This window comes from Anser brachyrhynchus, assembly GCF_964034855.1.
Source record: "Anser brachyrhynchus genome assembly, chromosome: 3".
NCBI classification, from domain to species: Eukaryota; Metazoa; Chordata; class Aves; order Anseriformes; family Anatidae; genus Anser; species Anser brachyrhynchus.
This window is the reverse complement of record NC_137696.1, coordinates 27,487,574-27,731,366: the sequence shown is the minus strand read 5'-3', so window position 1 is coordinate 27,731,366 and position 243,793 is coordinate 27,487,574. Positions and strand designations below refer to the sequence as shown.

Genomic DNA, 243,793 nt, shown 5'->3' with positions numbered 1-243,793 from the left:
TCTAATTTACAGTTACAGAAAAAAATCTAGACAACATCAGGCTTTACTACATGTAATGGCTTTATGAAATATATAAAGGTTACTCTTCTATAAAATATATATTTTTTCATTCCAAAATGCAAATTTTAATTCATATTTACTCAGGACTTTCTTGTTTAATGATTTAAACTTACTTCTATAAGAAAGACACACAGTGGCCAAATTAAAGATTTATTATAGTGTTTTTATTAACAAACTTTCATTGGAAAGTTCTGGGCGCATTAACATAGGAGGCACATTGGCTTCGATGTTTGGCATTTGACAATCAACAGAATTGCACTTCACTGTCACAGCCTTGCTACAACAGTGTGAATTTTCATGGCAACCTTCACAGTGAGCCTCTCCCACTGACCTATTCAGCAGGTGGTTTTCATCATTTTGGTCAGCATTCAAAACCTGGTCGTTCTGCAAAGAACGCTGATCTATCATCTTGCTCTCAGCTTTCTTTTTCTGCTTTGACATAGAGGCTTTCTTGCTTTCAACCCCGTTTGCTTCTGTGCCACCCTTTTCATCACACTTGTCCGTCTTCTGGCAGAATCCCTTGTGGTTGTTGGATACACTGTTCTCACATTCGGAGCAATGAACAATGAGAGGACCTACACTGCGGCAGAGAAATTGCGAGGAACTCATTACCTTTGGAACTGTTCTCATGTTTTCCTCCGGGTTTTGGTGAGCGTGTGAATCTGTCCTGTTTATTCTCTGATGTGTCTGAAACTGTTGCACTGACTGGAGGAAAAAATTTTTAGGCAGCGAGTTCTGCGTCATCGTTCTTTTGAGCCTTCCTTGGAGGCAACTGCAGTGGAGGACATGCTGGACTGGGTGCACATAACCTTCAGCAGCTTGCTGTAAAGCATTTATGGGACCCACAGGGTTTGGGATCTGTACAGCTCCAGGTGAAGGAGAGCACTGGTAACAGAAGGGATTGCTTAGCTGTTGACAGGAGTGCGGACTCCACTGGACTGCTACTTGTTTATATGGATCTGGACAGCTGCACTGCCTGTTTTGAGAGAAAATTGGGCATAGAGCATGTTGGTCGATAGACTGTAACACAGCTGAACCAGCAACGTTTTTTATGCTTTTGCTCACTTCACTATTGTATACCGAATGCATAGGCATGCAGGTGTTTTGGGACCTGCTACTGAAGAGTTCTGAGCAAATATGAGTTTCCTCATACGTCACTTTCTCTGCAGGGTTACAGACACCAGCTTGTGATGCCAGCGGTTCAAGCTCATAGTGCTCATGCTCCATTTCTGGTTTTTGACTTCTGGAGTCCAGCTGATACTTGCTAATGGGATGCGATTTATTTTGACCTCTGCCTCCTTGGGCTCCTGAAAGGGTCTGAGAGAAGGCATTACACCGCAATTTTTTTGGTAGCGGGATTTGGCCACAAGTGCCCTGAGGTCCAAGGCATCGGCACATGCACTGGAAGAAGAACGTTGCAAAAGCCCAACTAATGCACATTATAAGCATCATGAAAGTGCCAAGCTGTGTGTATGCCAACACTGTAGAGGGCATCATCATTGCTCCAGCTACAAATGTTGTCAGTGCAGCCATTGCAATAGCAGAACCCATACGGCTTAAAGAAAAAATCACCTTTCCCTCTCGGTCAGGGTCAGGAGCAAGGCGATAAGCCACTCCATAATGAACAGCAAAGTCTACTGATAAGCCAACAGCCACAGAAATAGTGACAGATTCTAGCACATTCAGCTCCCATCCAAGAAGAACCAGAGAACCTACAGTGACAAAAATAGTTCCAGCTATTGAAACTATTGCGTAAAGGCTTATAATTATATTCCAAGTTGTAAGAAGCATTACACTAAATGCAACAGCAACCGAAAGACCCATGGCAATAAGAGTACCATCAGAAAGACTGTCCTGAAGATCATAAAATTCTAAATTGCTTACAAACCAACCATTGCTAAGGCCTTCAGGAGCAGAACTAAGCTCATTTGAAATCCATGAGTCAACCTCTTTGTAGAACTGATGCATTTTCTCATAAGCCAGTGTGAAGAGGTAGGTGCTTTGGAACTCCAGCACCACTGCCCTGATGGTGTCATTAAGGTCGAAGCGAGGCCCTGGGGTTTTGCTATCTAAATGGTACCCTGTGCTTCTTTCTAGCTCCATTATAGCTCTCTTGATGCATAACTCAAAAACTTCTTGTTTGTATGGAAAGCTCCAGTGGCTGCAGCAGGGGTAGAGAGATGGCTCATCACAGTCCTGATTTTCCATCCACTGCTTAAATGTTTCAATAAAACAGCTTGTGAAGTCTTGCTCTTCAGTCTGATAAAAGAATGTTTGATTTCTTAACTTCTGACAGAAGCGCAAAATCCAAACCTGTGAAGCGGGGCTAGCAATATTAAAACTACTATCTAGTTGCAGCTTTCCTTTACTTTTAGGATTTAAAGGGTCACCATTATCTTCAGGAGTGACACCCCAGATTACTGTAATAGGCATGTGGAGCTCCTCTCCGTGGTGCACACGTTCAAACATAAAAAGTTTTTTGTATTCTGCATCATATCGTTCAAATGGGTGAGAAGACCTAAATACCTGAAACTCAGAGAGCTCCAATGACGGCAATTTCATCTTTGGATTTACACACACAATATATGCTCCACCGATTGTTAAGGCAAGGAACCAGAAAAGCCAAATATAACGGAATTTGATAACAATGCATGGCAAAACTTTTTCAAAAAATATCCTGGATGCTTCTGAGACTGCAAAAATAATCTTGTGGAACGTTTGGCACAACACTGTCCAGCAGTTTTTGTTGTTGTATACCCTCTGCTGAGGTTTTTTAAAGCAACTGAAAATATTGAGAAGATACCGTTCATGTAATACGACTACAGCAGGTAGCCAGGTAACCATCAAAACATAATTTACCAATATAGCAGTGCCGGCATAAACACCAAAACATCTGATTGCTGTGATATTGCTGACATAATTAGCATAGAAGGCAGCAGCGGTAGTAAAACTGGTGACAAACATGGAAAGAGCAGCGTGCTGCAATGTGATGCTCACTGTCTCAGAAGTTCCAGCATGAGGTTTATCAAATTTTGTGTAGTTCCAAACATCACATAATACAAAAGCATCATCCGCTCCGATCCCAACAAGAATAATTAATGCCGTGAGATTCATGAATGGAAAGAACTCAAAATTAAATACTACCCGATAGAGAAAATAAGAAACAATCAAGGAACTAATTATTGCAAACATAGTCATCAGCGTGATAAACATGGACTTCGTGTATACACACATAACTAATAAAACAATTACAATGGCTATGGCAGGATACACAGTATCCATCAATAGGTAATCTTGAAACAAACTATGTTTTATTCCAAACTCAATCCCCGTGACAGTTGTTACACCATCAGAAGAGTTCCAGTTCTCAAAGTTGTCTAGGTAAATACTCATCATGCTTTCTCCTTTCTCAGTTGGAGAGAAGAGCATGCTATATTTTAAAGCTGGTAAGACATAGTCAGCTGTCTTTGGGCTTAGGAAATCCTTGTCCACTAGATAGTGAAGGATCTGGTAAACAGCATTGTACTTGGTACATTTGCGAGGCACGTTTGTACACTTGAGTTGGTCCTTCCTTTTGGCATTCATATCCCAGCAGTCCGGCCCCAGGGTCCCATTGTAGTAGTATTTGGCACATGTGCGAAGCAGCTTTAGGGTGTGAGAGACATCTCGTTCTACAATTTTTTGACACGATGACCTGTTGTTTAGAATGGCAATATAGTTGCCCAGAGTCCAGCTGGGACAGCACGAAGCAGCAGTGGCTCTCTGGCAGAGATCGCCAAACTGGGAATGGGATCTGATCTGTGTAAAAACAGGCAGAGCCAAAAATTCATTTTAAAGTAACCACCTGAATTTTTAGAAACATTCAGACACACAAAAAAATCCTTAAGTGACAAAAATTCAGTTTACAGTCCTTTTGTGTTAACATTTTAAATTCCTATTTCTGCATGCATTGGTTTTGATCAGTGTCCTCTTATATACACCAGACTGAACCAGCAGTAACTCAGTGTTCTGACTTGTCAACGCAGTGTAGATTTGGCAGAAGAGTTAAGAATACTGTATTTCTATTGTTTGAAGATGCACTGAGTTTTCTTCCAGACTGAGGGTGGTTAATTCTCTTCTATTATCTCATACTATAGTCCTGAAAAGAGACCATCAGCTATACCTTAACAAAGTTTCATTCTGCTTTCAATCACATACTGACGTTCCTAGGAGAAGCAGGGATTTACCATCCAGAAGAAAGGACATGACAGCTTTTACAACGACTACCATCATCTGACCTATCTTCTACAACCCTCACTTTGAGTTTTTTCTTGCTCTCATATAGCTGACAAACATTTCTCCCGAACAGGTCAGCATGCTGCTGCCTAGGCATTGCTTGTCCAAGTCATGCAGAGATTTCCAAGTCACAACATAATTCATCTGTGGCATAAGGCCCCATAAAATAAGTGTTGTTGCACAGAGATGGCAGTCGTGCCTCTGAACATTGCACCCACCATGGGAAGAAGTCCCGTGGGTCAGCACAAGAGTGAAGGAACAGAGAAAGATGCAGCAGGAAGCCCAGAGAAGTTACAGGGACAACCAGGCACCAGCGGCAAATGCAGACAAGGCACAGAGCTAGGTCACAGTGAGGGGAACCTCTGTTGTCAGCTCAAGTCAATGCCCCAAGCCGTGGAACTTCTATCAGAGCTTTATGAAAATGATAGCAGTTTTAACATTTTGGTTAAGGAATCTCCTTGCCTAAATGACTGTTAATCTGGTATGTGGAAAGTCTTCTTTGACTTTAAGAATATTCCAGATTTAGTTGAAACTACTAAGTGCAGGACTTAACTAAACTGCCATAAGACACTTTTGGCAAAATTAAAGCATCTTTAAGTAAAATTGAAACTGCTAAGTAACAATGTTAGATCATGGAAATTTTTTCAAGTTGGTAAAACTCATTCTTTATGCAGCAGAGGGAATTTAAGTCTTAAAATTTTCATGTCTGCTGCTATACAAAATTTTCTGGCTTGTTGTATGTGCTGAATTAGAATTAATCCTTCAAATACTTAGATACATGTAAAACTTCAGTCTTAATCAAGTTGCCTATAATGAACACATTTTAATAAAGTCATTAAAGCTATGTGCTTAAGAGTTTACAGGATTGGGACCAGAAATCATTACCCATGTATATTTTAGATCACCTCAATTCAAAACATACTACTTTGCTTTTCTAGCAAAATTGCATGGGTTTATTATTAGCAATCATTTATAATGCAGACAAAACCTTGCAATTGGGGATTCTCATGACAGTTATAAAAGCTTTAATATGGACTTAATTTTGTCAACCAATTTCTGAACAATAACAAACTGGCATTCCAAAAAACCAGGATAATTCACATTTGATTGTTTCCAGATAAAAACACTCACACATGCAAACACAGGAAAAACCGAACAACCTATTAAATAAAAGGAAGCACTGGAATAGCCTATCTGTGTTTTTCATGGCACACCTCCAGGTTTATCTTATGAGGATATAATAGGCAAACCCTTGGGTCAGGCAGGCAAATTGGTAGGAAAGGATTGTATTGTCTTCTCTGCATATTCAAGTTCAAAACAGGACAATGAGGGTTATATGCTGTTCTTCAACACTTGCTGCAGGCCATAAACATTCACCGGTAAAGTAACTGCTGCCAAAGATAAAGTAACATGAGCTGGCAGCTGGAAATGAGAAATTAAAATGCAAAATTTAGCTTGGGATAGCTTATTAAAACACTATGTAAAATGTTAATACATTGTAGCATTGGGCTTTGTTAGTGATCCAAAGGTATGGCAAAGGCCATTTTGCTGTTGCCTAACTTGGTCTGCCACTGGCAAGATTTCCATTTGTTCTGGAACAACTAAAGAAACCAAGCAGTGCAACCTGCGCACATGCTGCGTCTGTAGGCAGACCTGCCCAAATGGATATATGAAGTGACAGAAATCACAAATACGTGTTTTTGGGGAAGCAGTCTGAGAAGATAATTTACAGTCTTTGAAGTTTATAAAATAACTGTTTACGGTTTATAGGGAAAACATCCTGCAATTACCAGCTGAAAGAAAGGGCTCTTCTCATTCAAGTAGTTACAACATTTCTTACAGCTATTTTGTATATAATATTTCCATGAAGATTATAGGACTACCATATGCTGAGCAGCTGTACAATGAAGCCCCTGACTGTCAGTAAAATATACAGTTAAAGTAGATACAAGCAGATGGGAATACAATTATCACACAGGATATATTGTTAGCTCATATTAAAAGCAAATACTACGTGGTGCTGAAATCCCACTTGTCATTCAAAAATTACATAAACACTAAGGTTCACATTTCCAGAAAACACTGTCCAATCTTGGAATACAGAAAGTTTTGCCACTCATTTGAACAGAAACAGAATTTTGACCCTCAACAGTGATGAATTCAACAACAAAACTGACTACAGCCAGAGGAGATTCGGTAAGACTGGAAGGCCACAGAAGTGTCAATTTCTTCTGATAGCTACAGGGCAAGTCAGCCTCCTCTCTAGAGACTGGTTGTTAGCTGAACTTCACGTTTAGAAGTGGGACTTACGTCAGCACTTCATTTGAGTTCTAAAAAGTGTTAGAAATGCTCAGAAATTGTTAGAATTGTTTAGAAATGTTACTTGTAAATAGCAAGCATTTAAAAAAAAAATAAAAAGGAAAAAAGCTTCAGCCTTTTCTCAACCCCAAGTGTCTTATTTTTATTACACATTTACATATACCAACCAGCAATACCTAAAACACCTAAACATATCAGTTTATTTTGTCAACTACCTAGCTAAAAAACCAAGCCACTATCATGCTGCGCTACTGTTGTGCTCAGCTGATGTGCCTGATTATTCTCAAGTAAATACGTAAATTACAACACAGATCCATAGAAACATTATCTGCAACAAATACTCTTTATGAATATTTACATCATTCTGGATGTGGCTGAAGGAGACAACATTTTATTTTCTCAGGTGTTCTTATTCTGAAGGATGAGCTATTTTCATGGAGTCAAGATGTGTGGTGCTTGTTTTTTTACTTTCATGCTTCCCTCAGAAAGTAAAGCCATATTTGAAATACCATTTTACTATAAAAGTATGCGTACAGGGAGGGAAAAAGTCATCAGAAGTAATGTGAGCATTAAAAACAGTATTTTTCAGAGGTAATTAACTGTGTTTATTTTCTTACACAGATGTATTATTTTTTATTCAGACAGCATTGTTTTGCAATGATTGGTATCGTCCTATACATAGGACAATATATAATCCTCCTCCACCCCATTCTGGATGGCATTAGTAGCAAAAACAAATTCCTCTGTATAATCTAATTGTAGAGATTGTTGTTTGTTATCTTCCTCTGTACACAGACTGACCATTTTACAAGGATGTGAACAATGTCAAACGCTCTCATATACTGTTGGATGACAATGGGCAGCAAAATGAAGCTCAAATAAATGCTTTCTATCTGCATATTAAATAATAATACAACATCTTTACTTACCCTCAAGTTATCTACATTGCACATTGACTTAATTGCATTCAAATTCCATAAATTCTCTCCTTCTGTTGATGTAAAAACCACTCGTGAATAGCGATCACCTGAAATTACAGGAGGACGGTTTATGGACTATTTGGTTGTGTCTGACATCAAATACTGATGTAAAATCCCACCATTCCAATGATGCCAATGAATTTTTTTTTCAGGTCATGGGAATCCACCTCCTTTTTAAGATGATAATATATTTATCTGTAAGACTTAGTCCACATGAAAGTTTCAGTTTCCTTAAAGTGCTTGTAGTAAACATGGCATCTTAAATATTATATACCACTTAGAAGCTCTACAGACTTCTATTCAAGCAAGTTATCTTCTGAACTATGACAAACAAACAAAAAAAAATCCAACAACAGAAGATCTAATCAGCAAACTATGAAATTATTGGCACAGCATAATGTCAGTGCATAGATAATAGAAATCAAAGGCTGATTTAGTAAGACATTCAGGAATGTAAATAATAATTATAAAGATGTTTCTACAAGACTTTTTGCTTTAGAAGCAAATGACTGCAGTGGAAATTGTGATATCCGTAAGGCCATTTTAAATAATTCTACAGTTTAGATACATGCAGCTTAAATTAAAAATTAAATCATATTTATTAGAAGACAGCTTTTAGAAAAAGAAATCATTACTTAGTGGCAGAAGTCCTTTATGCATAGCTGACAAGGGAAACATATATACATGGACATATATATGGTACTGAGTAACAATATATGGTACTTTGGGTTAAGAAACATTATCACTTTAATTATATTTCCAAAAACAAAAGGTTGATTTTTTCCCACTGCTGAGAATATGCAGAGCTGTTGCCCTTCACAGAACTGCAATGAAAATACTCAGTGGTAGTGCCTTATGATCTCTGGCTGTGCTTTAGGATCAAGGAAACTGAAATCTGCTGATCCTAGAGCAGACACAGAAGGATACCAATGACCAATACGGGTCAAGAGGAAAACAACCGATTTCTTTACATAACAAACTGGAAACTCCCATAGAAGCACAATCCCTTCACGACTGACACAACTGAGACTATGCAGGAACAGTAATGGAAAGAATGAGACTATACAGAAATAGCTGGCGGGAGTTAATTCTGCTTCAAGCTATAGTTAATGCTCAGTAGTGTTTCTAATACATTTCCTCTTCCTTATGAAATAACTTTTCAGTCTAATTTGGTTCTGCTCACAATGATGACATTGTTCATACTGTCTCACTTTACATGTAAAACCTCAGTGTAATTGAAAAATAAATAAATCTGTTTTTCACCTGTTTTTACTGCTCATTGCTTTCTCTCTCAGGTCAATAATATAAACAAATAACTTCATAATTACGTTTTTGTGCTCTGTTATCAGTCTTCACACATACAAGTAGCAGCAACAGAGCCCAAGTAGGCATTCTTTGAATAAAGGTGAGATCTACATCTGCTAATGTGTGTAATCTGCCATAATGTAACTTACCAATGTTTTGTCTTATGCTTTGTAAAAAGTTTAATAAAGACTTCTTTGTCCTCCAGTTTAATTTAAACATTTTCAAAAGCCTTTACTACTTTAAGAATTTGCTGGATTTTTGGTTGGTTTTGAGATCTTTTGGTTTTGTTTTGTTTTTAAAAACAGCCTAAATTCTGGGCAGGATATGACCTGTGGATGTCTTTTAGGAAAGAGTCTCATATAAACATCTAGAGGAAAAGTAATTTGTTTTAGGTGGTTTTCTTTTTTTTAGAGTTGATGGCACAGACAAAACACAACTTCTTCCCCAGTGTGAGTTAAGTGCTATGTCTATAGGCATACATAAAACACTGCCCTTACACTGATTACAGCATTATCAACAACAGAATATCTTTACAGGAAATGGAACCACTTTAAGGACATAATTGCTTCCTAGGAAGAACCAATAGAATATAACATTTTAGCCCAATAATTTCAAAGGCTTCTGCACATACAAAGAAGGTGTTTATCATGAATATACTAAGCAAAAATATTTTCCTAATCAGGCACACAATAGACAGAAGAGCTCAGAAATGATTCAACTGTCAGAAGCTTATTCTCCTTACATCATTTCTCCACTTACTTGGAATATCACAGAAAAAGGTATCCTTGTGAAAGTTCCATTCTGCTTGCCTCTTTTCTCTTTCATAGTGATCATCTGACCATCTGTCATCTTGATGACTGAAATGGAATAAATGGCTTTAACTTACTTCACCAAAGAAATTGTTAAAAGACGTATCCAAACAAGTTACACATCTCATTAGCTCTTCTATTACAGTGTGACTTCTTTATTCAAGAACTGAAACATTCACTGCATTTTTTCTTATTAGAGACTTCAAAGGCTGACACAATATTTCAAAAATCTTATGATGGGAATTATCTAGGTCCTTGAAAATTGTAGATGACTAGATCCAATACGTATTGAAACCATTCACACTATATACAGTAAATTCAGTGGGTACTAGAGCAAGTGCTATGTACACTCAAAAAACCATGACAGAATAAAATGAATCTTTAATACAAATTCTTACCTTTTAGCTTGCTCATCTGCATATTTAAAAGGATAATTTGCAAGTGTTGCTTTGTACCCTGTGTTTTTCACCATATTGTTCCATGTAACCAGTCTCTGTCCTATTGCTGTCCCTCTTGGTTCAAAACCCTAAGAAAGAGTATTATAAAATTCCATTAATACTTTTAATTCTTTAGCTCAAACAGGAAAGTGGAAACATGACCAAAGTGATGTATAGTTTTCATTACGAAGCATAGTTATTCCAGGCATCTGCTCTAAATGTAAAATGTTTTATGACGGGCCAGTTTGACAAAATAATGACCAACTATATACACTGACAAGGCATTCTTGCGCATATTACTTATCTCCCCGAGAAATGGTGATTATTTAGTCTACTAAATGTTCAACTTACTTTTCAGAGTAAGGGTATTCTGTAATGTTCTCTTCTGTATCTTAATTACAACTCTTTACTGATTTTTATGATCTTTATGATCTTTTTTTAATGATCTTTATGAATAAAAACTTTATAAAGTTTATAAAGTTTTTTATGAATAAAAACTTTTGATCTTTATGAATAAAAAAATTAATTAAAAAAATATATATTTTTCCAAGAACTAGGCAGGTCTTCCATTTCAAAAGTGACTTTGAAATATAATTAGAATAACTTGACTGTTTTCAGAAAAAAGCCATTACATATGGATATGTACAGATGCATGCTACTATAATACAAATAACAATAAATTACAGGAGTAGTATATCCATATTTGAGGATGGAAAAAAATGTATTTTTTCCATAAAGCTACTCATGGGTAAAATAGCTCAAGAAAAATAAGAAATGAGCACAGTATTTAACAGAATCTGATATAGATTACTTTCAGTCTTTCAATATGGATATCATTTCATCCCCAGAAGGCACTTGGAATACCCTTTCCTTTAATAGATCCTGGCCCTCACTCTTTGAAACTTGATTTAGAACGTATGGTCTGTGTTGTACTGTGCTGTACATCTAAAACTGGGATGAATTTACATTATCCAATGTACAGCAGTTCTGTTGTGGGGCACATGAGATTCGAATGACAACATGCAGAACTAATTGAAACTCATGGATAACACACTGATGGCAACTGCACCTTTGTTATCACTCTTTGTTACCAATGTCAAAATCTGATACTTTTAAAATTATTTTTGCTAAAGGAATCACCAGGCTCTTTAACATTTCATTTCTTTCATGGATCTATCAGACAAAGCTTGATTTTGCAAGCTTACTGCTGATGGAAACTCAATGGAAATTGATTCCCAAAGAGATTCAAAGTACAGAGGATCTTTTCAGGCACATTAAGCGTCAGGGGAATATACCAGTTGCTTTACTTGCATCCACTGTTTACTGCTAATATTGAAAAAACATCAAGCCAAAAATACTTATTGGACAGTACAAGTGACTACTATTCACTTACCAGCAATGGATCTGAGAAATCTGGAAGATCTGGAACTAATATTCCAACCAGTGCACACACCACTATTAACACAGTACACATGCCCAGGACCACCACAGGCCAGTCAGCTATCAGCGCAGCATAGCTACATGGAGAGCAGCAGAGAAAAATATGTTACAGAAAAGAAAGTCATGCAGAAACAAACCTCCTCCCTCCTGAAACACTCTACTCGTACATAAAAAAGCTTTTCATATCAGACACAGGAAAAAATGCAGTCTTTATCTTAGATTTTATTTATACTGCTACAGAGGTGATTAATTATGGGCTACTGAAATAGATATTTCTGTTGTTCAGTACCCGTTAGGAATTTAAACTGCCATAGGAATCATTTATGTAACATTTTTATATTAAAAATGAAAAACAAACATATGTGAAATGAAAACTCTAAGTCTAAATACAAATTTCTGAGATTAGTATTTCTTCCTTAACCTTACACTTAATTTCTGGCATGGATATTATCCTTGTTTGGGACCACTAGAAAATAAATGTTTTGTTAAAAAACTCAGGATAGAAAACATCACAGTTTCTTCTTTGAAAGTTTAAGCTTTTTTTAAAAAAAAAATGAGAGGAAAAACAGATTTTTAAGCAGAACCCAAAAGAAAACATTTCCTCTATATTTAAAACTGCCATTTATAAAATATACTCAAAACCTATATTCTGACTATCCACAAAATCTGTTTTAAATTCAAAGATGAAAGGGAGTTGCAACATGACACAAGCTAATCAGCATTAATGTTTTAGTCTTCTAGAATAACATACATCCTTGGACTTTAACTCCCGGTATGTTCTCAACTTTGAGAGTGCAAGAGTTTTACAACCAAATCTAATTTTCATTATTTTTGGAAGATATTTTTTTTCTGTTAAGTTGACAAAAGGTATCAGGAAAGAAAACGAAACCCAGAAATCTTAATTCCTTAACATTTTTTCTTCAAGTGAAGAGCTGAACTCATACAGCTTATGTTTCAAGGGTAACATTGTCTAATCTAGGGATCAAAGACTACTGAGAGTCCCACAAAGTTTAAAAGGCATTTAAAAAAAAAAAGAATTGTAGGCTATGAATCATTCTGCACTGATTGTCTCTGTACACACTAAATATTGATCATGAAGATTTATACCCCATTTCCTCCTCAACTTGCCTGCAATGTAACATGAAAGCAAGTTTATAGCAGAGCTAGATTATTGTACTATCTACTACTATTGTATTACTATCTTAAAAGATTGTTTCTTTTTCAGTTTTAGGCCAACCCGTTACCTAATCACAATTTGATCATCTGCTCTAGAGAAATTTTCCATCCCATTCCTAAGATGGGATGTAATGCCCAGTTCCTTGCTCCAGCAAAAGCTTCCCATTTTTCTAACTGTAAAATCAACAGCAGCGAGCAAGCTTATTGCTGACTTTTTGTCGCACATGCAAGTCAGTATGCTCCAGGGGTCTAAGCACAGCTTTAAGGAGCAAGGGAGTCCAAAGCACTGGGTGTATCCCAATATCCCATTTGGTAAATGTGGAATAATTCTTACATTCTCACACAAGAGGTTAATTAGCAAAAGCTTGAAAAGCAATCTGAAGCATTAGTTTTTATTAAAGTGAATCACAAGGGGGCAGCTTGCCAAATGAGCAATTGTACAAAGTAGAAGAGAAGGGAAGTAAATGACCTAATAGAATTTTCCTATTTATAGGATTAAATGTTTTCATAAACACCAAGTGCTAGATTGACTAGTTATTACAGACATTTGCTCTGAAGTCATAAAATTCTACCTAAACTAGTTATATTTTCCTATTCACTAGTGCCAGATACCCCTGTCATGTTGTTTCTATGCTTCCATTGTCACCTGAGCAGCCCTTCAGACACTAGCTGCAAAAGAAAATGTGTCCTAGGTGAATTGTTTAAAAACTTAATAAGCCATATACAGAAGACAGCAAGTGTTTGTTTACACTTGTACAACTGTCCTGCTTCTTACTACATGCACTGAAATTCAGATAAACAAAGCTGACCTGAGCTGGAACATTAAAAAAGTCCTAACCATGCTACGTTTTAATTTTGTCTGAACATAATTCGATGTCACTGAGGGCTCTGGTTCCAACCAAGATGCCTACAGGCAGCCCAGATGTTGTCTACCTCTGAGTGGCTAAACATGTGGCAGTTCCTTTATTTTTCACCCATTAAAAAGCCAGAAAATTAGTCTAATTACATTTTCTCTGTGAAAAGCCAATGCCATGAATTAGATTCTGCATCTGATAATTTTCAAATCCAAGAGAAAAATCTCTTCCACATCTTTCCTCAGTCAAGGCATCACTCCCCTTCAGAAGGCGCATCCTTAGTGCTAAGCATGTACCTTAGCACTTTTCCATATCGGGATAACGCCTCGTGCTTTTGATGCCTAATTAAAACTATGCTTGCACAATGAACCAGGCATATTGTGACGTTACTACACTAGCTTTTTTTAATCCTTCTAAGTGTTCAAGCACTACATGATGAATTTTTTATATCTATGACGTTGACTGAAATCTTTTTAGGCCACTCATTCACTGCTTTCCACCTAGTTGTTAGAATGGTATAGTTTGAAAATACGTGCAGTTTCCACCAATTTCTTTCCTCCTGATATTTCACACACATGAAGGAGTATTTTTTCTTCATGTTTTAAACAAATAAAAATGCTTAGGAGATTCAATAAGTAATTCAATCCAGGCTAATTTCACCATTTTGGCACCACTAAAGACTGGTTTCAAGCATTTTACCCCAAGGTGATCTAGACTCCAGGCATTTTCTTAAAAAGTAGGAAGAAAAGAAAAGAGCATTTTGCTTTCCCTTCCATTTTAAGCAGAAGCATAAAACTTGGACACTGTCAAGCTTTTCAGTTCAGCACTTATATGCAGACATACTCAGTTTAAACCACTGCTCAGTCTCACATAAAAAGACAGAAACATATCACATATAAATTCAATACAGTAAACACGAGCAATGGCTATTTGTGTGACTGCACTCGTAGTACCACAGATTTATGCAACTCACACTAGATAGTCAGTGAACGAGCCTGTTTTTTACTGAAGGTAAATTCTACAGGTGGATTATGTTTTTAATGTATGTTGACTTGCAATGATTTCTTGTTGCTATTACTGATACATGAACAGTTTAGGTAAGTTGCTCTACTGCTTTCTGTGATCCTGCCATTCCTCAGAGCACATGCTGTGCAAACCTAGCATTCTTGACCATGTGGGTTTTCTGCTTTGGTTTTAGGAAGCAGAGAAGATCACTATGATGAAATTATCTGAACTTTTCTGTCAGGTTATCATTCTCGCTGACACAACCAAGCTGCTTCTCAGAATAACCCTTAATCAGAACAGTAACAAGCCACAGAGTTTTTAAGCTTCTGCTGACAGTGTACATGTATAGAACGAGAATGGCATTGACTGTAGTAAAAATTACAATAAGATATTTGCCAGAAAAGCCGTCTGCATAATTTTAAAATTCTGCCCCAGTATTTTGTCTCTAAAAGCTTCTCCCAAAGAAGTTATTTACGGAAAGACTACTTAGGCCACTTTCTGTGGTCTATTCTCTTCCTGCTCCCACAGGCTCCACAGCTGTTTGATTAGGGATGTCAAGGCGCGTGTCCCTGGCTACACCTTTCCGTGTTTATTTAGGGACCCACTGAAGATCAGTTCTACTAACTGCTTCAGAAATCCACTACCCACTGTGTGAAGAAATACTTTCAATATAAATGGTTTTAGTTTGATTGCCTACTATTTTTCTCAAATGTACCTCATTTTTGCATGGGGAATAACAACTTTATGATCACTTTATATCTATATGATTCTGTAAACGTCTCATGTGATGGTATTATACCTTACCTTTTTGGTAACTTGAATGGTCTGGCTGGCCTGGAAAAGGGGGAAAAAAGAGTAATTGAAAATATATGAAATATATGTGCACATGCCAATTTGGTTAATTTTTCCCATACATGGATAAGCAACTAAATGATAAAAATCAGCTGTTTCAGAATATGAATTATTTTAGAAGACATACAATCATACTCAATTGAGCCTTTGCAAACATGTAATTCAGAGAATAATTATAGCTACAAAGACAGCTGGGTTTTCAAAAGTGGAATTTTATGCAGCTGATTTTTGGGATTACTATTTAAGAGGCTGTTCCAGTTTTCAACAAAAGACTAAATAAACAAGATAAAAATTCAGTACCATTAAAAATCATGAGAAAGTTTGCATATGATGGGAAAGGACAACCAAAACACCATGTTCTGACACTGCAATTCATGAACCTTCTTAATTGTCCTTCGTAATTCCATTACCGAAAATGATTTTGGCCAGAATTTTTGTCTTACCATAATACAGAGAATAGCATGACAAAAAGTACCTATATAAAATAACTTTTCTATTCAAGTTTCTGGTTTTTATTAAAAATGTAATATAAACAACTTGACGAGGAGACCGCAAACCCAAATGCAAATTATTCATACTCGCAACTATTCAGTGAACACTTCATCTTGTTAGCTATTGATCAGCAAGTCCAGCATATATTTCCCTTTAAAAAATTTCCATGAAGTCCTTTCAAGAATTTCCTGTCTATGAACATGACATACAATCACTCTGAAAATGTAACCGTACTATAGCCCTGATTTAGTTATGAACTTGTTTTACCATCATGGCCATATTTAATAGTACTTCTTTAAAAAGTATAGAGAACAATTTAAGAAACAGCTGCTTGCATAAAATAGGTCACTTGGTACTTCTGTGCTGTGGTCTCCAAAAGAGTGAAGATTTGCATATTTTCATACCACTGGATTAACAGCTCAAACTTTGGACCCTCCAAAGGTTTTCAGAAAAGTTTAAAGCTGAATTCAGTGCTCAAAATTTGCCGTCATCTGAGGAATAAGATTTGTCACACTGGGCTGAAATTGTAGTCCAGGGGAATAAACATTCTGACATAAGCACTTTAAGGTAGCTGCAACCATGCCTGTCCCAGGTGACAGTACTGCTTAGGCTATATCTAATTCAGAGCAACTATAACGGGAAAGGGGAAATAATTTGTATAAAACTGAGCCTCCAACTCTACACTCTGTTACAGCAAATAAGAAGTATAATATCATGCAAAACAGCTCGTAACACAGCAAGAGGTCACTTCAGACGTACATTCAAATTGTTGCAAAATAACATGATAGCAAAAGATATGATGAAAATATAATTGACAGAGTAACATAAATTCTACAATTCACGTTATCCCTTTCTTCAGCAGAGACAATGGAAGAAAAAGTTAAATTAGCAAAGCTAACACTGATGCTAGGCCCTCTTTTATTCTATATCCTCATTCATCGTATATCTCAGGCAATATAGCATAAATACAACTGTGATGTAACATTTCATCAAGATCCTGGCTTGTATCAGGGACAGTGCAGCCAGCAGGAGCAGGGAGGTGATCGTCCCCCTGTACTCGGCTCTGGTGGGGCCACACCTCGAGTGCTGTGTTCAGCTTTGGGCCCCTCGCTACAAGAAGGACATCGAGGCCCTGGAGCGTGTCCAGAGAAGGGCTACGAAGCTGGCGAGGGGCCTGGAGCACAAGTCCTGTGAGGAGCGGCTGAGGGAACTGGGGTTGTTTGGTCTGGAGAAGAGGAGGCTCAGGGAAGACCTCATTGCTCTCTGCAACTGCCTGAAAGGAAGGTGTGGGGGGCTGGGGGTCGGCCTCTTCTCACAGGTAACTAGTGATAGGACCAGAGGGAATGGCCTCAAGTTGCGCCAGGGGAGGTTCAGGTTGCAAATGAGGAGACATTTCTTCTCAGAAAGAGCAGTCAGGCATTGGGACGGGTTGCCCAGGGAGGTGGTGGAGTCACCGTCCCTGGGGGTGTTCAAGGAAAGATTGGACGTGGTGCTTAGGGACGTGGTTTAGTGGGTGATGCTGGTGGTAGGGGGATGGTTGGACCAGATGATCTTGGAGGTCTTTTCCAACCCTAATGATTCTGTGATTACATATATATACATATATATACATGTATATGCATTTCCTCAAGGAAATTTAACTTTGATAAGAATTTAAAAAAAAAAAAAAAAGATTTCTATTAGTTGTAACCCACTGCTGTCTGGAATTGCTCCAACCTGGCAAGTAGTGGAGATGCTAAATGGAACATGAATGTAGGTAGCAGAGTAGTACAAATTGCTCCTAGCAGCCACGAGGAAGCTGGAGAAAGGGATGAGGAAAGCAGCATACATAATTTGCAGTTACAGTAACTCAGTTTGAGGAAATGTACAGACAAGAATTTTCTCTTAAATTTAGCCACAGAAATGAAGGCTAAATTTATGAAATGTCACCAACCTTTAGTTTATAGTCCATCATGCACTAATCTGTATTTCAGAGATACTGAACACACTAATTCTAACAACTAATACCAAAAATCTTTCTGGTTCTCCTGGTGCCAAGAGAAGAACAGCATACTTGTCAGAAAGCAAAACTCACAGAAGCCCGAAGAAACTGATTTCTGAAATGATCTTGCAACAGTAAGTTGCCTGAGGCTGAAAGAGAAGCTGTAGCAGGCTTGGGAGGCTTCTCATCATCCTAACTAAAACCTTAACCACAAAACAAACTTTCCTCAACACAGCCTAGACTGGACAAAAAGAAAGTAGGTATTGGGGTTGGAAACCACTAAACCTGATTCTTAAGGGAGTTGTAATGGGACTCTATATGAAGAGAAATGCTTAAACAGGGAAACCTTTCACGGACAAATTCAGCACCAGTGAAGAACATTAACTGAATCTGTGCTTCCACGCCTGTATGGAAAGGGATAAAACTACAGAGTCAGAAAACAGATTTTTGTAATTACAAGATATGCTTTTGGGTTTCCAGATCAGAGAGGAACATATCCACACATTTACTGTTAATACAGTGACCCAAAGATTAACTTCTACCTTTTATTTTTTAAGGTCTGCATTTCCACATATGCTCAGTTACTTGTGAAAGCAAGTCTTTTTCTCATTTGTGCCGTAATGGAGTTTACCACTAGCAACAATACCATGCAATTATTTAGCACAAAGAACAGCCAAGCAAGGACCACAACTACAGCACTAGTGGCCATAATTCAGGTCTATACTGACCTGTATAGAAGTGTATATGGCAATTCCAGTTTATATGGACAGATAAAATTGCCTTCTGTATGCTTGGATTTTGTCAATTTTAGTGCCCCTTTTCCAACAAAGTTAATCTACAAGGCTGAAAAAAACCAGCAGGTTCTTTAGTTGATTATTAACTCCCCCAGAGGGAATGTTTTCCTCTGCACAGGCTGTAGCACCGCTCTCCACATCACTATGCTGTATGACTGTTACAGTGATCTGCGTGATCCTGTAAAGGGTTATCTGGTTCATCCAGAGAGCTGTGTCCACATCACGATGCAATCCCCCAGACCTGAGGGTTTGCTCAGACTGTGAGGTACAGTGCAGCCACAGAATCATCTGAGCTCCTAAAAAAGCTGGTGAGATAAAATTTTGTTGGGAAGGACCAACATGTAATTGATACTGCTCTGGGGATGATGCAGGCATCTTCTCAATGTATCTTTTTGTGTATTCTCTTTTTTCCACTGCTCTCCCAGTCCCTTCTGCATGCAAAATCTTAGAAAACATGCACATCTTAAATCTTCATTGAACTTTATCCCCCATTTCAATTATGTCTCTGTAACTATATGGCAAAACCTATTTTCTCAACAGAATCTAAAATTTGTTTTAGATAGGGCTTCCGAAATTAACTTTGGCTGATTTGGTTTACATAAAAAGAGTAAAAATACCAACATAACCGTTTCTTATCCTCCCTCTTTCCCATCAAAACCAAACTACATTTCCCTCTGTTTCCTCCACCTGCAAAATATATTCAGTGCTGAACAAATGATGATGATTAAGTTCTTCAAAGTTAGGGAGGGTTAAAGGTCACACCTGCTATCAAACTGTTTTGTTTCGAAAAGCGTGCATTAAAAAAACCTGTGTGTACCAGAGTGAATTCCAGCAGTGTAACCAATCCCTTGCAGCTGTTGTGATGACTCTATTATATCAGTCAATAAGAAAAGTTATCCCTGAAAACTATGCACAAAAATTCTTTAGTTATGCTCTAAAATACAGAAATGCATGGTAAAACCAGATCTTTCCCACTTAATTAAAGCTGCTGTGTCTAATTTTTGAAGTATTATACTTCCACTTAGTTTAAATAACACCCCCAAGCTCTAAAAAAGTCTAGACAAAAAAAAAGAAACAAGAACAACAACAACAAAAAACAGTTTTCATGAGAAAGAAATGGTGAATTCCATAATTGTATTGGGACAAAAGCCAAGTTGATGTTTGTATTGAATTACCCTTGTAGTTAGTTCTCACAAGTTTGATACCAGAAAGTGACAATTGCATTTGTTTATGACAGGACTAGCAAAACAAAGGTATTACATAAATTACACTCACTGATTAAAATCCAGTATAAGCTATGCCAAGGGGGAATAAAAGGATGGGCGATATTCTACTACCATTACTGCAAACCTTATCTCTACTCAACAGACACTTTGCTTTATGCTTTTCTTTCCTAATGACTATTTTAGCTCGAGCATCACACGATTAGGAAATACAAAATGAAAAGATAAACAGATTGGCTAAAAAGCTCCTAAGTTCTTCAACGTGAAACTTATTTGGTTGACTAGCATCCTTCTGGGCGAGATGGTGAAAAGGAGGAGTGGCGTTTTTAAAAAGCGTTGCTATAATATCAGACTGCTTATTAGGCAAGCATTATTGTGTAAAAGGAACGTTTCATGAGCGTGTTCCTTCAGCATGGAACTGCTCCAAATGAATTTGACACTTAATAAAATTGTGGATGGCTTATTGTTTATGTAGTGCATTTGTTTTGCTTGTCTATTGCCATTCAGAGGAATACAAACCTGGATGTAACAGATGACAATACAATTACCTAAATACTCCAGGACATTCTTTTTGGAGTCTTTCCTCAACAAATCTCTATTGTGAAAAAAGTATCAATTAAAGTAATCACTTTCACCTCACACCAAAAAGAAGCAATGCCAGCTGCTTCATGAGTAGATGCAAGAAAAGCTGCAGGAAGTAGCTATGACAGAACATTAGGAAAACAGACTGTGTTTAGAAGCATAATTTGATGAGAGCTTTTTCCCTATTGTGGAGTAAACAACATTTAAAAATGCATTGGCGGCTATCAGTAAATTAAAAGGTAGAAAAAGATACTAATACAATTTTTGACCACAAGCATTCCTGCCTACTTGTTTTAAGTGTTATTAACTTGTTTATACAGTAACTTGTTTTATCAAGTCAGTTAAAGAGGGTCGATACATTTCAAAACATGCTTTTGTATTAACTTGGCTAAACAGCGTACTCCTAAATCACATTAAATCCCTATTATAATTCTGGATAAAGCCCTGGTTAAATATTTGGCTTCTGAGTTATTTCATGACACTTACACACAATTAATTTCTATTACACAGTGTGCAGATAGAGACTGAAGCTCAGATGTAGAGGGACTTTTCCCCTTTGTTCCTCAGAGGAACCACAAATGAGTCAGACTAAGCTGAAATGAATGCATGTCGGGCTACCACCCCAGATATGAAGCAGCACAAAGGCACCGACTGGGACTGCTGCACCCTGTTCTAAGGTATAAGGCAACAACTAGAAGAACCATAGATAACCTGAAACTGTCAGTGCAGGTGCTTCCTGTGTGAGTTAGAGAAGCAGGAGAACTTCCAGCCTTGGCTAAAAGGTGCTGTTGCACACAACCGCAGAACAGCTGAGGCTGGAAGGAGCCTCTGGAGGTCCAACCCTCCCTGCCCAAGCAGGGACACCTAGAGCAGGTTGCCCAAGACCACGTCCAGGTGGCATTTGACTACCTCCAGGGAGGGAAACTCCACGGTCTCTCAGAGCAACCTGCGCCAGTCCTCCATCACCTGCACTGCAAAGAAGTGATTCCTGATGTTTAGACGGTTGCTGCTGGAACGAGCATTTCTTGACGACGCACTGCTCTTCTTCATCCCGTTACCTGCCATCAAGCAGTTTATTGCAGACTTTCAGACGGATGGGCAAAAAGCATCTCAAAAAGATAAACACCGGTATTTGCAGCCACTTTTCCTACTTCCCTGCAGAAACTGGTCTCAGATGAAAAAGTACCAACTGCTGAGAAATACAGCATATCAATCTGAGATCCAGGCACAGCTGCTTTTAAATTATGAACAGTAACAGTGGACCATAATTTCAGGGCTCAAACGTGTGTCCAAGTGTAGCACACAAACGGTCTCTGACAGAAACTTGGCAGATTAGGAAAAGCCCAGTTTTCTAAATGAGAAAACTAACTGGTCAGATTGCTAGCCTTTGTCATTTTGGCTCTGAGCTCCGCAAAGTTTTGAAAATAAAAGCTTAGCTTGCAGCTATTTATCACAGAAGCAACTGAAAAAGTTGTCACAGGGATGCAAAGTGATCCCCAATAGTACTGCAGAGAGCAAAGCCGCAGGGGCAATGACGACGACTGCTCTAGTAAAATGGGATCCGGAGCAAATGTAGTAGATCTGTAAGAACTTATCTTCTGGCAGTATGGACAAACACTGAATGTTTGCTTAGTCTTAATTCTGCTTTCCTCATGCAACTATTCATAAAAGGCAGGTATTGTTTTTCTCATTACAAATAACATCATGTCCATAAAAACACATAGCACATTTGTGAAATAGTGTACTCTACAGGACACAAACTCTTCTTTTTGGAGCACCTTGTATACCACAGGTGTCTAAACACAGTGATACAAAAAAAAAAATCATTAAAAAAATAATTTTGTCTTGCATTTCATTTAATGATGAGCCCAAAATGTTAAATTAACTGTGCTTACTGAAAAAAAAACATAATATCAAGAAATTATCTGTGGGGAAAAAAAGTGAATTTAAGTTAAACAGAAAAAAAATAGAGTGGAGAAATTAGAGTTTTCTTCTAGCAACTAACTTGAGAAGTTAAAGAAGCTTTAGTTTACTGAAGTTAAATCATTCCTGGCTGATCTGGAAGAAACTGAAGATTTCATGCATTTGATCTAAGAACAAAACACACTTTTCTTTTCAACAACAAAAACAAATCATTCGCGCAGGGGCCAAGAATTATGAGGTGTTTGACCTCAATGCTTTGCTTTACTAGAGGGACACTATTCCTTTTGTTTGTAGCTCTGGTTACAAGAAGTGATAAAACAGCCTTTTGTCATTATTACACTCAAGAATAAGCTAAATCCCTGCAATATAGAATGAGATATGCATCATAGTGTACACATTCCATTAGAACATATGATACAAAGTAAATTCCTACAGAGGAAGAAAACCCTAGTGTTTTTAGGATGTTCTTGACCCATGAGAACAATTTCGATTGCTCTAAAATATCAAGCTAGTTTTTGCCACTTTGTCAGGTAACACCACCTACCTGCTTTATCATTTTAACAGTCAGTGCAACCACTCAAACAACAAATGCAACTGATTAAGTTGCCAAAAACTTTCTGTAAGACTCCAAATTAATTTTTTTGCTATGACGTGCAGTTTTCCCCAACTTTGATCATGAACTTTCTATAGATATTCTTTAAACATGTAGTATTTATTGTCTTTGCATGTACTTAGCTTTACTTATTTACATCTGTAAAGGAAACAAAGGACAAGCCACAGCAGAGGGATACTGTTAAGATAGAACTCTTTTTTTGATGGACTACTGTTTTTCAAATTTGATTGAAAGCAAGAAAAACTCAAAGAATTTTCTTGTTCTTTCCCACATAAAATATCAATAAAAACCCATAAGGATTTAATTTTATCTCTAGATTATCAGGGAGAGATGATCTGAAACTAACTGCTATTTCATCCCATCAAAAAGCGTGAAATCCCAGTGTTGCATCTTTGCTTAACCTTATACTTAGCAATTATTTCTGCTAAGACTATTCTTATGCATAAAATTAAGCAAAATGGAAGACATTGCAGAAGAAACCAAAAATCAATAAGCTGTCAATTCACATTTTTATGGTTGAAGTATCAAACTTCGTAAAGGTTTTTGTCTCATCTTCTTGTATTCTTGCCTACCTCTTCAGTCCCAAATGAGGATACGTTCTATGTTTACAGGAAGTATGAGCAAATAACATTGCCCTTCTGAAAGGAAAACAACTATAAAGGAAGGTGTTACCAATAATAAAATCATTGTCCAAGTGATTCTTAAATTGGAGAATCTTAAACTGAATCATAGAATCATTTGGATTGGAAGGGACCTTAAAGATCATCTACTTCCAACTCGCCTGCCATGGACAGAGACACCTCCCACTAGATCAATTTGCTCAAAGCCCCATCCAACCTGGCCTTGAACACCTACAGGGATGGGGCTTCCGCAACTTCTCCAGGCAACCTGTTCCAGTGCCTCACCACCCTCTGAGTGAAGAATTTCTTCCTAATATCTAATCTAAGTCTAACCTCTTTTAGTTTAAAGCCATTACTCCTTGTCCTATCACTACGCTCCCTGACAAAGAGTCCCTCTTCAGCTTTCTTGTAGGCCCCCTTTTAAGTACTGGAAACTTGGGATTGCCCTGACACAGGTGCAGGACCTTCTGGAATTTCAGGATGTTCACACAGGCCCACCTCTCCAGCCTGTCTAGGTGCCCCTGGATGGCATCCCTTCCCTCCACCATGCTGACCGCACCACACAGCTTGGCGTCACCCACAAACTTGCTGAGGGTGCACTTGATCCCACTGTCCATGTCACTGACAAAGATGTTAAACAGCATTGGTCCATACTGACTCCTGAGGAACACCACTCGTCACTTGTCTCCACTTGGACATTGAGCTGTTGACCACAACTCTTTGAGTGCGACCATCCAGCCAATTCCTTACCCACCAAGTGGTCCATCCATCAGATCCACGTCTCTCCAACTTAGAGACAAGGATATCATGCAGGGAAATGTCAAATCCTTTGTACAAAATCCTGATAGATGATGTCAGTTGCTCTTCCCCCATCCACCAATGCTGTAATCCCAGTGTAGAAGGCCAACAGACTTGTCCTCCTACGGTAGAATTACTGATTTAAATTTACCACAAAAGTGCATGCTCTGCTGGCCTAGAGCAAGCACACTGCGCAAAACCAGACTCCTTTAACAGCAGCGGCAAAACCGTACATAACTGAGATGGATTTTGCTCACTTTCTGCTTTGAAAACATTATTAAACTTTATTAACCTACTTTGCAAAAGTAAAAGGCAGTTTTGGCATCTCCCAATCACAAGTTTCCAGCTAATGGCAGCATACAACAGATTGCTTTAGTGGGAAAATGCGCTCCTATCAAGTCAATGTATGGGGGAGGTCAATGCAATATTAACATCCTATCTGTATGTGCTTTAATTTGGAAGTTACTTCAACGAGTTAAATATCCCAGTATGATTTATTCTATGCTAAAATTGAAATACATTTTTTTTAACATAGAGATGACTTAAAATTGAAATGCTTCTACAAATATCTCCAAGGTTTGGGAGTCTTGGCTATTTTTTTCCCTTTTTTTTGCCTCTCCATAGGGACTGAATACATTGCAGGAGCCTGTGTTAACTGAAAACCTACGTGTAAAGGTTCTATAGAACCTCATTTTTGCAATACTGACTTCTGATTCCTTCCCTCTTTCATCTTAAAGAACTGACTAAATATTATCAACTGCTAAGAAAGCTGGCTCTGTTCCTTAATAGAGTCTAGCTTGTTCACTTGAACAGGAAGTAAATCATCTTCTCTGTAGGAATATCTGACAGTCCATGAGGGACCTAAATAATATACACCCTAAAATATTTTTTCTTATACTCTTCTTTCCCTCAAACTCTTCTCCAACGAGTACAGCCACTTTTAAAGAGTTCTCAGACTACCAAAAAGAAAATTGCCAAACATACTTAAAATGGATTGTCCCAATTCTAAATGGCACTGTTTATATACAATTTAAAGTATATTCTTCTTCAAAACGTTTACTTGAAGCTATATATACATAAATACATATTCCTTTAATTTCTGAAGCACTAAAGGCCCATATAGTACTGCTTGGCAAGTTAAACAAAAGTTCTGAACTATTCAAGACAATAAAAAAGCATAGTAAAATACCACCATGAATCATTATCTGAAAACAAGCCAGCAGCTAATTTGGTGCAGACTAATATTATTTCAAGATCCTTCACAAGTCTAAAACCATTAGTCTTTTTTCTTTTCTTTGAAATCACAGTGAAATTAATAGATATGTTCTGGGATTTAACTGATGACTAGAGTAGTTTTCAGCAGTTTAACTGGCAAAAATTTCCTTCCTAAGAAATATTCTATTTCAAAGCTGTTTGTATTACACTCCCAAGTTGAATAGAGCAATGCAAGGTCATGGTCACATCTTATATTTCTCTGACAGATGGGAAATTAATGTGATCCGACAAATCACAACATACATACACAAAAGGCTCCATCAGATGATAGCAAAGACAATGAGAGAGATGTGCGAGAGCACCTATTTTTATAAAGATATTTCTCTATAAAGGCTGAAACCCGTGTTTTTATAGGCATTAATGACTGACATTAAGCATATATAAGTTTGACTCTGGAACAGGGAGACTTCAGACTGTTGTACACTGTGCTTCAACTGGTAGATGCTTCAGTCTTCCTTCCCGGGCAGCTAGAAGAATTTGTGACTGCAAGTCATCAGAGGGTTCATTTTTGCTCTCAGAAGCTTGGAAGATATCCTTTGAACAAAGCTTTTTTTCAGGACAGAACACACTCCCTTACAATTTCTTAAAAAAATATTAGACTGACCATAGGGGCAAATGCTACTTTTTACATATTTAATGCCTTGCAGCAAATGAAAATACAGTTAAGTAATTCTGTTCTAATTTTACCAAAGTATTTCACTTTGAACGTTTTAGTGTTGTGATAGCATTCCAACATTTGTGAATTTAGTCACTTAGGTTGTAATTTTTAAATTATATAAAGCAAGTATATGTTCAACATAATTCAGAGATTGAAAATGATTTAATAAGTGATTGTCCTGCTCTACTCTGTGCTGGTGCAGCCTCACCTTGAGTGCTATGTGCAATTTTGGGCTCTACAATATAAGAAAGATATAAAACTGTCAGAGTGTCAGTTAAGTTCATCCACTTAACTGAATTAAATTTTTCTGGTCCAGTACATTCATCTATTTATGATTTTTAGAAAAAACTTATTTCCAAAGTAGAGGGTTCAGGCTTTCTGAAATATGGTCAGTCCTGATAATTTAGGATTTGTACCTGTAGCTCCCCCTACCTGCATTTATCTATTAGTGGTACAAGGCTTTAGGAGATTTGTTTATTCAACAAATATACTGGGCAGAAAACTCATACCAAAGTAACAAAATTAATGTGAAATTGCTCAGGTATATTCCCCTTCTTGCCACACCCTCCTCCCCCCACCCCACCCCCCGTGTGTTTTTTTGTCTTTTGTTTGTTGTTTTTACTGCTCAAGCACAACTGATTACTTAAAAGCATGTACATCAATTATTACTTCCTAGGAGATGAAGAACACATTGAAATATCATCAGAGAGGAAGGACAAGTGATTTTGGAATGAGCTACGGACAATTACGGAAGCTTACAAAAAGCTTTAAAAAAGTCCACTCCTCATGCAGCACATTTCCTCCCATTCAGGAAAACTGAAAACTTTCAAGAAACAGGAATACTCAGATATTTCAAATCCATTTCTTTAATGATGTGGAAAATGAGGTAACTGGCTATGTTTAGTTTAGACTTCTGCTCTTCATTGACTATTATCTTGTTTCACATTTGAACCTTATCGCGACCTAGTATTAAGTTAATGGTGCATGAGAACAACTACACATGGGTAAAGCACTTCAATAAACTGCCACTGTTTTAGCTGTTCGGCTATATTTTTTCTAAATATAACGTGTACATAAATGGTCAGTTTTAAAAGTTGTCTCAACACACAGACTAGTCCTTTTCAAGAGGAAACACAGCTGATGCTGTTTTTCCAGTCAATTTAATTCAAAAGAAAGGACCCATTTTTTTTTTGTATGTTTCTCTCACATTATCAGCTAATTATACCTTCTGAAGACTACAGTCCAAAGGCCCAGCAGCTTGCTAGTTAAGTACTAGCTACCCTATTGTTCAAAGAAAGGTGAGGGATGCAGGGCACGGGAAATTCATTTTTCAAGCACACAGAACCTGGAGTTGGTAAGTGGCAGGGACTAAAGGTCACAATACCACCCAGCTGGTACTCAGCTGCGCTCGGGGCATAGCACAAGCATTAGGCATCCTTTTTTGCTGTTGCTTTAATGCTTGATTCAAAGCAATACTTGGTAGACAATTACTAATGCTTAATTAATACTATTAAAAGCCTACAAGAATCCCTTAAACTGCCTAATGAATTAGATTTTAAGTGCACTTATTTTTTTTTTTCCTACAGATATTATTAATTTGGTCTGCCAGCAGATTATAAACAACATTTTTTATTCTCTGCATGTTGTTCTTTGCTTTCAGCTCTGTGCAATACTAACAAAGTTATTTCATGTTATGTTTGCAGAGCTGACAATGAACAGTAATTATCATGGGAACAGTAAATGAATTAATAAAACCACCATAAACCTCTTAAGTCATTGGTGAACACGGTAACTTAAGGCTAAGGAAAATTGAATAAAACAAGTTGAAATGAGAAAGCACAGCTCAAACTGAAAGCAAAATCCAGATAAAGAAAATTTATTTGGTCACAGGGAGAGCTCTTCCTGCACGTTTGCACATCAGAGAACCTGCAGTTGGACTCAGATTCAGAAAGATGCACCAAACTGCTATACACTCCCTTTCCGTTCATCTACTATATTAAAATCCACGTACGCCACTGGGCTGTTAATACTGAGACACAAAAGGGAGCACCTAATTTATGGTTCACATTTGCCTCCATCCTCTTCATTCTGGGAAACCATGGGATAAAGAATTCCTATTTTACCATGGAATAAAGGAGAATGAAGTCAGAATTAGATTGTTTCCACGCAACTTACTAACATGCAGGTATTCCCGATCTACAGCATGAACCACGATATTTGTAACATCGTGAACCCTGAATGAAACTACAGGAGCAGCTTCTGCCTTTCAGCTAAAGAAGGTTGATAAAATGGTTCAGAAACAACCTTCAAAAATCTGACCTAAAGGATTTTTTGTTTTAATACACATATTTAATCTTCCTATGGGAAGGAAGTTAAGCTTTTAATTAATCTATAACACAGTACATGCATATGTATTACACAGAAGACATTAATGCACATTTTGTATAAAAATGAAAACAAAAGAATCCTTTAATGCGTTGAATATAGTAGAAGCTAACAATTTATTATATACGCATGTATACGCATGATCAGCTCTGCAAGCCATGCAGAATGTACTAGATAGCAATTATCCTTTTCCTGGAATCAAGCAGGGAGCTGTTTCATAACAAAGTCTTGTTATTACGATTGGTATTTGGCAAACATTCCCTCGCTTTTTGAAAAAAAAAAGTTTTTTTTTCTTTCTGGTTCTAATATTTGTGCCAAGTAACTAGAAGCAAAACAAAAAAATAGGTAATTCTACCTTCACTTCACAGCCTTTTCATTTTCATAGCATCCCTTTTTAAATTATCAAAATAAAAGTACTGAAGTATAGCTGCAGTAATGTTTAAACAGTGTGTGGCACACAACCCTCTGAGATACAGCAGAACTCAGAATCCCAGAACCGTAACATAAATCTGCAATGTCAAAACAGTTCAAAAGAAGGCTTAAATCTAACTGAAAGGAAAATGCGCAAGAAATCTTAAGATACTAACACTTCACCATTTTCCTGACTCTGAAGTAACATGTTTTTGCCTTGCTTGGTCTCGCAAGTGAAAATTTTGAATCCAGCAATTCAAATGTGAATTGCAGCCTGGTTACTCGTGCTGCTCTGTTCACCTCACAGGTTTTTGGGTACTCAAAGAATTTCAGTTTATGAAGACAGGAGATAACATGAGTAGCTCTACTTCTCTCAAATAAAGCATGTAACAGTTCTGAGTGCTGGGAAAAGCTTTGGAAGCTACAAGTTCCAGACTAGGCTGATGGAGGATGAGGAGCAATTCACAAATATCCCAGCTTTCAATTTTAGTGAAGCTAATGATTCTGTAAGGCTTTAAACCGATTTTATTTTCATGTTCTAGCTTGATATGACCATATGGTCATGGAGAGACCATTCCACGTGTCCTTTCATCCTGGTCTTTTTAAAAGAGATTATTCAGATGTTTCACAGAGCAGTTTTCGTTACTTATCTGCTTTATTCAAAAGCATTAACATTATAGTCCTGAAATGTAAATAATGGTAGATGATATAAAGCAGGTCTACTCTAAGAAAAGAGAACTTGTGTGAATTTATGGGTCCAATACTGCAGAACTGCAAGTAGTACGTGCCCTGGCAGATTGGAGCCATTTCCTTATCACCACTTCTTGCAGCTCCGTGACCTCTTCTCCCTTACCTTTTGTCTCTGAGTTCATAGATTGAAGTTTTCTAAATTGTATCACAAAAGACAGATTCCAAAAGAGTTATCATCAAGATTAGTAAGGATACGGGTACTTTTTAATTAGTGTTTTCCCACCAAAAAGTGCACATACAAATCTGAAAAGAAGCAATTTCATTGGGTACCAGACACAACAGCTACACACAGCATTGTTACCACATGCTTTCCACAAATCTGCGACAACTTACTGAAGCATTTCTGCACATTCTTCCTCTTCTGCCCCTATTTACATGTATACATTCATATATAAATAACAGATTTTGAAAAAGACCAGGAATGTTCAAGAGTTTTCTGGTTATACATTTCTTTTCTGCAGTGTTTAGATCTGCTGGAATATGGAATTGTTCATTATTTATTTTATCTTGCTTTCATCCCAATAAACATGCTACCGGGCTGCATGGTTTTACTCTTCCCTAGTGACTCCTAACTCGGTCCTTCCAGTTGTCAGGCATCAGTCTTCATGATTTTTCCACTTCTTCTGGGTAACAACAGATTAACAGCCTTGCTTGGATCCTCTTTCTTATTTCTACTGCCTACCCGGTTGCTGATAATTACAGAAGCAGATGGAAGCAAAGGAGGGGCAATAACCACCCACTTTCCAGGGCCACACATTTGTTGATACATAAGCACTTTCAGACATAAAGGATTACTTCAACATGAGCCTTTTAAAGGGACATGGTGGAAAAGTCTTCCAGTAGTACCTAAACAGAAGAACTAATCATACCATGTTCCAAACTGGTAAGTTGAGAAACCATTTGTTAGAAAGCAAACCGAGTCCCTTGGACCATTATATTCTGATATGAACAGACAGCTGGAATTTCACAGGGCGTGTTTGTGCTGTCAGGATATTCTGCCTACCAGAAAAGAGATATGAACATGTTTAAATGAATAACATCTTAAAAATGTACACAAAATAACACAAAACTTTGTTCAATATCTTTCAACCTCAGGAAAATATCTAAAAACCAGAATCATTATGACCAACAGTTACCTACTTTACCTGCTTTCATAACAGACGGAATTGTTTGCCACCATCACGTTGTATACCACCAACCACTACAAATGTTTTGTTTAATTTATGTTACAAGCCTTTTTTGCCAGTTTATCAGTTGCCTAGACATTCAAGTTACGGTGTATAGCTTACATTTCCACGTAATTTAGTTTACACTTCAAAACTGAACACTACCAAATTCCAGATCTAGTCACCTTTAAGAGGACAGGACAAGCGTGGCATTATTTCAATTTGTCTTCTTTATATACTACAATCCACAATGATATACCAGACCCACATTCCTTTAACATTAGGTCACTAGCAAATGTTAAGCCTTGGGCTTAAAAACCTGACAAAACCTGTCGTGCTGAAGTAATTGGTTACCTGCCCAGAGCTGTAAGCATTAGTGATATAGTTTGCAGAAAGCATTCACCCCCCTCTATCAAATCACACCCCCCAGACCTAAAACTTTAACAATACCTGAATGCATATTTTTAAATTATAAAGGACCAAAATGAAAGCTAGTTTGACTGCATTCTGAATTTAATAAATGTATCATATGAGAACCTGCATTTTAAATAACCATGTTAAAACATGCACGTATTATAAAACTGGATGATTTCCAATTAGCCTAGAAAAATTAGGAAAAATATCTAGCGAAGCAGCTGTTGTGCAGATTATAGGCTCAAAATGTAATAAAATCAGAGTGTAGAACAAATCATTTAAAAATATCTCATGTCCAGTGTTGATCTTCTCTTTAGCACTGCAAAGTAACAAGACTGCTGCTTCTTGAGCATACAGCCATTCCCCTGCAAGGTTGCATCCAGTTGCATCCCCCCCCCCCCCTTTTTTTTTTTTTTAACATCTACCAACATCATCTTCATCGACGTTGGTCTTACAGTATGATAAACTGGATTCACAATGCAACAGGAGGCTATAGTATTTAGACACACCTTGTAGGCTGTTCAGAGAGAAAAACTGTTTGGTTCCATGCTGATGCATGCATTTTCCATCAGTGTAGATACTGCCAGTTCAAGGAGGTAAAATGTATATGAAAGTCCAGCTTTCCCAGCATGGCAAGAGACTTGAGTCCTATTTACCATGTTTAGAGCTAAAAACAGGTGACAGCAACTATAGGCTGGGTGGCTTTCAGAAGATTGATGAAAATATTTAATTTGCATATTGCAAGCATCTTCTTGCTGACAAGATTCAGTTCTAGAAGGAATTCCAGAAAAGAATCAAACTTTTGATAGGGATATGTAGAGTATGCCAGTGCAGATAGCTAATAACTACAGATGCTTTAAAGGCCAGATTCTATCTCTACTTTGACTGTTTGACTGCTAACATTAAGACGAACATTTATCAAATTATAAATAACTTATGTACATTTATGTACTAATGTATGTCACGGTAAGGTAGTCCAAGATTAAAAAAGCATCTTGGTTCAAGATCCTAATCAGAGTAGCTCAAACAAAAACAGCATTTCTGAAATACTATGGAAATCATTATTTTACCATATCTTATATAACTTTTCAGTGCTCTTATCTGGAGTAAAAACAGAAACCCAGATTATGCATCAAATTTGTTCCCTTCCTCAAGACCATGGAATACAGATGAAGTTTAACAGACCTGTTCCAGAATGAGAAAAACAGCAAAATTAGTGCTGCCATTTTGACACTGGAAAGTACAACTGACTGATTCAATAATAGTTCAACTTCCCTCTATACCTCTGCATACAGAATGATATGCAAGTTTTCAACTTTTCTTAACAGCTAAACACGTATGGAATGGGAAAAAAAAAAGTCTGATTGAAGCAGTTCCAACAATAAAGATTTTTTCCTTTTGTAAGAGGAATGACTGGCAGGGGAAAGCTGATTTACACTTTGTGTTATCCTTATTTTCATCTGCTTTTACCTTAAGGAAAAAAGCTTTATTCACTTTGACATTTTCCACATTGGATATCTGTCCCAGTCTGTCCCACTATTCTCAGAAGTTTAAAATTAGTTCATACATTTCGTTGAGACAAAATGCATATAACTGCCTGAGAATAACTTGTAGCTCCAAGTTTTAGAGCAAGGATGCAGATGTCGGACAACAGGGAGAAGGATAGCTTTTATTGCTCTAGTGAAAAACCATCCAATCTGGCTTAAGTGCAACTCAGAAAAAAATAACCTTGCATAAAAAACTTAGAGGTGTCTTACTGCAATGGGGAATTTGATTTTTACGAACTGCCTCTTGGACTGACAGTGATCGCCCCCAGAACCAGCAGGCTGTTGCAGATTTTCCTTGTGATTGTTGCTCCTCGTAGCTACACTGGATCTCCAAAACTAACAGATAAAGGGGCAAGTTTCTCTGAAGAGGAGGACAGAAAGGATTCAACATGTGGAACAATCCAAAGTTTCTCAGTGCTAGTGCAACTTTAAAGTTTTGCAGATAAGCTGAAAACACAGGGAGGCAACTCACTGAGAAAGCCGATGTGACAAAGAAAAAAAAAACAGCCAATACATTTATGAATGGCGATGTTGAAAATAGTTTCCAAAGCACCTTTTGAACGAAATATGGGTTTTGTTTAGACAACGTAGATATGCCAGCTCTTTCAGTGCTGTCTTAGCTATCTCTGCATTAGTTCATTTCACATAACGTAGGTGTTTATTGTGTCTTGGAAAAGATTTAAGGGGCTTCCAAACAATCCCCAAGAATTAAAAACAGCCTTTTTTTCCCAGAAAGAACTAATTCATTTCAACAATATTCATGTAGCAAAACAAAACTAGTTTCCTGACTTGGATACTTCCGAAAAAAAATCATGCTGTTAACAAATTAAAGATTAGTTTGTAAAAACACTAGAGAAAGTTTTGTTCATCTTCCTTTTCCGATCTTCTGTTTTGTTTGTTTGTTTTTAAGAAAATGAAGTATTTATGGAAACAGCTACCCACCTAAAGAGCTACTAAAAAAAAACAACAAAACTGCAATCTGCTTACCTTATCCTGGCTATGTGTTGTTGCACAGGCTGATGCTGAAAATGGTCAGGCCACTGATGGTGAAGGCAGAAGGATGGGGAGGGCTGAAGACAGCACGCAGGCTGATATATGGGTGGGTGTTTTTGGCAAATAGATGCTGAGTACTCAGTATGTGGCTGCATGCAGCACGAAGTCATAGGAGATGATGCTGAGCTGCCAACCACCGAATGACATTCTTGCTTGTTATTATGGCTACTTAAAGAGTGATGGTATGGGCAGGGGTGGCAGCATTGCGACAACATCTGCTGAGTTCTTTGGTTGTCTAAAGGCAGAAAGGATGGTTTGATTGTACCGTTGAGTTGCAAGCAGCCGTTTGGATTTGCTTTTGTTCTTGGTGTTTCCTTGGAAGAGAGCTGTTGGACAGCAACGTCTCCATCATTAGCTGCAATGATGCCTGGGCCAGAAGCACTTGACAAGATGCTGCCATTGCTCAGAATCACAGACTCACTGACATCACTCATTGCCATGCTCCAAGTTCCTGATGGACAGGAGATGTTCCTGAAGGAACAAAAATAAAGAAAAGTTTACAGAGCTGCAGTGTTTTCAGACGCTCAGGAATAACTTTAGATTTAAATCAGTAATGCTCTTCTCATCTCTCATAACACAGGGCAATGGTCACATATTGCCAGGAAGGTTTTGAAGGACATTCTTGTTCAACAAAAAGTTACATTAAGTAATTAAAGCAAAACGCAAGTCAAATGACAGTCTCTGGGTCATAGCCAACAAGTAATGGCTGAGAAGCAGGGGAACAAGATCATTTTGTGTAAGACTAAGTAATGGCCACTATTTATGAAAGCAGACTTCCGTATAAACTGGCTAACGATCCACAACTTTGCACTGCAGTTTTGCCTGTGTGCTTTGAAAGCCAGCAGGAGAGAGGACCACACAGCATAAACTGTTTAATCACCACTAATGTGTGGCTTTGGTAGCTTTCCTTCTTATCCTCCCATTTCTACCGAAAACTGGGCACATTCATGTCTTTGAAGATATTCTTTGAAATATCCTTATTTAAATAAATCAAACATCTGTCAAAATTGCTGGGTGGTAGACCAGGTCTTTAGCAAAAGTTCAAAATGAACTGTTATGAATAATAAAAAATATGTAATACGACAACTTGTTTTTCCTAAGCTTAAAAAATAAAAATCCTAGCATTCAGTTATGGCAGATTGAGAAGCTGATCCTTACAAGTGACATATTATACAAGCAATTAAGAAATGCACTGTGCTGAAAATAAAGGATATTAAAAATTTTGTTCTAAAGTTTTTTGTTTGTTTGTTTTCGAGGAAAACGTACGTGAAAACTATTAATTTTGGAGATGTAGATGAGGAGCTTGTCTCAAACTCAAAACTTACAATAGATAATTTCCCCATGCCAACTCTAGTTGTATTTTAATAAGATTTGGAAATAAGCTAGAGATGATTTTGATAAATAACATGAAAGGTCAAACATCACACTTATCTAGGGTAAGAATTTGTTTCCCAAGTTACATGGCTTTTTTGGAGGGGGAGGAAGGAGGAGTAAGGAGAAAGAAGAATGAAGGACAAACTAATTATACGCTATTTACACTAACGACCCAACATTTGCTTAAAAATTAGAATCAGTCCATTATAACTGCTTTGGCTAGTCACATTAACTTTCTAGTACTGAAATCAAACAGCAACATTCCAAGTTGAAATTGCAAGGCTTGCATTACAGCCACTGAACTTTGCGGAAAGACACCACACAAAGGTTAAGACAGATAAGCGAGAAAGTTTCTAACTCATTTTCTTCTCTGTTACCTTTGCCGAGTGCTCAGAGCTAAGCCTTCCCAGCCAGCTGAGCTATTTAATTGCCTGAATGCTAATTCTGAGCAGAAAGCGCTTTGCACAGAGGAATGCTGCCCCCAGCAGCCCCCCTGCGCAGGATCTCCCCGAGACATAACTAAATCCTTCACTTCTGAAACAAAAATTAATCCTGCGCTATTTGTTCTAGATCATGTGCGGAGTCAGATTCCCTGGGAAGTCACTTTCATTTAGATAAGCAGTCAGAGCAGGAGAATATGCTGCTAAACAAGGTGATTTTTCCAGAGTCCAATTCCACACATTCCTGCCCAATACCCCCTCCCGGGGCCAGGCAAGTCAAGCCCATTGAAGACTTTTCACAGAGCACAGAGAGTAAATTCAAGGGGCTGGCTAAAGTTCGGTTCAGCCTGAAGAGATGCATTAGTCATGTGAAATGTTGCTGTGTTTGAACAGCCAAGTTTTGTCGCAAACTGTAGGCAGCTTCAAAGGCTGCTGGAGTGGACGAAAGCAAGACAGAGGGACAGCGAGGCAGAGAAAGCTCCCATTGAGTCGGCTGGCAGCATTTTAGGAATTTCTGCCTGATTGTTTTCATTCGCTCGTGTAACAGATTCAATGCATGGCGGTGTTGTCGCATTTCTTTTTCTACGTTAGTTGGACTAAATATCATTGCTTGAGACTGCTGTAATCTCATGAAAGTTACAGCTCTGCAGACTATTATTGTAATTGAAAGTCAGGTATGGAGATCCTGCAGATACCGAGTCCTTCGAGATGAAAGACCGCATCCTTTTTGCTTTAAACCCAGGACATCTGTGCACGCAGCAATTGAGATAACACTGCATAATTTTTAGTGGCTGTTTCGAATTGCTTTATGAAGAAAAACAGGCATTTATGCATGAGGCGTGCCTGCAGCACAGAGATGCAAGCGTTACAACTCACACGTTTGGGAGCTGGTGCTCTCAGTGCAGAGACATTCGCAGTGTCTGTGCTTCTGCTGAACACCAACACAGGGATTATGACTTTTGTTTCAGACAGCACCACAGCCTGGATTTAACATGATGAAAGATAAAATGCCTTATTTTCAGTGGATGTAATATCTACCTGCATGCTTTTCAGTTTAAGCTCATTTTTCAGAAAATAGAACTACAGAAACTAGTAAATTCCAAGAGACGCCAGAGATCACCATCAGCAGTACAACGACACGAGCAATGTAATTCTGCCTTTGTTCCCCTGGTGAACAGATCATCCGTGAACTATTTCAAGCTATGAAAAACAAAATTAACAGGTTAAGCTGATTCTTCCTTCATAAGCATTGAGAAACACTTGAGCTCTACCCATTTTCATCGAGTCTGATCAAGACATGGAAGTTATCTGCTCACCCTGAATCTCTTTCCATGCTCTACTAAAGCCAGCAAAACCACTTTGCATGCTTAAGGCAGCCACATGATTAGGTGTCTTATTCCAACAGAGCTTAGAAGAATTGTTGCTCAAACTAATTCTCAAAAATTGGTTGAACTGCTTGTTTTCATTTGCTTTGGTAACTGTGTGCTTTGCTTTTTTTTTAACAAAATGTAAGACGGTTGATGTCACTTGACAAGTCCAGTGTTATCTCAATTCGTCTTGCCCATTTGAAGGTACTATAAATTATGTCCTGTGATATTCCCTGTGTCACGCTTTATACAAGTCTGCAGCTCCACTGGCACCAAAATTTCACCAGCAGTTGTCATCTCTCTGCTGTGTTTTGTCTCAGCTACCACAACTGCAATGACTGGGAACTTACTGTGAAACGTAACGGCCCGAGGTTAACTCGGAACACCTCCTTTAGAGGATGCACAAACAGGGAAGTTAAATGCACCAAGTAAACGCATAATAAGATTTTATTAACATGCAGACTTGGGAAAACAAATAACCTCTGCATCCAGGAAGGAAAAAAAATGGAGTAAGAGTATTTTAAAACAGTCTCTGAGAATGAGGGTTGTGGATATAACACCGGTTTTAATATACACGGCCCTACTTATCAGAAGAATACATTCAATTAGAAAAAAATGTTAACCTTGATGTTTAATGTACTATACTTGGTTATCCACCCTTCTCTTCACCTCTCCAGCTGGACACGTTATTTTAAACACAAACGTGTATTTAGAAATTATACCAGCTGGACTGCTAGGGAAAGAAAAGCAGAATTACCCAGTATTACTGGATGCTTGATAACAGTAACTGCTAAGAAAGCACTTCAGCCATAAGTTTGGAAGAGTGTCATATCTGGAAAGTACCACAGTCTGCAGAGGCAATGTTACGTAGTGACAGTTTTATGGAGTAATCCCTCTATTATTTGTAGAGCTAACAACGAACACAGCTTACCCAGCAGACATCTGCCATCTGCATTGCAAGCCCTTCAGGAAATAAAGTAATGCTGTACCACACTGAAACTATGTAGGATTTGGTGTTCCCTAACTAGCGTGTTCATTTGAGACTTGGATTAAGTTCACCTGTTCCTTTGGCTTCAACTGAAAGATTTTTCTTCACTTTAAAGCTTTTTTTTTTTTTTTTTTTTTAAAAAAAAGACTTAAAAAAACATTGGTTCAACAAATCCCATCTGGACTCATAACGCCTGCAATTGAGAATGACAGAAGTGCAAGTTCAAGAGGGAATGATGTAGTGGAAATTTAGTATAGCCTAGCATATTAGTATAGATAATTTATAGATTGTTAGAAGATGAAAAAAGTTCACTGTTGTATTCTTGGTATTTTTGACCACTTAAGATATGTACCCTAAAACTCCGCATCTTGCGCCAAAATAAAACCAAAGTGCTTTATAAGACTATTTTCTTTTCGTTTAAGGTAAGACACAACAGAAATCTCTTTTTAAAGTTATCAAAAGCCTTGCAGCTCTAACCAGCAGCATGCCACCCAGCCCACCGAACTGGTCCAGGTTTTCTGGCCCTTCCAGACCCGTCAGCTACAAAGCACAACGGTTCTGACGTGAGCTTATGTCTGAAGGGAAGCCCGGGGGGCAGGAGTCTTCTCATGTCAAAAGTTCATCTGAAGCAGTTTAACTCCACAAGTAGTGCGTTCTCAAAATAAGCAACGTTTTAACAATCCCATTGCTACCTGTTAAGTCTCCTTCCAGACGAAATATTATAATGGGCTTACAGTCTCTTAAGCGGCTACACGTTTTTTCATGTGGCAAATGGGTTGTGCAGTCTCGGCGTAAGCCCTCTCCAGACTCGGTTGCTGTGCCAGTCAGTGCACAGCCCCTCTAAGGAGGGTTTCCTCCTCCTTCACATCACCAGAATTCCTTGCAGCTTTGCTTTTTCTCAGCGTTCCCAGAAGTAACAGGTGGTGCCTGGTGTTTGATATTGGTTTTTATGGGAGACGTCTAGTTATCTATCACTGCAGTGTTCTTTAGCAAGACAAACAGCTTTTTAATGTTTTATGGTTGTTGACCTCCAGTTTGGCTCTCAGCTAGACATTTTTCAAATTCTCTAGCTCTTACTCCTATGCATTCATATGTGGTGCTTGGTTTCTCTCAATACCCTGCCTCTTGCTTTTCTATTTCAGCTGTTAACCACTGTGTCTTCCTGAAAAGCTGTCGCTACACAAAACACAGACACTTACTAGAACACATGTACTCTCCGTCCTTTCCACTTCGTTCTCAGGAATTTAAAGTATATTTTATATATACACACATATGTAAGTATTTTTATCTTCTGGAACAATCTCTAAACCTCATCATGCAGGTTTATGCGATATACTTAGTAACAAAACTACTTCGAGGATCGATACAATGCACTTCCTATTTTTGAGAAATGCAACTACCGTCAGTTTATTTGCTGAGCAGTCTATAAATATAGATTTTTCTCAATGTCTCCCTGTTAAGCAGATTTTCGGCCACCTAAGCATTTTTGCCATGCAGTAGTAGTTAGAATACAGTTATGAAGCAGAAGAGATTTGCAGAATGGAAATTTCTCCTCCATGTTCATTTTGACTAGGTTTTGAAACCCACTGATTCAAAAAAAAAAAAAAAAGTTAATTCTTCCATTCCTCCCAACAGCTTGACCTGCTAAGAAGCCGTCCTGTCTCAAACCTGAGACACCAAGATTTCATTTCCTGCATCGCAGGCTGGCTCAGGAATTGCAATTCCCGTGACAGGGAGTTTCCAGATGTCCCCATGCCAGCACCACAGCTCATGCTACAGATGGGCACTGGTGAATCAGTGTTGCCGTGCTGGCACGCAAAATGACCCCCCCACACCAGCTGTGGGGGAGGGAGCTGGAAAAGACTGCCAAGGGTGGGAAAGATTTTGCAAGAACTTCAGAAATACACTTTGCTTTTAAGCTGAAGTTACTTTTCCTGGCACAAACAGTAAAACAATATTTACAGAAATCATTTGCCAACCTTTGTGTAAAAAAAAAATAATCAATTGCAGTGCTTCAACTACAAAGTCGTCCTAAAGTCAGAGCTCATCATGAAGATAATTCAGCTGTCGGTAGAAGTAACAACAAGAAGCCCTGAAAATTCTCTTCCACAAGTTTCGTACAACCTTTAAGTTTCATTTAAAAATTCTTAAACATATACGCACAGGGAAAATGGAAAAAAATGTATTAAGAAAATGAAAAAGAGAAAGCTCCACATACATAATCAGAGTTTTGGAAAGGGAAAGAGATACAGCTACAGACAGAAATGCTTGGAACAAAACACATTACTTAAGAAAAGAGCGCACAGCTCTGGAAAGCAGGTATACTTCAGCACAGTTTAAGAGCATGGAAATGTGTTACAAAACCCAAACATCGGTTACAACTGGTAGGCTCTCATCACACTAAATCTTATTTACTCAATTTACTGACTCGCCATTACCACGTGAAAGATACTTAAGTTTCTGTAGCTGCAAATATTCTGAACCAAAACAGCTCTAATCCGGTTTACACAGAGAGGGGAGAAATATATGTCTTTCTGTATGTAAAAGGTATTAGTTGTATTGAAAACCTTTATTTTTAGTTCATCTCGCTATGGGATTACCAATTAGAGTACTATAGCTGTAAGCGGAGACAGAAAGAAATGCTCTTCAGGCATAGCTGGAGCTGTATTCTGTCATCGTCCTGACCGCGCTATGACGTTATGTAATCGGTTAAGAAAACTCCTGACTATCTATTTAGAAACAGGTCTTTTGTTCTCCTATTTGAGAGCTATGCTGGAAAATCTGTTAGGGCTCTGTTGCTAATAACAGCATTTCCCCTCACCTTCTGACGGGAGCACCGAGGAGCTCACAACCGCCGCGTACTAAACCAGCAAAGCGCTCGGCAAGAGAGCCGAGGCCCACCAAGTAGGCAGGCGGGCCGGCGGCACACCTGGCCGATAAACGCAGGGCCACGGGAAGCACAGCTAGGCAGCCTCACGCACCCAGCCCAGCAGCGGTTTTCTTCGAAAGCTACGCGTGCTAGCACGGTTCTGCGCCGCTCCCTTTCCACGCGCGCCTTGCTTTTACTTCAGCGCCCGCTCGCCGAGCTGCGCTGAGGGCACCGCCGGGCCAACAGCGTGTGCCCCGACAGCGCCTGGCACGGGAGGGCTGTTTCCATGCCGAGGCGTTCCTGCCCGGCTGCAGCCTTCCGCGAGCGAAGGGGGCTATTCGCACGAGAAAGCGGCGCCTCGGCGCGCACAATGGTGAGCTCGACCCGCGCCCTCACGCCTTCCCCCGGAGCGAGCTCCGCCGCCCGCAGCCCGAGAAGCGGCGCGGCCGAGCCCGCCCGGCCCCCCCCACGCCCACGCTTACCGCAGGGGAGGCTGAGGCGGCCGAGCGGCGAGCGGAGCGCGGCCCGGGGCGGGCAGCGAGCTGCCGGCGGCCGCCGCGGCGCTGGGGGGCCGGGCCGGGGCGGAGCCGAAGCCGGGGCCGGGGCCGGGCCGGGCCCCCGCGGGGCGAGGCCTCCCCTTCTCCGCCAGGCCGAGGCGGGAGCCGCCGGCGCCCCCCTGCCCGCCCCGTGAGGCGGCGTTGGGCACGGCCGGCCCTGCCGAGAGCCGCGGCCTCCCCGCCTCCGCCCTTCCCGGCCGTGTCCGGAGCCGGGCCCCGAGCAGGCAGGAGGGAGCGGAGGGAAGCGGGACGCCGAGCTGCGCCCGCTGTAACTTGATTAAAGCGCTTTCTGAGCTTACCTCGGCCCTCCCCCTCCTCCTCAGATACGGTTCTTGATGACTTCATAAATAAAAACTGCAGAATTATTACAGATGCTAAAAGGGTGAAGTGTTCGTGAGCAGAGGATGCAGCCTGTTGGCTTGCAGATCACAACGAAAACACCGCCACAACTAACCAGAGGTCACCACGCCTGGGGAGCTCCAACCTCCCAGTTCCAGGCCCACAAGTACGAAGCAGCGTGTGGCATTTGGAAAGAGCTCAGTGTGTGTTACAGTGTGGAATACAGTGCTCATTGAATGCGCAGAGCTGTATTACGAGCAGCTTTTAAAAACAGTACTACGGGAAATGCCAGGGGCAGGTTTGAACCTGCTCTACTGGGGTACGTTTCTATTAGCTACAAAACCTCACAAGCCTCAGATTTTGCCAGGCAACTCCCATTTTTTCCTCAGCTCTGAGTATCTCTGAAGCAAACCTTAGAACTGGCATCCTCCTGATACAAATCGTATAATCTAGTCCCCCACCCCTCTGAAGCACATCCCAATCCACTCAAGGCTGGCTTTGTTGAAGCGCCCTCTTTTCCCTCCACTTAAATATAGGAGCCCTGATTTCAGGGTCAGGTTGAGCTGGTAGAGCAAAGAATACAGTTGTAGTAAAAGCAATTTCACATTCACAAGCATCTTTAACCTTTGTAAAGCATGCAAACTCTAAAGCAAAAAAAAAAAAACTTACTGAAAGAAACATTGGCACTCAGTTTCCCTCACAGTGACCTCAGGAGCTCTGGTCCAATTCTGACACAAGACGGGTCCCTCCTGCTCATTGGATCCAGTCTTAAACAGGTGGTGAAAGACTGCTCTGCTTCCCCCGGTTTTTTTTTCCCCTTAAATTTGCCTTCAGTGTTGCTTGCCTTTCTCACCTTCAAAAATAATTTTATTGGCATCAGCTGACCTTTCTCCACCCCCCACACCCCATTGGGATTGTATACAGAACATTTTTTCTGACATTAATGGATTCTCCAATAGAAAACTTACTTTCCACCAATGTAGAGCCACTCAATGCTAATGATCCAGGACTGTTTGTACAAGGAATTCATATTTATTGAATAAAATACCAATACTGAAAGACATATAGCTTTAAATCAGAGAACAAACTGGAAGTAGGACTGCAGTATGGTATTTGCTTTCTGAATATCTGAAATACATAATAAATGCTTAGAAGTATCACAAGAATAATCTACTGGACAAAGCTACTTTTCCAAAGTCACAAACTTCTACAGTTTTTTCAAATCTATATTAATGAAGTTCTTAATTATGCAAATATTGCTGTATCAGTTCACTGCTGATACTGTATCATGCATAATTGCTAACTACCTCTAAGAAGTTACAAAAGGCTCATTAACATTTTCTCCCTGCTTCAATATCTGGGAGGAAGAGTACTGCAAAAATCCAAAGGATCACAATCTATTAAAGTTCTAAATATTTTATGTACTACACAAAATAGCATTAGTATATCTTGGCTCATCAGCTTACTGCAAGCACTTTGTTCCCCGGGATGATAGTAAAGTGAAAATATAATGTATGTTCATAGGTTACGCTTAATAAAATGTTTCCTGTACAAATTGGATTTGAATACTTTATCATATATTTGAGTTACAGAGCTAGTCAATTATTGGCTTTACAGCATCTGAAAAGCAAACTCAACACTGTGAGTGGTTACAAGAAGAAATCTTTTCCCCATATACTACACTGTGCCCCCAGAACCTTGTTTAATGCCCACCGGCACACTCCCAATTTTTGGCATCATCATACACCCTTCATCATCCACTTCTGTGCTACATTCAGCTTTAATATTGCTGCGTATCCCTCTGCATCTCCAGTGACATCAAGTGCTTACTTCATTTGCCAATGAATGATCAGGAAATAAAACCAAGCTCTGCACCATGTGGAACACAGGCAGAGGAAAAAAAACAGGGGAGGTGGAAAGGATGGAAGAACTTAGAATGATTAAAGACAGATCAAGGATGTCAGACTTGATCTGCGGAGGCCTAGAGAAGATAAATGAGTAACACTATGCCATCCACCATCTGGAAATGCATAGATGCATAGAATCTACAGAATGTCTGCAATACTAATTCGGTCTTGCTTTAAATCAACATAATGCTCCTCAACCCACCAGCAAGTTCTTACCTATCTAGGTAGCTGTCAAGCCATTTTACAAGCAACAACTATCAAATACAATGAATTCTCAACTCCTTATCATGCACAAGTAAGGAAATGAACAAAATAAAGTTTGACTGAATTAATCTTCAAGATGATATGTCTTATAATTATATAATCTTATAACCTTATCATTCCAATCTCTTATCAATCTAATCATCTCTTATAATTTGCCATAAGGATCAGTTAAAAAAAATATGGTTTTAAAGTAACATTTTTCATTGTATGCTTAACTTCAGTATAAAATCAAATACTAGTGAAATAGTAATATAGATCCCAGAATTCTATGTACATCCTTCAAAAATTAAAATACTGTTATGAGGATAACCTTATTAGTTTCAACTGAATTATAGTTTGTATAATATATGAAAAGATAAGCCTAAAGTGAATTCTACCTTAGACTTGTATTTACAAAGCACGGCTGAGACTGTGTTGCAGGGTATGAAGTCTGATTGCTCTTCTATTCAAACAAGCTGCAAAGAGCTGGCAGTCTTGATCACAATTCTTTCCTGAAGACATCAGGCAGGGCCAACAGGCACCATCCCCTTCTGCTAGCTTGGGCTGCCCACAAGCAAGAGCTGCTACTGAGCTACCACTTTTCCAACACTGAAGCCTCAGCTATTCTCTGCACCTTCTCTTGGCAGGATACCTTCACATGCCTCTGAGCTTAACGTGACATCAATCACAGATGCGTATTGTCACAGCAGTCTCTTTTAGAGAGAGATTCAGAAGAGGCTGAAGGACTTTGACAATATCAAACTTTAAGAGGAGAGCCGGTGGCTTTTTCTGGGTGCTCTGGGGACAAATTGATGCTGGATTATGCAAGTGCTCAGGGAAAAATCTCAGAGGCTTTTGAAATCCTTGAAGGCCAGACAGGGCACCACAGGTGCTGCAGAAATTCTGCTGAATTGCTAATAAATTGGAGAGAATAATGGAATAGAAGAGCTAATTAGAGGTTAAAATGACAGCACTAGTTCTGTATGTGGCACATGTACTCCACAAGCATTTTATTACAGCTACAATGATTTTTTATTGCAATTCTTATCCATTTACAGAATTTCCTGACTAGTGATTTTTCTTGGACAAAGCATTCGCTATTGCACCTCAGCTGCTACAGTCTGGCACTGCAGTCAGCAGTTTACCAAACAGCATTTAAAATAATCAACACCATCAGGAAATACATTATGGAACCAACCCTATACTTTTCATAGCAAAACCCTATTCTTTTCATACTAAGGTCTATTTTTGTACAACATTTGAGTTAATATTGAAATGGAAGCAGCTACTTTAATTATTCAGAGGCACATACTGGGACTTCCAGATTACAGGACTACATGGAGGCCATGCCAGGGAGCACAGTACTGAGAAAGTTAATCAGCCTAAGCCAGCTTGACCCATCAGAAATTAATAGATCAGCTCTGGCCCCGTCATACCATACAATTTTGCAGAGATATCTGAGTGCCTACACAGTGCTCCCAAATGCTCTTAAGTCAAGCAATGTGGCGAAGAAACTGACATGTAGGGTTGCAGTCTCAGACAAGTGTGATTGCTTCTAGACCTAAACTGAGCCTAAAAATGAAATAGCTGTGTTCAGACAGTATTCCTGTGATGGAAACTCAAAACTGGCACGGTGAGTTTGCGCTGTCTGTTCACAATCTGTGCGACCCATCCAATATTTTAAAGAGAAAAAGCAGACAAGTGAAAAAAAAGTACATAAATCTGTGAGTTTCTTTCTCTGAGATACAGGATGAAGAATAGAAGGGGATACAATTTAAAGTACTAAATATAGGAGCTCACTTCCTCTTACACTGGCATTGTTCTATACATTTTATTTGTCCTCAGGGAGTAGAGGAGATAAGCTTTGATATAAATATAGGTTGCAATATAAGCAAAGTGGATTCAGTATCATCATATCCCTATAGCTGAAGCTTTAAGTACTAAGCGTTCCCTTCTGACTGGTAATTCCACAAGGATGAAATACTGTCTGATCAATGGATGATGTGAAGTAAATTGTCTGTCCTTCTCCAGTTTCCACCCATCCTGAGTTCATCACACTCTTTCATAATTGATATGCTTAAGAAAGGCTGAGGAGGAAGCAAGTGTAGACAGTGAAAAGCTTTAAACCCAAAGGGGACAACGGGAGATGTCAGATGCTATTGCTGGGGTGTGGGGGATGGTCCTTGAGTGTTTTTAAGCTTTCAAGATAAACAAAGAACTTCTGACTTGTAACTGTGTGTGTGTTCGTTCTTGGATGTTTTTATGCTTTCAAGATAAAAAAACTTCTGACTTGTAATTGGGAGATTTAAACTCTACAGATTACATCTATGAGAGATACCAACACATTCTTTCAATATTCTGGAAACTGGATGCTTCGGGTCACATCATCTCAAATAACACTGAAAGTCAAAGGACAGAAGTAAATTTCTGGGGACAAAGAGTGACTTTCATTGTCCATAAAGTGCCTAGGACAATATCATCTCAGTCCCTCATGTAATTAAAAAGTCAGTCCAATATGATATTGTAAACAAAGTGGGATTCTAAACTATTTTTATTGATTTTTTTAAATGCTCTTAAAGTAGGATGGTGACATTTTCCAGGCTTCCCCCCCACTAAAAATGACTCACTAGCAGTATTTCTTAAAACTCAGTATCTCAATGAAAAAAATTATTCACGTCATGTTACAGTTGAATTTTGAGATGTAAAACTGTCTAGTTCCATCTACTTACATACTAGAAATACTAACATGAATTAAATGATTTTTCAGTGAAGATCTAATAGAGGTAAGTTTTACTTTGCATGTTTCCAAATCACAACACTCGCTCTGAATTGAAATATATATCTGAGGCTCCAAAATAACTGAAGTCCCATATCACACAAAAATCTTGAAAAGCCAGTAAGTTTAAGTCCCTACATTGAACATTTAAGCAATTTATTTACACCACTAAAATAAGAGTTGTGTATTAACCATGAAAAACAGATTTAATATTCTGCAAAATCCTTTAATGTGGAAAGTTCACAAGCTAATTGTACTAGCATCTGAAAGTTTCCAGATACTAATATGAAGACATCTTGTTCAAGAAGCACAACCACATCTGGACGCAGAACTGAAGAGGCATATTTTCTGATTTATCTAAAACTTACAATGTTTCCGAGAAATTTTTAATAGCTTGTCTTCAGTGGTACAGTTTTATCCCATAAAGAGAGCTCTAATAAGTTACACTAAAATGCAGCTGCATAAACATGTTTACACAGTTACATTTTCTCATTCACATTCCTTTCTCACAGGTGTACCTTTTCCACTACGAACTGCACTGAAGTGTACCTTACGTAAGTGCACACATGTAGAATGTCACTTGTAAAATAGGCCAGACTGACCACGGAGGGAAAAACTAACAGAATACTTTATCTGAACATAAAATATACACACGACATAAAAAAGTAGTACTAATTCTATCACTCTTACAACACCGGTATTTAAATTACAAGCACCATCCTGGCATTACAGTGAAAGTCACTATTGCAATATAGATTTTCCCAAGTGACAGGAGAAATGCACTTTGCCAATGTTGTTACAGTAATTACTACATTAACTTGTCTATAATCAAACAAATAACGAAGCACTGCATTTTTCCCATCATTTTGAAGAATCCATACAGCTGTAGGCCATAAAATGTTTCTCCAGTTAAAATAGAAATAGCAGTAGTTACAACAGAAAGGTTGCTTTTTCAGATTTATGTTCTTAGTTCAGGGAACAGAAAGGTATTGAAAATAAAAGGATTTTTTTTTAAAAAGGTATCAATTGCTTTTAACATAGGAACCATAGTTTTGCACTTGTCTCACGGAAACTAAAAGCGTAACATTAGTATTTATTGCAACTGCAGAAGTATTGCTAATTCATAAACACCGAGATATCAGAAAGTTACTCAGCCAGCAAAAATAGAAAGGTACTTATTTAAGAGCAAGTTCAGTTACTGCAGTTCTGAAATATTCCTCCTACCTATTGAAATTTCAACCTAGTGCGCTATTCCTTTGCTTAGTAAGAGGAGAGAAACATCTACAAACGTGTATCTACAAACATTTTTTTCAAAGGATTTTCAAAAGAAATTGCCTAAACCTTCAAACAACATAAAAAAGCTCCCTCTCCTTTTGTACACAACCTCTATCACACCTTCACCTTTCCTCATTAGGAAAGTGAAATAAGCACTGAAGTTTTTTTCCTTCACAAAAAAAGATCCAAGTGTTTTGAGTAAGTGAATATTGCTGGAGCCCATAGAGAAGTTTTTATTTGATGTGAGCTTTTCTGACACACTAATGAAGGCCTGACAGACAAGGCAAGAGAAAATGTTATTTGAGCACAAACTCAATGTTTGCTCACTAGACCGCTTGCCTTTCAGAAGGTTACCCAAACACAGCTCATGCAACGTGAAGTCAATCTTTTCTTGCTGTCTTTTGGCAAACAGATGTGAGCCTGGGAATTTCTCATACATTCAGATAAATCGAGAACCAGACCTTTCACAGCATCAGCCGTCATACCTTTAGAAGATGTCAGATTTCTCTGGGGCTCTCTGATTTCACACTGTTTAGACTAAACTCCAATTACTGCCTATCGTACACAAGTCACATCAGTTCCAAAGCTGCTCACTAAAGTTTGAGACATGTTTGAGACATTTCTAATCTGCTTTTCTAAGTTGGAAACCTTGAGACAAATCTAAACTATGAAACATCCACGTAACTTTTTTCTACATGCTTTTTCTAATGCTGTCTATTCCTCTTAATATTACAACGAAGGATGTTGGAATGTATCTTAAAAACCTGATCTGGTGTTTTCTGTAGCATACACAGATTCCCTGGAGCCACACAGTCCTGAGCTACATTCTTGTCAGTACAGAACTCCAATTGTACACCCTCCAGATCAATTCTCTACTCAAAAAAAACACTTTGGAAAAGCACAGGGTGTACAAAAATTGCATTCCAATTGTATTACAAACCAAGAAATCTTATTTCTCCATATGATGCCATTTGACAAACTCCATTTTTATATTGAAGATGTCCGGTTTTGACCAGGTATCTACGATGATGTACTTGCAGACTTTTCAAACCCTCTTGAGATTTACATTCAAGTGAATATGGTTAGATAGCTATTTAGAGATTGAATTCAAGATCAAGCTACAATTTGATTGCTTCTACTACAGCATCTATGATGTATGTCACCAATTCAGTTACAATATATTGCTTTTTCCTGTTACTACAGACTACCAATTTAAAATGCATTATACATGCTCTGTTTCCAGGAGATCTGTCAAAACAGTGTTTGGCTCTACTGCTTAGACAAAGTTGTCGTATCAGATTAACTCTCTTCACACAAAAATTAAGGAATCAGAAGAGGACTAGTTGCTGAAATACATTTACAAGCATTGTTTCTTTCCATAGCTAGGGTTTGAGGAAGATGAAATACTCCAGGACTCTGAAGCAATAGGGCTGAGCCTGGTCTTCTGCACAGGAAACGGGGGTATGGGAACTAAGAGACGACTAATAACTTTTGGTCATTACAGAGTAAAACTGTGGACAGCTTTTTATACTCTGGCAAGCCAGAATGGTTGGGTATGTGCCAGCTGGGTATACGCCACAGCTGTACAAAGTCACCACCAGTAACCCACCTCCAAATCCAGACAGACAGGCATACAGCAGCTGCTGAGGACTGCTGGCAGCCTTGTGGTGCAGCAACAGCTGCAAAGCAGTTCAGCAGCTAGGAGAGGTTTGGTCCCTCTGCAACTCCCTTTCAGCTCACTTAATTGGACTGCGTACCAGTTCCAGTGCATGGGCACTGCTCATTTTAATAAAGCTAACAAATCTGTTTATTACTCAGCCATTGAACCTATATAGCGGTGTTTAAGTATTAAAACCTCATTTCTTTATTTTTTTTTTTTTTTTACAATTTTAAATCTTATTTAACAGAACAGTCTTGTTTAGTCTATAGTATTTAACAGTCACCAGTCAGATCCTATTTTAATCTGAGCAACGTACACATCAGGTACTCACCTTCCCAGCAAGAATTCAGGGCCCAATCATGTACTGAAAGCTGACGAGCAGCAAGAGGAAGATCAACCCCTTTGTCAGAAGGTATCACTGCATACTATGCCCTTTCCAAAACAACTTCTGTATAAATCTACCAGGGATTTCTATAAACTGAGAAAAGCGAACCAAAATTTGGACTAGTTGATCCAAGTGCAGAGTAATTCTTATTCAAAAAGCAAGAAAATATCTGTCCCAAAGAGTCTGCTTTAGAGACTAAGATAGAAAACAACCTCAAGGAAAGCATCTCAATCAATTTTGGATGATTTGGTCTTCATACTTGTTTCTTCATACTTGTTTCATACATACTTACAGTATCTTCATACTTGTATGGCATATCCACTACACTTTTTCTCACCATGAATAAAAGGCATCATGAGGCTCTGGTAATAGAAGAGACTGCAATACCCACCAGTGTTCTTCCCGGTTTTCCAATACAGCTGTGAGACATAGGGCAGGACCAGCAGTAATACGTATGGGAAGTGGAAACAGGCTCCTCAGTTACTAGCATATAAGCAAGGAGCGCGAGCAAACCACGCTTTTCATGGGGGTAGGGAACAGGGAAGGAGGGAGAGAAAGGAACCAGAATGCTCATGCTAAGTTAGAGAAATTTTAAAGCTAGGAGATAATTTGAAAGGCAAGAGCCTGCATATCATGCTAACATGCTAAGACACTCACCCACCCTTCCTTCCTCACAGGTTAGTTTTAATCCCAGTAAGTTTCCCAAATTCAACTCGCCACACACCTGCACAAGCAGGTTCGCTGGTGTAAGGACGGTGACCATAACAGGCAAGAATGAGCAGCAAGAGTGGTTATTTTTTCAGTGGCACCTGCTTCCCTCAGTGGCTTTGATGACTGAGGTCCACTTAGAAGTATATGTGCACACGATGTGTATGTTATGCATACAGTAAGAGCAATAGCTTTAGGGTTGATATTTTTCACTTAAACTTTACATGCATTTTTTAGCAAGTTTTTAGTAAACAATGCAACTATAGTGTGACTGCAAATAGAAAGGATAAGGATAAACATAAGCAGGAATCAAAATTTTCTATAAAGTTACTGCTGAACTAGCTTTGTATTCTCACAGAGTAACAAACCAAACCCAAAGGGCTGTGTTTCAAATGCTAACAAACTGAAGTTCCAGTCCCCTACGTGCAGGGATTTCCTTCATTAGGACAAGATGGAGAAGAACTAAGTTGTTCACAGTCAAAGCCAATACTAAAAATAGTTGGGTACAATTTATAAGGCCACTGAAAGGATTTCCCGCTTTATTGCTTCCTTGCTGAGTAACTGCACTTTCCCTTTCAAAGCTCAACATTGCAACAGCTCAACAACAATTCACTTCCATGCCTTTCTTCACAAGTGTGGCATTACCATCCCCTGGCACAGCTACCATAAACACCAACCAGAAGCATCAGTACGCTTCAGATCACCAGTCAGAGCGTGATTAACATGGTCAGGATTCTTGTTCACAGAACACATCTAAACATCTACAAGAAGGGCCGGAGGGTAGACCCGGGGAACTATAGGCCTGGCAGTTTGATCTCAGTGCCAGGGAAGCTCATGGAGCAGATCATCTTGAGTGTCATCACGCGGCACTTGCAGGGCAAGCAGGCGATCAGGCCCAGTCAGCATGGGTTTATGAAAGGCAGGTCCTGCTTGACGAACCTGGTCTCCTTCTAGGACAAAGTGACACGCTTAGTGGATGAGGGGAAGGCTGTGGATGTGGTCTACCTTGACTTCAGTAAGGCTTTTGACACCGTTTCCCACAACATTCTCCTCAAGAAACTGGCTGCTCGTAGCTTGGACTGGCGTACGCTTTGTTGGGTTAAAAACTGGCTGGATGGCCGGGCCCAAAGAGTTGTGGTGAATGGAGCCAAATCCAGTTGGAGGCCGGTCACTAGTGGAGTCCCCCAGGGCTCAGTGCTGTGGCCGGTCCTCTTTAATATCTTTATCGATGACCTGGATGAGGGGATCGAGTGCACCCTCAGTAAGTTTGCAGATGACACCAAGCTAAGTGCGTGTGTCGATCTGCTCGAGGGAAGGAAGGCTCTGCAGGAGGATCTGGATAGGCTGGACCGATGGGCTGAGGTTAACTGCATGAAGTTCAACAAGGCCAAGTGCTGGGTCCTGCATCTGGGGCACAACAACCCCAAGCAGCGCTACAGGCTGGGAGATGAGTGGCTGGAAAGCTGCCTGGCAGAGAAGGACCTGGGAGTATTGGTTGATAGGCAGCTGAATATGAGCCAGCAGTGTGCCCAGGTGGCCAAGAAGGCCAACAGCATCCTGGCCTGCATAAGAAGCAGTGTGGCCAGCAGGTCTAGGGAAGTGATTGTGCCCCTGTACTCGGCTCTGGTGAGGCCGCACCTCGAGTACTGTGTTCAGTTTTGGGACCCTCGCTACAAGAAGGACATGGAGGTGCTCGAGAGAGTCCAGAGAAGGGCAACAAAGCTGGTGAGGGGTCTGGAGAACAAGTCTTACGAGGAGCGGCTGAGGGAGCTAGGGTTGTTTAGCCTGGAGAAGAGGAGGCTCAGGGGAGACCTCATCGCTCTCTATAGGTACCTTAAAGGAGGCTGTAAAGAGGTGGGGGTTGGTCTGTTCTCCCACGTGCCTGGTGACAGGACGAGGGGGAATGGGCTAAAGTTGCGCCAGGGGAGGTTTAGGTTGGATGTTAGGAAGAACTTCTTTACCAAAAGGGTTGTTAGGCATTGGAATGGGCTGCCCAGGGAGGTGGTCGAGTCACCATCCCTGGAGGTCTTTAAGAGACATTTAGATGTAGCCCTTAGTGATATGGTTTAGTGCAGGACTTGTTAGTGTTAGGTCAGAGGTTGGACTAGATGATCTTGGAGGTCTCTTCCAACCTAGACGATTCTGTGATTCTGTGAAAGATACCAGCCATCATGAGCCAGCTTGCAAGGCAAACGTGAAAACAAATGGTATGGGTAAGAATCACAGCACTACAAGGACCTCCATCTGAAGTCATACAAGAGAGGTATGCAGTGTATTACTGAATTCTGTACAGTACCTAAAAAGCCCCCCACACTTCAAAAATAAAAGAAAAGCTACATCCTGTTGAAGTTACTATGTTCAACCCCCTTATATTTAAAGATGGAAAGAAATACTCCCCTCAGGGAAGGGGGCCCAGCTCATAATTTCTGGATTAAAGCCATTGCTATTAGCTGCAGGACAAAATTATTAGTGACAGGTTCACTGAATTACCTCTTTACAGAGGTCACTAGAGCTTCCTAGAAACCTAAAACTGCCATTGTAAATTTAGCCAATAACAAATAAGTTTAAAAAAACTATCAAAATTAGAAGTAAACATAACAAAGACCCTGTTTTAACACCTAAATTTAGTCATGCGCTGAAGTAAAATACTTTCTCATTTCTCTTCACTTCAAAGTTACAAACTGAAAAATACGTGAGCGTTGGCATGCATCACTAGTAACTCGACATTTTACATCTACAGATGTGGATATAGAATGCATATTCATTTTCAATATGCTCATTTCTCTTAAAACCATAAAACAGATCAAGAATAATTTCTGACAAGAACAGCTGTAGCTTGATCGGTACATTGAGAGTAAGATTAAACAGAAGTTACTTTTTCATAACTAAGAATTTTGCATGACGAAATCAAATATATCAAGAACTTGGAGGGGAAAAAAACATCTACATCTTACTTCCATTCTGCATTTATTAGTGCCTTTCTAAATCTTTGCACAATTATTTACAAAGCACCTTGGACAAATTGTTCAGTCCATCATTTTACAGGCTTTACTTAGTTCTGTTTATGCTTCCAAGACTGCTAATAAACTCTGTACTGTTTCATGTAAAATACATACACAGTCCTCAAAGTACAGCCTGTGTTTCCTCCCTCATAGGTAAGTGACCTCATTATTGGATTACAAAGTCCTGTTTCTCTTGCTTGTGCTCTCCCTCACCCTGGTCCTACAAATTTTGCACTCCTAGTTGTACAAAGGACACCCCTGATCCCAATCCAGTGAACAGCTGAATAGTCAAGTCTCTGCTACTTCATGAGAAACCTGAGCTAGAAGTCCTTCAGATTGAATTAGGCATATCAAAGTGTTAAAAGGCATTCAGAGATAGTTGTGTTGCCAACAGGACTTGGACACTGGAGCAGTGATGGGAAAACCACCAAGCACAGCCTCTGCTCTACAACACGTCAGGATACCTGGCTGATGATGCTTCAAGGGTATTGAGTCTTATATTTGCTTACCGTGAGCTCTCCACTCCTACCCAAATCCCCCACATGATGAGCACCTTTGCCCCTGTTAGCCATCCTAAATTGTGATCTACCTTGTTGGATGCAACCAAGAATCTTTATAGACAATGACGTTTTATCCTAGACAAAAGCATTTTGGAGTCCCCATTTTTTAAAATAACCACTTTTAATTCCACTGGTTCATAAGACTGGCTGGTAAAATGGTGTTTAGCTGAATTACTGGGGAAGAAATGCAACACTCCCCAAAATGGTCATGGTAAATCCCACCTTAAAATGAATGTCCCCTTTGCTGTCTCAACTGTGCCATGTTCATTACTATTGAACAGGAACCTACTGAAGTTCTGATAGTTCTACATGCCTTATGTAAATCTAAAGTGTGCTCTTATTTATTTATCAGTAAAAAGGTAATGTGCAAAGACATGCAAATCCCACTGACCTTGGTCACAAGATCTCTGGAAGTATGACCAAAATTCAACTGTTGTCATATAGATCCTGTCTGAAGTAAACTGCAAGACTGAACTACCACAGGGTGCAGAACTCAAAGTCTAAATTCAGTTTACAGTTCCTTTTGTAATTTCCCTTTTTCTGCTTAATATTTTAAGGGGTATTGTTTAAACAATTAATACACCTCATGCAATAACTAAAGATACCCAGTAAGAGACAACGACTGGAAAAGTGCTTTATTAATGAACTGTGAGATTCGCTATCACCTTTTGTGCATGGCACATTTGTTTCTGAACAAAGCAGGCAAACAACCTCTTCTCTGCTGTGCCAGTTTCCATATCACTGTAGCAAAGAAAACCACATTGTTAGTTTACCTCCTAGCACCAGGTTTAACTCTTCAGATCTCTAGGTTGAGCAAACGACCTTACTGAAATAAGAATGAATTGTTCCACTAAAGAATTTAGAGTAAATTCAGTAAGATTCGGGCAAAATGGGACAGGCACTTAAATACCAAAGTGTGTTACTCCCACAAAAAACAACAAACTTACGGATAAAAAATAATCATGTAAGTAGGTACCTGAGATACTGAGAAACTCATAAGAAAGCTCAGGCATTGAAGTCCTTGAGGTGGTCTAAATTACTCTGTTACAAATATTTCACTATAGTTGCATTCTGTGGGTCTAGCTTCCCTTTCAGCAAATGTCACCTAAATCTCTGCTAGCCTTCAAGATATTAGGTGATCTGAAATTCAACAAACTCTGTCAGGGGCTGCATTGAATTACCTACCATCTGGAAACTGTAAAAATCAAAATTATATTAAGGGTAATGAAAAAATATTAGAGCACAATGGTAAAGTTTGACAGCCTTCCAACAGAATTAACTAGAAACCTGCCTCTTCTGATGCCCCACACTGCTCACAGCGATATGAGTGAGAGCTATGAGCCCTGAGGCATCAGAAGGCTAACTGAGTAGGGTCTCCTACATGCAGACAGTTGTCAATCAAGCACCTTGAAGATGAACTACTCTTTTTTATAAAGAAACCCAGCATTTTTTTCATTTTAACTTCTAAATCAGAACACCTTAAAAAATGAAGTTTCAAAACATTTAAATTCTTTGCAAAAGCAGTTACCTTTCTCCAGCCAACTCTATGGTCTTTTTCTGAAAAGAAAAAAAGAGTGTAGTTCAAAATGAAGTTAAAGGATTATTTGGAGCTGTCTTGCATAAACACAAGCCAAATATCAACTTAAGTTACTATAATGGTCTTTATACAGACTCATAAGTCACACAGCAAATTTTGGCAGAAACGGAGTTCAGTCTTAACTGAACATGCATGTTCAGTTATTTGAACACAGTGCCAGAAGTTTCCCAAAGATAAGTTAAATATACCAGGAAAAATGTTTTTAATATCTGAAGAGTTACTCAACCTGAACGCATCAAGATAAAGAAAACATTTTTCTCTCTGTTCTGAGGACAGATGAATCTTTCTGCTCAATATCTAACAGCTGCTGCAAACAACAGATGCTGGAACTTCTTTAGGACTTGGAAATCTTTTAGAGTATAAAAGACTTCGCAACCTAAAAAAAACAGTTTCTGTAACAAACTCTTACAATTCCTATGCCACAGTTTTAATTTCACTCTGCTTCATTTATTCATTCATACTACAGCCTCTAAGCCTGACACCCAAAAAGTTCTCATACCAACAATAGCTGTCCATAACACTTGTTCACTTAACAGTACTGGCCTTAACTCCATGAAATATCAGCTCCTGTGGCTTGTCATAGAGTAACTGAACAACAACATGCTCCACACTGACAGAATCAAAAGGAAAAAAAGATGAACTAAAAATGCTTCCCTTTCAAAACATACTTCTTGCCTGGGAAACTGCACTTTATTCTACACAGAACAGTTCTGCCTATTCCTTAATCCAAAAATGAAAATCATAACCTTTAACCAATTTACTGAAAAGCTTTTTTTTCCACTCACAATTTAAGCCAAATGCATCTCAGCACTGGATCCCAAACTTTAATTTCCTTCTACTTCTGCTATTGTTATGCCAGCACTTTAAATATTTACCCTTCCCAGATTCCTAAAATGGAAGGAGACATGGCCCTTTTGTAGTGCAGATGATTTGCACAGACCACAAGTAGTGGAGAAATTCTCACGCTTTCGTGGGAGGGAACTGGATTTAGAGGACACTTTGTTCATGACAGGGTAAACTAATCTTTAATAAATTTCAATTGAAGGCTCTTTCTAACACACAGGGATTATGTATACCTTCCTTCCTCACATACAATGACAAACATTGAAGGTATTAATAAACATTCCTTAGAGAACTGAAGAGTCACATTTTTCATAAAGTGTAGGTGCAAGTCAATTGCATTCGTATGTGGAAACACTTAGCATGTTATTTCACCATATATGCCATTTTAGTTTATCTTCAAAAACTTTAAACTTATTAAAAATAAGGATTCAGTAGAAGTAAAAGCTGTACAAAAAATAAGGAAAGAAACAAAAATGCAAGCATTAAACAACAAGAAAGAGGAAAAAACAAAGTTCCTGTTTCATGGCTAACAAATGTTTTGGAATCTGCAGAGGCAGCTTAGCTACTGCTACCAAGGTGGAAAAACGGCTAGGTCTCTGCTGGCACTGCAAGCATTCAAAGCTATCTACAGGAGAAATGCTCCATATCCCATTTATTAAATCAAATCTAGCATCTAACAAAAGTAAAGCTACAGTTTACAGCTCCTTTAGATTTTACTAAGGATGCTGTGGAGCAGTACGAGACAAAAACAAAGTCAGTCTTCCTTTTCTTCTTTTGTAAGCACTGAATTACCTTCTACTTCACAGAAGTCTGTTGCTAAGGCATTTATTCCCCCTGCTGCAATGTAACAGAACATACAGAAGACTAATTAAAGCCTGCTAAAGCCATTGCTCATGACATCTTAACTGAAACTGAATACAATTTTAAAATAAAGAATGCTGTAAAATATTGGTAACTGTCAAATTGTGCTTTAACTGAAAAGAAATCCTTCCAGAAAAATCTTTGATCGCTGAGCCTCTTCATTATCCAAACAAACATTTCTTTGCATCTCTACTCCACAGAATAAAGTTGGATTTTTCTTCCCCCCTTTAAGGTTGCAGAAAACTTGGGGGATAAGAAAATCAATGAGGTCATGACCATAGATCCCAGAATTCCCTAAGGACCTGTACAAATGGAAGCAGTAATTGACAGGCGGATATAATAAAACAGACGGAAGTTTTCTGCAGAGTGAGGACATACCATTCCTTACTACCCAACTCTAAGCATTACTGGTGTCTGAGCGCTCTGCACTGGAAGGAGTCTGTACGGCCAATTCAGAAAAGAGAAAAGAAAGCAGAGACTGTCAAAACCTGCTCTTGAGTTTAATGGAGCCAAACAACTATGGAAAAAAGTTAGTTTCTGTAAAAACAACAAAATTCAGAAAGATGATTGCCGCCACCAAGCCTATTTCACACAGCTCTGCCAGCCTACAAGTCTCTCCTTACTGTCTAGGTAGGGCACCATTTCTTTCATTTATACATTCCTTTCTTTTTTCTGAACTCCACCTGCCATTTTTGTGTTTAAGCCCTTTGTAATTAGGAAAAATAAGGAACAAAGTCTTCAACTTGGCAGTACCAGAAACTCAGATTAGCTTCTAAGCAGCAGACTTTAGATAAGGAAGGAGAAATCTCTGCATCTGTCCTGTAGGCAGTCTTACTCTGCACAAACACTGTCTGCCATTGCAAGAAGTTTAGATGCACAGGACAGTTTAAACCTGTAACCAAGAACATCCTGTGTGCACCCAGGTCCTATGGATTCCAGTGACCAGTCTCACCCTCTAGTCATCGCAGTGAACTGCATCGCATTTGCATCTTCCACAACAATGAAATGTCAGGCACCATAAAAGCTCACTTATGAGGCATGTCTTGAGTTTGCCAATTTAGGTTAAAGCTATTTCCAAACTATATATCCTCCTAAGTGAAACAACTAGAAGATGAAATCAAATTTTGTTAGTGAGATTAGGGAGAAACTAACATTCTAAGTAGTCATTAAATCTCCCATCCTCCCCCCCAACTGACTTCACCATAAAAATATTCCAGAAAATTGTTTCCAAATTATTCTTATTCAATCGGTTACAATACAATTACACTTCACCAACTTCAGATCAGAACAGTCAACTACTTTAAACTGTCAAAAGACCACTGCGATTCATCACTGAAGCCCCTATCTTTCTGAAATAAAACAGGGAAAACCAGTGCTAGAGCTTTAAGCCCATGAAAAAAGAACTTAAAAATAGCAGTGAATACTGTGAAATTGTAGGTAGAATTCTTTCTCAAATCTTTTTTATATACTTAAATCTGTGTTGGAAGGTGAATAAAAAAAGGAGAGGAACAATTCTCTCTGCTATTTAAAACACAGAGCTTGACAGTTTAGAGTCCTGTACTTTAAGCTTAATGAGGGGGGTAAAGGCCTAATTACCCAACCCATCTGTGATAGGATTTATGGCCAACTGTGAGTACCGGAATTCAAACTGTCTGATAATCATGAAAGATTTCATATTTTGCATTTCTTTGAATTATCTCAACCCTGCAGCCATCACAAATCTGGTTCACAACACCCCGTGGTTCACAGAGTCGCAGAATGGCCAAGGTTGGAAGAGACCTTTGAAGATCATCTGGTCCAACACCCCCCTGCCAAGCAGGGTCACCTAGAGCACACTGCTCAGGATTTTGAAAACCAGGCAGGTTTTGAATATCTCCAGAGGAGACTCCACAACCTCTCCGGGCAACCTGTGCCAGTGCTCTGTCACCCTCACAGCAAAAAGTGCCCCCTCATATTCAGCCAGAACCTCCTTGGCTTCAGTTTGTGCCTGGTGCCTCTTGTCCTATTGCTGGGCACCACTGAAAAGAGCCTGGCCCCATCCTCTTGACACACTCCCCATAGATATTCAGACAAATGTATAAGATCCCCTCTCAGTCTTCTCTCCAAGCTAAACAGGCCCTCTCAGCCTCTCCTGGTATGACAGATGCCCCGGTCTCCTACTCAGCTTAGGGAATGCCAGTAACTGTACAATTTGGAAATAACTCTCATGTGCATTAACATGTTTCCCAATAGGATTTAAGAAATCTTTTTTAAACCAGGTTGACCTTGTATTCTTTTAACTTGAAGAGGTCAGAAGCAGAAAGGAGAACAAGCTTAAACATTGTCAACAGCCATCCTCTAAGCAACAACAAAAAGCAATGTTTACTATAGCTTGGTCCTAGGATGTAAACATAAAATACTGGTCAACTCCTATTTGCCTTTGTTTGAAATCAGAAATAAAGACATCACTTGTCTTTCAGTCTCTGAAAGACCATGACGGACAAACGAAGGGAAGCTATTAGAAAAATCAAATATCCCCTCTCAATTTATGAACAAGCTAAAGAAGTTGAGATAAGAAAGCCTACCTATCTAGAAGAAAAAAATCACGCTTCTTAATAGCATTAATGATTGTGATTTTTCTAAGAAATCACTAAGATGGAAACAGTAGTTACCAAAGGTTATATGGAACCATTTTTAAAAAACATTTGTTGTATCAAATGATGTGCTTTCCCATTTACTTGGTGCAAAGGGGTATACTTCAACCATGCCTGACTTAAATGCAGACAGAGATTAAGGCAGCTAGCAATACTGGAAAACTATAACAGCATCAGTTATGTGGATATGTGACAAAGAAATATGCTTGTAATACTGAACGGCAAGCTAAACAAATGTGTCTTGTCTAAACTGAAAAGCAGTTTTCAAGAGCAGCACAGAAGAGCCAAGGTTAATTTGCATAGTAACGATCAGCCTTAAAATGGTAGATGTTTAGATATAGTTAACAATTCTGTATATATTGTAAGTAGTAACATCCCAAAACCAGGCCACATTATTTGCTTTGAAAGCCTTGTATGTCTGATATGCTCTGGAACCTTGCCCTCCCTTAAGTGGGCTGAAGGATGTCAGCTCCAGAGAACGGACTCCAGATGCTTTTTCTCCTGTCCCATTTCGAAAGAGGTATCCTAATCCTAGGCAGGATGCCGCCTTCTGAAAGGGGCTGCATCAGCAGAAAAGCTATTTGAAATAGCTGTGCTACACTTGAAGTTTAGATTTCAGTGATACTGAAAATTCTCAGTATTTGGTATATAGAAAAAGCAAGCTTCAAGATACATATTAAAAAGTGTTCACAAGAAAAGGTACAAATACTTACTGGTCACTGCTATTCCACACATTACTACAACACAACACCATGCCCAGATTTCCTGTAGTCTAACTTCTATGGATACTGTAATTGTCCCTAATGTCTAAAAAAGATGACACTCCGGTCCTGGATTAGTTACCTTAAGCACAAGTGAGCTGACTACTGTAACAGAAGCCTTCCCAACACAGAAGAATTGAATCAGGAACTTCCCAAAGGCTGCACCAGGCAGTCCTCTTCTTCCCTGCCCAGCTAAGAGTGTGACTCATGAGAAACAGCTGACCGGGCACATAATGAGGTCTCCACTGGAAACCACATTCACATGTTACATTTGATGTACTTCGAGCAAGTGAAAAACTTCATTACAGCATTTCAGGTTTCCAGAAACAGGGGCACACTGAATTAGGGGCTAAAGGAAGACGAGTTGTCAGTTGTAACTGCATCAGAAAGAAAAACAGGAACACGTTTCCTGGGGTTTTTTAAATTACACTTCAAGAGCTATTGTTACTAATAGCTGCCCCAAGCTGTAAAAACTGCAACCACGGAGAGCAAAAGTCAAAGAAACCCTACTGATTTTCCCTGGATTTCTCACAGAATTAATAAGATCATTTGTGAGCCAGCCTTGAGGTTATCAGAAATCTCTTCATATACCCACAGTATACTTTTGCAGCATTTCTGTTTATAACTCCTTAACGAACTGCAGCACTGAAGCGGAAATCCTCTTGCCTGCTGGTAGACAGTGCTGGAATGCAACTTGGATATCTACATATTTTGTATTTCCAGTAGCAAAGTCTGCAAGAAAAATTAAGCAGATTGGTCTTTTAGTACATAGTTCTAAAGTATCTTTATAAAAATATATTCCCCACAAATATAAAAACTTGCACATTGATATGATTGATAATACAAGCAAATTGTCATAATCGTTCATGATATAAGACAATGCTCCGTTTTAGAGTGCCATGGAAAGTTTTCTAAAAAATATTTTAAAAAGAATTAAGTCTCAGGCAGATAGAAACAATGCAAACAAGAACTACACAGTTTAATTGAGCATCGTTGTTTTGACATAGGCTGAGAAAACCTAAATAGCATGAGAACTGGATGAAGGTTCAAACATGTTCTTGTCAAGAAGGAACCATAGAGTTTACTACAGGTATGTTTTCACTACACTGAGTTTAGTTACTTACAGGGTTTTATCCCAACCACCACCATGATTCAAGCACAAGTATCCTACCTCATATATGAGCTCTTGGTTCCCCACATTCCTACTTACTCAAAACAAGACAGATGCCGATTTGAGTATCACCTTTCGGTATCAAAACATGATTTGCCAGCCAGAAGCTCAGACATCCACTGCAAATTCATGATGGGAGGTCAGCAGGGCTCACAACCAGAATCTGTATGCCAAAAGTCACCAACTACAGGATAGCCTCTCAATAAGGTGAGAGGAATGAGCCAGAACAGAGCAGAGAGTAATAAATCCATGACAAAGCAGGACCTCACCATGCCCTTAAATGTGAAGGGCTCAAATACCCAGCACTACCAGAGGTGTTGCACATTTGAAAGCGTTATGCATTTGGACAAGAAGTTCCCAGAAGAGAACAAAAGGACTTGAAGAGACTTAACTGACTTAGGAAGCAGAGTAAGGTTACAGAACAGCAGAGAGACTCAACGTCATCATCAGGTTGGAACACAAGGATCTGGCCAAGATACGGTATGGGCCAGGGAATAACAATGATAAAAAAACCTTCTTCCCTCCTTAAAAGAGGGAAGCATAACCAAGGCAGTCAATCACAGGTAAGAAGTTGGCTTTCTGTTATTAACTCGAAAGAAGTTACAGTATTTGTGGAAGGCTTCTGTTTGTTCAATCAGTGCAATAATCATCGCAGAGCATTAAAGATAAGGCATTCACAGTCACAGTTTGAGAAAACATTTTGGAACATTTGATTTGACTTCTCTTCCTTCCTACATATCAGACAATCCAAAATGGATTCCAAGCAAGCAGAAAAACAAATGCTTTTCAGTCAGCTATGCCTGTTTTACTTGAAAAAGGTTGAACAGAACAAAGCCAGCACATCAAGAGAGGAAACACAGAGATGTATGCAAACCCACGTACATTTAGTGTCTGAACTGAAAAGTTTAGCCTGAACATGGACTGTGGTGGGGGGTGTGCACACTGGAACTAGCCTTAAAGCACAGAGACATCTTAAGTCATAAATCATACTGCATGACATGCAGATTTAAGAATTTCCAAGATATTGCTGCCATTTGTTATCTAGGCACTGCTGATTCACTGTTCGCTTGCATGTGTTGAGAAGACCGTTGTCATGTGCAACGTTCTGCATCCAAACTCAGCATCTTGTTTGCATTAGCGTGAACTTTCACCCAGTCCTGACTGATTGTGCTTTTTGCACAGGAAAAGCTTAAGATGGGTTTTAGAAATTCCTTTGTCGGCAGATTCTCCCTCCCCTTCCCCTCATGTGTACATATGCACACAATCCATTGTACTTGGGGGGGTGGGGGGACGAGAAGAACAAAGCGTTCAACTGATTCTCAGGACAACAGATAAACACGGCTGCATGGAGTTTTGATAACTACCAGTTATCTACATGTTTCATCCCCAGGACTGGAAGAACAAAGGGTGTCTGTTATTTCCCGTGCTTCGACATCACCCAGCTGGTAGAACTGCTCCTTCTGGCTTGAAATCAGCTCATCTATTTGAGTCCACCCCAAACAGCAACTTTTGGCTCCCTCCTACTATGAACTTGACTTGCCATCTAAACAAGGAGGGCAGCAGCACAAATTGGCTGCCAGACATCGCTACCTTCAGCTGGCCTTATATATAGATTTTTTTTTTTTAACAACTGTTCAGTACATAGAGTATTTGGGTATTGCTTTATGATTTAGAGCAGCAAAGTATTGGCCAAACCCCCTAAGTAATGGGACATACATACACTGGATAGAGCTACCTGTGATACCTATAGGGATGAAACAGACAAGTAGTTGGTTATACACCATGTAGATAACAAACAAAGCCCACCAGCTCGGAGAAGAGTTGCCTCAAGTGGTAAGATGCAAGGATAATTTCCATCACCTGGCAATGACATCACTTTTCTCATCTGCCAATCCTGACAAACAGATAAGAAGTTCTTAGACTATGAAAATCAGGCATCTGTCCTGGAGCTACTGGGACTGACATCACAGAAGCATACAGCAAGAAGGGACATTTTTACTGCCTGGAAGCCTTATGGCTGGTAGCATCTGGAGGAATCTCTTAGATTTCTACATAGTTTTTGTAGACTTCAGTTGTTTAGGAGCGGTGACTACCTTGGCCCCGAGAAACAGCAGAGTCTCTCTCTGAAAGGAGGAGAGTTTTGGCTTGTAGTCACTCTCTTCTCATAATTTTAGTGAACCAGTTATATCCATAGCATTTCAACAGCAGTCGCATTTTTTGTGCTATTTTTTAGCCAACCATATAGCTACAAGTAATTTCACCCTGCTGTTATCCACAGAGTCCAACTACAAGCTCAAGAACTTTGAGTCCTTGAAATCTTCCTGCAAACACCTCTACCAAACAGGTAACACTGACTTTTTCCTTTTGTGCTGATTTACCAGTAACCTCTTCTTTCAGTTTGCCTAAAACATTTTAAATCTCACTTCTACTTCCCTTGGTTGATGGCTTCTTGTCAGAACTATGTTTTAGTTAAGACTCTAAGGCTAAGATGATTTTTTTACATAGCAGGATTAGTAGGCGTAATATTACAGCTCCCTTCTAATAGGGAACCAGCAGATTTTTATTTCACCTACAATATTTTCAAGCAAAAAAATTTCACCAAATCTCTCAAAAAAACATAAAGAGGACATCTACTCTCTATATAGTTTTGACAATACAGACAAAACAGAGCAATTATCAACAAGCAGTTATTTAAATACTGAGTATTGTGGATAACAAGAGTTTTAAATGTGTTTCTAACCTGAAAAAGTATGGAGAATATACAAGATACCAAACCACTAAATACCCAAACTTTAAAGGGTCAAGAATTTCTACGCACCCAGGAGGCCATTTCTATTGCAGTTAACCATTATATATATATGTGTGTGTGTGTTTGTATATATGGTTAGAAACCTATATATAGATTAGTAACCTCGCTTTTGCACAGTAAAAAGCTTTTACTCCGTAAAAACCTCAGAAGTGATGGGAAGGGAGTAGACTTGCTCTCAAGACAGCCTGAAGTTACTTCAGCATACTCTGAAGATAATCCCTAGGTTAGAAGGCTCCCAAGCATACTCCAGTCAAAGCCACTTGATGCATTTTGCACTGGATATAGAAAGCCACACGAATTGGCAGTATGAGGAACCTGCAACTGTCACGCTCATCTCACCTACCACATGAATATAAAGTTCCCTACTCAGCACCCAAAATGTAATCTAAACTATAATTTAAATAATCAAAAGGTAAATATTTGTGTGTAAGCCGATGACAAATTTCTAATAGGGTTAAGACTAATTTATGTCAGGAATATGTCTCTTGTTTATATGTTCTTGAGATGGAAAATCTAGTATGAACTGTTTGTGAGCATTTGTCAAGACGACATCTCTGTAATGGATACTTAGGGCAACAAGAGACATTCGGAACAAAGCTTCTCATCATCAGTATCGGAGTATCATGCCTCCTAACATGTTGTAACTTTTTTCTTATAAAATCCAATTTTTCTTAAAACTTTGGAAGAGCAGTAGTTTTTACCTGGCTTGACAATAAACAGAGCCTGTTTTATTAGCCTCACAATGGCAGGGAGGAATCCCAAGGGAGTTTCTCAGTGGAACTCTGCTTGGAATTTCAGCAAGGTAATTAAGTATAGACCACTTCAAAGGGGGATGTGTCTACACTGATCACTGTAACATGCAGTACTGCAGAAGGGGAAGTCAGTACTTCAAACAGCATTTGAGTAAAATATGATTTTTAAAAACTGTACTCTACATGAAAAGGCACTGACAGAATATTCTAGCAGGCCTGTTTTTCATTTTTCAGTTAACATTATTTATGCCTATGTAGAAATATTTTTATACAGACAGCAGAACTTCGCTGTTAGCTCCAAATACCTAAGCATAATTAGAATGGTTTTAAAAATTAGTTATGCCATGGCTCATAATCTTTTCCTGTGCAGACTGCAGGGCACAGCAAATTCAGATTGTCTTCTCTCTAGGTTACCTTAGGTAGTACCACACCTGAACTAGTCCCATTCAGATTCACAAGCATTTGTCTAGTGTCTCCAGCTCGCATCATACAAACTACTTTTGTTGATGTATCACGCATGCTAACATCCTGGCTTCTTTCTTTGTCTGCTAATTTTCTACTCTAAAACCCCAAGCTTCTGCAGACAAACAAGAGAAAACACTTTTCTGTGCAGTACATATACTACCCTGAACGTTGATTATTCCTAACAAAGTCCTCCTTCATGCTCACTGCCTCCCCACTAAAGATTTGCAAGTCAACTTCTCTCCACAAAAGCTAAGCCATCAAGATAATTTTATCCAGCTTGTCTGGTGCAGAAGGTAGGCTTGCACCATTGTTTGTCCTCAATCTGCAAGCACAAATGAGAAGCGTTTAAATGGCAGTATCAGAGAAATGACAGTATTAGAGAAGCTGAAGTTAGCTGATGCTGCAAACTATTAATTAACCTAAGAAGTAGGACAACTGACCACTATTTTGGCAAACAGGGGTTCCAGTTGTTTACATAGGATCTGGAATTTTAGAAGGAAAAACAGAAGTTCACTTACCTTAGTCCCAAAAAGGATTTTTTTTTTTGCTTGTTTAAACTAATGTGCAGCTCTGAATTTCTAGCAACTACATCCCAACATCCACTCTTATAGACTCGCATGAAAATATATTTTGGGGACTGAGGTTTTGGGGACTGAGGTGTGAAGGCTCAGTGAATTGAGCCTTTGCCTAAGATGATGTCAGCCACTTGCAGAACAATTCTAGGTGCAATGTCAGAACTGGAAGTACAAGCCAAAAGGTCTGGCTCCATCTCGAGAGATCTAGACACAAGGCAATATTTCATTTGTAGGATCGAATACACAGAAAATATACCCATCTTCTACAACAGAAAGTCTTTGATGGATGACCAAATAGGTCATATCTCCAGTATACATCAACAAGATTCAGGGAGGTGTTTATTTGGATTTTTTGCTTGTTTTTAATACATTTCAGTTGTATTTCGTTCAATGAGCTTCAGACAAAGTATGCCATACTCTGCAGACTTCCAAACTTAGAACACATGCTAGCGTTATGCACACCACAAAAAAAGAGAATGCTGCCTGTTCAATCGAGTATCTTCCTGCACTTAAGTACACATGGAAGCAAAGCAGCTGCTGCCACTAGTATCACAGAGCTGAAACATATTTGAGAAACTCTGCTCTGTTCTCTAGGCTGGATATTCTCTTACAGACTTCAAAGTCAGGCAAGGTAGAAAGTAAATGCAAGTAGTGAGATGTTTTGTTGCCCCCCAACTTTAAGAAATTAAGATTTATTCAAATACCACTTTGTCCCATAATTGTTAAATAATGCAACATTATAAGTTGCTTTACAGCACAAAAAAATATGTTCCATGCAAGGAACCAATGAACAACGCAATTTGCCAACCAGGTCACTAAAAGTAGTTGAAAAGAGTCCCGTCTGCAGCACTGGCTAATATTGAAAGAACAAGGAGGTGGAAGGATGAGGTAATGGAAATAGGGAAAGCAGTTTATCACTCCTCTCTCTCCCCCCTTCCCTTGTAGAGGGACTTTAATCTGAGCACACAGGAACAGTAGAAGACTATGTTCCTACTCATGACCTTTCTTTGAAAAAAGTGCAGTACAAAGCGTCAAGAAGCAACAGAAAAGTTGGGGGGTGGGTGGGATGAAGAAGTCTGGCATTCCAATACTCCCACTCCCAGTTTAAAACTAGGAGGCAGACCAATTGCTATTTCACAGTCTGATGATTTGCTCTACTTTCCACGAACCAAGAATGCTTAAGAAGTTTTAAGCTTAATCTCTGTTTAATGTCTCAGGTTAATCACGTTAAGGAATTGTTTCTGGAATCCAATGTCATCAATGGCAGTAGTGGACCTCTTAAAGTGAACGTTCAGTAAGAAACAGAAAACTAAAAATCTCCTTGCTTCAGAAGATGAGCCAGAAGTCTTTTTTTTCGAGGATTTAAGACAGGTTAGCTTTGCATATTTTATACATGCGCATGTATAGTCAGAGAAATTACAAATCAGTACACAGATTACATACTTCTCTCCAACATCTATCAATAATGAGAAACCATCAGCAATTGTACTAAAGCATACTTATTTATGAATTATAAGTATAGCTTGCTCGCATGGCTTATAAAAATTATTGCAGCTCATGAAGTAATGAAGCTACAATATCATGTACAGTTGTATGTATAGCCATAGGCATTTCCTTTTTTGTGATTGAAATACAGGAACGATTGTGCTGAATCAACCCACAAGATAATGGATTTCCTCACAATCCTCAGCAATGACAGAATAGATTGTTCTTCAGAGAAAAGCATACAACTGCCACAGGATGGACAGTTTCCCTATGGGAAATTGTTTCTCCATCCTTTTTAAGTTATTTGAGCCATCAGCACCTAACTATGATGCAAGGCTTATTTTTTTTTTTTTTTGACTGTTTGAGAAAAGTTTCACATTTGGAGTCCATGACTGATTTGTATTTAAGGCTCCAGTATGGCAGAGGCCCTACTTCTGCAACATCAACTTCACAGCCATACAACCACGTTTTCTGATGTCCAAATAAATCATACGGCTTATAATCCCATACTTCCAAAAACTGCAATTTCTGCATTATAAAGCAAGTACATTTGTAGAAATAGTTGGTGTAAGTGAAGAGAAGACATCATTAAGGGGATAACACTTCAATAACAGTCCTGAAATACTTCCCTCCTACATTTCCAAGCAAAACATGCCATTTTGAAGCTCCACATTGCTGTGCACATCCGTAGTCTGTAGGGGAAGAAATCACTTCATAAAACTGCAGAATTATGAAGTTGTTGAGGGACCCCTGGCTGAATATCTATCAGAATCACCCCAGCAGGGTCAACTTGAGCATGCTGCTCAGAGCCAACGTGTGACAGGGCAGTGCCATCTCCTAAGGTGAAGACTACATGACCTCTCTGAGCAACCTGTTCCAGTGTTCAATCACATGCACAGTAATAATATTTTCTCTCTTTCATTTAAATGGAATTTCCTGTATTTCAATTTGTGCTTGTTGCCTCTTGTCCTTTCACTGGGCTGGGATGAAAGCAGCAGGAGAGCCACAAACGGAAACTGCTACACATACAGGCAATGAAGCAAATAGGGAAAAAAGAAAACAAATCCATGAGTCATGTATATTAATTTGCTTTCAAGGGCAAGATCAATGTTTAAGTTAAGCACTGGTGCAACCTTAAAGGCACACCCTGCCCTGTTATAGAACCTCACGGGCCACAGCTCCCACTAAACTTTCATCCTATCCACCAAGGGAAAAGGATATTCACTGAGTTTTCACCTCTGCAGGAAGATGCACTATATTCAAAATTTGCATTTGTTCTGTTTTGTAACTGAGTCATTACCTGATCAGATATGGCAATAATTAAAAGCAATGGAAATAAAAGAAGCAGTAGCCCTAAAAAGTAATGCTATTTACATAATTGCCTTTTAAATCTGCTTCAACCAACTTCTCCACACTCAGTTCTTTAGATACACAAATGTCTCATTTGAACAGCTCTTAGAGATGCAATAATTGTGCTGGTAAAAAAGTAACCACTACCTGAGACCTCTTCATCTTTCTTAACTGATTTCTCAGGTCCTTCATCTCAAAGCAAAGTTCTCAGTGTTGCAGCTTCATTTTCCAAATCTCTGCTTCTGTACTTCTCTGACAATCAACAAGCTTCTTCCAAATCACAGAATTTCCATCTAACCTCCATCCCAACCCTCCCTAGTAAAACCACACTTCTGCCTTCTGATTAAGATACTTCCCCAGAAGACAAGAGGAAAAAAAAACAAATCTATATCATAAGGCACTGAAGCTACAGAAAATTTACTGTGAAAAGAAATGGAACTTGCCATGATAAAAACTAGATGAGAACAAGAAACCACTCAAAGTGGGGAATTTCAGTACTCATTGTCTCAAAGAATTAAAGCTCACACATTCATGAGATCACATGTTATATTCCCACCTTATATCATTTCCCCCTCGGTTGCCTGCATCTCCTGTGTTTGCATACATGGCTTTTGTTTTCTTCCCCATACCTCACGATCCTATGGGCAGTTAGATGAAGCCACCAAGCTACACTCAGCATGTGGAAGTCACAAACCAGGAAAAAGAGCTCAACACCTTATTACAGCCAGACATCATTGCTCTTAGTGGAACTCCATGCTAAAGCGTCAATAGAAAATATTGCTCCCAGTTGCAGCTTAACAGTGGAGAGAAATATAACAGAAGTAAAGCAAGTTGTCTGCTAAAAACAAGAGAACATTCAAAAAATCTATATTTGGCACCTTGATACCTTTGAAATCAATCAGCTTTTAGAATTCACTGCTACACAATAATAAACATGGACTACAGCAAGATTTAGTGCGCTGCAGATTTTTATGGTTCACAAGAACATTTAGCTGCTCATACTGTTAATGCCAGAGAGACTACCGGAGGAGAGACAATCTGATGTTTAAGATGTTAAGCTTTTTATGTCTCTGGCTCAACTCATAACAAATAACTTCACCCCCCTCTAAAGTGATCAGATTCCTAGTGATAAGATTCCAACCTCATTCCTGCTCCACCAGCTCTAGCAGCTTCTGCCCCCAAATTGAGCTGCTTCTACTGGCAAAGATCACAGAAGATTTTGCCCTTCATATGTAAGTCCTAGGTTATATTTCTTCCTGGTTGGCAAGCTTGAACTGAATCAAAGGTGGATATGACGCATCCCAGAGTTGGTGCAGAGATGAGGCTGTCATACATTGACTTTGCTGCAATGTACTGCTTCGCCCCCAGAACGGTAAGAGTTTAACTGCTTGCTGAAACATTTGTCTTAACACAGTCTTTGAACAGGACATTTTAAAGGTCTAAGTCCTCCATTTATTATAAAGGGTGCCTGGATGACTAGCACTGACTATGTACTTAACCTTTCAAACAGCTAGATTTATCCAGGATGAACGTCCTCCCAAGCCATTAGGAGGAAACTGCCCCAGCAAACAGATTCCCCCAGGCACCCAGCACAGAACCTCCTGCAGCAGCTGGAGCTTCTGGCAACAGCCAGACAGGACAAGTTGAACTCAACACAGCCATTTCTATATCTGTTAAGTGCCTCTCTATTGAGGATATATCTTATTTTCTCTCTCTGCTTCTCCTCAGACATCCATATACTTCCTTTGTTCTTCCTAAACTTGCTCGCTCTTCAGCTTTTCAACTTTCCACTCTTCCAATTCATTCTGCTCCTGTGTGCTTTCAAGAGCATTGTTCCTCCTAAATATACTTGACATTTGAACAGGCCTTTCTAAAATCAGAATTTCCTTTCTGCCTACCTACCACTATTAATGCTCACTCCTCTGCTAACTCTACTCAAACTACCAGAACATTAGAACAAAGAAGTGAATAAAGTGGTATAGCAAAGGGGGACACCTCTCCCCTTTATTAATAAACCTCTTCATATCCTAGAGTAGATTTCATGTCTCTTTTCATGCTAATACCAGCACCTAGTCCATATTTTTTACTACCAAGATTATGGTGCTGCCAAAACACTGATAAATATCAACTAACTCTTCTCAAGAAATTAACTTCTAAATTTCATCTCTTAAAAATAGTTCTTCAAAATCCTCTAATGACTATTAGAGTGGGAGAAGCTATGAAAAACGAAATATGGCTGAAGCAGTTTCAAAGTACCCTATCACATACAACTTTCTTGCATTTCATAATCACAAGGTAAAAGTTTTTCCTCACTCTGAATTATGAAAACTTATCTAATCCTTCGGTATTGAAATTCTTCTCATGTGCTGAACAACTAGTACTACCAAAAAGGTAGTAGCGGTACTACTATATCTACTACTTTTGCCCAGGCAAAGCAATTTAGCCTCAGTAGGTAACCTGAGCACAAGATCATAACATAGGTCAAGATTTTTATTACTATGTGGCCTAGCTAAAATAACTGAAATAAATATGCACATGCTATTGGTTCTCTAACCTGTAGCTAATGGTATTAAATATACGTGCGTTTGCATCTGTTCCATTGTTTCCATGCACAGAATGTGAAGGTGGAAGTACACAATATTTTTAGTGCTGCACATACAAGAAACAGGCCATTCATTTAATTTAATTTCAGAATTGCAGCTATTCCTTATAAGCTTTAACAGAGCAGATAATTCAGCTAGAGCATCCCAATAGTAAAGCCACAAGACAAACATGCATCCCAGAGACAGAATATGGGAGAAAAGAGAGCATACCGACTATCAGACTCTTGCCAGAAGAGCAGAAACTCTGCATTATTTCACATTTGTAAAAATCTTTCCTTCAGGCATTCACGGCTTCCATGACACGTTTCCAACAGTCTGCTCTAAAACAGAGGGCCACTTTACTACTCCATGTGAAGTTTGTTGTAAAATGCTATACTTCTGTTCAAAGCTTACTAGAAGTTACACTGGCTTTCTAAGGATTCTGTATACTACATGTACAGAATGTACTGAATATACGTATTGTATTTCTAATACTCTAAGTTGAAATAGAACATGAAACACAATAATAGTTGCAAGAGACCCTACAATAAACTGATTTAAGTTCAGCTTGGCTATACCCATTCTACGTAGAAACATTAAAACTAAGAGGTGAATGTATAAAAATCAAGTAGTAACACATTTGCAAAATCAGGAAGAAAATCCCAAGTTTCAGCCACTCTCAAATCACTGCTTATGATAGGTGGATTTTTGTCAGAAAACTTAGTTACAGCTAAATCATTTCAGTAAGGTTACATTGTGTAGATGAACCCATCAGAATGTGCATCTGTTCAGACAAGTCAGTAATTCCACCCAATTAATTTTTGTTGTTGCCACCAGAAGTGCTAGTTTACCCTAGCTATCACTTTCTCATGGCCTACATGAAGTCAGCTGGTCTTATTCTAATTGCCACTTAACCCCAAGTAACATAGAAGGAAAAACACACAAGCAACAAAACCTGAGATTACTCCAGCAAACACCACGACTGGCACCCTGTGCCAACCATGGGGATCTCATTCTGAACTGATGAAGCAGTCCCTGGACACCCGTGACTGACTGCTGAAACACCAGGGGTGATTGACAACTCCAACAGATTTTCACAGGTTATTGTATCGACAGCACAACACAGAATAATCAGTCTTAGAATGCTTTCAATCACCTCCAGCTTCTCCCATGGATGGGAAACCACAGATTAATATTTCACTTGTCAAAGACTAAGTCTGCATGCTAACTTTTAAATCAGACTATTGCCATCCTGTCCCAAGACCTACTCAAATATTCTTCCTAAAAGTATTTTTGACAGAACTTAAGCTGCTTACAAGATCTAATTTCCCTTAAAAACCAGGGAATCCCATTTTGTACATTTAAGATACTAAAAACCCATCCAAAAAGCACACAAACTCCTTGTTTTTTTTATTAATTACAAGTATCAAAGCTTAGATTTATACATTTATTCCAAAGAACTGAGACACCTTTTTAACAAAGCAGCAACCTGTATTACAGTACGAATAGTGTCACTGTCTCCTTTTAGTAAATAGTTTCATTTCACCAGGGCAAGTTTTACTGTAACTCTTTCTCCCCTCTCCAAGCTTTCCCCTTCCATAACACTATGGAAATTCAACCTCTTGCTGTGAGAGGGCTTTGACAAACTGGCATGTGGCCAACTTGCAACTGATACTACAGTTTAAATACCTTCCCAGCAAAGTTGCATAAACTTCAAAATACTCTGGGATCAGTCATTAAAATGTTTTTGTTTCAGTTACAACACTAATGAAAACCAAATGTCTAAATTTATTTTAGCTAGCTTAACGGTCTAGGGGCTTTGCTCAAGAGAATCAACCCTCATTTACCCAACTGAATAGATTAGTCACAACATCATACAGCAATACGGATAATACTTTCAAAAGATTTAATTATAAGTGTTTCAGCCACAGATTTAATTAAGGAGACCCAATTAATTGTCTCAATTTGATTCTTTTCTAAAGTCTTCAATTACAGTGCATCTCAAACTGTGCATTTTAGCTGCAGGTTTACAAGGTTCCATTTGCAAACAGATTCAAGACCCAACGCTAATGCTACTCTACAGCATAAGCTCTTGCAAACTGCATGGATTTATCTGTCCAAACTGGGTACACGATAACAGATTCTGCCTGAAATTTAAGCTTTCCCCAAAGTCTTTGCCTGTAAAACTCAATGCAGTGAAGTCTTTTGTTAAGTGTATCTGTATATTGACATACATGACACATTGAACAAGCAGAAATATTCTGGGTGGGAAATGGAGAATACGAAATGAAATGCTTTGTACAAGCTTTTCACCTGCGAGTCATGACATTCTGCTGCTGGTTCAATCTCTACCCTCTATAGTTAGGCCAACAAGTTAACGTTGTTTTAATACAGGTTTACAACCAATGACAAACTGATGCTTCGGCAACGTTTTCCCCGCAAATTCACTTTAGAATACTTGGTATGTAATTCTCTCCAAAGCAAACAATATCAGAGTTCCATTAAAACAAAACCAACATACGCTGACAAGTATCTTTCAAAAGGTCTGAAAACGCAGAAAAAAGTTTTCAATGACAACGCTATCGACCATCATCAGCATCTCAAGATATTTACATGTGCCACTGGTTTGCAACTAGCATTCAAACCATTCAACCACACAATTAGCGACAGCTGCTAAAAAGCCCAAAACATCAGGGAAAAGAAATGAAAGTTTAACAGCAAGGTTGAATTGAGGAAAGACAGAGTCTCTTGCTAAATATGAGGCATTACGATACATCCCTAGAAAGAATACCTGCCTCCCAGCGCCCTACCCAAGCTTCCAGAAGGCTGCTACATCCTGTCTCTACAGACAGGGAACTCTGAACTAAAGTTTTAATCCTAGCCTATTCTTTGGGACCAACTTCTCAAAAACCAATCTACTGAACATCAATCCACATTCATCCCCTTCTGTAGTAAAATAATCACATCAAAGGCAGATTATAGAGCACCAGCAATACTGAAGAATTAAGTCTCAAATTCAGAATAGTAACGCTGAATTTTATGCCTCATAGAAAAAGCCTATTTTTCACACAAGAAATCATTTATAAACACAATGTGAGAAGGGAAAAAAGGGTAACAATTAAGCCTTCCCCAGTGAAGTAGAACTCAATACTTTCCACAGATTTGACATTCTCATTTTACCTCTTTACCTCCTTCAGTAGTTGGTTCAAAGTATGTCGTACCACTTGAGCTGCTCCACAACGGTAATATGGAGAGAAGTCCAGCTTAGGAACAAGGTGGCTGCTCAACTTCCTTCATATCGACACCGTCACAGGAGCTGTCATCCCTTTGCAATAAGAAAGGAACATTGAGTTAGTATTTCATATTTTTTCCCTGACTGTGCATCTGAGGCTTCTCACCACACATTAAAGGAAATCTGAAAACATTTAATAGACATTGCTCCATGAATATTCAGGATCACAGAATCGTAGGGGTTGGAAGGGACCTCCAGAGATCATCGGGTCCAACCCCCCACCAAAGCAGGTTCCCTAGAGCAGGTTGCCCAGGTAGGCATCCAGACAGGCCTTGAATATCTCCAGAGACGGAGACTCCACAACCTCCCTGGGCAGCCTGTTCCAGTGCTCCATCACCCTCACCGTGAAGAGGTTCTTTTGTACATTGGTGCAGAACTTCCTGTGCTCCATTTTGTGGCCATTGACCCTTGTCCTGTCCCCACAAACCACTGAAAAGAGGTTGGCCAAATCCCTCTGTCTCCCACACTTAAGGTATTTGTAAACATTACTAAGATCCCCTCTCAGTCTTCTCTTCTCAAGGCTGAAGACGATCTTGATGGCTGGTAGCATTAGCTCTGGAAGCTAGCCAGCTGTTGGGTCTGGCCAAGAGGACTGATGCAAAATGAGGTAATCCAACAGATGTACGTAGCTCTTTGGGTTTTCTTCCCGTCACTAGCCCAAGTGGCTTTTCTCACTATAGCACTATTTCCAGGTATCGAAGACAGACATATGGGATGATCCAAAAAAAAAAAAAGACGACACATCTAGAAATCTACTTGGAAAAGAGGCTTGAAATTGAACTGCCAAAGAAGCAAACTAACCCAAGAGCATTTGGTCACTGATGATTAGCAGCAGATAGCTGATATTGCTGAGCTACAACTTAGCATCATGAAATAAGCATGGACTGCACAAAGCATAAATCTCATAAATTTTAAAACATCTTGCTGAATTGAATGAATTTGAATGAAAATGCAAAGCCGGGAAGCTGCATTTCTCAGTAATTCCAATTATTACTCTAGTACCTTCAATTAATCCTATACATGTAATAATGGCTCTTTCAATTTATGTTCACTTTCTTCCCAAAGAAGCAGAACTTTGTCCAAGCAAACTGGACTACATTTTGCCTCACTGCTCTATGAAATAAAGTTTTCCCCACGCACTAGTGACTGGATGTTTGGCTAAGAGAAGAACTGTACTAGGCATGGGAAGCAATTGGTACCCAGCACTGTGCTACACTTGTGACGAGAGATCATGCCCAAGCTTATCCCTGTAAAGAAACTTTCCTTTGCCTATGAAGAGGGATGGGACAAAGCCATCACAACAGTGGAGTTCCAGAATGATATGTTTATCTTGACATGCACACAGGGCTCAATTTTACCAAGAAAACTGCAGTTAATTATTTGCCTCATTAACATAGTCAACGATCTTTTATGGGGCTGCTTCTTTAATATGTTTTTCTTCCTTATTCTTCTTTCACTTTTCACATAAGGACATTCACCTTTTCCACTATGTTGCCTCTTGACATTTGGCTTCTCTTTCAGCTTCTTCTGACAAGGAAACTAACCATGTGTCCTGTAGGAGTTGTTAGCCTTGTCCTTAAGGACTGTACAGCTTAGAGTAAGACAGCAGTATTTAGTCTACTTGTATCTTCACTATAACAAAGATGAGGTTTAATTCCTTCAGCTTTCAAACATATCTCCTTATGTCTCATCCAGCGTGACCTGGGAGATGAGCAAGTTACCATTTGACTCCTTTGTTAAACGTGCACTTTTCTTAGTGGGTACGCAATAGCAGGGTCTGGCAGGCTGTGCAGGTAGTTTGCATGGGCTTGAAAGTCAGCACACCATTCTCTGAATCAAGATTTGAGTGCTTGCATGAACACATTCATCTCTGTCATACTTATTTTGGAAGAGGAGAAAAGTAAAGTGGGAGTTAGGAAGAAGCTAAGCAGATGGTTTAAAAGGCAAAGAATAGACCCAAAACATACTTTGAGTGTTGTGTTATGCAAGAAGGCTCTCCCAGGCATTTAATCTACGTATGCAGCAGATTTATGGTTTAATTTTCTTGTTATGCCAGCTGTTAGCCAGGCAGAAGTCACCACCCCCTTTTCCCAGATCACAGGAAAACTCAGGCCTTCCCTTGCTTCATGAAGATGCATAAAACCCAGCAGGTTTTGCAGTGACAATGCTGCATTCCTTGATTCCTGGGCTCTGCACGTATATTGTCTATATATTTAAATACTAATTGACATGCCTCCAAAGTACTGTAGGGCACACAACTACACTTATTTTACTGCAGAGCAAAGAAGCAACCTAGACACACACCTGGACAACTAAAAAGCTAGTACAAAATGAAGATACACATGTGGACATCTCTGCATTAACTCATTCCAGAGTGAACTTAATCTATTTTTCAAGTAGACAGAACTTATGTTCACCATCCAGTTAACTCCCAATGAGAACAGCATCATTTGGACACAGAACACTAATTTGAGAACAGCTAGCATGAACCTTCTCTCCTTCATTCCTCTGTAAACAAACATTAAGATCCTGACATATCCATGGCAACTTGTGCTGTGGAAACTAGACTTCAACATAACCTTTTAAAAAATGATGCCAGTTCTTTCACACACAATACACTGAAGGAATTATAAACCGCGTAGGGTGACACTGTAATAATAAATTTGAATGTAAATGTCAGCAGAGACCTAACTTAAAACCCACACCTGCAGAAAGAAGCCCACAGGGATTTCAGTCTGATGCTACCAGCTTAAAAAAAAGCTATTTCATTGCCCTAAAGACCCCCCACACCCTCTCATTCTTCAACACTACTGGTTTGTCTAAGTAGCATTAAGTCGTACCAGCATGCCCCCAAGTCTCTTAAGAGAGTTCAAATTTTAAAAAAATCCATAGGAAGGTTTTATTGCTACAAGTCGCATCAGTTTATACAGATACAACCTCCTCACCAAAGAAGGCTAGGCAATATAATAGAACTGGGATTCCAATAAGACTCAAATTCTGTAAGCTTTCTGCACCCTTATAAATCTTGAATGAAATCAAGCAACTGTGCCATACAGTTGAACTCTTTGACAAAGGACCTATCTTTAGCAGTAGTGGGGAAGAACAGAGCAAAAGAAGAAAACAGGCAGGATTTTTCCATATACAAAGATTAGGGGAAATGTGAACAGTAACTCTGTGATAGATATTTTTAAGCTACTGGAATTTTAACCAGTTCTTCTTTAACCCGAAGACACCATAACAGATGAATTCAAACAACTTAAGAATCCAAGAATGAAAAAAAACCTTGAGCTCACATACTAGCTTTTAATGCAAAGAGATATGTATCTGAAGAATTTTCATACCTGTAGTTACAGAGAAAAATTAATCCTTAGAGCATTACATTCTTTGCGTGGAAAGCAAGGCCAAGAATTAAACATGCCCTTCAGCAAATCATAATTCAATGCCATATCTAAGATGAAGATGCCGATGCTGACAGTTCTGTCTCCTATGCCCCAATTCCTGGTGCCAGGCTGCACTGCCCCTTACTTGTGCATCATAATTGCTAGTCCCAAGAAGAAGTGCATGCAAGATAGAGGCTGGCATCTGCTAATGAGGGAATGTTTTGTTTTATAGCTCAATTTTAACTGAGTAATGCAGTCTGAAATCTGAGTTTGGTATCAAACTTACCATGGGGTTTGATGAGTGTAATTTCTGCCTTATCCCCAAAATTCTGTATGAAGTTGAAGACATTTTTCTGGAAGTTTTTAGCCACTGGTATACGCACTTAGCATATCAATTCAATATTTACAGTCATGAAGTGGAACTGAGCCAGAAGATACATAAAAGTATTTTCCCCATTATGCAATATTACTTTTCTTTGAAGGGTAGGGAGTAGAAATGAGGGAGTACAGATGTGCTATTTTGATAGCAAGACGCATTAGCACAAAATAAGAAAATGATTAATATGGACCCAATGCTATTAACTGCTTGGATACCTTTTTAATTTGTATGGCCTAGCTTTCTAGAAACTAGCCAGGATTTTCTAGTGCTATAAAGGTTGGAAAAAGTTCAATAAATCAGCTAATCCATGCTCTCAAAACTGGATTAGGAAAGTATGGTCTAGACATAGTTAATCCACGCCTCAAAAGGCACTCTACAAATGGAAATACCATAGCCTCCTGTACCAATCCGTTCCAATGATTCACTTTTTTTCCTAGTATCCATTTATACACCTTTGTTGCAGCTTAAACCCATTACTGGTGGTTCAATCTTTAGAATGACTATAGTGAGTACTTCACTCTTTTTTTTTGATATCTCAGTTGAACACAACTCTTCCTTCTCCCTATACCCTTCTGTTATAGAAAATAAACTGTTCTAATTTTTAATAGAAAATATTTTTCAAGACTCTTCTCTTTACTTGCTTCTATAATCTAGAAGTAATCTAGCTTTTCCTGAGGTAAAATGCCTAAACCTTAAGTAAACGACTGTCACATCATTTATAGGGTTATCCTGCTTGTGTTTTTCAGTATATCTGGCTTTACTTGAAACATTTATGCTAACAGAAGCACATCCAGTTTGACTGCAATATTCCCCATACCCTTTGCATAGAACTCATTCTTCCACTGTCTAGTTGTATGGAAATCATCAATAAGGACAAGATCCAAGGTTCTCTGCTTAATCTGAAAGGCATATTCTTCCCCAGACTACTTTTCAAGCTTCTTCAAATCATTCTGAACCCTAAATGTTTTCCAGTACACAGGCAGTGACCCCCAGCTAGCTATCATCTGCTGCTAAAGCTATACAGCCTTAACTTTTCACTTAAGTCAAAATTAGTGAGAGAACCCTGCAGAGACCATTCAGTCTAGACAACCTTCTGGTCTGACATTGATCCATGGAACTATTTAAAGTTTTTCCACCAACTTTATGGTACTTAGAGAAGCACCTCCCTGCTTTTTCATATAGGTAATATCATTAGAATAGCCTCATTAAACTCAAAACACATTAATGTCTCCCAAAGCCACAAGACTTGATAGCATATTAGGGAAGGAGATTTGACTGCTTGACAATTTGGTTTTGAGGAAATCCACATTTATGTTCATTTACCACCTTTGTACTCCCTCCCCCCCCCCCCAAAAAAAAAAAACAACTTATAAAATAGTTCATATTTATTCCTGTGTTTTCACAAATAGCCTCCCGTTCCCTGGTAGTTCTTGGCCATCTCCTTCGATGCAGGTACTTTCTTTTCTCTTTTTTTTTTTTTAACCCACCCCTCTTGAAGCAATTCCACCTGTTTATATGGAAACTAATACACCTCTGCAGCCAGAAACCAGGTGAAGCAAAATAACCTTGGCTGAATTTCTCCCCTTTTTCAGATAAGAAAAATAATGGAAAACACAAAACTGCTTATCTGAGGAAAGTTCATACTTCTGTTTCTGAAGAAAGGTATAATTGCAGTTTATCCATAGTAAGCTTGTAGCAGGCCACTTCCTTATTACTCTTGCCATCAAATAAACTGCTCTAGAAGTACACTACCCCGTGCCCTTGAACTGCAGTAAACTGAAGATGATGTCCTGAGTATCAAATATGGCAAACAGACAGACAGCCCATAGAAGAACACTTTCTGAAGACAGGAACACCCTAGTGTAAATAGCTTAGTTTTAGGTGTTGTACAGAATAACGCCTTTATATCATGCTTCTCTATAATTTAACCACATTGACCTTTTAATCTTGATTTTAAAATTAACATGCCTTTACCTCTGTGTCAGAGCTATGACCTCAGCCAACATGTGCTCTTAAGCAAGTTTATAGTGAAAAATCTGTACTTCCATTACAGCATGAAAACACATTAAATGTATTTTTCTGGAGGAAAAGAAGTTCACCCAAGCTAACCTTTTCCAAAAAGGTTGCAAACAAATGATTTCTTCAAATACTTTCACCACTCAGCTCTGCTATTAGTTGTCTGCACCCTAATTTAGTAAACATCCAGCACCATCTTATATTCAAGTTATCAATAGTCCAGTCAGATAAACTGGGAAAACAAAGCCGTATGTTAGATGGAAGTGATCTAACTGGTCACTAAGTAGTTCACAAATGCTAAATGACATATTTTTGCCTCCTGTTCTGGTTAAGCTGCACTGATGGCTCTTGTGTACATCTGACCACGTGTAGAGCTCATTCAACTTGCAAACCATAAAGATAACCAAAGCAAGTAATTTTTTGCCATCTTAGCAATTGTGTGGGCTTCGGCCATGAGCCTATCAGCATCAAGAATCTGCAAAGAAGGAAGCAAAACCACATTTCTGGGATGCATGCTATGGCAGAAATTTCTGATTTGTACTTCCCAACAAGCGCTGTCATCACAACCTAGAGCATCACCTGCAGTAAGAGCACAGCTGTTGCATGTGGCAGCCATATCTACAACTACCTGACTTGCAAATTATAGGTCAGAGTCACATCAAGCTAGTCTATACAAGTCTTAAGTTCACTGAAATACAAGATAGCAAGGAGAAAGAAGAACTTACGCAATGGAACAAAGTGGCTGAATCAGTTCCCACCACCCAACCTGTCCTGCCCCCTCTAATAGACACAGGTGCTGCCTTTTGCCCATGTTTTATCAGAGACTATCCAGTAGCAGCTCATACATAAATGAGTACTTATTAAGAACTACCAACATAAATATTTACTTTGTTCAGTCTTTTTGCTTACTATTAATTGTTTTCTACTCTGCCCTGGCCATTCTAATTAGTTAGAGCTGTAATACAATGAATAAAGTTTGTAACAAAAATATGAATACATATTCCCAGTGAAGGCAAAAGAGATACCACAGAATATTCTCTTAACAGCATTCACAGAAACAGCTTGCATTAAGCCTTGAAGCACAAAGCAGCATATTCATTTTGGGCTATCATTCAGACCCACTATTACCAGTTTGCTACATTTCAACTCAACCTCTGACACTAAGGTAGTGACTGCCTGCCTATCGCTTCTCTCAGAGGGAGAGGGCAGTACTGAAAGGTAGGGTAGACAAGCTGGAGCTCAATTTTTGGGGGGCCTCAAAAATAGGAAGAAGCCTCAGTATCTCACAATCCCATTATTACAGCTTCAAGTTATGTTCTTCACAGATTTAGCAGCCTAAGTTATAAATGCAGCAAGGAACTTGGAACAGTATATTCAAATAGCCTTTGGGTGTTAGAGGAAAAGATGCCAATTTAATAATAAAACAAAAATATGTTTGGCGCAAGCAAATAGAAGCTAGCCTCTCCTGCGTAGATAAAGAAAAAAGTTAATTTCTGAAAGTCAATATCTCTGTATGCGTATATTATCAGTAAAGCTGAGACAGAAGGTAGAGCTTCTGCAAAGTAAGAGATTTTGAAAAGCTAAGGAGGACCAAGTCCCCACAGCCATCCACCTTCTTTGCACCTCGGTAATGAAAATCTGTTTCCAAAAAACTGTTTTAAAACCCCTCTGTTTCACCATAAAGCACTTGGGTTTGTACAGCTTAGCATTCAAGGCAATAACAAACAGCCACGTGACCCTCTTGTGGAAAGGCCACGGAAAAAAAAAATCTGCCTGGAGTTTGTGTTGGCTAGGCAAATCAATATACTTAGTCATAACTCAACAGCACTACTTACAAAGCGAGTAATTGTTTTCCCACTGATGCCATCTCTACCACTTTCAGACAGAGAACAAGTTGCCAAAGTCCTGCGTTCACAGGGATCTTAAACTGGCTTGGCCTCGCAGCAGATTAAGCAGAGAAAGACAGCTCACTGATGCAGCCGGTCAGCAGATGTCCTGGAAAGAGAGTTACAGGGTCTGGCCAGCCACTACACTGCCTTCTTCACCAGCCCTTATGTATAAACATCACCCAATGATATATTTGCTAATACTATATTGTTCTTAATGCAAATTCTCCTTTTTTCTCCCCCCCACTGTAAACTTTCACTGTCAAAAACTTACATGACGACTAATTCAGGCCTACAAAACTTGCATTTTTAGGACCTCAGACTTTACTTTTGTAAAAGTGATTTCTAACCTACGTTAATAATTCTAGTTTTAATTGCTCTTAATTCTATTATGTTTTTATAAGGGTATCAGCATGACATACATTTCACATGATTTAACTTCAAAGAGTTAAGATTAAGTTACTGAATTCTTGCAATACCTGCTGGAGGTTTTTTTTTATGGTATTAAAGAAACTATTGACAATAAGTGAGAACACATGTTTCAGACTAGGGTAAAGTTTATTCCAAGAGGAAAAACTCCCTTCAGCTTTATATAATTATTTAAAACAGCATACATATTAAAATATTTTAACTTACGTATTCGAACTATGTGACACAGCACTATGAAATTTTCTAAGCTCAAAACATCATAACCACAAGAATCTTTAATTAATTACTCTTGGTTCTCAAAATCCCCCTCCTTCCTTCCACCCAAAGGTAACTGCACTTCATCAAGTTCTTGTTCAACTCTAAGAACTGTTGCCCAATGTGGGTGTTTCAATATTAACTATTTCTACCTTCAGAAATGGCTCCCATCAGCCACATCGCTGAGGAAAGTAACTACTTTCAGACAACAGAAACATGAAAAATCTTAAGACTTTTGGGCTCACTTTAAGTCTTCACTATCTTCAGAGATAAATTATCTTCATTCCCATCTGTAGGCAACAAGCACCCACAATATCTTACAGTTAACAGCAATGTGTGTAACACAGAAGAGCACAGATGAGGCCCCACAAAAAAATGCTTCAGTTCCAGCACTCCCTGCAGCACAACTGAAATCTGAGCTGCATCATTCCACTCACATTCCAGGTAGAATAGATTTTATGTTTACAAAATACATCTTCTCTAATCTCACTACTGATGCTCCATCCTGTATATAAATATTTAATCAGACAGGCACTTCACAAAAGGCAGCTTGAACACATAACAGTGGAAAACGCATCTTCCCTAAGTTAAAAATGTAAAAAAAATGTGTATGTTACACATACAGTTAAACACGACACTGGTTCAGAAGTCTTAAAGAGACATATGCATGGAAAGAATCAATTTCTTACATTAGTCATTATTTCCAAAATATTTTTAAAGAACACTAATTGATTAAACAAGTGCAAGTCAGAAGATGATTATATTGCACTTGAACATTCAAACTTGAAGTCATGCTCATCAATTCTCTTCAAATGCTCAGGAAAATAGCAAACAATTTTGAAAAGCAAGCAACAAGCACAGTATTAGTTGTAGCAATACGACTTACTGCCTTTGAGATTTACTCCTTGCTCCAGCTCCAATAGGCACACTTTATGCTTTCATAAGGATGGCAGCGGCATAGAGAAGTATCAGGAAGTCTAAAACAGAAGACTGTTTACAGCCCTTGACCAACCTTAGTCACATAAAGGTAAAAGATAAGAATCTCTGGCCCTCCAAAGCTTTAATTCTGTAACAATGCAGAAATAACAGTAGTTCAATTCCTGAACGCCGTGGCTCTGCACAAGAAGGCACTATTGCTTTGAATGCACGCTTGATCTTGGAAAGTAAACGTTTTCAGATGACAAGGAATACATTTCCTCCTATTAAAGCTAGGACCAGCTCATTACCATTTATCTGCATGTCAAGATCATTAACAAGGAGAGACTACAGAAGAATAAAACACAGTATCCATCTGCTAATAGTTATGGCTTAATTCAGTCATTTTTATTAATTCATGCTACAAAGCACAAGAATTATGTTGTGCTAGAGACAGCACAAGAATGGTTTTATCATGCTGTGTTTGCCTGTTTCTACAAAAACAAGTTGGTGCTACAGATTAAGATACACAGCAAGACCTTTCTTCAGAGACTTGAAAACAGAAGGCTAACATAATTTCCAGACATGGGCTGAGTCCACCAGATCGCAAGTTTTTCCACCTTTACCAAAGAAAGATGTGGAGGGAGGAATAAGAAAAGGGGGGCAGAAAGCATTTCATTCTCAGCTTTTGGAAGCTGAGCACACTGCAGCTACCGCTTCAGGCTCCGCACCACCAAGGACACCCCGCTCCAGGGGTACCCGCACAGTTCCTCTCACCCTGGGCCACACGTTGCGTGCTGTCTCTATGCCACAAGGCCCCCAGGTCCGCACCTCAGCGCTCCAGTTTCCCCTCACAGCACCCGGCTCTGCATGCCCCTGTTCACACCTCCACCCCCTTCCCCAAGACCAGGCACCTTACAGGCACCAGTTCTGGCGCCTCCCCCTCCTTTCAGATCTATTTCTACCTAATTTCAACTTTGCTGCCAATTGGTTACTCCTTGTGTCTCTCCTCAACACCACCTTCCCTCCCCACAGACCTTTATTCCTGTGAGGTCTATGCTATCCCATATCACCAGCAGCAACTTTTAATCTCTTTTGATTCCACCCCCTCCATTCCCAGCACCTTTCCTTGCTTTCCTCTGCCCAACTCATCCAGTCTGATTGCCTCTGCTTTTACATCTTTTCCCTCCCAGTCCACCACCTGACACAGGCTCTCCTTCCCACAATCTCTCAGCCAGATTGGACCAGATGATCTTGGAGGTCTTTCCCAACCCTAATGGTTCTGTGACTTGTGTTAATATTGCACACTAGAGAATCTCTCACAAAGAAAGTTAAGCCACGCAGATAGCAGAGGATACCCTAAAAAAAAACACCACACCTTTTACTGTTATAAAGTTTCTTCACACATAGCTCGTGTTTTCCTAACCAGGGCATCTTCCTTGTCATTCCAGTTTTCACCAAGTCAGATGGATCGCGTTCTTTGATGCCTAGAACATTTCTCAAAAAACTCTTGATTTGTCAAATTTGGTGTTTCAAAAGTTACTTGATAGATAAATGCACACCTTTGACTACTGCAATACTCAAAAATCAAGATTCGGATGGAAATTTCACTTGCTGTTCTACCAACATCAAGACATGCAACAGCAGCATCAGTGTATTAAACCTTATTAAAAAGAGAGCCCTGTAGAAAGGTAAGTTACTGTAACAGAGCTTTCATTTTTACAGTAAAGCTAAAAAATATTTTGTTTATAACAAGACATCAATCCGTCAATAGCTATTTTTATTAAAAACCTCTGCATCAAGCAAGCAGGAGTTGAAAGTTTTGGCTATTTTAGCATTATGGTCTCACTGAGCATATGATTTAGAGGCTACAGTCCACTCTCTCACACCAAGCAGTAAAAGCAACCTGCTTTTTTAGGACATAAGAAAAATCACTTTTTTCCTCCTTAAATCAGAAAGAGCATTTTCACACCTTCCAGGAGTGTTTAATTTTTGTTGCACTTCACACCAAGGCACAGCTGACTTTGTAAAAGCTGCTCACGGGAAGCAACACTAAACTCAGAAATACCATATGGTCACTGAACAAGAAAATAGCCATGGTTACAAAACCAAATTAATTCCATTGATCACTTTGAAGAGAGATAGCAGCATGCTTGCTAATTATCTGAGGTGCTTATTATGTATTTCAAAGTTTGAAAGTAATTCTATACTTCTACCAAAGCTAATAAATCAGTCATCTCTGTTAAAGGCTTAGAGGAAAAGTAAAGCTTACTGCTCAAATCTATGGTTAACATATGAGAAACATTACTATGAAAGCCATTCAAAAGTCTCCTCATGGGAAAGGGTAACATTATGAGAACTAAGTGTTTTCACATGTTCTTTTTACCTTTGTTCTTTTATAGTCTTATTTTTCACCTCTTCTGTGAGAAGATTTTTTTGGAGGCTACTAAGCTGAATTCCATCTCTTTCTTCTCAGCGCCCTTTGGGACTGCTCTCCCCCTATCAACATCTTTTGTTCCTGCTACAGTAATGCTCTGATCAGTCAAAAACAGCTTCACGTGGCTTTCTCCAACAGAATCAGGAATTGGTAACAGTAGCAGATTCAGAAAGAAGAGGTAAGGGAAAAAGAAAAGCCAGTTAAAGGAAAAAAAAAAAAACAACTTTCTCAGCAATGCTTTAAAATTAAGAACAAGCAAGCTTCCTCCTGAAGTCATGTCTCATCAACTAATCAGCCAGAAAAGGCAAAGTCACTGGTGTACACGCAGGAAAGCCCAAACCAGCACGACTCTCCTCCAGGCTCAGAGCAGGTGAACAACCACTGGTGGTTTATCAAATTATAACGCAAAAACAGCCTTAAATCTGCTCTAGTGATTTTCAAAAGCAGATTAAAAAAAAAGAAAAACCCAACGGCCGCATTTTACTTCCTACGTACAGACAATGGCCCCAAAAGGGAAAAAAGCTTCCTGATTTATGCTATAGAGTCTCAGATCCTAATGTGGTCTTCCATATTTTGCACCACTACAGTATCAGGCCCTCATTTCAACATCCACCTGCTTTTAACTGATGTGACACGTTTAAGCTTTCAGCCTCAAAATAACAGTATTCTCAAATTAGGCTATTATATTACTACAGGATATTGCTCACCTCACTGTAAAGCAGGATATCTTCCTGTACAATTCAGGTTTGCCTTTTATTTAATGATTTCTAAAATATCTAATACAACAGCCATGGCATACATTTTTGTCCCTAAACAGAATGCTTGGGGCAAAGGCTGCTGTGTTGGGTAAGCTTCCAGTTTAATGTTAAGTAAAGCATTAAGTTGTTTTTTTTTTTTGGTGGTGGTAGTTAAACTTATTAATTTGTATCTCAGTTCATGTGTACCTTCAGCAATCAGCACTGCATCTTCTAAATACTAGCTGCAGCTGCTAGGAGCTGCTGGAAAACTAAAGTAACACAAGTTATATTTATTATATATTTTCCTTTGAGTAAACGTTTATAAACATTATTTGTTACAGACAACAATTTAGTTACCACAAACTTAAGTAGTCGCAGCAAAAGCCTATAAATGCTAATATTTAAAGTATCTATATTTTTCTAATAAACATTTCCCCGCTGCAAAGACAAGTTATCCCCCTTGTTTGTTTCACACTTGATCTCTTCCACAACTGCAGGCTGGCTGCTTCTGGCTCCTGTCCCTTTGGCCAGTCAGGAATTCTCTCTCAAAAAGATCCTGCGTCCTCACCTGTCCCAACTTTTTCCTTGCCCCCTTCTTCTCTTGCAGTTCTACCAGTCCACACGTTTAAATCTGAGCACGTTTAATAACAAGCCCATTGATAATTTGGATGCACTAGGATCCTAAATGCCTCGTTACTGTTTTACAGGTTTGTAACAGGAGCTCTTTTGTTCATTTGTCAAAGCCGGCAGTTCTACAGCTGTTCAACAGGCTACTGGAAATTCTGATCAGACAGCCTTTGTTCACTTAAAACACGCACGCCCTACAGACGCACGCCTCAAGTAACTACAGCTAACTCTTCCTCCCGCTCCTGAAGAGAATCGGCTTTACCGGCTGCCCGAGGACAGACCGAGGGCGACGGGAGCCGCCGGCGCCCCCGCAGCCGGCTGAGCTGACGCGGCCGTTACCGGCACCGCCCCGGCGGGCTCCCCTCCCTCCGCGCTGAGGGGAGAGGGCGGCGGCGCCTACCTGTGGGCTGCCCGCGGCGGGGTCCCCGAGGCGGCCGCGGCCGCCCCGCCTGAGCCCGGTGTCGCGGCAGGAAGCGAGGGGGATCCGCGGCGTCTCCGCCGTGGCGCAGTTACCATGGGACGGACGGAAGTCACCGCCAGCGGGGCGGGCACGGGGCGGGGAGCCATGTTGAGCGCGGCGGCTGCCGGTCGCCATCTTGAGTGCGGCGCGGGGCGCGCTGAGGGGAGGGAGCTGACGCCCTCGACAGTTTGGGGTTCGCGGCGACCCAAGGAAAAAACAAAAAATAATAAAAAAAAATAGGCCGCGAGTCTATCAGTTCATGGGCTGCCCTCAAGTACTTACCCAATACCTATAAAAATGAAGGAACACGGTTCTGAAGCAAAAGCCTGACGTGAGTTTTTCTGTCGGAGCGGCAAGCGTAAAGCACCAAATAGGAACAGCATGCCACAAGGTGCGCGTAAATGGGTGTTTTCTAATATTCTCCCAAGAAAGGGTATTTCAGTGTGCTATAACATTCACAGTTTTAAGCAGAGATCTAAACAGATGGAAAGTCATACCAGGGGTTAAAAGAATGCTTTTTCAGTAAGAAAATTACCACGAGGAAAAGAATGTAATTTTACCATCTGAAGACATGGGATTTTCCTGAGGAATTTCAAGTAAAGAGATGAGACCAAGTCTCTCAGACTGGGGTTGGTCTCAGAGGGACCTTCACACCATGGTGAGACAGGGAACATGTCAGAGATATTGGGAAGAGCAGGAATAGAAAAGCCATGATGAGGACCCTTGGTTAGCTTGGGCAACCCTTGGTCATGGATCCAGCAGCCAAATCCCCAACAATCCCAGGGCTGTTTCCTTCCAGATATAACTCATCTTCACAAATCCCTTCTCTGCCCACCACAATGGGGCCTGAAGAGTCACATTGTATGTACTCTTTCAAAAGCAACAACAACAACAAACAAACAAACCAACAAACAACAAAAACACACACACAAACACCACCTAGTAGTGTATATGAAATTACACATAGCAAGGAGCATCTGGATAAACAAATCAAGTGCTGAAATCCCAGGAAAAGCTTGCCACAGTCATAATTGTGCTGCCTTGCACGTGTGTTAGTTTTTAATTGCATGATCATGCCCCGTTTTGTCCAAAAGCATCTTTGCCTCATTTAGCACACAGAATGGGCCAAAATACAGTTCCATTGTTACTCGCAGACATGGTATTGCCTAACCTTTGAGGGCTTACTATTGCAGTTGATGTAAAACTACATATTCATGATTTTTAAGACCAGAACAAAATACTAGAAAATCTGCAGTGATCCCTTGCACACGACAGGCTGCTAGGTTTTAATCCCGTTGTGAGAATAATTGGTTCTTTAAAGGTCACTCTGAAGCATGTGAAACACCCAGGGTTTGGGAGTCAGGGTTGGCAGCCTGAGTCAGAGACACTGATTCCCTCCCTCTCCCTCTTCACTCAACATGGTTTTTATTAAAGGCTCATTATAATTCTGCATTCTGGCTCAGATTTCATCCTAAATGCCAGCAACATCTGCTGTATCAGCCCAATAACTTGTGCTTTATCAGACAAAAAATGCTGTGAAAGTTGACATATTTAACTCTGTCAAGACTCAGACTTGAAGCAGCATGCCAGGAATGCAACAGTAAATGGGAAAGAGCAAGTGAATTTAAGAAGAGATCTTCCTGTGAAGCAGCAAGAACAAGTGGAAGAGTAGAGCTCAGCCCCTCCTGCTCCAGAGGGACCCTGCTGTCAGGTCTTGTCACTTAATACCACATTCTGGTACTTAATCTCTAATTGTGCTGATTTCTTCTCTAGGCTCAAGTGACTGACTACTCAGTCATCTGGTATAATTCTGTAATTCATGTGACACCTTCCTTTTTTTGTTTTTTTTTTACTCACAAAATATATCTACAGAATATTATTTATGCCTCAGTGATCCTCCATTGAAGTACAGGAACCTCGAGAAATTAAAAAAATAAAATTTACAGTTCTCGGCTCCTGTCTTCCAGTGCCATCTAGTGTTCAACTTTGGAAAAGAAGTGACTAATGGGATTCCTCCTCGTCAGATCAATTTGCCATAACTAACATATTTTGGAAACTGAAAGATGGCTCTGATAGAAAGTATCATTATAAATTAATAACATATACATATATATCAATTTTATAAATGTATCTTTTCATATATTTATTTTATAGCATTACATTCGAACACAACTTTTATATAATTTAAAATCAATAACACGAATCATATCTATGTGTATATGTATATATATATTGCAGTTATTTACTTCTGGTTATTCTGTTCTCGGTAACTAATTAAATCACTTCATCAAACAACAGTTGCAAAAGAGAAGAAAGGAAAAGAAAGGAGAACTGAGATAACCCGACTTCATTTTCAGATCCCACCCAAAAAGGAGTTGCCATCCATCAAAACCCAGTAAAAAATTTACTTACAAAGTAAAATTGCAAAGCTTGGACTGACTGATCATTTAATGCATCTGCAAAAGCGAGTGAGATGCTTTTTTGAAACAGGGAGACAAAAAATGAGGGATTATCCAGAGATCGTCTGTCTTTATTTTCTTATCTTTCCTCCCTTGATATTTTTCTCAATACTGACATTTGGTTCTTATCCTCAACCTCCATCCACGAGCAGTAGTTAAATAGTTCATAACCATCGAAAGCACCCTTGATCCCTCTTTAGTATTAAATGCATAAACTTAGGAGAAGAACATGAGGATATTAAAAAGTCTGACCATGTTTCAGTGAAGTAAGTGTTTATCAGGCAGTACAGATAATTCCCCCTTGAAAATCAAAGATTCTAAATTAAGATACAAATTCTAGGTGGAAAATACAATAAAAGGAATATGAATACAGTATTTCATACAATAGTTTCTTGCAGCGTTTAAGGAAACCCTACTCTCCTACCTACTCATCAAAGAATCCAAAACTAATTATTATCTGAATTAGAATTATTATCTGAATTAGTCTAGTTAGAAAGGAAACAAAGCAAGGTGCTTAGCTACTTTCTTTCCAGTGAAAATTTAATTTAATTAGAGCAATTTCAGATTACATTCCTGGCAGCTGTGTTTATCATATTTTCTTCAAAGGATAGGAATTAGCATTGACTGACATCAGCATCAAAGCTCATTTATTCACCCGCCCACATCCTACCAGCCCTTCTGAGCTTGTCTGTTTATTTAGCACTTTAATAACACCACAGTAAATAAGATTTCATTTCAGAGTCTGCATGTTTTTTTTGTCAAAGCACTTAGCATAGGCTCCTTATAACATCGCATTAGAACCCACCTTTGTAGAAAGATGAAAGAGCAGCAAGCTGTTTTCATGGACAGGTATTTTAAATGGCTAGTAAAAGAACAAGGATGTAGACTGGGATCCAGAGTTTCTTTATTTTTTGTCAGCAACTAGAAAATCTCGCTCTTTTAGCAATGTTGGGGGGGAATGCCAGAAATGATCTCTCACTGCTTAAGTGTAAAGCTAGCTAGGTCACTAGGGTTTTGAACGTGGGGTATCGTTGGAAGTTGTGTGGTACACAAGACTCAGCTCTCTGTTTCATGGCTGCTGTGTCCTTGCCAGCTCATCTGGAGGCGTAAATGCTGCCACACCACTTACAGAGCCTGACCTTTTATTATCTCCTGTGAGCTACAGGTAGGTTCCTACTGGCAAACTATCTTTTATTTGATATTTGTGAAGCACCTCACAAAACAAGACTTGATCCCCAATTAGAGCTTCCAGAACATAGGAACAAGGTGGATGCATCATAGCTCTGCTGCCTTTTCTGGAGGCATGTACAGAATTGTCACCACATCAGACAAGACACCAGACACATCAACAACATTGATCTGCTGCCTACACGTCAGCCTCAACCCATGAGCGACAAAGACAAGTAGTTATGTTGGGGGCCAAAATTTTATTCTACAATTATCAGTAGTGTGACTTGCCCATAGTCATGATTGCTCCCGGATTGCCAAGAAAATACAAGAAAATGATGCCACAAAAGAAGAAGCACCTTTCAATTGCTTTCATAAAAGTAGTAAAGCAAACAAGTCTATTTTCAACAAATGGAAACCAATTGAGTTGATGTCCCAGTTTCACAGGTGTTCCCCTCTCCTAAAGATTCCCTCCAGATCTCAGCCACCAGTTTCCTCTTTCTCACCCTTACGCCCACGTTGCCAACATAAATACCATCAGGTACAAACTAGAAGCAGCAAAAAGAGTTAGCCTGTCAAAAGCCAGAGAGGGTGGAAATGGAGCCTCCTGTGTGTATTATCCAGGCATAAATGGCTGACTGCAACGGCTTCCTTTGTTATGCTTCCCTTACTCATGAAATCACGAGAAAGCCTTTGCTCTCCGAGCAAAGGTATGGTGTGGGCATCTTCTGCCTTACGGTGAAACATCAGAACTGATGGTGGAAATGGCTGTTCCTTCCCAAAGGTTTATTGTGCTACAGGCAGAGGACTAGTCTCCCCTAGACAGTGTTATAGGCATTGGCACCAGCTGAAAGAAAAAAAAAAAAAAGAAAAAAAAAAGAAATCAGAATGCCTAATTTAAAAAGGTAACTCAGAACTTGAACGAGGAACAGCAGAGCTATATATTTTCTCTCCAGTGAGCATATGATTCTGAAAAGAAGTTAAATACATTCAGTTTAGACTGAGACACAAGTATAAATTCAATTTACTGAGTATTGACTCAAATCCTTCAAGATTATCCCTTTTATCTTCTATACGGGAGTCATGCTTTGCTATATCTGCACTGAAAGCAAAGCAAAAATCCTGTAGAGAGCCTCTAATCGTTGCCAAACCATTACTACACTTCCCAGAGCTGTGCAGGGAAGCAGACATTCACCTAAGAGGAATCTCCTGTACCAGTCTGTCAATGCCTGCCTGTGGTTCAGAGCGATATTCTATGGTTTATATTAAATAAATGGTGTATAGGGGATTTACTTAAGGCACAAAGCTCTTCGCAGATGCTGAATGGGAAATGTAAATTCATAACCCACCTAATCCTTCCTCGGTTCTCCCCAGAAATAGAGAGGGTACCTTTTAGCCCATTCTGCGTTCAGTTATTCCCATATTTGTTTCACCTGTTTTCCAGAGATGCTCTGACGAGTACTGGGGACAAGTCACTTCCAGATGCCTGCCTGGATTTTGTCTTGCAGTGTTTTCTCCCACTCTTCCCTCTAAAAGTTCTACATTTGATACCGGAGCTTTTTTTCAGCTGCTTTGTCACTGCTGGAGCTCATGGTGTGGTGTATGCTGGTATATTTTAATAAGGCTGGCTGTCTTTTATGGGTAGCTTTTGCAGCTCAGTCGCTGAACAGCTGTGCAGCAAGGACAAGATCACCCGGAGGAGGGTGGACCTGCAGCTGTGGGCAGGAACCCTCCCAGCCATCCTGGTCTGTGGTCAGGCATTCCCACAAGTCCAAGGCTAAGGCACAGGATACAGGACTGAAGGGATATCCCTTGCTCTTGCATCGGGCTCAGCAAAGCCATGGGAACAGATTAACTTCATTAGCAGAATTGGCTATATCTGAAGTTTTGTAAAAAGGAAAAAAAATCCTTCATGAACAGGTTCCTCTGTCACTTTCAAGGCTTGCTGTATTAGAAGCAAAAATCTCCACCCCTCAAAAAACAAAACAAAACAAAGAAACAAAACAATGGATGAGAGAATGACTGGTGGGAATAAATTCTACTGATTTGACCTTTATATTACAATATAAAATCCTGGGATCTGATATGCAGTAAAGTTATCACAAAACAACAGAGATGTGTAATGGAAATCGTTTAAATTTCAATATTTCCTCCAGTTGCACAGACAAGCCTGCGGAGTGTGCCATTTTACCCGAGATGTTTATTGAGGCTGGCCACTGGTTTATACGGCAGGAATTGAAAGGTGAAGAATTCAACTCTCCAATTCTGAGACTGGAAAGAAACAGAAATGCCAAGGAAACGAGATACTCATCAGCCTGTGAGAAAGTAATGGAAAATTCATCGCTTTCAGTCACTTATGGCACTTGTTATGCAGAAATAAGCTGAACTCTTCAGTTTTGCTCGGAGGCTGTGTCACTTCCAATCTTCCCTGTGCGACTCAAGCATGGTTTATCATGGCAATTTGCATGCAGATGAATTAAACCTCTGCTTTCAGTGACTGTGTTTCTGAAACTTAGTTTTGACTAGCTCAGAAAGAAAACAGCTTTCGGGGGGGGGGGGGGGAATGTTATACTTGTAAAAACCTTCATGCTGTAAACCATTGCACTCAGTCTAACCCTTTTAAAAAAAAATCAGAATTAAAAGGTTGGCAGGTACAACAGAGCAGCACTGATTTTCATTTTCAGCTGACAACGCAGCAACTGGTGAATTTTTTATTATGTGTAGCCAGCCAGAAACCACACAGGCCCATGCAGAACCAAACTTTGAACATGCTTTGTCTCAAATGCCATGAATATGTCAGGGAAAAACATAATTTAGAAATCTACTCAAAGTATTGTCCAGAAAACTCATCCTGCATAACACTTTACATAATTCACTGTTCCAGATGTGCTTCTCACTTTCTTAACACATGCGAGTAACCAAAAAGTAGCTCAGGACAATACTCCGTATCTCATAAGGAGCTGAGTGAAGCAGCACATCAGCTAGAATAAGTATATTCTTTTATTAGGTTGGTTGATCTATAAAGCCAATTCGTTATGAATACTGACTGAGGTTTTAGTTTCTAGAGAAAATACAGAAGCAAGAATTCATGAAATCATGATCATCACTGTTTAACCACTTCCTTTACTGAATATTTTAAAAGGTAAATTTTACATGTTTTCAGTCAGCTAAAGGTTTTGTTGTTTTGTTTTTTTTTTGTTTTGCATTCTGTTACTCTGATGAATGAGAAAAATCTTCCGCAGTCCAGAACCAAGCAGGATGGACTTTGCAGGCTGATTTAGGTGTACCAGAATATTGAAATGCACTGTGCTGTCCCACGCAGTAAGTTTTCCATATTCACAAGTATCAACTAATGGCAGGTCCAATATCAGTTAAATAGGAAGCAAATGGTCAAGGGAGGAGATGCATTATGCCATGGCCTGCTAATGAGTCATTAATAGCCCGTAAATTTTTTTAATCAGAGACATGTTGGAATGGCAACATTCAGTTCTTCGTAGTCAAGAAACTTCACAGGTCATGTTCTGAAACCTCATCAACATTTGTAAAAGCACTTTGAGCAAAATCCACTGTATCCTTAACTGACCCATGCACCCCAAGGTGGCTTTTTTCACCCAAGCAGTCTGTGTCATTTCTCTCAAAAGACTCTCCACCATATCGGTGTTCCTGAAGACAAAACTGTAAAACATTCATTAGGTAAAAGGTAACTAGCTTTGGTATCTTATATTTGGAGCACTGACTGGTGCCAGCTGTTGCAGTGCTTCCAGTTACTTTGAGAACAGAGGCTCCACTACATACATACATACTACAGCTGATTTAAGCCTGTAGCTCACATGGTGAAGTAACACCGAGACATTTGCAATGCCAGAAGCTGCAAAACATATTTAAAACAAATCTTGAAAAGCAACAATATGCAAACACCAACTGCTAATCTGCTATTATGTTTTAGAAATGGACCTTTTTTTGCAAAAAATTGCAAGAAATCAGTGGCAGAGGTGGAGTCTCCTATGGAGACCTGGATTCTCCTCTGGCTCAGGTTTCTCTCAGGCTGGAGGTTTCTACAAAGCCTTCTCTGTTACCTTGCTGCTCTCAGGTTACTCCCTTCCCTATCCAAGCCTGATAAAAGGTAATTTTATAGGTTTGTGTATCAAATATTCAAATTTAGGACAGTCACAGAGAGCTTAGTGATTAATGAGAACCAACTCAAGCAGAAGATCACAGGAAACATCAGTGGAGCTGAAGATCTCCTTTTAAAATTCTGTTATATCACACCCAAAATTTGGAAAAGCACATTGCCTTTTTATTTTACAGATTCCCTTTTTCAAAGCAGACATTCATTTTAAAAGAACAAACTGGCACAAGCTGGCATTTCAGGCCTCAGGGGAAGCTCTGTTGCCCCTAAAGTGCAAGAGCTCATGCCTAATTCATTTCCAAAATTAAAATCCAGGCCTCAACAATGCAAAACAAACTTAAAATGACAAAGCCATAAGCTTCTGTTCCCCCATGTTAAAACAAACCTGTCTCTTGTATAGAATGTTACTGTTGGAAAAACTCAGCTCCAACATGATTTTCATCCATCCTTAGTGACAAATCACAATCCATCCTTTTGTTCTCTGGATACCTGGTACCCTGAGCTGGTGGAAGGGGATGGGGAGCAGGATGTGGCCCTTGCTATCCATGAGGAAATGGTTGGTGACCTGCTACGACACTTGGATGTATGCAAGTCGATGGGGCCGGATGGGATCCACCCGAGGGTACTGAGCGAACTGGCAGAGGAGCTGGCCAAGCCGCTTTCCATCATTTATCGGCGGTCCTGGCTATCGGGGGAGGTCCCAGTCGACTGGCGGCTAGCAAACGTGACGCCCATCTACAAGAAGGGACGGAGGATAGACCCGGGGAACTATAGGCCTGTTAGTTTGACCTCAGTGCCAGGGAAGCTCATGGAGCAGATTATCTTGAATGTCATCACGCGGCACTTGCAGGGCAACCAGGTGATCAGGCCCAGTCAGCATGGGTTTATGAAAGGCACGTCCTGCTTGACGAACCTGATCTCCTATGACCAAGTGACGCGCTTGGTGGATGAGGGGAAGGCTGTGGATGTGGTGTACCTTGACTTCAGTAAGGCTTTTGACACCGTTCCCCACAACATTCTCCTCAAGAAACTGGCTGCTCGTAGCTTGGACTGGCGTACGCTTTGTTGGGTTAGAAACTGGCTGGATGGCCAGGCCCAAAGAGTTGTGGTGAATGGAGCCAAATCCAGTTGGAGGCCGGTCACTAGTGGAGTCCCCCAGGGCTCAGTGCTGGGGCCGGTCCTCTTTAATATCTTTATCGATGACCTGGATGAGGGGATTGAGTGCACCCTCAGTAAGTTTGCAGATGACACCAAGTTAGGTGCGTGTGTCGATCTGCTCGAGAGTAGGAAGGCTCTGCAGGAGGATCTGGATAGGCTGGACCAATCTGCTGAGGTCAACTGTATGAAGTTCAACAAGGCCAAGTGCTGGGTCCTGCATCTGCACCCCAAGCAGCGCTACAGGCTGGGAGAAGAGTGGTTGGAAAGCTGCCTGGCGGAGAAGGACCTGGGAGTATTGGTTGATAGGCAGCTGAATATGAGCCAGCAGTGTGCTCAGGTGGCCAAGAAGGCCAACAGCAGCCTGGCTTGCATATGAAGCAGTATGGCCAGCAGGTCTAAGGAGATGATTGTCCCCCTGTACTCGGCTCTGGTGAGGCCGCACCTTGAGTACTGTGTTCAGTTTTGGGACCCTCGCTACAAGAAGGACATGGAGGTGCTCGAGCGAGTCCAGAGAAGGGCAACAAAGCTGGTGAGGGTTCTGGAGAACAAGTCTTACGAGGAGCGGCTGAGGGAGCTGGGGTTGTTTAGCCTGGAGAAGAGGAGGCTCAGGGGTGACCTTATCGAGCTCTATAGGTACCTTAAAGGAGGCTGTAGCGAGGTAGGGGTTGGTCTATTCTCCCACGTGCCTGGTGACAGGACGAGGGGGAATGGGCTAAAGTTGCGCCAGGGGAGGTTTAGGTTGGATGTTAGGAAGAACTTCTTTACTGAAAGGGTTGTTAGGCATTGGAATGGGCTGCCCAGGGAGGTGGTTGAGTCACCATCCCTGGAGGTCTTTAAAAGACGTTTAGATGTAGAGCTTAGCGATATGGTTTAGTGGAGGACTTGTTAGTGTTAGGTCAGAGGTTGGACTAGATGATCTTGGAGGTCTCTTCCAACCTAGATGATTCTGTGATTCTGTGATTCTGTGAAACTTTCACCTAGATGATCAACTATACAGTGTTTCCTTAAGAAACACCGGGACAGGCCTTGGATGAAGGAAATGTGCAGTAATATAACCATTATCACAGCAGTCAATAACCAGTCTCTCAGCATAACGAAGCAGGGCAGGTTATTTTGTTCCTGGCAAGAATTAGTGAAGGGATAATTAGAGTTGTGGTACTTTATTCACCCAAGAGCCAACAGCACTAACAAAACCAGGAGTGTTGGAGGGTTACAACAGAGCTATCACACTCACAGAGGCTTTCATTGAGTTGGTGACAGCAAAAGAAAAACATTTTATAATTTACCTTTTAGGGGAGAATTTTTGTATCACCCACATTCCCAAGAGACCTTTCTGCTTAGACAAAGTTTTCTAAGGTGCTTTTCTATTTCTTGAAATTTTTCCTCATGAGATACTATAAACACAATACCCTGACTCTGGCCACAAAAATAGGGCCAATATTTTTCCCAAAATTTTTTCCAGACTAGTGTTGATTTCTGCTTCTGCTACCAGAAAGTGTCACTAAAATGAACAGTCTGACTACACGCCTGCATCACCTTTACCATGCACCCCCATCTCATCGATCTGGGGAATAAAACCCCTAAGGCTGTGTTGACTTCTTACTTGTTCAATTTCATGTATCATTTACAATCAAAATCAAGCTTAAATACAGTAACTGCAGATCACACCATACAAGAGGATCGGTGCATGTCATAGGACACAAGCTAATGATCATACTCAAGACTCTCCTAAAGCTTTCAAATAGCTTTAAGTGAAACAGTGAAAAGTTTTACCAAACCAAATCTGCTCCAACAGTAAATTGTTCAGGGCTGAAACCACTTTTTAATACCTCATGTGGCAAAAATCACAGGAGTAGAGTTAAGTAAAGTGCATCCTCTCCATGCTCCTGAGGTACAGGTCTTATTTACCTCCTTCTGGCCCTGTAGTGCTCCACTATTGCTGCATATTTGTATTTAGGTTCACTGAGTCCAAACAGCATGGCAAGCTTCCCTCCAAGGAAACCACAAGCTGAAAACACACACAAAAGAAATAACAACTGGAACATCATCTTTATACTCAAGGGCTTTTGGCAATGGGCATTTTATCTGGTGGCAGTTAATGATACGGAGCGATCATCCATGCAAACCTAGAGGATCAGCAGACAAGCTGACACAGGGCACAGTTGATTTACTTAGTGAAAACCTCCTCCCTGCTTGAGAGTCTCCTCCTTACTTATCTCCTTCATAACCCAGCCCTTAAAGTTTTTTTTCCAAATGGCTGGCCAGCGTTTCTGGGATAGCCATATCTCACTTACTCCATTTGCTGTCTAAAAAATTTCTTCCACACCATGTTTCAATTAAACTCATCTCAGTTTAAGTCATTACAGGACCTTGTTACAACCTCAGAGCAATTAACCACTTCTACCTCCTTACATACATCCGCCTTCCTCTGTGGAGGGGATAAAAAATTGAAATGACATCTTTAATATTGTTGGAAGCTGCTGATCTCCAAAGAAAATGAACTCCTTGCGACTGCTTCCAGGCCCCACCTTGTCAGGCACAGCGAGCTGACAAACACAGCCTGGAATAAACCTCTGGCAGCACTGCTGCGTTGTCTGGGTGCCAGCTTTCTGAGACAATGTTCTTGGCAGCGGTTGTTTTTATGACCCATTTTCTTTTTCTTTATGCCCTCGGTTCCCGGCCCTGGACCGGTTTCTCCTGTTTGACTGCTCCTTACACCTTTTTTGTATTTGCACCCTGCTCTCCATCCAGTTATCTCAGTCCAGTCTCAAATGCTCATCGTAAACCTGCAATAGAGTTAGCTCAAACCCAACTGACTCACTACCTCCTAATTAATACACCCTGTAGGTCACACTGATTGCAATACAGTAATTAATGTCACGTACTTATCAGAAACTTTATTTTCAGTTGCTGATAATCTGTTGTTAGTGCTGAAGTATTTTGTGCCACATGGAGAAGAAAGGGACTTCCAAATGTTTGAAAACATGGGTAGGAGTGAAATAATGGTTTTTCTATAGTCCATGTTAAAACAATTCTTTGTTTCACTGCTATAAACCACAGAGGGGTGGAACTAGAGTGTTTCAGAGTCTTGAGATTGAACAGAGAGGGCCATAGATCCAGCTTTTGCTGTCCCTGGGAATGTTTGCCCAGGATCCAAACACACAAAGCTGTAGAGAAGATTCATGTGTGGAAGGGACATAGGACAATCCACAGAAGTACTTTTTCCTTTTTTTTTCTCTTTTTCTTCTTTTTTCTTTCTTTTTTCCCCTTTTTATTTTTCTTTTTGCTTTCTTTCTTTTTTCCTTTTTTCTTTTCTTCCTCTTCTTCCTCTTCTTCCTCTTCTTCCTCTTCTTCCTCTTCTTCCTCTTCTTCCTCTTCATCTTCTTCTTCCTCTTCTTCTTCCTCTTCTTCTTCCTCTTCTTCTTCCTCTTCTTCCTCCTCTTCCTCCTCTTCCTCCTCTTCCTCCTCTTCCTCCTCTTCCTCCTCTTCCTCCTCTTCCTCTTCTTCCTCTTCTTCCTCTTCTTCCTCTTCTTCCTCTTCTTCCTCTTCTTCTTCTTCTTCTTCTTCTTCTTCTTCTTCTTCTTCTTCTTCTTCTTCTTCTTCTTCTTCTTCTTCCTCTTTTATTTTTTCAGTATACTTAAACTATTTGAAAATACAACCTTAGAGTGAACTTAGTTAAAAGAAAGATGAGTGGCAGAGTTCAAATTTAGGACAAGTTTCAGAGTTTCTTTTCATTGCATTTTTTCATTAAATCCCCTACTTATGTTGACTAATGGAAAAGGAGCTGTATATCCTGTGATCATGCATCATTTTCCCCCATGAGTCACGCCTCCTTATCAGTTGGGCTCAGCAGAATCTGCCTTTGGAGCTGGTAAGGACTGTGGGTGAGTAATGATGCTGTCCACAGGAACCCCACCCTTGGTCACAGAGAGCCTAGAAGGCGTGAATGAAAGAGAAGACAGAGGAGCAAGGAGGAAGAAAAGATGTTTTTATAACAGAGGCAGCTTGCGGGTGACACAGTGAGTTAGACACTACGGCAGCCTCTGTCCCAGAGCTCCCATTTAATCCCCATGTGAATTTTGACAGTTCATCATTTGTTTGATGTGTGCCTGCCAGGCTCCGGCTTGACATACTTGCAGTCCTTTGGCAGAAGTGTTGACCCTTCATTAGCCGCTAGAGAAGCATAGGAACATAATCCACGGTGTAAAATACTAAATGTCCCATGACATTTGTAGCTGGGTACTCTGAGTTAGCTGACTACGGACAATTTTGACTCTTGTGTTTGTATTGTAAAAATTTATATTTGCAGAGAATTCAGGTACTTATGTGCCATTGCTCCTTGAGAACCCAAGGGGAGATGGACAGGTCCCTATTCTGTACAGCATTTCAATGTTACACAGCAAATAAAAGAGGACTGCACAGATGTGTAAAAGACACTTAAAATAGACCATGCTCTCTTGAGTGAGTAACTATCCTCTGCAAAAAGTCAGGCAGTGGTCCTCTGGAAAAAAAGTGGAGCATGATCTTGTAATTAAAGCCTGTTATGTTGCATAAGGCCAGAGGACTGAATTCAGATTCCATACAGCTATTCATACTTTTTTGCATAACTTATTTTGCCATCTTAAGCTGCTTTTTGCTGTTTAACTGTAATGTAATCATTTTAACTTATAATTAATGCATTATATAGTAATAAACAGTAATTTATCTAAGCAGCTTCCATAATGCTATATTTAGCAATGCGGTGCTTATTTAAAAAAATCACTATAGCACAAAGTGTATTGAATGTTAGAGGAAGGAATGGCAGTAAATAGCTTCATGTTACTTCAGATAAAAAGGGTCAGCCATGGGTCTGATTTTTCTTAGAAAAGTTGCTTTGCAGTGAAAGAGCATACAGGGATTAATTACCAATATTTCACTGTCAGCACAGAGGGACAGACAGCAAGGCTCTGACTATACTGAGTACATTCATTAGTGGATGGCTTGATGCAATAGATATATCTATGAATATATGAATATATTTTTGCAAACAGTTGAAAGCATTGTGGAAAATAGGAATACAATTCAAAAGAATATCTGCAAAATATTCCAGAAAAAAAAAAAACAAAACACAGGATGTAAGGAAATAATTTCAGGGTTCTGCACTCACACTAAGATGGGAAACAGCTGCTTAGGTAGCAGTTATGTACTACTCTGTCTTGGTGAGCCCCAGCTGGAGGCTTCTGTTCTGTTTTGGGCATGACAACATTCGAAAAGCACGTGGACAAATTAGAGAAAGTCCAGAGGACAGCAGTAAGAATGAGTAAATATCTCAGGAAATAAAACCAAGGCAGAAAGATGCAAAGGCATGGTGTTGTTTAGTCTACAGATCGAAAAGGAGGCATGGTAACAGTCAAATACGGGAAAAGATCATGAAAGACAAAAGGATAATTTGTTGATAGGGCAAGAGAGAAACTTGAAATGCAGATGGCATGGTCTACGTTGCATAAGGAAAGAATTTTAGTGAAATAATTTAAAACCACTAGAATCAATTACCTAGGAAGCTGATGCAGTAACCATGACTAGAAGTCTCTGAGAATAAATTCGACAAGCCTGTCAAGAATGACTGCATCTGTTTTGGGGCAAGAGCCAGACAAAATGGCCCATCTTTAATTAGAATCACCCCATTCTGGTTCTTCTGCAAGTGCTTTCTGCCACATTGTTCTAATTGGCACAAAATTCACAGCATACTTAATGTACTGTATTTTGATTGTTACCTACTTGTGTGATAATCAGTTTCTGCCATTGTTTTCAAATTGCTCTTTTACTTGCATTAAGGCTGCCTCTAGGTACCCAAAAACAGGGACAGCTCCTTTCTAGCTATTGTAAAATGTGCCCTTCTGAAAAGACCAATATGTTGATACCAAGCAACCTGGTCTGAATATTTCATTGTTGATAGTTTATATCATCTGACTGAAACAAAATACTTAATTTTAAAAGCCTTCAAGCATTTAAAACCCTGGTGATAATTACTTGAGATAATACTAATAAATATTAAAAGGAGGAGAAAAAAACAGCAAAGTATCAACTCTGTTATTTGAGTAGTGACTGCATTCCAATTAATCCATCATTAATGTAAGCCAAGTGATGAGAAAGAAAGAGAAGAGAGAAAGGAAAGGAGAGGAAGGGAAGAGAAAGAGAAAGAGAAAAGAGGAAAGAGAAAGAGGAAAGAGGGAAAGAGAAAGAGAAAGAGGGGAGGAAAGAGGAAAAGAGAAAGAGAAAGAGAAAGAGAAAGAGAAAGAGAAAGAGAAAGAGAAAGAGAAAGAGAAGAGAAGAGAAGAGAAAGAGAAAGAGAAGAGAGAAAGAGAAAGAGAAGAGAAGAGAAAGAGAAGGAGAGCAGAGCAGAGCAGAGCAGAGGAGAAACTTTGACGTACTAAGAAATGAAGCAGTTGCAATTCGAACTTCCCCAAAACTGGAGATACAGCCCCCAGGAGAGCATGGAATACAGGACAGAAACAAGAAGAAAACTTTAATTTTAAACCTAAAGACAAGCTCATCCGTGGAATTGCACTAAACATTGGCTTGTACCACACAGCTTTTAATATGAAGTGATCTGCCACTTTGCAAAGAAGAAAGCCTGCTAATGTGTTAATTGATTTGAAAAAGCCTCACTAACCATTGTCCATGGCCAGATTCAGCTAATAAATTATTTGCTTCACAGAATTCCACCATGAACAGTAGATTTTGCTAGGATAGTCAAGACATGCAACAGCTATCTGGAGGTCTGAGTTTGGAAAGATGAGTCTCAGAGATGCATCACTTGGAGGCACTTCTGGGAGTAAAGCTGCTTGATTCACTTCCAAGACTAGGACAAAATGTGAAAGTTCTGAATATATAGATATAGATAGATAGTTGGTGAGGCTTTGGAAACTGTTTCATCCAAGCTGCATTGCCTTCTTCCTGTTATTCCTGCTGGAGCCCCAGAGAAAAATAACTGGAGCTCACCGTATCAACAGGCTTGCTGCTGCTCCTTCTCTTCCTCTTCTGTGCTGTATTCTTCCATGGTATCACCATTTGCAAAATAAACGATCCTCCTTGGAGATTTTGCTTCTTTGAGGTCTTAATTGTCTCCATCTTTATTGTTGCCCTCATTCTTTTGTTAGGTAGTATCCTCCTCCTGCTCATCAAGATAGCCATCACGAGCGCAGTTCTAGTACAGTAGACACTGAAGGTACAAGTCTCTTCTCGATGCCACCTTCCCTCTAAATTACACAGCATCCCAGGCAAAGCAGTCTTGAAAACGAGGACTCAAAGAGCTCAAGACTAACATTAGACAGGCAGAAACAATCTTGTGCACAGCTGCTTTTGAGTAGCTGTGATGATCTACATCAGCTACGGGCTCCTGTATTGCTTGAGAGACACAGCTTTTTTTTTTTTTTTTTTTTTCATTTAGGGTGGTTCAATAAGATGAATTTCAAAATAAGAACGTTCTAAAAAAAATCAAAAAGACCAAATTCTGCATCATAGAGACAAGTCAGAATCTCAGAAAATGTAATTTCACTGCCCTTCAAAAGGGCAGAGAAAGAGTGACAAACAGAGATGACAGGTGTCACAAGATCTTACCATTAATTTGTTTAAGAACATGCTTCTTTTGGTCTATTTTTTATACATTTTTTACTTATTTTGGTTGTCTAGGGACTTGAGCAAGGGCAATCAAGAGGGACTTCAGGGCTTTGGGGCAATTGGTTAAAGGTAGTGTTTTCCTCTGCCCTGGTACCAGGGAACAATGTTGAAAGGCACGAGCAGCCCCAGCTGATCAACAAGTGGCTGCAGGGCTGGTGCCACCGGCAGAATTGCGGGTTATCAGTTGTGGGATGGTTTACACAACACCAGGCCTGCTGGTACCTGATGGGTTGCACCTTTCTCAGAGGGGAAAAAGGATTTCTGCGCAGGAGTTAGCAAGGCTGATCAGTACAGCTTTTTTAAAGGAGGAAACGGATAAAGCGAGGCCCACCAGTGATAAGCTATGGGACAGCACGCGGAAATCTGAGGGATTGTGTGCTAGTGAGGTCCTTCAGTCTGCTCCAGGAAGTGCAACAAAGCACATTTAAAATGTTTCTACACCAGTGCATGCAGCACCAGGAACAAGCAAGAGGAGCTCGAAGCCTTGACTCAGTCCCAGAGCTGTGACACCATTGGCATAAGCAAAACCTGGTGGGAAGAGTCCTGCGGTGGTGTCATGATGGGTGGCTACGGGCTCTTCAGCAGGGTTGGAATGCGTGGAGCTGGCAGTTTGCAATGACACAGCTGAGAGCCTCTGGTTAAGGGCTGAGGGGCAAGCAAATAAAGGGGATGTTGTCATGGGAGCCTGCTATAGGCCATCCAGCCAGGATGATGACATTGATGAAATATTTCAAGGGATCATCCGCCCTTGTCCTTGGAGGTGGCTTCAAGTTGCCAGACATGAACTGGAAGTTCCCCACAGATGGTACAAACAGGTCCAGGAGATTCTTAAAACACCTCAATGATGAGTTGGACTCAATGATCCTTATGGGTCCTTTCCAACAGAGGATATTCTGTGATTCTATGAACAGGGGAAAGCTCAGATAATATGGAACTACACATCACAACTAGGAAATCCTTGAGAAAAGAGTATAGCATCACTGATTTCTTAAACACGGGCACTCATTTTTGTGCAGTTATTATTTATTTACATTTCTGTCTGTAAGCCAGCTAGGGAAAAAAATTATTTTTCACTGTTTATACATGCAACTTGTTTACTGGAGGGAAGGTGAAGAAGAAAAAGTACAAAATTTACAACAATAAACAAATTAGGCAATGAGGTTGGTACTGCTGTGCTTTTTACAAGAGTTATGTCCCAGATCTCTTTCCACTAAAAAGTCAGTGTTGAGTCACTTTACGAAGCTTCAAAAGCTACAAAAGGTCAAACATGCATTTTTGAAAAATACTTAGCATCAACAAATTAAAAAGGAAACCCACCTGTAAAAATTTCTGAGGACGCCCCATGACATAAAAATAGATGCAGGAGAGTAGTATTTCCCAGGACAAACAAATAAGAGACACTAGACTCAGTATGTTTAGTGTTTTCACACAGAATCTGCTCACTTAAAAACCTGCCTTGTAGCATTAGCAGCAGTGCGGAGCCAGCGGGAAATCAGGAAACCCAACCCTAAAGCTACAGGATGCAAGAACTGCTTGTATTTGAACTGTGGGCAGGTCCTGACTATTTGCAAACTTTGCATGAGGTTAAGAACAGGTAAAAGGGAGAGCAGAGCAAGGGGGTGGGTAGGAATAGAAATAAAAAAAAAAAAAAATAAACAGAGCACAAGGGCATATGTAAATTGCTACTCTTGAAAAAATGTGATAAGAGTTGTACTTGCAGGTTTTCAAGTATACCACACTTGGAAGAAATAATTAGCATTTTACCTCCTTAGGCTATGTTTTTCTTCTAGAAGCTGAGCTAGATCCTCAGTGGCTAAAGGGCATTAGCATGAATTTACACTAGGAAATGAAAGAGCCAGCCATGCCTCTGAGAATGAAAAAATGTGTTCCTTATAAATTCATTTGCCACCTGCTGGCAATGTAAAGAATTGTGCAGCAACCTGCACATATGAAAGTTCATTCACGTAGCATATAGAATATCCTACAATATCACATACCTTTGCGAGCACTGGAACTTTGTATAGGCATACCAAATCATGCCTAATGACTTTTCTTTTTTTAGATAAAGAGAACCTCTGCCCCTCTTCCTACCACCTGTCTTGTAGTGTTTCATTGTAGCTACTACTTCTACCTGCACCCAATTAACAAAAGTACCTTGCTTACTTAAGTCTTCCTGTGGCTATACAACAGGGATAAAGCATTCTCTGTAATTATTACATTTGTATTAAACCGGAAAAAGTAACATTCATGATAGATGCGGTTTCTTGCTATTATACTTAATATTTTAAATGATGAAGCAACAACTGACACATTCAGATTGTTTATCTTAAATGATATTCTGAAACTTGTGGTTATATACAAATTCTCAAACTATGAAGGTTAAGATCGCATGGTGACTGTCTTCATAAAACAGAGCTGCTTGGTCAACCTCATCATATCTGATTCCATTGAAGTTTAATTAATCAGAGTACAGGCTTGCTTCAGATAGGCTGCAATCCACGAAGACACCAACGAAGGTAGGACTTGATACGTGAAAAGCTGATCAAGGGGCCCTCAGCTGCCATGTCACACTTGATTGATTTGAGAGCATCGCCAGCAGAAAACGATCTGAACAAATCCAAACGTCAATGTGGAAAGGCCAACGTGCTGCACACTCAGAATCTGGAGACAGATACCCACTACAGGGCCTCTTCTGTGCCAGACAATTGATACTGCATTTTATTCCTCACTCAACTGGGCTACACTTAAAAACAACAATAAAACCCACCAGATCCTATTGCAGTAATAATTTGGCAATGACCTTTAAAAGACAATTTCTTGCGTTTGTTTGTTTCAGGAATAAATAATAGGCATGAACAGGATTTATGTTAATGCTGGAACTTCAATTTAGATACTAGTTAGATACTAGGTGCAGGTACAGAGTAAAACACGTCATCCCTCAGCCAATACTGAGAAACTTAACTTCTCTGAACTCACATGGAAAACAGACAAATTACTGGCTCTTTTCACGTTTCCTGAAGAGAAATGCTTCATGAGTTTATTTTATTCATAGGCAATTAAAAATACATTTTAGTAATGTTTCCCATAAAAATCTTACCAATAGCACAATAATGAAATCAGTGCAACCAAATTAAAAGGACAGAAAGAAATATTTACAATCATATAGTATGAAAATTGCAAGACTGGAAATTCTCAAGTGCTAAGTTGGCTGCATTCTACACAGATACGGGTATGTTTTCTTGCTTATACTATGAACCAGTACCATCATTACAGGCACGCCACATATTCATGCTAAATAGTCAAGTGACCAAATATTATCCTTAGGCTGACAGGCAAAACTCCTCTACCAAATCCAGTGGGAGGCAGGCATCAGCATCCAAGGGCCAAATTTAGTCCTTCAGTTCCAGGAGTGTCACGTGCTGGGTGGAGATTAACTACTGTAAACCCAGAAACATGAAACATGGAAGAAGCGTATTAAAAGTATTTAAATACAAATCTTACAAAGAACTTAATAGTTTACTTTATAGAAGATTAAAGACTATCAGTACATTTTAAAAGCACAAAATAGAGGGCCTAGTGCTCAGTATTCAGACTGAGCACAAGTTTTTAAAGACTATTTACACCAACAACATTTGCAGATTCAGCCATGAGAGCCTCTAAAATCAGTGCCAGAAAAAACAGGCTCTTGCAGCAAAAGAATATTAAAAAGTCACCGTTCAAAATACGTCATTCTTAAGAATTACAAAAAGAAATCATAATGGAAGGAACATGGTTGTTAGGCTTCCAGATTAACCAAAACTCCCAGTCAATTCATCTATATTCTTGAGCATATTGGAAAGGCAATCTAAATAATATTTACAGTAATTCTTGCCACTACCCAACAAAACCAAAAAGAGAACTGTTCGTTGACTGACAGCACTCTATGCTTTGCACACAAAACAGTCTCCAGTTTCTTGAGCAAAACAATCCAGTGTTTGCCACAGGATTTTAACTACGCGTAAACAAAGTTTGTCTTGAAAAGCAACACATGTTAAGTGAATTAGTTTGTTCCATTAGTCTATTTTAAAACTACTACATCATATTTACCGAAACAGCTATGGCATAAGAGGTTACACAGCTAGGCTTAAGTAATACCGCAATCTGACACAATCCACTTGGTTATGCCCTGAACTATTTACAGTGAACTTGATTCAACCAAACCGCTTGGTTCACGAAAACGTCCAAAGAATTAAGAATTACAAGTCCATATAAGAACCTTTCCTAAGAAGATTTTTTGGGAACGATTTAGTCATGATCTGCTTAATTTAAGATATTTATATACTGGAATACACCCACAGCCAAAAGCCTTACTGGAAACAAGCCCCAGCATCTACATGTGCACTAGCAAACAAAGGTAAGCCTGTGCCTTTGGACGTAGCAGATGGAAGGGAAAGTGGGGGGAGAAGGAAAGATGGAATCTAGTTGTGTAGAAAGAAAATCAATTAAGTTGAGATGTAAGTATTGACATAAATACACAATTCTGAAGAACAATGAGCAACTAAGAAATCATGATTATGAAATAAGTTAACTTTAGCTTGATCCTTAAAGGGGGCAGGCTAAGCAAATTACTACAGCTGCAATACGTTTAAGAGAATTAAAAATCTGTATTGGCAAAATAGCTCCACATTCCATTTTGGCAAAAACTATGCTAAAACTCAAACTTTCAAGCACTTCCATATTACCTGCTTCATCACTTTCATATACAATTTAATACTAAGGGATTTTAACTTAACGACATACAAGATAAAGTATTTCACTCAATACAAATGCTTATACAGGAACCTTAATCTAGAAAGGAAAGAATGGAGGCTAAGAGTTTCAGAAGAATATAAATTGTGTTCCATTTATGCAGAACTTAAGATTTTCCAAGTTCTGTGAAAGTGCTGTTAAATACCATAGAATCGTTAAATACCAAACCCAGATTTTCTTCACTTACTACATTTAAGTGAATCAGAACACGACCGGATGCTAAGCCTGTATGACAAATGTGAATAAATATAACTCTTCCTGCAAACTTTGGTTTGCAGAACGTGACATCATAAGCATATATTTTAATGGGAAATCTTTAAAAATTACAATCATGATACTTCCGTTGCTATTTGTGGGCAGAAACTAAACCCACGAAGAGAAACTCTCTAGAGGCACAATATGAACATTTAAGACCATTCATTCTATGATATCCCACTAAACCCAAAAATAAGTCAGATATAAACTCCTAGAAATCCATCACATGCTCAAGCAAGATAGATGTACACTAACAAAAGTAAACTAAATTAGTCTTCTAAATTAACAAAGAAGAACCAGAAAAAGGGAGATTGGAACTAAAAGCCCCAGAGTCCAATTAATACAGTTTTAAAGTGAATTCAAAGCACTTATGACACTTAAGAAATCTGGCATCCACTGTCTTTTTGAGGCTTTATATCTGGTTCCTTCAGAGGCTTTACTTCTTCATCTGGTTTTGGTTTAGCCTGTGAACAAGAATAAAATAAATAAATACCACAAGTACAAACCACTATGTCTGCACAGCATTTATGCATGGCTAACTTTACATATCGTAAACTAACAGTCCTTTCTCTTTTCAAAGCTGTAGCCTTTGACCAAAGAGGAAGGAAAAAAGCTCAGTGTTGACTGTTTCAGTATTTGTAAATGAATAATTTTCTTAAAAGGATCTTTCTATAGCATTCACTCCTGTAACATCTCAGCATCTTATACACATCAGAGAATTTCCTCCTATTCAAGACTTGGAAAAGAATTACTCCTAATTTCTAGATGCCAACAGTGTGGCAGAGATTAACTGACTTGCCTCCTTGCACAGGAGAAATGTGAGCTCAGGTGGTAGCCTTGTGTTTATGCCCTGCATTGAGGTGGGAAGCATTACAAAAAACAAAATACCTATTTATTATAGACAGAATAAAGCTAATGGGAAAGAAAAATGTATAAGGTTATCTTACAGTGTCATCCTTTGGCCTCTTGGTGAGATCAAATGCATTAAGTGTTTCAGGAGTCCAGTGTGCATTCGGTGCAGGAAATTCAAAAGGAACAGGCTCTACTAGGCCATAGTTTGCTTTTAGTTCCAGCTGGGGAGCCTCTGCTGGCACCTTCTGAAAATAGCTGTAATAGAATACAGCAGCATATTGAAAACACAATGAACTCTCTCTGCAAGTCTCGTTTGCAATTCTAAAGAAAAACAATCTGGGCTTTTACAGTGGCTATCATTGCTGCTCTCATTCCATTTCATTAAGGTCCAGAATGCATTCTCTCAGCAAGATTTAAAACAAAAGCAATTCCTTCTTGGTATTGTTCATACCCAGTTAGGTGGGTTCTTTCCTACTTGGTAACCAGTATTCCCAAGGCATCAACCAGAAGACCACCTTTTGTCTAGAAAGACATTTAGAAAAACAAACAAACCAACCAACCTCAAAATATGCCCCAAAGTAAAGGATACGGACAGCTCTTTGCTTTGCTACTGCAAGATCAATCTTAATGTGCCACACTGCGTAATAGCGATGACACTGCAACACCCACAAAGACTTGCTCCAACACACAGCCTGAATGAGGATATAAATCTATCCTTGGCAAACCAACAATGGTTGGAAGCTGACAATTACTGATATGCACTAACTTGCTTCCTGTGCTGTGTCAGAGCCCTGTGGCAGGCATATCTCCCTAAACAGTCACTGGTTACCTGCTTTCTTTTCCTATTTGCCGTTCAGCTTGACATACTTGACAATCCTTTGTGTTTAGTCAATTCTCAGTGAAGACACGTCTTCAAATATTATAAAAATGGGAAATAAACCTATTATGGAATACTAAGTCATGAGGGGAAGAGAGAAGGGAATCAGCAAAAGAGTTCTAAAGTCAAACTAATCTTGCTATTTTAAACCGTTTTGAAACTCTTTTTTTTGGAAGGGACAATAACAGAAATCCCTACTCTTAACGTTAGTTATACCTAGATTGGTAAAGCTCTTAGCACCCTAAGCATGTTATTCATGGAAGGCATGACTTCCCTGGTAGCAAAGCAGAATCAGCTATCAGTCTTCTCCATTTCCCCTCCGTCCTCTTTTATCTACTACATCCCAGCAGCAGGGAAAAGGTCATTAATGCAACCCAGCAGCCTCTGCAGGACTTTCTCTTGTGTAGAAGAGAAAGTAGCTGAGGAACGAAGGAAGGAAACAGCTTAAGCTCTCCAGCACATCACTTCAACCTACATAGCTGAACTGGCATAGAAGAGAGGGTGATAGCACAGACCCCACAGCAAATCTGATAAGAAAAAAAACAAAGCAATTTACAGTTCCAAGTTACATCTCACGCCCTAAAGAAATACAAGAACTGAAGAATAATTTACCACCCCATCCTGAAATAAAAGCAAATGAGGTATTAACAGTCCATATACAGTACTGCACCAACCCCAAATTACTTACATGAAACCATTCTCTCTCTGGCATTTTTCTAGTGTGTTCTTGATCAAAGTTCCTAGTTTCCTAAAGAAGAGATGTCCAGAAGGTTTGGCAGTAGTCCCAGGCCCTTTGGTTTCTCCATATTCTTTGCACAATGCTTCAGCCTTGGCAAAAACTTTGCAAGAAAGGAACGTAATAAAAATCTGTTACATGAGTTTGTTAAATGACAGTCCTGATCTACAGCTTGAGCTATAAGAGACATCAGAATCCGTTCAGGCTTCTTACTTCTTAGAAACAAAAATAAACTAGCTAAAAGGCAGCAGCACTTCCAGCCAAGATTTTCTGCATCCGAAAAGTAGACTACGAATAGGAAGGAAAAAAAAAAAAGATAGCTTTCTGAGTGGAGAGAATCACAGGAGCATTCTTACTTTTGGGGCAAAATGCAACAGTAAGCCTGAAAACTGTGCAACACAATAGGGAACAAGAATGGGTATGAAGATATCCATGCAGAGCTGCCGTACAAAAATAAACAGTACTTAATATGGAGCGGGAAAACAAGCACTCTTCTTCGAACAGCAGGCACAGTAAAAAACACAATATTTGTTTTACTGCAAGTAATCCAATTTAGTTTGTTCTTACTCAATTCTTTTTATACATTTTTAAAATTATAAGTTTCAAATAAGATGATTTGAGTATTTTTACACATTGTGGTAAAGTTACGCAGTGCGGGCCACTGGGGTAAAACAGAAAAAGCTGCCTGTCTTTACACGATACAGTAGGAACAACATATTTCCACATGAGCAATAGTTTTGAAGGAGAATGCTGTTCAGAAGTCCTTGAACTACTGCAAACCTGTATGTAGCTCCACTAATCTACCTTTCAAATGAATAGAAAGGAAATAAACCACTGAAACCTGTTTAAAAAATGAACAAAACCAAAACAAAACAACTTTGAAAAATGAGTGATAGTCTAGATTTACTATTTAATCTAAGACAAAGCCATCTCCAAAGCAGAAAACATTGCAGTAACTTAACACACAGAGCAGAAAACATGCTGACCAATCAATTCATTTTTATACTGTATTGTAGGCAGTTCAGAGCCAGCCTTTAACAGGCTGAGAAATGAAGAAGAAATTTTCTGCAGCCCCCTTATGAAAGACAGCCTTTGGGATGACAGATCCCTCGTCCCCTCCCCCCCTCCCCCCCCCCCCCCCAAAAAAAAAAAGTATTCTGTCTGTTTAAAAGCGTGCTGGATTTTTACCAGGCAAGAGAGAAAATCTTCCGTTTGTGAGAGACAAATAAACACAACACAGCAAAATAAAACAGGTTTGTCATCATCAGATACATAATCCCGTCTCAATCACACTTACATTTCTCTGATTCTTGGAGAGATCTAATTGCTTCCCCACATTTATCACTGGCCAGTAAAGTTTGACCATGGTAACAGTATGCCTAATGAGAGAGGACAAAATCATTACCAGTATCAGTGGGTACTTCCCACGTCAACTCACTTTTGCTCTTCCTTACATCAGTTGTCTTTGAAGCTGCCATTCCCTGCAGACAGCTGACAATTCGGGAATGCAAGTCAAAGCAGCACGCACTGACACAGTACATTTACTCTGAACAACGCAGTTCAACACAAACACTCGAGCTGGGTCTAAAGCAATCTGCCTCAAGTCTAGCCAAGAGTAACTCTGAGCTTCATGAAGGCTTTCGCACCAAAAACATCAGTAAATAGTCTAGTTCAAATCTCTGTCTCGCTGTCTCAGTGTGCAGCGTTAAACCCTATCACAGAATGACGATGAACATCCGTCAAGTTTACAAAGCAAAGACTAAAAACTAAACCACCTTAACACACAAAAACTGAGCCTGCAACAAACATTAGAGAATCCAGAAGAGAGACCACTTCTACTGCCTGAGATATCTTGCTGTAGTCTATCAACTTTTCCACCCCAAAAAGCCCCATTCCTGCACACTTATGCTCGAAGACAATACTGTATTCCAGTGAGAACTGAGGCCTTTTTGCTATTATCAGGAGACATTGAGTTTAAATACTTAGCTACTAAATACTGTAAGTTAAGGAACAGTGTCGTGAACTAATGTATACCTTGCATATCTTGCTCTAATATCCTATCCCACAGTACATCAAGCATTAATCTGTCATTGCCCATATTACAGAAATTCAAAAGTAAAAGACAATCAACTACTACAGCTCTGACCATCTCTTACTCTGAAGCTTGCTAATAAGACCAGAAGCTTTTAATTACAGGTTTAAAGTAAGAGAAAGACAACTGTTTTAACTGTGTAGTTTGGGCCCCCCTTTTTTTTTTCCCGCTATGAAATAGCCACATCACATACTATGACAGGATACAAGAACTACCCAGCAATCAGCAAACGGAGCAGCTGATAATCCCAAGTGCCACTGCACCAGGGATCAGTCATGATAAAAGGGACAGGACTTGGAATTGCACTTAACATTTGATGCAGCTTCACTCAAGGCTTTCATAAAAAAAAGATGAGCAGCTCTGAATTATGCGTAGAATCAGACTTTGATAAAGATAATGGAAAACAAGTATTATGCTCAGCCTGATTGGCTTCACTTAAAGATAGGTGATCACAGTAAATTCCACACTGCAGAAATTTCACCTGGCTCAACAAAAACACCTCAAATGCCCCTGATACTGCAGTGTCTCTTCATAGCATGGAAAGAAAGTCAAGGCAATACATAACCCCCATTCCCTATGCAGACCTTAAAAAACATTAAAAATTGTGACTGATGTTAATCAAGTACTTACGTAGGCCATATAGAAACAGGTCTTCAAGTTTAAGTACTTCCTCCATTTACCTGCATAGGCTGGATCCAAACTGGACAATGTTTGATCTGTGAATATGTGTAATGTTATTCTTTAAGACATTTTGAAAAAGAAAATCCACACACACTCAAAGACTAGAATTCTTAAACTTAACATTGGATCTTAACTACGAAGTAGCTACAAAATGACATAAATTACTCCTGCAAATGGGTAAAGAAACTATGAGAAAACCAAAAACATGCAGTTTATTGAGCTGTCGTGCAGTTGTTCCTAGAATCCTCAAAACAGCTGACCACTATGTTTGGAAGGCTAATTTTCCCAAGTATTTTTAGGCAGTATTTCAAAGTTGGATCCTAGCTTAATTTCAAGCAGCGACTTATAAAAATACTATGTATGTTACAATATTCTCTCTCTCATATTTATTCATGTACTTTTGCACTTCTCCCACTTGCCTTTGCAAAGCTACAGATCAGCTTGCTCATCTGTGAGGACGTAGAGAATTAAACTGCTACACAGCTTACTTGTCTGCATCACACTCTGCTGCCCAAAGACAGCCAAACACACTCCACTTACACCAACCATATGTTTGTTGCCGTTGCTCATTACTGTCTTGTCTTCTCTCACTGGCATTTCCTACCACTAACTACCCACTGAGAAGCAGCGTTAATATTGCAACTGACAAGCAACTGAAGTATGTCTGCTGGTAATAACCAGGTCACTAAGGATAAAAACCAAGACGCTTACCAGCTTTTTGGTAAAAGTTAGCTGTTTCATAAGCAAGAGCAGCTATTAGACCTGGATTGTGTTTCAGTTCAATAGCTCGAGCAATTGTCACTGAAAAAAAAAAAAAAAAAACACAAACATTCCACACCACAGTACTAAAGCTTAATTGAAAACTTCACACTAAATTAGCAGAGACATTTAAAAACCTTTACATTAGCAGAAAACAAATACGTTCTCACAAGTTAAGCAAACTGCAGAATGAAGACAGACTGTTTCTTGAATAGAATAATTTCAAATTAATAGGAAAGCTGAAGGACTGTTAGTCTGAAGACTAAACAGTAAACAGACACTGGAAATATTTTAAAGGAAAGGAACTGGGAATTTATGTTAGGCAAGTGTGAATTAAGTATGGAATACATTGATATTTACTGCATGAAAGTAAAGAAGAGGACACGTATTTCTCCAATGTACTTAAATTTATAATATCAGACTGATTTGGGGCATTTTTCTCCTGAAATTGTAACTTAGGTTTCATTAAAAGCAACCACCTCCACTAAGTCACAGTACTTCAGAAGAAAAAGCTGGTATTGCTGCAAAGCAGACTTCACGGAAGTCATAGACAAAGACTACCATTTCCCAACCCCAACAAACGGGTATTTGAAGGTACCTTCTTGAGCTTCTGCTTGGCACTGTATGATGTAAGAGTCTATAAGTCGAGCTTCCAAATCTCTTCCTTTTTCTACAGGTGTAATCAATTTTGGAATATGACTTTCCTAAGTACAAAGCAAGTCTAAAGTCAGTTTAGGTTTAATACCGCTGTTGCCAATGCAAAACACGTCCCTTATTCCTAAATGGATGGAACACTCAGTGAAGGTCCCAAGACAGCTGGCCACACTGTTGCAGGTACTAGTGGGTAGACAGACTGATTACTCTTCCACTGCCAATGAGAAAAAGGGATCACCTGATAACAACGTATATTAATACACTTCTCTTCCCTGTATCACTCAGGTAGTCTAAAGTATTGGTTTATTCTGTAATCTCATCAGAAAAGGAAAGGCTTTTCTAAGAGAAAAAGTCAAGTACTCAGAGACAAAGAACAGACAGCAAAGACAGTTTTTCTACCTTCAAATGCTTAAAGATCCCAGCTGCTATCTTCAGGCTTCTGTGGACATCTTTTGCTTCATCTTCTGTTATACTAAGGAAGGACAGAATATGGAGTGAATCACAGAAATTTTAGTTGGAAAGGACCTCTAACTGTCATTTACTGAAACATCCAGCTTTGGAGCAGGACCAAGGCCAACAGTTGATCAGGTCAGTTATGACTCTGTCTAGCTGAATCTTGAAATCCTTCAAGAATGGAGATACCACTCTCTCTCTAAGTAATCTGTCTCAGTGCTATGCTACCTTCATAGTAAAAACTTTCTTGTAGTGTTCAATCATTTAATAATCAAATAGAACTCACCTGAAGAAAGAAACACAAGACCTTGTAATGACTTTTAAGTAAAAAGGACCCTCGATGCTAAAAGTCAAAGCTTTAGAAATCTGCAGGGCTAAGCGTCAGCAGAGTTGTGATTTTAAGAATCTGAACTTTGTACTTGATTTCTAGAGCAGGAAACAGGAAGGCTTTATTCACAACTGACACTTTCTCTATACCATAGCCAGATGGTATCAGTACTCTTCATTCACAAGCAGAAGAGCACTTGCACATTAAAAACATAAACGAAGGCCAACTGCTCCCTTGAACATCTAATGTCTCAGCTGGACATGAACTATAGCAGTCAGAATTCAGAACCTATGATTTTTGGTGGAATATTGCTGCAATAGAATTACTAAGAAAAGAAAAACACTTACTCTTCTTTTCCAGCAAGTCTTGATGCATATTTTGTGTACCACAGAGCTACATTAAAACCCATGGAAACCAGTTCAAATATTGCATCCTGCTGGGCGCTAAAGAAAAACAAACAAAAAAACACCACCCTAAACAATTTAGTATTTTCAGTTTTGTTCTGACAAACTCTCTGCTGACAGTTCGGCAACATAAGCAGGCATTTCTCTTCATAAAGCACTTTTCCTGTACAAGTCAACAATTCCCAGGTCAAACATACTTACTTGCGGAACTGACTAAAAGATTTCTGTTTTTACTTATTCCCTTTAAGAGTTCATAATTTTAATTTCTCGCATTCAAATGCCTACCCTTCCCATTTGGGAACTTTTATTTTAAAACAGTAACTTGAGATTTGTTTAGCTTTGGGTGTGGCTGACATTTTTCCATTTTTTTTTTTAAATTGCACATTTTGTGGAAAGCCTTGCTCTGGAACGTCTGCTTTAAAAAGTGTAGCTGTTAAGTTAGTAAGTCAGAGTCTATTACATCTCCCTCAAATGAATGCTACTGCAAGTATTTATATAACTGCAGTCAAATGGCATGGGCAAATAGCAGGAAGTTTCCGAAGCTAAAAACATGGCTTTTGAAAAGACTGCAACTCATAAGCACAAGTTCAGTGTAGCCTAGGAGCTAATTATCTTTAAAAAGAATGGTGTGAGAGTGAGGAGAATAATGCTGGCACCAGCACAAATGTTCACACCCGTGACAAAATTAGAAGAGAGCCCTAATCATCAGATCGTCTTCTAAGGGGAATAAAAGGTTTGAGGAAGTTGAGCACTCCTTCTAGATTAAGTGTGATAAATGTGTAAGCATGGTTATACAACACAGTTACCTATGATATAAAGAGAATTGAATAAACCAGAAGGTTCTCTCCAGAGCTACACTCCTACATAAAGCAGAAGCTTTGTTTGTTTGTACTAGGAGTGTATGTACCAGGAGTTTCAGAGGAAATCAACAAAATCAGACCTTGAGAAACATCTGGACTTCAAAAAAAAGTCACAAGGTAGTATTGCCAAATGACAAAGTTTTAAAATGTAGTAATCTATGCTTTCATATTCAATTCACAAATATTCTCAAGGTTCTTTTTTGCACTGTTCTAGCCAACTGTAGATCTAGCTTGTAGATCAACTTAAAAACGAGTCCTCCTACCATTAACATGCATTACCATGTCTTTTTATATAAATGCGGCACATGCTTCAGTACGTACACCTAATACAGTATGGCAACTATCAAAAACACAATGCAACAAGTTTTTGAAAAATACTCCATGTGCAACATCTGCTGTATATTTTGTAGCATTCGTTACATTTTCAAGTTTTCCTTCACATGTTCTATTACATATATGCACAGATGACAGCACAAAAGAAAACAGCTGCATACCCTATAATCATAAAAGCATACATACCTGGGAACATGCCCTTGTAATGTGTCTGTCCACTTAAAGTTCTGAATATATCGCAACTTGCATTCTTGGGAAGAGCCATCCAGTGAAAGGATAAAACCTACAGAACAAGGAAAGAAAAAAAAAGTCCTGCCAGGCAATATCAAAGAAAGAAACAGAAACTAGTAACAAAGAAATGGGGATGAGTGAGAATACAGATAAAGAAATGTTTCTTGTTGTACCACTCAAAAATCCACGTTACTTGCTGGGACTTTTACTCCTCAGTATCTTGAGAGTAAGACTTGCAGAAAGACAAACTGGCCATGCTAAAAAAACAAAACAAAAACAAAAACACCTTGCCCAGCAGGCTACCATTCCACAGAATCATACAGTGATTTGGGCTGGAAGGGATCCTTACAGATCATCTAGTCCAACCCCCCGCCATGCACAGGGGCATTTTTCACTAGAACAAGTTGCAAGCCTTCAACCCTGCAAGTCTTTTCCCTGCCTATGGCAGGCCCCTTCCAACCCAAGCCATTCTATGATTTTCTATGATAAGTCTTGATTGCTTAAGGAAAACCTTGCAGATGTCTCCCTGTCCCATATGGTGACTAGCTGGGAGTTTGACAGAGTTGGGTGCAGGATGGCTGTGGCTGCTCACAATGAGTGCCTGTCGCTGCTACTGTAATGATGATAGGGAAATTCCAGGGAAAGCTGCCTGGTCAACAGGAAGAGGAAAAAAGGCTTATAAGTATGGACTCAGCTAGTCATCGGGGCTGCAGGAAATTGCTTCTTCATGTCCAGCTGCCCAGAAAGCAGCAGTCACTAGGATGGAGCTCATGCTATGGAATGTTCAAATGCTAGCGTATGCAAGCCTAAGAAAGATTTTTTCAGGGAGGAAAAAGATTGGTTTGGGCCTAGTCAGGTCTTACAGACTTCAAGAACTCGAGACTTGCAACACCATTGATTTGGGCTACAATTCTAATTTCTGACACATTTATAAAGTCAGAAAATACTTGTTTCTTTCATGTGCAAGAGATTTTAGTGACCAAACACAGTGTTTTCCTGAAGAAACTCTCCAACTCTTATCTGCAGTAACTTTGACTGTTATCTTAATTTTTCTAAAACGTTTAACTAGCTTACACCCCTGCAAAGACTGAGAGAACTACACCAACTTGAGCTGCTTTACTTTCCAGACTGAAGGGTAACACATTTTTCATCAGTCACCTGATTCCTGTAAACCTGATCCTGAGTAACTTGTCTGAGCACCTGACCGCTACAGAGAGAGTTATAAAAATATTGGCAGGAGGAAGATTTCAAGGGAATGCTCCATCACAGGTGACCACCTGCTGAAAATATGGACGCTGTGCTAATGAGAAACTATATATACCCAAGATAAATAGCAGCAGAAGCGTAAACTTGCAGTAAGTTCTATTATCTAGTATTAGACAAACCAGGAGCTTACACCGAAGAGGGACTCCTAACAACTAAGTAACAAGATTCAATTTACACCTGAGCAATTCACCCCAATGTTAAGAGACAAACATTTTCTCCTCCAGCAAGCAGAACGAGGTTAAAAGCAAGAGGACAGGACTGCCTACACTTTCTGCTGTCAGGCCACAAAGGACACTGAAACTTGCAGAAAGGGCCTCACAAGTGCCCATGACTGGTATCAAGCACAAAAACCATGAAGATACTTGGCATCCTGAGAATTGCAGAGCTTCTTACATTAAGATTAGCTCAACGGACAATCTGAGAGAAGTGTCATTAAAACACAAACTATGTATTTCTTGTTTTATTAGCAGTTCTTACCTTGTAAGAGTGAGAAGTACAAGTCAGTTGCATTCTTCATCATTTCTGGATTGCAACTCAAGTCTGTAAATAGCTCCAATAGCCGAGTTCGAGATAGTCTCAAATCACTGTATGGGGAGCAGAAAAAGAGAAAAGAAAAAAAGAAGAAAACCAAGAAGTTTAACCTGAAAACACACTGTTAAACCCACCCATGTCTACCACCACTCTTTTGGCTAAGGAAGCTAAGCATTCAAATTAGCTACCTTAACACAAGGAAAACTGCTTTAAAAGAAAGATGCCAATCAATACAGAAGAATCTTCCTTTCACCTCTGGATATGTAAGGTTGACTTTTTTAGTTTAAAGTGTAATCCATTGCGGACCGATAGCAATGGGTAACCAGTACTTACTGTTTTAGTTTGTGATAGAACAATAGATTAATAAATATTCCTTTATCTCCAAGAGGTTGGGCGCAAGAGAAGGAAAGAAGTAACAAGAAGCATTCTTCAACATTAGAATAGGATAAGCATATGAAGAGATAAGGATAGATCTACGAAAACTGAGATCTCTTTTCATCATATTCCTTGCTACAATCGAACATTCATGTCTTACTTATGGAAATTACTTTAATCAATCTTTTGCAGAAGAATGCATAGTCATCAGAAAGACAATGAAATGTTTAGTCTTTTGCCTCTGAATTATTATAATAGGTCTTGCTGTATACTAAGAAACTTGAAAACTGGATAATTCGTTCTTTGTAACTAAATGTTCAGCGTTATCAGTGTTTCATTGTCTCCCAGCCCACACATTCCTAGTTATCTTCAGAACAAGAACTGAAGAGTAACCATTATTTTTCAAGATGTCCTCCAAACTGTCAGAGACAGACTGAAGTTAATCACAGGCACACTTACTTGCAAATCTTTGCTGCGGCTGGAGTGGTGGCTACCCCGTAAAAATTGAACGGGACAGGAGCTGTAGCCTTCAAAGGGTTGCGATGAAACCAGTGAGTCATTTTCTTTCTGTAGTGTTGTTTACATCAAATCTGAAGTGTGGAAAGAAGCGAGTGCCTGTAGAAACAGAGACAAGTGGGGTGCTCCTCAGTTCACAAAAATAAAATAAAATACATTCCAAATGTAAACAACTAGGAAATAAATTAATTTGAGCAGTTTAATATATAATTACACTAAAGAACGTTTTCCACTTGAAACACTAAGCTTTCATGGGCCTTGTCCTCATTGTTCACGTGCTTAGTTTTAGAATTTCATTCTGTTAAAATACATATTTTTTTATGAAGCAACTATTTTAGGTAGGGCAAAAAGCTATACCTTCTTTGTTCTGTGTTGCTGCATACTTTCTTACTTAAAGAACTAAAAAATTGTTCTCTCTTGGGTAAGGCTGAGTATTTCTGACGTCATTTACAGGCATATCTCAGTTCCTTACGATAATTATATTGTGCCTGATCGATGTATTACTAGCTTTTATTGAGACACTATTGATATCGATGAAGGTAATTACGTAATAACCCTTACTGAAACCCTGGACATACTTGCAACAGAGCTGGAGATGTGGTAGGGTACAGCTAAAAGGGCCTATCTTTCTTCTTTTCCTTCAGTTTCAGGGAACGTATCTAAGACAGGCGTTCTGACGATGGGTTTTTAGAAGCTTTCAGCAGCGACGCACGGCGAGAGGACGACACGTAACAAGCCCAAGCTAAACCAAGGAAGGTTTGTACAGAACAACAGGAGAAGGCTCCTCACCACGAGGACACACAAAGAGTGCCCGGGCCCACGGCGGTTTCCCAGGCCCCAGCGGACAAAGCCCTGAGGAACCCCGCCCGGCCCCACAGCCGCCGCCCGCCCCGAGACCCGCCTGGATCTCCCCCGGGACGCGGTGTGCCGGGCCGGGGCCGGGCCGGGCGCCTTCCCCGGCAGCGGGCAGGCCGCCGCGGGACCCGGCGCCGGGCCCGTCCGGTACCGGCCCCGCCGCCGCTTCCGCCCGGCCGCAGGCAGCGCCAGCGGAGCGCCGGTGCCATCGAGCCGCGCGGTGCGGATCCGCCGGTGACCCCCCCTCCGCCCCCAGCCCCCGCACCGGGCGGGCACGGCCCCGGCCCCGCTCCCCGGCCCCGCTCCCCGGGCCTGCCGTGCCCCGGGGCCGAGGCGCAGCGGCCGGGGCCCGCTGCCGGGGCTTATCCGCGGCCTCCCTGCCGGCGGAGACCCCTCGGTGCCACCGGCGCAGGCGGGCCGGGGGCGCGGGGCGGCCCGCGGGGGGCACGGGGCTGGCTCCCGCAGCAGGCGGAGCGGGGCCGCCCGCCGCAGCGCTGCTCACCTGGGGCCCTTCGGCGGCGGGGAGCGGCGGGGAGGAGCAGAGCGCCGCGGTGCCCGCCCGGGCACGGTGACGGTGACGGGCTCGGTCACGGCCGGGGGCGGTGCGGCACGGCGGGGCCGGCGCTCCCCCAGCCGCGGGCGGGCGCTGCCGCCCCGGTAGCGATGTCGCGGGCGCGGCCGGCGCAGCCGCCCTCGCTGGGCGGCGCTGGCGGGAGGCGGCCGCCGCGTTTGGTTGTCGCCGCGGCGGGGCTGGGCCGTGCCGGGCCGGGCTGGGCTGGGCAGGGCCGGGCCGTGCCGTGCCGGCGGCGGGAGCGGGGCCGGCGGTGGCGGTGCCCGGCGCGGTGCCCCGGCCCGGGGTGAGCATGGTGCCCTAGTGCTGGGGCTATGTCGGAGGCGGCCCGGAGCCTCCTGCAGCGCTGGGGCGCCAGCTTCAGGAAGGGCACCGACTTCGACTCCTGGGGGCAGCTGGTGGAGGCCATCGACGAGTACCAGATGTGAGTGCGGGCACGGGCCGGGCGGCTCCCCGCGGCGGGCCCCGGGCCGGGCCGGGGCGGGGCAGGTGGCCGCGGGGCCTAGGCCTTGCCCCCCCGCCCCGGGCCTCGCCGCCGGTGCCGTTATGCAACGCGCGGGGGCGGCGGAGCGGGGCGCCCCGGGGCCGCCGGACCCCTCCCGGGGCGGGGTGGGGGGGGGGGGCCCCCGGCCGCGGCCGGCCATGGCGCCCGGCCCGCCGGGAGGCAGCGGAGGGCGGCGGCCGGGCGGGGACCCCCGGCGGCAGCGAGGAGCCCGGCGGGCTCTGGGTTTGCCCCGGTTGCTTCCCAGCCGATTTCTGCGGGTGGGTCTGCTGGAGGGAGGCCGGGGGGCTCGCACTTGTTCCCCAGCCAGCCCCCGTGCCGCCGGCTGAGCTCTGCCGCTCGGAGCAGCCGCGAGGTACCGACAGCCGCGAAGTACCACGGCCTCGTCAGCTCGTGGGCTCCCTGGTTAGGATGGTGCGGGCTCGGTTATCTGCAGTCCGCTGGTGGTCTCCGGGTCACGGCCAGCCGTCACTGCAAACCTTGTCACGGGGACCTTTTCCGGATCTGTATGTCAGAAGACAAAAACATCCTTCAGAAAATAAAGGAAGAAAAAGCATCCCTCAGAAAGTTAAATAACTGCCCTTATGTGGGCATTTACAAGGAGCAGAGTAGGATCCGAATGCTTCAAACCACCTTGGCAGTATGAGCAGTCGCTTTCGTTTGATGACTTTCCCTCAGAATGAAAAGCCTTTAGGCTTCTCAATCTGAGCCTGCTTCAGTAAGAAGGGTCACTAAATGTCCGCAGACGGTCCAGTTCAAGAGATGAAGCATGGCTTGTATTGCCTGCCTCCCAGCATCACTCGTGTCTGACAGGAACTGAGGTGATCTCCGCACCCTGGCTTCATTCTGGCTTTGTAGCAGTGCGATACCTTTGTTAGAAAGCTCCTCTTGGTAGTGACACTGTACGTTACTCTTGCAAGCTTGATCAGTGAGTTTCTTCTGAACAGAGAAGTAGTCAGTAGATGAACTCTGCGGCTCCAGAGGAAGAAGAAAGTGGGGAGAAGATCAAAGGATTGCAGGGATTTCCTGGGAAGGAGCAGAACCTTTTCAGGGTGCATATCCACTTCCTTTAGGTACAGCAGGTGGGTTAATGACCGCTTCGATCTCTAGGATAGAAGCTGCCAGTAAGCAGCACAGAGCAAGATACCTCCGTGTAGCTGTGGAGACACAACAGCACGGTTTCATGCTGTCGCCTTTTCAAATGGCAACCTGAGATGGGAGTAGTGAGCATGCTGGTGAGCTGGCTGGATGCTGCTGGCATTGGCAAGGTCTGTACAGATCAATGCAGGAAGGCTGGGCGTAAACTGGTTATGATGAGCTTGCTGACACTGAAAAAGATCTTCTTGAGTCGAAATTAGTTTCTTTCAGGGGTTTAATGACTGCTGACTTAGAACACGGGTGTAGAACACTTGCCTCCCGTGTCCAAGGGGACCTACATCTGCTCAGGTCTTTACGTTGATCTGGGAAGTTTGTTGCAAATATCGGCCCTTGCTCACTGAGGTGCTTAATCCCATGAGAGCCCCCTGAGCCACCAGCAGCACCTTCTGTGTCGAACACTCCTGTCTGTGGAACTTGGTCCGATTCAACTTCGAACAAGCTTCAAGTGGGACACCAGATGCATTGATGTGGATTAGGGTGTGTGGTGTTTTTTTTTTTTTTTTTTATGAGTGACAAATGGAAAGAGCATTGTGTCACTAATGCTTGCAGAATTGTTAGTACTGTGATGCTGTCTGTTGTGGGTGGTGTGTCGCTGCTATGGTGATGAGTTTTCCTTAAATTGTTGGTTTTAAATGCCCTATGTGATGGACGTACGCAGCTTTCTGTTTATCGCCCATGTTATACCGCCAGGGCAGCGCTGAGGGACTGACTGTATGTTTGGGTTCCAGTGTGTGTGTGCTTTTTGACTTTCCTCTGCCAGCATCTTTTCCCCATTACGAACAAAGATTATGGCGCTGAGCTGTGAAGTTACATTGTCCCGTTTGACTGCTGTTTTGCTACTGCTAGTTGAAAGCTGCAGTAGCTTCAATCCTTGTGTCTTTTTAATAGGGCTTATTTTTAGGAAAAAAGCAAAGGAATAGTTGAGGTCTGGTATCTGTTCCCTCTACAGGCTTTGACAGCAGCCTCTTTTTGTGTACGTATCTGTTTTAACCTTCCCTCCCTGCCCCCCCCAAGCAGACTGGTGCCCACTGCACCCGTGGCAAGAAGCTGAATTCCCCTAATAGCATAACGGTACAAGAAGGTTTCCGATGGAAGTACATTGGGGTGTCCCAAATGCTGCTGTTTTGCCTGGGTTTTCCCCTCAACGCCCTTCCGCACTGCCTTTAAATAAATATGTATGTCTACATAGATATATTTTTGCAGAGAATGACAACAATTGCACAGTTTCGCTTGTTTAATTTTCCCCTTCCTCCCCAGACGGAAGCCGTGACTCTTCCCATAGGTTCCCTCTCTAGCTTCCTTTCGCTTTCTCCAGCTGTTTGCTGACTGTTACTTCCCAAACCCCTTGGTACTCCGTCTCTGTGCTGGTAATGGGTGGAGTCTGGGCTCTGCGTATGATGCTGACAGGCGCAGATGTGAGCTAATGCACCCTGAGGGCCACAGCCACGGTGCCCCGGTCTCTCGTGGTGGGAGGGCATGTGGCCAGTACCTGGGGTACCAGTTCTTTATGCCTGCACCCACTCCTCCTGGCCATCAAATTCTCTGTGAGAAACACGTGGGCTTGTATTGCAGTGGGCTGTTTTCATAAGCAGTATACTTTATGTAAAAAAACCGGAACACACAAAAAGGGAATGGAAAGAGGAAAAAAGGTCAGTGCTTATGAAAGGGGCTGTTGGTTAGAAGATCATTCCTACCTGTTCTCTCTTCATGACACGTTATATATGTGGTCTTTCCTGCCTAATGTAGGTACTTACTGTGTCTGACTTCTGTTTTGTTTGTTTTGTTTTGTTTTTCTGTATGGCCTACCGTACATGAGAAAAAGAAACCGTTTGGAGCAGCAGTCTGTGAACCTTTCTGCTGGCACGTTTTCAGGAGACGGTGGTGGTGGTGGCGGCGGCAGGGTTCTGTGTTGTGTTCTCACTCTTCAGTTTTCTGCCCCTTTCCCCAGATTAGCGAGACATCTACAAAAAGAGGCACAGTCTCAGCACAACAACTCAGAATTCACAGAAGATCAAAAGGTAAGTGTTACCATTTGCTCAGTCAAGGAACTTGACTCATGGATGTTGACGCGGTGTATTGTTCTTTCTATCTTGCAGACCAGAGCCTTATGACACCTTTTTTTTTCCTCCCGTAGTATGCAAAAACACAAGCAGAGCCCAGCGTGGCTGAAACCGTTGCTGTCATTAGATGTGACAGATGCCTGGCTGTGTAATACTGAAAGTCTCGCATGCCAGAGTCCTTCATAAGCTGGATGTTTCTTTTTGTGGGTGACCTTTTGATAACTTGCTTATACAACATTAGCACAATTTATGTTGTGAAGCCTGAATACAAAATGTCTTGAGCCGCAGCCATCGAGGGTGTGTGTGAACAATCTTAGCTTAACATGTAACACCTGACTGGGAAGAGTCCTGGCAGAATACTCCTTACTAGTCTCAATGTTCCTTGTTTATAACCTTTCAAAATATTGAGCTGATTTTACTCCTTCCTCTCTCCTCTCAGATGAAAAGGCTGTTTCTTGTCTGAGCATCATATTGATGCAATTCTATGACAGGATTAACAAGAAAATGCTAGCTAAGGTCCAACAAACTCAAACATCTTCAGCAAAATAAAAGGGAATACTTCGGAATATGAGGTCTTGCTAAACTCTAGTACCTTGTATAAAACCATGTTTTTATTAGGAATACCGAATCAGAGAATGCCTGTATTTCCAGACTTCCAGATGATAAGATCACTTGTTTGTGCGATGGCATTGCCTGAACAGTGACATTTCCTAGCTCCAATGTATGGTAAAAGGGTGCTAGAGTAAATGGGATCTGTGTTTGGAAATGTTAGTCCGGAAAACAGGTCTTGGCTACATAAATTGGAGATGAACTTGATGTGTTTAAAAAAAAAAAAAAACAATGCCTCATTTATCACAAAGAAATACAGCTTTACATAGAGTCTGTCAGTGGTTTATAAATGTTTCTTTGACATGTACCAACAAAAGAAAGCAAAGAGCTGGCCTCTACTGTTCTATTCACCTTCTGTGAAGAAGAAGAGAAGGCTCATGATAGTCCTAAACTGAGTCAGAATCTTGGAGAAGGGTTGGAACCACCTTTTGTGATCTGAAGGATCCTTGTTAACATCGGACAGATGTTTTTCCTTTGATCAATTCTGCTCTGTATCCCTTGCTGGTATCTTTCTCTATTGCTCTCAGCTATAGTCATCTTTACTGCATGTTTCCCCTCGGTGGTTGCTTCTGAAAATGTGGTTATTTCATGCAGGAGAAGCTGTTAATACCACTTCAGAGGCACCATCTCCTGAGAGTATAGAACCATAATGACACAGGACTTTGTTTCCAGATGTTCCCTGAGTCTTAGGGAAAGGACCTGATGGTGGAAATGAGTGAGACCAGCCCCAAGGAAAGGCCTGAGAGGTTGAGGAAGCAGAGATAAATGACCTCAGATGCCAGTTGTACCCCTGTAATCATGTACTAAGGAAACAGTCTTCCAAAAAGAATAAATACGGAGTGACTGTTCGGAATCCCTGCAGAATGATACCTGTATTTATCTCTCTTCTTTTCTCTCTTCTCATCAGCTGATGCACTTAAATTTTGAGCCTTGTTCTCAAATTGTGATGCCTGTTTCATTAGCAACATAGGTAGCCAAGTTCTCCAACATTTTGTGGAATCTTTCAGTAAGAACATTCTCTTTCCCTCCTCTGTCACAAGTAATGCTAGGCACAACAACAAATGAGACGGCCGCCTTCTGCTTTCCTTTAGGTACTTCATTGTCCTTTGGGCTCAATCATTTTAAGAATGGGTTTATTTTATTTTTAATAAAAATTCATAGTAATAAATCATTTAAAATTATTTAAAAATTAAAAATATTTAAATTGTATAATTTTAGTTATTTGTTTTTATGTATTTTTTTAATATTTATGCTGTTGCTTTCAGTGAAACTCTGTACAGCAAAATCTTGTAGTCTGACAGCTCCTTGCTCTCCTGGTGTTCCCTATCTCTGCAGGAGCTTTGTTGGTATAATTTAGCGACCATGAGCAATTACTGTCATCACTCGTACCATTCACTCAGTGTCTCAGAGTAGAGTTTAGCATGCTTCTAGGTTTTCAAGCAGCTTAATTAACTCGAAGTATATCTTCTCTCTTGCCACCCCTCAAAAATGTCCATGGTTAAACAGCCAGTTTTGCTGAAATATGTTCCTGCCGAGGCATCCACCAGTGTGCTGTTTCTTCTGGGTTTTGGAAAGTTTCTTATTCCCTAACTTCTTGTCTTTTCCAGGTACTGTATGCCATGTAAGAGCCCCTTCGTTATTTATCTGAATGCATATTTGTGTGTTCACTTCAGGGTCTATCTATCTGATCTCACAAGCCCAGGCTGCAGATAGCATTTCATAGATTGGAGAAGGCACGTTTGTGAAGCTAGTTATGATTTCCAGTTGCTTGGTCTACCCTCATTCCAATCTTTGTATGGATTTACAGCTAGGTGTTTTTTTAAAGGACTGTAAATATTGATGAGAATTCCTGTGAGATTGTTACTGTTTCTTACTACATGTGAAGAAGATGGATTTCAGCAGTGATTCCTCTGTACAGGGGGAAAACTACTAGCTTTGCCTCTACAAGGAAGGGGCATGACTAGGTTCAAATCCCCAGTCCTGTCTGTCTGTATAAACTTCTAACATGTTTGGGTTTCCTTCATGCATCACAGGTGGTGTTACAGTGCAGCTATGGCTACGTCGTAATTGATGGTGTGTTACTTGCTAATGTAATCATTCAGTCTGGTAATCTGACGGCACTTGATAGCTATTACCAATTTCTTTCTTAGATGTAGTGTGAGCCAGTTATTATTTACTTTATAGTAAATGTATAGTTTATGATAAGAATTTAGACATTTCAAGATTTGTACGTCTTGCCTTTTTGCTATCAATCTGGAATCTGTTTTGAAAGACTCCATCGTCGTGCATCCTCATTTGATAGGGAAAACTAGGCTCTAGAATTTGTAGTTCATTCCCGCGTTTTCAGCTTGGGGGGGTTGTCTGTTTTACATCTACTGCTGGATATAGTTCTGGAGTTTTAGTGCTTAGGAAGGCTCTGTCTTGATTTGCATAATTGACAGTGCTGGAATCTTCATTAACGATTATGAATTTTGTTGAGGAATATAGAGAAATACTGTAAACAACAAATCATTGTGTTTAAATCTAGTTGCTCTGCAACAATTTTAAGGAGGCTGTGCAGCAATTTCACCACCTAGAAGCTGTTAGGATATTAGCATACTCTTACCGATGGACTTAACCTCAGTCTTAACATCTGCATCCTGCCGTTGTTTATTCTACCTTCATTCTCTAAAATGATGCCTTCACTCATGATCAATCACTGTGTTTTGCTACATGAGTCGATGCAGTTAGTTTTGGCCGTAGCTGTCAGCTTTCCTTCAGCTATAGCTATCGTCACCCAGTTCTCTGTGCAGTAAATTTGACCTTTAAAGCCCTCTGCTAACCGCAATTGTTGTTTCTTGTGTAGCTTTTTTTTTTTTTTCTTTTGTGCTAGGGTGGGTTTTGTGCAGTATTGGAAAATCATGCTTTTTGTGCAATGGTAACTTGCTGAAATAAGAGCACTGTTGCACAGTCTTAGCATGATTCATTGAACTACTGGTCTCCTAACAGCCTAGACCTCTCTTTAAAGCCAAACTCTGCTCTGGCTCTGTATTTATGCAAACATCTTTGACTGCTTTACAGTTAGCACAGTCATTACTCACACAACTGCACTGAAGAAACCTTCACTATGAGATCAACTGACATTTTCCTTTCTAATCACCAGTTTACATTAAACTGATTCTTAACTGCTTTAATCTAGCAAAATTAATTATGACTTCAGCCTTTCTAATGAGATGCAGAACATTTTCCCTGCTGCAAAAATGAGCTTTTGCATGGGATAGTTGCAGCTGAAAATGATAGCCGTGTTTAGCTGCATTTTTAACTTTTGGGTTGGGTGTGGTTCCTTAAAAAAATAGTTATGAATAATGCCTGCTGGGAGCTTGCCATATTTCAATAGATTCCATATAAAACCTATTCTTTACTATTTTAAGACTCCCAAACTCTCTTCAATTAATCTGTTTCTAGGGATATTATTGCCCTTCAGCCCCCAGAAGCCAGAAAACACACATTTTATATAGCTGTTTGTCCTGTCACGAGTTACCTAGTTCAGGCAGTTCTAAGAATACCGAGTTAAGAGTCTGCAGGATTGGGAATGGTGGTGTTGCTGAGCTTATCAGTGAATTAACTAAGGAGACAGGAGATGGGAAGTCTTTCTTGAGACCTAATTTATAGTGTGGGTTTCATGCTCTGTGTACAAGATGGAGAGCAGTGTGAAAATCTGTTCACAAGTTTTGATTCCATAGTGGGGCACTGAGGCTGTGCTGGCACCCTGCAAACTTACTCATAGCTCACTTTCTCTGGTGCATTTGGAAGGGGTTTTGATCTGACATGGAACTGGCGTGCTCTTTGCTCAGCCATGAACAGCCGAGCCATAGGAACAGCTGGGTTTTTGCAAATCATGCAGTAGCAGTCAAGCCTCAGAGATTTCCCCGCCCTTCCCCAGGGAACTTCTTTGCATTCCTTTCTTTTATCCATTACTTCACACCTTCCTCTTTGAGATTGTACCTTTGCAACCATATCTTTCCAGATGTTCTCCTATAAAAAGGAATTCCTTATGGTACACTGCAGCTGATGAGAAGGATGCAGTGTATGCTCTGCCTAGAGACTGAGAATCTGCTTCTGTAGTACTACCTGATGTCCTCACGCCAAGCCTGAATATGTATGCACATCTACAAAAACAGTGTGTGGACATCCGTATGTGCTCCTTTCCTTTTCAGAAACCTGTTTCCCTAGTCTATGCTGGAGATGCAGCTGTAAATCTCTGTTACGTGGCAGAATGTATTTCAGAGAGGTAGAAGTTTGTTGGCTGAACCTAGGCTGTGGAGTGAACCTCCACAGAAATGATGAGCCATAGTATTTTTACTTTGCATGTTGCATGTAAGCATACAGTCAGGTTGCCCAACGTTAAAATTCCCAAACAAGACATCACTGCATATCCTAGGCAGAGGAAAGAACAATGAGTGCCCCGTGCTAATGGTGCATGTCACTCACTGCTTTCCTGGAAGGTGCTGAAAAGAACTTTTATTTTTTAAAGATTCCGTTACAATGGGCAGTAATATAAACTGCAAGGATGTAAAGAGCGGATTAATGCTGTGTTGTGGCAGAGCATTTAAGAGGAGAGAGAACCAGCTGGGGAGAAATGGTTTTGGAAGCTTTGAGCCTGTGGAGGGTGTCAGAACTCAGCTATCTGAGGCTTTTACACAGTCTGTTGGCCCTGCCCTTGAGGTAGTGATGTCCGATCTGCTTACAGATCAGCTCCTTCACTCTTTCAGCTTTCAGCGTGGCACACAGCAGACAGACACCGGAGCTGCTTAGCTTTCAGCCCAGCGTACTGAGCACGTGGTGGCCTAGGAGCAGGTTTAGAAGCAGCTGATGTCCCCCTGCAGAAGTCAGGGCAGATGACCGGCAAAGGTAGCTGTGAAAGCATGCCCAGTTCTTATCTGCTGCTACGAGTCTCTTGTAGCCCTAAAACACATCCCTAAAACATAACCCTCCTTTAAAGGGAAGCTCTGGCTTCTGACTGATACCGTGTAACTTGCCAGATGCTCCTGCTCTTGAAGTTCTTTGCCACAGTTGTACACTAGGAAATCTTTGTCTCCCCCTTGCATCTAGCTTAAGGGGAGGGCTGTTTTTTGATACTGTCTGATTTAAAAGGAGAGAACAAGTCTCACATGCATATTTCAAGTTTTATCTTCCTTCTGGGGGAAAACTTTGAAAACGAACTTCTTTTCTTTATAGCTTCACTGTTGCTGTTTCTCTTGCCCTATAAATGTTCCACAGACTATTGGGAATTGTATTTTTTCTTATCTGTGCATATAGACTTAGTTTTTCTTCACTAAAGCCTTTTGGTTAATGAACAAACTTGTGTGGTCAAAAACAGTAAAATAAACCATGCAGGTGTGTCCATTTGATGCCAGTTACATTGTCTGAATTCCTCTTGATGTTTTTCATCTGCTAGTAATAGAAACAAATGTGACTGCTGCTCCTCAAGCTTCTTTTTTTGTGAAGCATGAAAGTTTCAGAAGCACTGTCTTAGAAGCAGGACTGCTAGTGAAGGATGGTTATGAAGCTCTTCCCTTCCTTCTACATGTTAAAATAAAAATGAGAAATTACTTCACAGTTTTGCTCAGGGATATTTTAGGTGGCAAGTTTGAATCCAAGAAAATCTATTTCATGCTTCTGTCAGACTTTAAATGTCTTAGCAAATTACAAAAATAAAAACTTGGAAACATAATCCACCTTTATACTTCATTTTACACAAAAACCCACAAAAGCAGACCATGCTTTTTCAGTGTTGAGATACTGGGCATTTGTAAACTCTGAGGGGGGCTGACTTGGTCTGTTGGGATTGTAAGCTAGATAAACCCTACAATTCCCTAAAAGGTCAAATTTTAACAAACCACTCCAGGTCTCAGAAGGTAAAATAAACTGTTTTTTGTATTTTTGTGTATTTTTTTTCTGGCTCTCCCCTGTCACTTCAGAATAATTGAATTTGTAAAAAAAATTATGATGTGGTAGGCATTATTACAGTTTTTGCAAAGTGAGTGAACCTCCACTTGTGCTGATGAGCTGTGGAAGGGGAGTTAAATGACAGGTGTTTCAGTTTCATCTATTGCACTTACAGAAATTCTTGCTTGTGTATAAAAAAGCTTTTTGATGCTAAGTGATCAGATACTGAGTAATAGATCTGAAATCTTTGCAGGAAAAAACAAATTTTCATATTTATATTAAAGAAGAATGTGAATACGGAAGAACACAATTTCAATATTTTTTTTTCTTCCTTTCAGAAAACCATAGCTAAAATTGCAACATGCTTGGAACTGAGAAGTGCAGCTTTACAGGTATAGCTCTCTTTCCCATGTGATTTCATTCTTTAGTGATAGGTAACTAATGCTGGTTTTAGACAGTTTTGTGTCTTCAGGCATAGCTAAAACTTCTGGAAACAGAATGAACAGCTCCTTGAACATTTGGACTTTCCAGGTTGTCTACACGATGCCCCAGGTGATAAAACCTTTTCTGTTGAGTTACTAAGTTGAATAGGCTTACTCAGAGAAGCAGATGTGCTACTAGCCAGATGAAGAAGCTTCATCATCAGGGTTGGTGGAGATGAGAATCATTGTGGTGAGCTCTTAGGCTTGGCAAAATACTGACATATCCTGTATACTGTAACTTCTGCTAGTGTTACAATACTGGAATTATGCCTTGAACAGTGTGGGCTCCTGTGGGAGCATCACTTTTGCAGTCTTAGAGGTGATACTGCTTCAGAACAACCTGATTGGGGAAGAGTTAAAATAAGTCCCTCTGTCCAAATGTTCCTGTGCATGGTAAGTATGAAAAATCAACCAGCTCATTTAAATCTTTTAATCTTGTATTAGAATTTGGAACATGGGATACATTTTTGTCAATAAATGAGAAGTAGCTAACTTTCTGCCTCACCTGTGAACCTAGCCTCAGTCAGGGAGGTTTTGTTTGGTTGTTTTGTTGTTGTTGTTTGTTTTGTTTTTTTAAGACAAAGCTTTGAAGTAACTTGGTATGCTTGAATAAAGGGAACACCTTGCATGCTTATTATGAGGTGTGATAGCTTTGTCTGAGGGGAAAGTGCATACCCAGATTTAACACTTTCTTTGTAATGTCCTAGTCCACCCAGTCGCAGGATGAATTTAAGCTTGAGGATCTGAAGAAGTTGGAACCAAGTAAGTAGTATCTTTGTATTTTAAGTGAGTGACATTCACCATTACAGTGGAAAACGTGACAGCAGAATGAATACTGATTGACCACAATGTGGTTTGACAGTAATGTTGTTTTTAGATAGTTCTTCCAAATATCTGTTACCACATAGACAGCACTTGATGTGTATTAAGGAATTTAATGTGGGTAACTTCAAAGTATAGCAGTCCTAATGTTTCAGATAATGTATTAGTCTTTTTGTCTCAATCAGGTAATTCTTTGGGTACTGCTGACTTCACACAGAATCGTAATTTAGGCTATCTGTTGTGCATTATGTAATCAGCTGGAAAGTTTACCTGCACATAACTTACTTGAACTGAATTTCAACACTCTGTGGTCTTCCTACTTGCAGTATTGAATGTAGTTTTCTTCCGAAAATATTTAACTCGTGCTCATGGTAGTCAATCACCTGCCACTTAACCACAGCGATGTTACGAGACTAATAAAATTAGGAGCCAAAGTGAGGATGAGAGTCAGTCTTTGAAGGGTTTTGTGTTGTGACTGTTTATTCCAATCTGATCCTGGGTCAATTTTTGGTATGTTAATCCAGAAGTAACTTTTTCATGTAGGAAATATCTGTTTATCTGCTAAGTTTTCCTTCCAGTAACACTGGTTGCTTTATTTGCGAAGTATCCTTATGATCAGAACTTCCACATCTAAGCAGTATCATCCTGGATGCTGACATTTGTTGTTCTTGGGGAACAGGAGACGTGGAAGAGTTTCTTCCATGATGGAGAAAAATGGGTTTATTTTGCTCGTTTCACAACGGTATCATTTAGGGAGATGTTGGGGATAAAAATGATTTGCAGTGTTGCCACTTCATGAATAAGCAGTTTCTCTGTTCCCATTCTCTAAGTAACTAACACAGCATCCTACAGAGAAGGTTTTGAAGAAGCAGGACATTGAACTGAGAGGTTCCTAATGTCTGTACAAAAATATTGAGTCCAGATGCTTTTGAACTGTTTCCTGAAAAAGGAAAGTGGAGGTACACTACAGGACTGCTAGGTTTGTGAAGACCATAAACTCAGGAAAGTTTTAGCACTGTGTTAAAAGTATGAGTTTTTTCTCATGCTGTATATTGCATGTTTTGCCTGTGCATCCTCTGATTTGGGATTATTTCATAGGTACACATTCTGTTTACAAAGTATTTTAATCGTTGAAGTAATTTAATGACTGTATATCTTAGACTCCATTAGGTAAATGGCCTTTGAGTGACTAAATGATGGAAGAAGACTCACATTTACAAATCCAAGGAAGTGAATATTGAAGGGTAAAGCTTCCCTCGAAATGCCTCCTTTTCTTAAAGGCCAGTATTTCAGTTACAGTGCAACAGTCCCCTTCCTCAGAGAATTGATTTTTAGCTGTCAAAAAACTGTTCACCAGTGTGAAGCACATTCAGCCCACGCTTCATGCAACAAGCGACTGTATTAAAACTGAAGAAGAGTGTGTGGCCATCAGTCTTCAAAGACACTGAGTTATTTTCCTTGGAGGAGAATGGGTGCTTCTGCAACAACAGTTCACCATTGATACCCTTGATGTTGCTCTGACTTGGATTGTTCTCTCTCTCTGAATTGTGCCTTTGTTTTATGGTTTTTAAGTGTATCTTGAATAGGGTAAATCTTAATCAGGCCAACACTAATCATTTCAAAAAATACACTGTGAAGTGTTTCAATTTGTCTGTTGTCATTTTTTTCTTACATTCCAGAAGAAAAAGCTTTAAAAAAAAATATAAAAAAAAAAAGGACTGGCAACGCAAATAAGCAATTCCTTTGTTAGGTCAAGACATTTTGTTAGGATGGAATGAAAACAGCTATTCACACAATTTCAGTTGTTTTAATTACTTTCGTGCCTGAAGTGGTCAAAATGGCTGAGAAATTTGGTTTGGGTGTTGTTCTAACAACCAGGGCCCTTAGATTTAATTTTTTTTTTCTGTGTTGTCAGGTTCTAACTTTTCATAATCGTTAAGCTTGCATTTCGCACTGAAGCTGTTGGCTGGTTTTGTTTGTTCATAGGATTTGTCACTGAATCTCTCCTGCTAGGATAATGCTCCAGGAGGGTCCATACACAGAGATAGTTCTTTTGCGTTTATGTTGTGTGAAGTCATTGCCCACACGCTGGATCTTGCAGATCTTTTTCTTGTTAAAGCTTATGCCAGTGTTATAACATACTTTAGAATTAGAGTTAGGCTGTGTGCCAGTATTGGCATCTGTGTGTAAATGAGATGAAGTGGATCCAGAAATGCTCTAGCTGAAAACCGTGTTTTTTGGTGGGTCAGTTTGGTGACCTCCTTGGGCATGAGAGTAACACTGGCAAGAAGGTGTATTTGGGAAGGCGCAGAACAGTCTTTAAAAAAGATTTCTGTTGTAAAAGCAATATAAATACAAGACACATTGCTGGGGTTCTGCTCTTTAGTTACACAAACCACGAGCTTTCTGTGAATCGTTTTCTCAGCAGCAGCATTACAGAGGGGAAGTCCTCTTTACTCCAGAGGAGATGCACACTTAAAAATAAGTAAATAAATAAATAAAAGTAGCTCTTAAGCGTGGGTGTCTTATGCAGTGTTGCAAGGGAGATTCCTCCTCGTTATAACCTAATATGTTTTCTGTTATCTGATTATTTTGATTTAAATCAACTGAAACTCTAGCTTGTGAGAGGCGTAAAGAGGATTTTCCTTTTCCTCGAAGGGTGGTTGTTGCATTGCTTTCGTATTTCATCAGACTCAGAGCTGCTGATCCGGTTCTTATCCTGGTGATGTGTTTAAAGGGGTGTGTTTAGTAAATCCCAGTATTGTGACTTTGCAAAATTGCTTGCTATTGGTGATTAGACAGAGTTGAATGCATTCTAAAATCTTGATCCACAATGCTCTGCTGTAAAAAGGCAAGAGATTTTGGGTGGTATTTCCAGAAGTGTTTCTGATCTAAACACTCAGCATCATTTTTGTTAATACTGTCCCCAGGCATTTGGGAAGCACTGAACTGTCAGAAGCAGGTTTGATACCAACACGTGTGTAGATGCAGCTCTGCGGTAGAAGTGTGTATGCCTGACTGTGCATGTAGAACGTGTCAGGACTTCAGGTGCTGTAAAGCTGTTCACCTTTTTCTCATGGTGCTCATATTGGTGGAGCATTTTGTGCCCTCTAGTGATAACTGAGATTATTTATGAGAAAGGTTTTTTAGGGGATGTTCATTCATGTCGTAGGAGAAGCCGGTTACTGGAAGAGGGAAGAACCTAGTGCATACCAAGCTTTGGAAGAGGGGAGGAGAAGTACTGCAGTTTCTGTCACTTCTGTATAACGTGCCTCTGATCTGTAGGAGATATTACTTCACTGAAATTTTTCTTTTTGGGACAGTTTCGCTTTCTGTCTTGGTATGATAGAGCTTTCCAAGAGCAGGGGAATTCAGAGGGAGATAAAATCCCTTCTTTTCCTGAACCTGAGCTGTGCTGGGAGGCTGTTGTCTGCTGTTAATCAGCCACTTTCCTGTTGGGAAGTGGCTGCGATTCTTTGCCACCACGTTGAGATCTGCATTACTGATCCATCAGGGTAGAAGCCTTGGGAGAAGGAGACACTTGGTATCAGCTTTGTCTGTCACATATCCAACAGCAGACAACTTAAAGCTCTCTGTATTTATGTATTGGGTCCCCCTGGAATCAGATAGCATCCACCTTCTCAGGTCATGGTACAGACATCAGAAAAAAAAATGATGAGCAAGGACTGGGAAGGTTTTTTGTTTGTTTCTTTATAGTTTACTGAGGGGTTCTCTATTCACTGTAGTGTGTGGATGTCTGGTAGCTAACGATGGAGCCCACACGGAGTGATGTGACTATGAAGAAGGACAGAGAAGCTCTCCTGCTATACCGGCTGAGTTATAACGCGCAGAGACAGAAAGGGCCTAGCAGGGGTTCTTTAAACGTAGCTGGTGTTTAAGTACGTCTGGGATTTCGTGTTATGTTAGCGCCGCTTTAACACGATTTTGTTCTCATCCAGAAGTTCCAAGGGGAGACTTCAAAAATGTGCTTGAGAGGGCTTACTGCAAAGTGAGACCAGTGAGAGGACTTGTTTTTAATACCTCCTCTCTCCCCTGCCCAGTCCAGGATCCTCATTCTCTGATAGGGGACTGCCTCTCCCTGCAAGCGTTCTTCTCTTTTTAGGCCTTTTAGCCATCGTGAAATGCTTATTTCATTTATATGCTTTCGGAAATAGAACTTTTATTAGCTAATGCTTTCGGAAATAAAAGCTAAAGTTGTGATTATTAAAACTTGAGTAAGGTTCTAATACAAATGGCAAAGCTGTGGCATTACAGTGAATGTTGGAGGCTATAGCCAGTCTTTCTGGATCTTAACGCTCAGATATTGCTCTGTGTCTCTTTTGAACTTTGCAAATCTACCCTCCACATGCAGGAGGAAGTAGGAAATTTCAACTAAGTTATGTGCTACCAGCATTCTTGGACTCCCACGGTGGCTCTCTGAACGTGCAGGGTAGGTGCATATATGCTTAAGCCTGTCAGTTCTGGAGACTTCAGACTGTTTGGAGCTGATTCCAGTAACATCACCCTTGCTTCAATAGCTACCAAAGATTGCTACCATTACCTCAGGGGCCTGTAGCTTTTCCTCATTGTGCTTTTAGTTCTTGCTATGTTTATCTTCCCTGCCTGTATAAATGTGGTGATTAAGTACTGCAGTCACAGTTAACCAGTATGAAAGTTGTAGTGGTATGACTCATCAGGTCTGCATTGATGTTTAAAGTATGAGATATTTTTTTTTTTGCCATGATCTGATTCTTTTAAAATTGTATTTATTTTGTGAAGTTGCTATGAGAATGGACATAGTTGTGCAAAGTGGTAGAATTAATGCTTATTTAGGAAAATAAATTCTTACGTTTTTTTTTTCTCTGCAGTCTTAAAGAATATCCTCACTTACAATAAGGAGTTCCCCTTTGATGTTCAGCCTGTCCCACTCAGGTAAGAGAGAACTGTGTCACTGCATGTTACGCATAGGTATCTGAACAGGCATGGTCTGGGAACTGCTGTACGTGAGACACGTGAGAACTTCGAGAGCCACCTACTTGCTGCATTGCTTTGGGTAAACTGGTTAAAAAAACTTCTGAATTCTGGTTTTCTAGGTACCACTAAAACTAAAGCCCTTGCTTTTGGTATAATCAGTATTTGGCTACATCTCTCTGGAATTGACAATATTTTCTCTTGTTTTTAGACTTTGTGCTTTCTATGTAGCAGTAAGCTTTCTACAGCAGTCAGCTAAGCTTTCTACAGTAGTAGCTAATGAGAAAAGTGAAATGACATTAATGTGCTCCTGTTCTATACTCAAGTTGCTGATGTACAAGTTGAAAGTGAGATGATGAGTGACCTTTGGTCTCGTTCTTCTTTTTCATATTTCACAGGAAGATTTTAGCACCAGGAGAAGAGGAACACTTGGAGTTTGAGGAGGATGATGAGGAAGGAGGAGCTGGAGCAGGGTCTCCAGACTCGTTTCCTGCTAGAGTTCCAGGTAGGGGCACCAGCCTTGCCATACCAACCTATACGGCACGCATAAGTTCTGTCTCTTTCTCCACCTGTGATTTTAAAAGTTTGGATGAGGAGCAACGGGCTGTATTGGAAACTCTAGTGCTGTATTGGAAAACCACAAAAGTAACCTGTGGACTTTTTTCCTCAGCAAACTATCTCCTATTCCAAATAGTTGTACCCATAATCTGTGAGGTGGTACCAGCTACCTCAAATAATTTGTGCATTCCATGCACTTTCTTAACCATATTATGTGAAGTGTTCCAAACACATTCAGATAGAAACTGTGGCAATGTTTGTTCCTTCAAGGAGCATCACATCCTGCTAGAGATGTGGGGAGTTGTTGCTGGTTAGTTTTCTGTTGTGTCATCTGGTGAGACAATAGCTTGGACTACAGTCAAGCTCGGTGAGGAGAAAGAAGAGTAGCTTTGGCTTGCTGACTTAAGTTCTTGCCCACACGACGGCATTTTATAAATGGATATACCTACTGATTCTGGAGAAGGTCGTCTTGTAGCCTCAACTTTTGACAATTTAATAGGTAAAGAAGTAGAAAGTTCCAACAGAAGGGTTTTTTTTTTTTGGTGTGTGTGTGGTTTTTGTTTGTTTGTTTTGTTCCTGATGTAGTTTATTTGCAGTAAAAACAAGTTTCTAGTTTCAGAGCAGCCTGGCAACCTTCTTATTTCAAGAAGGAGGTAACAAATAGGGAACCTATAACTGGAATTATGGTTGAAAGAGATAGGATGTTTCATTACTTATGCAACAGTAATTGCATAAGTAATAACTACTTATTAGTTATGAAGAAGATACGTGTCTCTGTCCTTAGATTTGAGACTTTGCATGCTACTGAATGTGGTCTCTGCAGCCTGTATTGGTGTAGGAATGTACACTCTACAGTTGTTTATGCTAAGCTTACAAACAGGCTATGATATATTGTAATGTTTTGATGCTGGTATTCTACTGTCTTGATCTTTGATATCCACTGTGATGAATCCATTTATGAAGATGCATTCTTTCTGTCCTAAGTAAAAAATCTATTGGAAAATTCATTTAAGGCTTCCTCTTGAGTACCTGTGTGTGTGTGTGTATGTCAAACTCTAAAGTCTTTTTGATTATGTTAATTTGCATAATTCCATTTTTTTTTCCTGTGTGGTATTAAGTATTATTTTTTTTCTTTGACAACTCCAGGTAGCTAGATAGACGTCAAGTTTAAGGAAAAGGGAGATGCATACTTCAGGTTTTGCTTTTTCTGTACTTTTCATCACACTGGTTATTTAAGTTGTAAGCTGGGGAAAAAGTGAGAGACATCTTGAGTAGCTCGTGATATGCTTGTGAATCAATCAGGTTGTGACTATTACCATAGTTACCTCTGTGCACCCTATTGGCACTGTATGCATATAGTGGACGTAGAGACTGTGTGTGTGCTTAAGAAAGGATCTAAGCTGACTAGGCAGGTTTTGTCTACAGTTAAATTATTCTCAAAGAAGTAGGGTAACTAAATCAGAAAGAAGGGAGGTTTGAAGTATATATTTTCTTACAGAATTATTCCTTGGTAAAACCATGCTTTTAAGAGGAGTTGCTCGCACCTCTTCTTACAGACGTTTTACATTGTCATCTACTTCATGAACTGTCTGACTTCTCTGAACCTTTTTGCATTAAGGTAAACCTCCCTATAGCTATGATAATCTGAACCCCTAGGGTGTTTCTGTACGAGCTGAAAACAGATCTAGTTTCCCTGTTGAATGTAAATTTGTGTGGCGTTTCTTACCTTATTGGATGTTAGTTGGTTGCTCTTTCTGTGGGTGACGAGGTTTAAGCGAAAGCAATTTGCAGCCATCTGAGGTGAGCCTTGTAAATGGACTTTCCATATTGATTTGAGAGAAGTGTTGCACTCCTTGCTTCAATATGCCTTTAATCCATAGTGCATAACTGTATTGTCTAACTGACCATTGTCTTGTCTTCTACATGCATGGCTTCATCGTTATCACATTGCACCATTCATCTAACCCAGGAGCCAATGAAGGTATGATAACATTTTAGTACGTACTGTTATTTCCCTGATCATGGTCATGTAGCTGTAATGTTTGTCATTCAGCTGTTACTTTCAAAGCTCAAAATACAGCCTTCGGTAACACAGTACTAGGCGTCTATGTGTTGGTCTTCATCTCCTTTCAGTAGCAGGAAAAAGGAAACTCTTATTTGGTGACAGATGTTACAGTGCTCTCTAGAAGTCTTAATGTGCTAATAAAGATGTGCTGACTTGTAGAGTAGCCAAAGGCAGGAGTAGCTAGATTTTCTTTGGTGGAATACACATCTGATGAGAAATCTTACATTTAAAAAAAAACAGACAAGGACACATGTAGTTACACTTCTGTGCTGTGTGAAGATGAATTGACCAGGGTCTTGCTGTCTCTAGCAGCTGAGGTTTCCCACCTGCCTTTCTCCTGGTTATATACTACTTTATTCCAGTGCTGTGCTGGCAACAGATTCTTCTGTAGTCCATTTCTGTTTGTGAACCCAGCAGGAGACCCGTCACCTTTTCCCCTTTCTCTGAACCGGGGGCTGGTTCTGGAGAGACTGGACACCTCTGTCTTGGTGGCGGTGAGCTATTAGGTTGGCTCACCTTTATACATCTGAAACGCAGTTGTAGGAGGACATGAACAATACACTTGTAGATGCTCTCTTCCCTCTCTGGCAATGACTTCCCGCAGTTGTGTTGGAAATGGCTGATACTTTTCTCATAAAAAGCCTCAGTATTAGCCTGCTGAAGACTTACGGGCTCAAGCTATGGCAGAAGACTGGCACTGTGATGCCCAGCCACAGCGAAGTTATACCTGAGATAGGTTACTGCCAGCTAATGGCCCCTATGTGAAGTGACTGCAGAGGCCTCAGCAGAAGACCTGCTTGGGTGATTGTGGCTCATGTGGGACAGGTTACGGTCAGCCGCTTTAGCCCATCGCTGGTTTAGATGTTACTCCAGCTGAAGCAGCAAGGAGAACACATTCCTTAAAGACCGTCTGTCGCAATGTGCCCTTATCTACTGGAAGTGGGCTTGACTTTTTGTTCATTGCAATTCTGGAATTTCATACATTCTGGAAAGCATTTTTCAAGAACAGAATTTTTCTCAAACCAGAATTTTTATAGTAAGTACCAGAGTCTGATACATCTCATAGGTGATTTTTGTGTGTCAAGTATCCCGTCACTTAGCATATTTCAGAGATGGATAGGAAAACTGGAAGTTACAGTTCTTGGCTCTTGGCAGGGCATGCTGCTTTCAGGAGACAACTGAAAGGTGGTAGAGCGAAGTTTTGTGCTGAAGAGAAGGCCCTTATCTACCTTCCATTAGATTGTAATAAAAACTCTGGCTTTTAACGTCTGTTCAAGTGATATAGAAAGATGAACTATATCGTGTATGCTTCTTGGCAGAAATGGATGCTATCGAATAAATTCACTTTTTAAGATATCTTATACTATGGTCAGAAGCCTGTCCCATTACTTTAGAAGAGCAGGTCAAATTCTGCCATGATATGTTATAAAGCGTCCGCAGATGTGGTACCTTGGAGGTCATGGCTCTGCTAGTAGCCAAGGCGGGGAGTTACAGATATGTAATGTCTCACAGACGGGAATTCAGACCTTGATGGTGGTCCTGAAAGGGGGACTGAGTGCAGGAGTGCTCATAAAATCTTGCTGAGGCTCTAGTGCTAGAACTGGATACACTGCCCCCTCTTTTAAAGCTAGTCCCTCTAATATGATAAAAACTCCTCAGTTCTCCAGCTCTTCAAGCCTTGATTGGGGAAAAAAAGGATCAAAGAAAACCCATATTGGACTTGCCAAAGGAAACTATTACTTTGTTTAGATCTCAAGCCTTGTGAATAACATATATATATATTTTTTAATTAGAAGACCAAAACTTTAATTTAAACTTGCTCGTGAGTCTGAGCATTTTTTGGCTTGGTGCTTATTCATCTAACACCAGAGACAGGCCTGAGGCCTGTCAGTTTTCTTTAAAATCAGCATGAAGAAGCCTACCCTATTACTGATTACAGAATCTCTTTTTTTTTTTTTTTCAGCTTTTAGTATGTCTGGGTAATTTTGTTTTCTTGTCATTTTCATCGTCTTCCTCAACTCTACAGGGATTTACCTACATTGTCCACAGTGTGTGACCACAAAGATTACCTGATCCTAAATTTTCTTGATGAAGAGCTAGGAACTGCTTCCTTAAAGCAGAAGGAAACTTGAGGGATTCAAACACTATTTTTTTACTCTTCCGTTTAAGTACAGATCAATACAATTTAGATCATTAAGAATGGCTCTTTTGATTCCCTTGCACCCAGTGGGATTTGCAACAATGCCATTTTCTTCCTTGTTCTCCCAGACTAAATGTTCAGCATGAAGCCAAGTCATGTTCAGTGGGGTGGGTACTCTTGATTATGTGTCTGAACTTCCTGCAGCTGCAGATTGAATCCAGCTTCCCAAATTTAATCCTGAAAAACTATATAAATTGGATTCCATGCATGAGTTACTCTGCATGAGAGCAAGAAAGAACACTTTAAACAAAGCTTTTCTCTGTTCTTAGGACATTTTTTAAATTTTTGTTTTGTTTTGTTTTACAAATTCATTTAACCTGAGGCAGTCCTGTTTTTTTTGTTTGCTTGCTTGTTTGCTTTTTTGGTGTGGACTCAGAAATCCACCACTTAATGTGCAGACACACATTGTGTGCTGGCGGGATAAGAAACCTTGGGTTTGGAACTCCCATTGGAAAACAGCCTCTTCCCTGAGAGGTGATGGGATGAGCAAGGCCTCTGCTGTAAAATGACTCAAAGGATTAATGATGTGCTTTACTCTTTTCAGGTACTTTATTACCCAGATTGCCATCTGAACCCGGGATGACATTACTCACCATCAACATAGAGAAAATTGGTCTGAAAGATGCTGGGCAGTGCATTGATCCTTACATCACAGTCAGTGTAAAGGGTAATGATTTCTGTTCCTGGCTCCTCGTTTCTAGTTTGGAGAAAGTATTTTCTGAAACTAGTGTTTTTTATTTATTCAACCTGCAGGGAAAAGCATTTGTTTGGACTTGCATTTATTGTTATGGTCTTAAGGCTTCTGCTTTTTTGAGGGTGGAAAAATCCTGTATTTGGGAGATACTGGGAGGTGAATCACTGCAGAAGAAGTGCCTTCCCCAAGCTGGGAGACGAGTACTAGTGACTTGGCAGATTGTACTTCTCTATGTCACTTTCTTTATCTGACTCTTAAGTACAGATCTGTTTGGACTGCTTGTACTCCTCAGCAGATATTGGTCTCTGGGCTTCCTGGAGACAGCAAACCACAGCCCACTGGCTCCATTCTTGCCCTATCATTAGGCCAACTTTTTAGTAGAACAAAGATCTCCTTACCAAAAGGAATGGGTATGAAGTTGAGAAGCAAAGCTTTAAAGTGCCAGCCTTGGCACTGAAGTATTTCAGCTCATGTGTTGGGCTAACTGTCCTCTCTTCACGAGTCTCCGTGAGTCTGGAAGAACCTGTGTTGCTATCAGCTGCGGATACGAGAGGTGAGGTTTTCTCACTCTTTCAGATAACAACATGGTTGATGGCTTTTGCTTGAGGCTCAGATTTTTGGTATTCAGTCTTTCTGGCAGGAGCATCTGTCTCGTCCCCGTTTGTTAGAAGGAAGCCACTGTAGTCAGAATTGCTTACCTTTACACCATCCTGCTTGACTTGTGCTCATCTTTACAATCTTTTGAGGGGTATGATTTTTCTTTATCAGATAAAAACTTGCAGCTGAGCTCTGTTCCATCGGTGACAGCCTCTATTCAGTTGTGACAGTGACCTTCTATATATCCTCTTTAGACGTGCTGTTAGTCCCAAGTGTAGGGATGCGATGCCTGTGTTATCAGGCTGCTTCAGCTGCTGGACAAGTTCTTTGTCACAAGTGGGGGTCACGGTGTTGAATGCCACTTGAATCCCAGAGATGTTCTCAAATGTTACCTGCCAACATACATACACAGGGAGCCTTATCTAATCCTGCTTCCTATGATGATTTTTCAGCAGTGAAGCTGGAACATGACTCTCGCCTTCCTCAGCCGATACAACTGCTTTTTTGTGTTTTCAGTCTTAGAAATAGGCAGTATTTGTGTTTATGGTGCTGCCTTAAGTTTGCAGCATTATTTTTAGCTTATGTAACTATTTTTCAGGCTCTGTTTCTCTGGTCACTTTTGGATCTTTCTTTGCCTCCAGTATGCCAGAAAGCTGAGGGACGGGTGACTTCAGTGGTGAGGCTAGCTGGATGGATGTGGGTTTAATCAAACTTAATTCTTTCATGCTGAGTTTTTCTTGGCCAACAGGGAAATACCAGCGCTAACAGGGTTCAAACGTTGGATCCTGGAACTTATCAGAATTTGTAAAGCAAACATTCGTTGTTCCTTTCCACTGAAGTGTTTGTCAGTCTTAACTTACTGCATATTGTTAAAATTGTTGCTTGCCTTCAGAGCTAGCCTTCATTTCCTTTCTGGAGCTGAGGGAGTCTGTATTTCCAAGCTTGCTTTCCCAACAAGTCATTCTGTTAACGTGTGGCACTCTATTAGCAAACTCTGGTAAACGGCAGCTGCCAAGTAATGATGTAGGAAACTAGGGTCAGAAGGGGTGTGTGTGTGTAGGGGGTGTATCACCTATTCTAGTAATGGTGACTTTAAACTTTTTTTCAAGATTTTTGTTGAGTAAAATTGACTCAAAAAAGTCGTTTTGTCCATATTATAAGGAGTCTCAGGGTGATTAGTTGTTGGTTTTCCTTGGTGTTTTTGCTGTATGTGGGGTTTTTTTGTGTGTTTTTTGTTTTGTTTTGTTTTTAATTAGGCTGCTCTCCTGCAGATCAGCAGAGAGAGATGTTCCTGCTGCCACATTGGTGATCCCTTTCCATTCCCAGAACGAAGTGTGTTCAGCAGTGCTTCAGGTCCCCATCCTCAGCAGAAAGAGTATTGCCTGTGGTGGCTTGCGCCTGAGCAGCGCAACTGGTGCTGACAGCTGGAGTCCAACCTGTGGCCCCCTGTGCCTCTGACTGTAAAAAAACAGGAGAGAGAATGCATGTTGACCCAAAGAATTGTGGTGCATGGAGTTAAATCCAGTTAATCTTGACCCAGAGATTTGTTTGTGGGGAACGGAGTTAAATCCAGTTGGAGGCCGGTCACTAGTGGTGTCCCCCAGGGCTCAGTTCTGGGGCCAGTTCTCGTTAATACCTTTATCGATGATCTGGATGAGGGGATAGAGTGCACCCTCAGTAAGTTTGCAGAAGACACCAAGTTGTGTGGGAGTGTTGATCTGCTTGAGGGTAGGAAGGCTCTGCAGAGGGATTTGGATGGGCTGGACCGATGGGCTGAGGACAATGGGATGAGGTTCAACAAGGCCAAGTGCCGGGTCCTGCACCTGGGGCACAACAACCCCAAGCAGCGCTACAGGCTTGGGGAAGAGCGGCTGGAAAGCTGCCTGGCAGAAAGGGCTCTGGGGTTACTGGTTGATAGCCAGCTGAATATGAGCCGGCAGTGTGCCCAGGTGGCCAACAAGGCCAGCAGCATCCCGGCTTGCGTCAGGAATAGTGTGGCCAGCAGAGCTAGGGAAGTGATTGTCCCCCTGTACTCGGCTCTGGTGAGGCCGCACCTCGAGTGCTGTGTTCAGCTTTGGGCCCCTCGCTACAAGAAGGGCAATGAAGATGGTGTAGGGTCTAAAGAACAAGTCTTACGAGGAACAGCTGAGGGAACTGGGGTTATTCTCCTGGAGAAAAGGAGGCTCAGGGGAGACCTTAATACTCTCTACGGTTAAGTTACTTCCCAAAGGAAGTTGTAGCAGGGTTGGGGTCGGTCTCTTCTCCCAAGCAACAAGTGATAGGACAAGAGGAAATGGCCTCAAGTTGTGCCAGAGGAGGTTTAGTTTTGGTATTAGGAAAAATTTCTTCACTGAAAGGGTTGTGAAACATTGGAACAGGCTGCCCAGGGAAGTAGTTGAGTCACCACCTCTGGAGGTATTCAAAGGACATGTAGAAGTGTTTCTTAGGGACATAGTCTAGTGCTAGGTTAACCGTTGGACTTGATGATCCTAGAGGTCTTTTCCAACCTAAATGATTCTATGATTTTCTTGCATCGGGGCAACAAAGCAGGGGGGCCTGCAGTGACTGCAGCTTGTATAAGCAGTGCCAGCTTTGACCTGCATAGAGGGGAGCCTTCGGTGCCATATAACTCTCTGCTGGTTCCGCTGGCAGTTCTGAAGCCCTGCAGGAGTCCTGCTTGCAGAAGGAACAGCATCATTTGCTGGCAGTAGACAGAAATGTCCCCTTAAAATAAAAATGGGAATCACTCCAAATTTTCATCTTAAACAGTCAGAACTCTACCTGCTTTCATGTTGCTGTAAAAGATAAAACTCGCTGACTGTGAAGGGGTATGATTACCCCTCTTCACTCCCTCCCCCCACCTTTTTTTTAAGTTTAGGGAAAAATCCAGGTGGACATTAACTTTTTGTGAAAGTATTAGGATTGATTCATAAAAGTCTTGAAGCAGAACCTTAAAGTCTGAGAAGCTTCTCCCATTCTCGTGCTATTTCTTTCCTGCAGATTTGAATGGGATAGATCTGACTCCTGTGCAAGATACTCCTGTGGCTTTGAGGAAAGAGGACACGTATGTCCATTTTAATGTGGACATCGAGATTCAGAAACATGTTGAAAAACTAACAAAAGGTACGTGGTATGAAGTACCAGAAGTGGGGCCCAGGAACTTCGAAAGTGTGGATAGTAGGTTGCTCCTCATCTAATAAACAGGCCATGCCTGAGCTGCTGCAGGGCTCAAGATCCAGACAAGGATAAAAATAGACATTTGCATCCTATCTTTTCCAAATTGGTCATTGTGATGACTTGCAGACAAGGGAGGAATGAACGAAAACAAAAATGCAGCAGTCTGCTCTGCCGCACAGGCATTGAGTTTCTTTGTGACGCTTTTAGTTACCTGGATATGAATAATAGAGTGAAGAGTACAAGCTCTTCTGAGTGTGATGAGCATTGTAAGAACATGGTGTATCTTTTAAATACATTGCTAAAGTGTTGGAAATAATTTCATCCAATATATGTAGAGCATCTTAAATTGCAGATAAATATTAGCATAACTGTTGATCATAATTGCTAACTTTACTATTAAACCATTTTCCATTTTAGGTGCAGCTATTTTCTTTGAATTCAAACACTACAAGCCTAAGAAAAGGTTTACTAGCACCAAGTGCTTTGCTTTCATGGAGATGGATGAAATTAAACCTGGGGCAATTGTTATAGAACTGTAAGTGACTTGCAATTATTAGATGCCGATGACAGAGGAAGCGAACTATACTTCAGTTAGGATGTGTAGCTGGTTGTATTGTGGAAGGTTTAATGAACTCATTGGATTAAGTTACATAAGGAATATTCTATTTTTAATAAAGAAGAGAAGATAAAACAGTTTTAGACAAAATAGACCTTTCTCAAAAAAAAAAAAGACTATATCCAAATAAAATGCTGGTGTTTGTAACTGAATTTTATATGAATTTAACAAATTCTATAGGGGAGATTTTCATTTTGATGTCTGCTTGAATGTCAGATCAGCTGTACTTAAAAAAAAAATAATAATTTTGAACTCCCATGATCTTCTGATACAGGACTTCTGTGCAGGAAATATGAAATGAAACATGGGATACATTTTTATGAACACTTCAAAGCAGTGTTAGGTGGTGGTTTTTTTTTTTCACTCTAGGTAAAGAAATGGATTAGCCAGTTATAGTGCAGTGGTTATGATGTGCATCCTAACCTTGCTGTGTGGGTGAAGGTCTGTCAAGTGAGGGTTTTGAGTTGTTTTTGTTTTCTCTTTCCAGGAAAGAGTGAACCTTGCAGGTGAGGACAGTTGTAGGAAGAGTGCTTAACTTAATCTTTGCTAGCTGGAGTCCTTGTTTGAGTTTCTTCCTGTAAATCCATTTATTGTTGTTCCAGTAAATCTTATCTGATGTATTTAAAGATTATTGTAATAGGATCAGGACAGGACAAGCTTTTTCGTATGCTTTCATCTTCTTCATAGCCATTAGCAGTCGCATTAATTTACTTTCTTGTGCTTACAGGTACAAAAAACCCACTGACTTTAAAAGGAAGAAATTACAACTGTTGACCAAGAAACCACTTTACCTTCACCTCCATCAAACGTTGCACAAGGAATGACCCTATTTGTGAGACTTCTGTGAACTGAACCACAAGTCATGGTAGCTGTGTGTTGTAGCCTTAGGCTTCAAGTGGCAGGAAAACGACTGTGTCCATGCCAGTAGGTCAAACGGGACCATCACATACTGCACAGCACTACTTCAGGGTCAGAGGCAAGCCTACCATCCAAGTGCAAGTTTTTTTTCAGTACCTTCCAGATACAGGTTTTTCTGAGAGCCCTGAAATATTTTGACTGCTTTTCCTAATTTTGCTGTTCATCACTTTTTATCGTAACCATTATTATCCTTTTGCCTCAAACTCCACCGAAGGTTGGAGACTGCCCCTTTGCCAAACCTGTAGCAATAAAGATGTGGCAGGCCTACTAACCTGTTTACACTCGCTGTGCTATTGTAGTTCCTCTCATCTGCATTTCAGAGTCCTCTGTAGGGGGCTGGGTGGCAGAAGTTGGAGGGGAGGGACGAGGTGGGGTGGGAAGGAGCTTGAGCTACTGCAAGTGATTATAAGGTGAAGGAGGAGGATGTGGGGTTAAGTGGCCACGAAAGAGCTCCTCAGTCAGCTTTAGTCAGGCCAGGAGGAGGACGACTGCAGATGAGAAAACTGAACTATGATTTTAACAGCTGAATCTTAGTTCTTAGCCGTGCCTGGTCCACTCTTACTGAGTTTTTGATACAATATGTATAGGTCAGTCCTTTAAATCACTCCCTAACAGAACTAATTTTTGTGTATCTCCTCACAGAATGATTTGCAAAGATGGGTGGGGAAAGGAGAGAGGCTTCCTTCAGGGCTTCATCCTCACAGTGGTGGGTATTTCACCATTTCAGTGATAGGACAGGCCCCTCAGTGTTCAACAGGATCAATTTTCCAGAGCTTTTGATACAGTAGATCTGGCTAGCAGGTTGGCCCACCTTTTACAAGAAACTGCTGTTCTTCTGGAAACTGATTGTATGCAGTTTTCTGCATATTTCGTGCGAGTCTGGAAACTTACTCCAAAAATGACCTTTTTATGTAAGTAGATAGGATTATCATTTTCTGTATTTTTGATTCAGTGTATAATAAGCTGCAGGACATGGGCTTATTATGACACACTTGCATTCACCTTTTGACCTAATAAAGGGACAGAAGTAGAACCCAGTCAAATCTTTCATATATTTAATACAATACTGTAAGGTTTGATGTATTTCTTGCATATCTAACTAGTGCCTAAATACTCTGCTATGCTAACAAGAGACCCAGCACCCAAACTAGTGTCAAATATTAAGTTTATTTTAAAGTCTGGATGCAGATCTATCACTAGTCTCTTTTTTTCTGTCATGTAGCCCCCCAGATGTTGCAGTGTGCTTTAAATGGAAAGGATGTTATTTTTGTCATGAGAGTTGTCTGCCTGTAGACAGGCATTCAACACTTTGCTTTACCGTACTGATGAGGACAAAAAGCTGTTTTGAACAGCTTTGTTTTTGTTTTGTCCTCACCTTTCAATCTTTTTTTTGTTGTTTTGTCCTAGCCTTCGCACCTTCCCTCTGTTCTGGCGTAACTAGGGATAAACCTTCCTTGCTGAGTAACTAATATGCTAATATGACAAAAGCCAGCAATGCTTCTTCCAAATTCTACCAATAATTGGAGTTTTTTTTTTTAAAAAAAAAAAAAGCAATTGAATGTTCCTGTTTACAGGTCGTTGCAGTGCATACTCCAGTGGTATGACATGTTGACAGTATCAGAATATCAAGTCCTGACACGATATCCCTATGAGTTACAAAAATACCTCTGAAGGAAGCATTTTGAATACCATACACAAAGAGGATCCCTAAATTCTTAAAAAAAAAAAAAAAAAAGTTAATCCTTCAAACTCTGCTAAAGGGTAGAGCAAAGCGTTAAACTTCTACAGCTGCAAATAAATCTAAGCTAGAGCAATAGCTGTGTTGCCAACAGCCCTTGGCTAGCTCGGGTCTCTTTCTGACCTAGGAATCTGTAGCACAAGCTTCTGTGCAGCTTGTAGAAGCTGTCTTGCTCAGCAAGTGACAGTTGTGTGGCTCTGCCCCTGCTCTGCCATCCTACCATTGCTTCTGGGAATCAGTCAGTGCCTGGTGACAGCACTGAAGTAAGTTACGTGTTCTGCCTGTGACTAACAGCACGCTCACTGCCCTCCTGTTGCTCCCAGATTCCTTCCAGCTTTAAGTTAATCCCAGCTAGAGTGGGGAGGGGAAGAGACGTTCAGCATTACAAAGCTTGGTGTTGGGGAAGGGAAGATTCTGAACTTGGAGGACCTGACTTTCAAATACAAATATTCATCCATGTATATGTAATTAGCCACCGTTCAAATTGAACATTTTCACTTAAATTACAAACCTGTTGTTCCAGCTGCTTGACTCTTCCCCAGCTTGTAGATGTCTGTATTATCTCCAGTTATATGAAATGTCAACTTTGAAGTATTTTTGTTAAATACACAAGTAGAGCTTTGTATTTAACTAATTGTGAATTAATGTCTGTCGAGTGTGAAATACCATTTTTATGCTTCTATCCTTTACATTTTTTTCTGTGAACTGTCTTTCATTGAGAGGACTACTACTTCCCACTCCACAAGCACTTGTATTATTTTATGCTTTAGTAATGTTCTATCTTGTCCTTCATCTAACTCTGAAGTTTAATACTTGTACTGTAAGACTGTAACACCTACGTGGCAAGTTTAATGGCTGCTTGTACTCTGGCAGTAAAGCTGTAATGGCCTTCATTAGATTTTTATTATTCCTAGTTTTCTCTTCCCCTTTTTTTTTTAGCCTCCCTAAGTACTTCCGTACAAACCTAAGGTTTTTTGGTTTTTTAATATAAATGAATAATCTTATGAAGTGCAGACTTAGTATTGAAGAACAATTTAGCTTCCTTGCCACTAAGATGCAAACTCACCTCTCAAACCTTGCTTAATGCTCCCAAGCCAATCTTGAATGCAGAAAGTGGTTATTCAATTTCTTAGCTTCTAGAGTGCTGGAACCCCAACCTGTATTTCTGTACTAACCACATGACCACGGAATTCAAGAGCTCAGGGTGTTCAAAGTTTCCAGCTCTGTCCTGCCCTTCAGGTGAGGAGGTCTCTATCCCCCACCATCTTCATGCATGAAGCAAAGCAGTAATTTGCTAGACTAGTCCAGCGTAACGTTCAGTCAATCATTAATCTTGCAACATCTGCGGTTACTCAGCTTGGACTCAGTTCTCCAACTTGGTCATGGCTGGTTCAGTAACATAGCATTCTCTGGTTATAATGTCCATTCTGAACAAAAAATGGCACTGAAACAAAGCCTTCACGGTTTAGCAAAAGGAATTTTGCTTTTTATTATAACCTTCCTTTGAATACAGTGTCATTTGTGCTTCTGATCTCTGACCAGACATCTATTCAAAAAAAAAAAAACAAAACTAAAACCACACCTCACAGTCCTCATGTAAACTCCTGGACTAGAATAGCTGCAGCTGAATGATGTGATGGAGAAGGCAGGTAAGATAGCATTTTACTTAAAAATTATTTCCACAGGAAATGATTTGATTTACATTTTTCATGAAATTAGTTCATTCACCAACTGGTTACAGAGGCTACATTTAATTAGAACTAGCCACACAGGTACTTCCTTTCTATTGCACGTTTAGAGTAGGTTCAAGTCCATCACAAAAAGGTTCTTGCAGCCCAAGAGGATGGATGAGTTTAAGGTGATCATAAATGCACATAAGATGTCTGCAGCAACTGGATAAAAATTAATCCTGCAAAAGCTGAAATATACCGAAATGAGACAAACGGCTTCAAATAGAAAACCATTTCCTAAAATCCTGACCGCAGGAAGTGTGCTAGAGTCCATTCCATTGAGCTGCTGACCAGAGACTGCAGTTAGGGCTTCTGCGCTGGAGGCTGTGTGTAGTCCTTTGAGCCTGCTGGTGGTGGAGGAGGGCCTGCGGGGTAGTCTCTAGGTCCTGACGGAGGCAAGTCTCTGCTAGGAGAAGGTGTATAGTCCCTTGAGCCAGGCGGGGGTAGCCGTGGGCCTTGAGGATAATCTCTCGGGCCAGGAGGACCTAGAGGTCGGAAAGAAGGGTGCCCACGTCCATATGCCCTGGGATCTGGAGGGGGTGGTAGCGGGCCAGGAGGCAGATCTCTCATTCCTAATGGGGGGCCAGGTAAGAAATCTCTTGCAGCTGGAGGTGGTAAGGGAGCACCACGAACTAGAAGGAAAGGAAAACATGAGAGGTAAATTAAAAGTTTAACATAAACTTCGAAGCTCCTGACTTGTTCCTCACTTATTGATTTGCTGGAGCAGTTCTGGGGTAGGTCATTGTCACATGCAGACCTCACAGGCCATTCGTTATATTCTCATGCCTTTTGGCTGCTCGTTTCGATTTTAGACTAAGCAGGCAAGAACACTCTGGCATTAAGGAGGCTTGGGAAAAAGAAACACAGCCACCCAAACCTTCTGAGCAAGATAGCTTGACCTCATGAAGAATGGGGAGGCTGCGTGCCACCAGGTGGCAGATTCCCAGCTCTACAGCAGTCGTCTGAGAAGCTCAGCGGGACAAGCTCAGTTTCAGCACAAGGCAATACAATTGTACCTAGGGGCACAGGAAGAGGCCGGGGCCCAAAGTGTCCACGCAGAGGAGCTGGCGGCGGTCCGTAACGAACAGGCGGTGGGGGTGGAGGTCCCATCACTGGAGAGGTCATGATGGGTGTCCCAGGGAAGGAAGGTGGGCCTTTGGGACTAACGTTAGCCTGCGTGAGATTAGGTTAAAAATCCAGTATGTTACTCACTGCATCAGAGAAACCTTCACACTGCTGAACACCACAACCACTCACCTGAAGGCCAAAAGGTGGAGAAAAAAAGAAAGAAAAAAAGACACAGCCCAAACTGCATTAACCAAGTAGAAAGTAAGGAAATACACTGCACCATCGTTGTCCCTTCACCCAGAAGGCTGCTTGCACTACCTAGGAGTGAATACTTTGCGTATCTTCTGAGATGACAAGTTTTTTGAGTACAGCTTTAGCTAAAGAGAAGATCGACCACTCTCTTTAGAAGTGTCCTTGGTTGATACCCCTTTGGTAAAGGGCCTGCCACCTTAAGTTACATGTGGAATTAAATAGTACAGGTAAGTCAGCTTCTAAAGATTATTGTAGTCACTCCAAAGTTAAGTGTTTCCCTGCAGTCCTTAACAAGAAAGGTCTGATTTCCTTAATTCCATAAAAAAAAAAAACAGTCAGCAACCATTCATCATTAGAGAAACCTTTCAAGATAGACATAAGCCCTTGGTTAGTTTTGCAGAGTATTTTGTTATTTAGCAGTTCAGAACACCAAGCCTGTTACTCTTCTCCATCAAAGCAGCGTAACACCATATTCAGCCTCTGAATACTCACTGTAGGTGGTTCAATAGATGAAGGTGAATCAGTAGTTACACAGGGGGCTTCAGACTCTTTGGGAGAGGGCTGCTTTTTTTGGTGAGGGTGGAAGGGGACAGCAAATAAGGATAGTGACAGGATACAGACAAGACAGAACATGACACAGTTAAAGAAGCAGCAAGAAGTACAGTGAATCATGTATTAGAAATGTTGCCTGAAGGTTGTTTTTTTTCAGCTTACCGCTCTGTCCATTGCTGTGGAAGGGGAGGAGGTTCTTGGCCCACTACTGATCAGGGATGCTACAGCAGGCCCAAGATCTGTAGAGAGAGCCATACATATTTTAATGATGCTTTGGGAAAAGGAATACTGGTCTTGAAGTTCCAATTCTGAAGTGAAAAAGTAAGTGAGTACGTTGCAAGTGGTTGCAGAGACCACGTAACTTACCAGGAACAGACATCCTTCCAGGGATCTCTGGTGGCCTTCGTGGAACAGAGGGGCCATCTACCACTGTACCTTAAGAGGAACACCAGAGATTCTAATCAACACATGCCTAAGCTATTTCTATTAAAATAAATAAATAAATAAACCTCTGCATTAATAAAGCAGGTGTCAATATCTCTACAATCACAATCAGACCTTCTTGGGTTTGTAGCATATAAGATACTTAGGACAGAAAGGAAGCTTCACTGCTTACCAAATTCACCTCTTGAGCCTTCCCTTCGAGGAGCAGAAAGGGGCCGACCAGGAACTTCTATCATTTGTGTGGGTGACGGATTTCCTCCACTCACAGGTGATGGGCCAAAAGAGCCATCCCTACTTAAGGGCCCTACATCAAGAAGTAAAAAAAGCGATGTACTTTCCTACAATATATCAAAGCCTTATTTTTTTTTAGAATAAAATGATTTGAAGACCAAAGTTTTGGGAGAAACGGCAGCATTTACCTCGTCGTGGTGGGACTTGGCGATCGGGTCTGCCTGGAGTTGGCTTCACAATTAATGGTCTTTGAAGCATAACAATTTTTTGGTTCACTTCTATTAATCTAAAATTAAAAAAATAAAGTTATTTTTAATTCAAGTAGCACATGTGAATTGCATTCATTAGCATGAAACAGTATCATAAGCAAACTGCATTGTAAAATGTTACAGCTTTTACCAAGAAATCTTATATTAACCATTGAAACAGTTTAATAGTTTAAAAATCAGTTAACTTGTATATACACTGCAGGTTTTACACAAACCAGCTAACTGAGCACCTTACATAGTTTGAGCTCCTCCCCTCCTAAGAAACACAGCATGTTCACAGAGCAATAAAGACAGCCTGTACTGTACTTACTTTTGCCTCAGGTTGGCTGCTTCTCTTTTTTCTTCAGCCAGAGCTCTCTCAGCAGAGCGGGCAATAAGCTGTCAGGGAAAATTTTGCCAGCTGCATTAACTGCACGAGCCTGATGCCAAATATATTTTTTTTGTATCAGAAAGGGAAGGGCATTCTTACCCAATTGTCGTGTGCTTTTTTCTCATGAGCGGCAATCTGAGAAGAAAAGAATTGTATTAGCTTTCATTTGTCCAACAACTAGTATTTCCAAGAACTCAGAGCATTAAAATGATGCAGGAAATGGTGACACAATAACCAGCAAGCAGGTAATTTACCTGGTTTTTGTATGATCTCTCTGTTTTTTGCAGTTCTTCTTCCATATCTTGAATCCTTTGCCTGTACAAAAGGAAAAGAGGTTTAAATGAGTTTTTTTCAGCAGCTGAAATAGAGGAAAACAAGAGTCTTCAGAAAAATGAAGTTACTTGTAAACTTTCACTTCCTCAATGGCCAGCACGGCTTTTTCGTCTGCAGCAGACAATTTCTGCTCCTTCTCCTGACGCTCATATTCTTCTTGAGTTAGTTTTCTACATAGGGGAAAAAACAAAAAAACAAAAACATGCAACACAAACAAACAAAAAAACCAGCAACAACACCACACAACGATGTATTCCACCTTTCTACATCTACTACAACTCAAAATCAAGGGAGATTAAAAAAGACAGAAATACCATCTTTTGAAACCAACAGACAAACTCGTTGTGTGTAAAACCTGAAAATTTACAAGTTAGAACTGGCTGGAAAGATCTGTCAGAATCTTGCAGTTGCAGAATAATTCATCTCTTCAATCCCCAAATTTACTTAACAATTCTACAAATGGTAATCCAGATTTAAAAAGGTACGAAAGAAATATGCAGAACTAACATCTAACTAAGGGAATCGAGGAAAGGTCCAGAGAAAAGGGGGAATTCAGCACCCAGGTAGCAAACACACCAACAGTCATCAAATGTGTGGAAAGAAGCTTTTTTTCCCCAGTATTCTCCACATCAATTTATTATGGGACCAATTTTCACACTATTTTTAACCTTATGGTTAGCTAAATAAATATTCTTTGATATTATTCTGGACATATTTAAGAGGCTCACAGTGTGTTCCTATCTTACAAAAGCTATCCCACAAAACTGGAACCATTAAACTAGTAGTAAGTTAACTATTGCTAATAGCCAGTTCAACATAATCCATCTCCTTAGCTACATGTGGAAACAGTTTTCCAGAAATACAGGAAGTCCTAAATTCAAATCAATACATAACAGACAGTGTAACTTCCTAAAAGTTTTGGAAGGAATATAAATCCTTCAGTCAGAGATGTCAAGAGGAAGTTTTTTTTCCTTAAAAATTGGGCTATCCTTTACCTCTCTAATATGTGTTCATTACATCTGGGTCCTGAGGTTATGAGATCAGACAGCCTCACTACCGAGGTGCTATACAGCCTAAGTTCCTTAGCTTGTTCCAACCCTGTGCTTCTCCCAGCCCACGCACTTGAACCTTAGAGCTTCCAAATTCCCTCACACTTGAACCTTAGAGCTTTCAATTGCTTCTCCATCCAATTCCATTTTTCTTACAAAATACAGCTGAAAATGTCCCTACCTAAAGTTTTCTCCACAGAACAGATTTTATTACAGACATTTTAGTAAGTAAACAAATGTGTGAATGCTAAATGAATACAGATACACATTCATTCTTCACCAGTAGTGTTTCATTCACCTCAGCTATCACCATGAACTCAAACTTAATTTAGCCCTTTGAAAAAAGCAAAAAGCTCACAAGGGTAAAATATTAAGCTGCTACATTATGAAAATTAGATTAATTTAACTAAAAATCAGAGTAAGCGAAACAAGTCTTTATCAACAGTCTTTAACTTCTACTTGACAATACAACATACCAACCACCCACAGAATTCTCAGACCAAACCATGCTTGGTCTCCCCCATTTTTTTTTTAATTTTTGTTTTTGTAGAAGACAATACTGTGTGTGGAAAGTGACGCTGTTCTTAAGTGACAGCCTTGAGAATCTGTGGGTAGGCTACTAGCTTGAACTGTACTTAAATGGCAGTCATCAGTTTTCACTCTAAGTGCAACTTGAAATCATTTGACCCTACTGAACAAAGAGCAATTGGATAGTGCTTATGATCGAATATGTTATCTCGTGAAAGAGTAATGAAAGGCTTACTTCTGGAGCGCCATTTCTTTCTGCTGGTAAAGTTCACCGAGAATCTCTACTTTCTGCTGTAGTGTTTTACATTCATTTTCCAGTCGAGCTTTGGCTGACTGCAGCGAACAGGAGTCGTGTTCTAATTTTTTTATTTGCTCTGTCAGAGAAGCAAAGGTAAGTGAAGAAGTTGAAAAGAAAGTTACAATGAGAACTATTATGCCACTTCAGTGTCCCGTTTATTTTTAAACCACAAACAGCATTTCATCCTAAGCAATTCTTTTGCTAAGCCTACCCACCTTCCAGCTCATGTCTTGCTGTTACTTCATCACTCAGTTTGGACTGCAGAAGATTTCTGTCTTCTTCAACTATGGATAACATAGTTTTTACCTGAAAAAAAGCAACAAATGTTTATCATCTTAGGCACAGCAGTAACATGGCTGCATTTATTAGATATCTCGTGCAGCATACCCTGGAGACGTCCATCATCTGCTTAATCTGAGTCTTCATCTTTTCATTCTCATTATCTAGAAGATAAAAATAAATTTGTTTTCCTTATTTTTTAACCCCAATTCCCTGGACTCTGTAGCTGTTAAAAATAATACTCCCTGCCTTTTAAGCTGGGATAGGTACAAAGAAAAAAATGGTGGGGGAGGGGGGAGGGGAACAGGACAAAACACAGTAGTAATTCAATGACCAGCACAACAAAGCCAGTAGATTTATTTCAAAAGGCATTCCAGAAGATTCCTCCTTGTTGCTCCTTCTAGCCATGACACTAATATTAATGTGAATGCAGCATCCATTACTGGACACAGTATATGAAAATCAAGAAGCGGGAATTTCCAGCCCACTTATACCGTACAGTTAGAAAAACCACGGGAAAGGGGAAGCATTCAGAATCAGAGACACAGCAAATGTTTACAATATTAAGCAAGACAAGCTTCCTAAATAGTCTTGCAAACTTCCATTCCAGTTTTTCTTATTAAAAAATGCGATTACCCAAATTAGCTATCTATCCTGAGGTAACCGTAATACTCGTATTAAAATAAGTGTAGCCTAGCAACAGAGCTGAGATTCTCAGCTTTCCCAACAGTCTTAACTGCTAACTTCATTATACATTTTATTGTTAATCTTTAGAACTCATTACACTTACAACATGCCTAAACAGTAATCTAAAAACAATGATAGGGCTTTTAACCATTTCTCCCTTCATTTAGATATTGTGTGTTGTTGACAGAAGATTAAACCTGGCAGTCTCTTAACCCACAAGCAGCTACACACGTGGATTCTCCTTGCTCCCCGTACGACATGAACATAACACCTTATATGCTTTAGCTACTGTGTGCAGCAGCCAGCAGGTAGGATCACTATACCTGGCAACTCTCCGTTGGCCAGATCGTCCCCTCTGCTCCATTCATGCCCTTCACCATCCTTCTTGGCCTCAGATGCTGGATCTATGTCAAGCTGCTTCAGCTGCATAATGCAGTTAGTTAAAACCTAGTACGGAAATCATAGGATCACTGAAGGAGAATCACTGCGTTTTGTTAAGTATTCCAAAGTACTTAACAACAAGTACTGTTTAAAGCTTGTTACAAAGAACCTACCTCAATTTCATTTTCCTTATAGGCAAGTGCTTCTTCTATGTCCTTCTGAGACTTCTGATACAGTTTAATCTGCTCACTGAGCTCAGTATGTCTCTCACTCCAACCTTCAGCTTCTTTTAGCAGCTGTATGAAACACCAAGGCAAGATGATTTTTTAATGATTATTTTTAGTAGAGGCTACATGTAACAGAAGTCTGTTTTACTACCAACTCTGGTGATAACTGATCACCACAGGTCACAGATCAGGTGTAAACTTCACAATTATCACACACATCACCAGTCTATTGGTAGAACTGGATGCTGGGAATCTTTTTGCAAATTATACTTTTAAGCGGTTTTCCAAATTTTATGTTTTCACATCTTCTACCCCAACATCAGAAACAAACTGCTCACACACTTCAGAACATGAAGAATTAATTGCAGCCCAGAGGTTAACCAAACCAGATTCTTTAAGACAGCATTTACTTCATATATGGAGAAGGAAAGCACAGAGCCACTTGCAAGTATCTGCAGAAGTACTGTCATGACATTTCAGGACTAAAGGGGCTCTTCATTTAGCTTTGCTTCAGAATTGCTTTTTGGCAATTCGTTACTCTGACATCCCAAGTAGCAATCTCCTGATCATACAGTGACACCGTATCAGCACAAGTTTTCTGTGAAGTTACTGACAAAAACCAAATCACTGGAACTGGCAAAGCCTGCATAATGGAGGTGTGGCTAACTTGCACAAAAAACCTGTGCAAGAAGCAGGAGGGATTTAAATATTAACGGTGGAAATTCTAATATGTTAAGAAAACTCAGACACAGCAAAGATACACTCAGGAAAACTAGGAATAAAGCCCTGGTATTTAAGTCAAAAGGGAAGCAGTGTTGCCTGGTCTGGTCAGAACCTACTTGTTCCTTGCTCTTTTTCAGCCTAGCATTCTCCTCCTGCACATGCTGGAGCTCTGACTTCACCTTTTCTTCATTTAATTTAGCTTCATTAAGGGCTATCTGCACCTACACGTGAAACAAACAAACAAAAAAAAAAAACGGAACAAAAAGAGTGATAAAGGTCAAAATGTAATAGAGTAAGAGCAACGTATTACCGGGAAACAGAAAAAAGGTATACATGCACAAACTGAAATCTTACCAGTTAGCATTTTCTCTTAGATACTAGGCATGAATTTTCCTGCACAGAAGTTATACCTGTGACTGTTGAAAGAATGCAGATACCTTACTGCAGCTTTTCAATACTTAAAGGGGGCTTATAAAAAGCAGATGGAGAGCAACTTTTTGCTCAGTCAGATAATGACAGGACAATGGGTAAAATAAAAGAGGGGAGATTTAGATTAGATGTTAGGGGGAAGTTCTTCACTCAGAGGGCGGTGAGGAACTGGAATAGGTTGCTCGGAGAAGCTGCGGATGCTCCATCCCTGGTGGTGTTCAAGGCCAGGTTGGATGGGGCCTTTGAGCAACCTGATCTAGTCGGAGGTGTCCCTGCCCATGGCAGAGGGGTTGGAACAAGGTGATCTTTAAGGTCCCTTCCAACCCAAACCATTCTATGGTTCTATACGACAGGTAATGCTTTACCTCTGAAAGCTCAGCAGAATGCACACTGATAGCCTCTTCAAGTTTTTCCAAGGACTTCTGGCTTTCAGAGATCTGTACAAGAAGAAGATGAGCAGTGAGTCTGTATTAGTCTAGTACACGGCTTAACCTGAGCGTGTCATTATTTTAACCTGTGCATTTTGAAAGCATAAAAGAAATTTTAAGCACCAACAAACTACCACTCAGACGAGCCATTAGACTAGCAGCAACAGCGCTGCCTTATCAGCAGGGCAAGGAATAAAAACCACACACCACTTTAGAATCACCTTTCGCCTTTGACTCTTGCCTGTGCATGACTGGGAAAGCTCCCTTTACACCTATGCTGCCTAGAACAAAAGTACCACGTGTTGCTGTCATTAGCAACAACCTTTGATCAAAACACCAAAGAACCTGTTGGAGCTTACAATAGTAAGTATTATCTCAGCAAATCAAGCTTTAAAAAGGGGAAGAAAAAAAAAAAGAGTAACACCTCTGAACACAAATTAGGGGCGGCTTAGAGATCTTCACACTTACTATCAAATTAGATGCTTCCTCTAAGCACGAGAACAGTTCTCTTACCAGCCTGAAATCTTCAGCCCACATTGTTAAGGAACTTCCTGGCTTTTGCTAGGATAGACCAGCCCGCAAGTGGAATACATCTGTTTGTGTATGAAAGTACAACTACAGAAGTTCACCAAATCTTAAAAAACAACAGAAGTCAACAGAATCTTCCCCCTGAACTTGGAATGAACCTGAAATTTCATTTCAGTTCTTTTTGAGGTGGGTCATCTCATTTTCTATACCTCTGTCCATTAATGAACAGTTTGTAGGGCATTTTAAGTTAAGGACAATTCAAGACCTTAGTGTGATTGCTCTTACTTTTTTCTGTTTCTTCTCATTCTGCTTTCTCTCTGTTTCAAGCATTGAGTGCAGACTTTTTATTTTGTCATCCAGTTTACGATTTGCTTCTTCCAGCCCTTTGACAGTGTCCTACAAAAAAAAAGTACAAGACCAACTAAAGCAAGTTATTTTATTAACACATTCGCTTTTAGTACAAAGATGATTAACTGTTCCTTACCTTAAGCCCTGCAGTTTCATCGGAGAGAATATTTTTTTGTTCTTGGGCTGCTTTCACTGATTCCTTTGCTTGCTTTATCTAAGCACAAGAACAACCAACAGAACTGAGGAAACTGTCAACGTAATATTCAGTAAGAACAGAAAATAAAAATATACTATCTGTTACACTTACTGTGCCAATAAACCAATAACAAAGTCAGGAAGCAAGAGACAAGAACCTAGAATGATACCTTTTGATCATATTCTGACATCTTGTCTAGGATTTCTGTTTTTTCTTGTAGAAGGTTTTTAATCTTTTCTGCGAGTTGCTTTTCGGTCACTAGGAAGAAAAAAGAAAGCTTACAGTAACTATACTTCACATCCTAGAGGAAAAAAATTAATCAGAGCTATCACTTTAGGGAACATTTTCAAGAAAGGAATAAAGCACAAGTCAGGACAGTTGTAAATTTCCTGGCAATCAGCCCTTTCTTTAGCAGTCAGAGCATCTCCAGCTTTCATTTAAAGCTAGGACTGAAAACAAGACCGTAAAGCATTAAATACTGATGCACAGCGTAGAGCTCTTGCATCCACTTCACAGGAGCTGGTCATTGACCACACAGCAGAGAGAAGTGAGGTGCTGGCTAAAAAAAGAGAAGGGAAGAATTGACAGTGAGGATGTTGTAGTGGTCTCACACTGCTGTTTGATACCCAAGGGAGATGCAACCACTTTCCCTAACAACTACCTCTTTCTGCTGTATAGGAACCGAACGTTTGGTCAGCAAAGGTAATAGGATGAAAGCTCTCAGCGGGAACAGAAAAGAGACCGTCAGCTAGCAGATGGCATCACAGAGCCTCACGGAGCTGCATGGCTTTCTAACAGACACCGTTTCTGGACTTCAAAAAGGGCCGTGACCTTTCATCCTAAAGATTCTAAGAACTGTTCTTTAGTCATGCATTTCCTTCTCAACCCAAACAACTCTCCAACCAACCTTTAGGATTCACTGTACATTATTACCACACTTAAATTATTTTATTGCAAATTAACGCCGATCCAATTGGCATTCTTTTTCAAGTCCTAAACCACCCCCGTATGTGAACATCCCGAGGCCCATTTGCCTCACAGCAAATACTGGAGCACAAACAACAGGAAGCACCGGTTGTTCCAACTGCATCCTACACAGTGCAATGGCAACTGCTACTCCCTCCTCTGTTACGTGAGAGCTCCTGGCCTAGATGATCCCCTGGCCCTTCCTGCTTAGGGGAGAGGAGGGCCAGCAAGCAACTGCTGAAGTACAAGATAGTTCTGAGCACTTTAAGGGGGCAGGAATCCCCACATTAACCCAATCTCCCAATTTCACTGTTGTGATAAACAGCAGGTAATAGATTTTATCTTCAGGATTCCAAATGTAATCTATCATTTAACGTATTTTTGTCACTGTTAATGTTCCTCTATTTTACATAAAGACTTTTTAATATCAACATAATCTATCCTGCTTGAAGAATATTTGTTCTTAGCTTCAGTAGCTTCTATAACACAAGAAAATATTTAGGAGAAAAAAAAAGGTTAGACGTATGTTCCTCATTCTTTCAGGAAAGGCTGCTAAGTAATTTATATAGCAGAATAGCAGTGTTATTGAAGAGGGAAAAACGTGTTTTCCAGCAAAAGAAAATCCCCTTACAGACTTAAGATGGATTTTTTTCATCTTGCCAATCTGCATGAACTGTATGAAAAGAAACTGCCGTACAACTACAACAAAAACTAGAAAGAAATGATAAATAAGTAGTATGGTTTGTGAGGAAACAAGCAGAAAGAATATATGAAGACGATTCCTTCATATTTTCATTTTGTATTCAATTACAAGTTGTAGCAGTCACCATACTTGGAATTCTACTTCCTTTCCGCTCAATACAGTTTAATTTTATATACACCAAGCTATGAACTAGCCACAGGAATATCTGCGTATTTGCATCTACATTTAGAAGGCCTCTTCAGAACTGCAAAGCAACCAGTTTCAGGCTCCCTTCAACAGGAAATGGCAAGAGGAATTAGATACTGCTTTTTGTGAGAAGCACCAAGCAAAAGCAAATTCACTGTTAGTTAGAAAACAGAACAAATTCTTCTCCACTGCCATCATACCAGTTAACCAAGGACCACATTTAAGTTGAACAAAGTGGAGCTTTTCCTTGCCTTTTCTTTAATTTGCAGGTGTGGAATGCATTGTTTCTCCTAATCAGAGCATATTCAAAATAGTCAGATTTAAGTAAGCATCACCTACCAGCCTATCTTACACCATAACCAGACTTGGCATTATCCTTGAAAGGAAGTGAAGATTAACACTGTCCACTGAAACGATATTCAACACTTTTACATGCCTAACCATCAAGGACACCAAAACGCACAGTGAAACCTACCTTGATAGATTCTACTCTTTACCTACAGAAAAAAAAAAAAAAAGAAAAAAATTAGCCATAAGGAAGTGAAAATGTCTCCCCCCCCCCCCATGGAAGCAAGTTACCACATATAGCCAGATTAAAGAAGCACACGGAAAGTACATCCATCACTGCCAACAAGAGTATTGAATAACACTACAAACAAGCTTAAGCTGTTTTCTAATAAAAGCTTCTAGGTTAATGCCCTGTCCTAGAGCCTAAGTAAATATCTGTTTACTTAGTCACTGAAAGGATACCAGTAACTGGCCATATCTCATAAAAAAAAAAAGAAAATTGAACTGTTTTGCATCAAACAACAATCATGAACCTGCAAACATAAAAAACACTTGCACCCCAGTTTGACCCACGATCCTAAAGCAATGCATGTTTGCATTACAGCTGCTCATTTCAAAACTAACACCATTAAAGAAATTCACAAGCTCTCCTTTTTACGCTGTATCAACAGTATTTTGCATTTGAAACTGACATGGCGCATTAAACATCAAAAGTCAAGCAACAAAAAAAATTACCAGTGTTGTTCCAGATAATATTTGGTTTTAATTTACTTTCATCAAGCAAAGATGAAGTATGCCACAGATTTCCAGTGCATATCATCACTGAATTGGGTAGCTATAATATAAGCTGTATACAATGAGAGCTGATGATGGTATTTTTCTTGCACAGAAAGTTATCCACGTATGAAAGAAGAGAAGAAATGCAAAGTGAGAAGCAGAGTGGGGAAGAGGATCTTCAGTGAGAATTATGATCGGGTTTTTAGGTTTTGTAGTACGGTGCTATGGACAATATGAAGGTGTGATTAACTGCTTGTTTTGGAGACAGCAACAGGCTCAAGCACATAGAAGGCTTCTCATTGCAAATATTCACTGACCCTTTCTCTCCTCGGCCCTCTAGATTTATATCACACTCCCCCACTCTGCTTTAGAAACTCCCTCTTACTAAGAAACCTTCAATTAATAGCTTAAAAGGAATGCCTTCTTAGTTTGAGGAAAATTACAAGTTACATTAGCTATGAACCCCAACATTTAGTTCATATCAGTGCTTTAACTGGAAAAGGTAAAAATGCGAGAGACTGCATATTGCTTTGACGTTGGTAATGCTGAAAGTTTAGTCACACAAAAGACCGCTCAGCCAGTTAAGTATCGGTAGGCTCATAAGCAGGAATTGTACTTACTGAAAGGCAGGTTCTCCAGAAAATTATAGCGAGTGTGGCAATTCCCACTAAGGCAGTGATAATAATAGGCTCCCATGGAAGTCCATGGAAATCAGGCCCAGGACGAATATCCTCAGGCAGGGTAGCAACCAACTAAAAACCAGTAACATTGAAAACAGTGAATACATTCTCATCAAGTACAGTGGTAAGATAAGCAGTCTGACAAACACTTTTATCCCTCTCACAGGCCCAGAGAACCATCTAGAGCTTTCCTGCAGGTTTTCTGTAAACCGAAAACTGAAAACGAAGAAAACCACAAAGCTGCTCTGCCCAGAAGCGTGAGCAGAGACACCTGACAACAACCACCTGCTGGCGAAGAACCCACGTCTACACGTATTTTGCTACGGGGCGCTAGCAGCCGTTTGCTCCGTCTCCACACATTCCCGAGGCGGACGGAGCCTCACGAAAAGGCAGCGCTGCCCTCTCCCCGAGCGGGGCGGACACCTCACACCGGGGGCACCCCCGCGGTGCCCAGCAGGCCGCCCCCCGCCCTAGTGCGCCCCGTCCCGTGGCCGAGGGGGGGCTCAGCCGAGCCCAACGGCCGTTAACGGCCTCCCAACGGCCGCCCCCCCCCCCCCGCCCCTCACCTGCAGCAGCGGCCGGGCCGCGGGGGCCGCCAGGCGCGCGGCGCCGCCCGCGGGCTCCATGGCGGCGCGAGCCAGCCCCAGGCACACGTCAGCCCGCGGCTCCCCCCGCCCCTCCCCGCCGCGTCATCGGCGCGCGCCGCGGCCGCGCGGGGACTCACCTGCAGCAGCAGGCGGCGGGCAGCGGCCGCCGCCCCGCCCAGCGCCGCCCCTGAGGCGCCGCCGCCGCCGTCGTCGCCGTCGGGGGCTGCGGGAGGGAGAGGAGCGTTAGTTACGGCGCGGGCGGCACCGCCCGGGGCCACGCGGCTCCCTGCCCTGATCTGAGGGCTGCCCCCTGCTGCCGCCGCCGTGAATTCACCCGAGGAAGCAGCCCGGTGTTACAGGGGGGTGGCTGCTACCAGCTGCCTGCCTGACACACCGCGCTTCCCCGCGTTTCCGGCGGCTCTCGCAGGAATTCCTGACAAACAGCATTCAACCACAATTAAACTCAAAGTCATCGTGAAGAAGTAGAAGATGGTCCAAAATACAACTGGACATCTGACCGCTTAACTCCCTAAGTAACCCAAGAGCCATTTAAAGTTCATTCGGTATCTCTGCATGCAACTTCAAATTTCCCCTCAGCAGTTGCTTGAAAACGCCCGGCTAAGGGTGTGGTACGGTTCCTCAGGAGCACACAAAGGCTGAGCAAGATGTGCCTGAAGTTTGTCTAAATGCTCAGCAAAGCACAATCAGAGGTGAACGCAGAAGAGCAAAGCTGAGCTTAGCACAGAGAACGGAGTCGAAGGTAATTTGATATCAAAACAGAGCTAGGGACGATGACAGTAACAGGATCCGTCCTTGGCACAAGGAGCCGTCAGCAGAGGTCAGCACATTTACTCCAGAGGGCGAAGGATTGATTTTAATTTTGGTCCCCTCAGCAGAACTGAGTCAAGCCTTTCTCCTCCTCCAACAAACCCTTTAGCCAGAAATTACTAGGTTGCTTGAGTGAGGCTATAGTCCTCCTGGAAAAGTATTTTTGGCAGGGATATAGCCCGGAGTCACACAAGTTTGAAAGAACAAGATGAGAGATCATGATTCTACAGCCTAATGGCTGGATTGCCAGTCCGCTCTGCAAGTGGAGGAACCTCAGCTTCCAGTCATTTCTGCTCTTTACCTGCTGCCACCCTGAGACACAGTATACCGGCCCTTGCATAGAGCTAGGATTATGGTGCTTACAAGAAAACATTACTTTTCTCATTTCTATAGCACGAAAAGGTAGTAGAAAAATCTCTCTACTGAGATGAGTGGCAGCTACACAATACTACCACTAGAGGGACTGTCACAGGATTAGTGAAGTCCATTAGGATTACAGCAACACAGAATGGAAACATTAGTGAAAAATCTTGCTATTTGCCTATAAGAACCATTCAGCCATGCTCTTCTAAGTGCAAAAAAACAAAACAACCAAATTCGAAAAGGTTACCTGCAGCAACATCTTCCCTGGCACTCTCTTCTGAATCACTTGACTCAAAGGAAGTATCAGCCAGTGGCAATCTTCTTTCACTATTGTATGCTTCTTTGGCTTCTCTATTATCCGAAAAGCTGGCTTCTTCAAGCTCAGGTGGAACATCAACACTTCTCTCCTCCTCCTCTTCAATAGGCTGAACTGGCCTCTTATCTTCAAGCTGCTGAAATTTTTGATAGCTCTCATCAATGGCATTTGGATTCCTAACAGCATCTGTGTCATATTCAGCCTCTTTTGCAGTATCTGTGGCAGAAAGACATGAATTTAAGCATTGAACTGATGTGCATTTCTTACTCCCAACCATCTCCAGTGAAATACTGCATTCGACAAAGCTATCTTGATGCTTTTTGACGCTTCAACTTGTGTACTGCTCAATATATTCCGTCAAGTTTCAGTGGCATCTAATTAAATGTTCATACGGAATTCGTAGAAGGTATCAACCACTGACCAGGCAGTGAGATATTTCCATCGTTTGTGATGTGACTATCAGAAATCACACACTGAACTTTTATTACTATGAATGGAGTCTTGCTAAGAGCATGCCTTACTACCTTATACATTAATTAGAAAAAACAACAGCAAGACTGTAGCAGACTCCAGCACATGTTCTTCCCCTACTAAAAGATCAGTTTGTTCAGTATTTCTACTTTCTACTCTTTTTCATGAATGTGGACCAAAATAAGACAATACAGACACCTGAGATTTTTAGGTGCATGGATTTAGTGCCTCAGTGTTGCATGAGTCACTGCATTAGGGCCTAGCTAGTTCAGAAAAAGGCTGCTCTAAGTATCCTAGAACATCCAGCACTTTAGTGTATGCGAATCCGTATTTCTTGAAAGGGGAGCTGAATGTCTCCTCCTGGCTATATTCACCCTCCAATCCCCCTTTCTTACATAGAATCTGGCCCATAGAAACAAACATAGTGAGCACAATCTCTCGCAGGATTTCCCACCCAGCACAATGGCAAAAATATGCATTAAAAAGAAACAAAATGCCAGCAGATTCTGCAGGCCTTTTTCCAATTCTGCTCCCTCACCCTCTTCTTAAAGCTTTCTAGGTTACATAGCATTGTCTGGGATAGTTTTACTTCATCTATTAACTGGTTTGGGGTTTAATGATTTATTGATTTTGTTTGATTTAGTTTTTGTTGTGCAAATGAAGAACACCAAGCTTTCATGAACTCTCCACAGAATGGCCATCATACATGCATTTTAACATCCTACCTTGAGCATTCAGCTGATCATCTTCCTGTTCGAGAAAAGATGCCAGTGGGACACTCTCACTAGCAGACGAATATTTACTTCTTAAAGAATATATTAATTCTTGAATATCATCCATCAGTGCACTCTCTTCATCATACAAATCCATCTCTTTCACCACCTCCTCTTTATTTTCTGCTACCCTGGAATCCAGAACTTTTCCTACAACATCCATGATGTTTGATTCTGAAAACTCAAGTATCTGGTCCAGCGCTTTTTCTATATCTTCATTATTATTGCTTGCCTTCCGAGCAAGTTCCATCTCCACCTTCATGTCGTAAAACATGGCTTCTATCCTAACCACATGTTGGAGCCCAAGATACTTTTGTAGACGTATTACACGCTTTTCATCAAGGAAATCTCTAATTATTGTGAGCCGCTTCACAGACTCACTGTATTCTGTTACAGTGTCATTTGTGGCTGCTGAAATGTCAGCAGGGCTGGGGAAATGTGCAGACTGCTGGTGGTCATCTCCTGTATCCTCTATATTTTGCATCCCTTTTGAGCCTCTCTGTGAAATGTCCTCTGGGAGATGGTCTTTCCTTTGGTGAAAGTCATTGCTGTCCTCCATGTCAGAAGACTTGAAATTATATTCTTCCACGGCTAATGGGTCCTCAGCTTCAGAAGACTCCTCATCGTCTTCTGCGGTATCTTCCATCTCATCCAGTTTAGCATCTTCACTCGCTGGTACATCAAACTCTTTGTTTCCAGTCTCGTGTTCATCTTGCATGTTTATTATTTTTTCAGCCTCCTCAGAAAATGAGTTTGTTTCCTCTCCTGTTTCATAAGTAGGATCTGCAGTTCCTGAAAAAGCTTCATTTGGTACTTTTAATTCAGGGTTTCTTCTTTCAACATCTAGCGTATTACCCTGTACATTTGCAACCCTTGCATGCAACAGCTTTGCACTTGCAGCATTCTCATCTTCCAGTAGTTCTTCTTCCATTTGTTTCACGTCAGCTTCATCTTCAGCATCTGCCTCTTCGGGTTGCAATTCTGGCCTTAGGTTTTTTTCTCTAGCTAAATTTGTGCCAAGATTTTTGTTTGAATCTTCACCCTCAGTATGACCAGTTCCTTGCTGGGTAAAATTTGCTCTATTAGTATTCTGTGTAGTACTTCTTGATTTTTCTTCAGGGGAACTTTTCTCAATGCTTTTTTCAAATTCTGTCATCTTGCCAAGATTTCCTGAAAGCTCTTCTTTCACATCTGCCTCTGAATACTCAGTTTCATTTTCCCATGGCATAGGTTGCTCAGCAGCTCCCCTATGGCTTGGGTCTCCCTCACCTGCAGAGGTTTCTTTCATGTTTCCCCCTTTTATTTCAGGTTCTTCTTTAAAAGAGGCGGGTTTTTGATTTTCATGATCAGCCTCCCCTCTTTGTTTTGAGTCTTCTTCACGTCTTAGAATTTCATTCTCCACAGCAGGCATTCCATGCTCCAGTTTGTCTTTTAAAAGCTTAGTATCTCCTGTGTCACTTTGAGATCCATTTTTTATCTCTTCCACTGGTTTGGCTGGAACATCAGCAGAAGACTTATACTGATCTCTTCCTTTCTCCTTCATTTTCTCCCATAACTTTTTGTGCTTTAAATCACTTTCTGAGATCTCTTCCAAGGTGTCATCCTCAAACTTTTTCTCATCTTTCTCTGTTTCAGCAAGTGGCACACCTTCTGGACTTTTGTTCACATCACCAGCAGGTAGACCTAAAGCATCTTGCTTGCTTTCAGCAAATGATTTGGTCTTCAGACCATCTCGTGGACTAGGTAAAGCATGAGGATCAGGCACAGTTGTACTTTCCAGCTCCTTAGTATGTGATGCCATTTCATCAGCCATGAGCTGCTCTTCAAACTCTTCAGTTTTGTTTGCTTTTTCTTCTGAACCTGGATCTCTTGCACCTATAGGTTCATTTCGAAGGAGCTCTTTGGAGAGATCCTCAAGTTGGGCTGCTGGTGCTTCTCTCTTGCTAATTAGCATCACCTCATCCTGTTTCTTCTTTGTTTGCTCAGATTCAAACCTGTCCACATTTATACTGTCACCTGACTTCTCGCTCTTAGTGAAGGCATCCTTAATTAGTGCATCTGAATCACGTTCTTCCTCATCATCTCTTTGGTTATTTAGCTCCATAGCACCTTCATTTTCATCAAGTTCATGATTTTTTGACTCAAGGCCATTGTTTTCATCAGTGTCTGAATCCCCTAGGGATATACTCTCTTCTTCCGCCATAAATGACAGCAAAGGGACTTCTTCAGACGGATCTGCAAAGTCTGACTCCTCTGAATCGTGAGCATTAATGCTCAAATCTTCATTAAAATCATCTTCCAATGATGTAACAAGGCGAGTCACTTCATCATCTGATACAACAGCATCAGCAGTTGAGCCAAATTTTGTTTTCAAGTTTACAGAGAGCTCTCTGTCTAAAAGTGTATAGGCATCGACTTCTTCGCTCTCTTTGTCAAGTTGACTGGTTTCACCCTGAGCAATACTAGTGTTTTTGGTATTTTCACTTTCTAGCCCTTTTAGTCTCTCATTTAGCGTTCCTTGCAAGTGCTCATGTGCAGTTTGATCTCCCTGAGAGTTTTCTTCATGACTACTGACACTGGAGTCTACCCTAGTACCTTCAGTTCCTTCTATAAGAAAACTATCTAATTCCTCTGTCATGGTGAGGGCTTCCTCGTCTCTCTCTGTGCTTAGTTCAACATTGTCTGCCTCCAAAGCATCAAGGGACTGTACTGTATCAACCTTTTCAACCTCCTCCTCCCTTTCCGTTCCTTCAGCTGGTTTTGTCCTTGGATCACTTGATTCAGATTCCCTCTCATTTGCTATTGTCTCTTTCGATGACTTCAAAAGTTCATCCACATTATAATTATCAAAATCGTCCCTTCCGCCATCAAAGCAAACAAAGTCTGTTTCCTAAAATGAAAAATAGTATGTAGTCAATTTTTATTTTTTACAGTGATGAGATCCAATCCATTTGGTTGACTGCAGAGATGCAGCAGCAAAGTAAATGTTAGATGTTATTAATCATGCAGAATCCTTCATCCTCAGAACTCTTTTTCAAAGCAGTGGAAATTTTGCCCAAGGACTCATAAAAGCCTTAATAAAAAGTTCATGGCTTAACCCCATCAAAGACCTCCTAGCAAGGAACAAAATGGAAGCCAGCAATGGACTTGATAGTATTTTAATTTACTCATCATATATATCCTGAACTAAAACCAATTCTATTGCTGAATGCTAGAGACGAGAAGAAAATGCCGCTAAGCTTCTTTGTCCAAGGCTTTATTAGCTGGTCTATCCTAAAATGACTAAGCTCTCCAAGCAGGAGCTGCCTGTCACACAGTTTCTGAAAAAGAAATTAAAAAGTTGTGCAAACCACTGAATGCAATTTCATAAGGGTCTGAAGCTGCATCCATGCAGTTCTGGAATTATAGCTATTAGTACACAAGAGCCATTTGTGTAAGGGTTAAAGGATCAATTCTAAAATCAAAGGGCCAGCATTGCAAGCTTTGTTTCTGATAGTACTTTAAACTTCTCAAGTTTGGAAACAATTCTGTATACCAAACAACTTATGTGTGAGCCAATTAGCAGAGCTTCCAGAGCTCAATCCAAACAGATTTTATTAGATCAAAAATGAATTATTCAAGAACAGAAACATCAGTGCCCACATTTTGGGCTGGTAATTACACATCCATCCACGTATGTACCTGTAACAAACATTTTGCCACCCAACATATATGTGCACATATGTAGCTGCTTACCAACAACAGATAACTAAGGATTACTGATATCTCCATTCTTTTTCTCAGCGATTTTATAGAATGCTGAGGGAGCAGTAACATTGCAATTGAAAAAATAATAAATAAAAAAGTAAAACTTACATCTGTTGGTAACTCTAGCTCCTCATTGGTATAATTATGATTTACTTCAAGTAAATCCTTTGGAAAATATCCAAAATCACTTCCAACCTGCCAGAAAATAAGTAAGCAAACAAAAAGCAGTAAAGAAGTTTCTGAAATAACATGACTTAAAATCCTAATTACAGACACTAGTCACAAACATGTCAGACTCACTTTTGAGTATTTCTAGATGGAGTTTAACACGGTACGTAGAAGAAAAAGATTAGCAATACCTTGTTTCTACAAGAGTTTTCATTGAGGTTGTATACCTACATTCCACAGTACTTTTGTGAAGTTTGTAAACTTTATCATTTGTGCTTTGAAGACTGACATAAATTATTAGAGTTGGGAGTAGAAGCCCAAGCACTCTGGCTCGCGTGTGCTTTAACTGCTATTCTGTGCTTGCATTAGTGCCATATTTGCCTTGAGTATTTTCTCAAGCAGTAAGCAGAGGAGGGCCTTTGACTAACAAGACTTACATTCGTGCACAATGTTACATGACTGTAAACAAACTTATATTGTAGCTCGAGGAAAAAAATACCTATTTCTTAAAGCAGATTTTAAGAAAATGAAAAATTGTCCCTGAGGTAATATAATAATATATTTCGAAAACTGTGTGGAAAGTATATATCCCCATCTGTAAATGCATCATTGATGTGCAGTGAGCAATATGAACAATTAGTTACAGATGGCTATTTGAAAGAGAGGCAAGACGCTACGCCAAGGCAAACAGTGGAAGACATGAATCTCCTTTATCACTCACTGGGTAAGATACACAGTAATGCTCACTTGAGAGTTCTGACAGCTGCTGTCAAGAAGCCAATATTAACAGCATGCTATCACTACACAGATTAGATAATCCAGGCAATTAGAGCCCAGTGGACACACCCAAAAAGGTACAGCATTCCTAGAGGACCAAAATATCTGGAAGAAAAACATATTATTGGTCATTTCCTGAATTTTTGTTATTGAAAGAAGAAAACAATTGCCAATTTGCTTGCTAAGCAAGCAAAGTAAGTACTGGTACATTATGGGATTTCTTTTATTAACTATTCCTCATTCTTAACCTACAATCCATAGTTGAGACCTCTGAAGATTGTTAGAGAAGAGGTTAAAAAAATCTACTACATCCCCAATCACACACACTTATTTTGTGAACACGTACTAGAGAGACAACTAATTACACTCTTAAGGAAAAGATCACATATGCAGGTTTTAATAGAGCAAACCTATTACTGGGAATTGGAATTAAACTAAACAAGTCAAATCAAAACCTTGTCCTTCTACTGGATACCACAGTTTCATTCTAAATTGACATACTTCTCTCTACCAACATGTATTCCAGTTTTAAATGATCTTTCTTGAAAACAAAAGCTGAAACTTTAAAGTAGCCTCCTTACAGACTAATATCCGTGACTACCATTATAGTTAGGCATCACAATTTGGAACTCATTTAGAATAACCCTAGCTGCTGACCATACGAGTCCTCTGCAGTGACCCAGTTTGCCACTTATGTGGTTTATGAGCAATACATGATCTGCATGCCCAAAATTTTATCTGTTTCTTTTCCTACAAGTCCAGTCTTGTAAGAGAAAAAAAAATATGCCCCACTGTGCAAATAAAGGAAACATTCCTTATTCCACACAGATATGATAGAGGAAAGGGATTATGAATGCCAAGTAAATGAGGGAGAAAAAGATGCATCCTTCAGACCACTTAAAAGACAGTTTCACTCCCTCCCCGGCTGAATTGCCCTGGGGGGACGAAACCATGTAGCTGTGTGTACAGCATTTACCCCCACCAGTGCCCACATGCGACAGCCAGCTGTGGCAGCTTCATCAAACACTGCTGGCTAAGAAGCCAGACCCTTACACCACCTACCTCCATGAGAGAACAGACACAAACATCATAGGTACTTAAAACTGCCAAAATCACTGGTTAAAGGAGAGAGTCAATTTGGTCTGCCCTTTCTGAACGCTGGCATTGTTAAGAAAACACAGAGACAATGGGAACAACTTCCCTGATCCTCTGGATCCTCCAGACATACTCTGCCTTTCTGTCTTGTCTGAAATTTACCTTTCTTCCTATTACCCCACATATAAGAACGGGGAGGAAGTGTGATCTGCAGCCAAATCCATTTCTTGTAATATGAGGCCAGAAATAATTTTCTCAACCTTGAATTAAAGTAATAAACCTCAGCCCTTTGCTGTATGATTAAATAGCAATCTTCTGCAGCAAGAATTTAAAGCTTCTTTGCTGAAATGTTTTGATAAAAAGGAGCGGTTTTAACTTGAATTACCTACGCAGTTTTGGAGCTCTGGACCCTGCTAAAGATGAAGGCAGAATGCAGGCAAACTGCCTAAGAGGAAAATCTACATTGCAAAACTTGACGTTGTAAACAATGTGAGGTGGATGCTAAAGAAGAGGCTACTTGTACAGTAGAACATGCTGCACTGGACAATGACAGTACCAGATATGCTCCACCTTCTGGGGAAAAAAAAGAAAAAAGCATTTTCTTACAACTGAAGTACTCATGAAATTCACAACATAAAATCACTATTAAATAATGTTCATAGAGTATTCCCCTAGCATTTGGCTTTGTGGTATTAATGAGGTTGAGACAGGTATGCTGAAAAACCGTATGCCAGGTCACATACGGAATATGTATTATAGCTGGGTTCCAGAAGTTTTCCATGTGCAAAATACTGAGCTCAACAGGAATTCTGCAAGCAATAAGGTATGACCCAAGTCTTGTATAAAGGCTCTGTTTTGTTATAATACAGTATGTTTACTGACACTGCAAAAATCAACAACAGCTTGAAAAGGGTGGAGTGAACTCGATAAGCAAAGAAAATAAAGCCCAAACCCAACTGGTATAGATTTTTCAGCTTTGGTGAGTCTTTTCTTAACAGATCATTTCCCTTCAGGTCAGAAACGCTATTGTAATTTTCATGGCTCCTCAAAATCAATTCCAGGATCAGAGCCTATATTTATAACTCTTTTGAAATAAGCTCCAGGTTGCAGTAGTTCAGACTTCTCATACAGACATTCTCCTAATCTCTGTCCCCATCTGAAGGTCAAAGAGTCAAAGCTGTCCCTTGAATTCGTAGTTTGTAACAGGCCCTAATAAATAATTTCCCCCAGAACTTCATCAAATGGAAGAAGCCAGTAGGGTAGACACATGGGACCAAATGACGCACAGGGGCACAAAGTCGTGGGACAAGATACCGAAAGGGCTGTAGCAGAAGGTAACATGCCTTCCACTGGAATATGTTTGAACGCAGAGCTCACCAGGTAGCTTGCTTTTAATTAGCCAGCGACAGCCAGCCCATAGCTCCAAAACTGCACACAACAGGCATGGGCTGTCTGCCTAAATCAAGCCGTCCAGCCAAATCTGGCATAGGAAGTCAAAGCCTGAGAGAGACCACAGCACTGTTTGCAAGCAGGGTCAACGGCAGGCTCACGCGTACCAGTCCCCCTACCGAACATGCGCGGACAGGCACCTCTGACCACTCTGCAGTATTTACAAACTAGCTGCAGTATTACCGTCTGCGTAAAAGCAGTCAGTAAAACCAGGGAAATGAGGAAAAAAGACCATAGCCACCGACTGAAAGGAATTAGCCTGTGATCACTGTCCTATAAGAAACAAAAAACTATGTAACACAATAAAAAAATACAACAAACAATTCGGAGTTTCACAGTTCTTTTAGACGTGCCAACTTCAGTTTTTACTTGTTAAACTCAAAGCAAAAATCCTTTTAACTTGAAGACACACCTAACTGTTGCATGAGCTTCCTATCAGTGAACACGGTTAAACTGCAAATTAACTCAGTAATTACCTTAAACATGCCGTCTGATCTTACAGCCTGTGCTACATCTTGTTAGTAAAAGATGCAAAATTGGCCCCATGCTACTAACACTCATCTCAAGAACTGGCAAGCCTGGAAACCTGTAACATCTAATTAACCAGATTATTTATGGTACAGTACATGTCAGAAGGGAATTAACAGCACCATACAATTATAAGTTCTTCTTCTTTAACCACTGCTGCAGTTTTCTGTTCTCTCCTGTATTGCTCTAATTGGATTCAGCTCCTGCTGAGAGCCTGGCTGTCCACACCCTGCTTGAACAGGTTAGAGAAAGTGATACATCCTGCTTTCCACTAAATCACTGGGCCCACAGTAAACACCCAGCTGTGGCTTTCAACCCGTCTAGACCCCTGTCACAGGCAACTGCCTTCCTTTGGCAGCAGGGCAGAGTGAGAAACGAGATTGAAATAAACACTTCAGACACACAAAGAAGGTGTGGGGGAAAGCAAGGGAAGGGGACTAAACAACCGCCACAATTTTCAAGGGAAGCCCACAAAACCATCTCTTCCTCTAAGGTTTCTCAGTTCTGCTTCTGTCTGGCAAGTAAATTGTATATAATGAAAGCCGAAAGAAGTTTTGTTTGTTTTGTTGTTTTTTAATAAATATAACTGCAAGTTCACATCTAGAGAAGGGCTTGCTACAGGGATACTCCTTTCCTATTAACGTCACTCTCTCGGATTGCCAAAAGAAAATGACGACCTAGATATAGTCGCTATTCTGCAAGCTGCTACAAGGAGTTACTGAAGCTGAAAGACACAGACAGACCTTTTAAAATACAATTTACCTTAAATCTTTTTAGTTTTATTACTTTTTCTTCCTTCAATTCTGCATGCAGCTTAGATAAAAAGGACAAGACGGCAGCTGAATATTAGGAAGAGAAATGTAATTAAAACACGTATGTGGAACAATCTAGCAAGATCACACAGAGGGCAGGATGAGACCACGTCACGGGTAAGTACAAGTGCAGGTTTAAGTCTCCCTAGATGGGATGGGAAGCTTAGCTTCTAGATAGCGCAGGGGTCACCAATTAGTGATGCGAAGTATGGTTTTCTACACAAGGGAAGCTTTCTAAAAGAAACAGTTTTTATCCCGTATTAGCATACCCATTTTCCCACAGATCTTAATATCTCAAGTTTGATGCAACTCCATCCAATTTTACATTGGTCTCAAGACAAAATGGCATTCCTTATGCTCTTTCTCTATGTTAAAAACCCCCCTCCTTCTTGTAATTTTTTTCTTTTCCTTTTGCCTTGTACAAGAAGAAAGTGCCAAGAAGAGCAAAGAGAACAAATGCTTTGCAGTACTTACACTTCCAGCCCAAAGCTCAGTTGATTTTCCTATTAGTTTGTAATATACATACACTGCTTCTCCTTTCTTAAAATTTACAAAGCGGCAGTCGGGACCTTTAAAATCCTTCATTGCCTTCCCTCGGCACATTAACACTGTAGAGAGAAGAGAAAAAGCAGAGGATTACTATTGGAAATGCAATAAAGCGGTCTTATGAGAACGCACAGAAAATAAGGCCTCCCTGCACTCACAAGGGTGAACTCTCAGGTCAGGAGAGGAGGATGTAATTGAAGGGGTAAGATGGGAGGTTAAAAAAAAATAAACTGGCTGGTCGAGTGTTTGATAAAGCACTTGAGGATTACGCCTGTGAAGCAGACTACAAAGCTAAGCGTTAACGTTAATAAACCGAGCTGAGACCCGTTTCACAGCGGGTCGCCCCCCACATTACCCAAGGCACAAGAAATACCCACGGAGAGCACTCGTGACAAGAGGCGGCGGGACCCGAGAACCCTCTCGGGAGGATGAACCTGGCGAACGCCCAGACGCGGCGCGTCCCCTCGGCGGGCACCGCTCCCCCCGCACCCACCGGGCCGGCACCGGGGGCCCGAGCCGCCCCCTCCCTCCCTCCCCGCCTCCCCCCTCGCCCCCTTTCCCTCCGCAGACCCCCGGAGGAGCGGGGCCGGGCGCGGAGGCCCGCGGGGCCGCCGCCACTCACTGCTGCACTCGGGGTCGGCGCAGCGCTTGCGCTCGGCGAAGCGGCGGCCCAGCTCGGGCCCGGCGGCGGCGCAGAGCGGCGGCGCGGGCAGGGGCAGCAGGGGCGGCAGCAGCAGCAGGGCGAGGAGCAGCCGGGGGTCCGGCGGCGGCGCTGCGGCCATGTTGGCGGTGGCCGGCGGCAGGGAGGGAGCAGACACGTCAGCAGCGCCGGCGGGAGGGCGATGTGGCGGGGGAGGGCCCGGCCCGGACCCTCCCTCCCTCATCCGCCCGCCGCGGCGGAGACGGAGCCCCGGGACCTTCCCCGCCCCTGCCGGGGGCAGCCCTCGGAGCCTCTGCGCGGTGCCGGGGTTCGAGGAGGGGCGGCCGGTAACGGCGGGCAGCCGTGAGAGACCCGAACGGCCGCCGCTGACGAGAAATCCTCGCCGGGCAAGCCTGTCAGCCCCCGGCCGGCTCCTGAGAGCCTGAGGTGACGGCTGTGGTGAAAGGAGCGCGGGCACTTCCCCGCCAGCTGTCCCAGCGAAGAAAGCGCATGCAAATAAAGTGGTGCAGGAGAAAGTGCCCAAAACATCGCACCCTGAACGGGCCCGGCCCCGGCTTTCCGTGGCTTCGGTCTCCACTTGCTGCCCCATTTTAATTGTGAATGCTTGCAAGACAAAAGTGTGCTACTTACACGTGAGCTTTCTGTTAGCTCCTCATTGCATCCATTACATTTATATTGCTTTAAAAATCTAAAATGGCAGAACAGCAGAAGTCACAATGGTCACGGACAGGAGGAAAATTAAGAAAATACCTTCTCCACCTTTGTTTTCAGACCCATGTCATTCATTCATCGCAGACTCCAGACTGGGCAAAGGGCATAAAAGACAGCCAGGAAGGGTTAGGTATGATCATAGAGTTTTATTGATGGCTTATCAAATGGCAGGGGAGAAAACAAACGAACAAACAAAAACACAAAACAAAATCAAAACCAACCAACCAAACAAACAAACAAAAAAACACTTTCCAAAAGGCAAACGCTGAAGCTGCTCCAATAATGAACAGGTGCTTGGCAGAACTGATGGTCAAGGTGAAGGACTCTGTTTGTTTGTTTGTTTGTTTGTTTTTGTGCATGTCAAAGAGCAACTCCAGACGACTAAGTTTGCTTCCCTTGTTTTTAAGAGCCCCTTCTAATGATGTATGTGCAAGCACACTTAACATTAGCTGTTGGGGGTTTGTTCTGCAACTGCTAAAGAAGCAGTTGATTGTACTGTTGCACTTATTGCCAGCTCCCATCACAAGAGTTTGCAATCACCACTGCTCATTGCATTAGAGATACTGCTCATGTTTTTACCATATCATCACAATTATTGATTTTTAGTTTACACGCACTCATTTCTACAGCCTCACCGTTAGGGATCTGAGATCTAAGCTGAGTTAAATGATGCTTAGCTACACGATGCTAGGCTTAGTTAGATGATGCTACATCATCTCTGAGAAAAACATAACCATTCTATTTTCACCCTCCATCTACAGCAATTTAGTATTTTAATCACCTTATAAAAAAGCTTTTGAATTGTGTTTGACATTTTGTTGACATTTTTGAATTTTGAATTGTGTTTGAAATTTTTGAATTCCACATTCTGCAAAAGAGATGGTACCTATTTGTCATTGCTAGTACTGCCTGATGAAAGCTCAAAGAAAGCCTAACTTGTGAAGCTTGGATTTCAATTTTATCACAACTTGTAACCAGCCTGAGTTGTTAGCTGTACTTCTCTTGAAAAATACCTCATAAGAATGCTTAACTCCTAACATAACCATAAAAAATACAAACATAAGTTTTACCAAAGAACAATGGAATACAAACATGGCAAAATTATAAGATAGTAAAACACTACTCAGTGTGGAATAAGTATATATAAGTTATGCTTTACAACAACCAGAAGAATGAAAGACAAGTGATTTTTCCCTTGACATTAACGTTGTTTTCCTTTTTCTTTTCTTTTTTTCTTGACATAATGCTCAGCCTGGTCTTTTGGTCCACTTGCTTGTGAAGACAGAGCTGTTCGATAATTAGGTGTCAGTAAAGGTTATCAAGCTTATCTTTATTAAAAGACCAAGATAAAGGTAACGGTGTCTGTAGTCATAAAGACAAGGGCAAGAAAGGGAGATGTGAAAAGAAACAAGATCACATACTTCTTGCATAAGTCATTGCCTTTATTGTGCAATAATTAGTAGCTTGCAGTCAGTATGTATACATGAGTCTAATCACTGTAGCATTTCCTACAACTTCAAGTATTTCATGGTAACAAGGTACCTACAGCTTTCCCCAATGCATGACATAAAAGAGAAATACTTCACTTCATTTTAGGTATTTCTGGTAAAATTTGCTTCAGCCTTCAACCCCAAAATGCATGTATTCCACTACGAGTGTTCTGTTAAGTATGGGGAATGTAAAGTTTTATGTGTGTCTACATTTGCAGAGCAATTTTCCTGCACAAAGGTATCTATCAAACTAGTAACTAATACTTATTAACAAGATCAATTGGCAATGTTCACATAACAATCAGCAAAGAGTCATGAGTGACAAAAGAAGATAAAAAATAACAAGCCAAATGTAAATGTGTTTCTATGCAAATCTGAGAAATAAATTGGGGGTAAGCTGGATAGTGAAATTAGGGTACTAATGTAAGGCAAATTGGTGTAGTGTAATAGGATGTGATGCCAGACTTTGTTAAAACCAGTGATCAGTGAGACACGGATAGGAAGGGCAAATTATAAAGGATAGACAAAGAAGATGACAGTGGTTAAGAAGTGGCGCTACAGAACAAAGACAGTTTATGGTCAAGTTAGCTATCAACAAATAAAGCAGAATACTTATGAACTGAAATTGTCAAAAACAGGAAGAACACAGCTTTAAAAAAAGCAGTAAAGGGACACTTCTGTAGCCTCCCTCATCTACTAAATGTGATATTAAGATGTGACACTGAGGTTAAATCTTTAGACACCACAGGCGGCTGCTCTGCCTTGTATTTTTCCTCTTGCCATCTGTTACTGATTACAGCCGAACCAGGATACTGGGTGAGGTGAACCTTTAAACTGAGCCAGCTTATTATTTACTTTATTATTTACTCATCCTCACGTGGCTGAGTTTTCAGGGAGGGCAGGCAAGCAAGGGTGGGGATGGGGGTTGGACGGGACTCGCTTGGAGAACCAAACGCGGACTTTAAACACCCCGTGTTTTGGGATGTCCCGGGTTCGGGCCGACCCCATGTGCGTCCCGTTGCTGGCAGCCATTTCACTGCGCAGGCGCCCGGGGCGGCCCCGTCATGGCGACGGTGCTGCCGGGCGCCCGCATCATGGCGGTGACGCCGCCGCCTTCAGGGCGCACGCGCCGCCTCGGAGGGTTATGTCGCTGGCCTAGGCGCTCTGGGAGCCCCTCTGTCAGCCGAGAGCTGCTAGCGATGGCGGGGGGGTGGTGGCTGGGACACCGAGCGCTCAGGGCTGTACCTCTTATGCAACAGCTGTGCTTGGCTGGGCCGGCTAGAACGAGCCGGAGCCACTAGCCGGGGCTACTAGCCGGGGCCAGTGCCGCCCCTCCCCTGCCAGGGTCAAAGATGGCGGCCGCCCTGAGGCAGTGCCAGCTGTAGGGGCCGTGGCGCCATGGACGGCTTGGTGGCCGACGCGGGCAGCGCCCTGCTGCCGTCGCTGCACCTGCCCTGCCTGCCGCAGCACTTCTACCGAGCCGGTAAGGGCCGGGCCGCCGCTCTCCCGCCCCGGCCTGCGCCGCCCCCTGTCCTCCCGCTGCGGCCCTCCCGTGTGCCGCCCCAGCCCCCCTAACCTCCTTCGCTGGGGCGCTGCGGGTTGCTGGCAGCCTCTGAGCCACGGGTGTTCTTTATGGCTTTTATTTTCAAAGGATTTAGAACCCGTGAAGTTAGAAATAAGCATGAAGGCGATAACATACAATACTGTAGGTTAATTAGAGGTACTTTTGTAGAACGCGCTGTATTAAAAGTGCTTTGAGCCAGTATTTGAGTTATTCCTTCTCCTACAGCATTCAGGTAGGGAGTTGGTTTGATGAAGAAGGCTCTTGTGGCATGGGTTTTGTTGTGGGGGTGTGTTAGACTGCAGTGTATAGCTATTACACAGCCGTGAGCTTTAAACAAATGTGGGAACAAGAATTCAGTTTTGTGCCATAACAGAATTTGAAGCAGTCTCCATGTAAACAGAGTAAGTGGTCTCCTTCCATGGTTGTACTTGAGAGAATAATTCTCTACGTGTATTTGTGTTTATAGCAGGGATTATTTAACCGTTGGTCCTGGAATGGCCTGTTTGTATGTGTGCATATGAGTCATCAGCACGCTGGAGCCATAAGCTCAGCTGACAATAAGTCTCTGAAGAGAGAGAGGTCCCAAAATATAACAAAACATACTGTGAAGTTATCAAAGCACTATGGTCTTCTAATTCTGGCGGGGCAGTAATATGTGATGTTGGTGCTTTGCTGTTTCAAGTGCCTTCAGCTGTATGCTGCATGTGGAATAAATAGTTTCATATTTCCAGCTGTTGCCATATTCTCTTTCACTACTGCAGAAAATAGGTGTGTTTAACATCAAGACCATGTAGCTTAAGATGACTCTCTGTGGTGTCTGAGAGAGATCATCTAAGAGAGAGAGCTAAAATAGCAGGTATGTTGTTATCTGAGTAAAGACTAATAGTGGGTTTGATTCACTTTGTGTTTTGATTTATTTAGCATCTTCCCATGAACACAAATTAAGCTTCAAGAAGAGCAAGGAAGTGTGTTTAAGTTACGTTCAGGATGCCATACTACAGAAGCAGTGGAGAAGAGCTGCAGAGTTTCTGACCTTCTACATTGAGTCACTAGAGAAAGACTATTCTATAGAATACATGGGTCCGTCAGAGGTAAGCCCGTGTCCCTTATCAGAGTTCTTTTGCAGTTGAAAAAAAATACTTGCAAGAAGCATCTGTCATCTTCAGGACCATCATTTGTCTTAGCAAGCTAATCATAAGTTTAAATAAAAACAAGGCAAGACCTGAAAAGTTAGGTAATGTTCATAAGTTAAAAAATGTCCATAAGTTAAATTAGTTCCTGTAAAAATAAATAAATAAAAAATAGAGGCATCGAAGCTTCCAAAAACATCTGAGCCGCTGTGTAGGTGCTGATGTAGAAACTGTTGGATGGCAGACTGCAGAAAGCACACCAGACCTCATCATTGGCACAAGTATGCCTTTGTGCATTTAACCAGTGCACAGTTCTGCAGTTTTAACCAATCTAGCTTGGATTTGGTTGAGATCTCACTTTCAGGGATGCTGAGAATCTACTGTGCTCTCTGATGTGTTTTTCTTCCTGACAAAGTGCTCAGTGCTCCTGAAAAGTTCTCTGGTCTTGTAGGCTGATGTGTTTTTTTCTTACTGTTGTTTGGTTTGTTTCTGTGTTGCGGGGATTTGGTTTTCTTTTTTTTTCTTTAACTATTATTATTTACACAGGTCAGTGGCACAAGAGATGAAAACTTGACATAGTCTAAGTTAGTTCCATTGGTAACGTATCTATGAAAAGCATTCTTCATGTAGTTTTCTAAAATGGAAAAATAGTAAATATGTTTTCAACTGGCATACCATCAATCAGAATCTATTTGAAAGTTAGCGTCTCATTGAGGTCTTTGTTAGCTCTTTCAGTGCTTTCATAACTCAACCAGATATTGAGATAGAAGCAGGAGGAAGGGGATCAAACAGAGTTGATAAATAAACTATTTTGATTTGTTTACGTTCTGTATGCAGACCTTGAAAACAAGTGCATGTACATGGGAAAGCTACATCTAACTGGAAATAATCTGTATTGATAAGTCCGAAGAATTGTGTACCTTACATCTCTGTGGGAACACATTGAAAACTTCTGTTTTCTCTAACACCTTTGTATCATACTCTTTTTAGTAAGAGGAGGGGAAACCTTCTGACAGATACAGTTTTCATAAGCTTTGCTGAAGTACTGTATTTATAATGAGTAATTGCGAAGCACCCATGGAACATCGGTTAAAATAAAAACAACACTAGATTAATATGTAAGTAACAATAGCAGTAGACAACACTTAGTACTCATCGTTTATTTGCAATTCAAATGTACATTTTATGCATATGCTACAGTTGCTACAAGTTTGAGATTATATATATATATATATATATGATGACTGATCCCATTTTTATACTAAGGTTAGTTTTGAATCTTTTTCCCCAGATTATTTGGAGAATAGGAACAGAAATTTTGTGCAACCATTCACATAGCAGCATAGGAGAGTTCAACTCTTTCATAGAACAGATGAAAACTTTAGGAGTAAAAAGGTATTTGAAGGTAAGTGTACTTAATGCAACGTTGATGATTTTCCACACATTTACCTGAATGTTTACTTCAGTATTGCTATCTCTGAAAGCTCGCTCTCTCTCTCGAAATGTTATTGACAATAGTGTCAAGAAAGATAGTACATTTGAGTTACCAGTTGCATGATATTTCAAGGGCTATTCTATACCTGATCACTTCTCATTTGATCAATGTATTTGATCATAGGTACATATGTCAGTCTTCAGCAGTGCCTAGATTCTTCAGTTATTCTTAATTTAAAACTGTTGAATTCATTTTCACGCATGCCCTGTTAACATCTAATTACACATCAACACCTGTGAAATCTTGTGTCTGGTCCTTAATTTGGCCACTGTGGTCCTGACCACAGTTGTAGTTAATTTTTGCCATCAATATCTGCTCACTTTCCAAGCAGCTAATCTGTATATAAAACACTAAGCATTATTCTGTGGGCCTCTCTGTCACCCAGCTGTAGTTCTTTTCCTATGATGGCGTGTTCAAACTCCTGTTGTTTTGGTTTCCTTGACTGTTTCTCATTTGTGTCAATGCTTCTCTCTTTCATTCTGTTGTATTTGTTCAAGGCCTCCAACAAAAGTTCTGTACAAGAGTTTAGTGGAGCTAACTGAAGGCTCAGACTTTTATTTAGTGCCTTATCAACATGATAGGGTGCTAGAACATCCCTCTTCTAGGTATTCTGCAGTTGGGTAACAAACTGAATAAGCTACCAAGTATAACCCAACTGGTTTTCCTCAGGTCATTACTAGGCCTTCTAAAATAGGCAGAGCACTTGTTAATGGCAAGCAGGTTTTTGAGACAGCTGCTTTTTGCTGCCTTGGTAAGTACTGCTGAATGTTTACCACCTGACTGATGACTTCCTGCCACACAGATTTCAAGAGCTTAAGCCCTTTTCCTTCCAAGGGATATGTCTTTGTACGTCAGATATGCTTTTGATTAATAATCTTTCTCCAGCATCTTCTGACAGGAAAAATTACTTAGGTGCTTGTTGCGTCTCCCTGTCCCCCAGTGACACCCATATTCTCCCATTCTTGCATTTTTCTCCAAAGTTCCTTGTAAAGATACCGTTTGAAAAATAATGTGTAAAACGTGCTTCTAATTAAAATGTTTTACCACGTTTGCAATATTTTACATGGATGTCAGTAATGAGTCTCTGTTCTTGCCCTGCACGTCTGTGTAGACCTTTGCTGTATTGCTGAGGTTCTCTCCATTTTTGTCGTGAAACACTGTGGTATGGACTGTTTGAATTGCAGGTTTGTTTAGAGCATGCCTTCCATCTCCTTTGTAACGGACTAATAGATGAAGCCTACCAAAACCTGTCCCTGGCAGAAAGCTGGAGGTTTGGAGAACAAACAACTGCTCAGGATAAAGAGATGAAACTGGTTCAGGCTTACAGGGGACTGCTGGACTACTATAGCTGGTCTAAGCAGAAGAATATCCTCTTAGAGTATGGTAAGTCCTAGTACAGCTTTTGTATTGAGCTGCGAACTTCAACTTCCTTGTTCTGGTGTTTGCAGCAACAGCATTTCCATGTGGGCTGCTCTTCTGCCTGTGTCTACATATGAAGGCACCAAGGTGAAATGCTAGACTTCAAAAGTTGAGGGTGTGGATTGTAATTCTGTATCAGCAACACTGGTGGTGCCAAAACAGAACACTAACGTGCGCTTTTCTAGTGTCCTGAAATGCTGTTCTGAAACAAAGCAATGCTTTCACCGTGAATCACAGTTCTTATATCCAGCCAACATCACCTAAAAGAATCATCAAAGGAGTGTATTCACCTATAGCAGTGACTTCATCCATGCATAAGTACTTTACTGCTGCTAGGATTTTGAGTGCTGACAAAAGCTCCCAAAACTTGTATTTGAGTTTTCCCTTTTTCTAAAGGTGAGGATATGTAGGTTGCTACTTGTATGTGGCACCTAATACTGCATATACCTGTTTGGCTGTCTGGCTGTGTCTCTGCTTATTTCTCTGAAACTAAGTATTGTTGGTTTAAAGTCTTCAGGCTGGTAGCATTCTTGTCTTGGGACACTGCCCATTATGCCCCACGAATTGATTGTAAATTGAGATGAAGAGCAATGAAAAATTCTTATTTCAATACTGGTGGAACTGAGTCCTTTTTTCTTAAAAACTTTGATTGGAGTCCTTGCTTAGCAAAATGTGTTTGTCTTGTAGGTACAACACTTCAAGAACTCTCTTGATTAGCAAAGTTAACTCTGGCATTCTTTCCTGTTTTCCTAGAGCAGGATGGACTTGAAGACTCGTCTGTTGAACGGGAAATGCACAGTTGCTTTCGGAAGGCGGCAATGGGCTTAAAGGAGATCATTAAAATACCTGGAGTCTGGGATCTCTTTGTGAAATCCTATGTGGATGTAAGAACATGTTTTGCAGATCATCTTCCTTTTGTGTTTCCCTGTCTAATTTTCATTAAGATGTCTGTCTGCAGTTCAGTTTCGTGTGTGTGAGTGATTGAGTGTGGGAAAGGCATTCGCAGGTGGCTTTGCGCTGTTTCACACATCCCTGAATTAGAGATAATGAGGAAACAAGCAGTAGAAACAAAAACCTGAGCAAGGTTAAGATAAAGTAAATTGGCTACAGTGTTAAAGATGAGCTTTGGGCAGTGGCCAGTTGTTGGCTGGCTCAAGGCACGTGTCTGAGGGTCTCTAACCAATTGTATGACAGATTCGGGCGTGTGGGGCTACGAGGAAAGTATATGTAGTAGTGAAAAAGGGCAGTAAACGTCTCCTGTTCAAGAGCCATCAGGAGTCTGTGTGGTTCATCCCTTCAAGTGACAGTGAAGTTTTGTTAAAAAACATGTAGTACACGGTACCTCACTAGCTTTGATTTGGAGTGTTTGCTCCTGGTAGGGCTGCGGAGCCTCCATAGAATACACAAAGGGCTTTATTTCTGCGTTGCCAGGAAAAGGAAAGACAACCAACTTGCATGTTCTGTTTTCGTGGTGCTAGCAGAGAAATAGGAGCACAGCTGCTTTGTTTAAATTCCTGAAAGCAAGTTCTCTTTTTGGCAGGGCAATGTTTTTCTTGCTATGCTAGATCTTGGATGCCAAACACAGTCCTGTTTTTTAAATATCTTCTTAGAAGTTGTAACTAAGAAATAAAGTTAATCTTAAAATCACTTTGAGAAGACTTACTTTTTCTAAATGCAGATAAGCTCTGACTTCTTTGAGCATTTCTTCTGGAATTTTACTGGGTGCTGACAGCTGCCAAGCTCTGTCACTGAGTTCTCTTCGAAGACATGGCAGGCTGCCTCTATGTCTTTTTCCAGTGAACAGTGATGGTAATTCTTTAACAATCAAAGAAGTGTTAATATAATTTTCTCCTATATAAAATTTTTCTCCTTTTCTTCTATGTGTGAATTTTCGGTTACCTGTGATAAGAGAGTAACCAGTAAAATTAAAATATGCTGGTGTTACATCTAACCTGCTGCACTGTTAGACACAGACTGTGCTATCGCATAATTCTATGGCAGCCCAAAATTAGTTGTAAGAGTTTGATTGATAACGTGGCAAACTAATGACAGACTTAACTTCTCTTAGTTGTTGGAGTTCTATGGAGACCACCAGGAAGCTCGCGAAGTATTAAATGAATATGCCTACAACTCAAAGTTTCCGGCTAATCCCAACGCTCATGTTTACTTCTATCAGTTCCTAAAGAGGCACGGTGCATCAAAGAAATCTCTCGTATCTGCACTCAAGGTATGTATTATATAATGAATACAGCCTGTGGTCACTTGTGTTACACGGTGGTCTGACAGTTCAGTTGCCTCCTGTTACAGTATTTACCTTACTTTATTCTTTTTTGGGAAGTAGAGGGTTAGAGGAAACTTAGTGGGAGGGGTGCTGATGGGTGGAGCAAACAGTATCCCTTACAGTCTTTGCATTCAAGTCTTTGTTCTACCTGTATGATTGATGCATCCTGTACCTTAGGGCAGAAACAAGCTCAGAGTGCATGTTTACATGGCTCTGGAAGTACCTGTAGACAACATGCATTGATTTTTGTTGTGGTTTGATCTTTACAATATTCAAGAAGTTGTTAGATGTTTGGTTTTTTCACATATCGATCCTGTCTAGCAGTTAGGTTCATTGTTTTCAATTAGTCGTTCATTTAAGCTGCAGCAGAAGTTCACTTCTGCTGGCTGGCAGATAAGGCCTTGCTGCATTAAGCTTTTGCAGAGTTGCTTTTAAATTCCCACTTTCATTGTCTTTGCTTATTGATCTTGTTAACTTTCCAACAATGGTTTTCAATCTCTTTTGCCACTTGATGGCACTAAAATGCCATCAAGTATTACGGCAAATACTTCAAAGAAAAGCTTCATTAAGTTTAGGCTTAACTTAACTGCAGCCTGTATGTTTAAAATTCCATCTCCACAGCAGTTTTTAGCATTAGTTTGAAACACTAGTCTCTTACAACATGGTGACAGATCCAAGAACTGGTCAGATGGATACTGCAAACACGATCCAATGCACAGAGCAGTAGATGGGAGCTAGAACTGGCCTAGGATGGAAATAATGTTGCCTTCTAGGAAGGAGACACTGGGTATGTGTTTGGGTTGCTCCTGGATATCATGTTTGTTCTCATGTGCAGTGTTTCAGCAGTCACCAAAGTATTTCGTCCATTGTGTTAGTGTAGTGTCACAGACGTGCGAAATGGCCCTTGATAGTCATTCTCAGTATCAAGATACTCGGGTACCAGATTGCTTAATTTTCCTAACTAAGACACCCAAAACTCTGAAGTCAGTGCTTCTCTTGATCAGGCAGTAGTCTTGAGAAGCTTTCACATTGAAATAATGTATCTGTTTTTTTTGGTTTCAGATCTTGCATGATATTGTTCCCTCCCATGAACTAATGATAGACTTTAATATCATGCTCCAAAAATCAAGTAAGTCTTTAAATATATTTGCTCTTTTCCTTTATGTTAATCTAGAATGATATTATGAAATTGTTCTGCAGCCTTCTTTGTACTTATTAATGTAGTTCTGTTTATTAAAAGAAAAACCCCAAACCTGACTTTTTGATCATAGGAAACTTTAATGCGTGAGTCAGCAGGCACTTACAAACTTGTGTAAACAAATGCCTTTCTAAGTTTAAAGGCTGATCAAAGCAGTGTGTTGTAACTCACAGCCAGGATCTCAAAAATACATATTTTTTGAGGTACACTAGTCTGAATGCCAGACTCGCTATTTCCTCAATGAGGTTTCTTATTTCTCTTCTGGAGGAATTGCGATGGATCTATGCCTTAGTTTATCATTACCAATCAAAGAACAAAATCTTGATCCTCTTCAGCAGAGTTTTTATTTTCAAGCTGGTAGAAACATCTTCTAATTTGGAGACTAACTTACATTTTTTAAAAATTTTCTTCTAATTTCCATGCATTGATTGCATTCCAAGCTGCATATTTTCTTGCAAGCTGGTATGTTTCGGCTAGTTGGCAGATTGGTGAAATGTCATGGAATCAAGATGGTTCTCTTCTCTTGTTTCTTTCTGGAAAGAAAAAAATCCCTCTTGGCTGAAACCTCCCTTTTTCTGTTCATGCATGACACGTTTGCTAAGTTCTTGTAGCTCTTGTGGACAACTTGATTTCTGAAGACGGAATTTATAACGATAAAGATAACTTTCCCCACATTTACCTGCTGTGATAGGTCATTTTTAGAACTCCTCTGGTACATTAGCTGCTGATGTGAAATGCCTGTTTTATTCATATCAGTCCAATTTCTTTGTTTTGGTATCTCAGGGCTTGAAGTGTTCCAGGGCACTGTGTTCCCTTCCCATAGAAAGAACATGTTGAACAGCAGCACCAGCTGGAAGCTCTGATTACAACAGCAGCAACTGTTGTAAGCAAGGCAGTGTGGGATAAGCGAGCAGTCCTATGTGTGCCTCTTGAGTCAGCAGTTTTTGAGCAGGATGGGAGTAGGGAGAGGGGATCTTTCTAATGAATTATGCTCTAGACCCAGGAAGTCTTCCTTAACTTTTCTCTCTTGGAAAAGGCAGAAGATAATGGGGGAACCCTCAGTAATTGGGAAAGCGGCAACATGTGGGAAGGCTGGATGGAGAACAGTATTTCAGTTGTTGCTTACTAACGAGTTCTAATCTAATTAATTAATTGGCCTAATCTCTTCCCAGAGAAACGAAAAAAACGTCGACTGGGGCTAGAAGTAATTTTTGCAGCCTTGGATTATGCTGGCTCGAAGGAAAACGTAAAAGCATGGAGTTGTTTGGCAAGACAGGTGAAACAAATTGTAATGTAAGTGTTGTGTCTCTGATACAATATACTAAAACCGAATTTGCGTGTCAGTTAGAGGTCTTCCACTCTGGAAAATTGATGAAGTCCCCCTTTGTAGCCTTCATCTTCTGTGCTGGTGAATGGAAGAGTCAGTTCACCTGAATTCTGTGGCAGTGCTTGGCTTCAGTATGCTTTTGCCGGGAGAAAAGAAGAAATTATAGAAGGAAATTCTCAAATTTCCAGTATTGTCATCATGTGACAAAGGTTTTTACCAGGTTATGTGCTTATGCACAAGGAGCTGTTCGAACATTTCGATGTCTTTTGCTGCCCATTGCTATTCTCACTCTTCCAGGAGTTAAAAAAAAAAAAAATTAAAAAAAACACTTGTTTGGTCTTCTGCTCTGTTACGCATATATTCTTAGAAGTTGGCTTGAGAATTGCTGAGCTGCAATAGGGGCATGATATATTGTGTACAGACTGGTGTGTTGTGTTTTCCTTTGCTGTGTGATGACGGTAACTGTTACAGAATGCAGCCAGTGTATTCTTAAAAGCTGAGCCTGGGGATTGATGTGTCATTGCCTATGCCGTCAGACAGGGACTCTGATTTAAGAAGGAGCCATCTCCAGGCAATCCGTGCCCAGAAGGCCTCTAATGTCTAGACTTTTTTTCCCAACAAACAAGATTTTATTTTTAAGTCTTATATATATTCATAGTTCATATATTCATTCATGCATTCATTAGTTCAGTACTGCATTTGACCCATTTTTCTGATTCATTGCTTCTTCTACTTCTACAGCATCTGCTGTTAAGGTCCAGAAGTTAATGGATTAAAGCTGGGAGCGTTGTTGCATACAGTTAACAAAAATGGCATAATACTTGAACTTTTCCTGCATTTTTATATTTGAAGACACAACTTCAGAGTATCTTGAAATATACAGGACATCTTGGTCATAGTAGGGGAATATCACTTTCTTGTTATAGGTTGTTTCCATTTCTGAAATGCTTGGTCTAAGGTCTTTGTTATGTGAGTTAATGGGGTAAGATAAGTATTTGGGACTGAGGTAAGATAAGTATTTGGGATAAGTTAGTCTTTGAGTATGCCTAGGGTAACACAAACCTTTTTTAAAAACAAACCTGTTCATACTACTAATTTGTTGACATGAATCAAATGTCTTATTACTATTGACAAACTGTCATATGAGTCAAGCTCTTGCTTCATTTCACACCATAATCTGTGTTACTGCCAACTTTCAGTAAGGCTATTAGAGTTTACCTCCTGCCTCACTAGTGTTGCCAAGGACTTTAATTAAAAAAAAAAGGCATTTCTGTTTAAAATTAATACTTCAGTCTGCAGTGTAAGGTCAGTCTGTTAGCAATTGCTGAGACTTGTAGCAAGCTGAGTATAAAATTCAGTGCCTCCTATTCACCATTTCATCCCAATTTAAGTTTTTCTATAATTTGTTTTACCTTTTTTAGTTCTGAGAAGCATCTTGACTGGATCAAGGAAGAGTGGAACTCCAGAAAGGACTGGTGGCCTGCCTTCCATTTTAGCCGCTACTTAGCTAAAAGGAATTGGCAGGAAAATGAAAGCCTTACGTATGAAAAAGCTCTGGTGGCTGGAGTCTTACTAGGAAAAGGTAATACTAAATGTTCTTTCCTTTTTCACTAGATAAGATAGAAATAATGTCTAGCTCTAGCCTGAATGAGACAGGCAGCTGGTCTACTCCCTGTAAGAAATGCAGATCCATTCATCTAGGATTGACTATGGTCTTTGAAGCTGAACATGGGAAAAATGTTTAAAATGGTTGGGTATTCCTCAGTAAGACATACTTTGCGTAACTTGTCTTATCCTGGTTTAGGGTTCCATTTTATTTGGCCTTGTTGAGCAGTCACAATACTACTTATTCTCTTGTTTATAACCTTGAAAGCACAATTTCAAAAATAGCCAACAGGCTCCTGAATGGGTATTGTGAGGACCGTGAAAAGCTTGCTTGCTGGATTACAGTTTGTGCAGTGTATCAGCAAACACTGAGGAGGAGACAGTCCCTAAGGACCATGTGAGTGTTGTAGTGCTGGAACGAGTTAGGAAGGAGGCCTTGAGTGGAAACAGTCACAGTTTGGTAGGAAGATGAAGATCGTGACCTCTTTGGTAGCATTCTCTGAAATGCTGCTGAAACTAAGTGGTAAATCAGGCTGAGAAGCAGTAGCTAAGTTGAGAATGAGAATATGGTCTGGAGAGCACAACATACAGACGAGTTTGGACTTTTGGATGATTAGACCTTTTGTTAGCTTTTCTACAATTTACCTTCCATAATTCGTAAAAAGAATTTCTTGTGTTGCAGGCTTTTTTTGCTTTCAGTAATGTTATTAGATGTCTCCCACCTTTTATTTCCAGATGTCTGATAAAATTTTTCCAGTCCTGATTTTCTCTAATGAAGCTTCTGTGTGTATTGGTGTTGATGCAAGCTTCTATTTTACTTATCCAATGTGATAAGAAAATATTTCTTTACTCCTGACGTTTTACTTCTTAACGTATCTGAAGAGTAATACAGTTTTCTGCAAGATACAGCATACAGTTATATAAATGTAGAATCTTCCCTGGGTAATATGAGGATAGTTTATTTAGTACTGCAGTTATGTTGCTAATGTGCCTTGGGTTATTTTATTACTTTTTGTTACTGAAAACTTAGATGTTTGCATGTTATTTAAAAAGTGGAAGGATTTTGTTTACTTGTATCATAGTATAACTGACATCACTTTTTCTTCTTTTTGCTTAGATTGTAAGTACTTTAAATACGTATCACACCAAGGCTGCAAAACTCAGGTGAAAAGATTTCGGACACTGAAGAAATTTGTGAATAGGCACAGTCCCGTCTACCTGAGAATATCTGGTCTTTGAGGTTCCTCTGTACAGCCGTGATTAGGAGGTGTCTTTGAGGTTCTTGCTGTATTTGTTTTTTCTCTGTGAAACTGACTTCTGTATTGGTACTGCTCTAAAAAGGCAGACCCTATCAACTCGGTAGGTTTTTTATATATTTGTTTTAAAAAGAAAGATGCTTTGGTTTTTATTTACTTCATAATAAAGTGAATATCAATCAACATATGGGGCTGAAGAATTTCTTTAATATTAGTCCCATGCTTTTGTGTGAAATGCAAACACTGATTTCAAATACACCTTGAAAAGTATTTGGTATTTGTGGTATAGAATTTTTGTACCAATAATATTGTAGGGTTGGTCCTTCTTATGTTCAGATGTATAGATGGTGATTTAAAAGGCTGCTGGAAAGTAGTTCAAAATCCCTTCACAGCCAGCTGTAGCATTCGTAATGGCTGGTGTGTCTTAACCTAGAAACAGTATGTGATACAGTGTGAAAACAAGCTTCTCGACCTGTGAATGTTCCATAACTTGTGCTTATAACTAACTGATTTCCTGAAATATATGGAAAATGGGGAGAGGTCTATAGCGTGTTTTTTGCATTGTATATTGAGAAGAATTATAGGTCGCGAAGGCATTTTGCAGACCGTTCAAGTAGATGAGGCACTTCAACGTACCCAATATCAGTCTTCCTGCATGTGACATCTGTGGGTTGGGTCCAGTTCAGAGGACGTCTTCACGTTGCTGGTAGCAGTGAGGGAAAGGTTGCCTCAGCTGCATGGTTACAGAGGAAAGCTCGTGTGCCAGTGCCTGAGAGAGAAAAGACACCAAGCTGCTGAAAACTTTGCTATCTTGGAAGAGTCTTGCTAGAACCTTTTTGCAGTCTTGCCTAGGAGTTGAAATGCACGCTGTTGCTGTGTTTAGAAAGCAAACGTTAACGTGTTGTCATAAGCTAGCATTCTGGTTCATTTAAAAACAACAATGTTTCCAAATACTACTTCTGTCTTAATGACAGGTCTGTAGAACTCCTTTGGATGACCTGCTTGAACCACACCTGGGAATGAAATAAAGATGTCTTTAACAGCATGGTGGTATATGGATAAGTTCATCTTTGCTTTTAATAGCCAAGTGTTTATCTGGGAGTTTGGTCTCGGTTAACATTGAGTCTTGTGATGTGCTTTGAATCTGAAACATCATGAGCTACTTGCCGTAACTGCGTGCTCTATCTTAAAAAACAACAAAAAAAGACCAGCAATTACCCAAGTTGTTTTCAACCTGTGTGCTAGTTCAGTTCTGACTCCATAAGAATGTTGCTACCTCATTCTGTAATAGTGTAGGGTTTTGTTGTAGGTCTTAATTGAACTGAGTTCTGCCTGTTTTAATTTAGACTGTGCAGTTTCAAAATGCTCTTCCTCTACAGCTGGTAAAGTGTCCCACATCTCTAGGAAGCAACCTCCCTTATTCCAAAGGGTGATCCAAAGAGCTGCTCTGTGACCCTACTTGGTAGGTCTCATATTTGGACAGTGGGGGCTGAGGTTCTCCTGGGAAAGCCATGGCAGGCAGCCAGACAGGGTGTCCCTTCCTTGGTGCCCTTATTTTGGGTTCCTGCCTACCGCTGTGCTCCTCTGTTCCTCTGGGCTTCAGAGCTGGGCCTTTGATGGAGCTGATGACTCCAGCCAGGCCTAGGAGTAGCCTGGCAGGATAGTATTTGTCCTCTGTGCTACCACCTCTTTCCCTCTCTGTGCTCTTTTGTGGGTGTGCAGGTAAGGTTTTATCATATAACCTAAAATAGAATAGTAACAAAATTAGGTGAATTAGATGTTACAGTTCCTGCATAATTTTCCTTCAGTGTGGCTGCCTGTAGGAAACATGTACTCCTTGCAGTAGCTGAGAAACCATCTCTTTCTTGAGGGGGAAAAAATGTGAAACAAAGCAGCAGAGATTTGGGTGGAGGTAAGGAGAATGTGAGAAGGAGGAGGAGATGGATGTCCTTGAAAAATGTGTTAATCCGTTGCGCTCACAGCTTTCTCCTGTGACCTCCTCTGGAAACAGGATTGCTGCCAGGGATCATGTTCCCTCCTGGTGCTGGAGCTGCAGTCAGCAAGCAGAAGATGAGCACAGTCCTAGCTTTCACGTAACAAGCATTACTCTTTCATAACCTATAAGAAACATGCTATTTCCTTACATGTAGTAGTTACACCTGAGACAAACCTGCAGATCTCAAGTCCCGTGTGGAATTCCCTGTGCAACTTGTTGAATGCATACTGTGTTTCAAGCCTGTGCATTGTATTTTGAATATGGTAACTTCCAGTGGATCGGAATATTCTGCTTTGGCTTTGAATTCTGTGGTCTGGGTTTGGTTTTCTTCTGAATTAACTCTTTGTTCTGTGTGCAAAACTTCTGTGAGTTGTTTGTTTTCCTTCCATGAAGCAAACAGGGTATCTTTGCTTTTCCCACTTACGCCGAGGTAAGGAACTTGCTAAGAGAATCAGCATCTCCTGGGCTACCCACCCAGTGCGTGTTGTCCCTCTGTTATTCCACCTCTTGTTCTGGTATTTTTAATATTCAAACTGGACGTGATGATTTCACAGAACTCATTTCAGCTCTACCTTCTGCTTTCTGTGTTTGTTCATGTTTGTGCTGCCTCTGTTTTAAGAGTGCATTCCTAAAGGCAAAGAAAAGAGAGCTAATGAAATGTCAGCTGCTTTTCAAGCACGATCACCCCCACGTGTTCTGGCCCCCTCCCCACCTTCCCCGCCAGTTTCCCTGTATCGTGAGCAGCTGTCTTGGAACTGGGGCAGGACTTCAGAGCAGTGCAGGCAGGTTGTTAGCGCTGAACAGGTGCACGTGCTACTCTTGGAGTAGTCCCTGCAGAATCAGAGCATTGATGTGCTTTGTACTGCTTTGAATTTAAAGTTTGGGGGGGATTTCTGTGACTGATGTTCTTACATGTGATGGTAAATGGAAAGTTCCACTCAGACGTGTCTTGTTGCATTTAAAAAGTGGCTCAGGGTGGAATGTTAGCTGAAGAAAAAAGACTGACCGCTGCAGAGTGCTTGGGTAAAGTGAGGAGCAGGCTCCGTGGGAGGTGTTGTGTTCTCTCCTTGTCTAAATATCAGTATAGCTGTTCTAGCTTTCTGCCATCATCAGGGGAGCAGCAAGGAGTGCTCTTGTCTTCTGGTCTGAAATCTACAGTAACTTAGAAGTGCAGTTCTCTAAGTGCATAAATATTCTTTTAATTATTATTTTTTTATTTTTTGTCTGCAGGTGGCATGCCTCTAAGAAAGGAAGAGAGGGGTTTAAATGCTCTTAGCAGTAAAAAGTTGAACTAATGGACAATGTTAGTTACCCCAAAGGGACAATAATGCTAAAGGAATGAAAAGCTTAGGCTGCGCTTATAAATGAAAAGCGTGCTCATTTATTGTCCTTGCTGTTTGTTACGGTTTCAAAATAACACAGTTGCCGGGGGATACAAAAGTAATGCCTTAAATTCAGTGACACTGTAATGTATGAGAGCAATAACTGAGATAAGCTGATACTTGAACAGATCCAGATACTTTGATTTAAAATGCTTTACCTCGTGACAACTGAATTGTGTGACTGGCGTATTTCCAGTCCAATTAGGTCAAAGCAGAGGCAGTATTACTGACAGGCTGCTGGACAGGCAAGCTGCCACCACTTAGAGCTACAGTAAAAGAGGTGATGGTTTAAAGAAAAAACACCTTTTTTTTTTTTAAAGCAATCATTTCCCAGTACAGACCGTGAGGAGACCCATAATCACAAAGTATTCTCAGCTATCACGTTGCCGTGATTATTGTGTTGAGGATCTAGGACTTGGAGCTTTGACTACCCCATGAATCACACGCAGATAAGACCATGGGAGTAAATGATTATGTGCGAGGAGAGAGGAGGAAGTTCTGGACGAGTGGAAGTGTCCCTATACATGAAATTCTCCCTTCAGCTTCCCTTTCCCCGTTCTATGTCTGTGTCCCATCAAGAAAAAAGCGTGAGTAAGAAGCTACAAGAAACGGCTTAACAGATATCTGTGCATTGGCTGTAACCATTTCTCCTAGGATCTGTGATAAGAAGACATCTAGCTGCTTTTTGTGATGGCTTGGTTCTTTACTGATCTTTCAGAAGCAATAGAACAGCTCGCAAAGTGTTATTCTTCAGTAAGGTCTGTCGCATGGAAGTATCCAGCGGGGGAGTGCGTGCTGAAGCCTCCCTGTGGACTGAATCGTACGGGCTGCATCGCTCCTCTGCCTGCAAGGGAAAGCACAGCTTGCTTCTCTTCATCGCTTCTCTTCAGCTCCTGGTGCGTGGCTGTTCTTGCCTCGTGATGCGCGCAGCACAGCGGTGATGAGTGCTCAGGTGGGCCTGGGTTTGTTGTGTGGTTGTGAGTAGCGGTGTATGCAGGCAAGGAAAACACTTGGTTATGTGATAAAGGAGCTTGGTTATGATCAAAATGGTCTCTGGGGGAGAGCGGAGTTAGGCAAGTGTCATTCGTGGTGTCAAGAAACCCAAGGTGAGTTTGACCCAGTTTAAAAGCCAGGTAAAACGGTAGATAGCAATTGGGAACTATTTATCTTGTGTTTTGTAAATGGGGAGAGGTGGTCATGTTCTCTATGTAGGAATCATATGCTACATTTTAATGGTGCTTGTGTTTCTTGGTGAATGACTTCTTAGCCTATTTAAACTAAGCTATAGGGATTAGATTAGTGAGCCCTTCTAGGGGCATGAGAAAAGCCCAGAGGGGAGGGCTCAGCTATGTGACGTGTGAAATACCAAGGAGGCAGCCTGGAAGGTTTCTCTCCAGCCAAATAGTAAACTTCAGAGAGAAAGGAGAGAGAATGTAAGCAAACCTGAGCAAATGTTGATCTCTGTGGCTGAACATTCATAAAGCAGAAAGAATGATTGAATCATACCACCAAGAGGCCCAGGATTTCCATACATCTGACCTCAGGAAACCTACCCTGAAGAAAGTGCACGTCTGGCCACGTGCTGGAAGGAGCAGCAGCAGCCCTAGAGCTTCCTTTTCTCGCTCACGTGTCTTTCTTTGCCTCTCCTTGTTATGCTGGGTAGGCAGTCTCCTGGGGCACCCTCAGTGCCTGGATTATGGGCCGCCTTTCCAGCCCCCTGTTCACTTGGAGTTCTGCTCTTCCTATGAAAACTTTGGCTGCTGTGACCAGGAGAGAGACACCAGCATCGCGGCAAAGTACCGGGAGATCGTGGATTCCATCGATCCACGGGGGCGTAAGCTGTGCGGAACGTATATCAAAGATATTCTCTGTCAGGTAGGGTGGAAAATCAGTACCCGTGTCCTGTGCTTTTGGCTGATTCTTGGGTCATTTGTGGTCCTGGTAGCCTCTCGTAGCTAGCTGTCCTGCTGTGAAAGAGGTGTGGGAGCAGGGGAAAAGCAGGCTGACAGAGTAATGCTGCTGGATCCTCAGCATGCGTTCTGCCAAGTGCTTTGTGTGAGGACAGCAGTCTGTGGTATCTGGCAATGCACACTGACACTTCATAGCAATAACGATTTATGTGAAAGCTCTGCTCAGCTCAGGTGGTGATGGGAATCCTGCTGCTCTGCTAGTTTTCCTGTAACAAAGGGGAGAGGTACAGATCAATATTTATTTTCTGCTTGCAGCTGCTAGGGGCTGGATTACAAACTCTGCAGGATGCAGCGACATGAGTACGATCAGGAAAGGATTTAGATCCCTGGGTCCCAGTAAGGGTGCGTTTTGATTGTGTTCCTGCTGAGAATGTTTCAAATGCTGTGATGGCTCAAGGAAAACAAAATCTATTAGGCAGCGGTTTCAGGCAGCTGCTGCAAGGTCCTGAGGCTTCAGTCCCTGCATTTCCATGGGCGCTGTCTGCGTGCTGTGCACCTGGCTGGCAGAAACAGGCATGGTGCAGTGACAGAAGACCAAAGGCGCTGCTCTGGCTGGGCTCTCCCTTCCTGCCTCCCCCCCAGCTTTCGAATAAAGGGCAGAACTGACCTGTCTTTTTAACAAGTCTTAGTCATGCAGAGCAGGACTTGCTGCATGCCAAAACACCAAGCAGCCAAAAGCCACACTTAGTTTTACTAGGAACATATAAAAACTCTTCCAGTTAAAATTTCCTTAGTCCTAGAACACTATCTGTGCACCAAAACGTTTCCCTTCTCTTGGTTGCTGGCAAGGACTTTTGTATCTGCTTGGGGGATGGAAACCCTTTCAGCACCAGGGGTGAGAAAGTAACAGCTGCCTTCTCTTCGTCTTTTTGTAATTGGTAAACCAGCAAATGATGCCTTACAGGTCCCAGCAGAACCACCGGTGGTGGGCTTAGGAAGACTTTCTGCATGTTGCAGGTAGAAAGGAAACAGTGTAAAAATGTGACTGTTGTCTCTTTAGACTTAAGTTGGTCTTTCTGCAGTGCATTACTTAATTCTGCATTTGTTATAAATGTATTTTGTAACACCAGCCCCTCCCCCAAATCAGTACTCATGCTTTTCGAAGTAATACGTTATGATTCTTCATCTTTTTCTAGAATAAGATTGCTGTCCAGTCTTTGGGGAGGAACTTTCAGTTGTGTTACATCTTGCTGTTCCTGGTCACGTTGGTGATAACCATGGGAATAAAATCAGGTTATTTGGCAAATATTACTTGGCTGTTTAATTAGTCGAGAAGCAAAGATCTACTGCATGGTTCCACTTCAGGGATGTCACTTTGCTGGATCAAAATATTACTGGTGATCTCATATGGAAGGGATGGAAAATGATGACAGTCTCCATTCTGCCATCTCTCCGCAGTATCACAATAATTTGTAGGCACTACCCATGAAGCGTTGACATGTTTAGTGCACCCTTAAATACACGATGACAGATGCATTTATATATCACCAGATGTGATTTTGCCAAGTGCTTATTTTTGCTGTGTGCAGCAGTACCAGGATAAACTGTTCCTGGTAGCAAGTTTTCTTACTGATGCTGTTTGAACTTGAGGTAGAAAGACTGGATTCAGAAGCATTGGCAGACAAAATGCTACTAGCTTTTCTTTTGAACAAAAAAAAATTCAAAAAAAGAAAGTGTAGGTGCCTATTAATAAATCTGAATGATCAGTGGCTGCTCTAAAGCAAAACCAGTGTAATTCCACAGCTTTGAGGCAGGTTGGAATAGCAGTGATGCCTTGTAACAAAGTGGACCTTTCAGGCAGGTGTTCCTCCAGTGTCAAAACCACTGAATGGCAAAAAAAAAGAAAATTTGTGTGTGTGTATAGTGTGGTAGTGAGCAGTGTGCCGATAGCTGCACAGAGGCAGCTGTTCTCGGCAGCGATGGAGCTGTGCGTCTCCTTGCAGGTGGAAGAGGATTAGATGGGGTTGCGTTCTGCATCGTGGATTTCCTGCTGTAACAACACACCAAACGTGTTTCTTTCTATAACTGGTTTGAAGAAGCTTCCAAGCAGCCTATAAAGCAATCTAGTTTTACTGATAGAGCTACTTCAATTTGCATCTCACAAAATCCGGGTTTGTTTTCGCTGGTTAAGCATTCTGTAAGCATTGCTAGGTTTAGAGTCTGACCCTCAGCTCTGTAGTTTGACGATTTTAGCCTCAAAACTGACAATGAAATTGTAAAAAATTGCCTGAAATGTTCTTAAGGAGATGTTGTACAAGTAGCATGGCTGTGAAAATGCCCTGGATGCAAACCTTGGTACGTGCATTAGGACAGCTGTTTGGGCTGAGAGGATTTTTCTGTGCTCTGAAAGCTGCTAAAGGAAAGGCTTAAAAACCAAATAGTCATGAAAAACAAAAGGCCAACTAAGGCTTTTTCAAGCTGATTGAAGCCATGATGTTAGCAGGGGATAGAAGGTGTGGGCAAATTAACTTACTTCTAAAGCCAGTTTTCATCTGAGGCCTAATTTTGCATGCTCTTTGCATGCACTTTTTTCTTTTTTTTCTGTGAAACTGTTTTAAAATAGTAAAGAAATATTAACATGATCTGGGCAGCTTCTGCCCTATAAAGTAGCTGGATTAATTGTATTGTTTCGAGCACGCGTGAGCAAAATGAAGGCAGACAGCCAATAACTACAGCAAGGCCACCTGCTCCTCGGGGTGTATGTAGATACTAAGCAGTGCTTCCACCTGGTGAGCTGTGCCGGGTCTGGGTGCTGCAGGCTATTCTTTGCCAGGTAAATAAGGCCTGGGAAGCTGAATGGCTGGAAAAGCACGGTAGCTGCTCAGGGACTACAATTATTTGAGACAGACTGTGGGAGACCCTCATAGTGCGGGCTGCCAGCAAAACAGAGCTGGTGGAGCTCTGAGGCAGTGAGAAAGATGCCTTGTTTCAGAGGAAGATGTTTCCTTTTTTTTTTTATTGGTGGTGGTAGCACTCAGACTGCTGTTCTGGGAGCTTAATTGTGTTCCCACTGACCGAGGGAAGGTAAATGTGTTTTCAAAGACATTAATAAATTAATCACTTCAGAACGAAGAGGAGCTTTAGACTGCAAGTGAATTATGGAGACCTGTGCACAGCAGAGATGAGACAGCTGCATCAGCACATCAGTGGGACTGAAGGAGCTTCCCAGGCTCAAAATGTAACACAGGTTAGGTTTTGTCTGTTCTTCCCCACCTTTCCTTGGTGAGTCCTGAGTGGGCTGCAGCCTCTCCCTGACTCCTGATCACTTGAGATCAGTGCCATGTTTTGTGAAAACTATGATATAACCAGAAATTCAATACATTCAGGGATGTGTGAGTGCATGCTGGCAAAAGCAGAGGGAGTGTGCAGTGGTAAGTGGAGCAATCATGCCAGCCAGGTGTTGCTGAATGCCTGTACCCAAGCTACTCTCCTTTAAGAATATGAGCACACAAAGGCACTTACCTGGAGCTTTGGCTTTAGGGGACGGAAGGCACTCAAGGCCTGTTGGTGCCCGTCTTGTTCTGGTAGGACTTTAAGCATGGGAAAAATGGTGCGGTTCAGCTGCTTGGGGCTGGACTCAGTCTGCAAGAGCAGGTCTGGGGGACTTGGTTTCCCTTTGCAACCTGGGGACTTCTGATTTGGGAAGAGGAGAGAGTCCTTATGGGTTTGAAAGCAATGGAAACCTGCTTGTTCCATGCAGATTTATAATCAAATGGCCACAATGAGAAGTGAGAAATCTACTACTGCTCTGTAAGAGCTGGAAAGTGTGAGTACTTACAAGTTGTATCTGTTCTTAGTGTGGCCAAAAACCCCTGGGTTCTCCTGTGAGCAAATGAAACAGTTTGCTAGACTAAGTTTAGAATGGATGTTTGTAGCCTTCACACTTAATATCCTGGGATGACTGCTACTTGCAACAAAAACAATGTCGGTGATTACGTAATTGCTCCAGCTTTTATTTTCATTTAATGAAGGAGATTTATTTAATGAAGCAGAAAAAAAATACTAGTATAATAGTTTTTCATTCTTGGACTTGTCCATGTACTTTCTATTATATCTGCCCACTAAAAGCCCTGGGTAAATTGTTTCAGGCTGCTAGCATGAAAACCAGTAAAATAACCTTTTTGCAGAGTTTAGGTCCTTCACTTTCAACTTTTTTTTTCTGCTAATATAAATAGATGGGATTTTAATAGAAGTGTTTTATAGAAATTCTGGCCCAGATTTTTTGGAAGATGAGGAATTTAAATATAGGTACAAATTAAGAAAGAACAAAGAAGTGTGCTTTTTCCTAACGCTTGATTAAACTTAGGTATGGGCTTAAGTGGCTTAATTAAGTGAAATCTTAAATATATCTGGAAAAAGCAGTGATACTGTCTGACCTGAAGGGTACGTCCACATTTGGGACTGCTGGTCTGCAGAAGTCTTAAGTATGAAGTTCGCTGCTCTCTGTAGAGCAATAGGTTGCTGCAGTGAGGGAGCAAAAAAATTCTTTCAATCAGTTGAGAACAAGTTACAGAGTACCAAGTTTAAAATCTAGTAGAGGGGAACAAAGGGACCTTTCTAAAAGGAAAGGTAAGAGCAGGTTGGTAGAAGAGATTGTCTGTCACTCCCTTAAAAACCTCTAGCACTGGAGAATACACAGCCTCCATAGACATCCTTCCTTTGGGAACTTAGGTGAAGCCGATTGTGCTTTGATAAAGGAAACTGCTACCGACCTCTAAATCCTGTTTAGCTGTACATTGAGTGACTTTTTGCTACTCCACTTCAAAAATAACTTATTGTGCTCTCTGTCTTATTTTTAACTTTTTTTTTTGCTCCCATGAAGAGGAGTCCTGGCTTCTCCTGGATGTGTGTACACAGCCACACATCTGATTTCTTTTACTTTCTAGGAATGTTCTCCATATGCTGCGCACCTCTACGATGCTGAAAACCCCCGAACGCCTCTAAGAAACCTTCCTGGGCTTTGTTTTGACTATTGCTCCGAGTTCCATTCCAACTGCCGCTCCGCCATCAGCCTGCTGACTAGCGATGAGCACGCTCGGGAATGTTGCGAGAGGAACAAGACACGCTTTTGCAACCTCCTCCACCTACACGACGAGGACTACTGCTTCCCCAACGTGCTGAAGAACACTGTCCTCAACCGCAACCTGGGCTTGGTGGTGGAGGGCCACAGGGGCTGCCTCCAGCTCTGCCTGGCCGAGGTCGCCAATGGGCTGAGGAACCCGGTGCTCATGCTGCATGCCGACGACCAGACCCACCGCACCTTCGTAGCTGAGCAGCTGGGGGTGGTCTGGGTCTACTTACCTGACGGCAGCCGGCTGGAGGAGCCCTTTCTGGATATTAAAAGCATAGTGCTGGCTACGCCGTGGATAGGGGACGAGAGAGGCTTTTTGGGGATGGCTTTCCACCCCAACTACAAGCACAACGGGAAATTTTATATCTATTATTCATATATGGATAAGAAGCGAGTGGAAAAGGTCAGAATCAGCGAATTGAAGGTTTTGGCCTCTGATGCCAACAAAGCTGATCCACACTCAGAAAGGTGAAGTTCATGTTGAATGCTGCTGTATGCCATGATGAGAAGTAATTTCATCTGTCCCTTTCCCTGTTGCAGAATCTGTTCGTGTGCAATCACCCTGATCTAGGGACATGACTAGGGCTGTTATAAAGCTACCAAAGGCAGGTTGGTTCAAGGCTACACAGCAAACTAAGACATGAAACAGAAAATAGAACCCAAGACCTAGACTTTCAGGTCATCTTCTCTTTTTGTCTTGTACTCCTGCCTTTTTAAAGAGCAGTAATAACTTTAAGCCTATTGTGGAGTTAACAAGTGCCTTGGAAATTTTTTGTACTGTAGAAACTGTTTCACTATAGTACTATATATTCATTTGATCTGACGTGTCCCCATCCTGTTCATCCCTCCACCAAGGCTAATTCTTAGTTATGGAGAATAATTTATTAATAGCAGACATTTTCTTTCAAGTTTCGCAATCACCATGTAAACCCCCAGAGATGGTCCTGAATCCCTCAGATTCACCAGCTGCTTCTCATATAAAAGAGAAGCCACCTGTCACAATCACAATTTAAAGGGCAACAACTCTAGCTAGCACAAAGGTGTTAATGCAGTGCAGGTTAAAGGCGTGGTGCATGGAGCAGGAGTGTGCTGCAAGGCTCATGGCAAATGTGGCTCATAAAGGGATGCCTTACTGAAAAGAGCTCTATTTATTTTTTTTTTAGGAATCTTTTGGAACTTGAAGAACCAGCCGCAAATCACAATGGTGGGCAGTTGCTCTTTGGGGTGGATGGCTATATGTATGTATTCACAGGGGATGGAGGGAAAGCTGGAGACCCTTTTGGAAAATTTGGGAATGCTCAGAACAAGTAAGTAGGAGTACATGCAAAAAACTTGAGCTTGTCCATCAAGACACTGGGTTTGGAAATGAGACAATGTGGAAGAGTAAAGTAAGAGTGCTTCCTGGAAGTGCTTTTTCATCTGCAAGTAGTCCAATGCAGTATCTCAAAATTAGTTACAAAATTTTGTGTTGAAAGCTATGGGTATCCAATTTATTGATGGGGGTGGGAGGGTGGGGGGAGAGTCTTCTGTGGCTTGCTTGGAAGACATACCAGCTGTTGTTTTATTTCTTTTGGACAGATAATTTTTCCTTTGGAAAGGGGGAAGAGGAGGGAATTGTCCATGTTTTCAGTTGTCTCTGACGTTGGGTTTTATATATCTGTCTTTATCTGTTTTCTCTTTAGGAATGTATTGTTGGGGAAAGTCCTGAGGATTGATGTGGATGGAGAAAGTCCTGATGGCAAGCCTTATCGCATCCCTCCTGATAACCCTTTTGTGTCTGATCCCAAGGCCCGCCCTGAAGTTTATGCTTATGGGGTCAGGAATATGTGGCGCTGTGCTGTTGACAGGGGGGACCCTGTCACAAAGAAGGGAAGAGGGAGGATATTCTGTGGGGATGTTGGGCAGAACAGGTTTGAAGAAATTGACATCATTGTTAAAGGAGGAAACTATGGCTGGAGAGCGAAGGAGGGATTTGAATGCTACGACAAAAAGCTTTGCCGTAATTCCTCCTTGGGTAAGGAAGAAGCTTCTTACAAAAGGTTACTTGATGCATTTGGTTGACTATAGTATTGGCTTTTTCCATGTAGCTAAATAATCCAGTGTTGGGTGTTAAGTGGAGATTGCTTACTTGCTAAGAGCATAAATCCCTTCTCCCCAGCATTTAAGAGTTGGTATGAAATGCTGCCCTTCCTCTTTAGGGAATTCCTTGTTATGCACTGTTCTGAAGGTGGAGGTTAGGGTCAAAGCCTGTGGCTTTTGCAGACAGTTTTCCCAAGGAAGGCAGTGGATTGAGTTTAAGTACAAACATGATATGCTGTTCTATTTAGAGGCTACTAGTGATAATTGGAAAGCATGGTAGAAGAACTGTGTATCATAAAGCCCCTTAAGCTGTTGGAAGGAAACACCTGGTCTTAAGCTCATGTTTCTGAAATATTTGCATGAGCATGTACACACCGAGTGTTTGTTATCAACATTTCTCTTTTGGTATGCTGGTACCCACATGGCTCTCTTAAATAAATAAAAACAAATCACCACTTTTAACAATGGCCCAAGTGTCAACTGACAACACATCTGCTTTAGTTTTTGCTTTGAATTTTTAAATGAGCTACGTTTGTGGTCTTTATGCTCAACGTTAAAGATCAAATATGAGGTATTTGATCCAGGGGAAAAAAGTGAGGACAAGACCAAAATTTTGTGGGTTCTGACATTGTGCTTCCAGAAGGGGTTGAATTCAATGTTAATATTGCCAGAGACAAAACCTTTATCTTTAGAAGCCTTATGGCAAGTTGTTTGTAGGTTGCACATTTATGCATGTTCTGTGCTGGGAATGGCAGCAAACCTATGAAGATGCTGAGCTGACTTTGATTGTATCCCCTTCTGTAGATATACTGGAATCTGTAAAGACAATTTCTGTTAAAATGATTGTTGCAATGACAGACCTGTAAGATAGTATTTCCTGCAGCCATTGCTTGCTTGGCGTAGACAATCTTGGTTCTACATCTTATAGAAGCTCATCAAGACTAAGCCTTGATGAGCAGCTACAGGGAGCTCTTTAAAGCCCCTGGGTCATTTCTGTCTTGGAGTAAATTACTGAATCCCCACTGATGTTTTCTATGCTGTTTTATTCAACTGTACCAGTTCTTCTCATTGCTTTTGTGCCTGTTGGTGTTACTGAACAATTGCTTTTTGATTTTTCTCTGGATGTAATTTTTCTCACTTTTCATGCTCCTTTGTTTAACAGATGACGTTCTTCCAATATATGCATATGGCCGCAACGTGGGGAAGTCAGTCACTGGAGGTTATGTATACAGAGGATGTGAATCACCCAACTTGAATGGTCTCTATATGTTTGGTGATTTCATGAATGGGTAAAACGAATCATTTTCTTTGCATCTCCCATTCTGCACATGCGCTTACTTTAAACATATCAGAGCATCCTGAAACCTTTTGAGCTGCAGTAAATGAGAATCCCAAACGTTTGTGTATTAGATTAAGGGATTTGACCATTATAACAACATTTTGGTGAGGATCTAAACTTGTTCAAAGGTAGGGTCCTTAGGATAAGTTTGCTTACGGTTGGGCTTATTTTTCTGAAAGACAAAGCTAGTCAATAGTCCCTGCTCACTGACATTTTATTTCAGTAATGCATGACTTTGCCAGGAACTAATCTTGATAACCAAAACATAAAACACAGAATTTTACTTTTCATCTAGTCGACTGATGGCTTTACAGGAAGATGAGAAGACAAATAAGTGGAAGAAGAGAGATATCTGCATTGGTAGTACAAAAGTTTGTGCTTTCCCTGGAATGATCAGTTCTTATAGCAAATTCATCATCTCATTTGCTGAGGATGAAGCAGGTGAAGTATCTTGCTAGTCAGAACTTTATTGGAAATTATACTGTCAGTTTTATAATCTATCTGAATCTTTTTCTCTTCATTAGTACAAATTCCTCAGTCTTATTCACAATAACAGCACTTCACACTGTTGCATTACAGACCAAGGCTTTATGTGGGGATGAAGTCAGCTGCTAATTTCAAAGTTTAGTGGAAATGCCTCGGTGCCAAGGATTACTATGGTTGTGATGTCTAGAACTTCCACCAGGCTAGAAGTACCAAAGCATACTTTGTTCACTTTTGCTTGGTCTCCTGACAAAGTTCTATGCACCACAAAAAGTGACATCAGTTTTTCTGAGAGAACTCAGATGTGCTTTAGTGAGCTCTGGTGTTTTGTGATTTAGCAGAAAAGAGCTTTGCTTGTTGTAAAAAGATCTTAGATCGTTTGGCTAGCTTACATCTGTCAGATGTAGGCTTTTATTGTGAAATATGTACAATTTTTAACTGTTCTAACAACGTGTGGAGTGAGGGGATGTTAAATGTCGCTTCCACTGATCGTTGTTTTAGAAAATAATATGGTATTGTAATGTAATTCAAAATGCAACAATAGTGTTGCCTCTTTTGCAAGCTACTATAATTTGCCTGGATATTGTTTTAGTGGCTGCTGAAGGAAGGAAAGGCATCAGGAGCAGTTGGTCTCAGCAGCCACGCAGTAATAAGAAGCTTCTGTCTGCATGGATAGCCAATTTAGCTCATTGTGTGTGTGTGTGTATATATGTGTATATATTTGGTACCACTATGAGATGGCTAAATATTTGTTGTGTGTTTTTCCCCCTCTAATTTGTAGCTTCTGGATGTTTCTTTGGTGCAAACAAACTTAAAAAAACATGTATTTTTACATAGGAAAGTAACCTTTTGGAAGGCAACCAACATGAGGTAATGAAGGCCCTTCTCATGCACTGTTTGGTTAAGGGCTGCTGGCTCTGTGGAACTGTGCTGCAACCAGGGGCTCATGTGATGTTCCCAGGTCCACTTGCATAGGGCAAGGTGAGACCAAAGCCCGCTGTTTGGAAGTAAGAGACAACTGAGGGAATGGCTGAAGGGGTTTTCTTTTCTAACCATGTAAATTAGTGAAGAGACAGAAAACAGCGTGAAATGGAGAACCAGGATTCAGTTTGGGCACTTGCATCTGAAACTGCTTTTTGTTTTTCACTTCCATTTAGGTGAGCTGTATTTTTTGTCTACTTCTTATCCCAGTGCCTATGCACCACATGGATCTCTCTACAAAATTGTTGATCCTGCAAGGTTAGTAATTAAAGATGGTTTTCCATTGCCAAATTCTTCTATAATCACCTCGCATTCTTCAGCTATCATAGTAGACAGAATGCAAAGTATTTCCAATGCATAATCTCACTAGCCTCTACATCCAGACCTTGGTTTCTGCTGACCCACTGTACGTGTGGTGCAACTTTATCAGTTTCAGTGAATGTACTCCTCACTTATCGTATTTGTGTACCCAGAAGTGGACCAAGTTTAGATCTTTAGGGTCTGGGACAGTTAGGATCAAAATAATGTCGTCTTGTTTGCACGTCTAAAGTATAACACAGTGGTGGTTAGAAACAATGATCCATATTTTTCAAGGTCATGAGGGAGAACATTTTGCCTACACTTGAACCAATGATTTTGTAAAATTAAAAATGAAACAAAATTAATTTGGTATCAGCAAATTAATGTCTCTTCTCTTCCTCCTTCTCTCTCTCTTAAAAAAAAAAAAAAACAAAAACTTTGTGCTGGCCAGCAATTCCCTTTCTATCATGAAATGGAGGTCAGAAAATGAACTGATAAGCCATGAAATAGTAAAACACAGTAAAAGGCTGGCGATGCATGGCAACATGAAAGCAAATAGTTACGGTCTTTATGGCTCTTGGCCCATCTCATAAGTTCAAACCTAGACTAAACTGTGAAAGGTTGAAACTATTTCCTTTTTACTAGCAAATTAAAGACACAAATCAGTTCTCTTACCACATGTCCTACCAGGACTTGTATTCTCTGACTCAGGTGTGCCTGAGAGGTTGTCCTCCAGCCTGCACAAGCAGGCACAGGATGGGCTGTGCAGAGACAGGTGACTTTCTGCCCAGAGATGTGGGCACCGTGCATCTGTCAGAGAAAGAAGGCACTGCAAACCCTCATGCCACCCAGTTTTTGTCTACAAAGGACTTTGGCATTCTGGGTGGTCAAAGCAGCACTGACCATTCCTTGTTGCTAACACGATTTAAATGGAAAAGAGATGTAGAACGCTCTACTGAGGTCAGCCTCTTAGGCTCCTGTGAACTCTGCAATGCCAATGGCATTTGACAAGATCAGTTATGAATCTTCCTCGGGCCATTTAATAGTGATCTTTTGCTGATCATTAAGTAATTGAAAAGTACTGATTCTTCCATGACTTACTGCCGTTTCTGACTTGGCAGAAGGACTGGAGGGATGTCTGTCCCTAAAGGTATGCAAAGGAAAACTGGCTTGCAGGAGTCAATGTCATGTGGCCTTAAGAAACACCACATGGCAGGCAGATGAGTAATTTTGAATCCTTGTTTAATTTTCCATGTGAAAATCCTCCCCTCCATGGAAACTGGTAGGGAAGATTAGCTCTCATTGGAGAGACCTTGAGGAAGATCTTGCACAGATGAAAATTAAAGCTGAAGGGAGAAACAGGTTGCAAGATCATTTCTTGCAGGTTAAATACCCAATTCTCCCTGAAATCGGTGGAAACTAATTGTCTAATGAGAAATCTCAGAAGGGCTTACCTTAATTGGCAGAGACCTGAAGTGACATATTTGCGATGTATTTTGATTATTTTTAGTAAACAAAAGTTTAAAAAGCAGTCAACAGTTTAGCTGCAAAGCCCTCTAATGAGGGAAAAAGAAACCTGGTGGTTCATGCAGTGTTCAAATAACTGGAGCCTGAACCCGAGTTTTCCAAGCAAAATGTTTTTTCCCCATGAAGCTGTTATCCCTGCAAAAGTCTGGTTTTACAATAATAAGCATGCTTATGCAATTTTTTCCCCTACTAAACTTTTGGCTCTTACTTAAAGCATTTTTTGGATCATGCTAAAAAAGCATTAAATGAGTTTTTTTCAAATCACCCTGTAAAGAAGATAAAGTGTCTGTCTGCTGTTGCTGAGATTTCAGACACTAACACCACGAAGAAAACAAGACATGCTTTCTTGGGAAGCCAAATCCAAAAACTCCAAAGCTAGGTAGTTGACCTGAGCTCTGTGCCAAGGTGGTGGGAATAGGACCTCGAGTTCTGTACTCTAGGTGCATTTGCTGTAACTGCTTACAAGGAGCCTCCTGTCTTTAACAGCTTATTGTCTGCCAGGAAGCCTCTGAGCTGCATGAACTGTGGCGGACCAAATGCAACATTTTAATCTCTGAAAATAAAATATGGTGAACTCACATAAACGCTGACTACTTGAGCATGCTCTGTTTCATCAATAAAAGCCATGCAGCCCCTATGCCACTCCTTACTGTGTCATGAAGACTAGCAGAATGGTAAATTCTCTTCTTTCTAGCTGTAAAGGGAGACGTGCAGCTTTCTGTATCCCAAGCAGCCTGTGGGAGCCTCTCCAGGAGGAGATGTAATGCACCACGTTAGGCTGATTCCACAGGGGGCAGAAAGCATGATGATTTCACTGCCCTGAAAGCCTTTCTGGAAAGAAGCCAGCTCTTCCCTGTGCTTTTTGGAGCTCCATACCCATCATTTCTGGAGCAGGTTCGGGCACTTATTCCCTTGGCTCTCTGAAATTTATTCACGTTTTCTGTCTCCCCTCAGCCTGGGTGCTGTGCTGCTCAGTGTTGCCCTCGCTTGTTTGGTTAAATAAATTACAAGCTCGTTCAGGGTGTGCAAAGCTTGCTTCTGGAGCAGAGTCCTAACACCTCCAGATCCTCGGTTGCACACTGGTCTTCTGATCTTACCACGTGCAGAGATTTTTCCATTCCCCTCTGCAATTTCATGCTGTTTATGGGATTATTTCATTTCCGTCCCACAGGGAGCTGTGGCTGGGACAACAGGCTCCTCTAACAGGCGCGGTCCTCTTCAGTCCAGCCTGGATGCTCCCTGCTTCCAGCTCATGCTTCAGCAAGGGTAGCAAGTCACACAAACACCTGCTCTGAAGTGCTGGTAGGGGCACTGGCATCTGCCTGAGGGCAGTTCTAGCTTCCCTATGAACCTTTCGGGAAAATGAATGGCATCGGAGCCTGGTGTCCCCGTGTCAGCTTGCCTCTGCAGCCGTGCTCTCGGAGACATCAGAGGGGCTGACGTGCCTCTGCCCGGACTGGTACCAACACCCCCTCCACCTCCCTCCCAGTTAGGAGTGGAAGGAAAAGGTGTTAGAAGGTGCTTAAAAAGTTGGAGAGGCAGAAGGAAAAAAAAAGCCACTATCAACCCTGCTTTGGTAGGTTTTTTTTTTTTTTTAAATTGAAATGATGTGGAGGAAGCACTTCCTTGGCAGTTGCCCGTGTCTGATGGAGAACGCTAATTACAAGAAAATGTGATGCCTGAGGTCATGCTCTGCTTTGCTCTGTGCTACCAAGCATGCCAAATTGGAAGAGCCTGTTCTTATTTATCTTACAGCAGATCCTTTGGTGGGGAACAGAAAAGCATAAGCAAATGTAGGTCTCTGTACCCCCACCTTACTGTCATGGAACATGCTTTTTTGGGGGTGCTTTTGTATTGTAGGAAGCTGTCAGGGAGTGCCAGGAGAGGAGCTGGGATTGAGTTTCTTTGCCTGTTCCTTTCCTTCCTCATGCTCAGCTCTTGCGGCAGCACTGTGTTGTGTCTGAAGCAGCGCCCTTTGAACGTCACGCCAACTTCTGTGGGGTTGGGTGGGCATATTCTCCCACACGGATGGAGTTCCTTATGCTGTACCATCAGCGGGAGGAAAGCACTCTGTCACTGACAAGCCTCATGTGCAAGCATATGCATATAAGACTCCTCCACCTCAGCTTGGGATGCAACAACCAGAACGTGGCTGTTTCTCCAAACCAGGGTGAGAGAACAACCCAAACTGGCTTTTTAGGCTGGAGTTCAATCAATGCATTATACCACCAAGCTTCTGGAACCAGTGTTGTGCTGTGCCTCCAGCAGCAGGACGTAGCTGAACGCACCTAATCAGCGCCCTTGAATTCAATGGTGAACCACAGGGCCATGCAGGCAGGCCGGTATCGCGCAGGCTGACAATTCAGCTCTTCGTGTTGAATAAAGACAGTCCAGACTGTGTGATGGCAGAAAGCTTACCAGAAGGGTGGTAGAAGAGAAACTGTAGTTTTCCAGCTGCTACTGCTATTCAGGCAGGGATTTTACAGTTTGTACCCCTGAATTAAGCTCTCAAATTCCACCTTTAAGCAATCTAAGTGCCTAAAGTCCTTTTATATCTGTTCTGGTGGAGGCAAGGGATTTGTGTGTGTGTAGGGAGGCATCTGGAATAAACAAACTTCCTAACAATTTCTCAGATATCTGCATGCCTTTGTTTTTCAAGGAGAGCTCCACCAGGGAAGTGTAAATACAAGCCTGTTCCAGTGAAAATAAAGAGTAAACGGATACCATTTGTTCCACATGCAAGTAAGTTGTTAGGCTTAAATTTCACCAAGAAACAAAACTGTCAAGTCTTACATATTATGTGATTAACATTGCTAGTGATCTTAAAAACTAAAGCACTGAGCAGGACGTGTCCTGAAGTTAGGTAATCATGTTTTAATGTGTGCTTCTGTTGTCTACTAGATGCTGTACCTTTTCTTAACCCCGGTCTCTGATTTTTCTAAATGTTGTCAAGTAACAGTGTAAACAGGCATCACAAAAGAGTTGGTGGCTTTGATGTAAGCATTTGGTCTGGGAAGTTCTGAGTGCCTGTCCTGAGTGCTCTGTGACAAGCTCCTCGGGTCAAACAACATAATCCTTTCTCCGTAAATCTAGGGGAGTTGATCCTTTCTCTGGCTTTTCTGTTTTAGGTCCTTTGCAACTAGAGCAGGGGTTGCATCATATTATTGAGTAGAAAATGTTCAGTAAGCTGAAGTCTTCTTATCTGGGATTTCCAGATACTAGCGTAACATGAAAAGTCCATACTGTTAAGTTTGTCAAAGAGCAGTGTGTAAGGGCTCATCATATTCTTTCTGGACTTATTTTCCTAAATTCATACTTTCTAAGATTAAACAAATTTAATTTCTAAGAAACCCAAGGGTCTTTTGGTAGAAGAAAAGATGTTTATACAGTCTGTATTTCTTTTCCTAGAATGTTAGATTTTTTTTCTTAGCTATACCTCTACTAAGGGTTTATATCAGTAATTTTCTAAATTAGCCTTCTGCCTTAAAGCAGGGATGATGAAACATCTTAATTGCTTTTCTCAGAGACTGTCCTTGAGTTGCTTAATGAACCTTCAACCAAACCTCTGAAAAAATCTTCTACCCCCGCTGAAGCCATCTCAACAATTTCTTCTAAGAAATATAAAAAGACACCATCCCCCAAAATAAAAGCATCAACTGTGAGAACAGCTCCATCCAGTAAAAAGACACAGAAAATCAAGGCTGAAGGTGAACATCACAGGTCAAAGCAGAAAAAGAAGGTTGCAAGGATTGCCAGAACTACACCAGCACCATCTGTGCCCAAAAAGAAGAGCCTCCACCTAACTGGAACCAAGAAGCTTCTTCCGAAGAAAGCAGCACAAACCAAGAGAAACTGGAGAAGAGGAGGAAAGAGAGTAAATTAAGCAGCAGCTTTTGAAAAAGCAAAAGTCATTTATAAGATGGTGAAACAAGTATTTTGAATAGCAACTAAATAAAAGAGAATCAGTTGATTTGTTATGCCAATATGTTTTCATGGATGAGCTCAGTATTGCTCTCAGGCACTCCTCCATTTATGTCAGTGTTAGCGGTCTTTGTATGTTCCATTAAACCTTAACAGCACCAACTTCCTAATACCAACTTTCTTTGCAAATGCTGCTGTGATGTCCTTTTTTGACATAAGTAGTTATGAGAGTCTGATGGACATTCACTGTTAAGTTTTGACCATGTTTATCTGTCTAATAAATCCAACTTCCTCCAGATTTCAAGATTTGCATCTTTAATGCAAGAATATGTCACTGGCCTCACCTTTCTTTTGGCATGGTTAGTTTTTTGGTCCTTGGCACTGAATTTCAGTTCAAGTATATTTTAAAAGTAGTTGTCTTGCAGGTGACAATACAATTAACATTAAAAAAAAATGTATTTAAGTTGTAGATCCACCTGCAGGTTCCAAAGGATTCGATATGAACTTGGAAATGTTCAGCAAATCTAAAAATCCCACCAACCCATCAAAACCCAAACTGAAAGAACAGAAACTAGGCAATCCCCCAAACTCCAGTTACAGCTGAGCTACTGAACTGAACGATTAATCAGGCTTCTAGCTGAACACAAAACCTGCAACTGGATTCTGTCCTTCTGCGTGCCGTGACGTGGGGCAGTTTGTGTTGCTTACACCTCTTCCACCGCACAAACTGCACCAAACTGATTTTGCCCCCATTGCCAGGTACACGGGTGTCCAGAGGGAACAGAAAAATGGACCTTGCAGAACAGCAAGCGCCTAGCGCGGCCGGGGCAGGTTCCTGGGCACACCACCTCTCCTTTGCCGAGCCTTTTCTCTCTCTGTGAGTTTAGGAGGTGTTAGAGCCAGGGCTCCGGCCTTGAGGGCTCCTGGGGTGCAGACACCGTGGCAAGAGCAGAGTTCCTTCATGCACGGGCGTTACTGTGCACAAGGATTTGGAGAGAAAGGTTTTTGTGTTATTCTTGGTGTAAGCTGGAGAGTAGCAAACAGCAGCAGTGTGTTTGTTCCGGAGAAGTGTATCTGCTCGATTTGCGGAGCCATGCCCCGGCCTGGGCTGGGCCCGCACCTCCTCCCATCAGGCTAACGTGGAGCCAAAGCCAACTGCACCATTTTGCAGCTTCAGCTTAAGATGGAACCGCCTTGGGCTTTCTCCTGCTGCCATCTTCTGGACTCGCTGTTCCGGGACGCAGCCGTGGCGCTAGGCCGGCCCTAGGCCGACACGGCCCCTGCTGCCTGGGTGCCTGGGTGCCAGTGTGTTTTCCACTCGGAGCCGGGTAGGACCGAGACCCGCCCAGCAGCGGGTAAGCGGCTCCGGCAGAAAATCACCTCATTAGAAAGGACAAAAAAAAAGCAAACTGTAGAAGCGAAAAGCTGGAGAGGCCCCAGCGAGGATCGAACTCGCGACCCCTGGTTTACAAGACCAGTGCTCTAACCACTGAGCTATGGAGCCACCTATCACTTCCAGCCCTGCCGACGGCTGCTGTACCCGCCGTCCGCCGGAGCCGGGCGGCGCCGTGTGCCCGGCCCCTGGGGCCGCCGCCCCTTGCCTTGCACCGGCCCCCCCCGGGCGCCCGGTGAAGCCGGGTCTCTCGAGGCCGCAGCCGGGCTTCGTCGCCCTCCGGGGCCGGGTCGGTGTCGCCTCGGCTGCCCCCGGGGCTCGGCAGCGGCTGGAAGCCGTTCAGGCCACAGCCGGGGAGCTGCAGGCCCCGTCCGACTTCCGCTTCTCGGGTCTCAGGGGGCGCTGTAGCCTTCGTGGCCCTGCTCAGTCCTGTCCCCCAAAATTCACCCTGAGGTGGAAGAGCTGAGGTGAATGGGAATCAAAGCCTGAGTCCCCGCAAACAGCACGCTCACCCACGCCATATTGCCCAGGGATAGCTGAAGTACCTGGTTTATCGACAAGCTGGGGCAACTGCGTGTGCAGTTGCTATAAACGTGGAATAAACTAACATTTGCACATAATTAAATACGCTATTGCAGTAAGAAGTATTTCAGCGACAAATTGAGGCTTGTGAAAGTGTTTCTTCAAGGGTTGTTAAAGTATTCTCCAGCCCCCAAACCATCTAGCAATGTAATCCACGACGGAGAAGTGGGAGCTGAGTCAAGATTTCACGAAGCTGGGCTGCACGATGCTCTGTGCAGGGTGAAAGCCCCCCACCTCCCCCCCAAACAAAACCCCAAACAGCTTACACTGAGAGATTACAATCAACTTGGTGTTGTAAAGCCAAAGAGGTTTTGTGAAATAACTGTTGCAGAAAAATGGGTTTAATTTTCTTGCAAATAAACCACGAGCATATGTTGAAACCAACAGCATGATAGATATTGTACAGCCTCAGTTTCTCTCTTCATTTTTTACAGCGCAAGAAAGTCTGAAACCATTGAAGATTTTCCGCTTTTCTTTGCATACGAGAGCCGGTCTTTCGCATATAGTCTTCATCTGTCAGAGCTTAGAAGAAGGTGAAAAGGCAACCAAACGGGGAGACAGTGCTCTGGGATAATGAGTCTGAGCAGTACTGCTGCACACTGGAATCACATTCTAGAAAAGCAGACACGATTTGCTAGGTACAAGCCTCAAATTGCATGTAACCAAAAATAAAGCTCCTTGAAATAAGAAGGCAGCGAAAAAGCTGCATTAAGGCATTAAAGGCCTTTCATCCATTCCACACTCCACAGATTGTGAGCTAGGTCTTTTTTTTTTTTTTTTTTTTTAATTATACCTTCTCTTTAAATAGATATTATCTCTGTGGGCAAACTAAACGTGTTCTGGTGAACTCTGTCTTGTTGTTTATGTAAGACACTAAAATTACTTTAAAATATCTTATCAAAATGCTTTTGACCTCTAATGTGGCAGCTGATATATTTGTGAAGTTTCACATTTCTTTGATGGTTGTTTTTTTTCCCTTCCCTTTGAAGTTGGTGGCTCTTTAGAGCTGGTGAAATTCTTCTAAAGAGGGTTAAAATGTCTGTGGTGAGTGTTCTGTTATTGCAAGGGGGAACTGAAATATAATTGTAGCTTGTGTTGTTAACTTTCCCTTTAAACTAGATAGGAGCAGAATTGTCTTACACTCTTCCTACAGTAAAACAAACCTACTTTAACCAGTCTAACAGAGCTGAACATCAGGGTGAGATATATATTGAGGACAGAACAGTGTTGAAATCAAGTTTTCTGTGGTGATATGGCTACTTGTCACTGTTGATTTTTAGGTGCAAAGTCTGTAACTGCCATAATTGCCGTGCCTCCAGATTCCCTTACTGTCTGCTTGGAGCTCACTGGAAGCTCTGTGTAGTGTAGCACACAGTCTTTGTCAGGCACCCCGGGCGGGATGCAAGAAGTGATGGAGAGACCATGCCATCAGTAAGACCTTTTTATAATAGAAACGAGGAAATGAGAAACTCCTCACAGATCTCACCTGAAGGTAAACCACTAAAATAGGTTGTCTGAATCATGGTCTAGAAATTGCCTGTTTCTCAGTTGACTGTAAAGGGAGTCTGTGCTGAAAATGTCAGCTGTTAAATGAGACAGATCTGGTACTGACAGGTTTGTTACCAACTAAGTTCTGGTAGTGACCAAACATACTGCAGAGGCATGGCTTGGGATGGATATGGTAACTATTAAATATAATTTAACAGACATAACAGCACCACATAGCTCTTGTCTGCAAACAGCTAATGCTTTTAGCTAGCCCATCCACTCAGTCACATTTGCACAGGAATAAGCTTTAGTTTAAGAATATTTTGCTTAGATGTTTAAACTAGAATAAAGGTAGCTGGAAAGTTCCCATCAGAGGGCCAAGAGAACTTTTAGGTAGATGGAAAGATAAATTAAATGTCTGAAAAAGACTCTCAGAATATTTCTGCAACTGAACACATAGATTTTGAAAGTTAAGCAGTTAGGCAATAAAAAAAAAAGCCCATTTAGTCGTCAGTCTGACATTATTGCCGTTGAAAGCCACTAGGTGGAACCTAAGTACTGCGTGAAAGCCAGGGGAAAACGTTCATGTTTTAACAGACTTCAAATGCTGATAAGTGTGCATTTTTAACACACAGGTTTAAAAATAAATAAATCTGTAGGACAATTTACCTTTAATGTGCCAAACATGAAAAATCTGTATTTATATATGCCCTGTAAATTTTCTGCTGATTTGCAGTTAACACTTGTTACGTGTCCCCCTAGCTGTATCAGGCTTTTACCAAGCATTCATTCTTTTCAGTCTGGTTCACTGAATTAATGCTAATAAAAGTGGAGGGCTAATAGCAGTTGTATAGTAAAAGCAGTGTGAAAGCAAGCAGGCGGGCCCTTTGCAAACTGCCTTGCAGGTATAACCCATTTGTTTTTTTTTTTCCTTTTATACAGAACAGTTTTGTAACAGAGTCACTCCCAAGGTACGGAGGAATGCTGAAGGTCATTGGGAGCAGCACATAGCACATTTTCGTTTCCTGAGGAAAGCTGTTAAGAAGGAGCAAGATTTGAAAAGTACATCCTAAACCTTCTCTACGTCAAGGATAGGCAATGAGCTAGAAAAGTTCATGGCCAGTGTAAGAACAGGTGTAGTTTTACCCTCAGTCTGCACCAAGGCCATTATTAAAAAAACTGAATTAGTTGTTCCTGATCGGCTCCCTGAATGCCCTTAACAGCACCACTGAACAAATGTATGTTTAACTTTGTGTGAAGCTGGTGTCGGTTTGCAGATGTCAACCATGCTGCTGTGAATTTACATCCATCCCACTGTTAAGAGCAGAGAGCTAATCTCACACATATTCCAGATGATCTTGTTGTCATATCGTACATTCAACTGTTCAAAGGAGAAGCAAACCAAAGGATTGACTCTTCAGACAACAGGTTCATGATTTATCCCTGGAAATTTTCCTATACTCCAGTATTCTCCTCTCTAAACTCCTTTGAGTGGCTAGCCATCCAGGCTGAATTCAGTTTTACCAGTGTTTTTGCATGATTCAGTTCTTTGTCGCACAAATCAGCTTTGGGCTGCTTCGGTCTGAGATAAATAGCAGTGAGAGCTTTCTCTGCAGATGTGGTGTGTCTCGTAACAGGTTGTCGTGGCTTGCCTACCTTTGTCCTTTTCACATCTCATTGTCTATTTCCCGGGACATCCTGGTGCACCAGGGATATTCTCAGCAGAAGTACAGATCACCAAAATGCGCACGCTTGCCTTTCATTGCCAACCTCCATGAGAATGGATTTTCAGCACAGCACCAGTCTTTTTGTGAAATGTGATGTTCTGGGCCTTTTAGTTATTTGACAAATTCAGTACTGTCAGTTTTGTTTCTTAAAGAAACTCTGTAGTAACCTAGAGGTGCCCAAGTTTGATATTTTCATTGTAATTGTCAAGTGCTGATGGATAAATTTGTTTTGTTCAGACACAAGGTTTTTTGTTTATTTGTTTGTTTTTGAATAAAATGTAATTATAGTCAGGGAACACTTTCAGCTAAGTTTGGGTGACTTTTGAAGCTGGTCACTGTGGTATTTCAGGCACTGAAGGATCTCAGGGTGTGGTTGAGCCCTGCCTTCTCTTCTGTGTGTGAAGCTTTAGGTGCTATTTGATTGAGAAATACCTGAAATGTCCTGTTGTTCTGTGGTTTAGACCTGATCAATATATTTTTTTAAATTAAATTAAATTAAATTAAATTAAATTTTATTTTATATTCTTTAAATTACACAGGAATGATTCACTTGTGCTTGAAGCACAGAGTACAGAAAACGAACAAACAAAAAGACTAGATATAAACAATCAAAAATAGCCTGTCATGATTTTTCCACTAGCAGTTACTATTTGCAGCAGAGGCTGCGAAGGCTATGTACAGGTTTGAGCTTGTGTGCTCTTTGCATCCCTACTCCATTCTAGCATGAGATGCTGGTGAGCACCATTCCCTTTCTCCAGTACTCTGCTTTCCATAGGAAAGAAGTTGAAACACGCAGCAGATATGGTGACCATTCAAAATTAGTTTGGTACTGCCAGTAGTCATCTTTTGGACAAATATCTGTTGTCACATGCAAAAAAATCTTGCCTTTTTAACAGCATTTTGTGCAGCTCTGGAGGGGAGCCAGGGATTGATTGTCTTATGAAAATTAAATTCTCCTTCTTTTTCTTCAGGAAGGTGGCATAGTACATAAGGGACCCATAGAGATGATAATTTTCCACATATCTCTGTTTGCTCTTACGCCAGCTCATCTAATAGGTGTTTTGGTGCTCATCACTCATATTTGAGCATCACTACTTTTCTTTGGAGAAGCCATCACCATTCTCCAGTCAGACTGCGAAGTAACAGCTCTGTTTCTGCCTCATTGTGCACTCTTGTTGTGGAATATAAAGCAGTATTTTTTTTTTCTTCAGGCTAATGTGCATCTTACACACATCTTAAAGTGGGGGATTGAGGAAGAAGAGATGTTGTATAAGCTAGTTCTGTTTGCAGCCAAGTTATTTATTTGATCCAGATCAGATTTGTGAAGGTATTTGCTAAAATATAGTGTTTCTGATTGTGATATATCTGGTGATCCTTAAGATCTTTGAAAAATTATGTTACCTGCTCCAAGCTGAACTGGCTGCAAGGGAAAGATATTTTTGTGACAGTTCTGCAGTTTCAGAAAGAGCTAGAATATTTTTTCTACCCTGCCCTGGATTAAAAATAAGTTGTGTCTATTTACATTGCTATCAAAAATACCTACTTGTTGAAAATGTTTAGAAAGCATGCTAGCTATAGGGCATAGCATGCTAGCCATAGGACATAGTACTCTTCACTATGTAGGGGACTTGATAACATCTGTCCTTTGCCTTGGAAACAGAGACACTCTAGAAGCCCAGATGTGGAGGGACAGAGAGAGATGACCACACACTTCACATCTCTGGGCTTCCTTGTCTGGAGCCACCGGAATGGTTGTCTGTGTTTAAGCACATGGTTGTCTATGGGTAAATAAAGTGCTGTAACATCTACATCTCACCATGCTCTGACCAGTGAAGCTGTGTACACGCTCCTCTGTCTGGGTGTGCTTTTTTTCTCTCTGAATCTTGTTAAAACCTACCTAGAGCTCCTTGCAGACTAAGCATGGCTGCACCATGCCTCTTAGCCCTGGCAAGCATGTCAGCTGTGAGAGCTGCCCCAAAGAGCATGATGAAAGCTATGTACTGCCATTGCCCTGCTTCTTGTCCTCATCGTCACCTTTAAAAGCCCACGTGTTAGGAAATAGCTAGCCCACAGCTGTGCACGTGCCAGTCAGTCTGTCAATAAATGTGTGTATGTACGTACGTACAAATGGTTGTGCTGTCTGGTTACATGCTGCCAAGTAGAGTATACAGCAACTGAGTTATTGTCTGGAGACACTAACCTTAAGGCCTTGGCTGTACATTTTCCAAAAAGTGAGGAATGTAGGACAATCTTTGAGGTTGTTAATCCTGTCAAATTTGGCTGAGACCAGTTAGCAGATTTGAAGGTTACTTAGGAGTGGGGTTGGCAAACGGTGTAGTTTCATGAACCTTTTTCCAAGGAAAACCAAGCTAAAAATGTACTGATCACATTTTCCAAGTAAGCTTTTAAAATTCCTTGGAAAATTGACAATTCAGGAATGAGCGTGAGGCAGAGGAACCAGGAGATCCATACTCTAGGATGGACTTAACCTTGTGCCCTGTTTCTATATCTACACTTAACCTTGTGCCCTGTTTCCATAGCTGTCCAGCATTTCCCTCCAGACTTCACAAAGGGATGGTGTGTGTTTGTTTGTGCTCTATAAATACTATTATTATCAGTGTAAAAATAGAAGATTTCAGGTGGGCTGTAATGGAATAAAAATGTAACAGGATGGCCCAAAATTCCCTGTCTTGGAAAAAAAAAAAAAAAGTTTTTTTTTTTTTTTCTGTTTTTAGACGCAAGGAACAACACTTCTTAATAAGCATCAGAACTTTTGTTTTAAATAAATATTTTATGTTGATTTCTTCCAAGGAGCTGTAAAACTATAGGTACGAATTTCATTTTGAAACTCAGTGGGATGTAGGGAAATGGGAATGTGTCCCAATGTGGCCAACACTATTGTAGAAGTAGTTGTCTCAATCATGTCCTATTTGCAAAGGTTTGAATATTTGGCTTAACAGAAGATGCAGCTACCCAAGGAAGACTGTGTTTCAATAACTAGTAAAGGCAAAAAAAAAAAAAAATCCTGTCACAATTATCAGGCACTTTTCTTTCTCAAGTGCTCACATTCCCTTTCCTATGAAACACATCAGAGTCTCAAAGGCAGACGGTCTGTATGATAATCAAGAAATAAATTGTTCTGGAGCTCTCTTATGGTAGATGGAGGAAAGATGCAAATATAATAAATAGTACACAAACTGTGAAAAGCCAACTGTTGCTTAAGTGCTGGACATGACAAGTAGAGCTAGGTGATTTATTTTTTCTCCCAAGAAAAGTAAATGAACTGAAAATACTTTTTTGTTCCCAGCTCTTTTTCTGGTTTTGCCATATACTTGCTGCTAGAGACAAACATTTGAGGGTCAGAGACACAAAAGTGGCTGTATGTTATTCTTCTATTCAGTTAAGAATATTCTGGCTCCATTTTCTTCTCTCTCTCCAATTTGGAGATCAGGATGTCACATGGGACCATGTGAAAGGCCTTACAGAAGTCCAGGCAGATGACATCAGTAGGTCTTCCCTGGTTGACTGATGCAGTCACTCCATCATAGAAGGCCACCAGGTTGGTCAGGCATGATTTGCCCTTGGTGAAGTCATGCTGGCTGTCCCGGATCACCTCCTTGTCCTGCAGGGGCCTTAGCTTTGCTTCCAGGAGGATCTTTTCCATGATCTTGCCAGGGACAGAGGTGAGGCTCACTGGTCTGTAGTTCCCCAGGTCTTCCTTTCTACCCTTTTTGAAAATGTGAGTGATGTTTCCCTTTTTCCAGTCATGAGGCACTTCACCTGACTGCCAGGACTTTTCAAATATGATGAAGAGAGGCTTGGCAACTCCATCAGCCAGCTCCCTCAGGACCCTGGGATGCAGTCATCAGGCCCCATGGACTTGTACCTGTTCAGTGTCATCGGGTGGTCTTGAACCTGCTCTTTGCTTACAGTGGGAGGGACTTTGCTCCCCTTGCCCTCACCTAGAGGTTCAGGGACTTGAGAGATGTTGGAAGCCTGAGTGCCAGTGGAGACTGAGGCAAAGAAGTTGTTGAGCACCTCAGCCTTCTCCATGGCTGTTGTTACCAGTTCTCCCTTCTCATTTATCAGAGGGGGTACACTCTCCTTGGCCTTTCTCTTCTGGCCAATGTACCTACAGAATCCCTTCTTGTTATTCTTTGCGTCCCTTGCTGAGTTCATTTCTATCTGTGCCTTGGCTTTCCTGATCCCATCCCTGCACATCTGCAGGGATGCACATCTGTTCTCTTCCCAGGCCACCTGTCCCTGGTTCCACTGCCTGTGCATTTGCTTTTTAAACCTCAGTTTGACCAGCAGGTCCTTGCTCAGCCATATCGGTTTCTTGCCTTCCCTGCTTGATTTATTACATATGGGGATGTTCTTGCACTCTAAGAAAAGTGTCCTTAAAGAGTTGCCAGTTCTGATATGTTCCTTTGTCCCTAAGGACAGTTTCCCAGTGGATCTCATCTACTAATTCTCTAAATGGCTGGAATTTTGCTTTTTGAAAGTTTAAGGTACTGACTTTGTGCTTTGTCAGGCCCATATTCTTTGACACCATGAACTCAACTGGGGCATGGTCACTGCAGGCCAGGCTGCTTACAGCCTTAACCTCTATAATGAGTTCATCTGCACTGGTGAGTTCCAGGTCCAGTAACGCTTCTCCTCTGGTTGGTTTATCTAATACCTGGGCCAGGAAATTATCCTTGATGCACTCCAGGACTCCCCTGGATTGCTCACAGCCTGCTGGGTGGCTTTTCCAGCAGACATCTGGGTGGTTGGAGTTCCCCCTCAGGATGAGAGCGTGCGAGTGTGGTGCTTCTTGTAGCTGAAGCCAGAAGGCCTCATCAGCCGGCACCCCTTGATCAGGTGGCCTGCAGTAGGCCTCAGCCACAAGGTGTCCTTGATTGATCTGGTCCTTGATTTTTACCCACAAGTCCTCAACCTGTCTGTGGCTGTTTATCAGAGGCAGCTCTTCACAATCTATCCAGTTCTTAAATAGGGAAGGCAGGTGAGCCTCACCTCTGTGCCTGGGAGGATCGTGGAACAGGCCTTCCTGGAAGCCATGTTACGGCACATGTAAGACAAAAGGAGGCAGCACCCTTGTCCTTCCTTCCCTGCCTATGTCTTCTGTAAAGCTTGTAGCCCTCTGTTCTACTTTTCCAATTGTGGATTCATCCCAGTGTGTTTCTGTGATAGCAATTAGGTCATAGTTTTCTAATTGCACTGTGGCTTTCAACACCTCCTACTTGTTTCCCATAATGCATGCATTGGTGTAGAGCAGGGCTATTGGCCTCATCACCTCTTTAGAGAAGCCCTCCCTAATTCTTTTGGGACAATTCACAGGTATTTCCCTGTTACTTTCTAAATTGTTGGTGTTCACTGGTTCTTTTCTGTCACTCAGAGGCCAATCTCCTTCTCCTCCTGAATCTAGTTTAAGATGGGGAGGGACTGTTTTTCAGGGCCTATAGTGACAGGACATTGGGTTACTGAATGCTGGAAAGCTGTGTTTCTCCCTCAAACTTTATGCTAGCAATTGTTAGAAACCTCTCCTCCCAAATTTGCTGCTGTAAAGCTTTCCTGAACCATTTTTTGGAAAGATGTGAAGGCCAGCTTTCGAGTCATCCACTCCTCTTCTGATACTGTTTCCATAAGCCTGCCAACTGAGCACCAAAAATCTGACGTCCTTGTGGGCTTAGGCAGATCTGCTGCTTCAGAATATGCTTTTGCTGACAAATCTCAGGTTTTCAGAATGGTAACGGGCTGTGTGCAAGTCTCTTCTTTGCTTCTGAAGGACCAAACTGTTCACAGAACCTTGAACTTCCTTTCTTTTGATTAAACTTAGTACCACAGTTCAGCTTTCTAATTGGTTTTATCTCCTCTGCCATTTCTCCTCCTTTTGATTGGGTTGGAAATACTGACAGTACGGCCTTCTTCGGAGTACTTACTGTTTTCTTTGGCTTTCCCAAATGTAATGCATCATGCAGATTTGAAAATCAATGGGAAATTAATGAATGAAATGTTCTGAATCTTGAAGATACGGATTAAGCTTTGTGCATAGCTTTTAGTTTGAGGCTTTTGTCTTTTAGATTAGCTCACTCTATAACAGTGCAGATATATCTATGACTGAGGTACCGGCTAGCTAATGAAGGCTAATGCAGGTGATACAACATAATTCAGACACTAGCTCCAATCTCAATTTTAATGGCTTTGAAAAATCCACTCAAGCAGAATTGTCAAGCAGACTCCATGATCAAATGCGTCCAAAAGCTTTAAAAGCACCACTAAGCATGTCAAATGAGACTGATGAGGTTAGATCACATCTGCATGAGGGAATAAATAGTTTTTGAGTGTAATTCACAAATCAGAAAGTTGGACTGTTGTAATCAAACTCCAGGCGAGCCTCTGCAGGCCATAAATATTAGCAGCTGTTCTTCATACATGACGGATCTTTTTCAAAGCTTATGCATGTATATTAATTCTTCTCCTAACTGAAATTTCTTTAAAGGATACCTCAACCTGCCATAGAGCAAAGAAGATATCTAAACATCTTAACTCACATAGATAACTGATACTGTGTTTGGAAATGCTCTTTCCAATTTACTTAGCTATTATGTGAGTAAATTTAAAAGTGACTCATTTGTAACCTCCAGTCAGGTCTGGTTGAAGGGCAGTGGATTTATCAAGCTCATGATTTCCGCAGCATGAAGTAGAACTGATTCAATGCCTGTGGAAAGTCTGGGTTAATATTTATGTGTAGTTGGAAACGGGAAGTGATCAGTGTCAGGATACAGAGGCACTTTTGCCCAGTAAATAAGAATTAAATCAGTCTTGAGTGGAGGTGGTAAGGAGTTTGTATATATGAATCTGAGCCTGTTTAGATCTCAGATCAGCAAAATAAGTGGTGTCACTATCTGTGGTATTCAGAAGTGTGCTGAAATGCCTGGATGATAACAGTCCATAGTCCTTTTCTCTGCCTTCTAGTATGCCTTCATTTAACAGCTCTAATGTCTTGCTACTTTTCAGATTTATCTTTTCAGAAAGCCTTGTTTGTTTTTGTAATGGTGTTTTTTTGCCAGTCTCCACAGTCAGCCCCATTTAGAATGAGGAGAGAAGGAAGGATTCATTCCACTTACTGAAATATTGACTGTGAAACAGAGAGCAGGGTCATCTAATAAGACCTCGAGCATGAAATCAAGTGTGTTAAGACCACACTCCTTATCAGCAGGGCAATTCAAATATAGATTACATTGAATATCCTCAGCTTTGTGTTTGTTATGTATCACAGTGGCTTTATATGTCTGGGGCTATCAAATGCATCTTACCTGATGAGATAGGGAATAATTTAGCAGAATATCTATGAATTAGTGTTAGTCTTCCAGTTAAGACGTCGGATTTTCTGGGTGTGCTTACGAGACATTCTTGTTTCCCTGCTAGCATTTCTGCATGGTAGGAAAGCTCTGTATCAGTGTTCCAGAAAAATCACAAAAAGAAAGGATGAGATGTGCCTTATGTACAGAGGGCAAAGCTCTGGTGTCCTCTCCACCAGTGCAACTATAGGCAAAAACCTACAGGAAATTGCACGTTTGTTTAATTGGCTGTTCTTCTGGTGGAAGCAATTCTGGCAGTGCAACAAATCTCCTGGCCAGTAGTGGACTGCTGTTTTCTTGTCAATAATATTAACTAACTTTCCATTTAGTTCTACAGTTGAAGCAGGATTGCTTCAGGTTTGAAGGCACTAGTGCCCAGTAAGAAGGCATAAGTAAATAAATAAATATTATGTGGAGGAAACAGTACTAAAAAAGAAATGCTTTTCAAGATTGATTCAGTTATTGTGGTTTTATAGTGAGTGACTGAAACTTGTTTGGATTCTTCCCAGAACAAATACACACACTTTTAAGTCCTCTGGAGAACAGAAAAAGAAGCAGCAGTAACACGGAAGCACCGATTTAATCTCTAGCCCAACAGATAATTTTGCGGTAGTGTGCAGTACACATGTTCACTCCTAAACCAATCTCATGCCTATAATTGCACATGTACATGTTTAACATTTTGAGTCCTTAAACATGTCTATTAAGGAAGTGTATGCAGACCCAAGTTGTTTTGCTGGTGCACTAAGTTAAGAAAAAAAATGCAAAGAAGCTTGGGTTTGCTTGTGCCCATTCCCTTACAGATGTCATTGGACTGAGAGCTCTCTGTAAGGAGAATTCTTTGTGTATATTCTGGGATGTCTGGAAAAAAGATAGTAATAAATACATCATTTCATATGGAGGGTGGATAATTCAATGCCTAAGAATGTGAACTGGAGAATAAATCAATCCAAAGAGACATTCAGTTCTTTGGCGTTCATTTCTCCTTTTTCTTTCCCCAGTGAATGTTCCTCAGCAATCCTAGCAAGGGGGTGTTTTTATAAATGCCTTGCTGAAAATCTCAGGTCTTACTGGCTGTCCTCGTGAGAATTCAGAACTGCAGACTGGAAGGTGGTTCAATGCAGCTTATGTTTAAAGCAGTAAGTAGCAAGTCAAGATAATTTCACAACTAAGTTGTTTTAAACTGAACTGAATATTGCTTGTTCTAAATCACTCCTACTTGCTTGGTGAGAAGGAATAGCATATTGCTGCCCCCTCTGAACTCCTGAATTTGCAGTGATAATTGTACCACATGAATCTGGGTTTACGGTAATATCCAGTTACCTCTTCCATTTTCATCTTAGTATTGCTTGCTCCCAGTCTGACTCCCTTAGACTGTTAGTTCTATAAATCTTTGCCATAGAGGGCCATCAGGTTTGAAGGAAACTAGAAAAGATTGTTAACAAAAAGAAGCCTAATATCCTTTGTCCACTGGATACTGTACCAGAGGTAGATGTGATTAGTCCAGTCTGATTTAGATAGTGCAGATTCCACAGCTAAATGCGTAAACTGAATACAATCTACCCCTACAACAATAGGGGTTTGTTAATTAGTTTGTTTACAGAAGCACTTACAGAAACAATATGGTTCAGCAAGAGCTGGTCAATCAAACCATAGCTGAAGAAACACCAGAGAGACCCTTTCCACCTGATCTGCTAGGAGACAGGTTAGAAAATATCAGTAACACCAGCTATTGGCTGCTGCAGTGTGCTTTTAGTGTCCTCTGTATGCTTTTGAGAGAAGCAGGGAGGGACTGTTTTTTCCACCTCGGTTGAAATACTCCTCCTTTTACAAGTACAACTTTGCCAAGAGAGAAAAAAAAAAAACAAAACTGAAAACTTGCCAGTCTAATAAACACGAAGATTATGTAGATGAAAATCCCAAAGCCCTTAGGCCCTGACCACAGTGTTGTTTAGATGAATTGGCAGAGCCTGAAAACCTTTATCTCATCTCTCTGACCTACGGTTATTCCCTTAAATGCCTTCTCCAGGATCATTCTCCCAGTTCCCATTTTAGCGTTTCTCTCCTGTGAAGCAATAAAAGGAAGCTCTCAGCTCATGTTATCTTTAAGTATTACTTGGAAAAGGAGCATCACTGAGACTGTTGTTCTTGCTGTGGATCAATGTGTTTGTGGCCCAGCTTGGACTGAAGTATAGGTGTTGTTCTGAGACATGGTAGACAAAAACAGCCTCAGAGGCTGGAACAGTATTTGCGATAGTGCACGTCCATCCATCTCCCATCAGTTTTGGATGCTGCTACCACCAGCTTTACTCACGCTGGTGGGCACTGTCTGTTGCAAGGAGTCCCACATTCGTGGCATCAGTCCTCACCTGTGAAAGGCCACAAAGCTTTGTCCTTGAGGAATCTTCTTCCTTAAGTGCTCCTTATGCTTGGATGGAGCTGTCAGACTTTAGATGATTACCTTATTTGACAATGGCTGCTTTGCAGGTCCCTGTGGGTGTATCCTAGATTCTGGGGTCCAGCCAAGCAATCCTTCTTTGTTAGGCCCAGGTAAAGGCACTCTGTGCTCTTGGCAGCGTGAATTATTCTCCGTTCTAAATGCGGAATCTCATACTCAGAATTAACATGACAGGTTGAGCTTCTCAAAGCTCTTTGGGCTGATCATGAGTTCAAGCTTGAAACTAGTTCCTGCATTAGAGGCAGAGCTGTGGTACATCCAGTTGATGTATCTTGTAAAGGAGCAATTTACAGGAGTTGGGTAACAGGTCAAAGATAGAAGCAAAGGACATAGAGTTTCTTTCTTTTAGGAGAGAATCAGTCTGTTGTATACCATATTTATGTTGTGAAGAACAGGCACTGCCTTATACTATGCTGTTCTAATCTATGCTAGATGACAACCTATGACAATCTAAGCTTGTTATTTTAAATGAGAATTTTAGCTGTGTAATTCAGGATCTGGACATTGTTTTGAGGTGCTTGCATTTCAAGCTACATTGCTTATGTTTAACATCCCTTCTGACTCTCATGATTGCTGCAGATGGAAAAATCATTTGGCTTGTGGGATGCTATTTAATAAAAATAATTCTTCATGTCTGAATTTATAAACTGTGATCTGTACCAACAGAGAAAACTGTAGGTGATCCCATCAGCAAATTCTCTATCAAGTGCTCCCCTCTGTTTTTCATTTTCACCTCAGACACAAGGGGAAGAAACTGGGACCCTTTCAGAGCTGTAATCTGCAATTGCCCTATGAAATTATGAGATTTGAATTACATACCTTGCTGTGCAGGGAGGGACATCACCTGAAACTGTCAGAGTTGGAATATATAAAACTGCACATATGATAATTTGTCCAAAGTTTCTATCAAAACGAAAATAAGGGAGATGTCTGTGTCAGCCAAAACGTCGCACCGTGCAGATTTAAAACAGGATGAAGTGATTTGCCGACCTCCATACTACTCACAGGGGCCAAATAAGTCTTCTCCCTATATAATCCCACCTGTTCTTGACACTCCAGCCACAGCTAGGCAGCTGATAATGTGCAGTGTCACTAACCCACTGGGTCACATACTGTATGAAGCTCAGCATTTTGCAGGTTGCTGTCTGTCTTTGAAAGAAAGGCAGTGGCACAATGCATAAAGAGTTTATTTGTCTTTTAGTATTTGTCTTCATCATCTCACTGATTTTCATCTGTAGTTCTGCTCAATAATGGCAGTAAGAAAATGTTAGGGAAATGTACCTGGGGGCTATATCCCAGCATCGCCAGTTATGCTATCTAATAGATACAGGCTGTTTATCAAAGCAACTGTAGACAAGAACTTCTTTGAAGCAGCTGCCTGGGGAAAGTGTTTTTCATGAGCTAGGGGAAAGAAGGTGTATAGAAGGTTGAGAGTGGATCTGGAGCTATGTAGTTTTTGTTTGTTTGTTTGTTTATTTGTTTCAGAGATTATAGGTAGGGTGAGGTTATGGGAGTTGAGAATGTGGAGCACAGGTAGCCTGTGAGCAGTGTGTGAGGCAGGTTGTGTGAGAGGATACCAAAAACATATTAGAGAAATTAGAGAATTTTTCTCAAGCTCTATTAAGCTTTGTGCAACTGCCTTTGTAACCCTAAAATAAGTTCTTGTATCTACTGAACTCACTTGCAAATAATCTGCATGAAAATTCTATAAATTTATTACCCTTGGACAGCTTGAAAGTATTGGACTGCATAAGGTCATACCAGGTCAGTTCTCACCCTTGTAAACCTGCCAGCCTCGTACAACAGTGATTCAAGAAGAAACATAGGAATGTCTTATGGTGGGAACAGTGACATTTCTGTCAGCGTGGCTCCTGCAGTTCTTGCCTGTTGTTGCATCTGCCAGCGTGAACAAAATGTGGTGGTGAATTTGTGATGTAGGAACTGGAAGGGAGCTCACACCACACCCAGCCTTTGTATGACACAACTTGTGAGTCCTCTTGAGCTGGTGAGGCTTCCAGCTGGTGACTGATCAAGGTGGGCTCGTGTGCAATGTAATGCAAGGAGGCGTGCAGTCTCCCCGTAAGTGCTCCTGTTACATCCCTGTGCACGTTCAGTGGGAAGTCTGACACCCCGGATGCTGACAGTTGTGTCATATCCTCCCAGCATTCCGAGAGAGATTTAAAACATTTACACTAGCAATGCTTGTCATCCTTTTGTTCTGATCTGCTACAAACCCATGGTTTTAAAGGCTGCAGGGTACCCTCGACTTGCATTTTCAAGCTTGGTGATATTATTTTGTTAAAGGCACACTTACTGAACTTACTGTGTAGTGTAGTGCCTAGCTATTTAACCAGTAATACCTGTGTCAGGAATCTTGCACAACAGGAGGGAATATTCTGTGTATGAGTTATGATATCACAAAGGAAAACTTGAGGTAGAAATGAGATGAGTTAGGCCCTGATTTGTCCATCTGAGCATGTGCAACAAATACAGCTCTCAACTGCACATGTTTTTTTCCCCTCTGTTTGGCTGTTGAGCAGTGGTAAGTATGATACTAGGGTTGCCATACAAAAAACTCCTTCTTGAGTTGCAGGATCAAAAGGAAATGCACTGTGAAGCTTGGCCCAGAGAGGAGGCTATGTGGGACACAAGGTCAGTGTGAGGGGTAGGAAGAAGTCACTTTTATCTTTTAAAGGCAGATGAGTTTAATTTGAGATGACAACGCCAGAATCGATTCCAGCCTTTCACTCCCACCTCTGCCTCTCTGATCATGCTACCAGTGCTGACACAAGCATTCAAAAACCAGTACAACTTGATGCAGCTCCCAGTTGCCAGTGGAAATGGGAAGGCATGTCAGGAGTGGGAAATGAGAGTCTTTCTTGGCTGCAGCTGGTTTGCTTAAAGTAGTCATGGAACCACAGCTCATGAATATAGTTACTCACAGGTTGTAGTTGTAGCCATGATTTTTTCCCCCCCAGATCTAACACCGTTAGATTTCATTTAGTTAAATATCCTTGTTTTGGAGACACTTGCAGTATGCTTTATGTCCAGTGTACCTCAAGTTATTGGTAAGCACTTTCAAACTCTTCATGTTTTTCTGCTTCGAGATCAAAGAGGAGGAATCCCTGGATTCGGCTCATCCAGGTATGGTGCTATGCTCATTTCCATGCTGCCCTGTAACAGATCACAAAAGCACATCTAGAAGCAGATGTTGAACTCACACATGGGTACTAGTTTTTAGCTTTGTGCTACAGCAGTTCAGTCTCTCAGTTTGCCTCAAGTCCATCCAGTTCCTTTCCTCTTCCTGTCTCTTTGGGCATACATTTTAGGCAGTAATTCTCTCCCTTTACTCCAGAGTAAAAAAAAAAAAAAAAAAAAAATATGAGAGGTGGGACTTGTGGGGCAGACAGTCCTCTTCGTGGTACCTGGACACTCTTGTTGGTGTGACGGCTGGCAAAGGGTAGTTAGGACAACGCAATGGTATGGTTTTGTACCCAGTTGTTCTCCACGCAGCTCTGCTGTTCTGAAGTGAGAAGCGTTGAGCTTGTCACCTCCAGTGGGAGCTATCTGTCCCTCCTGGTGTAAAAGGCAAACTGTCTTCCTGAGCTTGGAAAATCATTAGGGGCTTGGGAGCTGCTCACTTAGGCTGTTGGTGGTGCAGATGGAAAGCAAACAGAGGCAGAAGAGGGTCAGTAACGAGGAAAAGGAAGGCAGTCCCAGTACATGCTGTTCTCTCGCCAGCTTCTGGATGGAGAACAAGCTGTGTAGGAAAACTGAGGCACACTGCTTTCTGCACAGTGGGTATAATTACAGGTCTTTGAGGAGTGGAGAATTAATGTTTCCATTGCTTGGATGAAAAGCACTATGCACACAAAATGTTTGCTGTTGCGAAACTGATCCCATTTCATGATGTTTATCAACAGCTGATCTTCTGTTCAATTGCTGTCTTGCCCATTACAGGGGTGAGGAGGCATTAGAAAGGTGTTCTGTTTGCTTTCCTTAATGTCTGATTCCCGTGCTGTTGGCTGTGAAATCATTAAGCTTATTCAAAAGGCGTCTGTGCAGATTTGTTTTTGAAAACTTTATAGAGATCTGTGGACAAATTGACTAAGCCCAGGGCATTTCCAGAACGCATATCCTTAATCGTATTAAACACTTCAGAGCCATCTGACGGATTGTCTCACAGTTCAGCCATCTGGTCTGGAAATTTAGGCAAGATTTACTTTATGGAGAAACTCTGAGTCACTCACACTGGAGGTTCATTAGATGGCTCCTGGGCTGCCCTTTGATGGAGAAAGGCTAGTATAGTGTCACTGCTGATAGTATGCTAATTGAGAGAAACATAAGGTTTTAGGGGCTCATTAGTTTTGATTAATCAGGCTAAAAACATTCGCCTTTCTTGTCTTTGCAAAAAGACTAGTTGCTCACACTAGTCCAAACCCAAACAATTAAATATTGGTATTGTTCTTTTAGGTTTACAAAGTTCACTTCACTTTTAAAACAAATTCATGTTGTCTTTTAGGTAGTTAAGACTTGATTACCACACACTCACAAGCTTGCAACACCCATGTGAGGAAAGGAAGTATGTTTATATCACAGTAGCAATGGGAGGTTGTATGGAAAAATAAAGTCACGTAGGAGAAGATGACTTTCACCGAGGAGTGCACCATGCAGGCCTCTTCATGACTGCTGGTTCTTGTGTGCTCACTCTCTTTCTCTGAGGTTGAAGAACTCTGTAAATAAAGTTCAAAGAGATTCCCGGGGGGGAGATCAGAGGCTGTGAGGCAACTCTTGTCCCCAGGCCAAGTGCACGCGTTGCACGTGGGCTCAAGAAAGTTCCTCTCTCAATGAGGAGATTATTAATGCCTTCTCTTGATGTGCTCTGTGTGCCCTGTGCTGTCAAGCCCAAAGGCTATCAGGATACTGGCTTTCCATGCAGTGAAGTTCAGCACTAGTTTTTCATTTTCTTTTGCATTGATCTATATTCCGTGCTGGCAAGGGGAATCAGGGTGACTGATAATGAAAGGCAAGACAAGCAGTTGGAGAATGCTTTCAATTATATGCTGAAGTCATTGCAGATTCAGTTTTCAAGATTTTGGCCAATAAAACAAGTATTCCTATTTAAAATTATTTTGAGACTAGGGATCTCTGTGTGTGCATGAAACTCGAGATATTTGGGCCTAAGAACACACAGTGTGTCCAGGAACACTGTGGGCCATGGGAGGTTCTACCAGCCTGACTCTCCAGAGAGTCACTTTTAAATTTACAAGAGAACCCTAACTTTGATTTGGTTTGAAATCAAATCCTGAACTCTCAATGTCCTCAAAGCTGAATTGTATCTGGAGACACATCTGGAGGCTATCCGATTCCTCCCGAGTCTCAGATTTGAAGTAAGTGAGTCAAAATGAAAAATGAAGTCTGCTGAGCTAGAACTTGTGCTCCACCATCAGATCACAGATGTATGGCGGTCAGCAGTGCCAGAAGGGGATGCTTTCCTTCTCTCTAGATTTGCCAAAGTATTTCACCAGCAGACCTGACCACCCAAGAGACTGTTACAGTTGTGTGTATAATATGGGAGACTTTCTGGCTCCCTACGTCAGGTTATATGAGTTCAATGTGTCATGGAGCAAATGTTGAATTACCTTTTTTTCCCCCTTTGCTCCCCTCTCTCTCCCTTGCTCTCTCATGCCCCTTTCCCAGCTCTTCCCACTGAGGACATTTATCAAAGAGCAGTTTCATTTATGCAACCGATCTAGTCTGTCACACAAGGGCAGCCCTGCTATGAGCACACTATGCTTGAATAAGATTCGTTAATTGTAAGACATGGTGGAATTCTTTGCCTTTTACCTCTTTAACCTTCCTCCTCTGGTTAGGAAATGTCGAGCAGTGATGGCTCTGACTGCCTGGTGTGATCCCAAGATGAAAACTCAAGTTCTGATCATTTCTGTATGCTAAGAGGGGCTGACTCCTCCTGGTTTCCTAGGGGTAATTCTCAGATGCAATGGCAGGGAAGTGAAATTACATAATTCAGTACTTGATGTGGGACATTTCCCTTTCTAGTACTTATTTAGGTGACACAGCAAGCAATGATAGCTTGCAGCAGGGCTGCAGTTTTGGTGTGTTTTTGATGTCTGAGTGAAAAGACTGTTGGGTGAAGAGACTGTGTGTTCTGCCCAGTTTTATTCCTGGTTCTCTTACAATCTGCTCTTATTTTCTGATGTGCTTCAGAACTTGCAGTTTCAGAAAGAGAGTACAACAGTGGCTTGAGGCCGTCTCTGCTTCTATTCCTCAGCTTCTCAGATGCTCAGGGGCCAGTTTAAATTAGAGCAGTCCCTGTGGGTGCTCTTGCAGCTGCCGTACCGAGCTACTTCTGTTTCTGGAGCGCAGAATGCCTCAATCGCGCCCCACTCCCTGACATTGCCCCTGTGCCAAGGGCAGAGATGGTAGCACTTTACAAATGTGTGCAGGCCCCATGCTGCTCTGTAGCTGCTGCTACATTGCTGGAGCAGTGTGTGAAGGCTGAAATGGGTCACAGGTCTGTAAAATGCTGATATTATTTCAAACAAGCAAACAAACAACCCCCCTCTGGTTACAAAGCAAACAAAGAAGCTATATTTTCCTGGAAGAACTTCCCACGAAGCATTCCATCCAGCTCTTACAATTGCATCACTGTTTGGGCAAACCATATACAACTGAGTTTTCCTTCACTGAAGCCTGTGTAGTTTTGTGCAATAGAAAGAATTTTCCATTACACAGGAATGTAATAGTGTTTTGTGCTTGATATTCATGCAGCGTGGTGTGGGTCTCTGACTAAAACATCCTGTTTGAACATGAAGCATCAGCAATGAACTCATTAAGCTGTACATTAAACCCCTCCCGTAATGTAGGTCTAGTTGTCTTCTGCCTGTCACAGACATAACGGAGTAAAAACTAATCAGTTACAATCCCACAGCTGAGGGTACAATGTAAAGACACCTCAGTGCTGCTGTGAGTATTCTGATGGATTACAAGAGCAGCCTGTGGTGGATTACAAGAGAAGCGCATGAGTTGATGCTCCTGACAAATATGAGCTGATGTTCCAGACACAACATCGTGCTTTAATAGCCTCATTGCTTCAGTGAGGCATGTGTTGGCCACACCTGATCAGTGATTTCCTATTCCCCATTTAGATGGGGAGATGGAGATCAACACAGCTGTGCCCTCCCTTTGCTCTACGTGATTAGCACAGACCTTCCCCAGCAGTCTAAGTACTGAGGTCTGTGCTGTGGCCCCCAGGTATATCATCTGTTCCCTTCCCCACGGTCAAAATGCTTTTCCATTGTGAGCGTAGTGTGAACACTATAGCAAACATTATGCATTCTTATATTTTTGTTCCGAATACTGAATTTTGTATGTTATTCCTTAACCTCATGACGGTATTTCTGAAATACTTACAATACATTGCCTCAAGTGAAGGAGGGACGAAGTGGCTTGATGGCCTAAATATCAAGGGTCTAATTGCTCTCTTCCACAGAAATGAACTTGCAGGGGACTGAGAAAGGACTCATTTAGAGGTATTTTCTTACAGTTTTTGATCCAGGACAGTTGGAATATGTCCCTTCCAGCTGAAATGTGGAATTTCCTGCCAAAACTCTCATGCAGATCCTGCAGAACTCTGATCAAGTCTGTGCCCATTGTAATGATGATGTGAGTTCTGGACTAGTTGCTGTATTCTTTGCTGCTCTGTTCAGATCCTGCCAAATCAAGTGGCAGAGCTTTACAAAGACAAGTGTTTAGGTCAGATAATGGTTAGAGATGAGCCAGCCCAGCCTTTTCTATGCTGTCTGCAGATGCGTGTGTTCTGTGAACTCAGGGAAGCGTGGGGAAGGACATTCTAGTTTCTGAGGTGTAACTCCCTGAGAATCAGTTGCTTGTTCTACTCTGAGGAAGAATGAATGGCGTTTCTTTCAAGACAATGTATGCCATGGACTTTAAGAATCCCATGCATATTGTATAATGCCAGGATTTGGCCTGGCTTGTCTCTCTCAGCCTTTTACTCCTCTCCCATGCAATGCAGGAGTTGAAGAATGTGCTGTGTACCTGGCTGAATTTTACTTATGTTATGTGCACAGCGTCAATTCCTGTATTGGTCAGTGTTAGAGAAGGGAGAAAGAAGAGGTACGCATGAATCTTTTACTCCTGAAAACCTATTCTGTTTGGTAGACATCCCTGAGAGATGTACTTGGCCAGTGTGCTGAAAAGCAGTAGTGTTGATACCAAGAGCTGTAAGTACAGCCAGTTCAGGGAAACCAGCTCCCTCTTTGTCCAGCAGAAACCCTTGGCCCAGGGGCAAACTTCGATGTCACTGCGCTGTTGGACATTCCAGAGTGCTAGAGCCACATCTCTAGATGCTCTGGTGGCAAAATGGGTTTAAACAGGCAGCATGTCAGCTATCCCTGTCTGTAAAAGTACTGAGAAGTCTGGTATGGATGGGTGCTGATATCATGGGGCTGTTTGTACTTGCATAGAGCACCACATGTCTTGCTTTGCTTAACAAGCCTGGAGAATTTATCAGAAAAGAAGTAAGGGTTAAGGCGTACATAATTCAGTTCGTTTTGGAGGGGAACAAATAATTTATAAAGCAAAAATTGAAAATGCTGATCAAAAACAGACTTTGAAAACAGCTCGGTCTCGCCAATTCCTATAGCACAAGAAGATATAGCTTCTTTCTAATACTCTAGGTTTACAAAATCTTTGGGGCCAATTTTCAGCCCATATGAATCAGCAAAGCTATTTTATGCTGACTTGCGTCAGTTTATTTATGTTTTCCTACAGCCTATGCAGCACCAGTGCCAGGTCCTTACAAATAAGCCATATTTCACTATGCCAGCAGATATTTCAAAAGGCAGTTCCTAGATATAAAATCTTGTGTACTGTGCCAATCCTAGTTGTCAAATCGTACCTACCTCTTACCACTCCTCATCGTCTTGATAGCATGCTGGTGGACGTCATGACATGCTTGGTTACTTTGGCATCATGACTCCGTGTTCACACCTCCTTGAGCCTAGTCCAGAGCAGATATGGACCTGGTGAGAGAAATATTTGTGAAAGGGAGGGTTTTTCCTCTTATGTATTGTTTTAGAATGTGCTCTCCACCTGCAGTGCCCATTGTCTTAAAATGGATGGTAATGGGCTACTGGTCTGACTTTGTTTGAAAACTGTTCATCTGTTATTCATATGAGATTGATCATTTATTTATTTATTTAAATCCTTAAAACACAGAGCATGCAGTCATTTTAGTGCCAACAGGGAGAGGAAAATGGTATAAGATACTCTCACTGAATGTGTTTTTATCATCTGTTCTTACAGTTAGTTTGCTCTCTGAGGTACTCAGTCATTTGTAAGCAATAGCTGGAGAAAAGAGATGTTAAGATGCACTGTTCCAGAAAGAAGAGAGATTTTCATCTCTAGATCTCAGTGTAATGGTAGCTTCAGTGAACACAGAACTTGACAGCCTTTTTTTTTTCAACAGCTGCATTCCTTCTCCCTTCTCATTATATGGAGAGAAAGCGAATCCCTGGGAACTTAGTCATGGGTGAAAGGAAGTCTCCTGAGCCAGGTGGCTGCAATGCTGAGATCCTTTTAGATCTTGCACATCATATGGGATTAGCTGGGGTCAAAGGTTTGGTGGAAAGCTGTGGGGCTGCTGTTCAAGTCCATGAACAGTGTCAGGGAGCAGCAGGGGCAGGCTGTTCCCCAGCAGAAAGGGAGCTGGGAACAGTAACAGGCTGGGAGATGCAGGGTCCTTACCAGCAAGGGTGTGGTGCCACAGCACCAGAGCGATGCTGTTGAGAGGCAGCCAAGTTCGGGCAAGAGTCCAGACTGTTGGACAGAGGAGGGAAACAGACTTTCATGGAAATATTTATTCAATTAGAAGAAAATCCTGGAGCCTAGTTTCCTTACCCTCTCACCTGTTCTCTCCATTTTGTAGTGTATATGGAGGACTCCCCTGGTCAGACATCTCTTGTCATACCACAAAACAAATATGGTCAGGTAGTAGTAGCGAGGCTACAGGAAAGCTTTTATGTCCTCACACGACTCCTGAAAATAGAGTTGTATTTGACTACTGAGTTCTTGGCTTATATTAGAAATGCAAAATCTCATGCCAACTCAGTATTAAGACTACATGTTTAAAATAGCTCAAGGTCCGGAAGTACAAAATTCAGGTTCCAGTTGCAACTCTGACTCACAGTCCGATTGCACATTCCAGGATTTAGTGTTTTCCCTTCCTGTTTAAGTGTATAAATGGTTGGTAGAACATATGCCTATTTCAAGACTTCTCCCAGTTCCCAGCAGAAACCAGAAGTGGAATAGAAATAGAAATTAGAAATAATTTTATTAAAACTAGAATGAATAGAAAAAACACTGGCTAAATCTAAACTTTGGCATCTTTGGAGTTCGGATGTGGAGCTGAATTTGGCCGTGACCCAACATGAATGAATATGAACATCCTTTATATTACATTGTTTTATCAGTTGCTCATTATCATGAAAAAGCATTCAAATAAAACCTAGTTGCTATTAAGACCCATTTCTGGTAAGCCATCAACAAAAGAGCAAGTGATGGCATTGCTCCAGTGAAAACATTTGGTTTAGTTTGTTCTGATTTTTTACAAGACCTTTTCATCACCATCAGCTGAACTGTTATTTATCATTGTCATTGGTGTTTTCAGAGGGGCTTCAACCTATATTCCTCTTTTTCTCTTAGCACAGTAAGTA

The 243,793-nt window shown here is 40.9% G+C and overlaps 7 protein-coding genes and 2 long non-coding RNA genes across 27 annotated transcripts; 3 read left to right on the top strand and 6 right to left on the bottom strand.

Moving 5' to 3' along the window:
* Positions 1 to 202: 202 nt before the first annotated feature.
* On the bottom strand, positions 203 to 89,466 carry DISP1 (dispatched RND transporter family member 1). 10 transcript variants are annotated; one of them, XM_080586659.1, is made up of 9 exons: positions 89,285 to 89,420; positions 75,712 to 75,856; positions 34,132 to 34,668; positions 15,465 to 15,494; positions 11,579 to 11,702; positions 10,147 to 10,274; positions 9,699 to 9,796; positions 7,584 to 7,681; positions 203 to 3,858 (listed from the first exon to the last, which is right to left on the bottom strand). In XM_080586659.1, the coding sequence occupies exons 3-9, from the start codon at positions 34,635 to 34,637 to the stop codon at positions 214 to 216; spliced, it is 4,629 nt and encodes a 1,542-aa protein (XP_080442785.1). In that variant the 5' UTR covers positions 34,638 to 34,668; positions 75,712 to 75,856; positions 89,285 to 89,420; the 3' UTR covers positions 203 to 213. The 10 variants fall into 10 exon arrangements, with proteins under 10 accessions (XP_080442785.1, XP_080442784.1, XP_080442787.1 ...); XM_080586658.1 differs by having other exon boundaries at positions 75,720 to 75,856; XM_080586661.1 differs by lacking the exon at positions 89,285 to 89,420 and adding an exon at positions 88,826 to 89,254 and having other exon boundaries at positions 75,720 to 75,856.
* On the bottom strand, positions 28,831 to 34,125 carry LOC308192766. The gene is made up of 2 exons (XR_013949124.1): positions 32,107 to 34,125; positions 28,831 to 31,016 (listed from the first exon to the last, which is right to left on the bottom strand). It is a non-coding gene; the product is annotated as an uncharacterized lncRNA (long non-coding RNA).
* LOC308192765 lies at positions 55,257 to 75,705 on the bottom strand. Its single transcript, XR_013949123.1, has 4 exons — positions 72,763 to 75,705; positions 61,938 to 62,074; positions 56,176 to 56,204; positions 55,257 to 55,388 (listed from the first exon to the last, which is right to left on the bottom strand). It is a non-coding gene; the product is annotated as an uncharacterized lncRNA (long non-coding RNA).
* An 8,773-nt stretch (positions 89,467 to 98,239) lies between the features above and the next one.
* Positions 98,240 to 107,944, bottom strand: FAM177B (family with sequence similarity 177 member B; the record flags this gene model as incomplete). Its single annotated transcript, XM_080586848.1, is given in 6 exon segments — positions 98,240 to 100,265; positions 104,668 to 104,695; positions 104,697 to 104,735; positions 105,239 to 105,250; positions 105,252 to 105,340; positions 107,914 to 107,944. Coding segments are annotated over 6 exon segments (303 nt in total). The 3' UTR covers positions 98,240 to 100,161.
* Positions 107,945 to 108,220: 276 nt separating this feature from the next.
* BROX (BRO1 domain and CAAX motif containing) lies at positions 108,221 to 124,470 on the bottom strand. 3 transcript variants are annotated; one of them, XM_080584324.1, is made up of 13 exons: positions 124,265 to 124,470; positions 122,851 to 123,006; positions 121,963 to 122,069; positions 120,175 to 120,271; positions 118,739 to 118,834; positions 118,010 to 118,082; positions 117,555 to 117,660; positions 116,909 to 116,998; positions 116,147 to 116,232; positions 114,722 to 114,803; positions 113,377 to 113,527; positions 111,907 to 112,066; positions 108,221 to 111,423 (listed from the first exon to the last, which is right to left on the bottom strand). In XM_080584324.1, the coding sequence occupies exons 2-13, from the start codon at positions 122,949 to 122,951 to the stop codon at positions 111,337 to 111,339; spliced, it is 1,236 nt and encodes a 411-aa protein (XP_080440450.1). In that variant the 5' UTR covers positions 122,952 to 123,006; positions 124,265 to 124,470; the 3' UTR covers positions 108,221 to 111,336. The 3 variants fall into 3 exon arrangements, with proteins under 3 accessions (XP_080440450.1, XP_080440452.1, XP_080440451.1); XM_080584326.1 differs by lacking the exon at positions 124,265 to 124,470 and adding an exon at positions 123,697 to 123,932; XM_080584325.1 differs by lacking the exon at positions 124,265 to 124,470 and adding an exon at positions 123,486 to 123,637.
* Positions 124,471 to 124,510: 40 nt separating this feature from the next.
* AIDA (axin interactor, dorsalization associated) lies at positions 124,511 to 154,321 on the top strand (the record flags this gene model as incomplete). 5 transcript variants are annotated; one of them, XM_080584330.1, is made up of 12 exons in its annotated part: positions 124,687 to 124,757; positions 127,942 to 128,011; positions 134,929 to 134,982; positions 135,063 to 135,142; positions 135,780 to 135,834; positions 140,763 to 140,826; positions 141,264 to 141,370; positions 143,393 to 143,404; positions 146,233 to 146,355; positions 149,980 to 150,102; positions 150,574 to 150,691; positions 151,500 to 154,321. In XM_080584330.1, the coding sequence occupies exons 3-12, from the start codon at positions 134,952 to 134,954 to the stop codon at positions 151,594 to 151,596; spliced, it is 810 nt and encodes a 269-aa protein (XP_080440456.1). In that variant the 5' UTR covers positions 124,687 to 124,757; positions 127,942 to 128,011; positions 134,929 to 134,951. The 5 variants fall into 5 exon arrangements, with proteins under 5 accessions (XP_080440453.1, XP_080440454.1, XP_080440455.1 ...); XM_080584327.1 differs by lacking the exon at positions 135,063 to 135,142 and having other exon boundaries at positions 124,511 to 124,757; XM_080584328.1 differs by lacking the exons at positions 135,063 to 135,142; positions 143,393 to 143,404 and having other exon boundaries at positions 124,511 to 124,757.
* A 564-nt stretch (positions 154,322 to 154,885) lies between these two features.
* MIA3 (MIA SH3 domain ER export factor 3) lies at positions 154,886 to 182,157 on the bottom strand. 4 transcript variants are annotated; one of them, XM_080584319.1, is made up of 29 exons: positions 181,461 to 182,149; positions 180,767 to 180,900; positions 175,572 to 175,658; positions 171,669 to 174,606; positions 170,404 to 170,688; positions 169,103 to 169,188; positions 168,319 to 168,450; positions 167,109 to 167,130; positions 164,948 to 165,036; positions 164,719 to 164,796; positions 164,520 to 164,630; positions 163,644 to 163,715; positions 162,966 to 163,070; positions 162,073 to 162,195; positions 161,842 to 161,965; positions 160,940 to 160,995; positions 160,768 to 160,858; positions 160,490 to 160,628; positions 158,746 to 158,847; positions 158,599 to 158,659; positions 158,444 to 158,479; positions 158,285 to 158,352; positions 157,894 to 157,991; positions 157,647 to 157,778; positions 157,397 to 157,465; positions 157,193 to 157,269; positions 156,971 to 157,042; positions 156,175 to 156,331; positions 154,886 to 155,790 (listed from the first exon to the last, which is right to left on the bottom strand). In XM_080584319.1, exons 1-29 carry the CDS (start codon positions 182,086 to 182,088, stop codon positions 155,462 to 155,464), a joined length of 6,501 nt encoding a protein of 2,166 aa, XP_080440445.1. In that variant the 5' UTR covers positions 182,089 to 182,149; the 3' UTR covers positions 154,886 to 155,461. The 4 variants fall into 4 exon arrangements, 3 of the variants coding, with proteins under 3 accessions (XP_080440445.1, XP_080440446.1, XP_080440447.1); XM_080584320.1 differs by having other exon boundaries at positions 156,971 to 157,039; positions 181,461 to 182,148; XR_013948194.1 differs by lacking the exon at positions 156,971 to 157,042 and having other exon boundaries at positions 157,397 to 157,459; positions 157,640 to 157,778; positions 181,461 to 182,157.
* A 2,624-nt stretch (positions 182,158 to 184,781) lies between these two features.
* Positions 184,782 to 197,160, top strand: TAF1A (TATA-box binding protein associated factor, RNA polymerase I subunit A). Its single transcript, XM_080584323.1, has 10 exons — positions 184,782 to 185,183; positions 186,186 to 186,355; positions 187,686 to 187,799; positions 189,074 to 189,272; positions 190,062 to 190,192; positions 191,377 to 191,535; positions 192,652 to 192,718; positions 193,960 to 194,080; positions 195,536 to 195,696; positions 196,837 to 197,160. Exons 1-10 carry the CDS (start codon positions 185,099 to 185,101, stop codon positions 196,956 to 196,958), a joined length of 1,329 nt encoding a protein of 442 aa, XP_080440449.1. The 5' UTR covers positions 184,782 to 185,098; the 3' UTR covers positions 196,959 to 197,160.
* A 4,555-nt stretch (positions 197,161 to 201,715) lies between these two features.
* On the top strand, positions 201,716 to 218,073 carry HHIPL2 (HHIP like 2). Its single transcript, XM_080584322.1, is given in 10 exon segments — positions 201,716 to 202,228; positions 207,210 to 207,862; positions 208,558 to 208,701; positions 209,077 to 209,408; positions 210,636 to 210,762; positions 211,108 to 211,253; positions 212,453 to 212,534; positions 216,763 to 216,845; positions 217,628 to 217,942; positions 217,945 to 218,073. Coding segments are annotated over 10 exon segments (2,322 nt in total). The 5' UTR covers positions 201,716 to 201,844; the 3' UTR covers positions 218,001 to 218,073.
* The last annotated feature ends 25,720 nt before the right edge of the window (positions 218,074 to 243,793 follow it).

Coding starts and splice junctions, on each gene's coding strand:
- MIA3 (XM_080584319.1), bottom strand. CDS start 182,088: ATGGGGCAGCAAGTGGAGACCGAAGCCACGGAAAGCCGGGGCCGGGCC. Junction 160,859..160,939: donor AGATGATGGACGTCTCCAGG/GTATGCTGCACG, acceptor GCTTTTTTTCAG/GTAAAAACTATGTTATCCAT. Junction 158,660..158,745: donor GAGGAAGTGAAAGTTTACAA/GTAACTTCATTT, acceptor CCTTTTGTACAG/GCAAAGGATTCAAGATATGG.
- DISP1 (XM_080586656.1), bottom strand. CDS start 89,451: ATGGCTCCCCGCCCCGTGCCCGCCCCGCTGGCGGTGACTTCCGTCCGT. Junction 34,669..89,284: donor CCGCCGCGGGCAGCCCACAG/GTAGGCGCCGCC, acceptor TTGTTCCTTCAG/GAACATCTCCTGTCCATCAG. Junction 9,797..10,146: donor GCAGATGAGCAAGCTAAAAG/GTAAGAATTTGT, acceptor ATTCCATTTCAG/TCATCAAGATGACAGATGGT.
- BROX (XM_080584324.1), bottom strand. CDS start 122,951: ATGACTCACTGGTTTCATCGCAACCCTTTGAAGGCTACAGCTCCTGTC. Junction 118,835..120,174: donor TTACAAGGGCATGTTCCCAG/GTATGTATGCTT, acceptor GTTTTTCTTTAG/CGCCCAGCAGGATGCAATAT. Junction 116,999..117,554: donor CCAAGCAGAAGCTCAAGAAG/GTACCTTCAAAT, acceptor TTTTTTTTTCAG/TGACAATTGCTCGAGCTATT.
- TAF1A (XM_080584323.1), top strand. CDS start 185,099: ATGGACGGCTTGGTGGCCGACGCGGGCAGCGCCCTGCTGCCGTCGCTG. Junction 190,193..191,376: donor TTGTGAAATCCTATGTGGAT/GTAAGAACATGT, acceptor AACTTCTCTTAG/TTGTTGGAGTTCTATGGAGA. Junction 194,081..195,535: donor CAGGTGAAACAAATTGTAAT/GTAAGTGTTGTG, acceptor TACCTTTTTTAG/TTCTGAGAAGCATCTTGACT.